Source organism: Leptopilina heterotoma, unplaced genomic scaffold (genome assembly GCF_015476425.1).
Source record: "Leptopilina heterotoma isolate Lh14 unplaced genomic scaffold, ASM1547642v1 Lhet_413, whole genome shotgun sequence".
NCBI lineage: Eukaryota > Metazoa > Arthropoda > Insecta > Hymenoptera > Figitidae > Leptopilina > Leptopilina heterotoma.
In genome coordinates this window covers 7,350-270,740 of record NW_025111074.1, presented here as the reverse complement: position 1 = coordinate 270,740, position 263,391 = coordinate 7,350, and the positions used below count along the sequence as shown (strand labels likewise).

The window sequence follows — 263,391 nt, the reverse complement described above, 5'->3', positions numbered from 1 at the left end:
CTGTAACATGATTTTTGGGTGTATTTGGGTGTGATTATGTGAAAATCATTAAACTTACTTTTAATTTTTTGAAAAAAATGTTGTTTTTTTTGCGTTATTTTGGGATTTTTGAGTTTTTTTGACCACTTAAAAGCTTATAACTCTGAAATTTGACTTTTTGACAAAAAAAGTTGTAGAGAAAAGTTGTTTGTATTTTCCTAAGCTGTAGTAATATGTAAATAAAAATTTGAAAATTTGAAAAAATTGAATTTTCCAAATTTTGAAAGTACAGCAGTTTTTGTATTTTTTAACAAAAATAGGCTGGTTAACGAACTTAGCCTTCATTTTTACAACAACTTTAAGTGTGTTAAATTTAAAAACAATTCGATAAGTTTTTCAAAAGTTATCATGGGAACAACATTTTGTGTCTACAGACAGACGGACAGACAGACAGACAGACGAACAGACAGACACCATCGCCGGACCATGTTTTTCGGGTTCAGGGGACCCCAAAACGTAAAGATTTCATAAAATTAGCAAAAGTCAATTTTCGACCAAAACTAATACTTTCTCATGTGATGAGAATGTAATAAAAATTACTTCTTTTCAAAATAACTCGAAAAGTATAGGGTTTGGCGAAATGGTGTCTACAGCAAAGTTGTAGCTGAGGATGAGACGAGAAAAAAAGTCTCTAGTAGCAAGGTTCCATATGGAATAGATTCGGAGATAATTGAGTCGGAATATCGATTTTTTGCCAAAAAAATAATAAAATATATATATATACAGTGGTTTTTCGAGAAATTGAGAGTTTTATGTCTGTAAATATGATTTTTGGGTGTATTTGGGTGTGATTATGTGAAAATCATTAAACTTACTTTTAATTTTTTGAAAAAATGTTGTTTTTTTTGCGTTATTTTGGGATTTTTGAGTTTTTTTGACCATTTAAAAGCTTATAACTCTGAAATTTGACTTTTTGACAAAAAAAGTTGTAGAGAAAAGTTGTTTGTATTTTCCTAAGCTGTAGTAATATGTAAATAAAAATTTGAAAATTTGAAAAAATTGAATTTTCCAAATTTTGAAAGTACAGCAGTTTTTGTATTTTTTAACAAAAATAGCTGGTTAACGAACTTAGCCTTCATTTTTACAACAACTTTAAGTGTGTTAAATTTAAAAACAATTCGATAAGTTTTTCAAAAGTTATCATGGGAACAACATTTTGTGTCTACAGACAGACGGACAGACAGACAGACAGACGAACAGACAGACACCATCGCCGGACCATGTTTTTCGGGTTCAGGGGACCCCAAAACGTAAAGATTTCATAAAATTAGCAAAAGTCAATTTTCGACCAAAACTAATACTTTCTCATGTGATGAGAATGTAATAAAAATTACTTCTTTTCAAAATAACTCGAAAAGTATAGGGTTTGGCGAAATGGTGTCTACAGCAAAGTTGTAGCTGAGGATGAGACGAGAAAAAAAGTCTCTAGTAGCAAGGTTCCATATGGAATAGATTCGGAGATAATTGAGTCGGAATATCGATTTTTTGCCAAAAAAATAATAAAATATATATATATACAGTGGTTTTTCGAGAAATTGAGAGTTTTATGTCTGTAAATATGATTTTTGGGTGTATTTGGGTGTGATTATGTGAAAATCATTAAACTTACTTTTAATTTTTTGAAAAAATGTTGTTTTTTTTGCGTTATTTTGGGATTTTTGAGTTTTTTTGACCATTTAAAAGCTTATAACTCTGAAATTTGACTTTTTGACAAAAAAAGTTGTAGAGAAAAGTTGTTTGTATTTTCCTAAGCTGTAGTAATATGTAAATAAAAATTTGAAAATTTGAAAAAATTGAATTTTCCAAATTTTGAAAGTACAGCAGTTTTTGTATTTTTTAACAAAAATAGGCTGGTTAACGAACTTAGCCTTCATTTTTACAACAACTTTAAGTGTGTTAAATTTAAAAACAATTCGATAAGTTTTTCAAAAGTTATCATGGGAACAACATTTTGTGTCTACAGACAGACGGACAGACAGACAGACAGACGAACAGACAGACACCATCGCCGGACCATGTTTTTCGGGTTCAGGGGACCCCAAAACGTAAAGATTTCATAAAATTAGCAAAAGTCAATTTTCGACCAAAACTAATACTTTCTCATGTGATGAGAATGTAATAAAAATTACTTCTTTTCAAAATAACTCGAAAAGTATAGGGTTTGGCGAAATGGTGTCTACAGCAAAGTTGTAGCTGAGGATGAGACGAGAAAAAAAGTCTCTAGTAGCAAGGTTCCATATGGAATAGATTCGGAGATAATTGAGTCGGAATATCGATTTTTTGCCAAAAAAATAATAAAATATATATATATACAGTGGTTTTTCGAGAAATTGAGAGTTTTATGTCTGTAAATATGATTTTTGGGTGTATTTGGGTGTGATTATGTGAAAATCATTGAACTTACTTTTAATTTTTTGAAAAAATGTTGTTTTTTTTGCGTTATTTTGGGATTTTTGAGTTTTTTTGACCATTTAAAAGCTTATAACTCTGAAATTTGACTTTTTGACAAAAAAAGTTGTAGAGAAAAGTTGTTTGTATTTTCCTAAGCTGTAGTAATATGTAAATAAAAATTTGAAAATTTGAAAAAATTGAATTTTCCAAATTTTGAAAGTACAGCAGTTTTTGTATTTTTTAACAAAAATAGCTGGTTAACGAACTTAGCCTTCATTTTTACAACAACTTTAAGTGTGTTAAATTTAAAAACAATTCGATAAGTTTTTCAAAAGTTATCATGGGAACAACATTTTGTGTCTACAGACAGACGGACAGACAGACAGACAGACAGACGAACAGACAGACACCATCGCCGGACCATGTTTTTCGGGTTCAGGGGACCCCAAAACGTAAAGATTTCATAAAATTAGCAAAAGTCAATTTTCGACCAAAACTAATACTTTCTCATGTGATGAGAATGTAATAAAAATTACTTCTTTTCAAAATAACTCGAAAAGTATAGGGTTTGGCGAAATGGTGTCTACAGCAAAGTTGTAGCTGAGGATGAGACGAGAAAAAAAGTCTCTAGTAGCAAGGTTCCATATGGAATAGATTCGGAGATAATTGAGTCGGAATATCGATTTTTTGCCAAAAAAATAATAAAATATATATATATACAGTGGTTTTTCGAGAAATTGAGAGTTTTATGTCTGTAAATATGATTTTTGGGTGTATTTGGGTGTGATTATGTGAAAATCATTGAACTTACTTTTAATTTTTTGAAAAAATGTTGTTTTTTTTGCGTTATTTTGGGATTTTTGAGTTTTTTTGACCATTTAAAAGCTTATAACTCTGAAATTTGACTTTTTGACAAAAAAAGTTGTAGAGAAAAGTTGTTTGTATTTTCCTAAGCTGTAGTAATATGTAAATAAAAATTTGAAAATTTGAAAAAATTGAATTTTCCAAATTTTGAAAGTACAGCAGTTTTTGTATTTTTTAACAAAAATAGCTGGTTAACGAACTTAGCCTTCATTTTTACAACAACTTTAAGTGTGTTAAATTTAAAAACAATTCGATAAGTTTTTCAAAAGTTATCATGGGAACAACATTTTGTGTCTACAGACAGACGGACAGACAGACAGACAGACAGACAGACGAACAGACAGACACCATCGCCGGACCATGTTTTTCGGGTTCAGGGGACCCCAAAACGTAAAGATTTCATAAAATTAGCAAAAGTCAATTTTCGACCAAAACTAATACTTTCTCATGTGATGAGAATGTAATAAAAATTACTTCTTTTCAAAATAACTCGAAAAGTATAGGGTTTGGCGAAATGGTGTCTACAGCAAAGTTGTAGCTGAGGATGAGACGAGAAAAAAAGTCTCTAGTAGCAAGGTTCCATATGGAATAGATTCGGAGATAATTGAGTCGGAATATCGATTTTTTGCCAAAAAAATAATAAAATATATATATATACAGTGGTTTTTCGAGAAATTGAGAGTTTTATGTCTGTAAATATGATTTTTGGGTGTATTTGGGTGTGATTATGTGAAAATCATTGAACTTACTTTTAATTTTTTGAAAAAATGTTGTTTTTTTGCGTTATTTTGGGATTTTTGAGTTTTTTTGACCATTTAAAAGCTTATAACTCTGAAATTTGACTTTTTGACAAAAAAAGTTGTAGAGAAAAGTTGTTTGTATTTTCCTAAGCTGTAGTAATATGTAAATAAAAATTTGAAAATTTGAAAAAATTGAATTTTCCAAATTTTGAAAGTACAGCAGTTTTTGTATTTTTTAACAAAAATAGCTGGTTAACGAACTTAGCCTTCATTTTTACAACAACTTTAAGTGTGTTAAATTTAAAAACAATTCGATAAGTTTTTCAAAAGTTATCATGGGAACAACATTTTGTGTCTACAGACAGACGGACAGACAGACAGACAGACAGACAGACGAACAGACAGACACCATCGCCGGACCATGTTTTTCGGGTTCAGGGGACCCCAAAACGTAAAGATTTCATAAAATTAGCAAAAGTCAATTTTCGACCAAAACTAATACTTTCTCATGTGATGAGAATGTAATAAAAATTACTTCTTTTCAAAATAACTCGAAAAGTATAGGGTTTGGCGAAATGGTGTCTACAGCAAAGTTGTAGCTGAGGATGAGACGAGAAAAAAAGTCTCTAGTAGCAAGGTTCCATATGGAATAGATTCGGAGATAATTGAGTCGGAATATCGATTTTTTGCCAAAAAAATAATAAAATATATATATATACAGTGGTTTTTCGAGAAATTGAGAGTTTTATGTCTGTAAATATGATTTTTGGGTGTATTTGGGTGTGATTATGTGAAAATCATTGAACTTACTTTTAATTTTTTGAAAAAATGTTGTTTTTTTGCGTTATTTTGGGATTTTTGAGTTTTTTTGACCATTTAAAAGCTTATAACTCTGAAATTTGACTTTTTGACAAAAAAAGTTGTAGAGAAAAGTTGTTTGTATTTTCCTAAGCTGTAGTAATATGTAAATAAAAATTTGAAAATTTGAAAAAATTGAATTTTCCAAATTTTGAAAGTACAGCAGTTTTTGTATTTTTTAACAAAAATAGCTGGTTAACGAACTTAGCCTTCATTTTTACAACAACTTTAAGTGTGTTAAATTTAAAAACAATTCGATAAGTTTTTCAAAAGTTATCATGGGAACAACATTTTGTGTCTACAGACAGACGGACAGACAGACAGACAGACGAACAGACAGACACCATCGCCGGACCATGTTTTTCGGGTTCAGGGGACCCCAAAACGTAAAGATTTCATAAAATTAGCAAAAGTCAATTTTCGACCAAAACTAATACTTTCTCATGTGATGAGAATGTAATAAAAATTACTTCTTTTCAAAATAACTCGAAAAGTATAGGGTTTGGCGAAATGGTGTCTACAGCAAAGTTGTAGCTGAGGATGAGACGAGAAAAAAAGTCTCTAGTAGCAAGGTTCCATATGGAATAGATTCGGAGATAATTGAGTCGGAATATCGATTTTTTGCCAAAAAAATAATAAAATATATATATATACAGTGGTTTTTCGAGAAATTGAGAGTTTTATGTCTGTAAATATGATTTTTGGGTGTATTTGGGTGTGATTATGTGAAAATCATTGAACTTACTTTTAATTTTTTGAAAAAATGTTGTTTTTTTTGCGTTATTTTGGGATTTTTGAGTTTTTTTGACCATTTAAAAGCTTATAACTCTGAAATTTGACTTTTTGACAAAAAAAGTTGTAGAGAAAAGTTGTTTGTATTTTCCTAAGCTGTAGTAATATGTAAATAAAAATTTGAAAATTTGAAAAAATTGAATTTTCCAAATTTTGAAAGTACAGCAGTTTTTGTATTTTTTAACAAAAATAGCTGGTTAACGAACTTAGCCTTCATTTTTACAACAACTTTAAGTGTGTTAAATTTAAAAACAATTCGATAAGTTTTTCAAAAGTTATCATGGGAACAACATTTTGTGTCTACAGACAGACGGACAGACAGACAGACAGACAGACAGACGAACAGACAGACACCATCGCCGGACCATGTTTTTCGGGTTCAGGGGACCCCAAAACGTAAAGATTTCATAAAATTAGCAAAAGTCAATTTTCGACCAAAACTAATACTTTCTCATGTGATGAGAATGTAATAAAAATTACTTCTTTTCAAAATAACTCGAAAAGTATAGGGTTTGGCGAAATGGTGTCTACAGCAAAGTTGTAGCTGAGGATGAGACGAGAAAAAAAGTCTCTAGTAGCAAGGTTCCATATGGAATAGATTCGGAGATAATTGAGTCGGAATATCGATTTTTTGCCAAAAAAATAATAAAATATATATATATACAGTGGTTTTTCGAGAAATTGAGAGTTTTATGTCTGTAAATATGATTTTTGGGTGTATTTGGGTGTGATTATGTGAAAATCATTGAACTTACTTTTAATTTTTTGAAAAAATGTTGTTTTTTTTGCGTTATTTTGGGATTTTTGAGTTTTTTTGACCATTTAAAAGCTTATAACTCTGAAATTTGACTTTTTGACAAAAAAAGTTGTAGAGAAAAGTTGTTTGTATTTTCCTAAGCTGTAGTAATATGTAAATAAAAATTTGAAAATTTGAAAAAATTGAATTTTCCAAATTTTGAAAGTACAGCAGTTTTTGTATTTTTTAACAAAAATAGCTGGTTAACGAACTTAGCCTTCATTTTTACAACAACTTTAAGTGTGTTAAATTTAAAAACAATTCGATAAGTTTTTCAAAAGTTATCATGGGAACAACATTTTGTGTCTACAGACAGACGGACAGACAGACAGACAGACAGACAGACGAACAGACAGACACCATCGCCGGACCATGTTTTTCGGGTTCAGGGGACCCCAAAACGTAAAGATTTCATAAAATTAGCAAAAGTCAATTTTCGACCAAAACTAATACTTTCTCATGTGATGAGAATGTAATAAAAATTACTTCTTTTCAAAATAACTCGAAAAGTATAGGGTTTGGCGAAATGGTGTCTACAGCAAAGTTGTAGCTGAGGATGAGACGAGAAAAAAAGTCTCTAGTAGCAAGGTTCCATATGGAATAGATTCGGAGATAATTGAGTCGGAATATCGATTTTTTGCCAAAAAAATAATAAAATATATATATATACAGTGGTTTTTCGAGAAATTGAGAGTTTTATGTCTGTAAATATGATTTTTGGGTGTATTTGGGTGTGATTATGTGAAAATCATTGAACTTACTTTTAATTTTTTGAAAAAATGTTGTTTTTTTGCGTTATTTTGGGATTTTTGAGTTTTTTTGACCATTTAAAAGCTTATAACTCTGAAATTTGACTTTTTGACAAAAAAAGTTGTAGAGAAAAGTTGTTTGTATTTTCCTAAGCTGTAGTAATATGTAAATAAAAATTTGAAAATTTGAAAAAATTGAATTTTCCAAATTTTGAAAGTACAGCAGTTTTTGTATTTTTTAACAAAAATAGCTGGTTAACGAACTTAGCCTTCATTTTTACAACAACTTTAAGTGTGTTAAATTTAAAAACAATTCGATAAGTTTTTCAAAAGTTATCATGGGAACAACATTTTGTGTCTACAGACAGACGGACAGACAGACAGACAGACAGACGAACAGACAGACACCATCGCCGGACCATGTTTTTCGGGTTCAGGGGACCCCAAAACGTAAAGATTTCATAAAATTAGCAAAAGTCAATTTTCGACCAAAACTAATACTTTCTCATGTGATGAGAATGTAATAAAAATTACTTCTTTTCAAAATAACTCGAAAAGTATAGGGTTTGGCGAAATGGTGTCTACAGCAAAGTTGTAGCTGAGGATGAGACGAGAAAAAAAGTCTCTAGTAGCAAGGTTCCATATGGAATAGATTCGGAGATAATTGAGTCGGAATATCGATTTTTTGCCAAAAAAATAATAAAATATATATATATACAGTGGTTTTTCGAGAAATTGAGAGTTTTATGTCTGTAAATATGATTTTTGGGTGTATTTGGGTGTGATTATGTGAAAATCATTGAACTTACTTTTAATTTTTTGAAAAAATGTTGTTTTTTTTGCGTTATTTTGGGATTTTTGAGTTTTTTTGACCATTTAAAAGCTTATAACTCTGAAATTTGACTTTTTGACAAAAAAAGTTGTAGAGAAAAGTTGTTTGTATTTTCCTAAGCTGTAGTAATATGTAAATAAAAATTTGAAAATTTGAAAAAATTGAATTTTCCAAATTTTGAAAGTACAGCAGTTTTTGTATTTTTTAACAAAAATAGCTGGTTAACGAACTTAGCCTTCATTTTTACAACAACTTTAAGTGTGTTAAATTTAAAAACAATTCGATAAGTTTTTCAAAAGTTATCATGGGAACAACATTTTGTGTCTACAGACAGACGGACAGACAGACAGACAGACAGACGAACAGACAGACACCATCGCCGGACCATGTTTTTCGGGTTCAGGGGACCCCAAAACGTAAAGATTTCATAAAATTAGCAAAAGTCAATTTTCGACCAAAACTAATACTTTCTCATGTGATGAGAATGTAATAAAAATTACTTCTTTTCAAAATAACTCGAAAAGTATAGGGTTTGGCGAAATGGTGTCTACAGCAAAGTTGTAGATGAGGATGAGACGAGAAAAAAAGTCTCTAGTAGCAAGGTTCCATATGGAATAGATTCGGAGATAATTGAGTCGGAATATCGATTTTTTGCCAAAAAAATAATAAAATATATATATATACAGTGGGTTTTCGAGAAATTGAGAGTTTTATGTCTGTAAATATGATTTTTGGGTGTATTTGGGTGTGATTATGTGAAAATCATTGAACTTACTTTTAATTTTTTGAAAAAATGTAGTTTTTTTGCGTTATTTTGGGATTTTTGAGTTTTTTTGACCATTTAAAAGCTTATAACTCTGAAATTTGACTTTTTGACAAAAAAAGTTGTAGAGAAAAGTTGTTTGTATTTTCCTAAGCTGTAGTAATATGCAAATAAAAATTTGAAAATTTGAAAAAATTGAATTTTCCAAATTTTGAAAGTACAGCAGTTTTTGTATTTTTTAACAAAAATAGCTGGTTAACGAACTTAGCCTTCATTTTTACAACAACTTTAAGTGTGTTAAATTTAAAAACAATTCGATAAGTTTTCCAAAAGTTATCATGGGAACAACATTTTGTGTCTACAGACAGACAGACAGACAGACAGACAGACAGACGAACAGAGAGACACCATCGCCGGACCATGTTTTTCGGGTTCAGGGGACCCCAAAACGTAAAGATTTCATAAAATTAGCAAAAGTCAATTTTCGACCAAAACTAATACTTTCTCATGTGATGAGAATGTAATAAAAATTACTTCTTTTCAAAATAACTCGAAAAGTATAGGGTTTGGCGAAATGGTGTCTACAGCAAAGTTGTAGCTGAGGATGAGACGAGAAAAAAAGTCTCTAGTAGCAAGGTTCCATATGGAATAGATTCGGAGATAATTGAGTCGGAATATCGATTTTTTGCCAAAAAAATAATAAAATATATATATATACAGTGGTTTTTCGAGAAATTGAGAGTTTTATGTCTGTAAATATGATTTTTGGGTGTATTTGGGTGTGATTATGTGAAAATCATTGAACTTACTTTTAATTTTTTGAAAAAATGTTGTTTTTTTTGCGTTATTTTGGGATTTTTGAGTTTTTTTGACCATTTAAAAGCTTATAACTCTGAAATTTGACTTTTTGACAAAAAGAGTTGTAGAGAAAAGTTGTTGGTATTTTCCTAAGCTGTAGTTATAAGTAAATAAAAATTTGAAAATTTGAAAAAATTGAATTTTCCAAATTTTGAAAGTACAGCAGTTTTTGTATTTTTTAACAAAAATAGCTGGTTAACGAACTTAGCCTTCATTTTTACAACAACTTTAAGTGTGTTAAATTTAAAAACAATTCGATAAGTTTTTCAAAAGTTATCATGGGAACAACATTTTGTGTCTACAGACAGACGGACAGACAGACAGACAGACAGACAGACGAACAGACAGACACCATTGCCGGACCATGTTTTTCAGGTTCAGGGGACCCCAAAACGTAAAGATTTCATAAAATTAGCAAAAGTCAATTTTCGACCAAAACTAATACTTTCTCATGTGATGAGAATGTAATAAAAATTACTTCTTTTCAAAATAACTCGAAAAGTATAGGGTTTGGCGAAATGGTGTCTACAGCAAAGTTGTAGCTGAGGATGAGACGAGAAAAAAAGTCTCTAGTAGCAAGGTTCCATATGGAATAGATTCGGAGATAATTGAGTCGGAATATCGATTTTTTGCCAAAAAAATAATAAAATATATATATATACAGTGGTTTTTCGAGAAATTGAGAGTTTTATGTCTGTAAATATGATTTTTGGGTGTATTTGGGTGTGATTATGTGAAAATCATTGAACTTACTTTTAATTTTTTGAAAAAATGTTGTTTTTTTGCGTTATTTTGGGATTTTTGAGTTTTTTTGACCATTTAAAAGCTTATAACTCTGAAATTTGACTTTTTGACAAAAAGAGTTGTAGAGAAAAGTTGTTGGTATTTTCCTAAGCTGTAGTTATAAGTAAATAAAAATTTGAAAATTTGAAAAAATTGAATTTTCCAAATTTTGAAAGTACAGCAGTTTTTGTATTTTTTAACAAAAATAGCTGGTTAACGAACTTAGCCTTCATTTTTACAACAACTTTAAGTGTGTTAAATTTAAAAACAATTCGATAAGTTTTTCAAAAGTTATCATGGGAACAACATTTTGTGTCTACAGACAGACGGACAGACGGACAGACAGACAGACAGACAGACAGACGAACAGACAGATACCATCGCCGGACCATGTTTTTCGGGTTCAGGGGACCCCAAAACGTAAAGATTTTATAAAATTAGCAAAAGTCAATTTTCGACCAAAACTAATACTTTCTCATGTGATGAGAATGTAATAAAAATTACTTCTTTTCAAAATAACTCGAAAAGTATAGGGTTTGGCGAAATGGTGTCTACAGCAAAGTTGTAGCTGAGGATGAGACGAGAAAAAAAGTCTCTAGTAGCAAGGTTCCATATGGAATAGATTCGGAGATAATTGAGTCGGAATATCGATTTTTTGCCAAAAAAATAATAAAATATATATATATATACAGTGGGTTTTCGAGAAATTGAGAGTTTTATGTCTGTAAATATGATTTTTGGGTGTATTTGGGTGTGATTATGTGAAAATCATTGAACTTACTTTTAATTTTTTGAAAAAATGTTGTTTTTTTGCGTTATTATGGGATTTTTGAGTTTTTTTGACCATTTAAAAGCTTATAACTCTGAAATTTGACTTTCTGACAAAAAAAGTTGAAGAGAAAAGTTGTTTGTATTTTCCTAAGCTGTAGTAATATGTAAATAAAAATTTGAAAATTTGAAAAAATTGAATTTTCCAAATTTTGAAAGTACAGCAGTTTTTGTATTTTTTAACAAAAATAGCTGGTTAACGAACTTAGCCATCATTTTTACAACAACTTTAAGTGTGTTAAATTTAAAAACAATTCGATAAGTTTTTCAAAAGTTATCATGGGAACAACATTTTGTGTCTACAGACAGACGGACAGACAGACAGACAGACAGACAGACAGACAGACGAACTGACAGACACCATCGCCGGACCATGTTTTTCGGGTTCAGAGGACCCCAAAACGTAAAGATTTCATAAAATTAGCAAAAGTCAATTTTCGACCAAAACTAATACTTTCTCATGTGATGAGAATGTAATAAAAACTACTTCCTTTCAAAATAACTCGAAAAGTATAGGGTTTGGCGAAATGGTGTCTACGGCAAAGTTGTAGCTGAGGATGAGACGAGAAAAAAAGTCTCTAGTAGCAAGGTTCCATATGGAATAGATTCGGAGATAATTGAGTCGGAATATCGATTTTTTGCCAAAAAAATAATAAAATATATATATATACAGTGGTTTTTCGAGAAATTGAGAGTTTTATGTCTGTAAATATGATTTTTGGGTGTATTTGGGTGTGATTATGTGAAAATCATTGAACTTACTTTTAATTTTTTGAAAAAATGTTGTTTTTTTTGCGTTATTTTGGGATTTTTGAGTTTTTTTGACCATTTAAAAGCTTATAACTCTGAAATTTGACTTTTTGACAAAAAAAGTTGTAGAGAAAAGTTGTTTGTATTTTCCTAAGCTGTAGTAATATGTAAATAAAAATTTGAAAATTTGAAAAAATTGAATTTTCCAAATTTTGAAAGTACAGCAGTTTTTGTATTTTTTAACAAAAATAGCTGGTTAACGAACTTAGCCTTCATTTTTACAACAACTTTAAGTGTGTTAAATTTAAAAACAATTCGATAAGTTTTTCAAAAGTTATCATGGGAACAACATTTTGTGTCTACAGACAGACGGACAGACAGACAGACAGACAGACGAACAGACAGACACCATCGCCGGACCATGTTTTTCGGGTTCAGGGGACCCCAAAACGTAAAGATTTCATAAAATTAGCAAAAGTCAATTTTCGACCAAAACTAATACTTTCTCATGTGATGAGAATGTAATAAAAATTACTTCTTTTCAAAATAACTCGAAAAGTATAGGGTTTGGCGAAATGGTGTCTACAGCAAAGTTGTAGCTGAGGATGAGACGAGAAAAAAAGTCTCTAGTAGCAAGGTTCCATATGGAATAGATTCGGAGATAATTGAGTCGGAATATCGATTTTTTGCCAAAAAAATAATAAAATATATATATATACAGTGGGTTTTTCGAGAAATTGAGAGTTTTATGTCTGTAAATATGATTTTTGGGTGTATTTGGGTGTGATTATGTGAAAATCATTGAACTTACTTTTAATTTTTTGAAAAAATGTTGTTTTTTTGCGTTATTTTGGGATTTTTGAGTTTTTTTGACCATTTAAAAGCTTATAACTCTGAAATTTGACTTTTTGACAAAAAAAGTTGTAGAGAAAAGTTGTTTGTATTTTCCTAAGCTGTAGTAATATGTAAATAAAAATTTGAAAATTTGAAAAAATTGAATTTTCCAAATTTTGAAAGTACAGCAGTTTTTGTATTTTTTAACAAAAATAGCTGGTTAACGAACTTAGCCTTCATTTTTACAACAACTTTAAGTGTGTTAAATTTAAAAACAATTCGATAAGTTTTTCAAAAGTTATCATGGGAACAACATTTTGTGTCTACAGACAGACGGACAGACAGACAGACAGACAGACAGACGAACAGACAGACACAATCGCCGGACCATGTTTTTCGGGTTCAGGGGACCCCAAAACGTAAAGATTTTATAAAATTAGCAAAAGTCAATTTTCGACCAAAACTAATACTTTCTCATGTGATGAGAATGTAATAAAAATTACTTCTTTTCAAAATAACTCGAAAAGTATAGGGTTTGGCGAAATGGTGTCTACAGCAAAGTTGTAGCTGAGGATGAGACGAGAAAAAAAGTCTCTAGTAGCAAAGTTCCATATGGAATAGATTCGGAGATAATTGAGTCGGAATATCGATTTTTTGCCAAAAAATAATAATATATATATATATATATACAGTGGTTTTTCGAGAAATTGAGAGTTTTATGTCTGTAAATATGATTTTTGGGTGTATTTGGGTGTGATTATGTGAAAATCATTGAACTTACTTTTAATTTTTTTAAAAAATGTTGTTTTTTTGCGTTATTTTGGGATTATTGAGTTTTTTTGACCATTTAAAAGCTTATAACTCTGAAATTTGACTTTTTGCCAAAAAAAGTTGTAGAGAAAAGTTGTTTGTATTTTCCTAAGCTGTAGTAATATGTAAATAAAAATTTGAAAATTTGAAAAAATTGAATTTTCCAAATTTTGAAAGTACAGCAGTTTTTGTATTTTTTAACAAAAATAGCTGGTTAACGAACTTAGCCTTAATTTTTACAACAACTTTAAGTGTGTTAAATTTAAAAACAATTTGATAAGTTTTTCAAAAGTTATCATGGGAACAACATTTTGTGTCTACAGACAGACGGACAGACAGACAGACAGACAGACAGACGAACAGACAGACACCATCGCCGGACCATGTTTTTCGGGTTTAGGGGACCCCAAAACGTAAAGATTTCATAAAATTAGCAAAAGTCAATTTTCGACCAAAACTAATACTTTCTCATGTGATGAGAATGTAATAAAAATTACTTCTTTTCAAAATAACTCGAAAAGTATAGGGTTTGGCGAAATGGTGTCTACAGCAAAGTTGTAGCTGAGGATGAGACGAGAAAAAAAGTCTCTAGTAGCAAGGTTCCATATGGAATAGATTCGGAGATAATTGAGTCGGAATATCGATTTTTTGCCAAAAAAATAATAAAATATATATATATACAGTGGTTTTTCGAGAAATTGAGAGTTTTATGTCTGTAAATATGATTTTTGGGTGTATTTGGGTGTGATTATGTGAAAATCATTGAACTTACTTTTAATTTTTTGAAAAAATGTTGTTTTTTTTGCGTTATTTTGGGATTTTTGAGTTTTTTTGACCATTTAAAAGCTTATAACTCTGAAATTTGACTTTTTGACAAAAAAAGTTGTAGAGAAAAGTTGTTTGTATTTTCCTAAGCTGTAGTAATATGTAAATAAAAATTTGAAAATTTGAAAAAATTGAATTTTCCAAATTTTGAAAGTACAGCAGTTTTTGTATTTTTTAACAAAAATAGCTGGTTAACGAACTTAGCCTTCATTTTTACAACAACTTTAAGTGTGTTAAATTTAAAAACAATTCGATAAGTTTTTCAAAAGTTATCATGGGAACAACATTTTGTGTCTACAGACAGACGGACAGACAGACAGACAGACGAACAGACAGACACCATCGCCGGACCATGTTTTTCGGGTTCAGGGGACCCCAAAACGTAAAGATTTATAAAATTAGCAAAAGTCAATTTTCGACCAAAACTAATACTTTCTCATGTGATGAGAATGTAATAAAAATTACTTCTTTTCAAAATAACTCGAAAAGTATAGGGTTTGGCGAAATGGTGTCTACAGCAAAGTTGTAGCTGAGGATGAGACGAGAAAAAAAGTCTCTAGTAGCAAGGTTCCATATGGAATAGATTCGGAGATAATTGAGTCGGAATATCGATTTTTTGCCAAAAAAATAATAATATATATATATATATATATATATACAGTGGTTTTTCGAGAAATTGAGAGTTTTATGTCTGTAAATATGATTTTTGGATGTATTTGGGTGTGATTATGTGAAAATCATTGAACTTACTTTTAATTTTTTTAATAAATGTTGTTTTTTTGCGTTATTTTGGGATTTTTGAGTTTTTTTGACCATTTAAAAGCTTATAACTCTGAAATTTGACTTTTTGCCAAAAAAAGTTGGAGAGAAAAGTTGTTTGTATTTTCCTAAGCTGTAGTAATATGTAAATAAAAATTTGAAAATTTGAAAAAATTGAATTTTCCAAATTTTGAAAGTACAGCAGTTTTTGTATTTTTTAACAAAAATAGCTGGTTAACGAACTTAGCCTTCATTTTTACAACAACTTTAAGTGCGTTAAATTTAAAAACAATTCGATAAGTTTTTCAAAAGTTATCATGGGAACAACATTTTGTGTCTACAGACAGACGGACAGACATACAGACAGACACCATCGCCAAACCATGTTTTTTGGGTTCAGGGGACCCCAAAACGTAAAGGTTTCATGAAATTAGCAAAAGTCAATATTTGCATAAAACTAATACCTTCTCACATGATGAGAATGTAATAAAAATTACTTTTTTTGAAAATAACTCGAAAAGTATAGGGTTTTGCGAAATTGTGTCTACAGCAAAGTTGTAGCTGAGAATGAGACGAGAAAAAAAGTCTCTAGTAGCAAGGTTCCATATGGAATAGATTCGGAGATAATTGAGTCGGAATATCGATTTTTTGCCAAAAAAATAATAATATATATATATATATATATATATATATATATATATATATATATACAGTGGTTTTTCGAGAAATTGAGAGTTTTATGTCTGTAAATATGATTTTTGGGTGTATTTGGGTGTGATTATGTGAAAATCATTGAACTTACTTTTAATTTTTTTAATAAATGTTGTTTTTTTGCGTTATTTTGGGATTTTTGAGTTTTTTTGACCATTTAAAAGCTTATAACTCTGAAATTTGACTTTTTGACAAAAAAAGTTGTAAAGAAAAGTTGTTTGTATTTTCCTAAGCTGTAGTTATATGTAAATAAAAATTTGAAAATTTGAAAAAATTGAATTTTCCAAATTTTGAAAGTACAGCAGTTTTTGTATTTTTTAACAAAAATAGCTGGTTAACGAACTTAGCCTTCATTTTTACAACAACTTTAAGTGCGTTAAATTTAAAAACAATTCGATAAGTTTTTCAAAAGTTATCATGGGAACAACATTTTGTGTCTACAGACAGACGGACAGACATACAGACAGACACCATCGCCAAACCATGTTTTTTGGGTTCAGGGGACCCCAAAACGTAAAGGTTTCATAAAATTAGCAAAAGTCAAAATTTGCATAAAACTAATACCTTCTCACATGATGAGAATGTAATAAAAATTACTTTTTTTGAAAATAACTCGAAAAGTATAGGGTTTTGCGAAATTGTGTCTACAGCAAAGTTGTAGCTGAGAATGAGACGAGAAAAAAAAGTCTCTAGTAGCAAGTTTCCATATGGAATAGATTCGAAGATAATTGAGTCAGAATATCGATTTTTTGTCAAAAAAATAATAAAATATATATATATATATACATACAGTGGTTTTGCGAGAAATTGAGAGTTTTATTTTTATAAATATAGTTTTTGGGTGTATTTGGGTGAGATTATGTGAAAACAGTTAAACTTACTTTTATTTATTTGGAAAAATTTTGATTTTTAGCGTTATTTTGGGATTTTTGAGTTTTTTTGACCATTTAAGAACCTATAACTCCGAAATTTGAGTTTTTATCAAAAAATGTTGTAGAGAAAAGTTGTTTGTATTTTCCTAACCTAAAATAATATAAAGTTAAAAATTTGAAAATTTGAAAAACTTGAGTTTTAAAAATTTTGAAAGTACTGTAGTTTTAGTATTTTTCAACGAAAATGGCTGGTTAACGAACTTGGCCTTCATTTTTTTACTAACTTTAAGTGCGTTAAATTTAAAAACGATCGGATAAGTTTTTCAAAAGTTATCATGGGAACAACATTTTGTGTCTACAGACAGACAGACATACAGACAGACACCATCGCCAAACCATGTTTTTTGGGTTCAGGGGACCCCAAAACGTAAAAATTTCATAAACTTAGCAAAAGTCAAAATTTGCATACAACTAATACCTTCTCACATGATGAGAATGTAATAAAAATTACTTTTTTTGAAAATAACTCGAAAAGTATAGGGTTTGGCGAAATGGTGTCTACAGCAAAGTTGTAGCTGAGAATGAGGCGAGAAAAAAAGTCTCTAGTAGCAAGTTTCTATATGGAATAGATTCGGAGATAATTGAGTCAGAATATCGATTTTTTGCCAAAAAAATAATAAAATATATATATTGTAACGCGGCATTTTATTTGCCGCGTACAAATTAATATTCCTTAAATAATAGACTTTAAATTATTATTTATTAGACTTTAAATTGAATTGATTCACGTCAAACTGAGAATCAACAATCATTTTCTCCTTCTGAGAAAACTTACTTTAAATTTTTCCACTACTGTAAAATTTAGTTTCTTTTAAAAATTGTTATTTAAACCTGAAAATTAGCGAACCGTCAGATCGCTGCTCAACACTATTGCTATTAAACATAAGAAGGTGATACTCGATTTATCATTTCATGTCCACTGTCATCGCGAGATCCGGATTTTCAATCTTCGGGATCACTGCCGAGAGATTGCTTCGTATTCCAACAAGTTATGTTTTTACTTGTAATCATTACGGGTCACACGAAGTGACAATAAGGCGAAAGTCCATCGACGAGGACATCAGCTGTCAAAACACTGGCTGCAGCCATCTTGCGAACCGGACGTCGTCGCGCAGTGCCCCTCGCGGAGACTAAACGAACTTTCATGAACTCTTTTTTTGACGGTCGATAAATGACCTGAATTACTTACTGTCGCGCATCGATTACCTACCGAAAATCTTTGTATCAAGTGCGCGTGAGACTCACCACCAAGCAGAGATGCGCGTCTGCTTCGGCGTCCCCGTCGGCCATTTAATGCATTCTCAATTTGGCGTCGTTTAATGACAGGTCGCAGTAGACCATTTTGAATTAAAATAAAATTAAATAGTTTAATAAGTTGTGCCTACTTCCCAAGGATGAGCCGAGGAACAATGCGGGGGCGTCGGCGCATCTCCGGTGAATCTCAAAAGTAATAATGTGTTGTCTCCTGACGAACAATCGATCAAAAATAAACGTGTCAATTTTATTTTTTTCACGACATTTCTGTAATTTGAACAGGTCCCGTCTGGACCTGTAATTTATTATTATTAAATAAAAGTTTAAACATTAACTGGTAATTTCTTTTACCCCGCGCTCTCCTTGAAAAGATTGAGCTAGCGTAAAATTAATTAAATTTTAGGTTTGAATATTTTTCCATATAATATCTCTGGCGTTCGGGCATAAATTCAAACAACAAAGTAACGTGTGTTTTTATTTAGTTTGTTGATTCGGAAATAAATAAAAATAAATTCTTGAAATAAAATAACCTCATTTAGAGCAATAAAATTAGTAATAATTTCTCAAATATTAACAACAATAGTAAGACACCCGCTATAATATATACAGTGGTTTTTCGAGAAATTGAGAGTTTTATGTTTATAAATATAGTATTTGGGTGTATTCGGGTGAGATTATGTGAAAACAGTTAAACTTACTTTTATTTCTTTGCAAAAATTTTGATTTTTAGCGTTATTTTGGGATTTTTGAGTTTTTTTGACCATTTAAGAACCTATAACTCCGAAATTTGCGTTTTTATCAAAAAATGTTGTAGAGAAAAGTTGTTTGTATTTTCCTAACCTAAAATAATATAAAGTTAAAAATTTGAAAAAATTGAGTTTTTAAAATTTTGAAAGTACTGTAGTTTTAGTATTTTTTAACGAACATGGCTAGTTAACGAACTTAGCTTTTATTTTTTCACTAACTTTAAGTGCGTTAAATTTAAAAACGATCGGATAAGTTTTTCAAAAGTTATCATGGGAACAACATTTTGTGTCTACAGACAGACAGACATACAGACAGACACCATCGCCAAACCATGTTTTTTGGGTTCAGGGGACCCCAAAACGTAAAGATTTCATAAAATTAGCAAAAGTCAAAATTTGCATAAAACTAATACCTTCTCATATGATGAGAATGTAATTATACTTTCTTACACTTTTTTTCATAATTACTTTTTCTTTTTTTTTCTTTGAAACTAGTCCCTGTTCGGGCGCTATGTAATGATACGGTTTTAATTTGCTGGGAATTCGCTCGCCAGATGGAGTCCGGGTTCCCTTAAATGTTAATTAAATAAATTATTAACCATCGTTATTGGCGTGAAGCGCCATCTATGAATGGATTTGCTGTAATTTCGAGGAGAGGTGTAGTCAATAATGAGACATTCAATTAAACCTTCGAAAGATGAATATATTGTAACAAAATAAAGAATAAAAGGTTTAAAACAAAATTAACAAAGTAAAAATGAAATGAGAATAATATAAATGTAAAATAACAAAATAATATCGAAGCCTAAAAAATTAAGAATATAAAACAAAAAACTAAAATATAAAATAATAAATCGTAGTAAAAGAATAACAATAAAATAAGAAAATAATAATAATAACAAAATGTCTCGCCTCGTGTCGCTTTACCCCGAAGTGACTTCCCCCTGACCTGCAGGTTTTACACCCAAGTTCTCTCGCCTGAAAATAAAATAAAATAAAAGAAACCATTGCTTAGCTAAGCTCAAGATATTGAATTTCCCTACGCGGAACTATTCTAGAATTCGCCCTATTGCCCAACGTGACAAACGCGACTAGTACGTGCACTCTGAGGGAGTAGCCTGACTGGTAACCGAGTGACCAACTCCAATGTCGGTACGCTGCCGACATTCTTGCTTGACGCGGGGTTCCATAAGGAAACTCAACGGACGACTTCTTATCCAGGGTGCTCCCTGAAGGAAGAAATCGTCTCCGTCGCTTAGCCTCAGGTGTAATAAGTGCTCCTATATACACCTGGGAGGCAGAGTTACAGGTTGCAGGTTTCATCCTCTACCACGAGGTCCTCTCGTGAGTGCTCCTGCAGGGAGGTCCAAATGGTAGAGTGCATTGGTCTCCGCATCTTCTCGTGAGAGCTCCCGCAGGGAAGTCGCAGAGACCAGGTCGAGAGAATGAAGGTGTTCACCTTAGCATGGGTGCTCCCATAACCAGGTGTACTTAACCTTTCTCATTGATAGCTTCACCAAGAGCCCCTTGAGTGAAGGTATCGATGTATTTAGGAGGAGTGAGTTCGAAACTCCTTGCCCGAAGTGCTCCTCGAGGCGTCGAGCCGCGAACTGAAAATTGAGAATCGTGCAACGAGAGATATAGAACGACGGCTGCCGAGAGAGCGGTGACGGTGCGGGAAGGGGAGTCAGCGACGCAAGGCTTGTGCGCGTACGTGTCTCTCCTTCACGCTGCCGAGTGCAGTGGTACCGCTGCATTTTCAATGCGCGTACGCTATCGTTACAAGTTTTTTTTTCAAATGCTTGCCAATTACACAAAAATAAATATTTTTAAAATCCCCTAATTATTTCTGTAGCTATTCTCATGTAGATTAAGAAAAACAATTTTATTTGTTTTTAGACTGAAATTTACATTACTTATACTGCTTACCGCAGAGCTCCTGGAAAAAAATATGCATTACTAAAATGGAAATTTTTTTTAGTCATAAAGTAAAAGTAAACTACGTTCTTTTGTCGATTTTACCCGTAAATTTTATCTTCAGAAGCAGATGAATTTTGAAACCCTTTTTCTCTATTATAACAAAAGATAAAAAATAATATAATATATGCAAAATATTTGTTTTTTCTTGAATATTTAAAATATGTAATAAAAAAATAACGTTAATAAAGCGAAAATATTAAATAAATTAAAATTACATCTAAAAAGTGGCTTTTCTCAAAAATTAACTTTATTTTTTTATTACATATTTGAAACATTCAAGAAAAAACAAATTTTTTGCATATATTATATTATTTTTTATCTTTTGTTATAACAGATAAAAAAGTGTTTCAAAATTCATCTGCTTCTGAAGACGTTAAATTAAAAAAAATCACAACTTCCGTAATTTTGATCAAATAAAAAAATAAAAAAACAGGTATTTACTTATTTTTCATATAAAATTCGAAAAAAATTGTTTTAATTGAAAACAAAATTTTGAGTGAAAATTTCACGGAGAATGTCTCAAATATTACATAGTAAAAATAATTTTCAAAATATGTTCGTGAAAATATTTAATTGAATTTTCTTTTTTAATAGGTTTCTAGCAAGTCCTTTAGTAATGACAGTAATACTTCAGACCATGCTACTTTAACATTAGACGAACTGCGAGCGGTAAATCGTTATGCAGAGAGTACGAAAAGTCTAAGCTATTTACCACAGGTATGTTTATTATTTTAAGGGGGCGTAAAGTTAATTCGGTGGAAAAGGCATATTTCAAAGAATTTTTCTTGCGATCCAGAGAGTAATAATTTATTTTACCAATTTTCACAAAATATTTCAATATTTGAACAATATTTTTCGAAATTTTCATGGCAAAATATTAAGAATTGAGGAAGAAACCGTAATTAAGCATTACATGAACACTTTTTTCTATCTCGAGTCGTAAAAATTGACTAATAGGAAACTGTTGAATGAATTACTCTTGTACTTCGGTATATGGTGTGGTGAGACTTCGGTCTGAAACCAGAACCTTCGTATTGTCAAGGTGAGTCCAGAATAGGTTTTTGTAAGCGTCGACGATTTGGCTGTGCGACGATTGTAAGCGTCGATGCGTTCTCAACGATGTGAAAATTAGTATTGTTTTTGACGTTTCACTCGTATTGTTTTGACACGTGCGTTAGTTTCAATAATTGGTTATGTGTATTATCTTTACTATTATAATGTAATTTTTTAATTTTAATCAAGGTAGAGTGAAAATTGATTTTAATTTTTTCGACCGGTGGCTGACTTTACATAGTAATTAAAATTCACAAACATGTATTAATTACGACTAGTGAATATATGCAAATCTATTTATATACAGGGAGGAATAAATCTCATAGTGATTTTTTGGTAATTACAATTTTCTATATTAAATAGTATCGACCTCCACTCGTGTCACAAAAATCACCGTACAGAAATTGGCTGCCTTTATTCTCGTGTTACTTACGATATTTTTTATTCCTAATGCACAAAAGCGGCGATTTCAGATAGCAGACGACAGGGAGTTTACTCCCTGTCGTCATTCACTTTATAAAATATTAATATTTAAGTAATAATAATATAATAATAATAAATAATATATAAGTAATATTAATATTTAAGTCATTCACTTGTTCGACTTGTATGAAAATGGCGGCCGTTTTCTCCCATGGGCAAGAAAAATGCATGTGAACAGCTAATTTTCTTGCCCTTGGGAGAACACGGCCGCCATTTTCATACGGTCGAAGAAATGAATGACTTTCCTCCCTGTCATCTGCTATCAGAAAGCGCCATTTTTGTGCAAGTGGGATAAAAAAGAAGTTTTTATCCCACATGCACAAAAATGGCGCTTTTAGATAGCTGACGACAAGGAGTAAAGTCACTCACTTGTTCGACCGTATAAAAATGTCGACCATTTGCTCCCATGTGCAAAAGTAACAGCTGATCCCATGCATTATTTTTGTCCAAAGGAGAAAACGGCCGCCATTTTCATACAAGTCGAACAAGTGAATGACTTAAAAGTAAACTCCCTGTCGTCTGCTATCTGAAATCGCCACTTTTGTGCATTAGGAATAAAAAATATCGTAAGTAACATGGGAATAAAGGCAGCCAATTTGTTTACGATGATTTTTGTGACACGAGTCTTAACATAGAAAATCATTTTTAATAAAAATGAACTGATATTTATTTTAATTTAGCATTTTAGCAATTAAAATTTCAATTAATTTTAATTTTTGATAAAGAAATGAAAGAAAAATTGCTTTATATATTTCATTCTTAAAATAAATTTAAATTATGTTAAAAAGGAACAATTTTTCGGATAAATTGACAGAGAAAAAATGGTGGGGAGAGCTAATTCTTGAATTATCGTGATGAAATTCTGCAAAACATGCTAAATCTACTCTCACTAGGTAATAAAAACAATTAAGTTACAAATTTTAATAAATTTTCTTAGTTTACCTAATTTAAATAAAATTAAATTGTTTGTTAATTAATTTTTTTAGGATTTGCAATGTCCAATTTATATTCGTCTCCTTGTGGTGATATAAACAAACACGACGATAAATCGGGAAATATTAGATGCTTTTTACATATTTGTAGTCTATTTGTTTAAAAATTGTAGAGTTTGCTGTAAACGAAGACTGCTTAAAAACACTTTTTGACACTTATTATTTAATAAAATTTTATAAAGATTTTAATTTTTTAACTTCTTTCAATTTCGTATTATAGTTTAAAAAAAATGAAATATTATAAATTATATAATTTAATTACAATATATTAGTGACAATTGTTATTACAATATTAGAAATTTTCTTCAAAAATTTAATCGGTAGCAATAAATTCCAAATAACTAATACCAACTTGATTAATTTGTAGGAATCCTAGCTAATACGATTAGAATAAATATAAATGTAAATAAAAGATCAAATTTTAATTTAAATATTTTAAAAATTTATTATTTGAAATTTAATACTTAATTGTCAAACTTTAACCAATTTTAACTTTTATAATTTTAGTAATTCATGAAATTATAATATGGGACGTTCCACGTCAAACGGACCAAAGCTCTGCCTAAAATGTTTTCCAATGAAAATCAACTTATTATAGATCAAAATACTCGTAAGCTCATACTGCTTCGAATGAAAAGTGGAAGAATCGAAAATTCAAAATGGCGTCATTACTGCGACTCTTTTTGTAAACTTTATTACAAATTATGGAAACAAATTTACATAGTAGTTTGTAAAAATAGTTATAATTTGTTGAATAATGACTAACTCTTACGTTTTTGGGGTCGCTGATCACGAATCCGATGTCAGATTTTCAAAATTTAAAATGTCAGATCCAATATGGCGGACAAATTTGTAAAAAATTGCTCGGATTCGCTCGAAACTGATTACTCGGGGGTTTTATGGGTCGCTGATCATGAATCCGATGTCAGATTTTCAAAATTCAAAATGTCGGATCCAATACGGCGGACCAATTTAAAAAATTTGCTTGGATTCACTGGAAACTGATCATTTAGACGTTTCTGATAAAAAAAGGTGGGGCAATAGCTATTTAATATTATTTTTAAAATTTTTCAACACTTACTTTTTTGCTAGATTAGCTCGAATTTAAATTTTATCAAAATATGAATTTTTTTTGAATTTTTACGTTTATGACTTCTTTGATACGGGCGTGTGGGAACACTGGCTATTAAAAGTTTATTAAAAAAAATCGCAATCGTCAAAATTTGAAAAGCAATAATCCCTCTTTAATTCCAGACAAAGAAAAAAAAGTTGATCAAAAATTGTTTCAGTTACGATTTTTTTTTTTACTTTTTCACATTTTTCGGTTTTCTGAAACGGGAGGATGAGAACGCTAACTATTAAAAGATTATAAAAAAAATTCGCAGTGGTCCCCATTTGAAGAGCAATAATTCCTCCTCAATTTCTGACATTGAAAAAAAAATTTGGCCCAAAATTGTTCGAGTTATGAATTTTTTTTTACTTATTCACATTCTTCGGTTTTTTGGTAAAGCGGGTAGAAACGCTGGCTATTAAAAGTTTATAAAAAAATTCGCAATGGTAAAAAATTAAAAAAGCAGTAATCTAATCTAATACCGAGATCGAGCTGGATTTTCCCAAAGAGGGGAAAGTAAGCACCTTGGTTAAAGAAACCCATTGTACCAGACTCCAGCTCGCTCGTTTATAGCAACCCTTAGAGTCCTGTTCTTCTCCAGAAGTCCAGTATCTCTTCTATCGATAGGTTGCTTACCTGCGTAGGGTCAATAATTGCTTGACCCTAACTAAATAGCCTGATCCTAGCTAGCGCTAAGCATTCAGATAATATGTGAGTCGAAGTTTCGTTACTTTCCCCACACAGTCTGCACATAGGTGAAACTTGTCTGCCTATTTTATGCTGATGGTAATTCAATAGTCCATGACCCGTAAGTAGACAAACTACGGTTCTAACTCTGATCTTATCGAGTTTTAGGAGATCACTCGCTCGCCTCTTGTTGAGTGCTAGCCCAAACAGAGTTTTCGCTTGCCTTCCCACCCCAACGTTCGCCCAATACTTCTCATGTTCCTTTTGACCCCATCTTTCTATGGCTCCCTTAACCAAGCACGGCATTATTGTCACTGCTGGTTCAGGGCCTATAAATTCTGTCTCGAAACCGGTTTTCGCCAAGACGTCTACTCTTTCATTACCCTTGATTCCCGAGTGACCCGGTACCCAAATCAATGAAAGTTTATTTGCTGAACCCAACTCATCTAGTACGCTGCGGCATTCCCAGACGAGATTTGATTCTATTGTGGGATTTTCTAGAGCCCCTAAGGCTGCTTGACTATCCACACAAATACTAATCCTCTTGCCCTTTGTTCCATTTCGAATGGATATTTGGGCGCAAGTTAAAATCGCACAGACCTCTGTCTGCCAGACCGTGGCATGTTGTCCTAATGACTCAGCCACTTTAATGCAGCCAGTTTTTCTATAAATTCCGAAACCTGCACCGCAGTCCATCTTGGAGCCGTCTGTATACCAGACTTCGTCCCCAAGTGGAAAACCCTTCTTCCAGTCCATTCTGGAAGGTGTAATGATCTTAAAGCGGGGTTTAAATTTCACCCTCTTGATCATTCTATCTTGCACCATACTTAATTCTGGGATTGATAGAATTGAGCGTGGAAGCTTGGTGTGTATACCACCAAACTTCCATCTTCCCTGCGCGGTTAACCTGCTCATAGTAAGAGCCGCCTTCTTTACCGCGACAATATGCAGAGGTACCTCGGCTAGCATGAATCCCAACGCAGTTGTTGGCGTGGTCCTCATTACCGCCGTAATACCCCTGAAAATCATTGCTTGCAGTTGGTCCAGTTTCTCTTTAACCGTTATCAGTTGAGTCCTAGACCACCAAACAACCACCGCGTGAAGAAACCTTGGTTTTAAGATCATCTGATAGAGCCAGTTGACCATATTAGGCCTTAGTCCCCAAATCAGCTTTTTATCCAGGATTACTCTTAGATACTTAGCCGATTTAGAAAAAGAAATTTATTTTTCATAAAATATTGGTTTCTTCAAACTCGATACTTTATATTTTCTTGTGAAAACTTTTATATTCGTTTTCTCTGGGTTTACAGAAAGTCCAGTCAGATTGCACCAATCCTTGACAATCTTAAGTGCACGTTCCGTAAGTTCTAAGAGGGTCTCGATTGCGTGCCCTCTTATAATTATAAGGAAATCATCCGCATAACTTTGCGTATAATATCCCTGGCTATTAAGGTTTCTAATTAACTCATCTGCCACTAAGCACTACAATAAAGGAGAGAGGACTCTTCCTGTGGGCACCCTTTTGAGACAAGGGCTGTTACCTTAGCCTCACCATACTCCGCTTCCAGGGCCCTTTCGCGAAGCATGCTGTCGATCCACTTAACTAGCGGCTTGGGCACACCTCGCATCCTGGCTTCCCTACAGATAGCTTTGCTAGAAGTGTTAAGGAAGGCACCTTCGATATTAAGAAAAGTACCAACTGCATAGCCACCACTGCTAATTTGTCCCTCTATTCTACCTACTGCCGAATGGAGGGCTGTTTCTACTGAGAAGCCTGCTCTATATGCATGCTGTCCCTGATGTAGGGGAAGATCTCTAAGACATTCCTGTCTAATAAAATTATCCACCAGTTTCTCTAACGTCATTAATATAAAGGAAGTTAGGCTGATTGGCCTGAAGTCCTTCGCCGCAGTATACCCTGACCGACCGGCCTTTGGAATAAACACAACCCTCGTCTTTTTCCAAGACTCCGGTGTATAACCAAGAGCTATACACGCTCTCATACTTTTACACAGGGGTACTCTAATACAATCCAATCCCTTTTGCAAAAGAACCGGATATATACCGTTCCCCCCTGAAGCCTTAAATGGTTTGAAAGTGCTTATTGCCCAATCAATCCCTTCCGGAGTTACGATCCTGGCTGCTAGTTACCAGTGTTCCCGATATCCTCGGTTCCTACCTGGTCCTATGCCATGGCTGTTCTCCGAACCTTCTCTAAAGTCCGGGAAGTTTACATCCATCAGGTGCTTTAGACACTCCCTTTTATCCTGGGCATATTGCCCATTAGGTAGCTTAAAAAGCAGTAATTCCTTTATAATTTCTGACATTGAAAAAAAATGTGGTAAAAAATTGTTCGAGTATTGATTTTTTTTTTGGTACTTTTTCAAATATTTTGGTTTTTCTAATACAAGCGGGTAGGAACGCTGGCAATTTAAAGTTAATTAAAAAAAATTCGCAATGGTCACAATTTGAAAAGCAATGATCCCTCTTTAATTTCAGATAAAGAAAAAAAATTTGGTCAAAAATTGTTCCAGTTATGAATTTTTTTTTACTTTTTCATATTTTTCGATTTTTTGATAAGGCGGGTGGGAACGCAGGCCAATAAAAATTTATAAAAAAATTTGTAATGAACACAATTTGAAATGCAATAATCCGTCTTAAATTTCTGACCCCGAAAAAAAATGTGGTCAAAAATTGTTCGAGTTATGAATTTTTTTTACTTTTTTTGAATTTCCGTTTTTCTGATAACGGAAGTGGGAACAGTGACTATTAAAAATTTATAAAAAGAATTCGTAATGGGCACAATTTAAAGAGCAATAATCCCTGTTTAATTTCTGACCACGAAAAAAAATTTGATTCCAAATATTTTGTTTCTAAAAATGTCAAAAAAGAAATCAAAACCCGTGTTTCGGCAGGACAGCGGGTATTCAAATGTACAGAAATAAATAAATAACACGAACAATTTTCTACTAATTTTTTTTTCTTTGTCAGAAATTTAAGAAGGGTTATTGCTTTTTAAAATTTGACCTTTGTGAATTTTTTTAATAAAATTTTAATATCCAGAGTTCCCACCCGCCCGTATCAAAAACCGAAAAATGTGAATAAGTAAAAAAAATTCATAACTCGAACAATTTTGGACCAAATTTTTTTTTCAATGTCAGAAATTAAGGAGGAATTATTGCTCTTCAAATAGGGACCACTGCGAATTTTTTTTATAATCTTTTAATATTTAGCGTTCGCATCCTCCCGTTTAAGAAAACCGAAAAATGTGAAAAAGTAAAAAAAAATCGTAACTGAAACAATTTTTGATCAACTTTTTTTTCTTTGTCTGGAATTAAAGAGGGATTACTGCTTTTCAAATTTTGACCATTGCGATTTTTTTTGATAAACTTTTAATAGCCAGTGTTCCCACACGCCCGTATCAAAGAAGTGAAAAACGTGAAAATTCAAAAAAAAAATTCGTATTTTGATAAAATTCAAATTCGAGCTAATCTAGCAAAAAAAATATTTGTGGAAAAATTTTATAAATAATATTAAATAGCTATTGCCCCACTCATTCCTTATCAGAAACGTCTAAATGTTCAGTTTCAAGTGAATCCAAGCAAATATTTTAAATTCGTCCGCCGTATTGGATCCGACATTTTGAATTTTGAAAATCTGACATCGGATTTATGATCAGCGACCCTTAAAACCCCCTAGTAATCAGTTTCGTGCGAATCCGAGCAATTTTTTATAAATTTTTCCTCCATATTGGATCCGCCATTTTGAATTTTGAAAATCTGACATCGGATTCATGGTTAGCCCGAGTTAAAATCAGACTTAAAACCCCCGAGTAATCAGTTTCAAGTGAATCTAAGCAAATTTTACAAATTTGTCCGCCATATTGGATCCGTTATTTTGAATCTTGAAAATCTGACATCGGATTCGTGATCAGCGACCCCAAAAACGTAAGAGTTAGTCATTATTCAGCAAATTATATCTATTTTTGCAAACTACTATGTAAATTTGTTTCCATAATTTGTAATAAAGTTTACAAAAAGAGTCGCAGTAATGATGCCATTTTGAATGTTCGATTTTGACACTTTTCATTCGAAGCAGTATGAGCTTACGAGTATTTTGATCTATAATAAGTTGATTTTCATTGGAAAATATTTTGGGCAGAGCTTTGGTCCGTTTGACGTGGAACGTCCCATATATTTATTTATTTAATGTATATTACGGTCTCAAAGGTCCTTTGAAGAGTAATATATAAAAAAGAATACAATATTAACTTAATTCTAAACGCACTCTTACGCTCACACACATCATACTGCGCACCAACAACACACCTATCTAGTGCTATCCATAGACAATAACAATCCGCGCAATGAGGCTGTAAAAGCTGACTAAGAGATACCAAAAAGATCAATTCTATCATTATACGCATTTGCCTCTCTATGAAGTCTTTCGAAAACTGAATAATACCCATAATTCGTTCTATGAAAATTAACAACAAAAAAGGGGAATAATATCTCAATAGCCTATTGGGAGCAGAGAAATTAATTTTTTCAAGAACAGACGGACATTAAATAATATTATTAATAATTTTAAACAAAAACAAAAGGTCATTATATAAAAATCTATTCTCAATTTAAGGTAAGTTCAGTTTTGCTCGTAAAGTGTCATAATCGTGTAAATAGAAATCAAAAGGTAAATTTAATTGTTTTGCAGCAAAACGCAAGAAACGATTTTGCACACGTTCCAATCTGAGTGTGAACACTGTAATATGGCGATTAAACAATTTATATTTTTAAAGTTTAACGCGTTACGCTTAATAAAACCAAGAGATTTAATAGCTTTACTGACGATGTTAGTAATGTGTGTGTCAAAAGAAAGATCATCACACAGTGTAACTCCCAAATCTCGCACTTGATATACTCTTAAAAGGGAAATACTGTTTATTGTGTAATCGCAAGTTAATGTAACCTTTTTCTTAGAAAAAGTCATAGAAGAACACTTAGAAGCGTTTAAAAAAACATTATTTTTCTGGCACCAATCATTTAATTAATCATTTAATTCCTGCAAGTTTAAACAATCATCTATACTATTTATAATCATGAAAAGTTAATACAATGTTTGCTACTGTCTTTCACTTTTATTTTATCGATAAGTTTTTTAATTCTCCTGTAGCACTGGATTCTCCACAAAGCAACTTTAATTAAAATAGAAAATCACTTAAATATACATATAAAATGAAGAAATACATTTTTGATAACAATTCGTTTCGTGTCTAAATTTATTCTAATATTCTATCGAAAATCCCTCAACTAAAATTATTATGACTAATTTCCACCTCTCTCACTTCATTGAATCTCACGCCCATCAGTCTTCTCTACACATTCAAACATCTTTGTTTTCGTCAATTAATAATCACCTCAACACTCGTACAATTATTAAATGTACTCTTTTCCAGTAGGGGAGGGTAGGCTACATTGAACCGGGTATTTTATAAAGTCCAAGAACTAATAAAATTTTACTAATTTCGATCAGGTTTTTGTATCAAAATTAAGCTGAAGTACTCCTTTAGTTAATACACACGTTACAAACACAAATTATTATGATTAAATAATTAAATTAAATTTTTTTCTAACAAGTCACACTTTTCTTATTTTGAAGGATGTGTGTCTACATTGAACCACCTCTAATAAAACACTACAATTTACTTCAAAAATAATATTTCCACTTACACATTGTAAAAAATCTTATTTTCCACTCAAAAAAATAGAAAATTGTTATTTAATTGTTATTACTTGTTAATATAGGAGATTAATGTATTTTAATGTCAGGTTAGGTAGGTAAAGTGACAGTTTGAGTTTATCTCGTTCACAATTGTGATGAAAGCATGTCTTCCAGTATTTTTCTTACTAATTAGTAGAGCAGACAATTTTACAACTCTTAAAATTGAAAATTCTTTGCTTTTTCGGGTGGTTCAATGATGCCGCACTCACTGTATTCACATGACATTCACAACAAAAATTGTTTATAATAAATTTGTGTAAGATTTAAAGTTCTTTATCACATCGGAATATTGAAGTTGACACCCTAAGCGAAATAAATCGCAAGTTTACTAATTTTTAAAACTTCCTATTTCAATAAAAAAACGTCATTATAATTCCACCAAATTTTTTGTTTTGTACGTGAAAAACAGTTTTTTTAGTTTTTCTTTGTAAATAATAAACCTACGTGCCCGAAATTTTTGGACATAGTTTGTTTCAGTAAAACTAACTTATATATTAAATATGAAAAAATTTCACTCAGTCATTTCTCAGAAAATTGAAGTGGTTCACTGTTGACGCTGGTTCAATGTAGCCTACTCTCCCCTACATACTTTTCTTCTGATTTGGTTATTGTTAGATCAACTGAGAAATCTTCATCGTCGTCTTCATCTTTCTGCTCAAACCCAGTTTTTGAAATAGAAAAATTGCTTACTGTTCTATAAAAAAAAAGATAAAACCTTTTACAAATTTTTTAAAACGATTAATTCATTAAGTTTTGTTAACTTGCTCTCCCATTTTTATAATGTATGTGAATAATGTTAATTTCAATGTTTAACTTACTTTCGGTTCTTACGGTATTTTTTTAAGAAATCCAACATGTTGAAATAAGGCCAATCAGATTCAACATTTTCTTCAGGGTCACCTGATCCGGAGGGTATTATTTGTTCAATTTTTCACGTTTAGCAAAATATTCGTCACTTAATGATTTCCATAATGCTTGAATTTCTTTTACTATTATGAACAAATTATAATTAATAATGATAATAATAATGGAGTAATGATAATAAAAATAATACTAATAGAATCAATTAACTATTTTTATCATTTTGGTTTTGCTTATACCCACCCTGTTTAAAAAATTTGATAGAAATGGAAAGAAAAAAATTTCTTTCCATTTCAATCCTGTTTCTGAATCAAAAATTTTCAACAATTACAATCAGTTTCTATCACATACTTTTAATAGAAAGTCTATCCAAATCAATACTTTGTCTATCCGAAAATTGTCCCATGCGTTGTCCCACTGATTTCGAAGAAAGTCCTATCAAATTCTATCAAAATTGATTATTAAAAATTGTTTCCAATCCAATAAGATTTTTTGATTTAAATTCTATCAAATCCTATATCGAAAAATAACAAAAAGTTCTTTCCCATTGTATCCAATTGAAAACATAGTTTTAAAAAAAAATTTGTGGAAAAAATAATAAAAGATTCTTATGACCATTAGTAACATTATATTCTTAGCACACTCCAAACATACAAACATTCTAATTAAACTGGAGGAATTAAATTAAAACTTGTACCCTATGGGAATCGAACCTCGCACCTATGACCTATCTATCTAAACGCTTAACGACCGCGGCTATCGAATCGACGTGAGAAATATTTTTCGACCTGTCTATATAAACTGCAACTTTGAAAAACGTAAGTTTATGTAAAATATTATAATTTTTGTAAGTACCCATAAAAATACAAGCAGAAATAAAAATATTTATAGAGATTTGCAATATATGCTATTATGTTAAAAGTATTAATTAAATATTTAATACATTTTTGCTCAAATGTCAATTGACCGCTTTGTAATTTTTTGCAAATATTTGCAAAAAATAACATTAAGCGAAATAAAAAACAGAAAATTCGTAAAAATTAAAATTCGCAAAATGACTGGGTCAGACCAGCTCAACTGTGTTAAAAAAATTTCAATGATTTTCTTAAATATTAAAACTTTTATGAAACTCTGTAGTTCACAACAAAACAATAAAACACTTTTAATCGTTTTTTGAAATTTTTGTTATTTTTTTGCATTAACAAAATATTACAAAATTTAAAAAAAATTAATAACTCAAAAGTCGTTTACCAATAAATTAATAAAACTTACACTGATTACACAAAATTGTTCACTCTTTTAAAAGAAAATATTTGCATGATTGTAAATTTAGAAATTCCCTATTTTTAATAACAATTTTATAAACAATTTGAATTATTTTTGTGTTCTCTACCCTTCCAAATGCAATAAAACTCATAGGAAGTATACTCAGTAGTCTTTTCTTGAAGCTCCTAATAAAAAATTTTGGTATTTTCAATTTGGAATGTACCTAACGAATTTTTTTATTAAAAACGCGCGTCCACTCCACAATGGGAAAAATTTGATTGTCGTGGAAAATTCAGTCTAGAAGTTACAAATATTATTTGTTTTTAATAAATTTTTTTCTAAATGAAAGTTTATAAAATTGTGCACCAATCAGATTAAATCTGATATCTTAACTTTAAAAAATATTATTCCTACGAATTTGTTAACTAATATTTTGGAAATTTTTTCCTCTTTTGTTCATATATGTTGTTAAATAAAAAATATTTGTTAACAGTTTTCAAAATTCTACCGCCACAGATCGGTGCGCAATTTTACAAACTTTCATTTAAAAAAAAATTATTAAAAACAAATAATATTTGTAACCTCTATAGACTGAATTTTCCACAACAATCAACTTTTTCCCACTATGGAGTTGGCGCGCGTTTTTAATAAAAAAATTCGTTATGTACATTGGGAGCGTTCACAAATGATGTCACGTTTTTGGGGGAGGGGGGTCTCCACTAAACGTGACACAATGTATTTTTACATGTGAAATTGCATGAAATTGAGAAAATTTTTTAACACAGTTTAGCCGGTCTGACCCTACTATTGGCAAAATTACAAATAGCAACTGTAACAAATTCATAAAAATATCAATTCCAGAAATGCAAATTCGCAAAAATAAAAAAAAACTGTCAATTGCGAAGAATTCAAGTTTGCGAAAATAACAAATTTGCAAAATAACAGTTTAGTAAAATAAATATTTGTAAAAATGTAAATTTGCAATAATAATTTTTTGCAAAAATAACTATTGGCGAAAATGACGATTTTATGAATTCCAATTCGCGATTAATTAAACTCTTTAAATTTAAACTTTAAATTCCAAATAGAATGCATCCCCGAATCAAATTAAACCAAGATGACATTAATCCTTCACTGAGCTATATAAATTTGGAGTTGGAAATTCCAAACTCAAGCTTGTTGATTTTTAATTTGACATGACAAGTGAAATTTCATGTGGAAGGAATTTAATAGGTGTTCCATCAAAACTCATAGATAGAAAGTTATAAGACGTTTCAGATAATAGGATTTGGTAGAAAATGTATCCAAATCTTTGATAGAGAAATATAGTATTTTCATGTTGAAAGAATTTGATAGGTATTCAATCAAAACTCATGGATAGAAAATTATAAGATTTTTCTACTCATAGAATTTGATAGAATTTGTATCAAAATCTTGGATAGAGAAATATTAAATTTTCATTTGGAAAGAATTTGATAGGTATTCAATCAAAACTCATGGATAGAAAACTATAAGAATTTTCGACTCATAAAATTTGATAGAATTTGTATCCAAATCTTGGATAGAGAAATATTAAATTTTCATTTGGAAAGAATTTGATAGGTATTCAATCAAAACTCATGGATAGAAAACTATAAGAATTTTCGACTCATAAAATTTGATAGAATTTGTATCCAAATCTTGGATAGAGAAATATTAAATTTTCATTTGGAAAGAATTTGATAGCTATTCAATCAAAACTCATTGATAGAAAATTATAAGATTTTTCGACTCATAGAATTTGATAGAATTTGTATCCAAACTCTTGATAGTAAAATATTAAATTTTAGTATATTATTAACTTTGATAGATAATGCATCAAAACTTATGATAGGAATGGATTTAATTTTCTACTTTGGATAGAAGTGGATTGGATTTTCAATATTTGATTAAATTGGATTCGAATTTCAAGGATTGAAGGAAGAAAATTCTATCAAATCCTATCCATTTTAATAATTTTTTTAAACAGGGCAAGCAGCACGGAATATAACCTTAAAGTGAAGAGAATATTACATTTCATATTCGGAATATTCTAGTGGAATGTTCCAGGGATCTTAAAGTAATATTAGAATGTCCGTCCCACAGGAATATTCAAAAATAACATTGAGGGAATGTTCCACGGTAATTTCGAAGTAATATTCCAGAATGATGTTGAGGCAATGTTCCACCGTAATAATAATGGAATATTCCAAGGCAATGTTGAATGAATATTAAGGAAATATTCGTCGTCGTTTTGTCGTTCGTCGTTCGTGTACTTCCGTATTTCATCGTTCGATCGTTCGACTTTTATCATTTATTCATTATTCATAATATCGTATATATGTCGTAGGCGAAAAGGAAAATCCGTCGTTTAGCTTAATGCCTAGGCTTTAAGCTAAACGCGGGCGAATAGGAAAATTTTCATGTAAATGACAATTATTTTTTTAATCGCCTGAATTCGTTAGTCATTTAGCTTAATGCCTAGGCTTTAAGCTAAACGCCCAAAGAGCGCCAGGCGAATAGAAAAATTTGTATCGATTGATCAAGAATAAACAATGTAATGAAATTTCAATTAGTAATATAATAGAAAAAATCCAAATTAAAGACAAAAATATTTTTCACAACATTGCAATAATTTATTGTAATTAATTGAAGTCAACTGAAAAGGAAAAAAATAACAATTTATTTATTGCAGCAAGTTAAACTTTGGTGGCATTGCTAACTGCAAATTATTTTTAATTTAAAGTAAGAGCACCTATTTGTCTTGTATTGATTTTTAGCCGCCTTACAGTAACATTTTTTAAATCCTTGTCCGCCGCACATAGATTGATGTGATGCAGCTTCTCTTAAAGTCAGAGTGACGTCTGTACAAACTTCGTCAATTTTTAGAATTTCAGTACCTGATTGCGATATATCAGTTCGCGGAAACCAACCTTTAATGATGCCGTTTTTGTACCAATTTGGTAAACATTGTTTTTAATGTCTATTACGACGCCTTCAATCATAGGAAAATCTAACGGGCCACGATCAACATCAGGTACCACCAAAGTTACGCAATTACCGATTGTTAATGGAGGAAACTGTTTGAGACTAAATATAATTTTGAATATTCTATAAAATTAAATTTAAAATGTAGTTTCAACTAAGAATATTTAAAAGCAAAGAAAATAAACAAAGACTCATAAACAAATATTTAGAAACGATTTTCAATTCAAAATACCTGCAATATAATATTATTAATAATTGAAATTTCATTACAATATTTATTCTTGATCAATCGATACAAATTTTTCTATTCGCCTGGCGCTCTTTGGGCGTTTAGCTTAAAGCCTAGGCATTAAGCGAAATGACTAACGAATTCAGGCGATTAAAAAAATAATTGTCATTTACTTGAACATTTTCCTATTCGCCCGCGTTTAGCTTAAAGCCTAGGCATTAAGCTAAACGACGGATTTTCCTTTTCGCCTACGACATATACATATACTCATTGTACATACATAGACGCATGCGCTACTGCATGTTCTATGAATATCAGGCATGCGCAGCAGTGTTCTATCAGTATCAAGCATGCGCAGTAGTGTTCTATCACTATAACGCATGTGTAGTAGTGTTATATCAGTATCAAGCATGCGCAGTAGTGTTCTGTCAATGTCAGGCATGCGCAGTAGTGTTCTGTCAATGTCAGACATGTGCAGTAGTGTTCTACCTATGTCAGGCATGCGCAGTAGTGTTCTATCACTATAACGCATGCGCAGTAGTGTTCTATCACTATAACGCATACGCAGTAGTGTTCTACTACTATAACGCATGCGCAGTAGTGTTCTATCACTATAAAGCATGCGATGTCAATGTTTTACAAAAATTTAAATAACTTCTAAGAACATGAATACTTTTAATGATCTTAAGTTTACTTTAAAGGTTATTTTCTACAGAATGGAAAGTACTTGTAGACATTACCGTGTAATTTTTTCTTAGAAATTGCAGGTCGGCAGAGTTATACACAAAAATTTCAATTTCAAATAATTTTTTTGTACAAAAAACTATCCTTCAAAAAATATGAAACATGATATGATGTAAATTTTTCAAGAAAATTTAGTAAAAAAATATGTTTGAATTTTAAAAATTATTTTTCTGTTAACCCGTTGCCTGTTAACGACCGTTGGGTAGTAAACTTCTTAGCGCAAAATAAATGAAATTTCTTATGTAAATTATAAAATAAATTGTTATATATCATTATTAACACACTATTGATTGCAATGATCCTAAATTAAGAGCGTTCGATGGTCTCTGAAATTTGTAGGTTATGTGCGACATACACTTTTCGCCCTACAAAAACGGTACTGCCTGGTTTAAATGACGTTAAATTGGTAAACAATCATTTTTGAACGAGTTTTTCTCTGCACACAAGCACTTTTTGCAAAATCTGAATCCGAACCAATGACACAAATCTTCTTAATTACCTAAATCCAAAATATTTTCTTAATCCATGCAGAAACGCGGTTGCAAAATGGTAAATGCAAAAGCAACAAAAGTAATGTAATGACAGGCGGCAAGACGTTTGTTACAACCATTTGCCATTAGAGGGCAGAAGCATGCAGGGAGCGTTAAGGCTCAGCTGTCAAAATGATTCGCATTACATTACTCCGGCCTTTCTCATTTTGTAATCGCGTTTCTTCAAGGATTAAAAAAATATCAAGGATTTAGGTAATTAAGAAGATTTGTGTCAATGGTTCGGATTCAGATTTTGCAAAAAGAGCTTGTGTGCAGAGAAAAACTCGTTCGAAAATGATTGTTTACCAATTTTACGTCATTTAAACCAAACAGTGCCGTATTTGTTAGGTGATAACTATTTGTCCAACATAATCTAGAAATTTCAGGGACCATCGAACACCCTTAAGTAATAAATAAATGATTATTTATTATTTTTAAATAATATAACAATTTAAAAACAAGTAAAATTCATGAAAATTTATTTTTAATTTAAGTCACATTTAGTGTATAAGGGTTTTTGGAGTCGGTGAATTTAATTAATTTTAAAAAATTCAAAATGGCGGACATCATTTTTGAAATTCATTTGGATTTTTATCAATTTCAGTACCTAAGGGTTTTTCAGGTCGCTGGATTCGAGTTTGACCATCATTTTTAAAACTTCAAAATGCAGGATCCAAATTGGCGGACATACTTTTTGAAAATTTTTAAAATTCATTTGGATTTTTATCAATTTTAGTATGACACCAGAATGTGCTGCGTGGAGGCTGCAAAGGTTTTACATTACACTTTCTGTTCTTTGTTTTTTTTGTTTATAATATCTGTTTAAAATTTAATAATTTTGTCCGACATATTAAATTTTGAATTTTTTTTGACGTCATATTTATACTCAGCGACCCCAAAAACCCTTGTATACTAAGTTTCATAAAAATTCATCCACCAGATTTTGCTGAACATTTTGGGCCAATCATATGATTATTTTTCCAAACAGCGAAGGGGTTTATAAGATTGTTTCAAATTTTTTAAATTCTTTTGGTCTAAGTTTGCCAACCTGCATTTTCTAAGAAAAAAGTTTCGTATATTCGCATAATTCAAGTTATTTGAATCAAATAAATATATAGATAAAAAAATTATTTGAATGAGATAATTTTTTTAGTGTGCTAATACTTTTACGTATGGAAATGGAAGAACATTAATTTATTTATTATAAATTTGGTATAAGGACTACATAAATAATTATTTGACGCAATTAAAGAGATATTGGTCTAAATTAAAATAATTAATTATAAAAAATTATTGCATATTTGATATAAATAAGGGAAATTCCACGTCAACACGGATAGAGCTCTAAACAACACTTGCTTTGATAGATTTAAACGTTCTAGGGCTTAAAAGATTTCTACATTTGTGTACTTTAACATACCGATGGGCTTTTTTGCAAATTTTCATTTTCAATGCCAATAGAGCTGTCAAAAGTCAAAAGGTCCAAAAATCTCAACATACTTTTATGAATTAAAAGCAAAAAACGGGGTAAATTATTTTGTAACTCATTCTTTAACAGTTTTTAGGGTCCCCGAATATAAATCTAAAGTTTTTTTTAAGATTCAAAATGGCGGATCCAATGTGGCGGACAAAATTCAAATTTAAACAGATTCGATTAAAACTTGTTACTCGGGGGTTTTTAGGGTCGCTGATTACGAATCTGAAGTCACTTTTTAAAAATTCAAAATTCAAAATGGCGGAAAAAATTTTCAAATTTGATCCGATTCCCTTAAAACGTGTTACTCGGAAGCTTATGGGGCCACAGATTACAAATATGAAATCACTTTTTAGAAATAAAAATGGCGGATCCAATAAGTTGGAAAAATTTTTTAATTTGATCAAATATAATTAAAACGTGTTACTCGGGGGTTTTTTAAGGTATCTGATTACGAATCTGACATCACAATTTAAAAATTAAAAATAGTGGATCCCATATGACTGAAAAAAATGTCCAATTTTGATACATTTCGCTTAAAGTTTGTAATAATAACAAATTGTTTACATTATAGAACAGTATGAAGCTAGAATTTCTTAAAAGTGACTTCAAATTCGTAATCAGATACGCTAAAAACCCCCGAGTAACACTTTTTAATTAAATATGATCAAATTTTAAAATTTGTCCACCATATTGGATTCATCATTTTTAATTTCTACAAAGTAACTTTATATTTATAATCTGCGACCCCAAAAGCCCCCGAGTAACACGTTTGAAGGGAATAGGATCAAATTTGAAAAAAATTTTCGCCATATTGGATCCGCCATTTTGAATTTTTAAAAAGTGACTTTACACTACTGGTCATGAGAGACCACCCATTTTTAGGCGAATGAAAATCGTTTTAAAACATAAAATTTATTGAAACTAAAATTTTTTTCTGATCATTTTTTAAAGATGATAAAATGTTGAATAGAACAAGATATTTTAGAAGTCGTTTGGCCAATAATTCATTTAGATATTTTTAAAAAATCGCCATTTTCAATGTTTTACAAAAATTTGAATAACTTCTAAAATAATGAACGCTTTTTGATGATCTTAGGCTTATTTTAAAGGTCATTTGCTACACTATAAGAATTACTAATAGGCATTAACGTGTAATTTTTTTCTTTAAAAATGCAGGTGGTCAAACTTAAACCAAAAAAATATAAACAATTTGAAACATTTTTATTTACAAAAAAATAATTTTTAAAATTCAAACGTATTTTTTTTATTAAATTTTCTTGAAAAATCTACACCATATAATGTTTTATATATTTTCTAAAATAGTTTTTAGTACAGAAAAATTGTTCCAAATTTTTAAAATTTTTTTGGTCCAAGTTTGACGGCCTGCATTTTCTAAGAAAAAAATTACACGTTAATGCCTATAAGTAATTGTTATAGTGTAGCAAATGACCTTTAAAATAAGCTTAAGATCATTAAAAAGCGTTCATTATTTTAAAAGTTATTCAAGTTTTTGTAAGACATTGAAAATGACGATTTTTTAAAAATATCTAAATAAAATATTGGTCAAATGACTTCTGAAAGATCTTGTTCTTTTCAAAATTTTATCATCTTTTAAAAAATAAAAAGCAAAATATTTTAGTTTCCATACATTTTATGTTTTAAAATGTTTTTCAATCACCTGAAAATGGATGGTCTCTCAATTTTGACCGGTAGTGTAGATTCGTAATCAGCGACCCTAAAAACCACCGAGTAACAAGTTTTAATCGAATCTGATAAAATTTGAATTTTGTCCGCCATATTCAATCCGACATTTTAGATTTAAAAAAAAAACTTTAGATTTATATTCGGGGACCTTGAAAAACTGTTAAAGAATGAGTTACAGAATAATTTACCTCGTTTTTTGCTTTTAATTCATAAAAGTATTTTGAAATTTTTGGACCATTTGACTTTTGACAGCTCTATTGGTATCGGAAATGAAAATTTGCAAAAAACGCCCATCGCCATCTTAATAAGTACATGAATGTAGAAATCTTTTAAGCCCTAGAACGTTTAAATCTATCAAAGCAATTTTTGTTTAGGGTCTGTCCGTGTTGACGTGCGGAATGTCCCGCATAAATATTTAGTTATTAAAAAAAAATTATTTTATTGATGCAAATAAATATTTATTTGAATTAAAATCCATGCATTACTGAATCAAGTAATTTTCCTAATTGATTTAAAGCAATATTTATTAGATCCAATTATTCCATTCATTTGACTTAAATAATTCGAATTTGCTACAAATAACTATTTATTTGATACTAGGTACAAATTAAAATTTTTATATCAAGGGCAGTTCCATACGAAAAGTAAATGGTGGATCACCGATTTTTCTTAAAGTTTGTAATTTTGTAGTATTTGGGGTACTTAATAACTGTGCCAAACAGTTTTGAAAAAAAAACTTTTTTGCAAGATATTTAGATTTGAAAAATCGAAAACTGAAAATAAATAAATAAATATCAATTTTTTATAATATTAAAAAAAGTTAAGAAAAATTAAATTTTCAATAATTTGTTTAAACAATAATTTTTTATTGTTAAAAAATATGCTAAGGACATCATGGAGTTTCCTAAAAAAATTATTTTTTCAAAATTTAAACCTTTCTTAATAAGGTTAAATTTTTAAAGAAGTGCTTTTTGAAGTTTTTGAGAAAAAAATTTTTGAAGTTTGCGCTACGAGTTTTTGTGCGTTGCGCTAACTAAGTAGCGCATGCGTGATACTCATATAACACTACTGCGCATGTGTAATACTCCCAGAACACTACTGCGCATGCGTGATACTGATAGAACACTACTGCGCATGTGTAATACTCATAGAACACTACTGCGCATGCGTGATACTGATAGAACACTACTGCACATGTGTAATACTCATAGAACACCACTGCGCATGCGTGATACTCATAGAACACTACTGCGCATGTGTAATACTCCCAGAACACTACTGCGCATGCGTGATACTCATAGAACACTACTGCGCATGCGTGATACTCATAGAACACTACTGCGCATGTGTAATACTCCCAGAACACTACTGCGCATGCGTGATACTCATAGAACACTACTGCGCATGCGTGGTACTCCCAGAACACTACTGCGCATACGTGATACTCATAGAACACTACTGCGCATGCGTGATACTCCCAGAACACTACTGCAAATGCGTAATACTCATAGAACACTACTGCGCACTATTACTATATATATTTTGGACGACGAACGACGAACGAACGAAGGAAGCAAATTAATATAATAAGAGATATAAGAGAAGAGATTTTTCTTTCTAAACCAGAGTTTGAACATTTACAAAATTAACACCTTATAGTGGTTAGAAAATGTAAAAAATTATTAATATTTATAAAAATATAAATTATTTTATTTAAAATCATTGTGTAACAAGACAAAAATTATGAAGTGACATTTAAAAAAATTGTCATTGTATACATTATACAAAATGTTATTTTTACGTATTCTCTTACTAAATATTTTATTTTCGTCCGCTATTCTGGATTCGCCATTTTGTATTTTTAAAAAGTGACTTTGGATTCATAATCAGTGGAATTTTACTGAAAATCAGTTAAAAAGTACTACAATATCAGTCATTCTTCACTGATTGTCATTTTATTGAGTTTTATTTATTATTGTAAATTTCTGTCAAACAAATAATTTTACTGAAAATCAGTTGAAAATTACACTTACAGAAATATCAGTAATTTTTCACTGATTATCCATTAAAAAAATTATTGTCAATTTCTGTCAAACAAATAAATAAGTAAATACACAAGTAAATAAATAAGTTCCCTTACAACACAGACAGCTTTAGCGAGAGAGGTATTTACACTGAGAAAAAATTCGACGAACAGTTGCGCTGCTAGTGGTAGAGCGGCGCTACTTTCGCTCTAGTGAAAATCTGAACCATATTTGGGCGACAAATTCGCCCAAAATAAAGTAGAAATTCTTTTCCAAAATTTGGCAGAGAGTTTGTTTTAAGAAAAGGAAATTATATACTTCTTGAGTATATGTGATTTAACATTACTATATATATATATATATATATATATATGTATATATTGTGAAATATGTGTTTTAACATTAAAACTGAAATCTAACAGTACAATAAAAGTTTTTTTTATTAAATTATGAATAGATATATTTCAAAATTGAAATATTAATTTCAATATTAAAATATTGATATCAATAATATAACAATAGGTAATCTTGTCTTAATAATAATATTAATATAATCTTAATATGGTAATTTTATAATGAAAAGGTTTTTATAAATTAATTAAAATAGTTAATTTTATATACAATATTTTTAATAAAATAATATTTATTATTAATAATAACATATTGTTTTCTAAACAAATTAATATTTTTTACTAATTTCTTATTAAATGATAAAAATACTATATTTTATTCAAAATTAACAATAAAATAAAGAATAATATTTTTGCTAAGATGTAAAAATAATATATATATATATATATATATATTAAGGTACTACATTAAAAGTTTTATTATAGAAGCCAAAATTAGAATATTCAAATTTATTCTTTGAAAATAAAAATGCATTAATATAAAACATTAAATATATAATATAATATAATATTATTAATATAATATTAAACAGTCTTTATATTGTAATTACAATATAATATAATATATACATAGTGCATTATAAAATATAAGGCGCGCAAACAAAGTGTGTCTGTCGATTATTTATTAATAATTTTACTGGCAAACAAGGAAGAATTATGGGTAGATCTGAATACATTATGATATAGAGACTAGAAACTGAAACGCGACATGTATACCAATAATAGGGTGAGCATGCGACCGACACCTTTGGGTCAGAATTTGCACCACTAAAATCTGATTTCTGATTTGTATTCAGCGACCCCGAAAACCATAGGTACTATACCTATTGTAGATATTTTTTAATTGTCCTAATTATGGGACTGAAAGTGTTAAGAAACGACATTTCTTGTGTGAACAGCTTTAGAGCGCTCGCACAAAACATAAGGTTGCAGTGTGATGGATAACCCAAATAACATTAACCTCGATAAAACGTGATAAAGAACCTAACACTATCTACAGTAAAAACTTAAAAAAACATATCATGTGAATTCGTTCTGTAATATGATTACATGATTGGATAATAATCCTTGTTACTGTGATTACTGCATAACTCTCTATTGTTTATATTATATACATACGTATATATGTATATTGTATTTGTTGTAAATCCATTGTTTTAAAAAAAAATTTGAACTTTCCTTAATAAGTATTTAAATTTTTAAAGAAGTGATTTTTGATGTTTTTGAGAAAAAAAATTTTGAAGTTTGCGCTACGAGTTTTTGTGCGTTGCGCTAACTAAGCAGCGCCTATATCAGTGTATTTTAAAAGATGATATGACTTTTACTGCCTGCCCCTAATACATTTATTTATTATATACGTATATATTATTATTATAAACAGTTTAGCAATATATTTTTAACTTTTTTATAAACATTATTTTCCTTTTTTAACCCATTAATGCCCATAGGCACAGGAACGCAGATATAAAAAGTAACTATTGGGATCCTGGCATGGGGTCTAATGATAATTTTTGACGTTAAAAATTAAAAAAAAATTTTTTTAAACAATTTGTTATAAACAAATGAATAAAAATTGATTTTCATAAAAAACTGATAGCGCCATTCGATTCGACACAAAAAACTACTACGAGAACGTATATTACATAATTTAAAAAAAAGACATATTGTTGTAAAAATGTCATTATAAACAATTAGCCTGCATTTATACTGTATGAGATCTAAGAATAGTTTTTGAGGTAAAAATTTTGTTTAAAAAATTTTTAACGTCAAAAACTCTCCTAATTAAATTAATTTTGTTTAAAAAAATTTTTTAACTTCAAAAACGATCTTTCTACCTTATACAGTATAAATACAGGCTAATTGTTTATAACATTTTTGCAATAATATGTCTTTTTTAAATTATGTAATATACGTTCTCGTAGTAGTTTTTTGCGTCGAATCGAATGGCGCTATCAGTTTTTTATGAAAATCAATTTTTCTTCATTTGTTTATAACAAATTGTTTAAAATTTTTTTTTTAGATATTTTTAACGTCAAAAATTATCATTAAACCTCATGCCGGTCGATTACGTAATTTTTTCCGATTCCACATTCCACATTCAGATTCCACTTTCAACATTCCGATTCCACTTTCAATATTCAGATTCCACATTCAGATTCCACTTTCCGATTCCACTTTCAACATTCAGATTCCACATTCCGATTCCACATTCAGATTCCACTTTCAACATTCCGATTCCACATTCCGATTCCACTTTCAACATTCCGATTCCACATTCTAATTCCACTTTGAATATTCCGATTCCACATTCAATATTCAAATTCCACTTTCAATATTCAGATTCCATATTCCGATTCCACATTCCAATTCCACTTTCAACATTCCGATTCCACATTCCACTTTCAATATTCAGATTCCGCATTCCGATTCCACTTTCAATATCCAGCTTCCACATTCAGATTCCACTTACAACATTCCAATTCCACTTTCAATATTCAGATTCCACATTCCTATTCCACATTCCGATTCCACATTCAGATTCCACTTTCAACATTCCGATTCCACATTCAGATTCCACTTTCAACATTCCGATTCCACATTCCTATTCTACATTCCTATTCCACATTCTGATTCCACATTCAGATTCCACTTTCAACATTCCGATTCCACTTTCAACATTCAGATTCCACATTCCGATTCTACTTTCAATATTCAGATTCCACATTCTGATTCCACTTTCAACATTACGATTCCACATTCCGATTCTACTTTCAATATTCAGATTCCACACTCCGATTATACATTCAGATTCCACGTTCCGATTCCACTTTCCGATTCTACTAAAAATATTCAGATTCCACATTCTGATTCCACTTTCAATATTCAGATTCCGCATTCTGATTCCACTTTCAATATTCAGTTTCCACATTCAGATTCCACTTACAACATTCCGATTCCACTTTCAATATTCAGATTCCACATTCCTATTCCACATTCCGATTCTACATTCAGATTCCACTTTCAATATTAAGATTCCACATTCAGATTCCACTTTCAACATTCCGATTCCACTTTCAATATTCAGATTCCACATTCAGATTCTACATTCCGATTCCACTTCCAATATTCAGATTCTACATTCCGATTCCACATTCAGATTCTACTTTTAATATTCCGATTCCATATTTAATATTACGATTTCACATTACACACTCTGATTCTATATTCTGATTACAAATTTTAAATTTCACTCCTATTTCCTCATTTACTTTGAAAACTTACTAATTATTTGTAAATGAATAGTTTGCAACTATTTCTTTATACCATTTTGATACAATTTTTCATCTATGTTTCATAAATTCGACTTACTATTTTTCTTCATTACTTTTTAGTCAATTTGAATCCAATTCGCATATTTGTCTTCTAATTTTGTTTATGAAAACTCCTTCTAACAATGATTCAGAAAAGCTTGTTTAAAATGTTGAATTTTATGAAAACCCATGCAGCACTATTTACCAAATTTAAAAAAAGTGATTATAAAATGTTATGGTGTTATGCATGTTTTTTTGTAGATTACTCGTTGAAAGATACACTTAACTTCAAAATTTAAACAAAATCGGTAAAAAGTCTTCTTTCTAGAGAAATAATATTACTTAAGGGGCTCCAATTTCCCCACATTCCCCTATTTATATACATCTACTTGTTCTCCTGGAAACAATTTTGGCTCTTCAATTTTACAGTTTAAAAATACTGTAACTATTGTTTGCATACACGGAAAAAAAAAGTTCGAGGATTATTCGGGAACTTCGTTCTTAACTCTTGGATACGGCGGATAGTACACAGATAACTAAAGGTTGCCTCGTTTAAATATGTAATTTACTATTTCTCTACAAATTATAACTATTTCACCACTTCTCGGCAAACTGTTCTTGAAAAAGTCGGGAACTGTTCAAGAAAATCGAAAAGTTAGGCGAATGCAAGAAAAAATGGATTCTGCTTCCCCCCTCCCACTTCCCCTCCTTGACACGTGTGCACACACACACACACATTTATCCTTGAAGGTCACATACAATTTTTATTTTTTATTAAGTTTCTGAAATAGAAAAAACCATATTAGAGAAAAATCGACGGCGGCTGGAACAGAACTCGCGTACCCGAGAATAGAAGTCCGGCGTCTTATCCAGCTGAGCTAAACAGGCGAGTTAAATACCTCAGCATAAAATAAATATATAAGGCACGCAAGTCTTACTGACGGTGAGACTTGTTGAGACTGGTGCGCACAGTTTCTGCGCACCAAGATTCCTTGACGAGTTCCCGAAAATTTCAGAAACAGTTGCGGCCAGTGCCATGAACTTTACATGAGAAAGTAATGAAAAAGAGACTAATGGACTATTTATAGCTTTTTCTAATACATTTCCCGAATTTCTTTCAAACATTCATTGATTACCATTGAATGTTCGTCGCTAGTTCAGAGCTGTTACCACGTATCCAAGAGTTAGGAAATAATTCCTGAAATATCTGGGAACTTTTTTTTCCGTGTACGCGAATTTAACATTTTTGTTATTTCTAAGCATATATTTTATTATTCTTTTAATTAAGTCAAGCTCTTTTAATTTAAATCAATTAAAAATCGTGGTATTAACCAACAATTAGTTATTTTTAACTAATTGTCAGTAGAAATATTACTATTTGAATTAGTGACCGACTTTTTGCTTCTAAATCAGTTATATTTAAATGATTTAAATTGAGAAATTGCCGTGAAAAGATTTCCAATGATAAATAATTAATGGTATTAATAATTAATTTTACCTAAAATTAATATCAATTATTATAAGAAAATTAATCTCATTTATTTAAGAAGGCTTATTTGTCAACATTACTAAACAACTACATAAATTAAATCATAAAAGCAGTGATTATTGTTTAATGAAGAAATTTTTTAAATCTCTTAAATGATTTTCATTTTTTTGAGAAACAAGTAACAGTTCTTTCATATATTCTAATTTTTTCTCCCGGTACACTGCTTTTTCTTTTCTTTCTCTTTTTCTTTCGATTAACTTCTCTTCATTCCATTTTAATTTTTTTTCTCTGTAAATTGCTGTATCTTTCCTTTCTCTTTTCTTAACGATAAACTCCTCTTCGTTTAATTTTAATTTTTCTTGGATCACTTCTACAGCATTCATATCCGTTGTTTTGACTATTATAAATATTGAATACATGTACTATATATATATATATACTAGGGGGGCTTCGCATAACTGCCCTCAAAATTGACCTATATTAACGTAATGTGAGGCCTTTATTTATCCTCTTTTTGACCTACAGGTAAAAAAATATGTCAAATTAGACATAGATTATATATATATATCTACCTATATTACAAAAAGATATCGCCGCCGCTGTTTCAAGATTCTGTAAGGGCGCCCTATCCCAAAGGGGCCGTCAAAACTTATGTCAAAATTGACCTATTTTTTGACCTATAGGTCAAAGAGAGGATAAATAACGGCCTCACATTACGTCAAAATCTATGTCTAATTTGACATATTTTTTTACCTGTAGGTCAAAAAGAGGATAAATAAAGGCCTCACATTACGTTAATATAGGTCAATTTTGAGGGCAGTTTTGACCTAGGCGTCAAAATTTGACAAAGAATTTCCGCTACCCTCAAAATTTAGGTCAATTTTAAGGGCAGTTTTGACCTAGACGTCAAAATTTGACAAACAATTTCCGCTACCCTCAAAATTTAGGTCAATTTTGACCTACCCATCAAAAATTGACAAACAATTTCCACTACCCTCAAAATTTAGGTCAATTTTGAGGGCAGTTTTGACCCAGACGTCAAAATTTGACAAAGAATTCCCACTACCCTTAAAATTAAGGTCAATTTTGAGGGCAGTTTTGACCTAGACGTTAAAGTTTGACAAACAATTTCCGCTACCCTCAAAATTTAGGTCAATTTTGAGGGCAGTTTTGACCTACACATCAAAATTTGACAAAGAATTCCCGCTACCCTCAAAATTTAGGTCAAGTTTGAGGGCAGCTTTGACATAGACGTCAAAATTTGTCAAACAATTTCCGCGCGCAGACTTAATGATGAGGTGAAGTTTGGCATCTTACCTAACAATGTAAGGTAATTTTAAAATTGTGTTTGCTCTTACACCTATCTTTTTGACCTAATTTTGACGTTTTATTTTTACTTCCTCATTTAGTTACGTCATAATCTATGTGTAATTTGACTTTTATTTAACTAAAACTTAAAAAGGGACAATAAAGGACAATAAGCGTATCTATGATACGTCAAAATCTATTTAAAATTTGACGCCTTTTTAACCTATAGGTTAAAATGGGTCAAAATATATGTCAAAGCTTGGCAAAAAATTCCCTGTGACCTGCTCTTCCCTTAAAATTTTGGTCAATTTAAAGGGTCCTTTTGACCAACAGTTTAAATCTTGACAAAAAATTTCCGTCTGACCAGCTCTATTCTTAAAATTTAAGTTGAATTTAAGGGCAATGTTGACATACAGTTTGAGAGTTTACTTAAATCCCTTCTGACCTATAAGCAGTTCACCAACACCTTAGCCCTGTTAAAATTTAGGTCATTTGTGACCTACAACTTTAAGGTTTAAATTTTTTAATCGAGCGTTGAGAGAACCTTTTGAAGTGATTTTCTAAGACGGATATAGCTTATTTATGATAACTCTAGGTTATCAAATAAGTATAGGTAAAAGTATGAAAAAAGTATAAAGTATAGGTCAATATTGACCTATTTTTTAACCTACAGGTAAAAAAGAAGCCTTATAAGGACTTCCTAAAGTATCGTTACCCTAGACCAAAATTTAGGAAAAATTTGGCATATAATTTTTAACCTACACGTCAAAAAAGCAACTTCATTATAGAGTCCTTCAAGGGGTCAAAATTAAGATAACAAATTATAACAAATTTTCGACCTGTAGGTCGAAAAATGGGTCACATTTTACATATTTTTTACCAAGAGTATAAATTGGGTCCAAAATAATCGTTCTTTACGATACATCAAACTTGAGGTTAACTTTGACATATTTTCTGCCCTGGAAGTAAAGTGTCATTTTGATACAACAGATATTGATTTACAATTAAGAGGAAGCATAGTTACTTCAAAATATACGGGATAAGGGTTGTTAAGTTACAGAAAAATAAGTTTTCACGTACAAGTCAAAATTTGACGAGAAAAGTCCCTCTGACCTGAAATTACCAAAAAATGTAGGTCAATTTTAATGACAGTTTTGACTTATATGTCAAAACTTAACGACAAAATTCCTTCTGACCTACGCTAATTTGAAGTTTATAAAAATTAAAACCAATATAAAAAGTAGAGAAAGGGGGTTGTTACGCTCATGGGGACGAAGCCCCCCTAGTGTATATATTTATATCCTCATTTATCAGATTTAATTAAAAAATATTAAACATACTGCCATCAAGTTTGCTCTTCTTTGAGGAATTTTTTTGATAATCGTTCGTCAAACGTTTTTTATCATTTTCAAAATTTTTCTCATAATCATTGAGAAGTCTATCTCTTTCTTCATTGACGCTATTTTCTTCACTGATTTTCACCTCTTTCTTTTCTTCTTCAGCGGAGCTATCAACAACTTCCTCTGAATTTAATATAAAAGGTATCATTAAAAAATGACTTTAAAATTAATCGAAGGGATGGCTGCAATAAGGGGACGAACGCGAGACTTGGAAGGGATACTACCAGTCGGGTAGCAGTAACAAGCCTTGAGCCACTCGCTGCTACCTGATTGATATTATCCCTTTCAACCACTCGTTCGTTCCCTTATTGCAGCCAGCCCTTCAATTAGTATATGGGGAAATCTCACGAAATTGGGACAAATTGGGTTCTGAGATATATGTGCCACAAAAAGCTTCCATATTGCTAACCCACATTTTTATACATTTGCTAATACTATATCGCGACTATGAAATATAAAAAAATTCTTGTTAGTAAAAATTAAAGAAGTATGCACCTGATTTATTCATTAAAATTGTAGAAATTGAAAAATTCTTGACGTAACTCGCATAAAATCGAATTTTCATTAAGCGATAACTTTCTGAGCAATTTTTTTTTATGTTTGGGATTTTTTGTCATTTATCTATAGGTTGTGAAGGGTATAAAAAAGTAAATTAGACAAGTGTGTCAATTATAATATTCGAGATAATGAGCAGTTTATAACTGTAATTGCATTTTTACCTTTTTTTGAAAATCATTAATTTTCTTATAATCTTTGTTGAGCGATCATTATTTAAAATTCGCCCATATATTATTTATATTTTTAGGTATTCAGAAAAATAATTATGGGTGGTAGAACATTGTGCCACTTAAAACATCTACGAAATCGTTCTACAAAAACGCGCAACGAGTGCGTAACTCGTTGTCAAAAAATGGTTTTTTGACGAGCACAAGAAATCACATTAAAAAAAATATATTCACCTTCGTGTAATATCTTGGTTTAGTGTTAATAAATATGTGTGCAAAATGCTCACTCCTAACAATAATATTTGTCGTTAATATTGAATAATTTTTGTAGGAGATAATGTTACTTAGTCAATTATTGTGCCATTTAAAATATACTTCTACTTGGTCGAAGAACAATAATTTATAGTAAAAAAAATGTGCCACTAATTTGAAAAATAAATTTTTTTACAACAAAAAGTCCCCATTTCGTGAGATTTCCCATATATATATATATATCCTCATTTATCAGATTTAAATAAAAAATATTAAACATACTGCGATCATCAACTTTGCTTTTCTTTGAGGAGTTTTTTTGCTGATCGTTCGTCAAAGGTCTTTTCTTAATTTGAAAATTTGTCTCATAGTCATTGAGAAGTCTGTCTCTTTCTTCACTGACCCTATTATCCTCAAGGTTTTTCACCTCTTCTTTTCAACCGTTTTCTTTATTTCTTCTTCATCGGAGCTATCAACAATAATAATATTAATATTTAATATTAATTATTTTATTATTTATTTAATATTAATTACATTTTTATATTGGTTATATTCAAGAATTGTATTTATTTACTTTGTCGTTTGGGTGGTTAACCATACAATCTCACTATTGCGCTAAAAACATTCCATTTAAGAGACATGCAATTTTTCATTTTTATTTTAAGGGGTCATTCGCATATTACGTGATAAATATTTTAGTTATTTTAAACTCCCCCTCCCCTGTATTATACTTTTTCTATAGTTTAGTATAGCAAATTTAATTAGAGCGTGATACTTTGCTTACCCTCCCTCCCACTCCTAAATATATCACGTAATATGTGAATGGTCTCTAAGTTGACAACTACAATTTGAAATTTTTCAAGTTAAGAACTCATAAAGAAACATGTGAATAATTGGAACACACATTGAAAGAAATGATTTCGGTATATTAAGAATTTGATTATGTTTAAGAATTTCTGTCAAGTTTTGAGAAACCAAATGTTGTTTTGACCGCTATAGTTATGTTAATGAGAGATTTAAAAATGAAGAACACTTAACCTATAATTTGTAATGAGGTTTCCGTAATTCAATTATCTGTATGTTAGAATGACACTCACCTCTTTTGTGAACGAACGAAACTAATGTGTAATTTGGTTAAGAGGTTAGTGCACTTTAAAAAAATTTCGTCTAATTCTGATGGTATGGTTGAAATACTCTAACTATTGGGCTGTTTCTATTCCAGCAATACTATATATGGGTGAGTCCACGTCAGAAATATCATAATCTGCAAGTGGTGTATTTTCAGAAAATTATGTAGCCAAAATCTAAATTTATTATTTAGATAGAAAAAAAATAAAATAAAATTTCAATTACATTTTTTTGCGAATTCGACCCATTTTTTTTCTTTTTTTCTTTTTTAATAATATTTCCCTTTACTTCATTTTTAATTTAAAAAAAAGATCATCCTGGAGACTTTATGAGATCTTGAGATATTATTATTTTAATATCATCATCTCAAACACAATTCGTAACAAGATTTATGTTTCTACCTTCATCTGTTTTTTAACATTCATTGTAATTAGAAATTATTTCCCGAAAAAAATATTTTTTTTAATTTCTCTATTAAATAAAGTGAATATTCAATGGAATTGTTATTTTATTAGCAGATTTTAGAAATAATTGTTCATTTCAAGTAAAAATAAAAATATTTAATTAAAATGAAATTTAAATAATTATTTAAATCAGTTGTTTTATTACTCACTTAATAATTGTTATATAATATAATAAAATAAATAATTTTACAAACAATGCTTTATTTAATTAACAGTTTTTTAATTAAAAATTTCAAATATTGAATAAATTGTAACAAACCAAAAAAACATAATTATTGTAATTGTTCGATATAAATACATCTATGTGCCTGAAATCTTTATCGTTTTCGTTTTGATGATTCTTCGACCTGAAAGTCAAAGGTTTCTTCAGCAGCAGAATAATTTCTACATTGAATTGTCTTATTTGCAATTGGAATAAAAGAATGGAATGATCGTGTTCCTGGAATTGCTAAAGCTTTGCTGAAGCGATTTTTTTAACTTCGAGATTTCTTGTCATGTTCTTTTTGGAAACAAAAAATAAACTTTATTTTTTCAAAAGCATCAATACCCCATTTGTACAAATCTTCAGCCGTTAATATTTGTTTATCGCTTGGTCTTTGCAAACTCGCTCGTCCAGCTTCACGCTTAACTTTTCCTCCAATTCCATCACAGGGACTCTTCCCGTGAGAAGTCGCAAAAAAATGCCACTGGGCTTCAATTTCAAAATTATATTGATGGTACAAGAGGTTAATGAAATTACTCTTTTTTTATATTGGGCAGCTGCGCCATCAGTAAAGTAAATTATCTTCTTGGCAGTATGATTTTTCTTCAGATCAGCAATGATTTTCTCCATAAACAGGTGAACTGCGTTTGTGTTGTGTTCCAAATCTTCAGAAATGATTGCATATCTTTCGCATTCACTTTTGCCATCTTTTTTGTAATAAATTACAGCGGGATGAATTGTGATCTGTTTCTTATTCCAATATTCACTTTGAACTGCGTTTTGAATAACGGTCTGATAATTTTGAGCAAAATCGAACAATATTGTAAACCACCTTCTTCAAGATTTTGTTTGCTTTCTTTGAGAAACTTGCTTTGACTTTTGGCGATGAAATCATGTTTAAGAAGATCAAGTAAATGTTCAGAAAGTTCTTCCAAATATTTCTCAGCAGACACACTGATAGTTTCAAGCGATGTACGATCTGTTGATATCCATTTATGGTAAGTAATTTTTTCGATAAAATGATTCTCGAAAATTTTCCGTACATTTTCAATAACAGATGTTACTCCAGGACAAGATTTACACTGGCCGAAAAAACAAAAAGGTGTATTCGGATCACAAACCATTTCAGATAGCATAGTTTTATATGATCCCAAGAACTGCACCGATTGATCATTAGCAGTTAGTTTAGCTAAATTTGCCCCATCAATTAGTAGTTTGGTATTTTCATGATTCTTGCAAACACAAATGGCATGAGTTCCACTTGAACCAGCGAAGACGCATTCCTGCGGTCGTAACTCAGCAAATTTAGAAAAACCAATCTTTAATTCAGGATAGTGTTCTTTGAAGTTAGCATAAATTTCTTTTAAATTTCCTAAAATTAAACGTTTTTGGAGAAGATTTTTTTTCTTAGCAACATTCTACTTATTTCGCAATCATAATAAAAATTTCGTACAGTTGTCAGAGTTTCTTGCGGGAATGTTTTACCTGGTCTAGGATTAGGAGAAGAATCAATGCCACAGTTTACATGTAAATTAACAGCTTTACGGGCTAAACTATATGGAACGTCAAAAACTTTTACCATTTTTCGGATTTCCCAACTTTATGGTACTATAGTTAAAAGTTTCACTGCCTCTGATTTTTTCGGTTTGGTATTTAATTTTTCTTTTATCTCATTAATGAGTTCTTCCACATCATTTTGATACGTGTTTGGTTCCATAAATTTAAAAACGTTTTTTAAAAGTGTATCAAGCGTCACTTTTATTTCATTAATTTTTTTTAATTGTCCCGTTTTTGTTCGCAGATCAGAATTAACTTTAATCGATGAAAGATGTAAAATTGACAAAATCTCATTTAATTTTGAGATGCATTCTTCTCTACTATCTCGATCTTCTATATTATATAAATCATCATTTTCATTTTCAATTGATTCATCAAATTCCTTATATCTCATGTCTTCGTTAGTTTCAGGCACAATTTCCATTTCCTCCATCGAATTATTACTTGTTGACGCTGGTGTAAAATCAGGCAAAGATTTTGGTATTTTTAAACGGCATGTATTGCAAATGTAAGATTCCAAACTAACCGAATAGGCTTTACTAATTGAGTCAGAAACAAGACGAAGCTTCTCTCTACCAACTTTTTTATGTGGTTTTATTTTCAACGGATTGCAGCAAATCGGAAACATTGTAAAATATTTAACAAAATGATGCCTGCAAAAATATATTTTTGTCAAATTTTTAACCTAATAATAATACTAATGAAATTTGAACGCAAAAAACTATTGATGAAAAGATAATAACTTACCTGTCAATCTCAATATATAAAGGAAATTGATAAATATTTTACATTATACACCGAAACAGGTTACATAAACAAATAATAGAGTTTTATAACCCTGAAAATTTTATATAAACAAATGAACATAAATACAAAGGCTATCCTGTGGTCATTAAATTGCTGATGCTTATTCATAATTAAAATAATAATATCTCAAGATTTAATAAAGTCTCCAGGGTGATCTTTTTTTAAATTAAAGATGAAATAAAGGGAAACATTATTAAAAAAGAAAAAAAGAAAAAAATGGGTCAAAATCGCAAAAAATGTAATTGAAATTTCATTTTATTTTTTTTTCTATCTAAATAATAAATTTAGATTTTCGCTGCATAATTTTCTGAAAATACATAATTTTCTGAAAAAATTGGTTTTTGATTCATCAAAATCGGTTGAAATTTGCTAAAGATATAAAAGAATCAAGAAAATTTGGAGTCAAAATTTAAAGTATTATAACTCCTATAATTTATTATATAAATCTTGTTATTATATATATCTTGTTTTACCTTAAATGACCCTATATACCTAATCTTTAAATAAATTTTAATGAATGACTTTATTTTAATGGAAGATATTTGTTATGCAATTTATTGTCATATTTAAAAGAAAAATTTCAAAACCTTTTCGATTTTTCCATCATATACATCCTTCCTTGAGGTTTGTCCAAAACCTCCCTCAGCAACATTTGTGCCAAATTTGTGTTTTGGGATAAAATGTTTAATTAAATCTAATTCCAATTGTGACAGTTTTTTCGTTACTCTCAATCCTTTATCCTCTTGCTTTTTTATTTCATCAACTTTTTGAATTGTATATGTTTTCCAATCAAACCATGACTATTTTTCAAAAGTAAATTATAATAATGATAATAAAATAATAATAATAATTGTTATTAGTATATTAATAAATTTTTTAAAATATTTAAAATGTTTTGGAAAATAACATTCTCTTTTTTTAATTTATACAAAAGAAATGTAATTATAAATAATGAGAATAGATTCCCTATTGATTATTGATTTATTTTGAAAATTATTTGGTAGAATAATTCTCTGATACCAAAAATTTTAGAATTCAAGAAAAAAGAGAATACATAGAGAACCAAGTGTATTAAAATAGAATTCCCAAAGATTCAAGAAAGAAATTAACGAAAAATGGAAAGAAAGTCAATAAAGAATTAAAAATAATTAAAACGGGAATAAAAATCCTAGTAAAATTCGCAATTCAAAATTCGTCTTGATTAAGTATAATTATAAAGGTTATTATTATTATTATTATATTAATATAATTATTATTTATTATTTTTTTTTTTTTTTATTTATTTATTTAAGGTTATTATTTTATTTATTTTTTATTATTTTTTAGGTTATTTTTTTCCACTGATCACTTGTTTTCCGTACACCATCTTCTACAGTATTTAATATATTAGTCAGTTTTTCCCATAAATTTACCTGTAATTTTTAATAAATAGATTATCAATTTTGATTAAAACTTAATTTTTTTATTTTCTATTATTTCATTTTATCAGAAAACATATTAAATATTTAAAGGTTTAATAAAATAAATTATTTTATTTATCTTATTTAATTTACAATGAAAATAAAAGTAGAATAAGAAATTAGATAAATAAAAATATACCTTTTTTCCCTTATAATCACTTCCATGATTCACTCTTCCCTTAGCAAAATCTTTATTTTCTATCATGAAATTGAACATGACTTTTCGTTGATTCGTTGAACATTTTGTCCCTGGCATTTTGATGTTAAAGTTTATTTTTTTAAAGGTTACGATACCACTAATTGACTTTAATTTTTTAAACGTCAGGATATGGCACTAAATGTCAATTGTATTTATTCACATGAATAAATATGAATGTAATTCAAACAGAAAAAAGATGCATGTTAAAAAATAAAACACAACCACAGTGTTTCAATAATTGAAAAGTTCATTTAATTTAAAAAAAATACTTTAAATTCTTATTTAATATTTTTTAGTCTTCACGGCAATTTTCAGTCATAATATCAATAATCACATTTCCTTATATTTATGAGAAATGGAAGAATATATTATTCTACTTCGAGAAATTGAGAGGGAAAACCAAAGGCAAAAACGCAATTTAAAAATCTTTCGACGAAGGTTAAGGGACGAAAGTAATCCTTTTGAAATTCCAGAAAATGAATTTCGTAAAGTATACCGGTAAAGAATTAAAATTATAAAATTTATTAGTAACCATATGGTATTACGATAATAATAAATATTAATTTGTTAATTAATCATAAACAATCACAAGCCTACAAAAAATATATATATTTATCAATTTTTTATTAACAATAATAATGTAAATAAAAAAAATCTTTATTTTCCCTTAAAAATAACTGATTAGAGCTCAAAACTGACAACAGCTCTCCTAAAATACAGTATTATTATTCAATTATTTCTATGTCTTTAGGTTATCGAGAATCGCAGTTCGTGATTTAATTCAAGAATTAAGACCATTTATACAAGAAAAACAGAGAACAACTGCAATTCCTATTCATTTGCAGATTTAAAAAATATATTTCGTAACATAAAAAAATAAAAAAACAATTGCATTAAATCGACATAAATGTACATATATTTTAACCCTTAAAGCGCACACTTACGAATCCATTATCAAACCGCACATTGGATGTGCGACACCCGGAGACTTAAAAATGTGTTCTTCAAGCTTGAAAAGGATAGTATCTTTTAGAAAAATTATCTTATGTAGCTCAGTACATCTATTTTGAAGGAAAATAGGTTTCATAATTATTTATTTAATCTTAATAATTAAAAAAAGTTTTTTAAAACTACTATTCAATATTTTTTTAAATTGAAAAAATTATTTTTCATAGTAACGATTTAAAAAAAAATTATTTCGGGTCAGTTGGGGTACATAGGTACAAAATACTTATGTTTTACTAATAACGAATTAAAGTTTTTCTTTTTTTAAGAAAATTTTATGATTTTATGATACTATGGAACATTTTAAATTGTAATAGGTTTTGACTTGAATTATCTTGCTAACAATTATCAAAACAAAAAAATTGACAATATTCATAACCTCTTGTAGGTGATCTGAAATTAAAATATTGACGTCGAATTTAATTTTTTATCTTAAATCTTATGTCTTATTTAGCTCCAAGTACTCTAACTGACCTTTATTAAATTAATTAATATTAATCAACTAAAACATAATTGAAAATATACAATAACATTATTGTATCAATTATAATATTTTAAAAATGAAATCACAAACTTCAAGTTCAAAAATCTAATTGAACTTCTATTTTATTATATAAATGGGGCAAAATACACCCAATTCCTCAACTGACCAGGTCAAAAAATAAATGTTATTGAATTTTCTCGAAACTTTGCTAAAATGTTACTATTATTAGTGGAAATGTAAATATAAAATATTATTGAATTTTATAAAATATTTTTTGAGTTACATCGTTTCAAAATTTTGACTTTTTTGAAAACGTCTTTTTTTTCAATTTAACATATTGATAAGTAGAATTAATGAAATTAGAAGTGTGAATAACGATTTTTGAAGGGTTTTTCAAAAGCTACAAGCTGGTGATGACAACAAAATTTTTTTTTTAATTTGACCTTGAAGGTCAAATTTTTTTTTTTTTATTTATTTAAGGTCAAATTATTAATTTCAATATATCTCGAAATCGACGTTTTTTCTTCTAACCTATCCCAATCGAAAGCTTACCTTTTTTCCTATATGGCATGTAAAAACCAGAGTGGGACCTTGAACGGTTTTGCAAAAATTATATATAAATACCCCGCGCGCTCCGACCGCAGGTCACCCGGCGCGCCAGGCATCACACGCCGATAACGCTTTAGATTGTCAAAAAGATCTTTATTACTATTTATGATAATTTTAATTATTTTTTAACTGATCTTTGCATTTTATAGTTTTATATTTAACAATAATAATTTAATAAATTTTAAAAAAGTAATAATTTTCAATAATTATAATATAATACTATTAATATAAATGAAAGTATTGTTGGTAGGTATTTTAAAATTCCCGCCGAATTTAATAGTTCTAAAGTGTCCGCTAGATGGAAGACTTTCTCATAAACGAGATTGAAACTGAAATGTATATAAGAGAGCCTACACTTCTTGGAAATGTCTTTACAAATTTAAATCCGCATATCGCTTTGCTAATCTTTTGTAAAATTTGTGCAGGTTTGTACCATTATACTTTATACTTTTTAAAATTTTTAATAGTAGTATGAGTTCATATTTTTTTTCTATAAGGCTTTTTTTTTTGTTAGAGGTACACAACACTGCTTGCGTTTTGTGTTTTTTGTGATATCGAAATTTGCAGAAATGCCCAAGAAAAGAGAAGTTGAAAAGCAATGGAATAACCGTTGCATTCATTGCCGCAAATTTCCTTCTAAAACCGTAATATTACGTTGTATTTCAAAAAATATTCTTGAAAAGTTTCCTGAATTCTCTAGTGATTCAAAACTTTGTTCTAGATGTAGGAAAAACTTGAACAAATCAAAAATGTCATCGTCTTCTACTTTACAATATTCAGTAAAAAAACTTGCATAAAATGATTTAACATTTGACAAAAATGAGAAAGAATATGAGGAAGATGATGTCAAAAATGATACGGATTTTATTCCATTGATTAAAAAAAATAATTTAATCTCTCAGTGTAACAACGATTATCATCTCGCTGGAGTCGAGGTTTTAAACCAGATTAAAGAGCAATTCAAAAATTCCAAAAATCATGACGAGAAAGTTCAACTTCTAACACTTGTACCCAAGTCTTGGGGCCGTGTTAAGGTTGATGAATGAATTTGGAGCTTCTCAGAGAGAAGTAAGAGTGGCAAAAACATTAGTTTCACAAAATGACATCTTACAGCTTCCGAAGAAAAAAACAGGTAAACCTCTTAACGAAGAAACCGAAATTCTTGTAAAATCATTTTTCAATCGTGATGATATTAGCCGCTTAATGTCTGGAGCAAAAGATTATGTGTCTGTAAAAAATAATAATGGTATTCGAGAACATGTACAGAAAAGATTACTTCTTTGTAATCTAAGCGAATTATATGCTCAGTTTAAAATGGAAAATGAGGGAATTAAAATTGGAATTTCGAAATTCACTCAACTGTGACCCAAACACTGTGTCTTAGCAGGAAGCAGCGGCTCTCACACTGTATGTGTTTGTTTATTGCATGAAAACGTAAAACTAATGCTAGATGCCGTGAATATCAAGAAATTAACTGAAGATTCCGAAATATCACTGAGCAATTTTTCTGATTGTCTAAAAATGATTCTGTGCAATAATACGAAGTCAGCTTGCTACTTAGGAGAATGCAAAACTTGTCCAGATTTAAATAAATTTAAAGAATATTTAGTTCATGCTTTTGAAGAAAATGATGTAGAAGAAATTAAATTTGATTGCTGGATGCAAACTGACAGATGCACAATGAAAACTTTAACTGTGGATACTGATTCTTTTGCGAACGAATTATGTGAACGTTTAATAAAATTAAATGTTCATGATTATATTGCTAAAGAGCAAGCAAAGTTTTTCAGAAACTTAAAAGAAAATCTGATTCCTGGTGAGTTTATTGTTTCCTTTGATTTTGCCGAAAATTACGCTTTTGTAATGCAAAATTCCATTCAGGCATTTCACTGGAACAATGACCAGGCAACCATATTCACAGTAGTTGTGTATTATGTTGAAAATAAAAAATTAAATCACATAAGTATGGCAGTCATATCCGACAATTTGAGTCACGACACTATTGCTGTTTACGAGTACCAAAAAATAATAATAAACTACTTACAAAGTTTAAATTTGGATGTCAGAAAGGTTTATTATTTCACAGATGGGGCTGGTCAACACTTTAAAAACAAAAGTAGTTTTTCAAATCTCGCAGCTCATAAAGAAGACTTTGGTGTTGTAGCTGAGTGGCATTTCCATGCTACGGCTCATGGAAAAGGGGCTTGTGACGGTATAGGTGCCAATATAAAAAGACAAGCAGCTCGATTCAGTCTACAATGTGATATCAGTAATCGAATTTTGGATGCTAAAGCATTATATTCCTGGGCCAAAGATCATTGCAAAGAAACAAAAATTTTCTTTAGCAGTAAAGAAAGTTATATAGAATCGTCAAAAGAACTGAAATCGAGATTCGATAAAGCCGTTACAATACCAGGTACTTTGAAATATCATGCTTTCATACCGACAAATGATGGAAAAATAATATTAAAAAGATTTTCCTCATCTGATGAATTCGATTGTTTCCCAAAACAGAAGACCAGCACTCGCAAAGTAACAAAAAAGAAAAAATAAATTTTTGTAAGTTGTATTATTAATAACACAGATTTTTAGGATATCCCTGTGTTATTACGAAACAATCGTTTCTCAATGTTATCGTTTTTCATAATTTTAACTTTTTCAATTCACATTTAAATTAAAAAAATTTTGTATCTTTAATATTCTAAATCGTTTCTTATGATTTTAATTTTTGCAATTCACATTTAAATTTCAGAAACTTTTTGTAACTTTAATATTTTAAATTCAAAAAATTAAACACTTTGTATAAAATTTCAAAGCCCTCCATTCGGCAGTAGGTAGAATAGAGGGACAAATTAGCAGTGGTGGTTATGCGGTTGGTACTTTTCTTGATATCGAAGGTGCCTTCCCTAACACCTCTAGCAAAACTATCTGCAGGGCAGCCAGGATGCGAGGCGTGCCCGAGCCGCTAGTTAAGTGGATCGACAGCATGCTTCGCGAAAGGGCCCTGGAGGCAGAGTATGGTGAGGCCAAGGTAACCGGCCTTGTCTCAAAAGGGTGCCCACAGGGAGGAGTTCTCTCTCCTTTATTGTAGTGCTTAGTGGCAGATGAGTTAATTAGAAACCTCAATAGCCAGGGATATTATACGCAAAGTTATGCGGATGATTTCCTTATAATTATAAGAGGGCACTCAATTGAGACCCTCTTAGAACTTACGGAACGTGCGCTTAAGATTGTCAAGGATTGGTGCAATCTGACTGGAAAACCCAGAGAAAACGAATATAGTAGTTTTCACAAGAAAATATAAGGTACCGAGTTTGAAGAAACCGATATTTTATGGAAAAGAGATTTCCTTTTCTGAATCGGCTAAGTATCTGGGAGTAATTCTGGATAAAAAGCTGGTTTGGAGGGAACATTTCGAATATCAGTATAGCAGGTTTTGTACCGCGTTTTGGGCGTGTAGAAGGGCGATAGGGTCATCATGGGGACTAAGGCCTAATATGGTCAACTGGCTCTATCAGATGATCTTAAAACCAAGGTTTCTTCACGCGGTGGTTGTCTGGTGGTCTAGGACTCAACTGATAACGGTTAAAGAGAAACTAGGCCAACTGCAAGCAATGATTTTCAGGGGTGTTACGGGGGCAATGAGGACCACGCCAACAGCTGCGTTGGGATTCATGCTTGCCGAGGTACCTCTGCATATTGCCGCGGTGAAAAAGGCGGCTCTCACTATGAGCAGGTTAACTGCGCAGGGAAGGTGGAAGGTTGGTGGTATACACACCAAGCTTCCACGCTCAATTCTATCAATACCAGAATTAAGTATGGTGCAAGATAGAATGATCAAGAGGGTGAAATTTAAACCCCGCTTTAAGATCATTACACCTTCCAGAATGGACTGGAAGAAAGGTTTTCCACTTGGGGACGAAGTCTGGTATACAGACGGCTCCAAGATGGACTGCGGTGCAGGCAGGCAGAGGTCTGTGCGATTTTAACTTGCGCCCAAATATCCATTCGAAATGGAACAAAGGGCAAGAGGATTAGTATTTGTGTGGATAGTCAAGCGGCCTTAGGGGCTCTGAAAAATCCCACAATAGAATCAAAACTCGTCTGGGAATGCCGGAGCGTACTAGATGAGTTGGGTTCAGCAAATAGACTTTCATTGATTTGGGTACCGGGTCACTCGGGAATCAAGGGTAATGAAAGAGTAGACGTCTTGGCGAAAACCGGTTCCGAGACGAAATTTATAGGTCCTGAACCAGCAGTGGCAATAATGCCATGCTTGGTTAAGGGAGCCATAGAAAGATGGGGTGAAAAGGAACATGAGAAGTATTGGGCGAACGTTGGGGTGGGAAGGCAAGCGAAAACTCTGTTGGGGTTAGCACTCAACAAGAGGAGAGCGAACTGGAGTCTGGTACAATGGGTTCTATAACCTAGGTGCTTACTTTCCCCTCTTGAGGAAAATCCAGCTCGATCTCGGTGTCAGATTAGATTAGATAAAATTTCAAAGAATTTTCTTAGAAATTTTGTACATACTGTTTAATTTACTTTAATTATACTTCACTTTTCAAAATTTTCAGTAACTGTAATGCAGGCATTCCAATGACAGTCTCAACCCTGTAAAAATGCAGAGAGCAGTTAAAAAAGTAGTAAAGATCTTTTTGACAATCTAAAGCGTTATCGGCGTGTGATGCCTGGCGCGCCGGGTGACCTGCGGTCGGAGCGTGCGGGGTATTTATATATAATTTTTGCAAAACCGTTCAAGGTCCCACTCTGGTTTTTTTTGTACCTATTTACCCCAACTGACCCGAAATATTTTTTTTTTTAATCGTTACTATGAAAAATAATTTTTTCAATTTATTGTAGCTCTTGAAAAACCCTTCAAAAATCATTATTCAAACTTCTAATTTCATTAATTCTACTTATCAATATGTTAAATTGAAAAAAAGACGTTTTCAAAAAAGTCAAAATTTTGAAACGATGTAACTCAAAAAATATTTTATAAAATTCAATAATATTTTATATTTACAATTCCACTAATAATAGTAACATTTTAGCAAAGTTTCGAGAAAATTCAAAAACATTTATTTTTTGACCTGGTCAGTTGAGGAATTTTGCCCCAAATATAACTTAATAAAAGTAAGAAATATTTAAGAATAACAGTAATAGGATTGAAATAATAAAGATAACAATAAATTAATTTGTAACGTATAAATAGATACTTGCGACGTTAGATTTCTTGGGTGTTGGTTCTTACCAACGAAGAGTTGGTAATTCTGTTCATGCTTGTATGAGCCAATCGTCAGTAAGTAATTCGATTCATAACACGATTGATGCACTACAAGTAATAATGGATAGATGGATCGAATTTCCTTCTATTGTTGAAGAAATGCAAGTAGTTAGAAATAGGTATAAATACCATTTTAATATATCAATTAATCTGATTTATTATACATTAAAAAATTTAAGGAGTTGACGTTCACCGAATTAAGGATTAAAAGTTTTTGAATGAAAAATCAACTCCAAAAGAGAGTTAATTTAACAACTCCTTATTTTTATCAATAAGAGTTAAAAGTGGATTCAACTCTATACATTTAACTCTATACGCATTAAATCTCCCACCCTCTAAATTTGAATTAGTTAAAAATTTTAGTTTTAACTGACAATCAGTCACTGACTTTTTGCTTCTGAGTCACTTAAGGATAACTGATTTTCAGATAAAAATAACTGAAAAATTAGTTAAATTTGACTAATTGAAATAGTTAAATCAGCCTACTGAAACATTAGTTATTTTTAATTGATAATCAGTTATTTTTAACCAAAACATATATTTTTTAATTAATTAGATAATAAATAATATAACTATATTTAAATTGATAAAATACATTTACAATAAATTCAATATAATTTGTGTTACATTTATTATAAATGTATGTCCGTTCCAAAGACATCTTATGTCCTAAGAATGTCCTTAGGACATGAGATATCTTTTGGAATTCCTTTGAAAGGACATAGACATCCTAAGGGATGTAGAGGAGAACGGAGCGAGGCAGCCAAGATGGCACATTTTGGTTAGCGAAGCAGTTATTTAAATAAGTTTTTTCAATTTTAATATCGCGTTAGAAAGCTTGTCTTATTGGCTAAAAAATTGGCATAGAACATTTTGACGTAGGTTGCACTTAAAAATTTCTACAACCCTTTTCCCAAAGGACCACATTTTGGCATATTTGAAAAACGTGGGGTGAGGCAGCCAACTATTTTAATAGTTAAAAAAACATAACTTAAAGTTAAAATTAGTAAAACATAACAAGGTAGTTGTCCTTAACTTACTTTTATATTGTTAGTAAACTTCAAAAATTTACATTTGAATAATAGGGGAGAGTCTCCAGTTGTGAGACGGGTTTCATTTTTGACCCGTAAATTGTAAACGGGTAAACGAAATTGTTAATAAAATACACCGTTCGAAAGGTAACAGAAATACGCAACTTTTATTAAAAGAAAGTATAGTGTTTCGATGAACTCAAAAAATTTTACGATACATTTTCCGAGCACATCGCTTTTTTCAAAAAAAAAAATGTCTCCAGTTGTGAGACACTCATTAAAAATTGCTAAAATTTAATAAGTTTGACATAAAACGTTATGTTTAGTAGAAATAATTAAATATATTAATAATATATATTATTATATACTAAATAATAATATTTATTCGCCAAAATATGACTATCAAATAAACACAATTTAATAGCTTCAACAAGAGCATTAAAATTGATTTCTTCTGAATCAATTGACTTTTTTCCACTTGACATGCCCAAAAATACTAGAAAAAAAATCAAAACAACATTTAAATAGTATGCCTGCAAAGTCGTATTTTTTATGCTGCCCAGATGGGTGTTGACACCGTCTCACAACTGGTGATATGCTGTGTCTCACACCCAGAAATTGGCGCTATTTTGGAAAAGGAAAATTAAATTATTTCCAACCGTAGATTGGAACAATGCAATATTGCATCACAAAATATAAGGAAACACTAAAAGAAAATGCATTACATTTACCTTTTCCAATTAATTAACTTGGACAAAAAGTACTTTGCATTTATTGAAAAAACGCTTTTTAGTCGATTATCACACACAGTGTTGGTATTTAACAAAAACAGTTTATATATCCGCTTCGGCGTACACGAAAAAGTTGGCTCATATAAAAAGAAATGTTTTTATATAAACCAATCGGCTTTTTAATATTGCATGTTAAAAAAAATTGACTGTCTCACAACTGGAGGTGTCTCACAACTGGAGACTCTCCCCTATTATAATAATAACATTAATTAAATTCAATTTAACATTTTAAGGGAATATAAATTTGTTATTCTTAAAAAATGGTTTATTAAATTCAATGTTAAGTTTAAAATGTATTGGAGTAGGAAAAAAAGGGAAAACATTTAGAAGAACCAATAAAATCGACACAAAAAGACGAAAAATTTAGTTTTGGCTGTCTAACCCCACGAGTACTTTTTTAAGAAAACATCTACAAAACCCGTAATATTAAAAATATCGCAATTCCATTAACACCATCGTCTTCAGCACTAAATTCTGCATTAAAAATCACTTTACAAGAATTTTATTTGTGTAACTCTATTAACTAAAATCACCAAAATAACTCTTAGAAAAGTTACATCCAAAAGTATGTTTTCATAAATGATACTGTCATTGCTAAACTGCTACAGCAATAATGCCCATCTGTTAGCAACTAAAGTAAACTACCATAAGCAGTCTACATTATCAATAGCGCACGATTTGAAAAAATTATGCAGAAATAAGAAGCAATTGGCTGCCTCGCCCTGTTCTCCTCTACTAAGGACGTCAAAAAGACATCCCACTGGCTGATTAAAGTAGGTACATTGAGAAAGATTCATTTAATTCAAACAATCAGTTTTGTTTAAATTAAGTTTTAAATATCTTTGCTATACTGTTAAACATATTTAATTTTAATTGAAACATATTTTTTGATACACTTAAAGAAAAAATATATTTAATTAAAGCATAATTTATTTTAGTTGATTTTTAATTATTTATAATCAACTTTTAAGTTTGAATCAAACATACAATTTTTAAATATATATTTCGCTCAAACCATAATAGAATATACCTGTTTGAACTATGTAAATATGATTATATAAACAATTAATACTTTTAAATCAAAGCCGTAAATATTTTCCATATATTTGGATTAAACTTACAAACTAATTTCAATTAAACAAAATTATCTAAAATTATTTTTGTGTTTCATTAAAATAATGTTTGGCAGGTATTACATTATATATAACATTGAAACAAAAGTTGTTGGGTTTAAAAATTTATTGATTGTAATACATATATTTAAGCCCAATAACTTTTATTTCAAACAGAACAATACACTAAATAATTTATAAGGTCTCCCAAAATGTTTTTAATCAAATTTAGTTTTTGGTGTATGAGCCGAATAAAAAAATTAGGGTTTTAAAGATAAAAAACAATTTTACTAAACTTGTTTCATTAATAATAAGAAAGATAAGAAAATCACTCCACAATATATTTCACAATAATAAAAACCAATGAAAACTATATTCACTCACACACACGTACATACTTAACGAGTTAATTTCATTGTGAGTTGAAACAAAGGTATTAAACATCAACTTTCTTGCAAGTTAATGCGTCACGTAGGGTACACCGCCTTACTTCTCAAATTAACATTCAATCTAATACTCATTAAAATATAGTACACTGGACGGACGGTCTAGTTAGTACAGATAAACTATTGCACCTCATAATGATGAGGTGCAATACTGAGAAAGGGGGCGCTATATATCTTTTACGTCAAAACATCGTCGATCTAGTGGAATAGACCATTTTCGTATCCACTAGACAAACTCTCCAGTCTTTTTTTGCATTACATAACTTAAAAGCATAATACTTTTACAGAATCAAGTTAAAAATTAAATTTTAAATCATTTTATTTAAGGTGTAAAAATATAATTGTACCAACTAACAATAAATGATAAATATTCTTAAATATAGATTTCTGGATAAGTTCGAGTTTCCGAGTGTTGTTGGAGTAGTCGACGGGACCCACATATGTATTACGCTACCACATGGTGATATTGAGGAAGGATACTTCAATAGGAAGGGATTTCATTCTCTCAATACAATGATAGTACTAAATTTTTTATGTTTTAAAATCATGCTTCAGTTATTATTATTATAATTATTATTATTATTATTATTATTATTATAAATCATATAACAACATGTAGCAGATGCTGATAATAAAATATTAGCTGTGAACGCAAGGTATGGTGGGAGAACAAATGATGCTAGGGTTTATAACAATTCAATTCTTTGCGCTTTCATGGAGCAAAGGTATATGGAAGGAATGAGAGGATTTTGGCTCTTGGGTAGTAAAATTCTAAACTATTTAAAGATCACTTTTAGAACTATTTGATAGATCAATTCTCATACCAAAAATGATTTTTAATATCTACATTACAAACCTATATTTTTTATTTATATTTATAATTAAAACTAAAAACAAAAAACTAAACATAAATTTACAAATTCTAAGCAATGTACAGAAAACAGTCTGATTTTATTTATATAGATATTAATCAACAAATAAAACTTTACCTGACACGTCAAAATCGAGTTTCTAATATCTTCTTTTTTACAATCACTATTTATCGGAAACACTTATCTCTTTTTACGCTTTTTTTTAAATTTCGATCATATTCCCGGTAATATTATCATCAGGTGAACATTCTAATATTACAGTAAAATTACGGGATGCTTGGAGTACTTTGTTTAAATATTATATTATTTTGAATATTTTTAATTTCTTTATATTATGAAATTCAAAATTTAAAAATGTACAATACGTTTTTTGACTTAAATATTATTAAAAATTTTAGCTTTATTTGGATATAAAAATAAACATATAACACAAAGTTAAACTCCACTCAAGCGAGGAATATGTTGCTACTTTAATATTAATTTAATAATAAATATATAAACTAGGAGACTCAGGCTATGGATTGAGTCCCGTACTGATTACACCAATACATAATCCTGAAGAAAATACACCGGAAGCCAGATTTAATTCTAGATTAAAATTTACAAGATCTATCATTGAACAAACAATTGGGATTTTAAAAGCAGTATTCAGATGTTTGCGAAAGGAAAGAGGGTTACATTATGACTCAGAAACTGCAGGTATTAAATTATTGTATAAAGCAATACAATATACCTAAAAATATTCACTTTTCTACGTAAAATATATTGTTTTTTATTAAATAATATAAAAATAAAATTATTTATTTAGAAAAAATAGTAAATGCCAGGTATTCTTCACAATATAAGAAAACATTATCGTTTACCAAACATTGTTGAAGACATCAATAACGATGTTTTGTTTGAAGAGCAAATACCAAATGCAGAAAATCGTCCAGTTAGAGAAGAAGTCAGACAACAAATAATTCGCGAATATTTCACATAAGATTTTCCACCTTGTTTAATAATTTGTATTAGTATCATATTTTCTGTAAATTCGTTTATAATTATGTGCATCGTTTTGAATAATTTAATTAGGATAATTATTTATCCATTTACGTTTCTAATTTAACAAACCAAAAAAGTAACAATAGCTAAGATTGCATCTGAACATTATTATTTTCTTAATTTTACGACAATTCTAACTGTACATTATCTTTTAAAATACTAACTTAAAAAAATTAAACTTATTTTTATACATTACCTTATTAATTTATCTTATAAAGCATTGGTAATTTTTGTGCAGGTGTACATTTAATTCTTTTTTCTCAAATACAACAAACTAAAAAAATACTTACGAATAACTAAGAATTATGCTTTTAATTTATTTTTCGTTCTAAATTCTATTGATCTTAGAAAAAGAAAATTAAGTAATAAATAAATAAAAATAATTTAAAATTAATTAAATTAGAAAAAATTATATTAATTAATTATATTTATCTTTAATAACACTAAAAAACATAGTTTCAAAGTGAGTAACGTACTCTTAGGTGGAGCCACGTTCTCAGAAATAGCAATTTGTTGGTTAATTTTAAAATGTTCTTTATAATTCTTTATAATTTTTCAGTTGACAAATTGTATTGTCTAAATAGTTTTTCCATTAAAAATATCCTCCCACTTAAATATGTGGATGTCCAAAAAAGGTCCCATTTTGTTACTATTTGACTGATCTATTATATGAAGAAATTCTTTGCTTTTGGAAAATTTTGAGTGGTCATAGGGCCATTAGCTCCATAATTGCGATTAGATTAGACACTAGAACCTACAAAAATGGCTATTTATATGCAGATGTTCATAAATAAACAACTTTTGTACAAATTTATATAATAGATGTTTTTGTCGAAATTAAAGATATTTAATGTTATTTACTATTTGATATTAAAAAATGATCATCACATAAAGATGATTAGTTGCTTTAAATTCAATTTTTGAAAATATTACATTGTTAGCAAAAGAATAAAAAATAAAAAGACAATAAATTAAACTTATTTTTTTAAATATTGGGCTATATGAAGTTGTAATTTTATTAGTCATGAATGTTACATTTGTTTTTTGGCTGAAATTTGTTGACTGAAGTTACTATAATCCATCGACTACTCCTATTACACCAAAGAATTCAAATTTTTTTAGAAACCTACGTTTTTAAGAAAAAATTATGTTTTGATGATATACACTACCGGTAAAAATTGAAAGAGCACTTGTAAAAGTGACAATAAAAACATGACATTCTTTGAATGTTGATAACTTCGTTAAATATTAACGTTAAAAAGTTTTTTAAGGCAGTGATAAAGATATTGGTGTAATTTTCGTTTTCAACCAATTTTCATTGTCTAACTTTGATAGGCTGCAACTGTTAGAAAAGTGTATAGAAAATTTTGTTGTTAATTAAAGTGAATATAAACAATAAACAATTGGAAAGTAATGAAATTCTAAGTGTACATTTTATTCTCTTTTTATATATAGGTACTAAAAAAATTTTTAAGAAATTTCTATTTCTTATTGTTACATTGTTATTTTTTAATATAATTTTCAAATTCATGTTTTATTAAACAGTAAATAACCTAAACTTTAATATTAACAAAAAATTAGAGGAGAAATTATTTTACTTATTTAATTAATATTTTGATGTTTACTTCTGTTATGTATTATTGGGTGAAATGTCCATTAATGACTTTTATATAGGGTAAACCAGACAGTAGCCTGGTTTTGAAAACATGATTGGTATAATAGTATTGTCAGACCATAAGGAACAATCACACGTGGAAGAAATTTTAATTGCAATTTTTAAACAGTATTGATTAAAAATATTTTCTTAAGTGGACGACTACTGTCGCTGGTTTACCCAATTTTAACTCTAGATTTTTAAGAAACATTAAAGAAAATCAAATTAATAAATCTTTGATAACAAGATAAATTTGATCTTATTGACACCAGATAGAGGTAGACATCTTATTGAAGATTTTTTTTTTTGCTTAGGGAATTTTGGGAAATCTGCCTACAGATTTAACTGCATTTAATTTTACGATAAATGTTCAAAATTCGAGAATAAAATTATGCGAACGATTAAAAATTTAGATAAAGATAAAAGCCAAAAATTATAAGCATTGTTCAACTGTAAAGAACATTTCGGAAGAGAATATGACAAAATGCACTTTTAATAAAATGTAAATTTTAAGATTGTTTCTAAGAAAATGTTTCATTTTTCGTTATTTTATAATTTTTACAATTCTTTAAAGAAATTATGGCCATCTCCCCCATTCTCTAAATTTGAATTAGTAAAAATGTTTACTAATATGAATTGAGGCCTTGGATCCAATAACTCGCCCGACGCTCGAAGGCACGCGCTAATACCAGTCGGGTAGCAGTGAGTGGCCCAGAGGCGCTCACTGCTCACTGACTGGCAGTTGCGCGTTCCTCCGAGCGTCGGGCGAGTTATTGGATCCAAGGCCTCAATTTATAACTGCCTTTTTCTTTTGAATTAGTAAATTTTACTAATAAATAGTAATATCTAATGAATTTGTAGTAAAATTTACTAATTGAAAAGTAAAAAGTCAGTCAGTAATTCAAATTAGTAAACATTTTTACTAATTCAAATTTAGAGAATGGACATTTTACTTAATCAGTATTTACTTTTATACATATTTATGTATTCTTTATATTTTATAATTAAAATGCTTTTATAAAATTAATTACAGCCTTTTTTGTGTAAAGAATGTATCTTATGAAAAAAATTTCTATCTTTAAATAACCCAAGTAATTCAATTTAATCTGAAATAAAAAATTTGTCCAGAACTACATTAATCATTTGACTAAACAATATTGCGTCAATATTAGTCGGGAATCTTCAGGGAATATTTTCAAGTGGAAATTACTGTAACTGTAATTGTATTGCACCCATACGCCATCGAAATTTTTCTAACGGTTGAAATTAGCTTGACTTCAATCTTAGAAATCTTTAGTTAAGAAGCTCATTAAAGTTGAAGTAATTTTCTTTCAATTTCTACTGTTTTTGCTTTCTTATCAGGAAGCTTTGCATTCGTGATGATTTTTAATTTTTTAAAAAAGGTTATCTGGACTAGTTTTTGTCTAGAATACATGTATATATGAAATTCTGAGCAAATGTTTATTTTTATGACAATTGATGACGCTGTATACAGTTAAATGCATGATAATTGAAAAATATAGCACTTGTTTATTGTTAATATTGACTAATTGATAAATTCATTTCGTACAAAAAATAATCTGACGTGTATAACCATCAATTAGTAATAAATAATAATTTTGATTTTCAAGAGAACATATTAAGTGAGTAAAATATTTAAAAAGTATTTTATTTCTTAAATTTATAATTGACAGAAACACAGTTTTTCTTAAATTTAATTGCAATTACTATTTTCTATTTACATATCGAATTATATTACAAAAGGAATGTCGACTGACGTGTCTAATTCGCAACGCGAAATAATGTTACGATTCATGTCGAACAATCGAAGTTTTGCCATTAGCGAAAAAGTGAAAATTATTCTTTCTAATCAGGTTTGTTTGATATATTTAATTTCAACTAACGTACATAATTTCTTTAAATGCATTTTTAACTTAATACTCAAATAAAATTGAATGTCATAAAATTTTTAAAATTATTACTGTGAAAGATTTATAAATAAATAGTATAGTAAAATTTGAGAACATATATTGAGATTTAAAAATTAAAAAATAATAGTCTAATAGTCGATGAATTATTTTATTTAGAAGAAATTGTGGAACATTCTGACTACGATTCTAAACATGGAATTAAATGGTCAAATAAATACAATGGATTCATGGATGAAGGTAATAATTATATTGGAATAAATAACTTAATTTGAAAAATTGCTATGAGAGTAGATGCCTATAAAAGAAATCAATTTTATAAAATTTCTTTCCTTATAAAAATTAAAAAAAATTGAAATGTTTAAATTCTTTAAATAATATTTTAGACTTGGAACAAATGGAAGTGAGATATAAAAATAAAAATGCGGGATGCGAAGAAAAATCTAGAGGCAACAGGGGGAGGATCACCGATTCTAATCGAATATGATTATTTAGACAATCAAGTGATCACGCTTCTCTCCAATGATAAAAAGTTCAGTTTGGCACTCATATTCATTGTCTATTTACCTGCTTAAATATAGTTATGAGTTAAGAGGCTTTAAAATTAAAAAATTAAATTATTATTATTATTATTATAGTTGCGATTTGGTCCTTCCAAAACCGAAGCAATGGGAAGTTAAAGCTTTGAATCAATTAATGATAAATGAAAATTTAATTAAAAAGAACAGCTTGACGGAAGGCAAAAGAGTAAGTTAAACTTAAAAAAATGTTTTTCGAATATTTAAACATTTTAATTGAATGAACTTAACTAAAAATAAATTTTTAATATGTTTAATTTGAAGAAAATAATTATTAGGGAAAAAAGTATTAATTACACAGCCCCACAAAAAAAGAAAAGTACCCTGCGCGAAAGCCCACAGTACCATGCCCCTATGTATTTTGATGCGCTAAACACGAATCCGAAGTCAGATTTGCTCCATCACGTCAGGATTTTTTTCTAACCTCAAAAAACATGTCAGATTTTATGTAATTTATGTAAAATACAAAACTTTTTAAAAATTGATTAGATTTGTCTCAAACTTGTTTCTTGGGGGTTTTTAAGATCGCTGATTACGAATCTGCAGTCAGTTTTTAAAAATTCAAAATGGCGGATCCAATATGGCGGCCAAAATTTAAAAATTTGGTGGATTTTCACTTTACTTGGTATATAGGGGTTTTCGGGGTCGCTTATTACAGATTTGCAGTCAGATGTTAAAAATTCAATATGGCGGATCCAATATGGCGGTCATTTTTTTGAAAATTGATTTATTTTGCTTTAAAATGGGTACTCAGTGGTTTTTCGGATCACTGATAACAAATCTTCAATTAGATTTTGAAAAATCAATATGTCCGTTTGAAAATAATGTAATTTTTATTTATGTCTGTTTATGGTAACGGACTCGTTTAGCTTCGAAAGACCTGTGCAGTAGTTTTCTTTTTAAGTTTACTCTTCCTGGAACAATATCCCTTTTTAGCATCCAACAATAGTCAGCCATCATATTTACGTCCCATCTGCCTTGATATCTGCTCTCCATTTCATTAATATCTTGATGAAACCGTTCTCCCTGTTCCTCGCTGTAGTCTCCTTAATTTTTGGGAAAGTAACTCAGATGTGAATGTAGGAAATGGAGCTTCAAACTCATCAAGCATCCCAATTTTTGAAAGTTTTTGATCATACCATTCACTATTAGATCCCAATTCTCGCTCTTATGGTTGCCAAGAAAGTTTTCAATAACTCCCTTAAAACTAAGCCAAATGCAGCTTTCTCTTTTTTACTCATTACTGTGATAAATTTTTCATCTTTTACTAGTTTGCGAATTCGAGGCCCAACAAAAATTCCTTCCTTTAATTTAGCATCAGATATCTCTGGAAATTTTTGTTCCAGGTACTTGAAACATTTCCCTTCTTTATCTAAAGACTTTACAAACTGTTTCATTACCCCTAGTTTAATATGTAAAGGTGGTGGAATTACCTTTGTAGGATCAACTAGAGGTTTTTTTATTTAATATTTTTGGAACCTGGTGTAAAGGATGTTCTTTTGGTCTACTGATCTCTACTGTCCCACAAACATAATAAGCAAGGTGTTTTCGTAAAACCTGCTTGTTGGCCCAACATGATACTTATAATTTTAAAATCTCCACAAATTTGCCAATTGTGTTCTTTATATTTAATTTTCTCCAAAACTAATTTGACAGTTTCATAATCTTCCTTAAGTTCAGTGGAATGGGCTACGGGAATTGAAGCAAAAACATTAGTGTTATGAATTAGCACTGCCTTTAGACTTCTTTTAGAAGAGTCAATGAATAACGTCTAGTCTTATGTTGATCTTCATATATGTTTGGTTTCAATTCATTTATTAGTCCTTCGATGTCAGAACAATATACTAATGAAAGCTCATCGTCTTTTGTAAAATATTTCCGAAATTCCTTTTCTCTGTCACGATAAAAGTAAGCTGTGGTGCCTTTAGATAACAAATTTTTCTTTTTTAAAACTAAAGCTAGATATCTAGCTGCACATTCTATTTTTGCATTTTTCTATCTAGCTGATATTCTGCTCCATTTTTGGGTAATTTCAAATCTCTGATGAGGTTGCTAAGCTCTTCTTGCGTAAAGCCTTCTTTAATCTTTTCTTCCTGATAACCATCTGGAATATAAATATCATCATTGTCTTCTACAATATTACTAACCGCATTACTTATATCGGAAAGTACATACTCTAATGGTGAACTGTCGATTTCCATATTTGCAGAAGAAAGAGTTAAATGACTTAAAATTTCGGGTTTTTTCACAGATACTACACATGCGTAAATTATATTCTTTTCATTATTTATTATAGCCTTTTACATTGGTCATGCAAAAGTAGCAATCTTCTCGATTCAATGGTTTTTTCCACAATGTTGGTTTTTTAAACTTCAGGTGTTTATCCTCTTTCGTATCATTCCAACGAGTTAACATTGTGTAGCAGGAACTGCAGATTGTATTTGGAACCCATTTTTCATTCTGATTGACTATCTCAAAATCAAAACAATCTTTGTAAATTTGTTTAATGTTTTCATTGATTAATTTGCGATTTTTCGGGATATAAAATTGTCCGCATACGTAACAAAATACATCTGCTTTGCTGTCACATGTATGTTGTGAGGTTGACACTCCAAAAAGAACTTTTGAAGCGTTTGAAGTTTTTTTATTGTTTTGATTTTTGAAAGCCATGATATTTAGGAAAATGCCCGCACGCTAGGGATCCTGGTCCGATCGCAGGCGAGTCCACCGTCCTAGGGGTGATAACCCTCATACCTCCCTAGGCCTACGTATGAGAGCTTTCCGACTTTGAGGAGGACATTATCAACTCGTCGCCGGACACACTACGGTATCATCCTCACACCCTAACGTCCCCCTGCAAGGCAGCGCGCCTTCGCTGGCTTCGTTACTTCGATAGACAGGAAGCAAATCATTCTACACATCCCATTTCGGGGCAGTTGTCGTCGCCTACTACATCTATCGAAGCAGCAGGATTAATAGACCTTTTCATTTAAGGAATCTGTACTGCACAAGCGCGGAGTATATATATAACTTCCAACAAAGTTTCGAGCACTTTTTGTACAAAATGCACAGTTCCAATAGTGAAAAGTAATTAAAAAATATTACTAATAAATGTAGAAAAAAAATTAGCGTGTATTAAAAATGAGCAGTATCCCTGAGAAAAATAATCCACAAAGGAAAAAAATTGATGCAAAAAAAAAATATTGTTTTGGGAATTGCAAAAGTGATGCTCGTTGCAAGTCTTATTTGACTGAAAATTATTACTTTATTTCTTTCCCAAAACCGTTTAACATTTAGAAAATGAAATATTAGGAATGAAAATATTCGAAGTAATTGCAGAACTTGTCAAGTATATCGAAAATGAGACCTTTGGGTAAGGTTATGTTCATAACATAACATAACCTTATTTACATGTAAACAATATAGACTTTTTTACCCTTTAAACACTGACTTCGGCTTTATAACCATATTTTTAATTGACAGCTACAGTATTTTTCTCTACCTGTTCAAACATTAATTTAGATTCTGGAATATCATTTTCATCGAGTTTTTTATTTGAATTGTTATTAGCACAATATACATTCTGACACAAAGTTGCTCGAAAATTTTGAAATCGCGCCGTCTGTCATGGCGTAGCTTCAACTTCCGGTCTTAAATGAAAAGGTCTATATTGTGCCAAAACACAATGGAAATACAATACAGTATTATGTCCTAGCAGGCCTGCGTTCAAGAGAAAAGTATTCTGCAATTGTTGAATTGAACTTCCTCCAGAAATTATGCCTAATTCTCTAGAAATGTTCCTAGATGTCGTCTCGATAAATACATTTTAATTTAGGCATTCAGGTTACCAAGAATCTGCATTTCCTGCTGCATAAATGTTTACCAACAAACTTTTCGAAACTTTTAAATTCACCGACTCCCAAAATGCTTGCATATCAAGTCATATTGAACCAGTTGTTAGAAATTTTTAAAGTCTGATTTGAAATTTGTGATCAGCGATCCGAAAAACCAGTGAGTACCCATTTTAAAGCAAAAGAAATCAATTTTCGAAAAAATGACCGCCATATTGAATTTTTAAAATCTGACTGCAAATTTGTAATCAGCGACCCCGAAAACCCCTATATACCAAGTAAAGTGAAAATCCACCAAATTTTTAAATTTTGGCGGCCATATTGGATCCGCTATTTTGAATTTTTAAAAACTGACTGCAGATTCGTAATCAGCGATCTTAAAAACCCCCGAAAAACAAGTTTGAGAAAAATCTAATCAATTTTTAAAAAATTTTGTATTTTACATAAATTACATAAAATCTGACATGTTTTTTGAGGTTAGAAAAAAATCCTGACGTGATGGAGCAAATCTGACTTTGGATTCGTTTTCAGCGCATCAAAATACATAGGGGTATGGTACTGTGGACTTTCGCGCAGGGTACTTTTCTTTTTTTGTGGGGCTGTGTTATTATGCATTACATTAATAATCAAATTAAAATTATTTATTTCTTAACAGACTGTGAACCCTACTGAGCAAAATAAGATAAAAGAGACTAGAAAATGTAATAAGCCAGATGAGGTAGATGAGAAAATTAATGTATTAGAATCAGAAGATGAAGACGTAATTGTTATCGAAGATGATGGTAGGGAAAAATCTTTAAAGCTACAAGTATACAATGATAAAAATCAAAATAATTCTGATGATTTGAATTTATTGAAAGAATTTTAATTAACCTATAATCAACCAAGCCAATAAAAAAAACACCAACTGCTTTAAAACGAAGTAAATTTGTATTATTATTTTTAGAGTTGCGGAAAAAGTTTGAAACTAAGTAGAGTAAATAAATGTTTTTCGTGATATTTGATTATTTTTAGAATTTAAAGCTATTCGTTTCTGTAATTATTTTGTTCTTATAAATTATTATTCGGTAAATTAGACACGTAAATAAAACGCGTACTTCATTATTAATATCTATAGCTTCTGAATATGGTCGACGCAAGTAAGGTCGAATTCAAATTTTCTCGAAGTATAAAGTCTTAAAAAATTTTAAATTTTTGATATACCAAAAAAGCATAGCTTAAAAAAGGATCCGACATTAATTTTTGAACGTTTTCGAATTTCTAATTTTTATCCTTCACTGGTTAGAAAATTTACTATTGTTAAATAATTTTTCTTAGTGCATAAATCAATGTTGTTATTTACTTACTATTCTTATATAATTTACCTTAAAACGTTTAATGTTTTCTCATTTTCCAATTTATTAAGCTGAGTATCATACAATAAAAATTAAATGAAATCATCAGTATTATTTTTAAAGGTTTAAATTTTTGTTTTGTAGTTTTGTCATTTATATTATTGTTCTTTCCAATTATAACAAATCGATACTCATTCCCACTATGCCAAATATTTGACATGCATTCTAAGCTCTAAATGTATTAATAAATTTAATAAACGTTAAAGTTTCTTTTAAGTTTACTTGTTATCTATACATTTTCAAAAATAATAGTAAGTAGAGCAAAATGGTGTTCAGTTTTGTTTAGATTTCGATTGCAATTTTTATTTCCACATATAAATATTATAAAATGATAAGTTCCCTGCTTGATCACTAAAATTTGGCAAGAGGAAAACTTAATGATGGAAATGATTATAAGAAGAAGATGGTGATAATCTCAAACAAGAAGAAATAACTAAAAACGATTTAAAATTAAATTCGAAAATTATTTTGCATTTATATCAATTTTCTTATTCTTACTACTTTTTTATTATTTATTACTATTATCATTATTACTACTATTATTTATTGTTGTTTTCATTGAGTCATTATGTATTTTTATTATTTTTTATTTATTGAATTAATCATGTAAATGATTCTAACAAAAAAATGGTGATTTAACCAATTTTGGAATTGAAAGGAGTAATTGAAAATTATTTGAAAATATAGTTAAAAAAAAAATCCCTGGTAGATTTGTTACGACCCGAGCTAAGGTTTAGATTAGTTTACTAATTTATTAGTAAAATAGAGACAAGTTGCTGATTAGTCAAGTTGGTAAGACCTGACGTTTATTTTTAGTGTGGATTCGTTTTGACTTTAAAAGAACTACGGGTCCTCGTTAAATAATGTATACATATTCCTTTTTATGTGATTGTTTATTTATAATGTTTAGTTTAAACAATTACAGTTACTTACAATTTTTGAGATTTTGTTGATGATGAGATTACAATAATGTGACTACAACCAGGCTTGCGTCACCGTAGTACAAGTAGTATGTAGTTATAAGTTTTTAGTTCGTATTTTAGCACTTTTAGCACTAAAACGACTATTTCGATAGCTCTTTTCACAAACTCTAATTGTTCTTTCTGACACTGTACCTTGATACCAAAAGAAAACTTATCTTCTTAGTAATCGGAAAGAACTTGCACTAATTTTATTAAATTAGAAAGAGAATAGTAAAATTGAACTATTATACGACGAAAGTAATTATATAAATTAAGAATAGTGCCAGTTATTTCCTTACAGAAAACAAATATTCTTTTGATGTTTAACACTGATTCTAAAACTCAATATTACAATCGAAGGGCCGACTCGACGATACCGTTCGGGCAGAAACACACCGGAGTATTTGACATTTGACTGTAGAAAACAGGGGTTTATATTTAATAAACCCCTAGATAATAGTCTACTTGACTGGGGATGAGACGGTTAAAAGGCACGTATCCGTGCTAAAATGTATAAAGCACGTACTCTTGCTAAAATGTATAAAGAACGTACCCTTGCTAAAATGTATAAAACACGTATGAGTTGGATCATTTTTCTTATATGTGAATTATTCGATCTTAAGTAATGTGACACTCGCTTTTTACAACAATTTACTACAATTTTTATATAATTAGTCATCTTTTCATATATTCATTCTTATAATTTTAAATCTAAGACTCTAGTGTCTAAATTAAGAACTTTCTTATGCTTGCACTACTTATCATCGTTTATGATAAGCAAGCGACAACCGATTAGTTACCACGAGTGCAGATAATGAACCGACCGTCGCCCACTTATCACACAAGTCTAGATCACGTTCGATTTTAATTTCAATTGTCGTAGATGATAACTCTTTTACGCAAGTTTACTAGTTTATCGTGCAGGGTTTCTTCGCTTGTTATATGTGTATATACATATATACACATATATATTGTTTATATGTCTTGTGTTAGATTTTTATTATATTTATTTTAACTACATATATATATATATATATATATATGCATACATATACACACACGCAAACATATACACATGTTTTATTTGTCATTATTATATTATTTATTATTATTGGTTTTGTCTTTAATAAGAAGTTATATCTGGGGATGTAACAGTCCTCCCCCCTTAAAACAATTATCGCCCCGATAATTCGCTAGCCTAAAATTTTTAATTAATTAATTTATTTTTTTATTGATGTTAACAATAATTTCTAAATTTGTACAAATAATGACATATTCATAAATAGAGTATACTATTTTTATGTTTATAATATAATTGGAAATGTGCTTGTGTAGTGCTTATTCTAGATACGTGTTGTGTAATTTATCTGTTCTTCTGAGGTAAGTGGTTTGTGATCCTTCATGAACTTTGTCTTCTTTCTCCTAGATGTTGGCGAAAATTTTTTTTTTTATTTGTCACGTAGTCACAATGCTTAAATGATTCTCTAAGGGATATTCAGTTTAGTTTATACTGGTTGTTGTAATGGAGAGTGAGTATTCTTCTTCAGCCTCTACGATTATTTACGAAGATCGTCGACAGGAAATCGTTTCTTCTACTATGGAGAGTGCAGCTTGTTCTTCTGGTGAGCATTACCCATTTGTTAATGTAACTGTGAGGTTGTTAAAAATTTTTTTTTTTTTAAAATGGACACTGAAAATGATATTGATTTGGGTGATAATTATCTTTCTGAATTCGTACATAGTGAATCCGTTCAAAATTTTGATTTATCTTTATTAGAATTTAATCAAAGTCAAACAGAACCAGTTAATAGTCAATTAACAAAGTTGACAGGGATTTTGTTTAGACTTCGTCGTGTTGAAGAGCGACTGGGGTTATTTTATTTTGCATTTTGGAAAGTAAAATTAAATAGTGCCGTGCAGACTTTGGTCACTTTGTGTAACGACAGATTTCAGTGGGAGGTATCGGACAAAGATTTTGAAGTCGTCCAGCCCTTAGATAACCGACGGGCGGGTGCTTTAATTAAAGTGTCGTCGATTGATTTAAGAAACTTGATTTTAAACAATAAGCAATTGTTTTTACGTGAAGGGTTTAACGTGGATCACGAATGATCGATTTATTTTATTGTTTAAAATACTGTTGTTGTTTTGTAGGGGAAAATAGGAGAATTCCAGACAACTCTAGTTTGCAGGAGTTTTTAAACAAAATTATGATGTCAACTGTTTCTATTATTCACGATCTGCAGTTGAGTCATGGTGTGAGTCGTCGGGAGGAAATTGAGAGTAACACCAAAGGAAAGAGAGGTCGTCCACGGAAAAATTCAAACTATATTTCTATTCCGGATATGAAGGCAATAAGAAAATATCAATTGCAACGATTCAGAACTGCTTCTATTCGTGAAGCTCGAGAAATGTATGGCACAAATTTTGGAATTCATGGAAACTATTAATAATTCTGATGTAGGGTCTTCTTTTATGTCTCAGTTTCCTGATGTCGAAAGGTGAGTTATTCCTTCTTGTTTACATAGAATTTATTTCGTTATTGTTATGTCAATTTGTTTTAATTCTACTATCATTGTTTTAGTGATGATGATGCTGGTTCAACTTCTTGTACTTGCGGGCTGATGCCACAACACTGTCTGTGTTCGATGCTTGTTTTAAAAAATTTTGTTAAGAATGAAGAAGCTGATTTGGAGTAGTTCGACTCAGTTGGCTTATTTTTCAATTACGTATTCAAAATTTTTAAGTATATACAATTATTCATTTGTATGTGTACCTATGTGACAATGTATATGATTGTATTACAATTTTTAATATAGTGTTTATTATGTCATTCCCTAATTTATTGCCCATTTAAATTATTGTTTTAACACAATTTTTTAATAAACAAAAATATTGATAAATATGTTTTTATTTATTTATTTATTTTATTTTTATTAAAAATTTTTTAATAATTAAATTTGAATGAAAACGAATTGCATGGTTATAAATTGCTATTTTAGTGACGCATGCTGTAACATTCTGTAAGTCATTTTTATGTTGAAACCATGGAGTAGTATAAGGAGACGAACGCCTGTGATGAATCCGCGTCAAACGTGGCCGCATTTTTCATAACAGTGATTCCTCTAGGCTCACTTACATCGATAGAAGAGCCTCTCGCGGAGGAGAAGATCATTATATTTAAAAACAAAATAAGACATGACATAACCTCTAATTTTGTTTATAAAAGTGATTGTTAGTTCAGTGAAGCATGTAAAAAATAAATTGTGAGTGAAAATGCCTGCTGCTGTCTGTGTAGTGAAAAATTGCAATTCTTCTCTCTTAATTATAGAGGGAATTTTAGTAACAATTAAGTTATGTATATAAACATTACTAATCGCAACAATTCTCACATATACTTACTTATTTATCTCTTTTCACTTCCAACCGAGCACTTTCAAAATTAATATTGAATAAATAATAATATATTATAATTATAAGATAATTATTAATGATAATTGTCAACTATTTCCAAACAACACTAACCTATAAAAATACCAACTGCACTGTACAATAACAATTAGCAGACGATTATTAGTGACATTTTTCCCCGTTGGGGGCGCTTCTATCGATGTAAGTGAGCCCAGAGGAAACACGGTAATGAAAAGTGCGGCCACTTTGCGTGAGTGGCGTTCGGTCTCCTTATACTACTCCATGGTTGAAACGAGGCTTAATAATTTCAATCTAAACATTGCGCTTGACAAGGTATCGATTTAGACAGGTTTTCAATAGTTACATACTTTAGTTTGAATATGTGGCGCTAAAATCGCATTAGGCTGTGTTCATGAGTCGAATGCGTGGCTGCGTGAGAGTGTCATTATATGCAAGACAAAGAGAGTTGAATAGCACGCATTGTATGGTTTCTCGCGCTAGAAGGATCGATAGTTACGTTCGATAAACGGATGACATCAAGACTGTTGTTATTGGTATTTTGCTGTGAATGGAAAATGTATGTTTGTAGATTTTTGAAATTATTGCAGGTAGTCCTTCTTCCTTGAGCTTCCAATATATTCAGTGGTCGAATTATATATGAGAAGGATTATTCGATCGACGTCTCCTCATCGATATTACCTTATAGCAAATGTATAAGTTTTTTATAACTATTATTGCTAATAATAATAGTAGTAACTTAAAGGCGACAGAAATGTAGTCCATTGCTTCGGAAATAGATCCAAGGATTGGAATATTCATCTGTGGAAATAAATTTAGTTAATATTTTATTTTCGAATTAAGAACTATGAATAGGGAATTTTGATTTTTAGTTTTCTAGGAAATTTCAATTGTTTATGGTTACAATTGATTTAAGAGTATTTATTTGTTGATTATATTGGATTTAATATTAATTATTGTTGTAATATTAATTAATTAACTGGTTTATAATAATGAGTTTAAATATTTAGTATTGAATATACATACAACTGAACAAGGATCTCGAGTGATATATCGATCGATATCCGTTGTTATGTTAATAATGTTTTTATAGAATTAAATTAATTAATTGTATTATTTATTAATTAGAGGTTTGTTTGTTTATAATAAAATATAATTCTCATGAATTTGACTTTAATTTGATGTATTTTATTATTTTTGTTAATGCTTGTATCGATGTAAGTATCGATTGATATCTCGATGTGCGATAGTATAAGGTTATTTTTATTTTGGTTATTTTATGAATTTTGTTTTTTTTAATATTCTTTCTTTTATGTATTTTTTGTTATTAATTGTTATTGTTATATTAATTAAATGGTTTTTAATAGTTATTTTTATTATTTTATGCTATCTATACATACAACTGTACAAGAATGCCGATCGATACTTGTTATAATATTGTTAACAGTTTGGATATAATTAAATTAATTAATTATATTCTATTTGTTAAATAGTAATTGCTTTAATTATATTCATGATTTTGCATGTAATTTAATGTATTTGTCCTTTCTGTAGAGCATATATCGATGTTGTTATCGATCGATATATCGAAGTGCGATATGACGTATAAAGGTTGTTTTTACCTTTATTGAGTTAGTAATTTATAATGAATTTGGTTTTTATATTATTTATTTCTGATTTTAATATAAAATTTGTTAATTATTAATATTTTGTTAAATTAATTTTTTGAGAAAATTTTTAAAGTAAAGAGGAAAGAAGAAGGCGACCACCAAGTCCCCTTCCTTCGTTTTCTCTCGTCTTTCTTTTAATAATTTTATTTTTATTTATTTATTCATTTAATCAATACATCATAGTTTTTATTTGTTTATAATAATATGAGTATAGTGTTATTATTTATTTTTATTTAGATATATATGTATATATGTTTTTGATTATTTGTTATATAGTATTAAAATTATTTGCCATTCTTTATTATAATTTTTTTTTGTTAATTGAAAAAGGCTTCTGGAGAATCCCAGTTTTCAATATTACTTTGTGTGTTAGTTTGAGTTTCAATTGACATTCCAATTGGTGTTTCGATTGGTTTTCCTGGGATTTCCCAAAAGTCTAATTTGGTAGTGTCTCTGATTGATTGGGGAATCAATCTTTTATTTCTTAGTGGGCGAAAGCAATTATTTTTAATATGTCCTCTCATGTAGCAAATTTCGCAACAATTGGTCCATTTATATAATTTTATTTTTAATTGTGTGGGTTCTTCTTGGATCATTACATAAGTTACACCTTTATAATCGGCTTGCTTTTCTTCCTCACTAAAATGATAAGTTTTGTCTAATAATTTTAATAATTTTCTAGCTGTGGTATGCTCTCCATCTTTAATTTTTCTTTCATCTCTACTTCTAGCTATGAATATGTTATCATGGGTTAAGTCTTTAACGATGCATTTTATCTCATATTTTCTATCATTTGGGGGGTCTGTTACTTGTTCTACAGTGAATTTAGGTTTAGTTAAGTTGTATTCAGCTGTAAGTTCTTCTAGAATCCCTTTTGGAAATTCTATAGAGTCAATGTTTCTTTTTGGGAATACATTAATAACGATGAGTTCTCCGTTTAAAGAAGGTGTTCTGAGTACCATTTCCGCCATCTATAATACAGAAAATAATGTTATTATTTTTATTCATAAGCAAGTTTTAACTTATCTATATGTTTTTGAAACCTTTGACCTTCATTTGTAATTAAAATTGCGGTATGCTTGTCTAAGAGGTCCACAATTTCGTATGGTCCATGGTAATATGGTTCGAATTTGTTTTTCTTAACTTCTCTTAGGACGTAAGCCTTATATTAAGCCTCCTATTTTTCCTAGAAAGGGTTTTACCTTTTTGTCGTAGTTTTGTTTGGACTTAATTTTTGACTGCATAAGGTTTTTCGCGGCCAATGTTTTTATTTCTGTCAGCCTTGATATTAATTCTATTAAGTATGAACCGTAAGTTTCGAGTTTTTCTTCTGAAGGAAATGAAGTAGGGGTTCTTGCTGTTTTCCCGAAAATTAATTCGAAAGGAGTGAAATTTGTTGCTTCATGAACAGATGTGTTATAAGCAAACATACAAAAGGGTAGTAATTTGTCTTAATCGTCGTAGTTTTCAGAATATTGTTTTAGAAAATCTACAAGAACTATGTGGCTTCTTTCTAAGCTGCCGTTTGTTTGAGGTCTGTATCCTGAAGTTGTAACTTGTTGAACTCCAAAGATCTTAGATAGTTTTCTCATAAGTTTACTTATGAATCCTTCTCCTTTATCAGTTAAAATTGTTTTAGGAGCTCCGTATTTGGAGTATAATTCTGTAGCTACAGCATGTGCTATTGTTGTAGTTGAAACATCAGGGATTGCTACTGCAATACAATATTATGATAAATGGTCTTGCATGGTAAGTATATGGCAATTACCATCAGGAGTCGTAAGAAGTTTTCCTACTGTATCCAAGGATAAGTATCCTTATCAAATTATTATTATTATTATTACTTTATCAAAGGCTTCCAGTGGAGTGTCCTTAATTAGCATTGGATCTCTTGTTTTTACTCGAACAAGTTTTTGTTCTTGGCAAGTTGGACATTTTCTTATGAATTCAGTTACTTGGTCCTTGAGACCAGTCCAGAAGAACTTTTCACGTATTCTTCGATAGGTTTTTGTGACTCCTTTATCTCTAGGTGTTACTTCTTTTTCCGTTAACCAATCTTCGTGTTGAGCCATCGATTCATCAAATTGGGCTATTGATTTTTCTAATTCTTTTGCTATTTCTTTCCTTGTTTTTGGAATTTGTTGTTCTTCTTCTTCTTCTTCTAAACTATCTTCGCTTCCACTTAAAGGTGGGCTAACTATTTTCACTACTTCTTTACTTGTTGTTGGTTCTGTAATAAATTCATATTGTTCGAAAGGTGCAGTAGGGGGTGCGCTTTTTGGTGCATATGGATCATAAAGAGGTGTAGGTGTGACCAAAGTAGGTAGGACACTTGTGCTCTTTTTACGTATAGGTGGTTGTTCTCTTACATCGGAATCAGAGCTTGAGGATGCATCTTCCGTGAATTTTGTTTTCAAAGGGCGGGGTTGTAGTTTATTTCGTTGAGCGACGCGTTGTCCAATTGTGCTTTTCTCTAATAATTTTGTATTTGTGGCTATTTTCTTTGTAGGTTTCATAATGCTTTTAATTTTTGTTGGTTGTTTGAGAGTTCTTTCTTTTTGTGTTGAAGTACTAGCATCTCCAGAACTTGTGGATGGAGCTGCAGGTTTAGGATTTGTAGATTGTCTTGTGTTTACAAGGATTCGTGCCTGTTCTTTTGTATTTGATTCTTCTATTGTAGTTTTAATGGGATATCTTGATAGGGCGTCTGCATTATGATTTAATTTTCCTGGTTTGTACTTATATTCGTACTCGTAATCTCGTAGTTTCAATCTCCATCGAACTAATCGTTGTCCCGGATCTTTAATTGAATTAATCCATTTTAGTGGTTCATGATCACTAACCAATGTAAACTTTTTGCCGTAAATATATGGTCTAAAATGATTAACTGCATAAAGAACAGCTAAACATTCTTTTTTGGTGGTAGAATAATTCTGTTCAGGTGCATTTAGTACTCGTGAAAGGTATGCTATAGGTAGATCAATTCTATCCTTATCTTGACTAAGAACGGCACCTATTGCGAAATCTGATGGATCTGTTGTTATTGTGAACATTTTGTTGTAATCAGGATATTGAAGTATAGGGCTCTTACATAACATTAATCTAAGTTCCTTAAAACTTTTATCTTTTTCTGGTCCCCATTCAAATTTTACATTCTTTTTCAATAGATTTGAAAGAGGTTTTGCCTTTGCTGAGAAGTCTTTTATGAATCTTCGATAATAACCCGCAAGACCTAGAAATTGTTTTACATTTCTGGGTGTCTTTGGTGTAGGAAATTGTTCTACTGCTTCTATCTTTTTAGGATTGGGCTTTACACCATCGCTACTAATTATGTGTCCCAAATATGCTACTTCTCTACATAGGAATTCGCATTTTTCAGGTTGTAATGTTAAATTTGCGCCTTTTAATCTTTCTAATAATCGTTTTACTTTTGTACCATGTTCTTTTAAAGTTTCTGCGTAAATTACTATGTCATCTAGGTAAACAAATAGTTCTACACCTTGTAGTCTGAGTAAGACTTGGTCCATTAATCTTTGAAATGTTGCTGGTGAATTTTTTAATCCCATCGGCATTCGTACGTATTAGTAATGTCTGTGTACTGTTGAAAATGCTGTTTTCTGTCTATCTTCAGGATCTAGTTCTATTTGATGGAATCCACTTGCTAAATCAAAAACTGAGAAATACTGAGCTTGGCCCAAGGAATCGATTACACTTGTAATATGAGGCAAGGGGTAAAAGTCACCAACTGTTTTATCATTAAGGGCTCTGAAATCTATGACTATTCTTCATTTTTTATTTCCCGTAGCATCGATTTTCTTGGGTATGATCAGTAATGGTGAATTGTAAGGTGACGCAGAAAGTTTTATTGCTCCTTCTGAATTCATTCGATCGATGACCTTGTCTATTTCTTCTTTTTGGGCAGGAGAAAATCTATAAGGTCTGGTATGGATTGGAATTTCGTCTACGGTTATAATTTTGTGTTGTACTTTATTGGTTGGTTTTAAAGGTTCTCCTGTTAAGTGAAAACTTTCAGGAAACTCTCTTACTATGTCTTTGACATGTTCTTGTTCTTCCGCGTTTAAATGATCTAATCTTAGATTATCAATAATAGCCGCAATGCGATCTATTGGTTCTTCATATTCTTCATCTGATGAGTCTTCATCTATTTCTTCGCCTGGTAATGGATAATATTCAAAAGGTATGAGCTCTTGGGGTGGAACATCTATTTCCACGTCCTCTACTGTGGTATTTATTGCAAAAATGTGGCACAATCCATTATTGTTGCTTACTATACCTTCTCCTATTATTAGACTTTCTTCTGTTTTTATTAATGGTAAGTAACCTTCCTTTACCTCTTTATTTGATACTTCTATTGGTATTACTTGTCGGTCTCTGCCTTTGATAGTTAATCCTCTTCTTTTGTTTTCTTTATTTTCCACTAAATTTTCTCTGCACATGATAGATTCAACGTCTTGAAAAAATATGGGATTTATTGGATTTGTGTGAGTAACAATAGAATTATGCCAAAAGGAAATTTCGGCCTTTTCTTGTCCTATTTATTCTCGTCCTAATATGCCATCAGAATGTAAAGGAAATTCCGAAGACACTACTTGAAAGGTAATAGGTTTTTTATTTACATTAACTTGAACTGTTCCAAGTGTGGGTATTTTTACAGGGGCTATTCCTTTAAGTTGAATGGCTTCGTTTATTGTTACGTTCAATTCTGGTTGTAAAATATCCAACTTTATTAAATTTACGTCGGCACCAGTGTCTACTAATAGTGATGCCTTTGAATTTAAGAAATCTGGGGATTTTAAAATTATTACTGGGGATTCTTTGCTGCATTGTGCTTGCAGGATTGTTCTTGTTTTTGTAGTATCCTTACAGTTGCTTGACGCTCTTGTTTTTCCTGACTCGTCGTCGCGTCTGTCCGTCGAGCTGGATAAGAGTTTAAATGTTTTTCATTAGAAGGGGCTGGTGATTGAGCGCGTGGGGGCGTTTTAGAGCCTCCATATGAGTTATTGCTATGTCCATCCAATCTTTGTGGTTGTTGATAAAAATGATAAGGATTATAAGGCATGAAAGGTGGTTGATTAATTTAAGTAGGATAATAAGGATAGGGTGGGTAAAATCCAGCAATTGGTTGTTGAGGTTGAGGTAAGACCTGTTTTTTTAAAATGCCTATAGGAGTATGAGAACGTGGTTTCATAGGTTCATCTTCAGAGTTGAAACGTACTCTAGGGCTGGGACTCCTATTTCTTACCTCAAAATTAGTGTTATAATTTTTATTTTCGCTCGGCTGCTGATACCTTGAGACATGATAAGCATGATTGTAGTTATCTGTTTGATGTTGGTGTCTAATTTCGTATTGTAATGCGATGTCTACCGCATCACTCAATTTGTCGCTTTTACGAGCTTCTATTAAGCTAGAAATTGCATCAGGAACACCGTTAATGAAGGCTTCTAAAGCACAATCGTCTAAAGGTTCTAACATGTTTTTCATTTTCGTTTCTCCGTATGAACTAAGTAATGCAGCCTTTGCTCCGGCTACTAAAAGTGTTAATCTATCGTAAAATTCGCTTATACTCTTACCTCGGGTCATACGAATCGTGGATATCTCATGAAGGTACCATACATAAGATTTTTAGGGGCATATCTTTGTTTCAAATGTTTAACAAGGTCGTCAAGGGTTTCAAAAGTCTTACCATAAGTGCTATCACGTGCAGCACCTCTTAATTTAGATAATACCAATTTAACATATTGTTTATCGCAATTAATAGGGATAGAAGATTCTCCATTCTTTACATCTTCGAGAAAATCTCTTAAAGGCATGTTTTTACCATCATAAAGAGGAATATGTATAGTTCCTTGTTGTAGTGCAAAACATTCCGCCATGGTAGTAACCATGGGGTCATTAGTATCAGATTCGTTATCGTCAGGCATTTTGCTTATTTGATTACCGATTTTCATAAACGTATAATAAATTTACTTTAATAAAATTCGTTAATAATGTCGAAATTAAAAGGTATTCCTAAAATTCCGGTTATATCTGTGAACCCTGTATAATTAATGGAATGAAATTCTAGAACTGTATGATTAACGCAAACCTTAGTTTTCCCAAAGGTTTTTATTGTACCTTCCCTTAGTGAAAGAGTTTTAGTATAATCAATACCCAAGTAAGAATTTAATTCCTTGTTTTTAATTAAGTTTATTGGTAATGATGAGTCGATAATGAATTTCGCTTCGAATTCTTTAAAGAATCTTGATTTTAATAATATAAGTGGGTACAAATTATTGTATCTTTCTATAAAATAGAAATATGAACTCATGAGGGGTTAGATGTGGATGGCGCTTAAAGAATTAAGCCTAATAAGTGTAGTTGTTTCCGCGGTATGGGCGTCTGACTTGACGCGGCTCGAACTACTGCGAGTACACCGCGCGCGAAGTCAATGAGTAGTTAAAGTCAATAATATATGTTTTCGCGCTATATTTGAATTTAATGCTTCTTAATATTTTGCCTTTTATTAAATTTTTGAAGTTTTAGTTAATTATTATCACGAATGAATTTTAACAAAACGGTTTTTTATTATGATTTCAAAATTATAGTCAGTTATAATTAGTAAAATTCACGTGTTCTAATTTTGATTTTCTTTAACCTTGACTAATATTGATGGACTTTGAGCTATCGCTTTAAGACTATCTAGGATTATTTTTCTTTTTGTGTCTTGAGTCCAGCTCTCGTTTTGATAAAATATTTTGTCTTGAAAATAACTAAATTGACAAAATTGATCAAGACTGGGAGCTCCTAAAACTGCAATAATGTTAGTATCGCTTTGATAATTCACCACTTCGAAGTTAATTCGGACTTCGCCAATTATTTCTTTTTCATTAGTATATAAGTTTATTACTTTTATAGGTAAGTTAACTTTACCAATAGTTTGAATTTCGTTATTGAAAAGTGAATAAGTTCAATTTTTGTCAATATCAACGAAAGTCTCTAATTCTGACTGCTTGATTAAATTTTTAGGTAGTGTAGGATCAAGAATATAATTTTTATTTTGAGAAATAATATGATTAGAATTAAATTCACCAATTGGATAATTACAAGGTGTTTCAGTGTACCTATACATGTAATTGCCTGAATTTGTATATATATTTTGATTTTATTATTTGACGAATTAGATTTTTCTATCAAATATACTTAATGCTATCGGGTTTTTAGCTATTGCTTCAAGTCCACTTTTAAATCTATTTATTATTATATCTTTATCCCAAATTCCGTCTTGAACAATTGTTTTGTTGACAAAATAATTAAATTGACAAAATTGATCAAGAGAACTAGCTCCTAAAATTGCAATTATATTAGAATTGGTTTGATAATTAACTACACCAAATTTTAAAGATACTTTTTCGCTTGATTCGCCTTTTGTGTAATATTCGTTTGTTATGTGAACTGGTAAAATTACTTGGCCAATAGTTCTAATTTCTCCTTTAAAAAGTGAGTGAGTTTTATTTTTATTAATATTAACAAAAGATTCTAATTCGGAGTGTTTTATTAAGTTAATAGATATAGTAGGATCAATGAGAAATCTTTTATTTTGAGATATGCAATGGTAAGATATAAAATGTCCACTAGGATAATTAAAAGAGGAATTAATGTAATTATTCATGAATTTATCCTGATTATTATAATTATTTAACCTCTTTAGTTATTATTTGCGCGTATTATCCACCAAATAAGAACAGAGAAGGCAATGTGTAGTTAAAATGAAAATGAACAAAACACGTGGAAAATAATGATTTTTATTATTTACTTGAATTAAATTTTGAACGTGTTTCTATATCTATATATATATGTATGGAGTGTACCTTGTCACCTCCGATTTAGATAAACAGTAGACGTTGTCGCCTCATATACAACGCTGTCACCTCCGTTTTCGGAGGTGACAACGTTTTGACAATTTTTCAACGCAAATCGACTTGAAATAATGTCTAACGTGATTTGCCGAAAAAACGTTTTGAGGAGACAAGGACTATTCCGTACCTACAGTGATGACGTCTTAGTTCAGGCGTATATCACAGGCGCTAGTATCGTCATACAATGCGATACATCCTGCACGTTGTCACCTCCAGTGTATATATCGACAGTTTTAAATACAGCGTCGACGTTCTCACCTCTAAAATGTGGCAACACTGCATAAGCGTTTGACAGCGTGCTGTTCGAGTTTTCATGTTTTTGAGAAGCCAATGATGCTGGTATATCGGCATAAGCATGCAAATCGACCTTTGCCTTTTTTTAGTTTGTTTTGAACCATGACAACTTTAAAAAAAAGATAGCATCTCCATAACTTATATGTTCAGTTTTTAACATAATTAGCTGAATTCTGATATATTTCTCAGTTTTAATTGAACTTAAAATATTACATGTTTAATTGCAATTTGTTTCGTTAAATAAATATTTAAATATTAATTTTTTATCACGTCAATTGTTCTTTAATTTTGATGTACCCAAATTTAATTAACTTAACACTTTTTTACACAAAAATTATTTCCAAATAACTTGAATTTAAATCCAAAGTGATATAAATCGTCTCATTATTTTTTTTTGTTTTTAAAAAATTTGCAAACTTCAGTCTCATACTTTCATCTTCTCAAAAAATAAATAAACTGCAATAGCAAGTGATTCTATCTCTACAAAGAAACAAAGTTTTAGTTGATAATAATGAGTTAGACAAATGTTCAATTATATTCGTAATAAATAATTCCTTTTCTTGATTTTACTTTCGTTGAATAGCTGAGGCAAAAAATGTAAAAAATATATTTCTTTAAGACCCTTTTTATATTTCCTCGAAAACTCATTCTGGCATCTTTATAACCATGAAATATTTTATAGAAAAAAATCTCACCTTTATAATAAAAATTAAAAGGTGCATGAATTACGATGGAAAGTACATGAAAAATTATTTAAAATTTATTTTATAAAAACTAAAATTTCTATAGGGTAATAAGTACAGATTTGAAAATAACGATATTACATAAATCTATAATAATAGCATGCAATTCTCGTTTACTTTAGAGTGGGAAGAATTCTTGTTTCTTAAATATGGTCCAATACAATGACCCTTCTTCCACTCTTAGGAACAGGACATTATCTCTTAATCGATTTTTAATAGTAATGTAATTACTTTTTAATGAATTGAAGAATATTTGCGTAAAGACTAATTGAAAAAGTCTAACTTGTCATTCCGTTTTGATCTGTGCGTGAAGTAAGAAGCAACAGTTATTTTCTAAATATATTTGTGAAGTGTTTAAGAAGATTACTTACACTGTAAAATGGCATCAAGAGCCGAAAAAATAGTGAACATGTGTAAGGTAAGTAATTTAGATTATTCATTTAGTTATAATTTTAATTTTTAAATTCTCAAAGGAATGTCTTTTGTGAATCAAATACATGAATTAATTCAATGTTCAAAATAAATTATTTTCTATGTTCAACTATTAAATATACCTTTAATTTAAAAACAATTCTGCACACAGAGACATATGTAATGTAATCCTAAAAAATCGTCTTTTTATACTTCTTTCATGATTCTAAACAATCTATCATATAATATTTTGTTACTACTTGTCAATATTTAAAAAAATATTAATTTTTTTAATAACTTAAACTAGCTAAAAAAATAAATAAATAAAAAGTAAAAATAAATAAAAAATAAAAACTAACATTAAAAATACTTCAATTGACCTATTTTTAATATATATTGTGCAGAAATTACGAATTAATTGGAATTTTGAAAACCAAAAATTGTGAAAAAATTCATTTTCACATTTCTTTTGTTTAAAAACTATTGTGTTCTAGGTTTTCAATATAATGAAAGGGGATGCTATATCATATGAAGCTAAAAAAGATCTTCTCATCGTGCAGTTTGGAGAAAATTATTTAAAAAAACATAAAAGGGAACGAAAAGAATATGCTTGCAGTAACAGAATGCGTGAACTTTCTCGTTTGTTAATTGCGTACCGAGAAATTGTCCATGATGATAAAGTTTCGTTTAAAGATATTTTGAAAACCCGAAATGTAGATAATATTATCACAGCTACACGTAAAATATCAGGATACGATCATTTACAAAAAACATTCAATGCCCCCAGTCTTGCAATGCACATGGGCACCTATTTAAAAGATATTTGCGATCTACTGCAACAATTAATTTTGAAAAGAAGCTCTGGTTTTTCCACTTCCTCAGAAGCAGAATGTAATGCATGGTTAAAAGATTTAAAACATTTTAAAAATTTAATTACATCATCATGGAATGTAGAAATATCTTCTCTTGCAAACAAAGATCTACAAGAGAAACGTTGGAATAAACCATTGCTTGTGCCGCTGGTTAGTGACATCAAAAAATTCAGAGATGAAACACTAATACTTGCCAATGAATGTGTAGAGAAGTTTAAAAATTGTATAGACGACGCTATAATTTATAAAACTTTTGTGCACTGCGTTTTGGCTCTGATCATTCTTTTCAATCGAAGGCGAATAGGTGATGTTCAGTATTTAAAAATCCAGGATTACGAGAAGGAGACAATATCAAATTTTTCAGATTTTAAAAGTGCATTGTCAGAATCTGAAAATATATTAACAACAAAGTATAAACGTGTTGTCAATAGCGGTAAGGGATCCAGAGCTGTGGTAATTTTAGTGCCTGAATTGTTACAAAAATTTATGAAAATATTGTTGGAAGAGAGAAAGAAATACATTTCAATTGAAAACGAATATGTATTTGCATTACCTAGCAGTAAAATTAAATGGGGGCAAGGTGATGTGGCAATTCGATATTTGACACAAAAAATTGAATTGCAATATCCTGAAGCAATGACAAGCAATAAGCTTAGAAAACAAATTGCAACCGTGGCACAGATACTAAACATGTCGAAGGAAGATACAAGACAATTCTCTAAGTTTATGGGCCACACTGAAAAAACGCATGCAGAATTTTATGAGTAAGTAAATATTTTAACTAAGAAATGTTCTACATATATAACGCGATTTAAAGAAAGGGACCTTAGAAGCAAACGAATTATAGGTTATGTTTATGCATGATTTATCTTTCTTAAAAGTTCCTCTTTTATTATGTGAAGTCAAAATTAGTTTTTATTGAATATTTTGAATGAAATGAAGACTTTAACATCAGTGGTTTGTATTAATAGTTAAATATCTTTCTGTAATTGCACTCCAAATATTACAAACATAATCTAAAACATTTTGATTCTAAGGTACCTTTCATTAGATCGCGTCACATATATTCAAGCAAACATCATATACTGTTTTTAATTTCAAGGTTGCCAGTTGACATCTATCAAACAGCTAAAGTTTCCAAGCTGCTAATGATGATGGAAAAAGGATCACTTCCATTAGAGTTTAGAGGAAAATCTTTGACAGAAATTAATTTTGACGAAAATTCGGAATATGCTGAAGAATTTGCTGAAGGTAAAAAACACTTTTTATTGTACTGATTATACTAAAGCTAATTCTAACATTTTTGATCTTGATTTAGAAAGGGAAACTTCCGCATTAACTTCTGATGGAACCAGGATTGACAAGCAGGACAGTGAAGGTAATATTGTGCTTAAATTTTTATTTAATCTCCTTTGAGAAAAATGTTTAAAAAGTCATATTTTCAGATTTCCAGTTAGATGAGAATATGAATCTCGACTCATCTGACTTGACACAATCAAAGAAACAAAAAATTAAAAAATCTGGTAAGTTAAGTGAAACTTTATGCGAACGCGAAACTAGAAAAAATATAGTATATTAAGAAACAAAACTAAAAATTTTCTTTTAAGGAGAAAGCTGTAATATTTTTTTCTTTTCAGGTTGGTCAAAACATGAAATAGAGGAAATAAATTGTCATTTTACGGCATCAATGCAGAAAGGAAATTATCCATCATCACAAGAAATTAAAATCTTTGTTAAAGAAACGGGAAGCAAGAGAAGTGTGGCTCAAATAAAAGCAAAAATCCAACATTTATTTAAAAAAAAAAATAGTTTTTATGTAAATAATTCTGCATTTCACCCGGCGAGCGTAAGGTTAAAATTTGTAACACCGAGTGTAAGGCTGGGTATTATTCACCCTGTAATGACTTTCTATTTAGATATTAAAAATGGCTCTAAATCCATTAAAGTTTTTTATTAGAATTGTTTAATATTAAGTTTACAACTTATAGAGCTCACCATAATAGCAGATGAGTAATATACCTAGGATTATTTGTTTCAGCTGGGCTGCGTGAAAAGTTAGTAAATAACAATAATAATTTGTTTAAACAATGTTGATCGAATAAATCCAGGCATATTTTTTATCTGTTATTATAGTTAACTCGATAAATTGCAAAGTTGGGAAAAAACTGCATCCTTCTAGGTGCAATGCGGTAAAAGTTAGTAAGTAACAATAATAATTTATTTAAACAATGTTGAACTAATAATTCCAGGTACAATCTTTATCTGCTATTATAGTTAATTCGATAAATTGCAAAATTTCGAAAAAACCGCATCTTTCTAGATGCGATGCAACAAATGTTAGTGAATAACAACGATAATTTGCTTAAACAATTGTTGAACTAATAATTACGGGTCCATTATTTATCTACTATTATGGTTAGCTTCTTAAATTGCAAAATTGGGAAAACACTGCATCTTTTTAGGTGCACTGGGATAATAGTTAATAATAATAATAATTTGTTTAAAAAATTGTTGAACTGATGATTCTGGGAACGCTATTTGTTCACTATAATAGTTAACTCTATAAATTGCAAAATTGGAATAAAACTGCAACTTTCTCGGCACACTGTTAAAAAAGTTAGTGAATAATAAATTGTTTAAACAAATGTAGAGTGAGTAGTAACATTAGTCAAATATAGTATTTGTCTGTTATAAACAATTATAAAAAATTACCTTAATGATTTTATGGCTTTTTTACAACATACAAATAAAAAACATTTAGTTTACTCCTGGTTGGTTTTAGAATTTGTGCACATGCATTAACAATAGTTATAAATAAACAATAAGAGATGTAAAAAAACCAATTGTTTAATTTAAGCCTTACTCTCGGTGGGTTAATATTCATTACGGATGTATTTTGTAGCATTTGTACATTATTTTATATGCATTACTTTAATTATCATATTATGCTAAGCTAAAATAAAATATTTGTAGCGGTTTCCTCAAAAATCATTTCTCTTTTAAATATGGAGGATTTTATGATAAATGTAGCACTCGAAGAGATTCGCATTCAATAATAATTAATAAAAATCAATCAGTAATAATTTTACTGAATTCTGTATTAAATTTAGAAATTATACTTCATCGTAAGTTTTTTATTATTTTATCCTTCAAACGTATGGTAATTAAATTCATAAAGTCGAAAATTATCCTTACGATAACAAGGACTGTGTCTGTTACATTAGGGAATTTAAAGAAAATTTAAAAAGTGCGAAAATGCATAATAGTTGTTAAAAACAATCTTTAGGAATTCTAAAGATTCTATAGTCCATGAATCTAAGTACCTTTAAAACAGTATAAGTAAAAATTATTACTACGTTCAAATCTCGTAGATATGACAACCTTGTTGGAGGTGAGTACGTATGGCAAGTAACTCTCTTCTATATATACAGGTGAGGTAGCTTCGTATGTGCTATACCTACGAAATATATATAAAAAAAATTTTGAAAATTCTTACCCCTCTTTTGAGAATCGTATTAAGAAAGTCCCCCTTAACATAAATATGTTTAATTTTTTAAAATATTTTAACGAGAAATAGCGGAGGCGACAACGTGAGTCAGACTACACGGAGGTGACAAAGTATAGTCTATACATATATATATATATATATATATATATATATATATGCGCAACTTAAAAAAGGTGATTAAAAACTTCTTAAATGTTCCTGAAACCGGTTACTAGGAGGGTTTTCGAGGTCGCTGATTACGAATATGACATTCTTTTTCCAAAATTCAAAATGGAGGATTCAATATGGCGGACGACAATATAAAAAAATTGATTGGAATTACTTAAAACGAAATTCTCGGGAGTTTTTGAGGTCGCTGATTACAAATCTGACATTATTTTTCCAAAATTCAAAATGGCGGATCTTATATGGCGTACAACAAAATAAAAAAAGTGGACAAGTGCGAGTTTTACTCGCACTGCAATGGCGGGTTCCGTACACGAAAATTAAAATTATATTTTTTTAATTGTTTATTTTAATTCTACTAATTACCGATAAATGTTGCAAGTATTGTTTTAATATTCGTGTACGGAACCCGCCATTGCAGTGCAAGTACAACTCGCACTTGTACACTTTTTTTTAATTTTATTTTTAAATTTTTGTAAAAATTTTTTAAAAAATCTAAAAAAAAAATTTTTTTAATTTTTTTTTAGATTTTTTAATATACTTTTTGTAATTAGACTGTAAAAATATACTAATAAACCCATTTTTAGTTAATTAGATCAAATAATGTAGAAATTAGAAAAAAAAAATTTTCAAATTTTTTTTTAGTTTTTCCTTGACAACGCTATGGTTATTATTACATAGCAAGTTCTTTATATTTTTCCTGTAATATTCGCGTTAAAATACACCAGTATGCTCTCCATGTTGAATAGTTTAGAAGTTAAGAGGGGGAATGGTCACTTTTTATGCATTTTTGGCCAAAAATCTTGTTATTTCCTTGACAACGCTATGACCATCACCTCCAATCACATTTTCTATATTTTTCCTGTAATCTACATGTGAAAAAACGTATAAGTGCCAAATTTGAGTTCTCTAGGTCAAATAGTTTAGCTGTTAGGAGGGGGGACACGATTTGGCTACGGACACAAGAGTCTCACCAATAGGGTTCCGCCGTTACACCGTAGGTGTACGGAACCCTGAAAATTGATCAGATTGACTTGAAACTGAATACTCGGGGATTTTTAGGGTTGCTGATTACAAAACTGAAATCAGTTTTTAAAAATGCAACAACGAGTCTGGTATATAATCTAGTATATAAAAAAATAAAATTAAAAAATATATATAAAAATTTTTTAAAAATAAAAAATGAAATGTAAAATCTTATGGCAGCCTTCTCGTGGTACATTCTGCGGTGGTGAATTTAAAAAATTTAATAAACTATAAAAATTAAATTTACCAGCTAATGTCAGGGTATTTAACGAAATTTAAATTTACCAAAAATTATCATACTGATGTCAGATTAACCAGTTTCAAACAAATTCAATCAATTTTAAAAACTTTCCGCCATATTAAATATTCTATTTTGAATTTTGAAAAACTAATTTCAGATTCGTAATCAGCGACCCTGAAAATCCCTAAGTATTCAGTTTCAAGCAGTGTTGCCACATGAAAATTTCATTCCGTACTAGTTCCGAGAATATTTTGTACTAAAAGTCACTAGATTTATTTTTCTTTCGTACTAGATAATTGTTCTATTTCTTTAGCGGGTATTTGAAATTGAAATTATAAACAATTGTTTTAGATAAATTGTAAAACTGTTATAAAAATTGTTATTTAAGCTAAATTTATTTTTTAATTGGAATTTTGATTATTTAAAATTTGCTTGAAATTAAAAAAATTATTTTATTTACATTTAATTACATCATTGATTTTTAAATAATATATTTTCAAATTATATATCTGCATATTCATTATTCAGTAAGGAAAATAACAAATATATAATAATATTAAAAATTTTATTTACAAATTGCTATTTTTTATCTCATTTAGTAAAACTTATAATTTTAGAGATAAAATATAATTTGTAAATATAATAAATCTTATTCAAGTCTTTACGATAAAGTGAGATCATTTAAAATTTCTGTGTCATTGTCATTAACAATATCAAGGTTTAGATTTTCGATAGGATTTATCAACTCATCAGCAGGTAACTTCTGCTTCTTCCATTCGTAACTTTTGTTTCCATCAAGCAAAGTTTTTGCTGCCATTAAACCATCACATGTCGGTATTAACAATCGGTTTCGCTGTTTAGTTTTAATTAAGTTTAATGTTTAAAACGTTCGGTCCGCACCAGCCGAACTGTGAGGTAGGCACATTAAATTAATCATTAAATGTGACAATTTTTCAAACATCGCGTTATTGTTTGCACTTTTAATTTCGCCAACATATTCCCAAAATGATCCAGCGTCATTCAATACTTCACTCGTCATTTTCATTTCATGATATCCACCTTTGCTAAAAACTTCCGGAAGTAAACGCCATTCGGAATTGATTGTTTCCCAATCTTCTTCAGGGACAATGTGTTTAAATTTTAAAAGTAGCTCCGTAATACATCGGACTTCGCCTGATATTGCTTTTCGAGGATCTATCATTTCAATTAGTGTTTGAATAACTAGATTTAAATAACTTCGTTATTCAAATCAAAACGTTTACGGATTTGTAAACAAAGTTCGACGTAGAAATCTAAAGCTCGTAATCGAAAGAACTCAACATCTGATTTGTGAGTAATTGCACATTGTTGCAATAAAATTTCACATTTTGTTCCGACATACATTTCATCTAATTTTAAAATATTATGCGGATTCAGCGGATTGATATTTGACAAAAGTGTCTTGTTAATGTATTCTCGCTGTAAAAAAGACTGATACAATTGACGCAGTAAGGAACTAACTTCTGTTCGCAATTTATAAATTTGAGGTTTTTCGCTTTGAAACAAAAGGGTTAATTTAGTAACCAGCGACAAGACATGCAATAAAAAAGCGTAGTAGACTTTATAAATCGGATTTTGTAAAGCACCTAATATTACATTAGCCGCAACGACATTATCTTCAATTGCCGCAGTTGTAAAGAAAATAATTAACGCAGACCATTGCTCCAACATTCGATCAACCCCCATTTTTAATGAGAGCCATCGCGTTTGGCAAGGTCTTAACAATTTGTGTGGTTCTACGCCCGCAACAGATTGAAATTCTTTAAATTCCGATTTTCTTTTAGCGCTGTGACTAAAATATCGTTTTGATCGCTTGATAAATTGCGTCTGCAATGCCATTAACGATTTCTAACAAAGTTAAAAAATTTTCTTTACAACGAAAGTTTTGTTTATATCGAATTACTAAAGCTAAACATTTCTTGGTGCTAATGTCGGTACACTCATTAATTATTAAACTAAAATAATCATTCTTTGCAAATTTTAAAATTGCTTCACGACCAGCATGACCTAATACATTTATAATTAAATTTTTTTCTCAAGTACGGCCACACTGAATACTTTTAACAATTTCCGAATTTGGAAAAGCTGATTTTATTAATTTTGGAAGATAATCGAATTGAATAAATGGCAAATAGTGAGCTACAATGTACTATGTCTCAGTGTTGTTTAATTTAGAATGACAAAATAAATTAATTTTTTTTCTTTTAAATATATACTGATCCTGTTAACTTTGATTAGTACGTACCGATCCATGATTATATATTATTGTTGTCGTATTATTTAAAAAGCCGCTAGTAAAAATTTTATATAACTGCCATGTTCTTTCGAAAGACGCTTTGTTTTTGTTTAGGTAATTAGGTTAGTAAAAATAAGCAGGACCCGCAAGACGGCCAACGATTAAGGAGGATTTAAATTTATCATTTATGTCGAGAGAAAACTTAACGACAGAGCAAAACAGTTTGATTAGCTCTTCCACTAGAACCAGCCGACATTCTTTTGTGTTTGACTGACGATGACCAATCAAGTATTCTTGTGTAATAAAGTAAAATATCACACACAAAAAGTACTAGATTCGTTTTAGTGAGTATTAGATCACTAGAAGCAACCAAAAAGTACTAGATCTAATACAATTGTACCAGTAGTGGCAACACTGGTTTCAAGTCAATCTGATCAATTTCTTATTTCGTTGTCCGCTATATTGGATCCGCCATTTTGAATTTTAGAAAACTAATATCAGATTCGGTATTAGCAATCCTAAAAACCCCCAAGTAACCATTTTCAAGCGAATTTGACCAATTAAAAAAAATTTTCATAAATAAAATCCATTAAAAATTTTTTCAACACACTTTTGGCCCAAACAGTGGAAATCTCGTTGAGGGGTTAATGTCAATTCAATATTTTTTCTGAAGGTCTGCATACCTGTAAACAACCTCCTTAAGCCAAGAGAATATAAGGTATACGTAAATCAGTCTTCAAAATAATCTGAGTTAATAAAAATTAATAATAATGTTGAAATATACGGGTCAGAATTTCTCAAACGGATCACCTAAAATTAAATAATTTTCTTTTTAAACCAAAATATTTTTTTTTGACTCTTAATATGGTGAAGAAGAATTCCTAAAAATATTAAGCCAAAAAGAATTTTTTGTAAAAGTTATTAACAATTGAATTTTTTAGTACTGCTAAATTAACAAATTTTTTTCTCGAGTTCTCCAGTTGACGGATTTAAAATTTAAAATATGGGGTTTTTTCTACTTGAATTGCACTATTCGAATATATTTTTTGTTTTAAATTTTTTTTATTTTTTATAATATTTTTCATTATTTGTTTATAAAATGTTAATAAACAAATATGTTCTTCACGTCCTAACAAAAAAATAAAAATTGTATTTTATTCCTTAAACGTCTCCAAGTGTAAAACTGTTTTAAAAAAAATGAGCCTCAATTAGAAAAAAAGTTATTAATTAAAAACTGCAGCTGTGTAGAGCTTTACATGACGTTAAACTCGCCCCGCGCACATTGGCATTTTTTACAATTTAATGTTCAAAATTGTCTGGAGCCTACAAATTTTATCGGATTTTGATGGTTTTGGTCTTAAATTAAAGGGGATAAAATTTCTAAGAGATCCCTCCAAACTAATTTTAAAATTTTAAATTGTTTTTATTTTTTTGTTATTTAATGTTAACAATTTACAATATTTTTTAAAAAAATTATGTTTATTTTTTTATTTTTCCATTGCAAATGATTAAAATCAATTTAAATTAGTCTAGCATGACCACCAGACAAATAATACTACATAATACAATTTATTTAAATTGTTTTAAACAATGTTAATTAACAAATAGGTAACTTTGGTTCTTTTTAATAAAAAATTCTTTTTTTTGCAGACAAATTTATGTTTATTTAAGTAATCTATGTCGATTTTATTAAAAAATGATTTGAAAGTTAATAATTACCATTGTTATTGAAAATTATTATGAATAATAATCAAGTTTCGTTGACATTTGTAAACATTTTAGGCTCTGTTTAAACATAAAATGTTTATAGTGATTTTTGTTTATTTGACCCTATTAAATATTCATTTTAAAGATAATGAAAAGGCCTATTTTACGGTTTGTTTAGATAACATTTATTATTTTGAAATCCTAACTAGTTTCGAACCATATGGTTTCTCATCAGGGGATGAATAATTTACACAAATACATTATCCAAAATCAAGACAAAGCACAAAAGATTTCAAAAAGGATTAAATAATAAAATGATCTGAAATAGAAAATTCAAAATTGTTTCAAATCTAATTGTAGTATATTTTAAGGTTATATTTTAATTTATGAAAAAGAGAAAGTAAAAAAGTTTCTTACCCTTTAGAAAAAAATATAAGCATGCAACAAAAAATTTTTCAAATTTTTTTTATTATTTTCCATTTTGAATTTTTTTTTAAAATTAATTAATTTTAAAGATTTTGTAGAAGCACATTTTTTTATAGAAATGTGCCTCTATGATTAAAGAGTTTTAACAGAGAGGTTGGGTTATGTAGTTAGGTCCAGGTATTGCTGCTAAAGAAGAAATCCATGTTATTGGACTTTTTAAATTATGTTTTATAAGAAGTAATTAAATTATAATATACTTTATCTAAATTATCAATATCTGTTTTATAATTAATACTAATAGTATTATTTTTTATATAGAACATTTTTAAATTTTTTCTTTTCCAATTATTTGTTTCAATATGTAAAATATTTATATTGTCAAAATCAAAAGAATGTTTATTATCAAAGGTATGATTAGTTAAAGCATTAATATTTTGGTTGTGAGTGACGTAACGTTTATGCTCCTTTATTCTAGTTTTAAGATGTCTTAGAGTTTCTCCGATATAACAACTATTACAATTTTTGCATTGAATTTTATATACACATCCAACCTTCTGAAATTTCTCTGTTGGATCTTTAAAATTTGGAAAGATACTATTTTTTAAATTATTAGAGTTAGTGAAAACTAAATTGAAATTATGTTTTGTGAAAATATTAAAGAGAATTTCATCAAAATTTTGAATATATGGAATGCTTATAATCTTTTCAATTGGAAGATTGTTGTTGTTTATTTTTCTCCTATGTGAGTTATTAGTAAGAGCACTAAACCTCTGTGAAATCTTTCTATTTAACAAATCAATTGGGTATCCGTTAAGTAGTAAAGTTCTTTTAACAATATCAAGATTTTCGAGATGGAATTGTTGATATGACAATTTTATAGCCCTATCAACTAGAGTATATATAATTCCAATTTTATAACTTAGAGGATGATGTGAATAGAAATTCATATATCTACCAGTCCAGATAGATTTACGAAACTAATTTGTTATAACAAAGTTATTACTGTCAATTGAGAGGGAAAGATCTAGAAAATTAATTTTATTATTATTAGATAACTCTAAAGTAAATTTTAGATGTTTATCGATGGAGTTAAATTTACATAATATATTATCCACTTTATTTGAAGGTGCACAAATTAATATATCATCAATGTATCGAAAGTAAAAAATAATTTTATATTTAATTTTGCTTAAAATTTTATCCTCAATACCCTCCATGACAATATTAGCTGCACTTGAGGATATTGGGGAACCCATTGGTAAGCCAAATATTTGTTTATAAAATTCTCCTTGAAATTGACAGTATGCAGAATTTAAGCATAGATTTAAAGCTTCAAGAAAATCATCCTGCGAGAGGTTTGTATGTTTTTCAACTTCAGACCATTTTCTTTTGATAGTGTCATTGATAAGTGTCCAAGATATGTTTGTATACATAAAAACAACATCTATTGAAAAGATAGTAAAATTTGGTGGAATAAAAATAAAATGTTTATATCATATGTACATTAGGGTGGGCCAAAAAATTTTTTTTAGACATCTCAGGCCTTAAAGACTTCTACTTGGTGCTAAAAGATCATTTGCAATTGAAAAATAAAAAAATAAACATGATTTTTTAAAAAATATTGTAAATTGTTAACTTTAAATAACAAAAAAATATAACAATTTATAATTTTAAAATTGGTTTAGAGGGATCTCTTAGAAAGTTTATCCCCTTTAATTTAAGACAAAAACCATCAAAATCCGATAAAATTTGTAGGCTCCATACAATTTTGAACATTAAATTGTCAAAAATGCTAATGTGCGCGGGGCGAGTTTAACGTCATGTAAAGCTCTAGACAGTTTTTAATTAATAACTTTTTTTCTAATAAAGGCTCATTTTTTTCAAAACAGTTTTACACTCGGAGACGTTTAAGGAATATAATACAATTTTTATTTTTTTGTTAGGACGTGAAGAACATATTTGTTTACTAACATTTTATAAACAAATAATGTAAAATATTATAAAAAATAAAAAAATTTAAAAACAAAAAATATATTCAAATAGTGCAGTTCAAGACGAAAAAACCCATATTTTAAAATTTAAATCCGTCAACTGGAACTCGAGAAAAAAATTTGTTAATAAAGCAGAACTAAAAAATTCAATTGTTAATAACTTTTTTAAAAAAATGTATATATATTCACTTTTATCTATAGTTTTCCTTGCGACCAAAGAAGAAAGAAAATATTATTACCTGGGTTCTCTCGGAGTTAATCCTCGTTTACAAAGCCTATTGTTCAAGGGTTCATATTGTTTGTGGTAATCCTTCGTAGGGTCTAACACAGGTCTAATATATATGTATATATATATGTATATATATTGGCCTCAGAATCAATCTACGAGTGCGAAGAGGACACTCGCGCTTAGGGCCTACCACCTAAATATAAGAACGAAATTTTAATTTAAAAATCATATCGTAGATTATTTCCCTTGGGACACGTTCTACGTGTCTGCAACGAAAATTAGATTAAAAAATCTTTATAATTTACTGGTGAATTTACTCACTATATGTGAGTGAATATGAAGTTAAACAAGTGAATTTTATTAGTGAATACTTCGTGAATTAGTAAATAGTGATTTAGTGAATAGTAAGTATTAGTGAATATAATTAGTGATAATAAGTGAATAGTAAATAATAATAGAATTACATTAAGATATTGTTTTCTAAATTGGTTATATTGGATTAAAAAAGGTAGAAATTGGTTAAATTGTATAAAAGGAAAAAGTGGAAATTGATTATATTGGATAAAAACAAAATTGGAAATTGGTTAAATTAGATCAAAGGAAACATTGGAAATTGGTTATATTGGATAAACAAAGCTGGAAATTGGTTATATTGAAAAAAACAAAGCTGTAAATTGGTTAAATTTTAGATAAAATGAAAAATTGGAAATTGGTTATATTGGATAAAAACAAATCTGGAAATTGGATAAAAGGCGAAATTGGTTAAATTGGATAAAAGGAAAAATTGGAAATTGGTTATATTGGATACATACAAAGCTGGAAATTGGATAAAAGGCAAAATTGGAAATTGGTTAAATTGGATAAGAGTCAAAGCTGGAAATTGTTTAAATTGGATAAAAGCAAAATTGGAAATTGGTTATATTGCATAACAAGAAAGCTGGAAATTTGTTAAATTAGATAAAAGCAAAATTGGAAATTGGTTATATTGCATAACAAGAAAGCTGGAATTTTGTTAAATTGGATAAAAGGAAAAATTGTAAATTGGTTATATATTGGATAAGAGACAAAATTGGAAATTAGTTCAATTGGATGATAGACAAAATTTGAAATTGATTATATTGGATAGATTTAAAAATTTAAAAGTTTTGAATAAGGAGAGAATTGAAAATTTGTTGTTATTTTCTATAAGAGGCAAAATTTGGTAACATTGAATAAATGGAAATTATAAAATTTATAATTAAATGTATAAAACTTGATGTTAAAATTTATAAAATAAAAGAACAATGTCTAACAAAGGAGAAACTGTTAATTTGACTACTCATTATTTAAGTATTTTTGTCACTGAAGCAGCAATGCTAAATAATGATCATATGTATGAATTTCTAAAGCCCGTCAATGGTAGACCAGATTTATTTATTACAATGACGTTTAATCCAAATTGGAAAGAGAATCAGGAAAATTTATTCCTCTATCAAACTGCTGCTGACAGACCTGATATAGTAATTAGGGTTTTCGCATTAAAAGTAAAACATCTACTTAAACTTATTGTTGACAATAAATTATTTGGAGACGTCAAATCTTATGTTTATGTTAATAAATTTTAAAACTGAGGATTGACACACATTTATTTGTTAGATATAATAAAAGAAAATTCTAAAATATTAACAGTTGAAAGTGTTTATCGTTATATTTCTGCAGAAATTCCTGATGAAAATATCAATCCTATTTTACATAAAATAATAATGCAAAATAATATACACGGACCTTGTGGAGATTGGTGTTTAATTGTTGGGAAATGTTCAAAAAAATTTTTTAAAAGTTACCAAGAAGAAAATACAATTGAAGAAAATTGCTTTGTTCATTGTCGTCAAAGAAATAATATTAAAGCGTATGAACGACCGAATGGATTTATTGTTGATAATTCTAATGTTGTTTCGTATTGCCGTAAACTTTCAGAAATATTTAATTGACATATGTAGAAATAGTTTCGAGTATCAAGTCTGTTAAATATTTATATAAATATATTCTCAAAAGGCATGATGATGCATCTATTGTTGTCACAAATGGGAATGGTGTGGTAACTCTTAATCATAATGAAATACATCATTATGAAAAAAATAGATATGTTGGTCCAGTTGAGACAGTTTGGAGAATTCTAAATAAACCTTTAGGGAAAAAGAGTCGTATCGTTAATCGCTTACCCATACATTTGCCAAATGAACAGAATGTTATTATTCGAGAAGAAAAAGATAAAAACGGCATTTCTTTAGATTAAAAAAAATGCTCAAAAGTATTATTATTACGAAATACCAGAGAATGCTCTGGTATAATGATACATGGGTAACAAAGTCTCTTGAATGGAAACAAAGAATTCGTAAAGAAAAAGTATTTGGCAGAATGTATTCTGTTAATCCACACCAATTAGAGTTATTTCACCTTAGATTATTGTTGCTTACAGTAAAAGGAGCAACTTCTTTTGAAAGTTTGAGAACAGTTAATGGAATTGTTCATGAATCTTTTACAACTGCTTGTTTGGCATTAGGACTTGTAGAAGATGATAGTAAGTGGATTAGGACAATGGAAGAAGCTGAATTTTAGATGATGCCTTATTCACTTCGTCAATTATTCACAAGAATTTTAAGTCATTGTCATCCTGTACATCCGGATAAACTATGGGAACAATTTAACGGTCAAATATCAAAAGAATATTAAAAAATTAACGACATTGAAGCTGAACAAAGGGCTTATAGAAATAAACAATGTTGTTTAATGTAGAATATAATTTAACTGACTTACAGGGGTTATTAGATATACCAGATGAATTTTTTACTGAACAAGTTAATGATATAAATATTCCAGAACATATTAACATAGGAGAACAGAATTATGCTAAATTAAATGTAAAACAAAAACTTGTAGTTGATTATGTACTTGATGCCATAAAGGATTCTTCTTTTGACGGTTCTAAGTGATTGTATGTTGATGGTTGTGAAGGATCTGGAAATAACATTTTTATACATAACGCTATGGCATTTGTTAAGAAGTAAAGGAATAAATGTATGCAACATGACATTTACAGATATAGCTGCGACTCTGCTTCCTAATGGAAGAACTGTTCATAAAGTTTTAGGCTTAACCGTTCCATTATACAGTGATTCATCTTCAAACATTAAAGTTCAATCTAAAGAAGACCTCTTTTTAAAAAATATAGATATTTTTATTTGGGATGAAGCACCAATGGCTCCAAAATATGCTTAAGAAATTATGGTTTATCTATTAAGAGATATAATGAATTCCAACGAACCTTTTGGTGGTAATATTGTAATTCTAGGCAGAGATTTTCGACAAACTTTACCAATTAAAGAACGGGGTACTAGATCAGAAATAGTAAATTTAGCAATAAAAAATAGTAAATTTATCAATAAAAAATAGTAAATTTATCAATAAAAAATAGTAAACTATGGTAATATTTCAAAAAATACACATTAACAGATAATATGAAAGCTTTACCACAAGAAACGGAATTTGTAGATTTTTTACTTAAACTTGGCAATGGTTAATTAAATTATGCAGATGATAATGTTATATTAACAGAACATATTATTCAAAAAAGGAATAGGTATACAAAAGGTAAAACAAAATTTAATCTTTTAAAGACAATTTAGGTATACAAAATTTAAAACAAAATTTAATCCTTTAAAGATAAAATGTTTTTAATAACTATGTATTTATCTTTAGAATAATATTAGAATCTTTTCGGTGTAAAAAAATTTCCATTTTTAATAGCAGAAAGAAAGAGGGCGTGCGTAGCGCGCAAAATTAGTGGCTAGTATATATTAGAATTATAAATACTAGTCACTAATCTTGCGCGCTACGCACGCCCTCTTTCTTTCTGCTATTAAAAATGGAAATGTTTTTACACCGAAAAGTTTCTTATATGACTCTAAAGATACACACATAGCTATTAAAAACATTTTATCTTTAATAGATTAAATTTTGTTTTAAATTTTGTATACCTAAATTGTCTTTAAAAGATAAAATTTTGTTTTAAATTTTGTATATCTATTCCATTTTTGAATAATAAGTTCTGGTAATATAACATTATCATCTGCATCATTTGATTAACCATTGCCAACTTTAAGTTAAAAATCTACAAATTCCGTTTCTTGTGGTAAAGCTCTCATATTATCTATTAATGTGTATTTTTTTAAATATTTCTATAGTTTTATTATTAAGTGATAAATTTACTATTCATAAAAATTTAGTATTTATTTATTTATACACTCGTCTTTTGCCTTAATATTAGCGTTACAAGTGTCCCCGTGGAAATCTTACATACTACAACTTATACTAAATTTTTGCGTCTACAGAACGGCTTGACTATTAGGAGTACTCGCATTTGCCTTAACCACCTGTATAATGGGTTTTCTTGCCAGTGGAGAGGGAAACTGTAGAAAACCTCTCCGAGTACAATCGGTTTATCGAGAGTCGAATTCTAATAGTGTGTACTGGACAATAATCGACAGTGCACATCATTATACTTCGACGTCAAACCTCCCACTCAGATTATCTCACGTGCTGGAAAAATCCCAGGCTAATGGGCGCGAACCAAGTACCCTTGGCCTTAAGCGTCCGCCGAGCCAGGCACTTAGCCGACCGAACTACTCTGTCGGTCCTATAAATTTACTATTTCTGATTTAGCACTTCTTTCTTTAATTGGTAAAGTTTGTCAAAAATCTCTGCCTAGAATTACAATTTTACCACCAAAAGGTTCGTTGGAATTTATTATATCTCTTAATAGATAATCCATAATTTCTAAAGCATATTTTGGAGCCATTAGTGCTTCGTCCCAAATAAAAACATCTATATTTTTTTAACAGAGGCCTTCTTTAGATTGAACTTTAATGTTTGAAAATGAATCACTGTATAATAGAACGGGTAAGCCTAAAACTTTATGAACAGTTTTTCCATTAGGAAGCAGAGTCGCAGCTATACCTGTGAATGCCATGTTTCAAATATTTATTCCTTTACTTCTTAACTAATGCCAAAGCGTAATGTATAAAATTTTTTTTCCAGATCCTCCACAACCATCAACATATAAGCACTTAGAACCATCAAAAGAAGAATCCTTTAGGGCATCAAGTACATAATCAACTACAAGTTTTTGTTTTACATTTAATTTAGCATAATTCTGTTCTCCTATGTTAATATGTTCTGCAATATTCGTATCATGAACTTGTTCAGTAAAAATTTCATCTTGTATATCTAATCACCCCTGAAAGTCAGTTTAATTATATCCTTCGTTAAATAACATTGTTTTAATATTTCTATCAGCCCTTTGTTCAGCTTTAATGTCATTAATTTTTTAATAATCTTTTGACATTTGACCCTTAAATTGTTCCTATAGTTTATCCATTTGTACAGGATGACAATAAATTAAAATTCTTATAATAATTCACGAAGTGAATAAAGCATCATCCATAATGCAGCTTCTTCCATTGTCCTCATCCACTCACTATCATCTTCTACAAGTCCTAATGCCAAACAAGCAGTTGAAAAAGATTCATGAACAACTCCATTAACTGTTCTTAAACTTTCAGAAGAAGTTGCTCCTTTTACTGAAAGCAACAATAATCTAAGGTGAAATAACTCCAATTGATGTGGATTAACTGAATACATTCTTCCCAATACTTTTTCTTTACGAATTATTATTTGTTTCCATTCAAGAGATTTTGTTACCCATGTATAATGCTGTAGTATTTCTGAATAATAATACTTTTGAGCATTACTATCTCGTTGGTTAAGTTTAAAATAATCCAGAAGTTTTGTATTTTTATTCAAATCCAAAGAAATGCCGTTACTATCTTTTTCTTCTCGAATAATAACATTCTGTTCATTTGGCAAATGTATGGGTAAGCGATTTTTTTCAAAGCCTTTTTTCAACGTGAACAATAATTGTAACTCAGGAATTTCTTCATTTTTTTGTCTTGCTTATACAGCTTCTGTTTGAATTACCTCTGACATAATCATGTAAGATTTTGTGTATGCATTACAATTTCTCATAATATTTTCTATATTTTCTATACATTTTAAAACGTCTTCATCCAAATTTTCGTTACTTTTTAATCTGTATATGATTGATTCCTCAGGGTCATTAATAAATATTTGACCAAAACATGGATCCTCACCTTTATCCGGATATAAAGCACTATTAATTTGATAGCAAATTTGACCTAGAATTTTGTAACAGAATGGTCCTCTTCTTCTGCTATTAAAATTAATTACATTAGCATTTAAAGATGCAAAGGAAAATGAATTATTCTACAGCCTTATATTCTTTTTAAATGATCTGATTTCGTCTGATTTTTGTTGAAACCCTTCTAACAAAAGCCTTAATTCATCTGGATATTGTATTAAAGTTAACACAACACCTCCATGACTACAGCAGTCATTAAAACTAACTTTTTTACCAGCAACTTTTTCATCTTTAAAATGTTTAGCTTGACAATGTATGCAGTAATCATTCATCGGACCTAGATAATTTTCAACATTCAACTCATTTTGAATTTGATGCTTTAATACTCCTTCACAAAAATTTCTTTGACATCGAGTCAAAGTACCCTATATTTCGAATATTCTTTGTTTTTGACAAAGAACTTGTAACACTATTTTTATTTTTTAATTTAAGGTTCTCAGCATATTCTATTTTGGATTCGACTTGAATTTTTTCTTAGTTGAAGTGTGTTTTTCTCCTAAATAATTTACGTTATCAATTGTACGTTTTAATTTTTGCCTCTCACGATAATTTTTTTTAATTTCAGCCCTACTTTTTTTCAAGTGTTTTTGATTCAGTATTTCCTTAATTTATTTCATTTATTATTCTTGGGAAAGAAATGGTTGTGTATGCTTCCTCTGAATAATTTTCATTATCAATTTTACGTTTTAATTTTTGCCTCTCACGATAATTTTTTTGAATTTCATCCCTACTTTGTTTAACTGTTGTTAATGCAATATTCCCATCATTTATTATATTTATTACTAGCTGTCGTACCCGTCTTCGACGGGTTGTAGTTTCTAATAATGCACTTAAAAGTGTATCTACCAACCTAGAAAACCGGAAAATAGCCGGGAATTTGATTTGATAGGGAAAAAATAATAATTAGTTACTATTGTCTATTTCATTAGGAAAATAATACCATTTGAAACAGTAACCGACTTTTTATTATCAAATTAGTTATTTTTAACAAATTCAAATGCAGAAAACAATATTTCTTAATTTGTAGTACTTCAATCAATATAATGTATTAAAATCAATCTAAAACTTCCTCCAGTTTTTTGAGTCATAGTACAGTCTAATTCGAACTAATTGTATAGCAAGTAAATCCAGTTTTTCTCGGTTACATTAAATTCCCAGATATTTTACGTCTTTCCTGGTTGGTAGACACCCTGTTAAATTGTTTTAAACCAAAATAAACACCGTTTTTAACTTTTGTCTTTACATTGATCAAAATATCTCTAAAAGTTAAATCAGAGAGCCCACAAATACTACTGAATTAAGTTTCATAACAATTGGTATAAATTATAATTTTTTCAATTTTTTGATATTCAAAACATTTTTATACTTACATCTTCGTTATAAGAAAGTAATTTTGAAAAATTATGCTAAAATGTGACTAAATAACATGTAATACTCAACTATAGAAAGTTTAGAAGCAATCCATAAAAAAATATAAAATTTAGAAATTTTCAATTTTTTTAATTTTTCGAAAGAATTGAATATCTCCCGTTCTAATTAATATTTTTTTTACTCTCGAGTAACTGTACTAATTATATAGTCAAATTTAATAAAATAATTATTTAGCCTAAATACTTCTTAGGACTCATATGCTTGGAAATATTAACATTAAATTCTTACAATTAAATTAAAATTTGAAACCTACGGGGATCAAAACCCAGTCACACTTATCTAGCCTAAGACCTATAACCGAAGACCCCTAACTCTACCGTACTAACTAAATAGGAAAAACAAACTACATCATCAACGGAACTAACTTATTTTATCTAAATGTTTTTTTATTTGTTTTTATTATCTACTTTATTTGCATTAAATAAATTATTATACTTAAAACATAAAATTAATTGTGCCAAATAATTTTTATTTATACCAAATATTCAATTAATTGGTTAAAATAAATAAATTCCTCCTTTTATATAAATTATTTATTTAAAATAATTTTTATTTATGTCAAATATCGAATTGACTGAGTGAAATAAATAATTTGTTTTAAAATAACTCATTATTTGTGTTAAATAAATTCATTTATTAGAGTCAAGTATTTATTTAATTAATCCAATTAAGATTTATTTGATTCAACTAAATAAAATTAATTAAACGAAATAAATTCTTATTAGATCGAAATAAAAACTTTTTAAATAAGATATTATTTTTCAAATAATTATAATTACTTGAATCATATAACTTTTTTTTAGTGTAGCTATAGTAAACTAAAAGCTATTAATGTGAACGAACATTATCTATATTAATAAAATCAGACTACTATCTGTACATTGCTCCAAACTTGAAAATTTTTATATATTTTTTCGTTTTGAGACATTATAATTCTAAAAATGTAAAAAAATTTCTGTCTGTCTGTCTGTATGCAAAACTTTGTTCGCGCATCAATTGAAAACGGTTTAACCAATTAAAGTGAAATTTGGCAGTCTATTAGGTATTAACTTAACTTACAATAATAGCCTTATCTGATTAAAAAATATTAACTTGAACGAAAGTTATGACATTTTTCCAAAAAGTTCGAAAAATCAGAAAAATGCAAATTTTTTGTCTTTTGTAAAATGAATGCAAAACAATCCTTAGCTAACTTTTTCAGATAAATACAACCCATTTCTACAATAAAATTTTTAAAAAAGACGTATTTTGAAATTTTTTTAGTTTCTTTAGATCAACTTTTTTCTAAGAAAATAGTGATTTTTAATCTTTAAGCAAGCTTTTCAGGAAAAGTTATTAAAGTTTATTATTTAAAGATCAGTATGTAAAGTAAGAAATTTGCCACATTAAACAAAAATAATAAAGCTAAATACCATAAAAAAGAAGGGAAAATGTTGAAATTTAAGAAATTCGGTTTTTTGAATTTTTGCTAATTTTCCATAATTTTAGATTTTTTACCGAAGGGTGGAGACCAATCAATTTCCAAAAGGTTAGAATGCTCGCTCGAACCCCCAAAACCCACCTTAATTTAAAATACTTAAAAATAATATATAAAAGTCCAAAAGCGAGAGAATACGTTCGACTTTCTTTCTGAAAATATTTCTAAAAATTCCCTAAAAATATACCAAGCAATTTCCAAAAGGTTAGAATGCTCGCCCGAACCCCCAAAACCCACCCCTAATTTAAAATACTTAAAAATATTGTGTAATTGTCCAAAATTGAGAGAATGCGTTCGTCTTTCTTTCTGAAAATATTTCTAAAAATTCCCTAAAAATATACCAAGCTATTTCCAAAAGGTTAGAATGCTCGCTCGAACCCCCAAAACTCACCCCTAATTTAAAATACTTAAAAATAATATATAAAAGTCCACAATCGAGAGAATGCGTTCGTCTTTCTTTCTGAAAATATTTCTAAAAATTCCCTAAAAATATACCAAGCAATTTCCAAAAGGTTAGAATTATTATTTTTGAAAGTTTATTCTTGAAATCTAATTTTAAATAAATATTTCAAAATTAATTAAATTTTAAATAATTTGCGTTTTCAGTTATCATAAGTACAGATGATTTTTAAAAGATTTTAATTTGAAATTTTGTAAAATTTCATTTATGAATGAATTTAATTAGAAATTGTCTTAAAGAACGTGGATTTTTGAGAAATTTTAATTACCTATTCCAACTCTTCTGAAATTAATTAAATTTTTTAATATATATTTTTAATTGATTATTAATAATAATGGATTTATAGAAGAATTTTAATTAAAAACACTGATAGAAATTGAATTTTAAAGTAATTACAAATGATTGCAGAAATTCATTTATTTTTAAAAGTAATGAAATTCTTCTGAGAAATTCAATTATTTCCAAAAATTGTATTAAAATTCATGGCAAAATTTTAATTATTTTCAAAAACTTCTATTAATTCAATGGTTTTTAACAAATCTACTACTTTAATAAAATTTTCCAAAAGAATTTAATTATTTAGAAAAAATTTTAATAAACATTTAACATTTCATTATTTTCATAAATAATAAAACTCATCGCAGACTTTGAATTATTTTTAATACAATTTTAACAGAATTCGTCGAGAAATGAAATTATTCTTAAAAATTTGATTAAAATTCCTCAAAGAAATTCAATTATTTTAAAAACCTTTATGCTACAATTCATTTATTACAATTTAAGTATTTTTTTCTATATAAAGTTTTAATTAAATTGATTCAAAAAATTTAATTATTTTCAAAAATTTTAATTAAATTCTTTGTAATAATTAAATTTTTTTTCAAAATAATTTTAATAAAATTCTTCATAGAAATTTTAATAATTGAAAAAAATTTGTGAAAATTAAATTCTTTTTAATGTCTAGGGGAATGTAGTCAAGGTTGGTCTACTTTCTAGGTAGGCCATCGCGATTTTTTGGACAAGTTCACTAGCGCCACCTACGCGCATGCTTGTCGAAGCTTGTCTTAGTAAAACCTAACTTTTTGTTCAATTACATTTTCGGAGGATCGAAAATTGTGTTTTCTGTGACGTCGGTACAAAAAAGCTCAAAAAAAGTTTTGTGCATAATGTGAAAAACCATTAATAAAAGATAAAAAACAAATTGAATCGTCAAGGCAAGTATGCAGAAAATTTGTGGGACTCATGGTTGAAAGGAAAACAAAGTAAAAAATCGAATCCCGAAACGTATTTCTTTATGGTTACAACAATTCGGTAATGTTACTTACTGTCAAGGTCGGCCTCTATGTGTTTAAAATGCGCAAAGATGACGACGAGCTACTTCATTTGCAAAAACTGCAATTCTGTATAACTCATAATATAATTGATCATCTTATTAATATTTTTATTTAATTTTATTAATATTATAGTGCAAAATTTTTTTTATTTATATTTATTTTTTTATATTGTTTATTTGTATTATTTTGTTATTTCATTAAGTTACAAACTGTAAACAATAAAGAATCAATTTTCCGTAACTCCAAACATGTTATTTTATTTTTTAAAGATTAATGCCCTTTGAATTTTAAACATGGCCGACCTTGACTGTAATGGCCAACCTGGACTACAAATTTTTTTTTTTAAATCTTTATAACTTTTTCATTTTTAAACCTGTCAATTTACTTTGTACAGAAAAAATGTTCCTATTAAACAGGACTTTCCAACCATATACTTCAATTGTCCAAATTCATTTTTAAAAAAAAGTTATAAACAAAAGTCAAAAAGGTGGCCGACCTAGACTATGTTCCCCTACTATTTCAATAAAATTTCATAAAAGAATTCAATTATTTGAAAAGACATTTTAATAAAATTCATTTGAAGAATCCAATTATTTTCAAAAATTAATAAGATTCTCCGCAGAAATTTATTTTGTGTTCAACAATTTACAAAAATTCTCGTCAAAATTTCAATAATCTTTATAAATTTTTCTCTAAAATTTAATTATTTTCTAAAATTTTATTAAAATTCTTTTCAAAATTTCAATTATTTTCGAAAACTCTTATAAAATTCCTTGTGTACTTCACAATGTTTTAAATTTAAATTTTTTATAAAAATTGTTTTCAGCATTTGTATAGTAATCAAATATTTTCAAAATTTTATAAAAACTTAATTAGTTTTTTAAATTCCTAATTTTTTTTAAATAATTATTTTCAAATATTTTAATGAATTTTCTGACAATTATTTAAATTTTTTTAATCATATAATACAGATTTAAAAATTCTTCAATAATTGTTTTAAAATATTTTTAAAAATATAAAAATTTAAGAAGATATAAACATTTTATTAAAGCGAGTTGGTACTGAGACAATTAAGCGACTCTAAAAACGCGAAGCTGACCCAAGCTGTGCCGAACGTACTCAAGTTATATTGTGTCCTGTTTCGAGTATATTCGTCAAAGCTCGACTTCTGTCGGCTTCAAAGCCTCGACACTTTCACATATACCGCGAAGTGAAAGGAGAATCGTCAGCGCTTTCAACAATCAACGTGTGCCGCATGGTGGGGGAAGGCTACATTCTCTCGATTCCTTCACGCGGGACTTTCTTGAGCATCGTGCCTCTCGAAGACTCGACAAAATCAAGTCTCCCCACTCCGCTCTGTAACCAGCTGTTCTGGCAGACAACGGAGGCAAACGGCTCCCACTCTCCAATATAACCAAATTCCAATTTTTCCTTTTATCCAATTTAACCAATTTCCAGCTTTGTTTTTATCCAATATAACCAATTTCCAATTTTGCCTTTTATCTAATTTAGCGAATTTCCAGCTTTGTTTTTATCCTATTATACTTACTATTTACTAAATCACTATTTGCTAATTCACGAAGTATTCACTAATAGTTCACTTATTTAACTTTAAATTCACTCACATGTAGTGAGTGAATTCACCAGTGAATTATAAAGATTTTTAAATTTAATTTTTGTTGAAGACACGTAGAACGTGTCCCAAGGAAAATAATCTACGATATGATTTTTAAATTACAATTTCTTTCTTATATTTAGGTGGCAGGCCCTAAGCGTGAGTGTCCTCTTCGCACTCGTAGATCCGTCATTTAGCTAAATGCCTAGGCGTTTAGCCTAGCGGCGCCGATTAGACGAATGGACTTGAGAAATTATTAAATTCGTCTATTTGCCTAAAAAGCTTAGGCGTTTAGCGAAATTACTAGGCAATTGTCTATTTGCCTAAAAACTGTTCAGGCAATTAGAAGAAAATATCTATTACCAACAAATCGTAATGAAGAAAATGGAAAAATAAATTGAATACTTGAAATAAAAGTTAAAGGTGTAAATAAATTTTTTCATAATCCATAAACAAAAGATCAACAAAATTAATTTAGTAACTTGAATATTAGTTAGAAAACATAATTTAATTTAGTATCTTCATACTGCTCGTACACTCGAAATATAAATTAAAATTAACGTGCAAACGCGAAATTTAATTGAAATTTAGATTTTTTTCTTATATAAAATAAGTGTAAATCGAAGTGATTTTGAAGAAAAATTAAAAATATTGTATTCGAGCGAAAATGTAACAGAACGATATGGTATTCCATAAAAAACGGCTACTCGAAGTTATTCAAGTATTTTCAGAATTCGAAGAAGTGAAATCGACGAAAAGTGGTGCATATTATCATTGTTTTAAATTATATGAACTCGTAAGACTTGGTTATGAGAACCATGTAATTTTAAAAAGGCAAAACGAAAACGATCCGTTAATTTATGTTTTGTCAATTGAGGATTATTTTGAAAAATTAGAGAAGGCTCATATTCAAACTGGATACGGTGGAAGGGACAGGATGATTTATTATATAAAAAATAAATGGAGAATTTCGAGGCTAGCATGTGAGTTATTTGTAAAATGTTGTGAAACTTGCAATAGGAAAAGAGCAGCTCCAAAAAAGGGGGTTGTCGTGAAACCAATAACATCTAATGGTTTGAATATGCGAGGCCAAGTTGATCTTATTGATTTCCAATCAAGCAGGGATGGTGATTATAAATGGGTTATAAATTACCAGGATCACGCAACGAAATTTCTACCTCTGAAATCAAAACATGCAGCTAATGTTGCAGAAGATTAAGAAGGTTAAGAAGGTGTGTATTCAAATGAATTAAAATGATATCACAAAAAGGATGAAAACGACATTGGTTTGGATTAAAATAATTGATAATTCATAGCATATTTGTAATCAGTTTAATCCATTTCAATCCAAAAAATTTAAAATGTTAACAATGTTTATGTTCAAGAAAGGATTCAAATGATTTCACTTTTTTAAAATTTCCAGAAAGCATTGAACTGGATTAAATTGATATCATTTTTCGTCATTTTAACAGATTTGAAATGTTAACAGGAATTCAACTGAATTTAAGTGTGTTTAAATAGATTACTGTAATTGGAATAAATTTATGGGTGGACAAAAATGTCATTCGTTTGGATTAAAATGATTTCAAGAATTCAGCTATGGGGCATTCCAGGCCAAATCGAAAATTATTTTGCTTTTGCATCTCAAATTTTTTAAACATTTTTTTCTTTTAGTACTCTTTGAAATGAGCTACCTTGATTTTTTTAAAATTTTTCATAAAACGGTTCAGGAGATACAGATTTTTAAAAAATGACGTTTTTTACGCAATTTTTTTTTAAATCCTTATAACTCGGTCAAAAATTGATCAAATTGGACGTTTTTGTAATGAAAAGTTTTGTTTTTACGCGTAGTTTTTAATAAAAGTTTAAAAAATTTTTTTAAAAATAATTTACGATAAGATTTTAAAATTTTTAAAATAAAATTTCATTTTTAACAATGTATGTATTGATCAATTTTTTTCAAAATTTTTTGTAAGAAACTAGCACTAAATTAACAATTTTTAAGCCTTGTCCGATCGTGGGCAAACGATGGGACATATATAAATATATATAATATATAAAAATTTCAAAATAAATAGATTGTTAATTTAGTGCGAGTTTCTTAAAAAAAAATATTGAAAAAAATTTATCGATACATAAGGGAAGTGTTCCGGTTGTAGGCACCCTTTTGTTTTTGCCTCATAACATTTGTCCATGTGCATATTATACAAATATATGTGTACGAATTTAAAGCTAGAGGTCTAAGGTGAATGTCAGTGAAGGAATTAAATTGATTCCTTTAAATAAAAAAGCTTTATTAGAAATTTAGTGAAATGGAAATTTTTTGACAAAAAAATTTTTATACCCGGTTGTGGGCACCCTTGAAAAATCCGCTAAAAATTGAAAAATATTAAAGGAAACCAACACAAATAAAAAATAAATGAAAGTTTTTTTATTTTAAGAGACTTTGCCGGGATAAAGAACAAAAATGATGACACGTTTTCACACTATGCTCATCGCTAACAAAAGCATAATGCTTGCATGTGAAGTAGCTAGTAAGGAAACTATAACGCACTTCTAATGCACTTCTAATGCACTGAACGACTATATTCATCGCATTTAATAGAGTTTGCGTCTGTCACTTTCCTTGGCAGAAAGTTTAGATAGATAAGACAGTAGTCCACATCATTGTCAGATGGTAGAGCCTCCTTAACATAAAGGTGCCCACAACCGGGAATGACAGTAATTTTTTAAAAAGACCAACACATTTTGTGATGCAGGATTTTAATTAAACACGAAGGTAAATCACAAAATATAATGACAACACTGCAAAAAAAATTAAACCCTTTTTTTCTGAACGAATCTACACCCATATGTTGCTCTTCGAAAACAATACAATAGTATATTAAGCAACAAGGGTATAAAGGCAGCCATTTGTTTACGGTGATTTTTGTGACACGAGTGGAGGTCGAGGGCGCCGTAGGCGCCCCGAGACCGGAACAAGTGTCACAAAAATCATCGTAAACAAATAGGCTGCCTTTATTCTCGTGTTACTTACGATATTTTTTATTCCTAATGAACAAAAGTGGCGATTTCAGATAGCAGACGACAGGGAGAAAAAGTCATTCACTTGTTTGACTTATATGAAAATGGCGGCCTATTTTCTCCCTTGGGCAAAAATAACGCATGGGATCAGCGGTTATGTTTGCACAAGGGAGAAAATGGACGCCATTTTCATATGGTCGAACAAATGAGTGACTTTACTCCCTGTCGTCAGCTATCTAAAAGCGCCATTTTTGTGCATGTGGGATAAAAAATTACTTTTATATTTATTTAATGCAAATTTTCTTTATTATGCTCACAGCTATTACCCAAATGCATATATTTGTTTCGTTATCAATACGAAAAGTCCGTATTGTCAACGAACACGACTTGCAATACTTAGATCAGTAAAGTCTGCTTGCCGTCGAAGTTTACGTAGGGGTGCCCACAACCGGAGCGTGCCCACAACCGGCGCACTTCCCCTACATTGTTAAAAATGAAATTTTTATCCCACATGCACAAAAATGGCGCTTTCTGATAGCAGATGACAGGGAGGAAAGTCATTCATTTCTTTGACCGTACGAAAATGGCTGTTCAAAATAGCTGTTCGCATGCATTTTTCTTGCCCATGGGAGAAAACGGCCGCCATTTTCATACAAGTCGAACAAGTGAATGACTTTTACTCCCTGTCGTCTGCTATCTGAAATCGCCGCTCCCAGGTGGAAAAGTTAACGTTAGCTAACGTTAGCTAATGATACTAACGTTAGATTAACGTGACTAACGTTAGACTAACGTTAGACTAATGTTAACTAACGTTAAAATCTGACATTAGTGATCAAAAAATGTCGTTAGACTAACGTTAGTGGAGGTCGAGGGCGCCCTCGACCTCCACTCGTGTCACAAAAATTACCACAAAGAAATGGCTGCCTTTATCCTCTTGTTGCTTAATATACTATTTATTTTAAAAATATTTTAATGTTATTGTAAATTATTTAAAAATATTTTTATTAAAAACTACGCTTGAAAACAAAACTTTTCATTATAAAAATGTCCAATTTGATCAATTTTTGACCGAGTTATAAGCATTTAAAAAAAATTTATGTAATAAACGTCATTTTTTAAAAATCTGTATCTCCTGAACCGCTTTATGAAAAAATTTTAAAAAAATCAAGGTAGCTCATTTCAAAGAGTAATAAAAGAAAAAAATGTTTAAAAAATTTGAGATGCAAAAGCAAAATAATTTTCGATTTGGCCTGGAATGCTCCATATATACCTATATATGGGGCAAAATTTCTCAAGTGTACCAATGTCAAAATTGCAAGTTGTTGGATCGGGCTAATATTTTCACAGTATTTAGTACTGTGTATGAGTACTTTAACCACCAAGTATTATGAAATTTTATAAAAAATTGTAGAGGGGGGGAGGGGGTGGAAGATTTTGGATAAGTATGAACAGTGAGTTTTCTAAAAAATCGTAGCTTCTATATTGTAAAGTAAAAAAATTTTTGACCTGTGTGTTTTTGGTAGGTTTTTTCACGCTCTTTCAAATAATAAAAAAATTTTGAAAAAAAATTCAGAATTTAACCCTTTTTTTTAAATTAAAAATTTTTTTGATTTTTTTTTTCAAGAAGGACCCTTTTTTTTTGTACCAAAAGAAAGCTTAAGATGTGTACTTTCAATAACTAAAACGAAAAAAATGACGTTTTTTGTTGTTTTCGAATTATTAATTATTTAATTAATAAAAATTAATAAAAATTGAAATATTTTACAACAAAATAAAGTTAACGCAATTCTGAAGTTAGTACTGTAAAGCAATACAAAATCCGCATCCAACGAGTCCAATATGAAGTATTTTGGATAAATTGACGTTTTATAAATAAATATTTATAAAAATTCCTAATAAATTAATTACAAAATAATTTAATAATAATAAATACTATTAAAATAATAAAAAATTATTGATGTAAAAAATAAATCATCTTTTCTTACATCAAAAATGTAAAAAATAAAAAAAATATTCTTTAGAAATGTGAAATAATATTAAGCCGGAAAGATAGTTATGCAGCGCAACACACGCATAAGGTGTTGAATACTTTATTTAAAAAATTATTGCAAATAACTATAATACATTTTTTTAAAAGTAGAATTGTATTAACATTTGTTTAAAAAAATCCAACACTTTATCTTTATTTTTATAAATGATATTCATTTGTTAATTAATTTTGATAAATATTTATTTATAAAAAGTCAATTTATCCAAAATACTATATATTGGACTCGTTGGATGCGGATTTTGTAGTGCTTTACAATACTAACTTCAGAATTGCGTTAACTTTATTTTGTTGTAAAATATTTCAATTTTTATTAATTAAATAATTAATAATTCGAAAACAAAAAAACGTTATTTTTTTCGTTTTAGTTATTGAAAGTACACATCTTAAGCTTTCTTTTGCACTGACAAAAATTATAGGCAGAATGTGCTTTTTACTAAGGTAATTTTTGCCTTAATACAAAAACAATACACGCAAAGCAATTGTTTCTTTTAAAAAAAACAATTTTTGCCTTAGTTAATAAAGTAACAAATTCTTGTCATTTATCAAGTAAATTGTTTAAATATATCAAATCGAATTTTATAATTAATTAAAATAATGGATACCAAAGGAAGAAATTTACTACTAAAATAGAATCGAGGAAATTTTCTTCAAATATTTAAAGGTACTAATTTAATTTGTTTAATAAAATTGTTTACGCATAAAACTAGACCAGTTTGGTTATATAGTTCACACATGCATAATTGTTATTAAAATCGATAAAGTAGTTCTATTATTTTCTTTATTTAATTAAAGTAAAATATTATTAATCTAATAATAAAAAAAAGTTCCTTTTCACTCGAATTGTAAATATAATTAGTAAAAATGTAAAACATAATTATTTAATATTGTATTTTCTAAATATTCAAATAAAAATTTGTTATGTGATTTTAACCTTATTAAGTAAGGCAAAAATTGTCTTTTTTCTAAGGAAACAATTGCTTTTGTACTTAGGCAAAAATTGCCTTAGTAAAAAGCACATTCTGCCTATTATTTTTTCAGTGTGGTACAAAAAAAAGAAAAAAATGGGTCCTTCTTGAAAAAAAATCAAAAAAATTTTTAATTTTAAAAAAAGGGTTAAATTTGGAATTTTTTGTCAAAATTTTTACCATTTGAAACAGCGTGAAAAAACATACAGATTAAAATTTTTTTTACTTTATAATGTAGAAGCTACGATTTTTTAGAAAACTCACTGTTCATACTTATCCAAAATCTTCAACCCCCTCACCCCTCTACAATTTTTTATAAAATTTCATAATACTTGGTGGTTGAAGTACTCATACATAGTACTAAATACTGTGAAAATATTAGCCCGATCCAACAACTTGCAATTTTGACATTGGTACACTTGAGAAATTTTGCCCCATATGTATATCCCTATATTACAAAAATATATCGCTGTCGGCGCTGTTTCAAGATTCCATACCTCCTCCTCCCCCACTCATAGGTCATAGGTCACAGGGAAAACATAACCTCAGTCCCCTCCCCCATCTTCCCCCACTCCTAAGTGTTAGGACAAACATAACCTCAAACCCCCCTCACCCCTATAACCCTACTCACAGGTTACAGGACAAACATAACCTAAAAATCCCCCCCCTTCTCTATTCCCACTCACAGGTTACAGGCAAAACATAACCTCAAAATTGCCCCTCCCCCTTTATTCCCACGGACAGGTCAAATGGCAAGCATAACCTCAAATATATCCTCAAAATTAGGTCAAAGAACAGAAGGTAAACATTACCTCAAAATTAGGTCAAAGGACAAAGGGTAAACATAACCTCAAAATTAGGTAATTAGAATACAAATAAATATATTTAAATTTTTTGATGCAGATTTACAAAAAATTATAAGGATGTAGTACAAATATATTTGGTTATAATGTGTTATTTTAAAATTTTTTTTGTATAAATATAAGTAAAATTAAAAGGTTTAATTATATATTTCTAGAAGAAACTAAAAGATTGATTATAAACCAATTCAAAATAAATTAAAATGAAAATAAACAATAATTGTAATGGAGGAAAATAATAATGGACAAAAACAAAACAATATTAAGTATATTAAATAGTAATTTATTTATCATTTCGCATTTTTAAAAATTTTTTATGTGTTGCAAAGCTTTGCTTTTTTCTATTAATAGCACTTTTCTTAGTTTTTACATTCATCAATTCATATTTTACCTGAATCTATATATTAAATAGCTGTTTTTAATTCTTCCATTTCTTAGAAATGCCTTTTTTTATTTTAAATATTAACATAAAATCACTTTTTCATGAGATTTATTGTAGGGATGTGCATTGAAAACGAAAAATCGAATAACAATTAATCGATCGATTATTTATACATAATAATAATAATCGATTAATTCGACCACAAAAATAAAATAAAATCGATGTTCATTCAAGATTCAAAATTTGGTTTAAATTGTGGGTGCTCCTTTAGGTCACCCCTCTCTCTTCCCTAACCTAACCTGCGGCTACCGCGGAAAGCGTGACCGCGATATAGTTAGAGAAGCAATACTGCTGTTGGCTAGGCAGGCTGTGGTAAAGTGTAGTGTGAGAGAACATGGCGGTGTCTTCATCACAACCTAAGTGTATTTTATGTCTGAATAAATAACTACAGTGGAATTATATGTCTATATTGATTGTCTTGGTCGACGCACTTCTGGAGGAGTTAAATGGAGAATAATTTATCCTGAATACTAACGACAAACTCCATATTGGTGACCCCGAACTCCATATTGGTGACCCCGAACTTGAACTTGTCGCAGGACATTTCATCGACCGCATGGCAAGAAAAATTTTCATCCGTTTATATTTTGGACATCATCCCACAAAAATCATCTTCTTCATACAACAGCAACAGAAGTGATTTTTACCAACCAAATTTTACAAGAAGATTCAAGAAATCCGCATTTTTTCTCTCATCAACTCTGAAAAATTTCATTCACACACGCTACTTCCGTTTTCACCACGCCAAAAATTTTGTCTCGCCGCTCTGGTCGAGCCAAATCCAGAGTACAGCCTCAGCAAACAAAAATAAATGATAATATAAATTCTCCTAAATTATAAAAAGAGAAATTATCAACAATAATACAAGAAATAAAAATATTTCTGAATTGAATCATCGTGGGAGCAACACCGGAAGTGAATTCCGGAGGCCGGTCAATGTTCCTGGAGGAACAGTTTAGGAATTAGCAGCTGATCTGGAGCCAAGCAGTCAACTCCTGGACATTCCTATGAATTTTTTTTTTTTACAACTTTATCACTTGGCATCATGAAGGAAGTTTGACAATTTTCATCCAACTAGTGACACATTTCATCCGACGCCATTTTTAAAATTCAAATTACATCTTTAACGAGGAAGTTTCCTGATGATTTTATTCCTGACCAGCGACAACTCGAACAACGTAGTCTACAGATTTTTGTAAGAATGCTTCAATGATTTTAAAGGTATTTGTCATGTATATACATTTTTGTTTTGTTTTTGTTTAAGTGGATATAAAATTTTGTATAATTTTCTTTCGATAACACATATTGTTTGATAAAAAAAACGGTCCAAGTATTTACATTTTTTGTTTCTTTTTATTTGTTGATTTCGCGAATTAAGATTTTATTAAAAATGAACATTAAATTGTCGACTGATAAAATGATTAGAGAGAATTATCATGAGTGAGTAAATTTACTTTCATAACGCGACCAGTGATCGAATGGATTATCTTTATTTTTTTTTTTAAAACAGTTTACTTTTTGATAAAATAAAATAATGAATAGTTTTCGTTTTAAAAATAATAGTTTTCTAATTGGAATTCAGTGTAATAATGTATTAATTTTTTTTTGTAATATTTAAATTGATATGTAGGAGTAATAATTGATTCTGGATTTTTGCAAAAAAAATTGTGTTTTTAGGTTTCGCATCTTAATCAAGTTACCCCTCCTTGTATTCAAGATGATAGAAATTTTAAATTAACTCGATTTTTGAGGGAAAGTATAGGACAATTTGTTTTCAACATAATTTAGTGATATATTGATATAGTAAGATATTGCTTCTGTCAGTTGTAATGTGATTAGACACTTAGAACGAACATAATAGTGATGCGATGAATTTAAGTCGACATTGATCGGTATTGCTTTATGAATTGTCATTGTGTAGAAACATAGTCAACTTATTAAGTGATAAGCCATTAATAAGATTTTTTTTTTTTTGTTCGATCACTGGTCGTGTTTCTTGAACCGTTTTTATAGAAAATTTAAATAAATAAATAATATAAAAATTTACGATTGCGATTGTTTCATGTACTGTATCGTTTAATCCATGGTCTTGTTTCTTAAAGTTTTTATTTCTTGTCCACGAATAATTTTATGATTCATATGATTTTAAAAAAACAATAAATAAAATTTTTTTTTAATACATCATATCACACTTGACTCAACGGAGTACGAAAATTTAATAACATCAATTAATATTTAAAAAAATATTCAAGGACTTGGTCACTAGTATTGCATACCAGCTTATATCATCGATGCAGATACAGGGTCAATAGTTTATTTTTTCTTTATTACATTTTCACCATTTTGGGACCCTTTCGCATTTTTGATTATTTTACCCTTTGTTTTTGTGATTATAAATAAATATTATCCATCATGTCGATGACCAGAGAGCAGTTAGCTGCAAAACAATCAGCTTTAGATCAACGGGAAGATGAAATTAAAAAACAAATAGCAATGTTGAATCAACGCGAACAAGAATTTAATAAACAATATGCGGCCGCCGAGAAACTTGAACGGGATCAACTTGCGATATTCGGACAACGCGATAAGGAATTAAATCAAAAACTAGAAAGCGCAGCCATTTTGGAACGCGAATTGAACGATCGTCGACAAAACATCACACAACGCGAGGTAGAATTAGAAAATCAATCTCAAACAATCGCGGCTCGTGAACGTGAAATAACATTAGCTCGCGAATTAATTGCACGAGGACGCGAATCCGCATCACCTCAAACTCTTAACTTAACCTCACATGCAAATGCTAATTTAGCAAATTCAACTAGAAACCCAGAAAATACCATTAATTCTAATCAAGATAATTTAGGACGCATTAAATTTCCTCCATTTTGTGTGAGCGACGCAGAAATGTGGTTTGCTCAAATCGAAGCAATTTTTGAAAGGTATAAAATAACAGATGATCAAACACGATCACAATTGGTAATGTCTCAATTAAGTTCTGATATTTTAAATTGTGTTAGGCATATTGTCATGGCGGAAATTAAACCTATTGATGCTTATATTCAAATAAAAAATGGCATCATTTCTCACTATTCAATTTCAAATGAAACTCGCGTCTTTCAGTTGATTCGTGGCGATGTTTTAGCGAGCGGTAAACCCACTCAGATTCTAAGCCGATTGAGGAGTTTAAATGCCGGCAGTTGTAGTGAAGAGGTCCTAAAAACAATTTTTCTCTCTAAATTACCATACCAACATCAATTAGTACTTACCTCTAGTGGAAACGTCCCATTAAATGAAATAGCAGAAAGAGCAGACAAATTGGCGGATGTTGATCGACTGGCAAACGCTTCCAACGCGGCGGTCTCCGAGGAACCACCCCCTCCTACCAAAGAGGACGACATGAAAACCCTTATTAGTGAAGTAGCATCTTTAAAATCTAAATTTGAAGAATCGAATACAAGAAAATCTCGCGACCCTAAAAAAAGTAACTGGAACAATAATCAGAATTATAGAGGTAGAGGTCGTGGTCGTTCGTTCAATCGTTCTCGAGGTTTCAGACGTGGAGGTAGAGGCAGATCGCATTATCGCAATTTTACTCCGGGAAGATATTCCAATAATAGTTATCATAATCGTAGCCATTCCCAAGGACGATGGCGTAGTTCCAGCCCGTATTCCGATCGCTCTCGTTCTTCATGCCGTTCTTATTCGGAATCCGAACGCTGTTGTTCAGAAAATCGAGATCATCGAAGTCATTGTGAAAATTCGGGAAAATAGAGTGCCGACATCGAGTGGAGACCAACGTCGTCGGCAATGAATCTCGTCGTCTCCATATTGCTGATAGTCGATCTGGTTGGACTTTTCTAGTCGACACCGGATCTGACGTTTCGATAATTCCTGTATCGTATTTACGTAGACGTAGTTTATCTGACAGAGTGTTATACGCCGCGAATAACTCAAAAATAAAAACTTTTGGCGATGAGAAATTAAATTTAAATTTGGGATTAAGGAAAGAACTTATATGGAACTTTTGTGTGGCCGACGTCCCCAAACCGATATTAGGCGCCGATTTTTTGTCTTATTTTGATTTAATGGTAGATCTTAAAAATAGCAGATTATTAGATTCAAAAAATCAGATCGGTACAAAGGGCGAATTAAAAACACCAACTGCTAGTAACGTTGGCATTATCGACAGCAATAATCCATTCGCCGATATATTATCGGAATTTCCCGAAGTGACCAGAATAGCACAAGAAATCATCGTACAGTCGCGCGGTGTATACCATTATATTCATACCTTCGGACCCCTTGCTGCTCAGCGCGCACGTCGTCTACCACCCGATAAGTTGAAAATCGCGAAACAGCAATTCGAACACATGAAGAAACTCGGATTATGTAGACCGTCTAGCAGTCCCTGGGCAACCCCTATTTTAATGAAATTAAAGAAGGATGGAACGTGGCGCATTTGCGGCGATTTTCGTCGCTTAAATGCGCAAACCATTCCTGACAGGTACCCTGTGCCTCACTTGCATGACGTATCGGCTAATTTGTTCGGAAAGAAAATTTTTTCGAAGTTGGATCTTCACCTCGCTTACCATCAAATTCCCATCGCACCTGACGATATACCAAAGACGGCTGTCATTACACCGTTTGGCCTTTTTGAGTATACCGTGGCTACGTTTGGCTTGCGAAATGCTGGCCAAACGTTCCAGAGATACATCAACCTGGCTCTGGACGGTTTAGACTTCGTCTTTGTGTATATCGACGATATATTGATCTCGTCTCGTAATCGTCATGAACACGAAAAACACCTTCGTTTAGTTTTCAATCGTTTAAAGAAATATAATCTGCGAATTAATGAATCGAAATGTCAGTTCGGAAAAACGGAAATTGAATTTTTAGGCTATTTAATTGATCAACATGGTATCAGGCCCACAAAGGAAAAAGTCGATGCAATTATTAATTTCCCTAAACCGAAAACCGTCTCTGACCTCCGTCGATTTTTAGGCATGGTTAATTTCTATCGCCGAAGCTTGAGAAACGCAGCTAAATTTCAGGCCCCTCTATCGATTTTTTTGCATAATTCAAAAAAGCGAGATAAGCGTATTATTCCATGGGACTCTCATACCGAGAGTGCTTTCGAATCAATTAAAAGCGAACTCGCAAATGCAACTTTGATAGTTCATCCGGTGAGCGGGGCGGAAATTCGATTAGTGACTGACGCATCCGATATTGGGATGGGTGCAGCGTTGGAGCAACGTTCAAGGGGCTCCTGGCAGCCATTGGCATTTTTTTCAAAAAAATTCACCCCGGCGGAAACGAGATACAGTGCGTATGATAGAGAGCTGACGGCTATTTATAAAGCAATAAAGCATTTTGAATATTTCTTACGTGCATGTACTTTTAAAATTGTAACCGATCACAAACCTTTGATTTTTGCCTTTTCACAAAAAAATGATAAAACTAACTTAAGACAACAACGCCAGATCTCTTTCATATCGCAGTACACTACTCAGATTGAGCACATTTCCGGAGAAAGTAATGTGGTAGCCGATACCCTTTCGCGTGTCGAATCCGTTATAGCACCCGTTCAATTCAATTTGGAGGATTTGTCGGTGGCTCAGAGGGAGGACGAAGAACTTTCCCAATATCTAAATTCTAAAAAAACAAATCTGAAGTTAAAAGAAATGTTTTTTGGTTCGAATAAATTGATCATAGTGTGCGACACCCATACTAATTCACAGGCCAACAAAATTTTGTTGCCCAACCAATGGAAGCCAATTCTTATAGGATTTTTTTCGTTGAATCCGAATTTGACCTTGAAAATATTGGATTGGCTCTAGTTTTCAAGCAATTTACGTTTCAATACGCAAAATACGTATTTTTGCCATTTTTTGAATGTAAGTAAAACCAAATACCGAAACAGTACATTTGTCCGCATAGGGCCAAATTAAAGCTTAAATACTGCTCTTTAATATCCAAAAACAAAAAATTTAATTTATATACAATTTAACCTTTAATGTCTAATGGAACATACGTTGTTTCATAAACGTATAGAAAATAACATTACTTTCGACCAGGTAAGACAATTTAAGTAAAAATTAGTCTCTCTATGGGTATTTGTGGTCGCTGCTTAGAAATATGTATTCAGATTTTAATATTCAAAATGGCGGATTCAATATGGCGAATTTTTTTTTATTTTACATTTCTATCATAAAGGTGTAAACTATTTTTAAAAATTAGTCCGACATTTTTAATTTTTATATATCATAACAGATTTATAAGCAGCGACCACAAAAACCCCCAGAGGGACTAATTATTACTTAAATTGCCTTACCTGGTCAAAAGTAATGTTATTTTCAATCCGTTTATGAAACAGCGTATGTCCCATTGGACATTAAAGGTTAAATTGTATATAAATTAAATTTTTTGTTTTTGGATATTAAAGAGCAGTATTTAAGCTTTAATTTGGTCCTATGCGGACAAATGTACTGTTTCGGTATTTGGTTTTACTTACATTCAAAAAATGCCAAAAATGCGTATTTTGCGTATTGAAACGTAAGTTGCTTGAAAACTAGAGCCAATCCAATATTTTCAAGGTCAAATTCTGATTCTACAGACAAAATCCTATAAGAATCGGCAATAACATTTTAGGCAACATGCAATTGATGAAATTTTGTCGGCCTGTGTTATCCCAGACCTTTTGTTCCATTATCGTTGCGGAGAAATGTTTTCGATACTTACCACAAACCTTCCCACCCGGGAATTAATGCAACTAAGAGGTTGATTCAGCGGAAATTCGTGTGGCCTTCCATGAATAGGGATATAGCGACTTGGTCCCGATCCTGCATCGATTGTCAATCTTCCAAGGTAACGAGACACACTCAAATCAAACCGGCACACTTCACTCCACCTCAATCGCGTTTTCGACATTTACACACAGACATTGTTGGTCCACTTCCAAACAGTGAGGGATTTACATACCTACTTACAATGATAGACCGTTTTTCACGGTGGACAGAAGCGGTCCCCTTGCGTAATATAAGTGCTGAAACGGTAACTAGAGCACTTTATGATAATTGGATTGCTCGATTTGGTGTCCCTGACGTTATTACGACTGATCAGGGAACCCAATTCGAGTCTCGCCTCATGAAAAGTCTTGTCGATTTGTTGGGTTGCAAAAAGATACGGACCACCGCTTATCATCCCGCATCCAACGGTATGATTGAGCGGTGGCATCGGTCTGTTAAAGCGGCGCTTATGTGCCACGCAAATCCAACTTGGACAAGATCATTATCGACGGTTTTGCTCGGTCTCAGAACTAGTATAATGAAGTGCGGTTCGTCCCCAGCTGAGTATTTATACGGTGCCACGTTGCAAATCCCCGGCGAATTCGTTTTACCATCCGACGAAGTCATTGACGATAACGTGTTTTTAACAGAATTTAAGAATCATATTAATTCCGTGAAACCCGTGCCGGTACAACATAACGATAAACGCAAAATTTTCATTCATAAAAATTTGAGTACGTGTACCCACGTTTTTCTCCGCGTGGGATGTTCGAAAAGGTCGTTACAACGCCCATACAACGGTCCGCATAAGATAATATCACGAATTAACGATAGGATATTTAAAATAGAGATAAATGGAAAACAAAAGAGTGTATCGGTGGAAAACTTGAAGCCAGCTTTCTTTTTACCTGATGAGGAAATTCCCGATTCTAAAAAGAATAATAACACCCCTAAAATTTCACAAAACAAAATCGAGAAAAATAAAATAATTACTGAAACCAACCGTCTTTATAGAGGTGATGTTGAGATCGGGAGGAATCCAAATGGTTATCTTTCGGAACAAAAAAATATTCAATTGTTTTCCAAGAAAAATTCTACAGAAATCGCGGAGGACGCTCCAAAAATTATTGTAGAACCAGAAACAGTTTTTACTGAACCCGAACGTAAAAAACCGGAAACAATTACTCGAAATATTAATCCTCTAGATGACAATTTTCCCAAACGCATTAAACACACACCATCTATTCTAAAAAGGAAAAATTTAGTCACGATTCCTGAGCCGTTGTCGAGCTTCCCTGAGGCGGCAATAACTCCAGAAATTAATAATCAACGGGATATCCCTACGAAACGAGAAAAATTTCTTCCAGCAATTTTGCGAAGGGGTCCCAAAAAAGTGACATTTAGAATTGACAGTTGCCAGAGATGTCTCTATTAAATTTAAAAAAGAGATTCCCTATCCTTGGTATTGCTATAATTCGCTGGTGCGCGAGACTGATCACCTTGTGCTGCGAGAATTTTTTTTTTTACGCGAAAACAGGGGGGGAATTAAAAAAATAGATTGGCAACAACGAAATTTCTTAAATTAAATAACACATGTGAATTAAAATAAAGAAACAAATTAAAATGAGCTCAGGTGTGATATTTAGAAAGTCATAATGTGATATTAATCAAATTATAAACTTTAGTATTTACTTTGACTACACATTATTTAAAAAAAAAACAACAAATCAAAAGACTGATTAGAATTAAGACTATGGATGTTGTAATCATCGATGAAATAATATTTACTGCGACGTTGTTAATTATTTAATGTGTTTGAAAAACATGTATTATTTTTGACTAACAGGAAATTTACCTGTATACTTTTTTCACTTAACAAAATATTTTATATACACATTATAAAAAATGAAGACACCCACGGTTGTAATGATATGAATGTTTCTATGAAAAAATTGTAATTGTAAGGAATTTTCAGATATGAGAAAGATATTTAAAAATTTTTTTTTTTTTATATATTTCGTTGACACTCGGGGGGGAGTGTGTGGGTGCTCCTTTAGGTCACCCCTCTCTCTTCCCTAACCTAACCTGCGGCTACCGCGGAAAGCGTGACCGCGATATAGTTAGAGAAGCAATACTGCTGTTGGCTAGGCAGGCTGTGGTAAAGTGTAGTGTGAGAGAACATGGCGGTGTCTTCATCACAACCTAAGTGTATTTTATGTCTGAATAAATAACTACAGTGGAATTATATGTCTATATTGATTGTCTTGGTCGACGCACTTCTGGAGGAGTTAAATGGAGAATAATTTATCCTGAATACTAACGACAAACTCCATAAAATAAATCGAAACAATAGAAATGAAGGTTTTTTCAATAACGCCATTTTTATTATGAAAGAACATTAAAATAGTAACAAATTATATAGAACTTGCTTGTTTTAAAATTTATAAAACACTTGTAAAATAAAAATGTTAGAATAATTACATTATTAGTAATACATCTTTCTTGAACTAAATTTAATACATAATATAAAAGTTTTAAATATTTTGGTTATCCATAAGCATTAATTATAAAAGATACTTTTTTGTTTTTACATTCTCATCACATGAGAAGGTATTAGTTTTGGTCGAATTTTGACTTTTGCTAATTTTATGAAATCTTTACGTTTTGAGGTGCCCTGAGTCCGAAAAACATAGTCCGGCGAATGCGTCTGTCTGTCTGTCCGCTGTCTGTCTGTCCGTCTGTAGACGGTAATATGTTGTTCCCACGATAACTCTTAAAAAACTTATCGGATCGTTTTTAAATTCAACACACTTAAACTTGGTGTAAAAATGAAGGCTAAATTCGTTAACCAGCCATTTTCGTTGAAAACTACAAAAACTACGGTAGTTTCAAAATTTTAAAAACTCAATTTTTTTAAATTTCAGAATTTTTAACTTTATTTTATTTTAGATTAGAAAAATACAAACAACTTTTCTCTACAACATTTTTTCATAGAAACTCAATTTTCGAAGTTATAGACTCTTAAATGGTCAAAAAAACTAAAAAAATCCTAAAATATCACTGAAAATCGAATTTTTTTGAAGGAACAAAAGTCAGTCAATTGATTTTGACATATTCTCACCCTAAAATACTTGAAAAATATACTTGTACACAAAAAAGTCGTAATTTCCGGAAAAACCACTCTATATATATATTTTTTGTGTGCTTTTTTGACTAAAAATCGATATTCCGACTCAATTATCTCCGAATCTATTCTGAATGGAATCTTGATACTAGAGACTTTTTTTCTCGTCATATCCTCAGCTACAACTTTGCTGTAGACATCATTTCGCCAAACGCTATACTTTTCGAGTTATTTTAAAAAAAAGTAATTTTTATTACATTCTCATCACATGAGAAAGTATTAGTTTTGGTCGAAAATTGACTTTTGCTAATTTTATGAAATCTTTACGTTTTGAGGACCCCTGAACCCGAAAAACATGGTCCGGCGAGTGCGTCTGTCTGTGTGTCTGTCTGTCCGTCTGTAGAGGGTAATATGTTGTTCCCACGATAACTCTTGAAAAACTTATCGGATCGTTTTTAAATTCAACACACTTAAACTTGGTGTAAAAATAAAGTCTAAGTTCGTTAACCAGCCATTTTCGTTGAAAACTACAAAAACTACGGTAGTTTCAAAATTTTGAAAACTCAATTTTTTTAAATTTCAGAATTTTTAACTTTATTTTATTTTAGATTAGAAAAATACAAACAACTTTTCTTAACAACATTTTTTCATAGAAACACAATTTTCGAAGTTGTAGTCTCTTAAATGGTAAGAAAAACTAAAAAAATCCTAAAATATCACTGAAAATCGAATTTTTTTAAAGGAATAAAAGTCAGTCAATTGATTTTGACATATTCTTACCCTAAAATACTTGAAAAATATACTTGTACACAAAAAAGTGGTAATTTCCGGAAAAACCACTCTATATATGGGCAATTCCACGCAAGATTTACCTATGACCTTGAAAATTCGGTTAAACATATTTTTTTCTCAATCTATATGGAAAAAAAAGAAATACGTGTTTTTTTATTTTTGTTTAATCGCCCAAATTTTCGAGTTATGAATTTTCGAAATTTTGGATTTGTACCTGTAGACATATTTTCAGTAGCTTATAAGTCTGAAAATATTGAGTATAGAAAAAACTTGTCAAGGAATGAAAGTTTTAGTTTTCTTTCAACTTTTAAGAAATGTAAAAAAAAAATTTTTTTTTAAATTTTTTATTTAAAAAAATTTTTTTTTTATAAACAAATTAATTTTTTTTTAACTTTGGACCCTTTTCTTTTTTATTTTTTTAAAATTTATTTATACCTTATAATATACAGAAGATTTTCCAAAAAGTTTTGGAGTGGGCCGACGCGTTTAATAAGTTGTACAAAATTTTCAAAAATCACGTGCAAGGTGCTCGTGTTCTACGAAACGCCTCACAATGGAATTTTTTTACAATTTACTTCTCAAAAAATGTCTACAGACTAAAATTTTTAATCGATTCGAGTATTTTTTGTTTTAAATAAAAGGAGAACAATTTCTGAACATATCCCTCCATGCAAACCTAAGAATCTTCAATTGTTTATAATTTTTTTTTAAATACAAAAAGTTAACAAATTAGTTGTGTAGTTTCCTTTAAAAATGAATGATTATTTTCTTATTTTGCTACTACACATGTCCTAAATTAGATTCAATTAATATAATACATGACCACCAGATAAATAGTAAAACATAAAATAATTTATCTAAACACTTATAAACAATATTAGTTAACAAATAGTTAACTTTGGTTCCTCTCCATAAAAAAACTTTGTTCTTTCATATTCATATTGTACTTTAGGTTCATTTAATGAATACATCTCCCTTTCGTTAAAAAACAATTTTTAATTGTTATAAACAATAATAGTTAACAAATAATGAACTTTGGTTCCTCTGCACCAAAAAGAATTTTTTTCATAGTTTTCATTGAAGTTTATTACAAAGAATATATGTTAAAAAATAAAACAATAAACATTTTAATGTAAAATATATATTAATTGCATTTATTTTATTTTAATTAATTTTTTTATTATAATTTCAAAAACACAAGGAAAGAAAAAAAACATTTAATACAAATTTATATATATATATATATATTAAATTGTTTATAGTTATTGAACAAACTATTTCATACGTTCACTATTTTTTAACATATATTCTTTGTAATAAACTTCAATGAAAACTATGAAAAAAATTCTTTTTGGTGCAGAGGAACCAAAGTTCATTATTTGTTAACTATTATTGTTTATAACAATTAAAAATTGTTTTTTAACGAAAGGGAGATGTATTCATTAAATGAACCTAAAGTACAATATGAATATGAAAGAACAAAGTTTTTTTATGGAGAGGAACCAAAGTTAACTATTTGTTAACTAATATTGTTTATAAGTGTTTAGATAAATTATTTTATGTTTTACTATTTATCTGGTGGTCATGTATTATATTAATTGAATCTAATTTAGGACATGTGTAGTAGCAAAATAAGAAAATAATCATTCATTTTTAAAGGAAACTACACAACTAATTTGTTAACTTTTTGTATTTAAAAAAAAATTATAAACAATTGAAGATTCTTAGGTTTGCATGGAGGGATATGTTCAGAAATTGTTCTCCTTTTATTTAAAACAAAAAATACTCGAATCGATTAAAAATTTTAGTCTGTAGACATTTTTTGAGAAGTAAATTGTAAAAAAATTCCATTGTGAGGCGTTTCGTAGAACACGAGCACCTTGCACGTGATTTTTGAAAATATTGTACAACTTATTAAACGCGTCGGCCCACTCCAAAACTTTTTGGAAAATCTTCTGTATATTATAAGGTATAAATAAATTTTAAAAAAATAAAAAAAAAAAGGGTCCAAAGTTAAAAAAAAATTAATTTGTTTATAAAAAAAAAATTTTTTTAAATAAAAAATTTAAAAAAAAATTTTTTTTTTACATTTCTTAAAAGTTGAAAGAAAACTAAAACTTTCATTCCTTGACAAGTTTTTTCTATACTCAATATTTTCAGACTTATAAGCTACTGAAAATATGTCTACAGGTACAAATCCAAAATTTCGAAAATTCATAACTCGAAAATTTGGGCGATTAAACAAAAATAAAAAAAAAAACACGTATTTCTTTTTTTTCCATATAGATTGAGAAAAAAATATGTTTAACCGAATTTTCAAGGTCATAGGTAAATCTTGCGTGGAATTGCCCATATATATTTTTTGTGTGCTTTTTTGACTTAAAATCGATATTCCGACTCAATTATCTCCGAATCTATTCTGAATGGAATCTTGCTACTAAAGACTTTTTTTCTCGTCTCATCCTTAGCTACAACTTTGCTGTAGACATCATTTCGCCAAACCCAATACTTTTCGAGTTATTTGGAAAAAAAGTAATTTTTATTACATTCTCATCACATGAGAAAGTATTAGTTTTGGTCGAAAATTGACTTTTGCTAATTTTATGAAATCTTCACGTTTTAAAGTCACCTAAACCCGAAAAACATTCTCCATCGAGTGCGTCTGTCTGTGTGTCTGTCTGTTTGTCCGTCTGTAGACGGTAATATGTCGTTCCCACGATAACTCTTGAAAAACTTATCGGATCGTTTTTAAATTCAACACATTTAAACTTGGTGTAAAAATGAAGGCTAAGTTCGATAACCAGCCATTTTCGTTGAAAACTACAAAAACTACGGTAGTTTCAAAATTTTAAAAACTCAATCTTTTTAAATTTTAGAATTTTTAACTTTATTTTATTTTAGATTAGAAAAATACAAACAACTTTTCTCTACAACATTTTTTCATAGAAACTCAATTTTCGAAGTTATAGTCTCTTAAATGGTCAAAAAAAATAAAAAAATCCTAAAATATCACTGAAAATCGAATTTTCTTAAAGGAATAAAAGTCAGTCAATTGATTTTAAAAAATTTTCTCACCCTAAAATACTTGAAAAATATACTTGTACCCAAAAAAGTCGTAATTTTCGGAAAAACCACTCTCTGTTTATATTTTTTGTGCTCTTTTTTGAAAAAAATTCAATATTCCGACTCCATTATCTCCGACATTATTGCATATGCGATTTTGCTACCACAGACTTTTTTTCCCGGTTTTGCATCAGCTACAACTTTGCTGTTGACAACATTTTGCTAAACCCAAAACTTTTCGAGTTATTTTTTAAAAACTGTCAAAAAACTAAATTTTTTTACATTCTCATCACATGAGAAGGTATTAGTTTTGGTCGAATTTTGACTTTTGCTAATTTTATGAAATCTTTACGTTTTGAGGTGCCCTGAACCCGAAAAACATGGTCCGGCGAGTGCGTCTGTCTGTGTGTCTATCTGTCCGCTGTCTGTCTGTCCGTCTGTAGACGGTAATATGTTGTTCCCACGATAACTCTTGAAAAACATATCGGATCGTTTTTCAATTCAACAGACATAAACTTGGTGTAAAAATGAAGTCTTGTTCGTTAACCAGCCATTTTCGTTGAAAACTACAAAAACTACGGTAGTTTCAAAATTTTGAAAACTCAATTTTTTTAAATTTCAGAATTTTTAACTTTATTTTATTTTAGACTAGAAAAATACAAACAACTTTTCTTTACAACATTTTTTCATAGAAACTCAATTTTCGAAGTTATAGTCTCTTAAATTGTAAAAAAAACTTAAAAAAATCCTAAAATATCACTGAAAATTGAATTTTTTTAAAGGAATAAAAGTCAGTCAATTGATTTTGACATATTCTCACCCTAAAATACTTGAAAAATATACTTGTACACAAAAAAGTGGTAATTGCCGGAAAAACCACTCTATATATATATATATATATTTTGTGCGCTTTTTTGACTAAAAATCGATATTCCGACTCAATTATCTCCGAATCTATTCTGAATGGAATCTTGCTATCAGAGACTTTTTTTCTCGTCTCATCCTCAGCTACAACTTTGCTGTAGACATCATTTCGCTAAACCCTATACTTTTCGAGTTATTTTGAAAAGAAGTAATTTTTATTACATTCTCATCACATGAGAAAGTATTAGTTTTGGTCGAAAATTGACTTTTGCTAGTTTTATGAAATCTTTACGTTTTGAGGTCCCCTGAACCCGAAAAACATGGATCGGTAAGTCCGGCTGTCTGTGTGTCTGTATGTCTGTCGGTCTGTCTGTATGTATGTCCGTCTGTAGACCAAAATGTTGTAGGCACAATAACTTTTGAAAATCTTATCTGATCGTCTTTAAATTTAACACACTTAAAGTTGGTGTAAAAATGAAGGTTAAGTTCGTTAACCAGCCATTTTCGTTAAAAACTTCAAAAACTACGGTAGTTTCAAAATGTTGAAAACTCAATTTTTTTAAATTTCAGAATTTTTAACTTTATATTATTTTAGATTAGAAAAATACAAACAACTTTTCTTTACAACATTTTTTCATAGAAACTCAATTTTCGAAGTTATAGTCTCTTAAATGGTCAAAAAAACTAAAAAAATCTTAAAATAACACTGAAAATCGAATTTTTTGAAAGGAATAAAAGTCAGTCAATTGATTTTGACATATTCTCACCCTAAAATACTTGAAAAATATACTTGTACACAAGAAACTCGTAATTTTCGGAAAAACCACTATCTATTTTTATTTTTTGTGCGCTTTTTTGAAAAAAATTCAATATTCCGACTCCATTATCTCCGACATTATTGCATATGCGATTTTGCTACTACAGACTTTTTTTCCCGGTTTTGCATCAGCTACAACTTTGCTGTTGACAACATTTTGCTAAACCCAAAACTTTTCGAGTTATTTTTTAAAAACTGTCAAAAAACTAAATTTTTTTACATTCTCATCACATGAGAAGGTATTAGTTTTGGTCGAATTTTGACTTTTGCTAATTTTATGAAATCTTTACGTTTTGAGGTGCCCTGAACCCGAAAAACATGGTCCGGCGAGTGCGTCTGTCTGTGTGTCTGTCTGTCCGCTGTCTGTCCGTCTGTAGACGGTAATATGTTGTTCCCACGATAAATCTTGAAAAACATATCGGATCGTTTTTCAATTCAACAGACATAAACTTGGTGTAAAAATGAAGTCTATGTTCGTTAACCAGCCATTTTCGTTGAAAACTACAAAAACTACGGTAGTTTCAAAATTTTGAAAACTCAATTTTTTTAAATTTCAAAATTTTTAACTTTATTTTATTTTAGACTAGAAAAATACAAACAACTTTTCTCTACAACAGTTTTTCATAGAAACTCAATTTTCGAAGTTATAGTCTCTTAAATGGTCAAAAAAACTAAAAAAATCTTAAAATAACACTGAAAATCGAATTTTTTGAAAGGAATAAAAGTCAGTCAAATGATTTTGACATATTCTCACCCTAAAATACTTGAAAAATATACTTGTACACAAAAAGTCGTAATTTCCGGAAAAACCACTCTATATATATATATATATTTTGTGCGCTTTTTTGACTAAAAATCGATATTCCGACTCAATTATCTCCGAATCTATTCTGAATGGAATCTTGCTACTAGAGACTTTTTTTCTCGTCTCATCCTCAGCTACAACTTTGCTGTAGACATCATTTCGCCAAACCCTATACTTTTCGAGTTATTTTGAAAAAAGTAATTTTTATTACATTCTCATCACATGAGAAAGTATTAGTTTTGGTCGAAAATTGACTTTTGCTAATTTTATGAAATCTTTACGTTTTGAGGTCCCCTGAACCCGAAAAACATGGTCCGGCGAGTCCGTCTGTCTGTGTGTCTGTCTGTCGGTCTGTCTGTATGTATGTCCGTCTGTAGACCAAAATGTTGTTGGCACAATAACTTTTGAAAATCTTATCTGATCGTCTTTAAATTTAACACACTTAAAGTTGGTGTAAAAATGAAGGTTAAGTTCGTTAACCAGACATTTTCGTTAAAAACTACAAAAACTACGGTAGTTTCAACATTTTGAAAACTCAATTTTTTCAAATTTCAGAATTTTTAACTTTATTTTATTTTAGATTAGAAAAATACAAACAACTTTTCTCTACAACATTTTTTCATAGAAACTCAATTTTCGAAGTTATAGTCTCTTAAATGGTCAAAAAAACTTAAAAAATCTTAAAATAACACTGAAAATCGAATTTTTTGAAAGGAGTAAAATTCAGTCAATTGATTTTGACATATTCTCACCCTAAAATACTTTAAAAATATACTTGTACACAAAAAAGTCGTAATTTCCGGAAAAACCACTCTATATATTTTTTTTTGGTGCGCTTTTTTGACTAAAAATCGATATTTCGACTCAATTATCTCCGAATCTATTCTGAATGGAATCTTGCTATCCTACACTTTTTTTCTCGTCTCATCCTCAGCTACAACTTTGCTGTAGACATCATTTCGCCAAACCCTATTCTTTTCGAGTTATTTTGAAAAAAAGTAATTTTTATTACATTCTCATCACATGAGAAAGTATTAGTTTTGGTCGAAAATTGACTTCTGCTAGTTTTATGAAATCTTTACGTTTTGAGGTCCCCTGAACCCGAAAAACATGGATCGGTAAGTCCGGCTGTCTGTGTGTCTGTATGTCTGTCGGTCTGTCTGTATGTATGTCCGTCTGTAGACCAAAATGTTGTAGGCACAATAACTTTTGAAAATCTTATCTGATCGTCTTTAAATTTAACACACTTAAAGTTGGTGTAAAAATGAAGGTTAAGTTCGTTAACCAGCCATTTTCGTTAAAAACTTCAAAAACTACGGTAGTTTCAAAATGTTGAAAACTCAATTTTTTCAAATTTCAGAATTTTTAACTTTATATTATTTTAGATTAGAAAAATACAAACAACTTTTCTTTACAACATTTTTTCATAGAAACTCAATTTTCGAAGTTATAGTCTCTTAAATGGTCAAAAAAACTAAAAAAATCTTAAAATAACACTGAAAATCGAATTTTTTGAAAGGAATAAAAGTCAGTCAATTGATTTTGACATAATCTCACCCTAAAATACTTGAAAAATATACTTGTACACAAGAAAGTCGTAATTTTCGGAAAAACCACTCTCTATTTTTATTTTTTGTGCGCTTTTTTGAAAAAAATTCAATATTCCGACTCCATTATCTCCGACATTATTGCATATGCGATTTTGCTACCACAGACTTTTTTTCCCGGTTTTGCATCAGCTACAACTTTGCTGTTGACAACATTTTGCTAAACCCAAAACTTTTCGAGTTATTTTTTAAAAACTGTCAAAAAACTAAATTTTTTTACATTCTCATCACATGAGAAGGTATTAGTTTTGGTCGAATTTTGACTTTTGCTAATTTTATGAAATCTTTACGTTTTGAGGTGCCCTGAACCCGAAAAACATGGTCCGGCGAGTGCGTCTGTCTGTGTGTCTGTCTGTCCGCTGTCTGTCCGTCTGTAGACGGTAATATGTTGTTCCCACGATAAATCTTGAAAAACATATCGGATCGTTTTTCAATTCAACAGACATAAACTTGGTGTAAAAATGAAGTCTATGTTCGTTAACCAGCCATTTTCGTTGAAAACTACAAAAACTACGGTAGTTTCAAAATTTTGAAAACTCAATTTTTTTAAATTTCAAAATTTTTAACTTTATTTTATTTTAGACTAGAAAAATACAAACAACTTTTCTCTACAACAGTTTTTCATAGAAACTCAATTTTCGAAGTTATAGTCTCTTAAATGGTCAAAAAAACTAAAAAAATCTTAAAATAACACTGAAAATCGAATTTTTTGAAAGGAATAAAAGTCAGTCAATTGATTTTGACATATTCTCACCCTAAAATACTTGAAAAATATACTTGTACACAAAAAGTCGTAATTTCCGGAAAAACCACTCTATATATATATATATTTTGTGCGCTTTTTTGACTAAAAATCGATATTCCGACTCAATTATCTCCGAATCTATTCTGAATGGAATCTTGCTACTTCAGACTTTTTTTCTCGTCTCATCCTCAGCTACAACTTTGCTGTAGACATCATTTCGCCAAACCCTATACTTTTCGAGTTATTTTGAAAAAAGTAATTTTTATTACATTCTCATCACATGAGAAAGTATTAGTTTTGGTCGAAAATTGACTTTTGCTAATTTTATGAAATCTTTACGTTTTGAGGTCCCCTGAACCCGAAAAACATGGTCCGGCGAGTCCGTCTGTCTGTGTGTCTGTCTGTCGGTCTGTCTGTATGTATGTCCGTCTGTAGACCAAAATGTTGTTGGCACAATAACTTTTGAAAATCTTATCTGATCGTCTTTAAATTTAACACACTTAAAGTTGGTGTAAAAATGAAGGTTAAGTTCGTTAACCAGACATTTTCGTTAAAAACTACAAAAACTACGGTAGTTTCAAAATTTTGAAAACTCAATTTTTTTAAATTTCAAAATTTTTAACTTTATTTTATTTTAGACTAGAAAAATACAAACAACTTTTCTCTACAACAGTTTTCCATAGAAACTCAATTTTCGAAGTTATAGTCTCTTAAATGGTCAAAAAAACTAAAAAAATCTTAAAATAACACTGAAAATCGAATTTTTTGAAAGGAATAAAAGTCAGTCAATTGATTTTGACATATTCTCACCCTAAAATACTTGAAAAATATACTTGTACACAAAAAGTCGTAATTTCCGGAAAAACCACTCTATATATATATATATTTTGTGCGCTTTTTTGACTAAAAATCGATATTCCGACTCAATTATCTCCGAATCTATTCTGAATGGAATCTTGCTACTTCAGACTTTTTTTCTCGTCTCATCCTCAGCTACAACTTTGCTGTAGACATCATTTCGCCAAACCCTATACTTTTCGAGTTATTTTGAAAAAAGTAATTTTTATTACATTCTCATCACATGAGAAAGTATTAGTTTTGGTCGAAAATTGACTTTTGCTAATTTTATGAAATCTTTACGTTTTGAGGTCCCCTGAACCCGAAAAACATGGTCCGGCGAGTCCGTCTGTCTGTGTGTCTGTCTGTCCGTCTGTCTGTATGTATGTCCGTCTGTAGACCAAAATGTTGTAAGCACAATAACTTTTGAAAATCTTATCTGATCGTCTTTAAATTTAACACACTTAAAGTTGGTGTAAAAATGAAGGTTAAGTTCGTTAACCAGCTATTTCGTTGAAAACTACAAAAACTACGGTAGTTTCAAAATTTTGAAAACTCAATTTTTTTTTAAATTTTAGAATTTTTAACTTTATTTTATTTTAGATTAGAAAAATACAAACAACTTTTCTCTACAACATTTTTTTATAGAAACTCAATTTTCGAAGTTATAGTCTCTTAAATGGTCAAAAAAACTAAAAAAAATCTTAAAATAACACTGAAAATCGAATTTTTTGAAAGGAATAAAAGTCAGTCAATTGATTTTGACTTTTTTTTACCCTAAAATACTTGAAAAATATACTTGTACACAAAAAAGTCGTAATTTCCGGAAAAACCACTCTATATATATATTTTTTGTGCGCTTTTTTGACTAAAAATCGATATTCCGACTCAATTATCTCCGAATCTATTCTGAATGGAATCTTGCTACTAGAGACTTTTTTTCTCGTCTCATCCTCAGCTACAACTTTGCTGTAGACATCATTTCGCCAAACCCTATACTTTTCGAGTTATTTTGAAAAAAAGTAATTTTTATTACATTCTCATCAGATGAGAAAGTATTAGTTTTGGTCGAAAATTGACTTTTGCTAATTTTATGAAATCTTTACGTTTTGAGGTCCCCTGAACCCGAAAAACATGGTCCGGCGAGTCCGTCTGTCTGTGTGTCTGTCTGTCCGTCTGTCTGTATGTATGTCCGTCTGTAGACCAAAATGTTGTAAGCACAATAACTTTTGAAAATCTTATCTGATCGTCTTTAAATTTAACACACTTAAATTTGGTGTAAAAATGAAGGTTAAGTTCGTTAACCAGCCATTTTCGTTGAAAACTACAAAAACTACGGTAGTTTCAAAATTTTGAAAACTCAATTTTTTTTTAAATTTTAGAATTTTTAACTTTATTTTATTTTAGATTAGAAAAATACAAACAACTTTTCTCTACAACATTTTTTTATAGAAACTCAATTTTCGAAGTTATAGTCTCTTAAATGGTCAAAAAAACTAAAAAAATCTTAAAATAACACTGAAAATCGAATTTTTTGAAAGGAATAAAAGTCAGTCAATTGATTTTGACTTTTTTTTACCCTAAAATACTTGAAAAATATACTTGTACACAAAAAAGTCGTAATTTCCGGAAAAACCACTCTATATATATATTTTTTGTGCGCTTTTTTGACTAAAAATCGATATTCCGACTTAATTATCTCCGAATCTATTCTGAATGGAATCTTGCTACTAGAGACTTTTTTTCTCGTCTCATCCTCAGCTACAACTTTGCTGTAGACATCATTTCGCCAAACCCTATACTTTTCGAGTTATTTTGAAAAAAAGTAATTTTTATTACATTCTCATCAGATGAGAAAGTATTAGTTTTGGTCGAAAATTGACTTTTGCTAATTTTATGAAATCTTTACGTTTTGAGGTCCCCTGAACCCGAAAAACATGGTCCGGCGAGTCCGTCTGTCTGTGTGTCTGTCTGTCCGTCTGTATGTATGTCCGTCTGTAGACCAAAATGTTGTAAGCACAATAACTTTTGAAAATCTTATCTGATCGTCTTTAAATTTAACACACTTAAAGTTGGTGTAAAAATGAAGGTTAAGTTCGTTAACCAGCCATTTTCGTTGAAAACTACAAAAACTACGGTAGTTTCAAAATTTTGAAAACTCAATTTTTTTAAATTTCAGAATTTTTAACTTTATTTTATTTTAGATTAGAAAAATACAAACAACTTTTCTTAACAACATTTTTTTATAGAAACTCAATTTTCGAAGTTATAGTCTCTTAAATGGTCAAAAAAACTAAAAAAATCTTAAAATAACACTGAAAATCGAATTTTTTGAAAGGAATAAAAGTCAGTCAATTGATTTTGACTTTTTTTTACCCTAAAATACTTGAAAAATATACTTGTACACAAAAAAGTCGTAATTTCCGGAAAAACCACTCTATATATATATTTTTGTGTGCTTTTTTGACTAAAAATCGATATTCCGACTCAATTATCTTCGAATCTATTCTGAATGGAATCTTGCTACTAGAGACTTTTTTTCTCGTCTCATCCTCAGCTACAACTTTGCTGTAGACATCATTTCGCCAAACCCTATACTTTTCGAGTTATTTTGAAAAAAAGTAATTTTTATTACATTCTCATCACATGAGAAAGTATTAGTTTTGGTCGAAAATTGCCTTTTGCTAATTTTATGAAATCTTTACGTTTTGAGGTCCCCTGAACCCGAAAAACATGGTCCGGCGAGTCCGTCTGTCTGTGTGTCTGTCTGTCCGTCTGTCTGTATGTATGTCCGTCTGTAGACCAAAATGTTGTAGGCACAATAACTTTTGAAAATCTTATCTGATCGTCTTTAAATTTAACACACTTAAAGTTGGTGTAAAAATGAAGGTTAAGTTCGTTAACCAGACATTTTCGTTAAAAACTACAATAACTACGGTAGTTTCAACATTTTGAAAACTCAATTTTTTCAAATTTCAGAATTTTTAACTTTATTTTATTTTAGATTAGAAAAATACAAACAACTTTTCTCTACAACATTTTTTCATAGAAACTCAATTTTCGAAGTTATAGTCTCTTAAATGGTCAAAAAAATCTTAAAATAACACTGAAAATCGAATTTTTTGAAAGGAATAAAAGTCAGTCAATTGATTTTGACATATTCTCACCCTAAAATACTTGAAAAATATACTTGTACACAAAAAAGTCGTAATTTCCGGAAAAACCACTCTATATATATATTTTTGTGCGCTTTTTTGACTAAAAATCGATATTCCGACTCAATTATCTTCGAATCTATTCTGAATGGAATCTTGCTACTAGAGACGGCGCGGATCCTCGCCTGTACCGACGCCGGAGTAGTGGTACTGGCTGGGAACCGCCTACCTACCGCCCGAGAACTGGTATTCTACCAAAAGATGACTTGGCCAGGAGCTGGCTGGCCATCCGTCTCGGAACTGGCATTCTACCGCCCGGTAACCGGCCGCGAAGAGCCGTTCCGTGTATAATTCAACCGGCTGGGACCCGGCACTGTACCGACTGCGGATCTTTCATTTCCTAGCCAGATGTGCGCTGGCAATGCTGGCATTCTACCGCCTGACAACCGGCTCGGATCAAAATAATAATTTCAACAAATATCAATAAAAAAATAATAATTAATTGCAAAAGATAAATACTGATAACAATTTATTGATAGTTGACTTTACACATTTCTTTATACACTTAACGGTATTTTTTTATATTCACATTTGAAAAATCCTAACGCTTGGGGGTACGAGCCTACGCCTAACCGAATATTTACGCACCGAAATCACGCACGCTAACCACTATGCTACGCTCGCATGGAACTCTCAAATCTTAAATGCTTTCAAGTGTCACTAGCTAAAATGAAAATTGTAAAATTACTACGCGGCAATAAACATTTTTCAAATACGGATTGATGTTATACCGGTATTTATGAATATTTTAATATTTCCTTTAAAAAGGAACTTATTAAAATTGTTATTTTATTATTATATTTTTTAATATTTTATTACGTAATTATTAATAATTGAATGAAATTTGAATGCACAATAATAATAATATTATTATAATAAATGCAATTAGTTATTGTAATAATTAATTAGCTATGATATATATAATAAAATAAATTTATGATTATACTGATAATGTGAACTATAACAATAAATGACGAGATCCGCAGTCGGATCCGCCCCAGCACCGAGTCAGTACAGACCTAACATCCGTCATTCTTCCGACGCCCGTAGAAGAATGAAATCCGCAGGCGGAACAAATCCAGTACCACGCCAGTACTGACGAAAGTAGAAAGGCGGATCCAAAATTCTGAGCCTAATCTGTTCAACGCCGGTTGAATTTTGGGATCCGAATCGGTACTGGCGGTCCGCACGGGCGCGGATCCCAGGCGGTTGTAAACTCCGACATTCGTCCGACTTTTCCTCCTGGGATGTTTTTGTTTGCTGATGATTGCAAGATTAAGTGGATTAAAATGTATATTTTTGGTAGAGATGTGCAAAAAGCTTGAAGTGTCGATGCGAGCCAAACCTAAGCCGGCTCGATGTATCATGTACTCGACATATCCGAGTACTTGAGTAACTTCAAGAAATCGAAAAATTCGAGTTCTCGGGTAAATTCGAGGACTCGATTAAATCTGAGCACTAGAGTGAATTCGAGTACTCGAAACTATTCGAGCTTTTTACACAGCTCGGCTCGGCTCGAAAAATGAAAAGCTCGAAAAAGCTCAATCAAGCTTCAAGCTTTTTGCACAACTCTAATTTTTGATCTTGATGATTAAAATTGTGAAGTTATTTTTAATTATACTAACTCTCTTAGCAGAAACATGATTTGCAGAAGCAGCTAAAATATTTTTAAAGTATTATTATCAAGTTGTTGATAACAACGGATTTTTATACAAGTTATAACATTTTACAAAATCAATAACAAATTCTTTAACACAGTTAAGGGAGCGTTCACAAATGATGTCACGCAATTTTTCGGGATTTTAGACCCCCCCTACACTGTCACGCTACTTCATGCAATTTCACTTGCAAAAATACATTGTGTCACGTTTAGTAGAGACCCCTTCCCTGCCCCCAAAAACGTGACATCATTTGTGAAAGATCCCTAAGCTAATTGACCCAAAAACTTAAAAAAAAAAAAAAAGTAGTGTCTGACGAAAATAGCTAGTTTACGAACTTAGCTTTCATTTTTGCACCAACTTTAAGGGTGTTAAATTTAAAAAAGGATCGGATAAGTTTTTCAAGAGTTATCGTGGGAACAAAATTTTTGATATACAGACAGACAGACACTATCGCCGGACCATGTTTTTTGGGTTCAGGGGACCCCAAAACGTAAAGATTTCATAAAATTAGCAAAAGTCAATTTTCGACCAAAACTAATACTTTCTCATGTGATGAGAATGTAATAAAAATTACTTTTTTTCAAAATAACTCGAAAAGTATAGGGTTTGGCGAAATGATGTCTACAGCAAAGTTGTAGCTGAGGATGAGACGAGAAAAAAAGTCTCTAGTAGCAAGATTCCATTCAGAATAGATTCGAAGATAATTGAGTCGGAATATCGATTTTTAGTCAAAAAAGCACACATAAATATATATATATAGAGTGGTTTTTCCGGAAATTACGACTTTTTTGTGTACAAGTATATTTTTCAAGTATTTTAGGGTGAGAATATGTCAAAATCAATTGACTGACTTTTATTCCTTTCAAAAAATTCGATTTTCAGTGTTATTTTAAGATTTTTTTAGTTTTTTTGACCATTTAAGAGACTATAACTTCGAAAATTGAGTTTCTATGAAAAAATGTTGTAGAGAAAAGTTGTTTGTATTTTTCTAATCTAAAATAAAATAAAGTTAAAAATTCTGAAATTTGAAAAAATTGAGTTTTCAAAATTTTGAAACTACCGTAGTTTTTGTAGTTTTTAACGAAAATGGCTGGTTAACGAACTTAACCTTCATTTTTACACCAACTTTAAGTGTGTTAAATTTAAAGACGATCAGATAAGATTTTCAAAAGTTATTGTGCTTACAACATTTTGGTCTACAGACGGACATACATACAGACAGACGGACAGACAGACACACAGACAGACGGACTTGCCGGACCATTTTTTTCGGGTTCAGGGGACCTCAAAACGTAAAGATTTCATAAAATTAGCAAAAGTCAATTTTCGACCAAAACTAATACTTTCTCATGTGATGAGAATGTAATAAAAATTACTTTTTTTCAAAATAACTCGAAAAGTATAGGGTTTGGCGAAAAAATGTAGCTGAGGCAAAGTTGTAGCTGAGGATGAGACGAGCAAAAAAGTCTCTAGCAGCAAGATTTCATTCAGAATAGATTCGGAGATAATTGAGTCGGAATATCGATTTTTAGTCAAAAAAGCGCACAAAAAATATATATATAGAGTGGTTTTTCCGGAAATTACGACTTTTTTGTGTACAAGTATATTTTTCAAGTATTTTAGGGTGAGAATATGTCAAAATCAATTGACTGACTTTTATTCCTTTCAAAAAATTCGATTTTCAGTGTTATTTTAAGATTTTTTTAGTTTTTTTGACCATTTAAGAGACTATAACTTCGAAAATTGAGTTTCTATGAAAAAATGTTGTGAAGAAAAGTTGTTTGTATTTTTCTAATCTAAAATAAAATAAAGTTAAAAATTCTGAAATTTGAAAAAATTGAGTTTTTAAAATTTTGAAACTACCGTAGTTTTTGTAGTTTTTAACGAAAATGGCTGGTTAACGAACTTAACCTTCATTTTTACACCAACTTTAAGTGTGTTAAATTTAAAGACGATCAGATAAGATTTTCAAAAGTTATTGTGCCTACAACATTTTGGTCTACAGACGGACATACATACAGACAGACGGACAGACAGACACACAGACAGACGGACTCGCCGGACCATGTTTTTCGGGTTCAGAAGACCTCAAAACGTAAAGATTTCATAAAATTAGCAAAAGTCAATTTTCGACCAAAACTAATACTTTCTCATGTGATGAGAATGTAATAAAAATTACTTTTTTTTTAAATAACTCGAAAAGTATAGGGTTTGGCGAAATGATGTCTACAGCAAAGTTGTAGCTGAGGATAAGACGAGAAAAAAAGTCTCGAGTAGCAAGATTCCATTCAGAATAGATTCGGAGATATTTGAGTCGGAATATCGATTTTTAGTCAAAAAAGCGCACCAAAAAAATATATATAGAGTGGTTTTTCCGAAAATTACGACTTTTTTGTGTACAAGTATATTTTTCAAGTATCTTAGGGTGAGAATATGTCAAAATCAATTGACTGACTTTTATTACTTTCAAAAAATTCGATTTTCAGTGTTATTTTAAGATTTTTTTAGTTTTTTTGACCATTTAAGAGACTATAACTTCGAAAATTGAGTTTCTATGAAAAAATGTTGTAGAGAAAAGTTGTTTGTATTTTTCTAATCTAAAATAAAATATAGTTAAAAATTCTGAAATTTGAAAAAATTGAGTTTTCAAAATTTTGAAACTACCGTAGTTTTTGTAGTTTTTGACGAAAATGGCTGGTTAACGAACTTATCCTTCATTTTTACACCAACTTTAAGTGTGTTAAATTTAAAGACGATCAGATAAGATTTTCAAAAGTTATTGTGCTTACAACATTTTGGTCTACAGACGGACATACATACAGACAGACAGACAGACACACAGACAGACGGACTTGCCGGACCATTTTTTTCGGGTTCAGGGGACCTCAAAACGTAAAGATTTCATAAAATTAGCAAAAGTCAATTTTCGACCAAAACTAATACTTTCTCATGTGATGAGAATGTAATAAAAATTACTTTTTTTCAAAATAACTCGAAAAGTATAGGGTTTGGCGAAAAAATGTAGCTGAGGCAAAGTTGTAGCTGAGGATGAGACGAGAAAAAAAGTCTCTAGCAGCAAGATTTCATTCAGAATAGATTCGGAGATAATTGAGTCGGAATATCGATTTTTAGTCAAAAAAGCGCACAAAAAATATATATATAGAGTGGTTTTTCCGGAAATTACGACTTTTTTCTGTACAAGTATATTTTTCAAGTATTTTAGGGTGAGAATATGTCAAAATCAATTGACTGACTTTTATTCCTTTCAAAAAATCCGATTTTCAGTGTTATTTTAAGATTTTTTTAGTTTTTTTGACCATTTAAGAGACTATAACTTCGAAAATTGAGTTTCTATGAAAAAATGTTGTAGTGAAAAGTTGTTTGTATTTTTCTAATCTAAAATAAAATAAAGTTAAAAATTCTGAAATTTGAAAAAATTGAGTTTTTAAAATTTTGAAACTACCGTAGTTTTTGTAGTTTTTAACAAAAATGGCTAGTTAACGAACTTAACCTTCATTTTTACACCAACTTTAAGTGTGTTAAATTTAAAGACGATCATATAAGATTTTCAAAAGTTATTGTGCTTACAACATTTTGGTCTACAGACGGACATACATACAGACAGACGGACTCGCCGGACCATGTTTTTCGGGTTCAGGGGACCTCAAAACGTAAAGATTTCATAAAATTAGCAAAAGTCAATTTTCGACCAAAACTAATACTTTCTCATGTGATGAGAATGTAAAAATCTTAAAATAACACTGAAAATCGAATTTTTTGAAAGGAATAAAAGTCAGTTAATTGATTTTGACATATTCTCACACTAAAATACTCGAAAAACATAATTGTACACAAAAATGTCGTAATTTTCGAAAAAACCACTTTCTATTTATATTTTTTGTGCGCTTTTTCGAAAAAAAAATTCAATATTCCGACTCCATTGTCTCCGACATTATTGCATATGCTATTTTGCTACCACAGACTTTTTTTCCCGGTTTTGCATCAGCTACAACTTTGCTGTTGACAACTTTTTGCTAAACCCAAAACTTTTCGAGTTATTTTTTAAAAACTGTCAAAAAACTAAATTTTTTTACATTCTTATCACATGAGAAGGTATTACCCAAATAGCACGGAATATTCCATCCATATTCCTGGAATATTCCACAGAAATATTAAGAACATTGCCGAGAAATATTCCATCCACATTCCAGGAATATAGATTTCTATATTCCTATATTTATATTTATATATTTATAAATATAAATATATAAATATATATTTAATATTTTTATATTTCTATATTTCTATAGTCCTCTAACTGGAATATTTGAATGGAATATTGTAGGAATATTTAATAGGAATATTCGAAAATAATGAATACAAAATATATTAGGAATGTTCCCGTGGAATATACCAAAAATATATCTACGGAACACTCCTTGTATATTCCTAGGAATATTCCAGGAATATTCCAGTTAATTTGCTTGAAAAAATTCCTAGGAACATTCCAGTAATATTCCAGTTAATTTTTTTGAAAAAATTCCAGGAAATATTTTTGCAATATTCTATTGTAAATTTCTGTAATATTCAGCTAGGATAATTTTGTAATAATAAATTTTTATGTCATTGTTAAATTACTTTTTTGTTTTCATTATAAATAGTTTTGTAAATATATATCATAATTTTTATTTAATTTAGAAATTTAATGATTCAGAAAAATATATTAAATAATAAAATAGCTTCAGACTTAATCATATTTTTAAATTAACAAATTTTTATGCTAAAAGATTTTAAATAATCTTAACAATTTTTTTTATTTATTATACATATATAATATACATATATAATTTATTTGTATTGTAAATACATATTTGCATTAATTTTAACTATTTACACAAAGGTATATAAATTATAATTCAGAAATTAATTTAGAGCAAAAATTTAAACTGCAAGTTTATAATTATTAAATATGAATTTTGTACATTTCTGCATATAATAAAAAGTAAAACTAAATTCAGAAAATATTCTTTATATTTTGCAATTTTAAGAAATCGCATGAATAAAATAAATTGTTTTTTGTTGTATTCTTCTTGCCTCGAAAATATACTTAGAAAATATCTTGCTATCTGTTTTTAAATAAAGGTTATCCACAGATTGAATGAATTTTACTCTGTGGAATTCTGGAATAAAAATATATATTTCTAGAAATTTAATTTATAAGGTCATTGTTTTATTTATTATTTATTTTTTATATAATACCTACGAATTAATATTTAAGTTATTAATTTCCCAACATTGTGTGGAGTACTGGAAAAGTAACTGACAAGTTTCTTCTTTTCATTCTCCACAGTTTTGCTTTTACGTCTTGCAAACGCCAAATGGAAAAATTATTGACCTTATTCGACACTGTTTTAATGTTTAATAAACTTGATTTTAGTGGTTCCTTGTATAAATCTCCAATTGCTGTAAGTTCTTTTCCTATTAAGAAAATGTTTTAATATAGTAGTTAATATATAACTATAACTATAACTAGTTAATAGTTTTTATAGTAGTAGTTAATATAGTAGAATGCAAAGATTACTGTTATTTTGAAGTAAAACACAATTATTTTTGAGTTTCTAGAATCAATTGTAAAAGATTTTAGTTCTATTCGTTCGTATTGATTATTAATATTTTCTATTTTTCCAGGTATTGGTCCATTAGAGTGAACACGTTGCAAATGACATTTTGCAGTTATGTTTGCAGAATTCATGTTATCCATAGCTTCCATTTCACTATATCTTCTCGAAAGTTGTTGTAGTGGTTTATGTTTTCTTCGCAATTTTCTTTTTATATTAGTCATATAATTTTCAAATCTAAATGAGCTAAAAGAATCCAAGCAGCCGTATTTTCTTACATCATCACAAAGATGTAAGAGATTATGGAAGTTGTGTGACATGAAAACGTTACCGTAAATTTGTTCAAAAGTTCCAATAAAGTATTGTAAAAGTTCATGAGCATAGTCAATGTTTTCCGAATTCTTTACGTAAATTGAACTAGACAATATTGTTATAGCGACGTGAAGAGACAGGAAATTTTTGTACATTTTTTCCTCCAAAATATCTTGCAATATAACTGGACCGCTATATATTAAAAAATTTCTAAATTCGGTCGCTTTCCAATTTTTAAAATCCCTTATTGACCTAAGTCGTCTATTAAAATCAGATGTTTGAGTTTTTCTCATTTCCAAAAGTTTTTCAGTAATTCGATTTATTTTTTCTTCTTTTAATTTAACATGTGAAGGGCCGAATAACCATAACCAAATAAGTTTTTTTTGAATGCCAAGTAAAACTTGATGCATGTAGTCACGTGGAACGTCAGTCACTGGGCCAAAGCCAGGAATCCTACTAAAAATTGATTGGGTGTTTTCTTGATAGGTACCTTTGTATTCATGATTTTTAAATTTTTCGTCAGTTCTAGCTTTAAATGGACCAATACCTGGAAAACATACTCTTTTCTTCATCCTTTTCTTTTTGTTTCTCCAATTTTTAGGTCGAATCCCTTCTCCCTTGATTTCACAAGTCGGACAGCTGTTGTATCCTGTGTGACCTTTCACCTTTAAAACTAATTTTTTGGCTGGTACGTCACAAACGAAGGCTGAAAATTTGACATTATAGTTTTTTCCATTATAATTGAAGCCATGAATACAAAAGTTTGATATTTCATTTGTAAATTCTTGCAAGAAATCGTTGGATTCACTAGGATGGCTATTACCGAAGTATGCACCAACCAAATATACATTTTTTGTATTAAAATCAGAACACATAATTGTCCACAACGATTTGGCAGGTGATTTGGAAATTGGTAAACCGTCAATGTTAATTATTAAATCAACTGTGTCTACATTTGATTCATAATTTTTTAACATTGACTTAAGAGCGCGATTTAAACCAAAATGGTGGTACTCTCCACCATCTGCTAATATTTTTATCGGTGTGGTTTTCGGTGTGCGTAATAATGTTCTGGCATCGCGCGGTAAAATAAAACTTGTAAATTGTATGAGTAAAATTAGAAGTGCCGTTAGAACTACATGTGAGACTTCAAATGTCAATGCCCAAAGTCTTAATGCTATCAAAAACTTTGACTCATGCTTTTCAGTTGGTGACTCTTCATCAGATTCCTCAAATTCTGAAAAAGAATTGTTATTTTCTTCGTCATCGCTGTCAGAATCAATAGTTTCATTGTTTATCTCTTCAAAATCAAATTCTAATTCACTTTCCGCTTCGCTTTCCGCTTCGATTTCCGCTTCGCTTTCAGTTTCGAGTTCTAACACACCTGAATTTGATTCATATCCAAAATTAGTTTTTTCATTTTCACTTGAATCTTTTTCATCTCCACTGCTTGGACAATAATTATTTAATTTAATTTCTGACATTGTATCATCAAATATTTTTTTATCCAGGATTTGAAAATCATCATCTTTAGCCTTTTTTTCAAAATCATTTGGTTCATCATCACTAGATTCATCATCAGTAGATTCTTTCAATAAATAATCAGAGGTCTGAGAATTCAAGTCGAAGTTGGTTTGCTTTTGCCGTAACCGACGAATATGTCTTTGAGTATAAAATAACGATTTCTCCTTCGGCATAATTTTAAACAGCTTTCAAATTATTTTATGTTAGTCTGAAAATAGATTTTATTTTTGTTTTAGTATTCAAACTAATTTATTTAATAAAATGGTTGCATAACAATTTTAAAAAATTTAGAATTAACAAAATTGAGTAGAAGAAAGTACCTAACTACTTTTTACTGATAAAAATGAATTGCTTCCTCATAAAGGAAGCCTTATAGTGATGTCGATTTCCGAATTTTTTTAAGTCAATTATTTTAACAAATTTTCAAGTGTAGTATATATAATTCGTCGAGAGGAACAAATGTCCGGATGTATGTGTGTATGTATGTGTGTGTGTGTGTGTGTGTGTGTGTATGTCACCGATTCTTGTGGACAAATTTTCTCTTACACGTCTTGATGGATTTTGATAAAATTTTGTAGGTGTATTACGGTCATAAATACCAAAAATCAGACAGAAGGATTTTCAAAAATATCTAAAAAAAAATTTTTTTTCAACAATTTTTTTATTTTTGAAAAAATTAATTTTTGGATTTTTTGAAATAACTTTTTTCTATATTAAAATTTTTATTAATTGTTGTCAAAATTGCATTCCTGACATAAAAACGAATCGATTCATGTATATAAAGTATATATTTTATCAAAATTTATAGAATTAATAAATATTTTAATTTTTCACAAAAAATTGAAATTTTGTATTTTTTGACATTTTATCATAACACTTTAAAATAATTATTCTAAAATAAAAAATTAAACAATTGGTATATATTATATTGAGGAAGCTTAATGATCATGAAATGAACAACTTGTTATTTTTATAATTATTACATATATACTTACAATAAATTTTCGCTTTATACGTTAAATTGAAAATCCTGAGACATAAGATAAATTAATTAAACAATATTAAATTATAAATGATGCTCATCAGCGCCTGCCTTTCTTTAATACCAATCTGTACAAGATAAACAAAGTCTAATTATATGAAAATTATTTATCAAATGTGTAAATTACAATATAATAAAAATTATCATAATCAAAATGAAGGCAAATAATAATAATAATAATAATAATAATAATAATAATAATAATAATAATAATAATAATAATAATAATAATAATAATAATAATAATAATAATAATAATAATAATTAGGGCCGAGGTTACGGCTCTTGTAAATAAGAGGTGTCTGGAATTGAACGGCCTTGATGAAACTACGGTCGAAAACGCCTCTCCTGGAATATAAAAATATCGATAAGGAGAAATTTGTCCGATCCCTGGAAGAATCTTGCCTCATTGAGGAATTGGGTTGGGTGCAGAGGCCAAATACCCTGGATGCAGAGGTACGAGCGGTGAGGAAAACCATCACCGCTGCCTGCGATGCATCTATGCCGCGTCGCAGGTGTACCGCTTCACGTAAAAGCTCGGTGCACTGGTGGTCGGATGCGCTGGCCTCCTTGCGGAAAGCGTGCTTCAAAGCTAGAAGGAATTATACCCGTTCTAAGGGAGATCCTTTGCTAAAGGAAGTATTTAAGGAGGCCAAGAAAAGCCTGAAAAAAGAGACTCGAGCGTCACAACGCCGTTGCTGGAAAGACCTAATTGATGAAGTCGAGAAGGACCCATGGGGTCTGGCTTTTAAAATCGTTACTAAGAAATTAGGAACGAGGCAAAAGACCCCCGGCCTGGACAATCCCGATTGGGTCAGAAGGATTATAAGAGCTCTATTTCCTCCTGCAGAACCGTGGGTTAGGAAGGACTGGAGTACCTGCGAAGTCGGTGAGGAGGAACTCTTCACTCTTACAGAATTGAGAAATGCAGGTAGAAGATTGAAAACAGGCAAGGCGCCTGGAATCGATGGGATAAGTAACGAGATCCTAAAATTGGTTATCGACACTTCACCCCAGATTCTGCTCCGATGTTTCAATCTTTGCCTTCAGAAAGGAGAGTTCTTCCGCGACTGGAAGCGCCAGAGGCTAGTTCTCCTAAGAAAAGGCGAAAAACCTCTGGATAAAGTCTCGTCGTACAAGCCTATTTGCCTGTTAGATACGATGGGTAAACTTCTAGAGGATATGGTTCTGCAGAGAATGCAAACCCATTTGACCGGAGAGAATAGTCTATCCGATTACCAATTTGGTTTCCGCAAAGGCAGGTCCACGGTTGATGCCATTCAGGCAGTTGTGGACATAGCCAAAGCGGGAAAAAAGAAATTGGGACCAAAGAAGAAAAAGGGCTTCTGTGCAATGGTGGCTATTGACATACGTAACGCGTTTAACTCCGCACGATGGAAAGATCTCATCCAGTCGATGATGGAGAAGAGAATACCGCCCTACTTGTTGCGGATAATGAATGATTATCTTAGCGACAGGTGGGTAATATATGAGGGGGACAACTGGACTCTGAAGGAAGAGATGCAAAGTGGTGCCCCCCAAGGCTCGAGGGTGGGACCATTCGTGTGGAATGTATCCTATGATAACTTCCTGCGAATAGGACTACCTGAAGGCGCGGTCATCATCGGCTTTGCGGACGATGCGTTGGTCGTGTGCTCAGCCGAAAGCGAGGAAGCCCTTGGGACATTGGTGAACGAATGTCTGCGGCGAGTTAAAAGCTGGTTGGATGCCAGAGGTCTTCAAATGGCCTTGGAAAAAACCGAAGCTCTGCTCGTCACAGACAGACGTGGTTATAGTTTCCCACGAATCGTGATAGACGAATTCGAGGTCAAGTGGAGTAAACATATTAAGTATTTAGGAGTGGAGCTCGATGGAAGGTTAAACTTCCATTACCATATAGCGACGGCCTTGAATAAGGCGATAAAGTGTGCGTCAGACTTGGCACGACTTATGCCAAACGTTCGCGGACCACGTGAAAGGAAAAGGAGACTGGTGGTTAGTGTTGCCCACGCTAAGCTGTTTTACGCAGCAGCAGCGTGGGCTCCCTCAGTTAAAACAAGAAGCAAAACCATTTGCGATAATATGCTGTCTGCGCAGAGATGTGTTACTACCCGTATCGTCTCTGCGTATAAGACGGTCTCGACGAGTGCTGTGCAAGTCCTTGCAAGTGTCCCGCCGGCAGATCTTATGGCAAGGGAAAGGGAGGAAGTATTTCTTCTTTTTAAAAGAAGAAATAATCCCGAGTACCCAGAGGAAGAAAGACCTAGCAAGGACCGCATCCGCAAATACGCGAGAAACAGACTTATCGAGACATGGCAGGACAGATGGGATGGGGAGGAAAAGGGCAGATGGACCTATCGTCTGATTCCAACACTCACCACCTGAATAAACCGAAAGCATGGAGAAGTCTCCTATTATCTGACTCAGGCGCTCACAGGTCACGGGTGTTTTAACTCGTACCTGTGCCGCTTTAAATTACGCGAGGACGAGGTGTGTGCATATTGCCAGTTCCGTGAGGACAACGCGGAGCACACCCTCTTCTCATGCAAGAAATGGGACTTGGAGAGGCAGGCCATGTTCGAAGGTGTAAACAGTCAAGTTACACCGGAGAACATGGTATCGCTGATGACCCAGTCAGAGGAGAATTGGCGGCAAGTCGAGAACTTCATAATCTCGGTTATGTCGAGGAAGGATCTCGACGGCCGCCAAAAAGCGTAATTTAAACAGCTTTTAATTTATTTGTTTGTTTTTTATTAATTTATTTTGTGATTTATTTGTCCTTATACAATTTTAATTTATTCCGTTTTATGTTTTTAATATTATATACGCGTTTATTATTTTTTTTAATTTTTTTTATATATCCGTTTGCAATTTTATCTTTTGACTGTTTACACTTGATTAAACATTTTTTTTTATTATTGTTGTGCTGTTAATTCCGCTTTTATATTGAAATAGTTTTAAATTTTTAACTATGGACGCAGGAAAACCGCAGAGAGAAGAAGAAGGTCGCATTAGCGACAGAGTTGGAGCGCCACCCTCGATGGCTAAAGTCTTACAACAGTTCCGAGGGAGGGTAAAGGGCTCCAAAAGAAGGGTTACGGGTTTTAGTGGGTCATGCTGGTGGTAGGTCGACAGTTTGTTAAATTTATTATAACATTTATTTATTTTTCTTTTTTTATATTTCTTTTTGTTTTTTTTTATCATACCAACCCCACATAACCTTGGAGTGCGGAATCCAAGGTATCTGTAGGCAGATTTCCCAAAAGTCCCTAACCAAAAAAAAAAAAAAAAAAAAAAAATAATAATAATAATAATAATAATAATAATAATAATAATAATAATAATAATCCCCGCCGATGGTTGTCCACTACCGAACATCATCGATGTCTTTTACTTGCTGGGAGAAGCGGATCCACTGCCAAATGTCATTGATTTCTTTGATGTGCTGGGAGAAGTGGATCCGCTGCCGAACATCATTGATTTCTTTGATGGGTTGGGAGAAGTGGGTCCACTGCCAGACATGATTGATTTCTTTGATGAGTTGGGAGAAGTGGGTTCGCTGCCAGACACGACTGTCATCTTGGATATGTTCGGTAGACCTTGCCGTGGTGGCGGGGCTTTTCACTAAAGGACAACCAACAGGGTGGTTCCCTGATAAAAAAAACCAAAAATTAATGAAGATGAGTCAAAGTGTAAATGAATTACCCCAAGGAGGAACCCCGCAAGGGGACAATACTCCCGTCGGTCTTTCAAAGACCGTCGCAGGCCCCACGGATTTTGGGGGGGGCCAAAACGAAAATTCTGCGGAGAAGGGACTTAACAGTTTCCAAAAAAATGTTGTAGAGCAGGTCGAACTAATGCCTAAAATACTCTAGGGTATGTGGCGGGCCTGCAAAAAGCAGAAAAACATTGGCAAGGACGTCCAGGACGGAATGGTGGCGTTAGGAAAGGTGCACGAAATAATTCGCAGGAACATGCGATTTATCCCCGAGCCCTTCATAATCCCAGAGCCAACAAACGCAAACTCTGTATCACCATCACAGAGGCGTGCTGCGGCGAGTCCGAGCGGTGCAACTAATGATAGAAAGCGCCGGAGAAGCGGGAATGTTTCAGAAGCGAGTCCACATCCTGATGGCCAGTCTGAGAAGAGGAAATGCGAGGAAGTACCTGCGCAAACCCTTCCGTTAAAGCCAGGTAGTGGAGAAAAAGCCGAGAAAGAAGTCAAAGAGACTTACGCTTCAGTTAGCTCAAAGGATGACACAGTGGATGGCGACGGCTTTGCCGCTGTCATCGATAAAAAGGCAAAGGCCAAAAAGAAGGCCTTAAAAAAGAAACAAGAGAAGGAGCTCCAAAAGTATCCTTCAAAGCCGAGAAATACAGAGGCAGTAAGGATCTCAGCGAAAAACCCAAAGGCTATCGCTGAGATCGTGACTGAAATGAAACGCTCTGTAAGGCCTGAAGAGTCCAATATTGAGGTTCTCAGGATCAGGAGGGCACTCAATAAAGATGTTCTCCTCGTTGTGAGAAAGGGCGGTGACACCTTGAAGTTTGCGGGGGCTCTGGCCTCGGCCTCACATGGTAGGGTCGAGGTTACGGCTCTTGTAGATAAGAGGTGTCTGGAATTGAACGGCCTTGATGAAACTACGACTGAGGAGGATGTAGTTTTAGTTTTGAGGGAGAAATTGGGGAAGCCTGACACGGACATAGTGTGCAGACTTCTGCCACGTTTTAGTGGCACAAAAGTTGCGTTGGTCCGCCTGGCAGAGGCTGATAGTCAGACTCTGCTCAAGATCGGCAAAGTGAGAATAGGATGGCTAAACGTCCAAGTCAGAGAGCATCTGGAAGTTGTGAGGTGCCTAAAGTGCCTTACATATGGACACGTGACCCGATCATGCAAAGGCCCCGACAGAACTAAAAACTGTCGGAGATGCGGCGGTGAGGGTCACATGGCAAAGAACTGTTCTGTCGAACAACCTAAGTGCTTAACATGCACAGATTTATGAAAGACAGATATTGTCCATATATCCGGGAAAAGCTCTTGTCCGGTTTACAGGGAATTGCTGCAGAGGCTTAAAAAGGCAAACCCTTAAAGTTTCTGCAGGTCAACCTGCACACCTGCAGGACGGCGCAGGCCCTCCTGATGCAGACGGTCAAGGAAAAAGGGATCGACATCCTGTTCTGCAGCGAGCAACACAGGAAAAACGACCTCGCTCCTTGGTACCAGGATAAATCAGGTAGGGCCGCTGTTCAAGTGTGCAATCCTGAGCTGCGGGTTGCCAGGTATCTGGAGACGAGCAGTGGATTCGTTTGGGTAGAGGTTGCGGGCATACGTATGTACAGCTGCTACTTCTCGCCAAACGATGCACTGACGGACTTTGAAGCTGACATTCGGCAACTCGAGTCGAGCCTTAGAGGATCCAGGTTGGATGTACTCGTCACCGGAGATTTTAATGCTAAGTCGCCGGAGTGGGGCGAGTCGAGGCTCGATAAAAGAGGCAGAGTGATCGGAGAAATGGTCTCCAGGAGCAATTTAACGATTGTGAACCGGGGAAGGACATGGACGTTTCGGAGGGGTGCAATTGGATCGATCATTGATCTTACGATTGCATCATCTCCTCTATTCAGACGCATAAACGAATGGCGAGTCTCTGAGGAGTATACCGCAAGTGACCACCAGTACATCGAGTTTTCAGTCTCAGTGGGAGACACAGGAAATGGTGGAAGACAGGAAGCACCGTGTCGAAAACGCCTCTCCTGGAATATAAAAATATCGATAAGGAGAAATTTGTCCGATCCCTGGAAGAATCTTGCCTCATTGAGGAATTGGGTTGGGTGCAGAGGCCAAATACCCTGGATGCAGAGGTACGAGCGGTGAGGAAAACCATCACCGCTGCCTGCGATGCATCTATGCCGCGTCGCAGGTGTACCGCTTCACGTAAAAGCTCGGTGCACTGGTGGTCGGATGCGCTGGCCTCCTTGCGGAAAGCGTGCTTCAAAGCTAGAAGGAATTATACCCGTTCTAAGGGAGATCCTTTGCTAAAGGAAGTATTTAAGGAGGCCAAGAAAAGCCTGAAAAAAGAGACTCGAGCGTCACAACGCCGTTGCTGGAAAGACCTAATTGATGAAGTCGAGAAGGACCCATGGGGTCTGGCTTTTAAAATCGTTACTAAGAAATTAGGAACGAGGCAAAAGACCTTCGGCCTGGACAATCCAGATTGGGTCAGAAGGATTATAAAAGCTCTATTTCCTCCTGCAGAACCGTGGGTTAGGAAGGACTGGAGTACCTGCGAAGTCGGTGAGGAGGAACTCTTCACTCTTACAGAATTGAGAAATGCAGGTAGAAGATTGAAAACAGGCAAGGCGCCTGGAATCGATGGGATAAGTAACGAGATCCTAAAATTGGTTATCGACACTTCACCCCAGATTCTGCTCCGATGTTTCAATCTTTGCCTTCAGAAAGGAGAGTTCTTCCGCGACTGGAAGCGCCAGAGGCTAGTTCTCCTAAGAAAAGGCGAAAAACCTCTGGATAAAGTCTCGTCGTACAGGCCTATTTGCCTGTTAGATACGATGGGTAAACTTCTAGAGGATATGGTTCTGCAGAGAATGCAAACCCATTTGACCGGAGAGAATAGTCTATCCGATTACCAATTTGGTTTCCGCAAAGGCAGGTCCACGGTTGATGCCATTCAGGCAGTTGTGGACATAGCCAAAGCGGGAAAAAACAAATTGGGACCAAAGAAGAAGAAGGGCTTCTGTGCATTGGTGGCTATTGACATACGTAACGCGTTTAACTCCGCACGATGGAAAGATCTCATCCAGTCGATGATGGAGAAGGGAATACCGCCCTAATTGTTGCGGATAATGAATGATTATCTTAGCGACAGGTGGGTAATATATGAGGGGGACAACTGGACTCTGAAGGAAGAGATGCAAAGTGGTGCCCCCCAAGGCTCGAGGGTGGGACCATTCGTGTGGAATGTATCCTATGATAACTTCCTGCGAATGGGTCTACCTGAAGGCGCGGTCATCATCGGCTTTGCGGACGATGCGTTGGTCGTGTGCTCAGCCGAAAGCGAGGAAGCCCTTGGGACATTGGTGAACGAATGTCTGCGGCGAGTTAAAAGCTGGTTGGATGCCAGAGGTCTTCAAATGGCCTTGGAAAAAACCGAAGCTCTGCTCGTCACAGACAGACGTGGTTATAGTTTCCCACGAATCGTGATAGACGAATTCGAGGTCAAGTGGAGTAATCATATTAAGTATTTAGGAGTGGAGCTCGATGGAAGGTTAAACTTCCATTACCATATAGCGACGGCCTTGAATAAGGCGATAAAGTGTGCGTCAGACTTGGCACGACTTATGCCAAACGTTCGCGGACCACGTGAAAGGAAAAGGAGACTGGTGGTTAGTGTTGCCCACGCTAAGCTGTTTTACGCAGCAGCAGCGTGGGCTCCCTCACTTAAAACAAGAAGCAAAACCATTTGCGATAATATGCTGTCTGCGCAGAGATGTGTTACTACCCGTATCGTCTCTGCGTATAAGACGGTCTCGACGAGTGCTGTGCAAGTCCTTGCAAGTGTCCCGCCGGCAGATCTTATGGCAAGGGAAAGGGAGGAAGTATTTCTTCTTTTTAAAAGAAGAAATAATCCCGAGTACCCAGAGGAAGAAAGACCTAGCAAGGACCGCATCCGCAAATACGCGAGAAACAGACTTATCGAGACATGGCAGGACAGATGGGATGGGGAGGAAAAGGGCAGATGGACCTATCGTCTGATTCCAACACTCACCACCTGAATAAACCGAAAGCATGGAGAAGTCTCCTATTATCTGACTCAGGCGCTCACAGGTCACGGGTGTTTTAACTCGTACCTGTGCCGCTTTAAATTACGCGAGGACGAGGTGTGTGCATATTGCCAGTTCCGTGAGGACAACGCGGAGCACACCCTCTTCTCATGCAAGAAATGGGACTTGGAGAGGCAGGCCATGTTCGAAGGTGTAAACAGTCAAGTTACACCGGAGAACATGGTATCGCTGATGACCCAGTCAGAGGAGAATTGGCGGCAAGTCGAGAACTTCATAATCTCGGTTATGTCGATGAAGGATCTCGACGGCCGCCAAAAAGCGTAATTTAAACAGCTTTTAATTTATTCGTTTGTTTTTTATTAATTTATTTTGTGATTTATTTGTCCTTATACATTTTTTTATTGTTTATGGTTTTTTTTTTTTTTTTTTTTTTTTTCATCTTTGTACAGTTTTATGTTTTCAATTTTTTATACGCGTTTATTTTTTCCTTTTTTTATATATTCGTTTATAATTTTATCTTCTGACTTTTTACACTTAATTACACATTTGTTATTTTTAATTATTGTTGTGCTGTTAATTCCGCTTTATATTGAAATAGTTTTAAATTTTTAACTATTAACGCAGGATAACCGCAGAAAAAAGCAGAAGGTCGCATTAGCGACAGAGTTGGAGCGCCACCCTCGAAGGCTAAAGTCTTACGACAGTTCCGAGGGAGGGTAAAGGGCTCCAGAAGAAGGGTTACGGGTTTTAGTGGGTCGGGCTGGCAGTAGGTCGCCAGTTTATTAAATTTACTATTTTATATATTTATTTTTCAATTTTTTTTATTTCCTTTTGTTTTATCACACCAACCCCACATAACCTTGGAGTGCGGAGTCCAAGGTATCTGTAGGCAGATTTCCCAAAATTTCCTAAGCAAAAAAAAATAATAATAATAATAATAATAATAATACCGAAGATAAAAAAAGTTTAGTTATTAAATAGGTACGTAAAATATCATTGTATTTATTGTTTCACAATGTAAGTAATTAATTCAAACTAATAAATATCAGTATATAAATTAAAAAATATTTTAAATAAATTTTAAGGAAACAAATATTAATTTTACTTATTTATATGAAAAATAATTTTAAACTACGTTTAAAATAAATAAATATTAAATAAATTAAATAAAAAATAAAAATAAAATAAATTAAATTAATTAATTACAGTTTTACTTACATTATTTATAATTATAATTTTTAAAAATATTCTACGAGTGAAATCCAACAAACATTAAATACAGATATTAGTGTTCTGTTATAAATTATAATAAATAATCTTTGAAAATATTAAAAAATCAAAGTACAAATTTTTTATTTATAGCAATAGTTCAATATTTAAAGCTTTAAAAATATTTATTCTATAGAATATTGAAAAATAAGATTGACATTTGTTTTTGAAAGAAAAAAGATTCGTTGCTAATGTTACTCAGTTCAGTTTTTAACAATCATCATTCAATTGTTAAATAGAAGTGAATGACAGATTCACACATAATTTATCATCCATTTGTTGACATCTGAGAAAATTTTTTCGATCAAATTGTATTTTATTTACTAAGAATTTGTTAGCTATGTCGATATCGATTCCGAATTACAGTGTGATATGATTAGATGGGGAGGAGAAACCACGATTAGTAGCCTCCAAATGGATCGTAGAAAATGAAGACAAACAAGTTTTTTGCTTTTTACTTTCTGTAGAAGATAAAATTAAATACAATACAGCCGTGTTCAAGCTCAACGAAATGGAAGAACAATGGAATAGTAGTCTTGTAAAAGAAATAAAGTATCAAACAGGTATATTTATTATATAAAATGTAAAAATAAAATATATATATATACATATAAATAAAATTATCTATTTCAAAATAAGTTTTTAAGACTTTAGAATAAAGTCATATTTATTTTTATTATTATTATTTATTTTAATATATATTGAAAGATGTATTTTTGTTGTTGACACAAATAAAAAAATAAAATAAATAAATAAAAAACTAAATAAATAATAATAAATTATTATTTATTAAATATTAATTTTCAATATAGATGACTATAAAAAAGGAAAAGACAAGCTACTGGAAGCACTTTTACATTCAGACATAGATAGTCAAGCTAGCGATTACGATCAAGACTTCTTGAAGAAAACTAGAAAGATGAGAGCATCTCAAACTTTTACATCGAAAAGTAATAATGACACCAATTCTTCAAATGTGAAAGAAAAAAAGGCAGGTGCTGGAAGCAAATTTCCTTGTATGCCAGAGTCTAAATTTAAAGCACCGTTAGAATTAGTTGATAATTGCAAAAAAGTTTCGTCTTGTTCTGAGGTACTTGTACAATGAATCTTCATTTTCTAAGAATTTTTTAAATAATTTTTTCCTAATAGTTTTAAAATATATATTTGCATTTTAATTAAATAATAAATAAAAAATAAAGTATAAAATAATTTTTGAAATAAAATAAATATTTAGAAAATATTTTAAATAATTATTCTAATGATAAAAAAATCTCTTTAACTTGTTAAATATTGTATTTGCATAAAAATTATTTTTTGAAGGTGCCAATTAAGAACAAGCCAACTATCGTTTCTAACATCGCATTCAATTCAGTGCCATTGCGAAATTTTAAACTGGAAAAAAAGACGAAACTGTATTAAATCAAAACCGAGGTGACTAAATATTATTTAATAATTTTTTAAGATTCAAGAAAATATTTAAAAAATCATTAGCAAAATTTTATTTTATATTGAGTTGAGTTTTTCATAAAGATTTCTTCTTAGATTATGAACCAGAAAAAAAGCGAAAGAAACATGACGAAGATGAAACCGATTCTGAAATGCATGCTTTAAATAAACGCGATGAAGTGGTACTGTTAGGTAAATTGCTGCGATAAATTATTTAAATGAAATATTAAATATAAATAGAATGTAAAGTAAATAATGCTATTTTTATTAATGAATAAGATTCAGCTCCAGGAAATTCAAAAGAACAGAATACTCCTGACCTTGATAAAAAGAAAAAAGGTATAAATATAAATGAATTATATTTTCAAAAGGATATAAAAAATAATTACAAAATATTAAAGAAAAACTAAAATATTTATAAATTAACAAATTATATACTATCTGAGTTATGACATAACAACATAAAATTATTGAAATAAGATTCCTTAGCTTTTTAACATTAATAATTTTTTTAATAAATAATGACTTACTTACCTAAAATTTTAAAATTCATTGAAACACGAAGGTTAATAAATTTTATATTTCCATTTTTTAAATTCCACAGGAGGTAAAGGAATTAATCACCAAAAATGTATTAAACCGAATGTTGAGAAATCTTTGTCAAATATAGCTGTGCGTGACAAGTCGTCAGGTGAATTATTGTATTTTAAAGCACAGCTGTAATATAACTTTTCGCAGGTCTAGGAATTGAGGGAAAAATTGGGAAAATTTTATCAAAAGTACTAAAAAATATATTAAATTTATAAAATAGATAAAAGAAATTTACTTTAAATAACTTAATTCTTGGTAACATTTTTAAAAATTATTTATAAAAAAAGATTTTAATTATAAATTTTTCAAATCAATTTCTATGAAAAATTTTTAATAACAGGTTCATATTTATTTAAAAAAGGTAATTTGAATAATTTTAGCAGTTTACTCTAGAAATCAAGAAAAATTAAATAAAATTTCTGACAGCCCTGTTTTCACTAACAATATTTTTCATTTAATTTAATTTATATTAATACAGGGTTAGGTTTTGAACAATTAATGTTACGCAAAACAAACGAAATTTTAATTACAATGCAAATGATTGTAAAACACTTGGAAGATTTATCTATAAATTCAAATACAAAGCAAACTGATAACTTCTTTGAATCAGATAAATGCCCAGAATTACCTCTTTCGACCAAAGAACAGTTTGATGCATTTATGGAGAAATTAATGAGTAATAGTTTTCTCAAGCAAGTTGTACGTATTTTATAAAAACAAGTATGATTAAAATCATTCTTTGTAAATTCATCTATATTATATTTTTATTTCAATATAATTGATGTTTTTAAAATATTAGCACAATAATTAATTATTGTTTCTTATTAAACTTAATAATTAAAATAATTAATATAGGCTGCGGCAAGTGGAAAAATTGGGGGTAGAGATCTTTCAAACATAGTAACAAATATATGTGTGAAATTTGTCAGCAATTCATTAGCTATGAATTATAGTTGGACCGGAAGAAAGAAGCCAAAATTAGCTTTGCAAAATACAAATTTTGCTAAATTAATGATGGGTAAATAATTAAAAATAATTTTTTATCTGTTTATACAATTAATGTATAATGATAAATTAAAAATAATAATTAATTGTAGCAATGAATTATAATGTTTTATAAACGTAATTCTATATATTTGAAAATAGAAAATAGTAGTTGAATTGATAAATTTCCTTTAGCTGCCGTTCGAATAAATAAACCGCAGGCAAAGGATAATGAAATTTCAGAACTGGTTTCAAAATGGTTCGCTGGAGCCAAAAAGAGGGTGGATAGAGGAGAGTTAGTATAAATAATAATTTTTAAACATAATTTAATATAATTTAATATAATTTAAATTATTTTATATATTTTGTTTTGACATGAGAAAATTCTGGCACTTGTTTTTATGGAGAGACATTTGTATGTTTCTTTTTATATGTTCATGATGTATTTGTAATTTTCGTATGTTGTTTTATTATTTTGTATTATTTTTTGTTTTAATGTTTTCATATATGTATTACTCCAAATTTTAGGAGAATACTAAGAATGTCAACACGTGTTATTAACAGTGTAATTTATTCTTGAAAAGGCCCTACTTCGTAGAGGCGAAAGCTCGATTTGAAAATAATGATTATATTGATCAGTTCTTTGACAATTAATAAACATCTTTGACAATAATTTGACTCTGATCAACAATAAATTCTTACATCTTCTATATTATAATTTAATATATTCCAATTTAGCATAAAAAATATGCAGTATAAAAACGTTATAAGGGAGCGTTCACAAATTACGTAACGCTAATTTTTGAAATTTTTGACCCCCCCTCCCCCCATGTAATACACTTTTACATGCATTAGCGCCAGTTACAAGTTATTATTTTTTCAAAAGTTAATTTAATATTTAAACATAATTTCATGTCAGTTTATAGTTTGAAGCATCAGTTTAAATTTTGATTAAATTCTAAATACTTTCATCATTTAATTTAATAACAATAATTATATTCAAATGTAAAAAATGTAAATTATTTTCGTTTGCACATCAGTAATAAGGAAAATAATAAGAATGAAGAAGATTTGAACAATTCAATCAGTGATGACGAAACTCAGGACCCCTTAGAGAACGATGCTGATGATGAGAATTGAAAAATTTAAATATTTGTTTAATTCGTTTGATTGTTTGTTTTGTTAACAAAAATGACTTTAATAAATATAATAAATTTAAATTTAAAAAAGTAAAGCTTTTTCATTTCCATTAAAATAAGAACAGTATGTAATTACAAGAATTGAAATTTTTTGTAACCAGTAATCTTATTAAAATTATTATTTAATCATTACCATATTTACTTATTTAATTAATAAAAATATAAAACTATAGTAATAAATTTATTGAAAACTAAAATCCAAAATTTTTATAATACGAATTCAACAATAAAATTACAAGTTTATCCTAGGCAGATAATTTTTTAAAAATTTGATTTTTATTATTACAAAATTATCCTAGCTGAATATTACAGAAATTTACAATAGAATATTGCAAAAATATTTCCTGGAATTTTTCAAGAAAATTAACTGGAATATTACTGGAATGTTCCTAGGAATTTTTTCAAGAAAATTAACTGGAATATTCAGGGAATATTCCTAGGAATATACAAGGAGTGTTCCGCAGATATATTTTTGGTATATTCCACGGGAACATTCCTAATATATTTGGTATTCATTATTTTCGAATATTCCTATTAAATATTCCTACAATATTCCATTGAAATATTCCAGTTAGAGGACATTTTTATATTCCTGGAATGTGGATGGAATATTTCTCGGCAATGTTCCTAATATTTCTGTGGAATATTCCAGGAATATGGATGGAATATTCCGTGCTATTTGGGAACGGAATCGAATACTGGCAGTACATGGAATTAAAGATTCGAATGATATTAATCGATTATTCGAGAAGCATTATTCGATTTTCAATTAAAATCGATTTCGACTTGCACATTCCTAATTTATTGTATATTTAAGAAATTAGTAATGAAATCTTAAACTTTGATTACAATTTATTTTCTTACGAGGAAGCAAAAAAGTGTTCATTCGTAAAATTAAATTAAATTAAATTTTTAAATGAAATAATAAAATTTTACTCTAAATAAATGAAAAATCTATAGAATTTTAAATTATCCAACATCACACTCTTTCAGATGTATAGAGTAAAAAAGTAAACTTGTGAATATTACTAGAATACTAACAAATATTAAATTTTTATTATATTCTCATGTATTGTGTATAATTAAAAATTATAATATATCTCTTTAGGGGAGAGTAGGCTACATTGAACCAGCGTCAACAGTGAACCACTTCAATTTTCTGAGAAATGACTGAGTGAAATTTTTTCATATTTAATATATAAGTTAGTTTTACTGAAACAAACTATGTCCAAAAATTTCGGGCACGTAGGTTTATTATTTACAAAGAAAAACTAAAAAAACTGTTTTTCACGTACAAAACAAAAAATTTGGTGGAATTATAATGACGTTTTTTTATTGAAATAGGAAGTTTTAAAAATTAGTAAACTTGCGATTTATTTCGCTTAGGGTGTCAACTTCAATATTCCGATGTGATAAAGAACTTTAAATCTTACACAAATTTATTATAAACAATTTTTGTTGTGAATGTCATGTGAATACAGTGAGTGCGGCATCATTGAACCACCCGAAAAAGCAAAGAATTTTCAATTTTAAGAGTTGTAAAATTGTCTGCTCTACTAATTAGTAAGAAAAATACTGGAAGACATGCTTTCATCACAATTGTGAACGAGATAAACTCAAACTGTCACTTTACCTACCTAACCTGACATTAAAATACATTAATCTCCTATATTAACAAGTAATAACAATTAAATAACAATTTTCTATTTTTTTGAGTGGAAAATAAGATTTTTTACAATGTGTAAGTGGAAATATTATTTTTGAAGTAAATTGTAGTGTTTTATTAGAGGTGGTTCAATGTAGACACACATCCTTCAAAATAAGAAAAGTGTGACTTGTTAGAAAAAAATTAAATTTAATTATTTAATCATAATAATTTGTGTTTGTAACGTGTGTATTAACTAAAGGAGTACTTCAGCTTAATTTTGATACAAAAACCTGATCGAAATTAGTAAAATTTTATTAGTTCTTGGACTTTATAAAATACCCGGTTCAATGTAGCCTACCCTCCCCTAATCAATTATGTTTTCGATAATTATAATGATATTACTTATTGATTAATTAAATATTCAAGAATAAATAAAAAGTGAACAAACCGATGACATGACATTTCCCTCGGCGTCTTTAACTTCATTTTTCCAAATTATCTCTTCCGGCATAAAATGTTTGGCACAAACCACTAAGCCATATTTTAAAACGAAATTAGACCGTGGAATAGATTTCTCCCATTTTTTACGGATTTCCTCATTATTTGGAGGCGAAAACAGACTAACTTTTTCCTTACAAGAGTCGTAACCAGAAGTACAGTTTGAAACAATACATCTGTGACCCCTGTATCCTGCTGATAATTCCATCACAAAATCACTTTTCAAATTAAAAGTACAAGACTCACGATTAAACGTTTCATTCAATAATAATTAATATCACCGTATATTTCGATATTTAGTAAATATCGTAAATATTTACATTCTATATTGAGTTTGCCGGCAAAAGTCATATGATTGTATGGCAGAAGCACTGCAGCGCCGCCCTGCCGGATTAGTGTAAAACTATAGTGACTGTCATCAAACATTATTCGATTGTATAAAGCAGAGACGGACCGGAGTGATATTAGGATAACATATTATCAATATGTCAGACGGTAAACATAACGTCAATATTAGATCATATGTCAGACTAAACATACTCTCAAAATTAGTTCAAAAGAGAGGAAAAATTAAACGTCAAAATTACGTAAAAATGATAAGTAGGAGAGCAAACATAACCTTAAAATTTTCTCAAAGTGACAGGTCAGAAAGCAAATATCCTAAAAATTAGGTCAGAATGATAGGTTAGAAAGCAAACATATCCTCAATATTAGTTCAAAAGATAGAGAACAAACATAACCTTAAAATTAGTACATATGTCAGACAGTAAACATAACCTCAAAATTAGTTCAAAAGTTATAATTGAGAGAGTAAAAATATAACGTCAAAATTAGGTCAAAATGATAGGTAGGAGAGCAAACATAATTTTAAAATTACCTTACATTGTTAGGTCAGATGGCAAACTTTACCTCAACATTAAGTCTGCATATAGTTACGTCAAAATCTTTGTGTAATTTGACCTTTTTTTAACTACAAGTTAAAAAGGGACAATAAAGGACATTAAACGTATCTATGATACGTCAAAATCTATGTAAAATTTAACGTCTTTTTAACCTACAGGTTAAAATGGGTCAAAATATATATCAAAGTTTAATCTAATTTTTGACATGTAGGTCAAAAAAGGTCCATAACGATTGTTACATTACGTCAAAATCGATGTGTATTTTGTCATATGAGGCATTTTACGTGAAATGTCCTAAGTTGAAATTTCAACTTCTTGAAAAAAATTGAAACTCGAGGAATTTGTTGTGCTATTAAGTAGAAATGTGACCCAAAAAATATTTTTGATTTTTTCGAAAAATTGGAGGGGGTAAAGGGGGGTCAATTTGACCAATTTTTCCAACACCGGCTACTTTGTGAATTTTTTCTAAACATACTTGTAATGGGAAAATTTTTTTAGAATATGTTTCTGAAAGGTTTTTTCGTCCTCTTTCTAATGGTGTATTGTATTTTTTAATATTTTAAAAATTTACCCTAATTTTTGATAATTAATATTTAATTTTCAATTTCCCAAAAATCGGTCCGTTTTTTTGAAAATAAATGATTGCAAACGAAAGCTGAGGTTTTTTCCTATCGTCATGTAAATTTTTAGAATGCCCTTTTTTTGTTTTTGAGTTATTAAATTTCAAAGAATAAATTGCGGCGCGCTGCGTCGCGGTTGCACTGAGCCGCGTGGCAACCGGCGTGAGACGAAGCGCAAAAACCTTTCAGAAACATATTCTAAAAAATTTTTCCCATTACAAGTATGTTCAGAAAAAATTCACAAAGTAGCCGGTGTTAGCAAAATTGTTCAAATTGACCCCCCTCTACCCCTCCAAATTTTCGAAGAAATCAAAAATATTTTTTGGGGCACATTTCTGCTTGATAGAACAACAAATCCCCTGAGTTTCAATTATTTTCAAGAAGTTGAAATTTCAACTTAGGACATTTTACGTAAAATGCCTCATATATGTATTGTATGTAATTTATTATGATGCATTCATATTAAGAAAACATTATTTTAAATTTATAAAAATAAATTTACAAAAATATATCGCTGTCGCCGCTGTTTCAAGATTCCATACCCCCTCCTCCCCCTCTCATAGGTCAAAGGTCTCCTCTCCCCTATATCCCCACTCAAAGGTCACAGGACAAACATAACCTCAAAATCCCCTCAATTCCCACATACAGGTCAAACAAAATCGTACAAGTGCGAGTTACACTCGCACTAAAATCGAGGGATCCGTACAACAAAACTAAACTCGTTTTTATACAAAGAGATATAGGGAACAAATATGATTGCGAATCAAGAAAGTTTGTAAATATGACCCCTAATCACATTTGCTAAAATTTTCCCCAAATCTACAATTGGAAATGTAAATGTGTACCGAATTTTAGCCCAATAGGTGACGATATGTAAAAGTTCAGTATGGGGACAAGGTCATTTTTTGACATTTTTTCGAAAAAATTAAATTTGATTCCTTTCTAGTTCGTAAATATGACCCCCAATCAGGTTCGCTAAAATTTTCCCCAAATCTACAATTGAACATAAAAATGTATACTGAATTTTAGCCCAATAGGTGACGATATGTAGAAGTTCAGTATGGGGACAGAGTCATTTTTTGACATTTTTTCGGTAAAATTAAATTTAATTCCTTTCTAGTTCGTAAATATAAATAGAGGACAAACATAACCTCAAATTTAGTTCATATTTCAGTCAGTAAACATAGCCTCAAAATTACTTCAAAAGTTATAGGTGAGAAAGTAAAAATAAAACGTCAAAATTAGGTCAAAATAATAGGTGGGAGAGCAAACATAATTTTAAAATTACCTTACATTGTTAGGTCAGATGGAAAACTTTACCTCAACATTAAGTCAGCATTTAGTTACGTCAAAATCTATGTGTATTTTGTCATATATATGTATTGTAGGGGAGACTGGGGCGAAAAGTTAAATTTTGCATAAATGATTTTTTTTGGTAATATAAGCCGCTTAGATGCAAATTTTTGTATATCAATATTATAGGGCAACTTGTCCCCTACAACTTTCAATAAAAAAGTTTCTAATATTTTCGCATAAAATACATGTTTTGTCCTTTTTTGAAAATTTTATTTTTTTAACTTTTCGCCCCATGCTGGGGCGAAAAGTTACATTCTATTTTTAGCCTACTAAAACTATTTTCCGATAGGTGATAAGTACACTGCAAAAACTGGTATCTCACTAGTGTCTTAAAATGAGTTGCTTTAAGTGTTTAAACCATTGAGGTACAAAATCTGTTTTATATTGAGACATTTAATTTCATCTCGTGTCTCATTTTAAGACATTAAAGGTAACTCAATGCTTATAAGACACGTAAAACGTCTTCTTAGCGTGAGACGGATACTCGAAACACATTTCGTGTCTCAAAATGCATTGCTAAATGTGTAAGACACTTTGAAACGTCTTAAAATGAGACACATATCTGTTTCAAATATGTGGACTAAGACATCTTATGTATATATATATATATATATATATATATATATACTATTTTTATATACGAATACTATTATTCGCGCGCCAACCCCCTAACTATTTTTTATATTTATTTCAATTTTTCAAATCATATTCTCTTAATATAAATGCATAGTAATAAGTTAGACCGACAGATTGGCTCAGTCGGATAGATGCCTCGCTTTGCGGTCGTTTAAGGACCTTTGCGGTCGTTCGCGCCCATTTGGCTTGGTATTTTTCCGGCACGTTAAACAATCTGTGCAGGAGGTTTGACGTCGTGCACCGACGATTATTGTCCGGTACACACCATTAGAATTCGACTGTCGATAAACCGGTTGTACTCAGGAGATGTTTTCTACAGTTTCCCTCTCCACTGGGGAGAAAACCCATTAGACGGGTGGTCCAGGCAAATGCGAGTACTCCTAATTTTCAAGTCGCTCTGTAGGCGCAAAATTTAGTATTTAGAGGCATTTCACGTCAGAAATATCACGATTTGCAAAGGGTCTGCCGATTTTTGCAAAACTTCGTGGGATTATAGTTCTATATAAGAGACTTCTTTCCCCCAAATTTAAAAAAAAATTCAAAATTGTTGAAGATACGCCATTTTGAATTTTAATATTAATTTTATAAAATTTTAAATATCTCGAAATATTGTTTATGGATTTTTATGAAATTTACACATTTTTCAAGTAAAAGTATGTACTTTAGAATGCAAATAAAGTTAATAAAAAAAAATTAATTTTTAAATAAAAAAATTTTAAAAAAATTTTTTAAACAATTTTTTGTTTATTTACTCCTCTCTGAGAAAAATGTTATTAACACATTTGGATTCCTTGTGAATTCACCTTTAATTTCATAAAAAAAAATTGATGGAGACTCAACTGGTTCCGGAGATATTGAATTTTTTGTAAAAAAAGCGTCGCCGCGCCATAGCACCATACTGCACAAGTCGCGTAGTACGTTACCGCAGTCGTGCATTGCTGCTGTAACTATGACTATTTTTTACAAAAAATTCAATATCTCCGGAACCAGTTGAGTCTCCATCAATTTTTTTTTATGAAATTAAAGGTGAATTCATAAGGAATCCAAATATGTTAATAACATTTTTCTCAGAGAGGAGTAAATAAACAAAAAATTGTTTAAAAAAATTTTTTTAAATTTTTTTAATTAAAAATTAATTTTTTTTATTAAATTTATTTTCATTTTAAAGTACACACTTTTACCTGAAAAATGTGTAAATTTCATAAAAATCCATAAACAATATTTCGAGAAATTCAAAATTTTATAAAATTAATATTAAAATTCAAAATGGCGTATCTTCAACAATTTTGAATTTTTTTTTGAAAAAATTTGGGGGAAAGAAGTCTCTTATATAGAACTATAATCCCACGAAGTTTTGCGGAAATCGGCATACCCTTTGCAAATCGTGATATTTCTGACGTGAAATGCCTCATTAAGGAAATGTATATAAGAAATATTGTAAAAGCAAAATTTGTAAAGAGACCCGAGTCGAACTTTTAGACCTGCTTACCTCCTGGTAAGTATAATTTAATCCTAACCTGCACCTAACAAACCCTTGGTGTTTCTTTCCTCCTGCGTAAGTTCTATTTAACTCTGGCAACTACTTTTTAAGTCCTAATTGAACCTTAAACCCTGTATTGCTTCTACAATACATATTCTTACAATAGCAAATAATACGCGCGGAACGGGATATACAACTTATCATTGTTATGCAAATTACAAAATTTTTATTTTGAAAATTTCACGAAAGAATTCAATTATTTTCTAAAATTTTAATAAATCCTTCGAAAAAACTCAATTATTTTTATAAATAGTAAAATACTTCGCAAGAATTCAATTAATTTTATAAATAGTAAAATAAATTCTTTGCAGGAATTCAATTATTTTCAAAACAGTTTTAATTGAATTCCTTAGATGAATTCAAATATTTTTAAATATTTTCATAAATTGCAATTAATTTTTTAAACTTCAATAAATTATTCGAAATAATTCAACTATTTTTATAAATACTAAAATTCTTTGCAGGAATTAAATAATCATTAATCCAATTAAAATAAAATTAAACGAAAGAATTTAATTATTTTTAAAACTTTCCATAAAATTTAATTTCAACAAGAATTTAAAATTCTCTAAAAACAATTTAATTATTTTCAAAATATTTTAAAAAAATTCTATATAAAAATTAAATTACTAGATATCTCAATGCAATTTTTAAATATATTCGTCAAAAGAATTGAAAGAATATTATTTCCAAAAAGTAATTCAATTATTTTGAATATACTTAATTTTAATAAAATTCTTTAAAGAAATTCAATTATTTTCGAAATAACTTTAATTGAATTTTTTGAAAAAATTTCATGATTTTTAAATATTTCTATAAAATTCTTCATAACAATTTAATTATTTCTTAAAATTTTAATAAATTCTTCGAAACCTTTCAATTATTTTGATAAATAGTAAAGTTCTTCGCAAGAAATCAATTATTTTCAATACAATTTTAATAAAATTCTTCTTCATAAAATGCAATTGCTTTCGAAATTTTCAATTAAAATTATTAAAGAAACTCCATTAGTTTAAAAAAAAATTCAAAGAAATTTTTCAAAAAAATTTAATTAGGATTTAATTCTTTGCAACAATTCGAAGATTTTCAATACATTAATTTTAATATTGAAAATATTTGAAAAAAAAAAATTAAAAAAAAATTAACTGCGAATAGGTTACCGAAAAATGTACTTTTTTATTATTAATTTATAAATATTATTTTTAACTGAAATGTTTTGACATTTTTTTTAAATAATAAAATATTAATTTATGAATGTTTAAAGGTTATTATTATTAAACAATTTATTTATTTGCTGTAGTGTATTAGTGTCAATTAATGCTTTATTGAATCACTCAACAAGTCACTGAAAATAGAGCGTCTGTGTTCAGTTAGGTTCCGTAGCATAGTGGTTAGGGCGTTAGTTTCGTAGTCCGTAGTTCGTAGGTCGTAGGTTCAAGTCTCGCGTGCGTTAGATTTTATTTATTTCGTAGGTTTGCGTTTATTCTGATTTTTCTGTATTGTATAGTTATAAGTATGCAATTTAATGATTATATACACCGTTAAATAATTTAATTAACAAATATTTAATTTAAAAATTTTTTTTTATATATAAATGGATATGTATTAATCCCCACATATATACTAACATTATTTATGAATTCGCTATTAGTCACGATTAAATTAAAAAAAATTAAAAATCATTAAATAATAATGCCATTTATTAATAATTAAAGTTATAAAAATTAGTTAAAAATGATCTCAAATATGCTATGAGCAGTTTTTCCAGGGTTTTGGGAGAGGAAAGAATTCTGTAAGTAAGGGTCAAGCAGTATTTAATAAGGTTCTAGGAACACCTGCTTTCCTCCTTTTACCATCTAAATTTGTCGCTAACCAGGGGTTTGCAGGAGGTAATCAGAGTTAACTTGCAATGCAAATAAACTCTGCTTTCATCCTATTACATCCTTACAAACCCTCAGTTTTAAGGAGGTAAGCAGGTCTAAAAGTTCGACTCGGGGACACTTGTATAGCCAAGTATGTAAGGCTGAAGACAGGTGTATAAACAAATAAATTGTAATAAGTTAGAGTAAGTTATAGCAGGAGATATTAAAAGAGAGCACTAAAAGAGAATTCTACTTTACGGACATGATTATAGTGGTGTGATTATTTATGGTGCTCTTATAGGTCCTTCTTTATACCTACAGGTAAAAAAATTGGTCAAATTTGACATAGATTTTGACGTATCATCCACGAAGAAAAATGGAAAATTATTAATGATAATTAAACAATAAGTTTAATTATCATTAATAATTTTTTTTTTTTTTTTTTTTTGTGTTAAATTTACATTCCTCATAATATATGAGGAATGTAAATTTAACACTCCTCAGGTTAAGATCTAAACAGAAGAGTGTCAACTTTTTCAAGTTTGACACTCCTCATAGTAAATTTGATTATTCTTTTTTCTCAGTGCCAAAGGCATTATTGGGCCCCTTATTAGGAGACGTCCATAAATCACGTGACTGGTTTTCGGTCAATTTCTGACCCCCTACCCCCCAGGTGATCAACCGTGATAATTTTCCTACCCCCCACCCCCTATTTTGAGTCACGTGATTTATGGACGCCCCCTTACCTGCAGTTTTAAAAATACGTCAAATCTGACATAAATGTTGACGTAATGTAACGGCCATTATTTGGCCGTTTATGACCTGTAAGTAAAAGAAAATGTCAAATTACATGAAGATTTCGACCTAATGTAATAGACTCTTGTGGGCCTTATTTATACCCGTAGGTCAAAACTGCTCTTTAAATTGACCTAAATTTTGAAAGAATAGTAGGCCAGAAGGAATTTTTTGTCATTTTTTGACGTGTAGGTCAAAACTGTCCCTAAAATTGACCTACATTTTGAGGGCAGAGGGAATTGTTTGTCAATTTTTGCCGTTTAGGTCAAAACGGCCCTTAAAATTGACCTACATTTTAAGGGCAGAGGGAATTGTTTGTCAATTTTTTACCTGTAGGTTAAAACTGCCCTTAAAATTAACCTAAATTTTTAGGGCAGAGGGATTAGTTTGTCAATTTTTGACGTTTAAGTCAAAACTACGCTTAAAATTGACCTAAATTTTGAGGGCAGATAAGCTACAGGTCAACTCTTGACCTTTATGTCAGAAAATCTTAAAACAGCGGCGACAGCGATATATTTTTGTAATATAGGCAGAAGATATATAGGGGAAAGGTGTACGAGATGATCCTTTTGAATTTTGGAGAGCCTATTAGCGTCACCTTTTAGGCAAATGCGGTAATACGTTGCTCATGACATACTTATGAATCAGTAAAAGTGTTATAACAACACGCGTGATTAGAAAAATTCTATTGGAAAAAATAAAAATTTCATACTTTTGATCTAAGGAAAGCTTAACTTTGGGCTTAGATAACTTTTGTTGTAGTAGCTTAAATTCCATATTTCTTATACTCACGGCTTCAGTATATCTTCAATTAAGTGTTCAGATTGGTATTATGGAGTAACACTGTTATTCCTTCAATTTAGACTGTTATTCCTTCAATTTAGACTCTTTTTCCAATAATTGGGGCAAGATAACCCTACGGATCATCTTGTACACCCCGGTGTCCAAGATGATCCTTTTGTAAGGTTTTAAAAAAATTAAATTTAATAGTAAAATATTAATTAGCTGCATATATTTCAAATCCGAATAGTTAGATAGATTAATTATTTAGTAGTGCGTACAAAAAAAACTCGAAAATCTTTATTTTTCTTTGAATAATATATTTTTTCCCTTAGGGGGATCATCTCGTACACCTTTCCCCTAATATTAAAAGACTTTAACACTGTTCCAAAATATTTTTAGAACTAGGTTAGAACGATAGTTATAGTAGATCATTTGTGACTTTGGTATTATAGAATTGACACGTAACATTGTTACAGAAATGTTCTTAATTGTAATTACAATTATATTACAGAACTGAATTGCAACAGAAGTTTACAACAGTTACATAACAATGTTCCTACACAGTTATAGAATAAGATTGGAACAACAGTTACAAAAAATTTGTGACATTAGAGTTATATAACTCTAACATCACATTGTGATAGAACTTTGGCATACGCATAATACAGAACTATTTTGTAACTATCTTGTAACTATGTTCTAGAACTCTGTTACAATCAGATTATATAACAGATCTGTAACTTGTTAGGAACAGATGTTCTATAACACTGTGACCTCACTGTTATGGAATACTTATAGAACGTGTTTGCTGGTACCAGGTTTTTACTGTAGATAGTGTTAGGTTTCTTATCACGTTTTGTCGATGTTAATGTTATGGAGCTTTTAGATAGCTGACTACAGGAAGTAAAGTCATTCATTTGTTCGACCGTATCGTCACTTTTGTGCATTAGGAAAACAAATATCGTAAGTAACACGGAAACTTCTGCCTTTGTCCCCTTGTTGCTTAATATACTATTAGAAACCTACTAACCTATTTGCTAGTATAATTTAACACAATTGAATTTACTTACAATTTTGGAGATATAATCGTTAATAAGTGTACAATGAGTAAGACTGCAACCAGCTATACTATTAGATTTCTATAAAAGTACATTTTTCTTTATTTGTGTAGAACAAATTATTAAAAAAACTTTTTTTTAAATCTTTAACATAAACATTTATTATTAGAACTCATGCTAGGATCTGAATAGAGTTACTCTTTTGATTAGTAGGATTAGGAATAATGCCTGCTCTTAATACCACTGAGTACATTTTCGAACTCAGTGAATCCCCTGTAAGTCACCAGATGCAGAACATTTCCTTAAATTATTTGTAACAGTTTTGTAACTGATGTGTAACAGCATTGCTGGGGAGTTGTTCATTATAGTTTTTTGGGAAATACTTTAAATTTTTGATCCATTTCTTGATAATCCCTGCGCTCATAGTTTTTTACCTAAAGATCTAAACATTTTCTTACTTGCTTATTTTTACATGTATATTGCAGGAAAAATATCCCTATTAAAAGTGATTAAAGTTAATCTTCATTTTGTTTTTAGCGAGAAACTCACAATTCCTAAAATATTCTTGAAACTACGTTTACTCCCTCAGTATTTCTGCCTTCTAAAAGAGGAAGATACATAAGCGCCATTCTTGTTTAGGTGTTTTTCGGATGTTTATACTATAGAAATTTTGGCCTAAGCGACAAAATGGAGCTACGTATCTTCTTCATTTGGACGGAAGATGTGCTGTGTTAAGGAAAAACTTACTTGTCCCATTTTTGACAAAATTAAGATCATTCGACGAGTGAAGAAAAGCTGCATTTAACTGTGTAAATAAAAATTAGAAATATTAATTTTGTAACAATAGGAATCTGCACATGCACTTTTATTAGAAAATAATTTCATTTAAATTTATTCGACAACTTATTACAGGTACATGAAAGGCAAACAGCCCGCATGAAAACTAGATCAGAATGGTTTTTGATGCCTGAAGTTGATAGACTGACTGATTTTGATAGCGATTCAACGCCTTTGTACATACTTAGAGGTTTAAACAAATCATCTTCAGGAAATTTAGGTAAGTTGTTTTGTTCTTTTAATACCTATTATAAATACCATGCAAACATTGAAATAAAAAAAATACATTTGGGGGAATTCTCCGTAAAATTTCCACTCAACATTTTTTTATTAAAACAATTTTTTTCGATTTCTATATGAAAAATAACACAGCCACACAAAAAAATAAAAGTACCCTGGCCGAGGAACGAGACCACCCTTTCCTTATGTATTTTGATGCCCTGAACACGAATCTGAAGTCCGTTTTGCTCCATCACGTCAAGATTTTGACATAACCTCAAAAAACATCGTATTTTAAGTGACAGGAGAACTTTTTTAAATCATGACAGATTTGCTTGAATCTAATTACTTAGGGGTTTTTGGGGTCGCTGATTACGAATTTAACGTCAGATTTATGAACTTCAAAATGGCGGATCCAATATGGCGGACGAATTTTAAAAAAATAGTTGAAATTTTACGAAAATTAGTATCTGGGTGTTTTTGGTGTCGCTGATTACGAATTTAACGTCAGATTTTATAGATACGAATTTTTGTAAAAATCCAACTATTTTTAAAAATTCGTTCGCCATTTTGAATTTTATAAATCTGACGTTAAATTCGTAATCAGCGACCCCAAAAACCTCCGAGTAATAAGATTCAAGCAAATTTGTCATTATTTAAAAAAGTTCTCCTGTCATTTAAAATCCGCTGTTTTTTGAGGTTATGTCAAAATCCTGACGTGATGGAGCAAAACGGACTTCAGATTCGTGTTCACCGCATCAAAATACATAAGATAAGGGTGGTCTCATTCTTCGGCCAGGGTGCTTTTATTTTTTTGTGTAGCTGTGTAAGTAAATACCTGTTTTTAAAATTTTTTATTTGATCAAAATTACAGAAGTTATGATTTCTTTAAATTCAACGTCTTCAGATGCAGAGGACTTTTGAAACCTTTTTTTTAACAAGCGTAGAAGTCGAATGATTTTCTTCTCTAAACTCTGACGTAACATAAGCAACGACTGACATAATTTTTAGCTCCTATGACGAAGTCTCTGACACGTCGGATTTACCCGTCAGAAATTTTTAAAAACTGACAAAAACGTGATTTTCGGGACTTTTACCCACACTTTTCTCAAAATCCTGACGTGATGGAAGGTCTTCGTTGCCACTTTCGGATTCAGCGCACCAAAAGCGTAACTGTTCCAAAACGGACAACCCTGAGTATACTCGCGGTAACTAAATATTTTATAACTCGTCAACAATACATCAGAATTACATAATCTAAAGTGGAAGATAAAGCTAATGCTCTAAGTTTTCCAAAAATATTGGTTTATAATGATAAAAAAAATTTTCGTCAAAGTTACATAACTTTTAATGTTAGTTAAGCAAACAAGTTTTTCAATAAGTGGATAATGCGCATTTAATTAAAAAGTTTATGAAATCAACTTATGAAAATCATTACTCGGGGGTTTTCGGTGTCGCTGATTACGAATCTGGCATCAGATTTTCAAAATTCAAAATGTTGGACCCAATATGGAGAAAATTTTTTTTTAAAATATATCGGATTTACTTAAAACTAGTTATTATATGGGGGTTTCTGTGATCTCTTATTACAAATCCATTCTGAATATTTTCATTTTGAATATTCAAAATTTACCTGCTCACATTCGTCCGCTAAAAACTCAGTAGTGTTATCTGTCAGTTCACAAGAAATATTACTACTTTACAAAGGCTAACCAGGTTTCCAGAAGCTTAAAACAACTTCTTAAATTTTCTACCGCCATATTGGATTCGATATTTTGAATTTTGAAAATCTAATGTCAGATTAAAAATCAGCGACCCCGAAAACCCCCGAGTAACAATTATCAAAAGAATCTGGTGAATTAAAATCTTTTTCAAAAACTATCCGCCATATTGGATCAGCTATTTTGAATTTTCAAAAATCGTTGTAATCAGCGACCCAACAATCTATTAAGGGGGAGTGACACCTTTGAGGTGTATTTTGAACCTGTTTTTCATAAATTTTTTTAAGACTCAGGAATAAAGTAAACAAAATTTGGTTTCGAGGGCTTCATTTGTTAACTTTTTAAGTTTACGAAAATATATTTATACTTAAAAAGTTTCAAATTGTTGTCTATAGAGGGCGCCAAAGTTGGTCTCGTTAATATTTTAATATTTTAACCCTTTCAGTCCCATAATTAGGCCAATTAAAAAATATCTACAATAGGTATAGTACCTATGGTTTTCGGGGTCGCTGATTACGAATCTGGAATCAAATTTTCAAAATATTGAAAATTTAAAATAGCGGACTATAAAATTAAAAATTATTTAATTTTACTTGAAAGTTGTCACTAGGGGTTTTTTGGGGACGCTGATTACGAATCTGGAGTCAGTTTTTCAAGATTCAAAATGGCGGATCCAATATGGCGGACAAAAATTAAAAATTAAACAAATTTACTTGAAAGTTGTCACTAGAGGGTTTTTGGGGTCGCTGATTACGAATCTAAAGTCAGTTTTGCAAAATTTAAAATGGCGGATCCAATATGGGGGACGATAATACATTATTAATCAAATTTACTTGAAAATAGTCTGTCGGGGGTTTTGGGATCGCTGATTACAAATCTGGAGTCAGTTTGTCAAAAATCAAAATGGCGGATCCAATATGGCGGACAAAATTTAAAAATGAAACAAATTTGCTTAAAAGTTGGCATTTGGAGGTTTTTGAAGTCGCTGATTCCGAATCTGAAGTCAGTTTATTGAAATTGAAAATGGAGGATTCAATATGTTGGACAAAGAAATAAACAATCCATCAAATTTGTTTGAAAATTACCGCTTAGGTTTTTTCTAGATCACTGGTTACGAATCTAAAGTCAGTTTTTCTAACTTTAAAATAATGGATACAATATGATAGTCAAAAATTAAAAATTGACAATATAGGACTGAATGCTGCTTCTTGGAAGTTTGAGGGGTGTGTAAATGCAAATCTGGAATCATTCTTACAAAATTTTTAAATGGCGAATCTAATGTTACGACTATAACAACAATAATATTAAAAATAGGAGAGAAGTACTGTTTTTTTGACGTTTGTCATTTTCTCTTTGTTTTCTCTCGATTGTCTTTTGTTTTTTTGTCGTTCGTCTTTTATGTTTCGTCACTTGTCCTTTGTCGTTTGTTACGACAAATATAAAAATATTTAAAAAATAAAAAAATTAATGAAAGTATTAAAAATTTAAAATAAAAACATTAAAAACATTTTTAAACAAAGCAAAAAAAAATTTTTTAATTAAAAAAAAATGAAACTCTGCCATTGCCAGTCCCAAGCCTTTTTTGAAAAAGAAAAGTTTCCCAATTCGTAACTTTTTATGTCGACCATATGGATTTATGGAACCACTATTTTAAATTTTTAAAAACTAACTTTAGATTCGTTATCAGCGACCCCAAAAACCCCGAGAGACAATTTTCAAGCAAATTTGATTAATTTTTAATTTTTGGCTGCCATATTGGATCCGACATTTTGATTATTAAAAACTGACTTAAGATTCGTAATTAGTGACCCCAAAAACCCCCGAGAGACCATTTTCAAGCAAATTTGTTTAATTTTTAATTTTTGTCCGCCATATTGGATCCACCATTTTGAATTTGCATATCTGATTTTAGATTAATATTCAGCAAACCCTGAGAATGTAGAAAACAACCATAATTTAAAGTATATGTTACTAATTTACATTTTTTTACAGTCAAGTTTAACCTGAAATAATGCGTTGCCGCGTATAAGTTTGTTAATAACAAAAAAACATAAATAATATAGATTAATTTGTTAAAAATTACTAAACCCTATTTGTAGAAATATAAAAAAGAAATATGCAATTATTTAAAGTTTTCCTTTAAGTTATGTTAAAAAAGTCGGTGGCTTAAAAGGTGGTCGATATATCGACCATTGGGAGTGAAAGGGTGAAAATATTAATTTTTGTGTATCTGGCATCTGTTTGAAAAGAAAAGTCGATTTTTTGGGCGAAAATTTTTAAAAAAATCTATTGCTAAAAATAAACAAACAAACCAAAAAAAAATCCGCTACGTACTCTAAAGCGTACCCACACAGCACTGAAACTTTCCTAAAAATTTATTAAAGATTTACTTGCAAACTTCGAAGTATTTACTTGAAAAGTTTAGTGAAAATGTTGTAAAGATTTAATTGTTTAGCGTGAAACTTTCCTGAAAATTTAAAAAAAAATTTCGCCTACTGTATATAGGCGAAAATTTAATTTTAATTTACAGGAAAGTTTTAGGTTACATTTTCGCTTATAAGAGAGAAGTCGAAAATTTAATTTAAATGTTCAGGAAAGTTTTAAGTTAAATTTTTAGGAAAATTTGACTATAAACATTTATTTAAGTGGGACATTTGAATCTTTACACAATTTCCACTAAAGTTTGCAAGTAAATCTTTAATAAATTTTCAGAAAAGTTTTGGTGCTGTGTGGGTAAATGACGAACTAAAAACACTTTGGCCGAAGTCAATCCGATCAAAACTGTTCAAGCCAGATTGTCCACCGATTTAAAAACGCCGTATCGAGAAAAACGCATTTAAACTTTTGTAATTACAGGTTTCCTCAGAGGTGGGCAGGTTATTCTGAAATGTACCGCTCCAGATTCCAAATTTTCAAACCGATAAATCTATCGTACCTGATCCTCTTTTCGAATTATCTCTTTTATACAGATAGTCGGAAACTTGAAAAATTGATTATCTTAATGTGGATGCTTTGATTCAGAAGACTGAAGATTAGGGGAGAGTGGGGCAAGACGGGGTACTTCATTTGAGTCTAGATAAATAATAACCATTAGTACCCAGATAGCAAAGGTATCCTGCCCGCCCGGCACGCTTTAGCCGCCACACCGCGTGTAAGTTGTGATACTGTGTTACGGCCGAACTCCGTAACTTTTTATATTGTTAATAACCTTTTTAATTATATTTAAACTAAAATTAGATGTAACAATTACACGCAACATGAGATTTTTTTAAACATCACAAAAAAAATAGATTTAATGGAATTTAACATTCCTTTAAGTTTCACAATTTTGAGGTGAAAAACCTAAGAATATAACACGGTATTTCTTAACCCTTTAACGCCCGACTTTTTTGTAGCAGTGTAATTTACGTCATTGCTCGTATATAAAGGTTTTCGGGGTCGCTGAATACGAATTTGAGGTCAGATTTTAAAAATTCAAAATGGTGGATCCAATATGGCGGCCATCTTTTCTAAAAATTAATTTAATTTGCCTGAAAATTGCTACTCGGGGGTTTTTGGGAGCGCTAATTACGAATCCGATGTCCTTTTTTCAAAATTCAAAATGGCGTATCCAATATGGCGGACATCTTTTTTAAAAACTGATTCAATTTGCTTGAAAATTGTTACTCGGGGGTTTTTGGGGTCGCTGAATACGAATTTGAGGTCAAATTTTAAAAATTCAAAATGGCGGATCCAATATGGCTGACATATTTTCTAAAAACGGATTCAATTTGCTTGAAAATTGTTACTCGGGGATTTTCGGAGTCGTTAATTACGAATTAGATGTCAGATTTTAAAAATTCAAAATGGCGGATCCAATATGGTGGACATCTTTTCTAATAATTGATTCAATTTGCCTAAAAATTGTTAGTAGGGGGTTTTCAGGGCCGCTATTTACTAATCCAATGTTAGAGTATATGTTAGGCAATTGTTTTTCTATAGTCACGAATGTAAACGAACATTTAATTTTGACATCGTTTTCTCATTAGGCATTTGTTTATCGCATTGTCACAAATGTAGATTCATATTTTATTCGGATCGCGTTCTCATGTTAGGCTCTTGTTTTCCGATTTTCAGAAATATAGTCAAGCATTTTAGATTGATTTCGTCTTTGCGTTAGGCATTTGTTTTTCTGATTATTACGAATATAGAAATGAATATTTCATTATTCATTATGATGCCGGTTTTGCGTTAGGCAATTGTTTTTCACATTGTCACGAAGGTAGACGAACATTTTATTCTGATCTCGTTTTTATTTGGACATTTTATACACTAAATTGAAACCGCTATTTTACATTTTAAAAAATTAAAATCAAAATCGTAATCAGCGACCCCGAAAACCCCCGAGTAACAATTTTCAGGCAAATTGAATCAATTTTTATAAAAGATGTCCGCCATATTGGATACGCCATTTTGAATTTTTTAAATCTGATATCAAATTCGCAATCAGCGACCCCGAAAACCCCCGAGTAACAATTTTTTAGGCAAATTACATCAGGTTTTAGAAATGACATCCGTCATTTGGATCTGCTATTTTAAATTTTTAAAATCTGGCATCAAATTCGTAATCAACGACCCCGAAAACCCCCGAGTAACAATTTTCAGGCAAATTGCATCAGTTTTTAGAAATGCTGTCCGACATATTGGATCCGCCATTTTAAATTTTTAAAATCTGGCATCAAATTTGTAATCAGCGACCTCGAAAACCCCCGGGTAACAATTTTCAGGCAAATTGAATCAGTTTTTAAAAATGATGTCCGCCATATTGGATCCGCCATTTTGAATTTTTAAAATCTGATATCAAATTCGTAATCAGCGACCCCGAAAACCCCCGAGTAACAATTTTCAGTAGCTTCGTTTCCTTTTATTTTCGAATTTGTAATTTTGTTGCAAATTTTGCAACAAATTTTTTTTTTTATTATTGTTGTAATTACAAAATTGTTAATTATTATTTAAAATGTAAATTTTTTTCATAAAGGTTTATTAATTTGTGGGTCGTGAGCGTTTAGAAATCAAAAATATATTAATTTTTGTCAAAGTTATAGATTTTAGAAATCAAGGGTGGTTTCGATCGAAACCGCTGGGCGTTAAAGGGTTAATAAATTCCTTTTCTTGGACAAACAGTTTATTGACCCTTTTAAGGAATAGTTAGAAAATATGAAAAGTAAATTGCTCAATATAAGGAGTGGTGCATCTAAGTCACTGAACTCGGATCACGCCACTGCATAAATCTGCAAGCTTGCAGAGTTGGCTTGGCAACAGTCAAGTGCAATATTTAAATGTAGTAGCCGCTCACTTAGTTTTAAATTTAAAATTTAGAATAAAATATTTTCACGTATTATATTTTAACAATAACAAAATTTATGACTTGTTAAAACCAAAATTGTAACTACATTTCACTTTCTCTTAATAAAATCTCCTATAATATTAACGTATTCGTTGTCGTTTTGTCGTCCGTCGTTCGTGTATTTCCGTACTATATCGTTCGGTCGTTCGACTTTTATCATTTATTCATATAGTATCGTATACATATACTCATTGTACATACATATACGCATGCGCAGTAGTGTTTGGATAATGTTATGCATGCGCAGTATATGATTTTGTCAATATTACGCATACGCAGTATGGTTCTATTACTATAACGCATGCGCAGTAGTATTCTATCAGTATCACGCATGCACAGTAGTGTTCTATCACTATAACGCATGCGCAGTAGTGTTATATCAGTATCACGCATGAGCAGTAGTGTTATATCACTATTACGCATGAGCAGTAGTGTTCTATCACTATAAAGCATGCGAAGAACATTCAGAACTTCAAAATTTAAGTTTTTAATTCACACACGATCTAAAAATTATTTTTATACAATACAAAATTTCCAAAGCCCAAAATGTCCAAAATATGAAATTTCCAAAATAAAAAGTGTTGAATTGTAGTATAAGTGAAAAAAATTAGATTATTGAGTATTCAAATTTAACAATTCTATTTCTGAGTAAGATATCTTTAAAAAATCATTATTCTCAATGTTTTACAAAAATTTTAATAACTTCTAAAAACATGAACACTTTTTAATGATCTGAGGCTTACTTCAAAGATTATTTTCTACAGAATGGGAATTACTTGTAAACACTAACGTGTAATTTTTTCTTAGAAATTGCAAGTCGGCAAAGTTATATACAAAAAATTCAATTTGAAATAATTTTTTTGTACAAAAAACTATCCTACAAAAAATATAAAACATGATATGATGTAGATTTTTCAAGAAAATTTAGTAAAAAAATATGTTTGAATTTTAAAAATTATTTTTCTGTTTACCCGTTGCCTGTTAACGACCGTTGGTAATAAACATCTTAGCGCAAAATAAATGCAATTTCTAATGTAAATTATAAAATAAATTCTTTTATATCATTATTAACACACTATTGATTGCAATGATCCTAAATTAAGTAATAAATAAATGATTATTTATTATTTTTAAATAATATAACAATTTAAAAACAAGTCAAATTCATGAAAATTTATTTTTAATTTAAGTCACATTTAGTGTATAAGGGTTTTTGGAGTCGGTGAATTCGAATTTGACCATAATTTTAAAAAATTCAACATAGCGGACATCATTTTTTAAATTTATTTGGATTTTTATCAATTTCAGTACCCAAGGGTTTTTCGGGTCGCGAAATTTGAGTTTGACTATCATTTTTAAAATTTCAAAATACAGGATCTAAATTGGCGGACATACTTTTTGAAATTCATTTGGATTTTTATTAATTTCAGTATCTAGGGGTATTTTGGGTCGCTGAATTTAAATTTGTCTTTTAAAATAAAAAATAATTAATTCATAATGAAGGATGTAATTTTTTTAATTCATCCCGATTTTTATCAAATTTTGTACTCTATTCTGTATCCTTTGCATTAGCTGATAAAACGAATCATGACCCCAGAATGTGCCGCGTGGAGGCTGCAAAGGTTTTACATTAAACTTTCTGTCCCCAGGCAGAAATTTTCGTAAACAGCCGTAGTTAACGTCCGATCCACTACTATTATAATACTGTTTGACAGTACTGATTTTCCGTGTAACTTGCACTATTAGGAACTCCGACATTTTAATACTGGCTCAGTACGTGCAACGCGTTATTGAAACAGCTACTATTATGACTGTTTTGAGGTTAAACTACTAACATACATCCGTTGATAAGTTGATATGATTTTATTAAATAGAAATAATTTTACTATAACTTTAATCTATTATTTAATAACATTCTATATTCAATTCTTTAAATATGTCAATGTTTTTCTAATCCCATCATAGTTTAGAATTAAGGTTATCTGTAAATTTAATTCGGTAGAAAACTTTTACTGCCTATAACCGTTTCCAGTTATTGATAAATTATTATTTAACAAATATATAAATTACAAAATAAATGGATTAACACGAATTCGTATGAAAAAAAGTAAAACAAAACTATTTATTCTAACACATTTCAAGTTCATGTGAATACATAATTATTCTTGTTAACTAATATCAAATTACAGACTAAATCCTTAAAAGTAAATTTTATTTTTTATTTCAAAATAAAATTACAACTTCCTAATTTGGCTATTTCTAATTTTTCTTTCCAAATTTTAGATTTCGAAATTATATAGTGAATGTTTAGGGGTTATGTTTCACCAGCGCAGCATTGCTTTACGACTGGTCTACTACTGGTCGGAATAGAAAATCCTTACTATTACATTACTGATTTTCAGTACTTAGCCCAATCCAGAGGCGTTACCTGCCGATGTTGGACACGTAATAGGCCAGTATGAAAGTCAATACTGGTTGAAATTTTTTCGTACTGAACCAGTAATGTGCCTATAGTCAATTTCTACCTGGGTTCTTTGTTTTTTTGTTTATAATATCTGTTTAAAATTTAAAAATTTTGTCCGACATATTGGATCCACCATTTTGAATTTTTTTTAACGTCATATTTATATTCAGTGACCCCAAAAACCCTTGTATACTAAGTTTCATAAAAATTCATCTACCAGATTTTGCTGAACATTTTGGGCCAATCATATGATTATTTTTCCAAACAGCGCATAATTCAAGTTATTTGAATCAAATAAATATATAGATAAAAAAATTATTTGAATGAGATAATTTTTTTTCGTGTGCTAATTCATTTACGTATGCAAATGGAAGAACATTAATTTATTTATTATAAATTTGGTATTAGGACTACATAAATAATTATTTGACGCAATTAAAGAGATATTGGTCTAAATTAAAATAATTAATTATGAAAAATAATTGCATATTTGATATAAATAAGGGAAATTCCACGTCAACACGGACAGAGCTCTAAACAAAAATTGCTTTGATGGATTTAAACGTTCTAGGGCTTAAAAGATTTCTACATTCATGTAGAAGATGGGATTTAAGATACCGATCCAATATGTCGGAAAAAATTTTCAAATTTGATCCAATTCCCTTAAAACGTTTTACTCGGAAGCTTATGGGGCCACAGATTACAAATATGAAATCACTTTTTAGAAATAAAAATGGTGGAAATTTTTTTTAATTTGATCAGATATAATTAAAACGTGTTACTCGGGGGTTTTTAAGATATTTGATTACGAATCTGAAATCACAATTTAAAAATTGAAAATAGCGGATCCCATATGACTGAAAAAAATGTCCAATTTTGATACATATCGCTTAAGGGGTTAAACCACTATAAAGCGTCAAAAAGAGGTTCTAATTTCAACATTTTTTTTAAAGAAAAGTTTAAAAATAATGAAAAAGATGTTTACATATCTCTATCAGGTACACTTTAAAGAGAAACAAAAATACTTTATAAATTTTTTTTTGTTTAAAAACAGCAGATGTACATGTACCTGATGGAAACCCTTTGTAAAAAGAATTCCTTCGCGGCCGAAAAGGTTTTTGGTACAATTTTCATCCTGGAACAGAAAACAAATTTTTTTCTATTTTTACATCTCAAAAGCTAGAGAAAGACGTAGGGGATTTTTTTTATGTTGCATATTTTTTTAGTTATAAACAATTTAGTGCCTATTTTTTCAGTTAAAAACTCAGCTTTTCCATAAAATGTTCACCATTTTTGCAAAAATCGATTTAAAAAAATCCCCTACGTCTTTCTCTAGCTTTTGAGATGTAAAAATAGAAAAAAATTTGTTTTCTGTTCTAGGATGAAAATTGTACCAAAAACCTTTCCGGCCGCAAAGGAATTCTTTTTACAAAGGGTTTCCATCACGTACATGTACATCTGCTGTTTTTAAACAAAAAAAAATTTATAAAGTATATTTTTTTCTCTCTAAAGTGTACCTGATAGAGATATGTAAACATATTTTTCATTACTTTTAAACTTTTCTTTAAAAAAAATGTTGAAATTAGAACCTAATTAGAACCCTAAAACGTTTAAATCTATCAAAGCAATTTTTGTTCATTTGTCCAATTTATTTGACTTAAATAATTCGAATTTGCTACAAATAACTATTTATTTGATACTACAAATTAAAACTTTTATATCAAGTAAATATTTACCTAAATCAAATAAATAAAAACAAATAAGTTGAAGTTTATAAACAAATGAAGAAAAGTCGATTTTTATAAGAAGCTTATAGCGCTATTTGATTCTACGCTAAAAACCACTACGAAAACATATGTTATATGATTTTTTAAAAAAGACCTATTGGTGTAAAAATTTTATAAACAATTAGCCTGCATTCATACTGTATGAGGTATAAGGATCGTTTTTGAAGTTAAAGATTTTTTTAAACAAAATTAACTTAATCAGGAGAGTTTTTGACGTTAAAAATTTTTTAAACAAAATTTTTACCTCAAAAACTATTTATGTAAGTGAAAATAAATAAGTAAAATGTCTTCCGAGCGAGCGAGGAATATGACGCTAGTATAACATTATTTACATCCATAGTTGTAATTCATGAAACAATTTACCTAGAAAGATGAAAATTGGTATGCATATGTATTTTCGATAATGGATTACAGGAAAAATATAGCGAACATATTTGGTATTAATCATCATAGTGTTTTAAGCGAAAAACTCAAAAATTTTGAAAATTTCCAAAAAAATGCATGCGCCCACAGTTTTTTACCCAACTTCCAACGAAATGCACTTCATTTTTTGATTTCAGATAATGAGCTAATTAACCCCTTCACTGTTTTCGACCCATACGATGGGTCGTGAAAAAATTTGGTTATAACTGTTTTCGATCCATACGTTGGATTGTAATCATCTTAACTAAAAATAAACATAATTTGTATATATATACAAGATTGATAGATTTTTGTCTGTTTATAAATATTTTAAGACTATAAACTTCACTAAATGTACACTACCGGCGGAAATTTTCCTATCGGCATTCTGAAAATTTGAATGCCAATAGGAAAAAAACCTCAGCTTTCGTTTGCAATAATTTATTTTCAAATAAAACGGACCGATTTTTTGGAAGTTGAAAATTAAATATTAGGTAATTATCAAAAATTAGGGTCAATTTTTAAAATGCCAAAAAATAAAATTCACCATTGGAAAGAGGATGAAAATACTTTTCAGAAACATATTTTACAAAATTTTTCCCATCACAAGTATGTACAAAAAAAATTGAAAAAGTAGACGGTGTTAGCAAAATTGGTAAAATTGACTCCCCTCTACCCGCTCCAAATTTTCGAAAAAGTCAAAAATGTTTTTCAGGTCACATTTCTACTTGATAGAACAACAAATTCCCCGAGTTTCAATTATTTCAAGAAGTCAACTTAAGACATTTTACGTAAAATGCCTCATATGTCTCACTTACAAAAACCACTGTAACTTTTTTAAATATTAATATTTTTTAATCGGGTTTGACTTCATGCAGAAAATTTTATCTGTAGCCATTACAAAACTGTCACGGTACTGCTCGGACAGTTCACAAACAGTTCTGTAATCAGAATGGATCACAACTGTAATTATAATTTCATAAAATAAAAAATAAAAATTATTTTCTTCACATTTACTCACACATTTGTACCATTTTCGCATACAACCACGTTCAAATTTTGTTCACATTCTCACTTTACACATACATTTAATTTCGCTCGCTTATATACATATATTCCTAACACTAACCTAAACTAACGCAGTATAAACATAAACGCATTATACTATTACATTAGCTATATTAAGTATATTCCGAACTGCTCTTATATACAAACTTCTCAAATTCTTTTGCTCTTGCGAGAAACGTAATCTTTATAAATAAGATCAGACTTTTGTCGGTACATTGCATAGAATTTGAAAATTCATGTTTAGTTTTTCTATTCGAGTAGTAAGAATTCCAAAAATGACAATAAAAAAAATTATGTATGTGTGTATGTATGTATGTCTGTCCGCAATATTTTGTCCGGGATAAACACAAAGACTACTTGACCGATTAAAACGAAACTTTACAGTCTCTTTGGTCTTAGTCTAACTTAAATTTATAGCCATATCCGATTGAAAATATTAAGCTGAACGAAAGTTATAGCTTTTTCACAAAATTCAAAAAATCAAAAAAATGCAAATTTTTTAATTTTTTGTCAAATTGATGTGACACTTTTTGTAGCTACTTTTTAATATAAATACAACTAATTTTCACTATAAAAATAAAATATAAATAATATATCCGAATTTTTGAGCCAAAATCACATTTTTGATTTTCGAGAAAATTTTTAATTTTTTTGTTGAATATTGTTTAATGTTTTATTAAGTTTGTAGTGATATCAGTTGATGTTTTTAAATTTTAAATTACATTCATTATATTTATTTTATTAACAAGTTTAGAGTCATGAATTTGATGTCGATTACAAATTTTCTAAAATCAATGAACGTGAGTTTGCAAACAATTTTTGTATTGATATTTTAAGGTTTTATGTTTGAAAATTTCATAGCATGTATTGTCATATTTAACGTAGAAAACAAAATATATATGTTCAATATAAAGGGTACAGTAAAAGCATCAATAAAACTGAAATTTTACTTCAGCGGGCACTGGGGCATAGAAAGTCCTTAAGACGCCATTAGAGCAAATTGGGATTTATGAATCAAAATTTTCTTATTTTTGAATTCTAGAAATATTTTTAAAATGCCTTTAAAAATAAATAACAAATTCCTATTTTAAATTAAAATTTTGCTTCTTGAATTTTAGAAATGTTTGGGGTATGTTGTTGTTTTCCAAAATTCTATCCGGGCATTAAGCAAAAACGGGTAAAATGTAAAATCCCATGTGAAAATTTTCAATAGAGATATGGAAAAATTATACCTAATTGAAAAATAAAAATAGATTTTACATGAGATTTTTTCTTAAAGAAATATAGGCTTTTATGGGTTTATTTAAGGTATATTTATCACTTAAAATCGTGTCGCAATTTCCCATACGGTTTTACCATGAAGGAGTATAAGGAGACATATCTCCAATGGGAAAATTTCCTGACATTGACTGTACTTCTTTCCAGTAAAATCAACAGGCACGCGAAAAGTAATAGCCTCATGTTCACTAATAACAGCGCCGCCAAACGGGAGAAATAAGTGCAATTTTATATTTTAAGTGTTTTTATCTTTGACAGCTGATTGATATTTAAGATTAGAGGATCCTCTGAGTGTTGTATTGTAAAATAGATGAACAGAATTAATTGTTTTATACGTTATATAAATAGAAAGGACTCCAAATAAACAACCAAAAATTCTTTGCATTAAATTCATAAATGTCTGTTGGTAAAAGTATAAAAACTTTTACCCTTACAAAATAGTATATTAAATAAACTTATCATTCTCGGTGCTTTAAAAAAACACTTTTTTCAGAAGCATTTTTATTTGATTTATAACTAGACATGCAATTTTTTATAAAACAATTCATATTACTATTATTTTATTGTTATTATCAACTTGGTACATAACCAAAAAACTACGTAAACAAAACTTTTATCATGGACAGCTGGCTATTAAAAGTATATAAAAAAAATTCGCAATGGTCACCATTCGAAGAGCAGTAATTCCTTCTTAATTTCTGACATTGAGAAAAAAATTTGGTCAAAAATTGTTCGAGTTATTTATTTATTTCTGTACATTTAAATACCCGCGGTTCTACCGAACCAAGGGTTTTGATTTTTTTTTTGACATTTTTAGAAACAAAATATTTGGAATCCAATTTTTTTTGTGGTCAGAAATTAAACAGGGATTATTGCTCTTTAAATTGTGCCCATTACGAATTCTTTTTATAAATTTTTAATAGTCACTGTTCCCACTTCCGTTATCAGAAAAACGAAAATTCAAAAAAAGTAAAAAATAATTCATAACTCGAACAATTTTTGACCACATTTTTTTTGTTAATCAGAAATTGAAGACGGATTATTGCATTTCAAATTGTGTTCATTCGAAATTTTTTTATAAATTTTTATTGGCCTGCGTTCACACCCGCCTGATCAAAAAATCGAAAAATGTGAAAAATTAAAAAAAAATTCATAACTGTAACAATTTTTGACCAAATTTTTCTTCTTTATCTGAAATTAAAGACGGATCAATGATTTTCAAATTTTGACCATTGCGAATTTTTTTAATAAACTTTTAATAGCCAGTGTTCCCACACGACCGTATCAGTAAACTGAAAAACGTGAAAATTAAAAAAATCATATTTCGATAAAATTCAAATGCAAGCTAATCTAGCAAAAAAAATATGTGTTGAAAAATTTTATAAATAATATTAAATAGTTAGTGCCCCACCCATTCTTTATCAGAAACGTCTAAATGATCAGTTTCCAGTGAATCCAAGCAAATTTTTCAAATTTGTCCGCCATATTGGATCCGCCATTTTGAATTTTGAAAATCTGATATCGGATTCGTGATCAGCGATCCCAAAAACGTAAGAGTTAGTCATTATTTAGCAAATTATAACTATTTTTGCAAATTACTATGCAAATTTGTTTCCATAATTTGTAATAAAGTTTAGAAAAAGAGTCGCAGTAATGACGCCATTTTGAATTTTCGATTTTGTCACTTTTCATTCAAAGCAGTATGAGCTTACGAGTATTTAGATCTATAATAAGTTGATTTTCATTGGAAAACATTTTGGGCAGAGCTTTGGTCCGTTTGACGTGGAACGTCCCATATATATATATATATACTTTTATAATTGAAACACAAAAGGTAACATCTGGGTAACGGCGCCAGTAACGCCGGCTCTGGTTTCTCTCTTTCTCTAAAGGCAATATGAATAAGAATGTCTCTCTTTACCTAATTTGCATATCTACTCGTTTCATATTAAGGAGGATTCCATTTTTGTTACTATGAAAATCCATTCCAAGACATCTTTTGACATTTCCAATGTCTTTGATATCAAAGATGTTTTTGAGATTTGTTCCAAAATTGGTTATTTTCTCTTAATTTTTATACATCACTAATATGTCGTTTTCTTCGTTTCTGTTGATATTCTTCTCGATTTTACAAAGATCAATCTTGATTGATGGTTTTTCGGCTTCTGATTTAGTAATATTTGATATCGAGTTTGATGCTTCTGTGACTTGATCTATAAGCTTAACATCTCTTGACACTATGATTTTCTTCTCTTCTGGTATCCAGATTCTATACGCCTTTGATGCTGAGCTGTATCCCACGAAGATTCCTCTCCTTGATCGAGGTTCAAGTTTTCCTCTTCCAGGGGTCCTGTTCATCACAAATACCTCGCATCCAAAGGGTTTAAAGTCTGTTACATTTGGGGGTTCTCCAAACCAATATTCGTATGGTGTCTTTCCATTCAACTTATTTGATGGTGATCGATTTCGAATAAAATTGTCTGTTGAAATGGCTTCTGCCCAAAAAATTGATGGTAGTCCCGATTGGATGAGAATACATCTTGCAGTGTCCATTAAGGTTCTATTTTTTTCTTTCAGAAACTCCATTTTGTTCCGGGTTGTATGGGGCTGTAAATCGCCTGGATATTCCGTGTCGGTTGAGAACAGTGTCGAATTTGTTGTTATCGGATTCTGTTCCATTGTCTGACTGTAAGCATTTTACTTTCTTCCCTTTTTGAGTTTCAACTAGGTTAATATAATTTTCAAATTCATCAACAGCTTGGCTTTTCTGTTTTAGGAATTTTATTTCACATCATCGTGAGCAGTCGTCTATGAAAGTAATAAAGTACTTACTACCACCGTGTGAATTTGCTTTCATTGGGCCACATATGTCGGAATGCACAAGATCACTTACCGTCAACTGGGGCTATTTTGTGCATCCGGGGGCTATTTTGTGCACGCGAGTTTTTTAATGGAAAAAATTATTAAAATGAATTATTTTAATCTGCTATTTTGTAAAATGAAAGTTTGATTACATGACAATAGAGAGCACTAAATGTTATTATTTAATTCTTTGGCAATTAAGAGAAAAAAATTCCTAAAAACGGAAAATTTGTTTAAAAAATTTTGAAAGTTCGGAAAAATTATACCAGATCTTCTAGAGTTTTAATGTGTCTCATAAACTGTGTTAGATATTTGTTTTCAATTGTGTTGTGATGATACATACGTAATGCGCTAACTTTTTATTTATTATTTTAAGAGAAAAGTGGAAAAAACTGAAAAACCAGGATTCCATGGGGCTATTTTGTGCACTTAAAAAAATCAAATATTTTTCATAAATATTTTATTTAGTAAGTAAAGAAGATTCTGTTTATCATTTTTATACATTTTTGTCTTACTTTTCTGTCAAAAAACTGTAAATACGTTAATTAAAATCATTAAAACGATTAAAAGCTCTACCGGTGCACAACGTAACCTCAAAAAATGAACATTAATTAATATTTATAAGTTTTTCAAATTAGTTTTAAAACTATTTTCTCGTTTCTCTTAAAATAACTTGAAAATCATATTAGATATTAAATTGTTATCTATTTAACCTTAAAAATATTTATTTCAAGTTTTTTAAAAATATCATTCAAAACCATTAAAAAAGCTCCTATTGAAATGATGTTTTAAAGTTATTTATAAGTGTTTAAACGATCATTTTATAATTATATTAGTATATTATTATAAAATATATATTAAAAAAGAAAAAAATTTTATTTACTATCTGTGTAATATACAATTTAAAAAAAGATTGTTAATTTTTAGTAAATCCAGATTTTAGCAAAATTTTAGTGCTTTATTTTACATTTTTTGTATAATATATCTACAAAAAAAATTTTACTAGGTCATTCTTTTTTTAATTTACTCTCAAATATATACACAAAAGATTTCATGAAGCAGAAACGATTAAAAAAATTGTTTACGCAACATTATAGAAAAACAAAGTTCGATGCACAAAATAGCCCCATCCCGGGAGTTATTGTGTTCACGACTTTCAATGACTATAACTAAGACAAAAAAATTTTTTTCTTTGCAAAATTTATAGGAAACCTTCAAAAGGATGTCCACAACATATATCAAAAGTTGATTTTCTTTATTCTCTTAATTCTGAATTTAAATAAATCTTTGAATAAAAAAAAAGCTATTTGGTGCACAAAATAGCCCCGGTTGACGGTATATTTGATTTTCTTTCAGATATTTTTGGGAAGGAGGGTCGACACATTTTTCCTTGGAGACAGGTTCTGCAATCAAAATCTTCTTTCGTTCCTACAACGTTGATTCCTCGTATTGAACCGGTTTAAATGGATTCTCTAAGAGATTTCAGATTTAAATGTCCCATTTGGATATGCCAATCTTCCAGTGAATTTTTCTTCGGTGTTCTTATTGGTGTATCTGCTTTATGGATCTTCTTGCATTCAGGGTTGATTATGTCTTCGAGGTAATATAGATCTTTTTCGAGTTTTGCTATGAGTAAAATATTTCCATCGTTGTCGATTACTTTGGCTTTGTTTTTATCAAAGATCACGCTGTGTCCTTTATTTGTGATTTTTGATACTGAAATTAAGGTGGTTCGAAGATCTGGTAAGTATAAAGTATCATCGAGTTTAACTGTCTTCGTTTCATTACCAGATTTAGAGGCATTTCATGTCAGAAATATCACGATTTGCAAAGGGTCTGCCGATTTTTGCAAAACTTCGTGGGATTATAGTTCTATATAAGAGACTTCTTTCCCCCAAATTTAAAAAAAAAATTCAAAATTGTTGAAGATACGCCATTTTGAATTTTAATATTAATTTTATAAAATTTTAAATATCTCGAAATATTGTTTATGGATTTTTATGAAATTTACACATTTTTCAGGTAAAAGTATGTACTTTAGAATGCAAATAAAGTTAATAAAAAAAATTAATTTTTAAATAAAAAAATTAAAAAAAAATTTTTTAAACAATTTTTTGTTTATTTACTCCTTTCTGAGAAAAATGTTATTAACACATTTGGATTCCTTGTGAATTCACCTTTAATTTCATAAAAAAAAATTGATGGAGACTCAACTGGTTCCGGAGATATTGAATTTTTTGTAAAAAAAAGCGTCGCCGCGCCATAGCACCATACTGCACAAGTCGCGTAGTACGTTACCGCAGTCGTGCATTGCTGCTGTAACTATGACTATTTTTTACAAAAAATTCAATATCTCCGGAACCAGTTGAGTCTCCATCAATTTTTTTTTATGAAATTAAAGGTGAATTCATAAGGAATCCAAATATGTTATAAACATTTTTCTCAGAGAGGAGTAAATAAACAAAAAATTGTTTAAAAAATTTTTTTTTAATTTTTTTAATTAAAAATTAATTTTTTTTATTAACTCTATTTTCATTTTAAAGTACACACTTTTACCTGAAAAATGTGTAAATTTCATAAAAATCAATAAACAATATTTCGAGAAATTCAAAATTTTATAAAATTAATATTAAAATTCAAAATGGCGTATCTTCAACAATTTTGAATTTTTTTTGAAAAAATTTGGGGGAAAGAAGTCTCTTATATAGAACTATAATCCTACGAAGTTTTGCGGAAATCGGCATACCCTTTGCAAATCGTGATATTTCTGACGTGAAATGCCTCTTTAATTATTGTGTTTACTGTACCTTTTCCTCCAACGCTTGTGCTTGTATTATTCGCGAGATTTAATTTGCTCGGATTTTCATTTTGGTACATGTTGGTGAAAGATTCAATATTTTCGCACATATGGGATGTGCACCCACTATCAAAAGACCACAGATTAATGTTGCATCGTTGCTGATTTGGAGTGATTTGTTTTCCGTTTGGTTTATATATCTTCTATACTACTAGCTGAAAATTCGTTTGACTTTTTCGTATTTTTACAAAATTTCGCTCTATGTCCAATTGAGCCACACTTAAAGCACTTTATTCTTGAGTCTTTCTTTACACTTTCGTTTTTGCTTTGTTGTTGTTGATGATCTCGTTCTTTATTCCATGATCGTTTTGCGAATACAGCACCTTGTGACGATGAAGTCCGATTTGATTCTTTTCGTGCATCAAATTCTTCTTCAATTTTTATTCTTAATGTTTCTAGGGATGGTAATTCATCACGAGAAGACATTGCGCATCGAAAATTTTCATAGGATTCGGGTAAACTTCGGAGGAGCATGACAGCCAGCAAATCTTTATTGATGACTACTTCAAGTTCTTCCAGTTTGTCCGTTATATCAAAAAATGATCGACAATATTCCCGAATGTCTTCACTATCACTCATTTTCAGGGACATCAGATGATTTAATAGGGCGGCTTTCCTCGCAGGGCCTTTGGATTGGTAGATGGCCTTTAATTTAGTCCAAATTCCCGATGCGGTAGGACAATTCTTGATCTGTTTTATTTCAGAAGGATTCATTGCAAGAATGATATCTGATTGCGCTTTCAGATCCGCTTCTGTCCAGGTTTCAGCTGCTGCCATCGACTCTTCATCTCCCACCGTAATTTCTGGTTTTACAATCGTTCCGTTTGCGTAATTCCATGAATTATTTTTTATGAGGATTGCGCGCATTTGAATTTTCCAGGTGTCATAGTTTTCCTTCGTTAAAACTTCAAATCTAACGCTCGCTGTATTCATTTTGACTCACATTTCAGACAAAATGACGTTCAATTCAAAAAATAGATTTCTCGTTTAAATTAAAACTTTTTCGCGTGCACTTTTAAATTATTTTAAAATTTCGCGTTTCGTCCTGAGCTCATAACCTGTTGACGAAATAAAATGCAACTTATTAAAAAGATTTAAATTAAATATTATTTATTTGAACTGGGACACGTCCGACTGATACAGAGTTTTTAGACTAACTGACTAAATTGAGGCTAAAGCTAATGAATATTTTACTACCAATGTTTTTCAAAACACTAGAGAATCGTTTCTGGAATCTTTCGAAAAAATGACCACATTATTGGATGATATTCAAGATGGGTCGCGTCCTGATGAATTACTTAGAAGAACACGCTCATCTCAATCAATTATTTATTCTAGGAAATCATCGACTCCCTCAATTAGAGTTGCCTAAATTCGATGGTAATTATACTGAATGGCTTACCTTTCGGGATATGTTTTCCTCGTTGGTTCTTAATAACTCTTCTTTGTCTTCATTTGAAAAATTGCAGTATCTAAAAAATAGTCTTTCTGGCTCTGCTTCTTCTTTCTTAAAACACACTTCATTAACCAGTGATAATTTTCAAAGATCATGGAATAAGTTAATTTCTTACTACGATAATAAACGAATTTTAGTAGACGCAAATTTATACTCTTTTCTCTGCTAAACGCGTTCAGACAGAGTCTGCTTCGGAACTTGAGGAACTGTATACTACTATACAACAAACCATCCGATCTTTGGATATGTTAGGTCAACCAGTTAAACATTGGGACCCCTTTTTTATATATTTGACCACTCGATGCCTTGATCAAAATAATATCAAGGCATGGGAAATGCATCTTGGATCCTCTACCGAGTACCCAAGTTGGGATCAGTTGAGTAAACTCATTGTTAGTAGAATGCGTTCTTTGCAATCAATCGAGAGAGCATCGTCGTCTAACGCTTCTTCTTCACATCAATCATCATCTAAACCTCAACGTTCGGTATCAGGGACTCATCATTCTAAATCACATTTAGTACAAAGATCAGGTCTTCTCTAAAAGTTGTCCAATATGCGGAGATGATCATCAAACCTGGACTTGTCCTGAGTTTGCGTAAAAATCTGTAGACAAGAAGGTAGACCTTATTAAACAGAAAGGCCTCTGTTTCAATTGCCTTGGTTCCCACCTCGCGTCACACTGCCCCTCTTCTAGACGATGTCAAAAATGCTGCCGAAAGCACCATACATCAATTCATAGTTCAGAATCCAATTCGGAACCCGGTAACTCTTTAAAGTCAAAATCATTTCACGTGACCTCTAAACCGGACATTGACCCATCCAGTAAACAAACTCTTCATATTTCACCACTGTCTTATTCAGCCCGATCCTCTGTTCTCCTTGCTACGGCTTTGGCAAAAATCAAGATACCAAACCCGGAGATACACCCTGGATTGTGGAGTTTCTTTTTGGTGATATCCTTTTTTTCTCTTTATTTTACATTTTTTTTATGTGTTAATGTTTCTCTATAATTGAATAATGAACCGTTTAAACGGTTTAAACTAAATAAAGTATTACTAGTACCACAGGGGAGCCAGGATTATTGTAAGAAACTTGACTACATTGAGATTGGAAAATAGTACAGATTCTCAAGAAGGATCTCAAAGTAATCAGTCGTGACATATAGATCGTGACTCAAAGAAAGGTGAACCACTCTTGGAAACGATTCATTATTCAATTATAGAGAAACATTAACACATAAAAAAAACAATGTAAAATAAAGAAAAAAAAGGATATCACCAAAAAGAAACTCCACAATCCAGGGTGTGACTAAATTTTATGGTTTTTAAAGTTTAATATTTTCTCCATTTTGTTTAACTTAATCAACAAATAGAAAAATTGATTTTAAAAATGGGAGGAGTTTGTTTATTATTTTTATTGGTCTAAATCATCCATTTTTTCTTTGGGGGTTGGTATTATATGTTTTATTTTTCAAATATTAATTAGATTCTCCATGTTGTTTAACTCAACCGATAAATAAAACATTGCATTTTGTAAATAGGAGGAGTTTATTTCTATTGGCTAGAAGTCCATATTTTGTTCAACTGAAACAACAAATAGAAAAATTTTTTCTTTTTGTAGGAGGAGTTTGATTATTATTTTCATTGGTGTGGATCATCCATTTTTTCTTTAGAGTTGGTATTATATGTTTTGTTTAACTAAACCAAGAAATGTAAAATAGGAATTCGAATATCAGCCTCGCCATCTGTCGTGACAAATGCGCGGCGATATATCAGTAGTATTCTAAACAGCACGCACTATAGCATATTGGGTCGAACGCCGCTAGGGGAAATCTTCTTTGTTTGGTAATTTTCATAGTTACCCCACTATTTACATTTAATTAAAATTTTAAAAATTATTAATAAATTAGTGTTATAATCATCGAAAATTAACTTATTTAACAATTCTTTTTTTATATTAAAAATTTTCTCTGTTGATTTATATTTATTTACTTTAAAAATTGACTAAAATTGAAGAAAAAAAAGTGACACGCATCACTACACTTTTATGATTGTTATTTTTTTGTTTATTACTTTATTTATTATAATTATTATTGTATAAATCTGCTCTATATCTATCTATTTCATCATATTTATGCATATTTCGTACTTTTCTACTCAAATTAACAAGTATTTTATGAAAGAACCAAAAGTGCACCGAAAGTGCACCCAGCTAGGTTCACTTTCGGTTAATCAAATCTGCCAGGGAGTTTCTCGACACTGAGTTAAGTTATTCAATACTATACATTTATAAATGATAATTAATCAATTATAGGGGAGAGTCTCCAGTTGTGAGACGGGTTTCATTTTTGACCCGTAAATTGTAAACGGGTAAACGAAATTGTAAATAAAATACACCGTTCGAAAGGTAAAAGAAATACGCGCAACTTTCATTAAAAGAAAATGTAGTGTTTCGATGAACTCAAAAAATTTTACGATGCATTTTCCGAGCACATCGCTTTTGTCAAAAAAAAATGTCTCCAGTTGTGAGACACTCATTAAAAATTTATAAAATTTAATAAGTTTGCCATTGTAACGCTGTACATTTTACATCGCAAATTCCTCGACCGTGACGTGGGCGTGAAGCCCCTTTTATATTATTAATAAAATTGTTAAGTTGAGAAAAGGGTTATTACTATATATGTAAATACAGAATATGCACATAATGTAAAATTAATTAATTTTGACCTGTCAAAGAGTTCGAGAGCACATCCGAGAAATAATATCAATTAAGAATAATTTCTGCCGCATTGTTTTATTTTTGTTTAAGCCTATTAGATGCGACCAAAATAGCGCAACTATTAAATATTAAATTAATATTAATATTAAGTCGCGCCTACAAGGCTGCAACCCACTAGTTGCTACTTGTGGATGTATAATCTACACTTATCGACAGGGTGGCTGTTGAGTATGAGCCGCGTCTAATGGGCGAAAAGTACGAGCAGCCGAGTGGCGCTCGTCCTTTACGTTTTAAACGTCACTGTGGGTGGACATTATAATTACCTGTCAAGGAAAATTTCCAAACTATATTTGAATTGATAAATGTCTCTTTACAGTTTTAATTATTTAGAATAAGTGTGAGTTTTGTGTGTAAACAAGTGTTTATTTATTTAATAAAAGTCACTATTCGTTCCTACACCTAGTCGGCAAAATTATCTAAACATAAAATTCATTTCTAATTTCTAAAAGTTCTAGTTAAACTCTAAATATGGCTTGTATTTTCTTAAATTAATAGAGGAGCAGCCAGGCGCTCAAAATTTAAAATAAATACAAATAATTTCGCCTTTATAATTTTTCGCCACCGGAATTGTTTTCCCCAATTCTGAGACCATAATTTTAATAAATGAATCGGCGTGGCGACAGGTTATAAATGGCGCCCAACAAAAATGTGGTGACTTAGGGAAATTACATACACACTCACAATTATTCAAGCAAGCATATATTTTCTATCATTGCTTTACTCTCTCACATTTGCTTACTGTGAATAAACTTATTATTGTTTTATAAATGTCTCACTGAATTTTTCCTCCCTGCCACCCGTCAGTGAACATTCTGTAACATAGTTTTTTTTAAGTACCGGTGTTATTTTTCTCGGCGTCTGAAACACGAGGAACGAAAAATTTCCTCTCATCACCCCCGCCATTACCGCCGTGTATCTAGCAACAGGTTATAGGCAAGTAAAATCTCTCTCTTTCGTAAGTAAATGCTTTCTCTCTCGCACTAGAGCGCGACATCCACACGAGCGAACGCAAGTAGTTCCTGCCATATTGAAACGTCACATCTACCGTGCAGCGCAGTAGACCACTTTGCGACGTTCATAGCTCAGAGGACAGTCCGACATTTTAGTTCGCGCTCTCCCTCTACAACCGCGCTACCTCTCACTCACTCCTACACGAATGAATTCAGCCACACCAAAGCTATATACAACGTCGAAAATCAATAACGATCCGTCACTTTAAAACTATACTCGTGAAGCTTATTAATGACTTCTTATTATCATTAATAAAACATTACACTGTTTAATGCAATTCATTAGTTGAACTGATTAATGGAATTTATGGATTTAAGTATTTATTTCAACAACTTAATTAGTTCAATTAAATAATATTTATTATCAGGGCCTAATTTTAGGCCCTGATATGGAACCTTTTGTCTTTTCGTATTTGGACGACGTAATAGTGGCCACACAAACTTTTGAGGACCACATGAAATGGTTATAAGAAGTCCTTAGGCGCATTAAATAGCAGACCTTACTATCAACCCTGACAAATGCATGTTTTTTAGGAATGAGATACGTTACTTAGGTTTCGTTGTTAACAATGAGGGCGTCAAAATAGACCCAGCTAAGTTAGCTCCAGTTCTAGACTTCCCTTCACCTCAAAACTTGCGTCAGCTGCGCAGATTCTTAGGCTTCGCCTCGTGGTATAGACGTTTTATACTAAACCTGTCAACAGACGCAGAACCTTTAACCTTGCTGCTTCGCTCCAAGTAACCGTGGAAATAGGAGAGCGATCAGGAATCCGCTTTTAAAACTATCAAAGAAGCATTGACTTCTGCCCTGGTAGTAGCGTGCCCTGACTTCTCCAAACCCTTCACCCTGCAAACAGACGCGAGCGGATCCGGGTTAGGCGCGGTCCTAACACAAATTTAAGACGATTCCGAGCGCGTTATATCCTATGACAGCCACACGTTATCTAAGGCTGAGAGAAATTATTCCGCAACCGAACGGGAATGCCTAGCGGTAGTATGGGCAATCGAGAAATTTAGAGCATATTTGGAAGCAGACCACTTCACAGTTGTGACTGATCATCACAGCTTGAAGTGGCTGAAATCCCTCAAGGATCCCACCAGTAGGCTAGCAAACTGGTCCTTAAAACTCTCAAAATATGATTTCGATATACAATACCGAAAAGGTTCGTTAAATGTTGTACCCGATTTCCTCTCACGTTTAGACCAAGACGCGGAAATAACGGAACCGGTCTCTGCAATTGTTGACACTAATGATGAGTGGTACACTAAAAGAAAGGCAGACATCTTGCGCCACCCTCACGCTTTTTCCAATTGGAAAAATGAAAACAATCTTTTATATCATCATTTAACTAACAAAGTTATTGATTTTACTATCCCCGATTTGAACGATTGGAAACTCGTGTTACCTAAAGAATTTCATAATAAAATTATGAGTGAGGTACATGATGAGCCTCAAGCTGGACACCAAGGTGTCGACCGTACTTTTCACCGCGTCTCACTCCGTTATTATTGGCCAGGTTATTACCGCGACGTCGCGAAATATGTAAAGCGCTGTCATGTCTGCCAAATTAGTAAAACGGAAGCAAAGAAGCCGATCGGCGAAATGGGTCATCGCGTAGTCGAGCAGCCATGGTTCATGGTAGGCGCCGATATCATGGGTCCTTATACTCCTTCATCCTCCCAACATCAATATATCTTAATATTTCAAGATTTCTTTACCCGGTGGATCGAAGTAGTACCTCTTCAAAAAGCGACAGGCCCGGCTATCATCAAAGCTTTTAAAGACGTCGCCATTAATCGCTGGGGAAGCCCCTCATTTCTATTTACTGACAATGGAACCGAATTTTCCAACAAAGCAGTAGAAGAGCTCTGTAAAACTTATAAAATACGTGCTAGTAAAACTCCAAAATATCACCCCTAGGCAAACCCTGTGGAGAGAGTTAATAGGGTAATAAAAGCGATGTTGCGCTCATATATAAAGGCAACACAACGAAAATGGGATGAATATCTAGCAGACTTTCGTTTCGCTTTTAATACAGCTCAACATTCCTCTATTAAGACCTCTCCGGCCTTCTTAAACCTGGGACGAGACCCACTTCCAACGAGAACGGTATTTGAACAACTCGCGCTCGAAAAAGAGCAGCCACCCCTCTCTAGAAATGTCGACACCTGGAAAGAGAGAATGCTGAAAATCGAAGCCGTGCGCGATCTCGTTAAGCTGCACTTAGATAGGGCACAGACCAAACAGGCGCATCACTATAACTTGCGACGCCGCCCTCATAGATTTGAAATCGGTGATAAAGTATTACAACGGGATAGAACACTCTCCTCCGCCGCAAAGGGAGTGACAGCGTCACTATTACTGGTTTTCAATCCGGAAATATTCGTTATATCGAGAAAATTGTCAGACTTAGTCTTTGAGCTGACGGATGGCAAGGGAAAGGTTTTACCACTTTCATTTCACTCCAAAGACTTAAGACCATATACTTCTTCGAATGAAATCAACCCTGAATCCTAAATTCATCACCTACATTCTTTATGTGTTAGAGGAAAATTTAAACTTTAACCACTACCAACCAGAGGTAATGCCGGTGAATGGGAGACTAAAGTTAGTTTACCCACACATCATCTTCGGTCCTTATCCCGACATTTTTTATGTCGGCAACCCTGATATGCCCATCCTCAATTACTGGGGGCAATATCATCTTCTGCGCGGGGCAGTAAACCCGAACCAACCTAGGGCCGATAGTGAGCCAGAGGAGCCCGAAATCCAAGAGGAAGCACATCCGAAAGTGCAACCCTCTCTCCAACGACCTCCTAGAAAACGAGGCTGCCGTGCAGGACGCCAAGTCAGGGCAAATAAAGAGGCTGCAATAGCCTGGGATAGGCTAGTTAGGGAAGAGGCCCTAATCCGTCGATGGAGGACGACCCACGAGAACATTCCGTGGCACGAACTCCAGTCAGAATGACTCCTCTCTTTCTACCTTTATTTTATCATAAGAATTTAATTTTGTTTTCTTTATTATTCTCAAAGAAAGTTCTAAATTTAATTTTTTTTATTGAAAATTCTTTTGTTTTGAACTAAAACTCTTATTTTCGAAAATCTTACTTTTGCCAAACTCTAAGTTTAGTTTTATTATTGAAAACTTTTTTTTTGTTTTAAGTTAAAAATTTTATTTCCAAAAATTTAAGGGGTAAAAATAATTTTGTTTTCTCTACTCTATACGTACCACTTCGCTTTCAGAAAACTAACTTTATTTTGTACATAATAAAACTGACTGGTACCAAAAAATGACCCCATTGTAATAAGTGTCTCATTTACTGCATGATATCCATGTAAGCCATCTCACTTGCTTCCTTACCATGCTTTGTTTATGTTGCTTTATTTTATTTATTTTCAATTCTCTTTTTGCAATGGATAGTCATAAACAGGATTGCCCTCGACTCGGACAGCGAGCACCAACTTAGTACGTATAATTCAAAAGGTCAATTGGCGAGTTGGTATTCTGACTTCACCCCACAACTTCGGTCTGGGAGGGGGTGTTGTAACGCTGTACATTTTACATCGCAAATTCCTCGACCGTGACGTGGGCGTGAAGCCCCTTTTATATTATTAATAAAATTGTTAAGTTGAGAAAAGGGTTATTACTATATATGTAAATACAGAATATGCACATAATGTAAAATTAATTAATTTTGACCTGTCAAAGAGTTCGAGAGCACATCCGAGAAATAATATCAATTAAGAATAATTTCTGCCGCATTGTTTTATTTTTGTTTAAGCCTATTAGATGCAACCAAAATAGCGCAACGAAACTAAAGAGGACTCTCAGAAGGAGCGAGCAGAGTTCAGGGAGCAGTCTTGAGGACGAATATCAATTAATGCAGCCAAAAGTTCTTTTATAAGAACTATTATCATTAAACAGAATTTTGTTTAATTATTTATGTTATAAAATTATTTTAAAATGTTATTGCACTGCTCCAGGCTCATTACGTGATAATTAATGTCACTAGTCCAAGATTAGCTGTTTTCCTTAAATTAATATTAAGATTAATATTAAGTCGCGCCTACAAGGGTCCAACCCACTAGTTGCTACTTGTGGATGTATAATCTACACTTATCGACAGTGTGGCTGTTGAGTATGAGCCGCGTCTAATGGGCGAAAAGTACGAGCAGCCGAGTGGCGCTCGTCCTTTACGTTTTAAACGTCACGGTGGGTGGACATTATAATTACCTGTCAAGGAAAATTTCCAAACTATATTTGAATTGATAAATGTCTCTTTACAGTTTTAATTATTTAGAATAAGTGTGAGTTATGTGTGTAAACAAGTGTTTATTTATTTAACCCATTAACGCCCAACTCGTGAAAATTCTTTGGTCATTCTCAAGCTACGTAATTATAAATAAAACGGTTGACAATTTAAACCAGAGGTACATTTTCTGAAGGTTTTGGATGTGCTCTTTCCGATTCCGGTGTCAAAAATAAATTTCGTCCAAACCAAAATTAAATATGGCGGTGTTAATGTCAAAAAACACAAAAAAAAATTCATTTTTTCAAGTTTGACATTTTTTTTCACCTTGAAAAAGTATAAAAATAAAATTCTATTTTCAACCATCAATGCATAAAAATTATACACTTTCAAGAACCGTAAAGTAGAATTAAAAATTTCAAGATGGCGGACCAATATGGCGCCAAATCTAAAGTAAAATTTAAAAATTTTGGGCAATATTGGTCAAATTGTCCAAAAGTCAATGGATTCGCCTGAATTTTGTTACTCGGAGGTTTTTGGGGTCGCTGATTACGAATATAAACTTCATTTTCAAGAATTCAAAATGGCGGATCCAATATGGCGGACGAGTTTTACAAAATTTCATCGAATTCACTTGAAACTTGTCACTCGGGGGTTTTTGGGGTCGCTGATTACGAATCTGATGTTACTTTTTCAAAATTCAAAATGGCGGATCCAATATGGCGGACTAAGTTTTTAAAACTGATCAAATTCACTTGAAACTTGTTACTCGGGGGTTTTTGGGGTCGCGGATTACGAATATAAACTTCATTTTCAAAAATTCAAAATGGCGGATTCAATATGGCGGACGAGTTGTACAAAATTTCATCGAATTCACTTAAAACTTGTCACTCGGGGTTTTTGGGGTCGCTGATTACGAATATGAACTTTATTTTTAAAAATTCAAAATGGCGGATGCAATATGGCGGACTTATTTTTTAAATCTGATCAAATTCACTTGAAACTTGTTACTCGGGGGTTTTTGGGGTATTCTATTTCACGCGTGTATGACTTTTTAGCACGTTTTGCTTTTGGCGGCATTTCTAAAAACCCAACCGTTAAAAATCAATAACTGAATGCAACAACTATACACAAAAATGACAATATCGTGCTGTATGAAAAAACTGCCTCTCTTTAGAATAAAACAAAAAAATAAATAATTTATGCCATTATAAAAGGCCAGAGAAACATAACGTATGTAAAAAATAATATTCCTATTATACTTTAGATTCAACCGTGGACCACCAATGGCAATTACATAATGTGCATATATGTATCGCCTACTATATATAAACTTGCTTTCTTTCTAATTACACTGAAAAAAATGATATTGTCGATTTTGTCATACGAGTATAGTAAGGTATTATAGATGAAAGAGCAATACTGTATTTCTGTTCTTCACATACATATTACTGTCTCTCACATACATATGGCTGTTCTACACTCCATATGGCTGAAACAGCAATACTGTATGTCAGTTCCATATACACCAATATAATATCTGAGAATTGGTTATATTTATATCAGTACCATAAATATATTTTTTTCAGTTTATGTGCATAAACAACACCGAGAACCAATTAAATGAGTTTTCCAATTTTGCTGTCCGCCAAGAGATTCAAAATTATCTCAAAAACCCCTGAGTAACAAAATTTAAGTCAATAGACTGAAATTTGAAGATTCTTGTCCGCCATATTGCATCCGCCATTTTGATTGTCTGAAAATAAAGTTCATATTCGTAATCAGCGACCCCAAAAACCCCCGAGTAACAAGTTTCAAGTGAATTCGATGAAATTTTGTAAAACTCGTCCGCCATATTGGATCCGCCATTTTAAATTTTTGAAAATGAAGTTTATATTCGTAATCAGCGACCCCAAAAACCCCCGAGTAACAAGTTTCAAGTGAATTTGATCAGTTTTAAAAAATTAGTCCGCCATATTGGATCCGCCATTTCGAATTTTGAAAAAGTAACATCAGATTCGTAATCAGCTACCCCAAAAAACCCAGAGTGACAAGTTTCAAGTGAATTCGATGAAATTTTGTAAGACTCGTCCGCCATATTGGATCCGCCATTTTGAATTTTTGAAAATGAAGTTTATATTCGTAATCAGCGACCCCAAAAACCCCCGAGTAACAAAATTCAGGCGAATCCATTGACTTTTGGGCAATTTGACCAATATTGCCCAAAATTTTTAAATTTTACTTTAGATTTGACGCCATATTGGTCCGCCATCTTGAAATTTTTAATTCTACTTTACGGTTCTTGAAAGTGTATAATTTTTATGCACCGATGGTTGAAAATAGAATTTTATTCTTATACTTTTTCAAGGTGAAAAAAAATGTCAAACTTGAAAAAATGCATTTTTTTTGTGTTTTTTGACATTAAAACCGCCATATTTAATTTTGGTTTGGACGAAATTTATTTTTGACACCGGAATCGGAAAGAGCACATCCAAAACCTTTAGAAAATGTACCTCTGGTGTAAATTGTCAACCGTTTTATTTATAATTACGTAGCTTGAAAATGACCAAAGAATTTTCACGAGTTGGGCGTTAATGGGTTAATAAAAGTCACTATTCGTTCCTACACCTAGTCGGCAAAATTATCTAAACATAAAATTCATTTCTAATTTCTAAAAGTTCTAGTTAAACTCTAAATATGGCTTGTATTTTCTTAAATTAATACACTGAGAGAAAAGAAGGTGCACTGCTGTTCATTTGGAGGTTGTGTATCGCAATTAAAATTTGGATCAACTGCGCACTCTAAAGGGGCGTGTAACGCGCCCCTTTAGAGCGCGCTGCTGACTCTTGACATGGGACGCAGTGAGCTCGCATGGTCTCCATAACCTAGGTTATTTGACCATTCGTTCTCACTGCGTCCCACGAGTCAAGAGTCAGCAGCGCGCTCTAAAGGGGCGCGTGACACGCCCCTTTAGAGTGCGCAGTTGATCCAAATTTTAATTGCGATACACAACCTCCAAATGAACAGCAGTGCACCTTATTTTCTCTCAGTGTAGAGGAGCAGCCAGGCGCTCAAAATTTAAAATAAATAAAAATAATTTCGCGTTTATAATTTTTCGCCACCGGAATTGTTTTCCCCAATTCTGAGACCATAATTTTAATAAATGAACCGGCGTGGCGGCAGGTTATAACATAAAACGTTATGTTTAGTATAAATAATTAAATATATTAATAATATATATTATTATATACTAAATAATAATGTAATAGTCAGGATAGGCGAATAAACAAACACAACATATTATTTAAAAGGCCGTTACTTAATTTATTAATAAATATATATATATATACATACAAGCAATACGCGACTAGCTGTTATTACGGTCGACACAGCTCTGACTCATATTCTGCTGATAAGCTATTTCGTGGCTTTTCGCCTTTCGTCGTGATTTAGATGTGTGACACATCTACACTCAAATTATTACAATACTCGGTCATCCTGATTCTGTCCCGTCCTCGGGACCATTAGAATTTTACACACCAGTACATTAATTTCGATACCACATTCTCATATTCCTCGCTTCCCAAACACCTTCGTACTTGCGTTGTGTAACATGGCACCCTTCGATGTCGGCGACTACATATCTGTCGTTTCTCAAACATTTAATTACCTCGTATGGGCCTTTAAACCTCGGTATCAATTTTGGCGATATTCCTACTGAGGAGTCAAAATTACGCAACATTACATAATCACCAACTCGATATTCGTACGCATCCTTCCGTTTCTTATTCGCATTTGTAGCAGCCACAATTTGTGCTTTTTGTATTTTATCGTCAACCGTTTCACGAATCGTTTTTAATTTTCTATTAATAGGATTTATTTCCTCGTCAAGAAATTCTTTCACATAATCGCACACTTTTCCTCGCTGCGGCAATCCAAACAATATCGTGCTCGGAGTTTCCCCTGTCGACACATGTACTACATTATTCAATGCGAATTCCACGTCAGATACAACTTTAGGCCACTCTCTTCCACACAAAACCATTGGCTTACTGTAATCGCTAAAATATTTTTTGAGAGAACTTATAGTTTCCGACGACCTCGTGGTTTTTGTTGGATAGAGTTTAACGAACTTAGTGAAGGCGTCTATTACCACTAAAATGTGTTTCTTTGCCTTCACCCTTGAATCGTAAATGTCTATGTGGTCAATGTGTACAGTCTCAAAGGGTTTATTCCCCTTTGGGACTATTTTCACTTTTCCTTCAACCTTGCCTGAGGTCGGCGTAAACGCTATACACTTATAGCAACTTTTAATATGAGCTTCTATTTTACTTTGCATGTCTGGAAACCAATAGCTTTTTTCAAAGTTTCATACACTTTAGTAGTGCCTTGATGCCCCATATCATCATGATATCTAAACATAATACTTTTTTCCATGGAATTTGGCACCACAAACAACAGTATATTCCCTTTATCAAATTTTCTAAAAACTATACCATTTCGCAATTCAAAAAGTTTATCTTGTGTAACTTCAATTTTTTTCTTTAATTCCGCGATAAAATCATCTTTATTTTGTGCCACCAACAAATTGTGTTCAAGCGAATTATCATTTATAATCCTTACTCATTCCGATCTACTCAGTCCATCAACGTGTGTCATTCTCCTCCCCTCCCTATGTTCTGTGGTGTAGTCGAAACCCTGAAGCTCCAATACCCACCTCGAAATTCTCACGTTTATCTCTTTCTTTTTCAAGGCTAGCGTTAATGCATTGCAATCTGTCACGATTTTGAAAGAGATACCGTGCAGATAAATTCGAAACCTTCGCGAAGCGTAGACGATAGCGAGCATCTCTAGCTCAAAGCTATGGTAGCGGCTCTCAACTTCCGTGGTACGCTTCGAGAAGTAGAAAATGGGATGAAACTTAAGATCCCTCCCCCTCTGCATAAGGATCGCGCCAAAAATATTTTTTTTCTATTCTGTATCGAAAAAAACAGATACGTATTTTTTTATTTTTGTTTAATTGTCCAAATTTTTTCGAGTTATGAATTTTCGAAATTTTGGACTTGTAATTGTAGACCTATATTTAGTAGCTTATAAGTCCGAAATTATTCAGTTTAGGAAAAAGTTGTCAAAGAATGAAACTTTTAGTTTTCTTTCGACTTTTAAGAAATGTAAACAAAAAAATTTTTTGTTAATTTTTTAAAATTTTTTATTAAAAAATTTTTTTTTTTATAAACAAATTAATTTTTTTTAACTTTAGCCCGGATTTTTTTTATTTTTTTGAAATTTATTTATTCCTTATAATATATAGAAGATTTTTCAAAAAATCCCGAGGTGGGACTGATGTGTTGAATGAGTTTTAAAACATTTTCAAAAATCACTTGCAAGCATCACAGTGGGATTTTTTTACAATTAACTTTTTAAAACTGTCTACAATGTATAATTTTAATCTATTTGAGAGTTCTTTTTTTAAATTAAAGGATCTACGCTGTATAGACAATTTTAGAAGTTAATTGTAAAAAAAAATCTCACTGTGATGATTGCAAGTAATTTTTGAAAATGTTTTAAAACTCATTCAACACATCAGTCCCACCTCTGGATTTTTTGGAAAATCTTCTCTATATTATAAGGAATAAATAAATTTAAAAAAAATAAAAAAAAATCCGGGCTAAAGTTAAAAAAAATTAATTTGTTTATAAAAAAAAAAATTTTTTAAATAAAAAATTAAAAAAAAAATTTAAAAAAAATTTTTTGTTTACATTTCTTGAAAGTCGAAAGAAAACTAAAACTTTCATTCTGTGACAAATTTTTCCTAAACTCAATATTTTCGGACTTATAAGCTACTAAATATAGGTCTATAATTACAAGTCCAAAATTTCGAAAATTCATAACTCGAGAATTTGGACAATTAAACAAAAATAAAAAAATACGTATCTGTTTTTTTTCAATACAGAATAGAAAAAAAATATTTTTGGCCGATTTTAAGAGGTCGACTAAAATCCCACGTGGAATTGCCCATATATATATGTTTTTTTGGTTTTTTTCGAAAAAACAATCAGCTACGATTTTCGTAAATGAAAATTTGGAATCTTGCGCCGATTCCAGATAAAACTGCGTTAGCACAATTTTGACTCATTTTAGGTAAACCTAAAAGTGCTTGAAGACAACCGTGACTCCCTTTACATTCTGGGGCTCCGGAAAATTCAAAACCGCTTCACGATTCACGAACCTTTGAAAACGGGAAGGTGCCACCTTTAGCCCAAATGGCATACAGAGGAACTCAAATTGGCCCAAAGGTGTTACAAACGAGGTATATTTTCTAGACGATTCCGCCACCGAAATATGATGAAAATCGTCCTTCATGTCTAAACGTGAAAAATACTTTTTATTATGTAATACATCGAGCTGATCCTCGATTAGAGGCAACGGGTAGTTATCTTTCAATATTAATTTATTTAACGCACGAAAATCGATACATAAACGTATTTCACCATTTTTCTTTTTTACTAAGACTATTGGCGATGCATATTCCGAAGTACTGACTTTTATTTTTCCTAATCTAATCTATTCGTCTAGAATTTTTCTTAAAACTTGTTTCTCGGCAAACTATTATCGTCTAGGGCCAAACTGGAAGGGTTTTTTGTTCTTTCATAACAATGACTAACTCGGCTTCAACTTTTGATTTGTCTGGCCTTTCTGGAACCACATATTCGTCAAGAAATAATTTATTCAATTTAATTATGTCTTGAACGCTAATTTCCTCATTTATCTTAAGACATTCGTCCTAACCAGATGTGATTTCCTCTGCATCGATGTTGAGAATTTCCTGAATAGCCTCCTCAACATCTTCGCCTGAATCTATCAATCGGAAGCTGAATCTCTTAAAAGCGTCCCTCTTCAAGACAACGGGCAATTTCATCGTCGAATCTCCTACAACAAACAGTTCAAGTTCTTTCCACGATTCTCCGAATCTAACCCCACATTTAACCAATCCCAAAAATTTCAATTTTGAATCATTTACTCCTATATAATCTACATTTCTTTTTGTTATAGGTTGTATTAAATCTGGATTTACATATTTTTGCTTAATAAAACTTATGGGACTTCCACTATCTAAACGCGTTAACAATACAAGACCGAATATTTCATCATTTACCTGAAAATCATATTGCGCAGAACGCAGGAACTCGTCGTCTCCTCCCTCTTTTTCAATATTCGCCACCTCTACTCGTTTTTCCCCCACTGGACGTTGCTGCCTCTGAGTACAATCCTTGATCACGTGTTCTGATGATCCACACCGAAAGCACGTTCCCCTTGTACGCTCTGGTTGATCACAATCCGTTGACACATGCCCCCACTTACTACAATTGAAACACCGCACCTTAGGTCTTGTGTGGGTCTCCCTCTCCTTCTCTGGCTTGTCGGCTGGTTTGGCACTTCTGTTAGTTGGCACCTCTTCTTCAGTAACCTGACGTTTGGTAGAGAGGGAAATTTTTTCAAATGCCCTCAATAATTTTTCCGTTGATTCGAAACACTGGATCCTAGCTTGGTTGCGCAGTGCTGCATCTGGTATTCCATCCACAAAATAATCAATCCTTTCTGCCTCATCGATGGGGACTTGATTCGCAAGGATCGTCTTGTCATGGATGTATTCATTAAACGATTCGCCTCGCTTCCACTGCCTCTCTTCGAACTGTTTTCTCAACACCATTTTTGCTGGCCTCTGATTGAACATATTCTTTAACTCTTTCAATAAATTGATCGTTGTCATCTCGATATGCTCCGGACGGGAATGGAACCATGCTAAGGCTTTTCCTTTTAATTTGGAACAGATTAACACTCCCATGACGTCATCTTCGATTCCGTATGTTCTTTCCAATAATTTGGCTTGGCGGCTCCAGCATTCAAAATTTCCAGAGGTCCCATAGAATGCCCTAAGTAATTCTCCAATTGCAGAGATGTTAACTTTGTGAGAATCGCGACTGCTAGATAGGGACGCATGCCCAGCTGATCCCCTCCTTTGTGTTGCCAATCTCCGCCTCAATTCTGACAATCGGCGCGTTTCTACTTCCAGCTCTCGTATCTCATTTTCCAAAATGGCTAATTGTTCGTTTTCTTGAGAATTTTCCCCAGGTTGCGAATCAACCTGGATTTGCTCCAGCTCTCGTCTTGCCGTCTCCAACTGCTTGGCCAACTCCGCTCTCTCAGCCCTAATTGCCTTGATTTCATCTTCGTAACTCGAGGCTGATTTTTGTTTTTCGGCTACCGCTTTTAAAAATTCAATCTCCCGCTTAGCTGCTGCCAATTCCGCCATCAATGAATCATTCTATTTTACGAATCCCACTTCTGATTATTGTAATAGTCAGGATAGGCGAATAAACAAACACAACATATTATTTAAAAGGCCGTTACTTAATTTATATATATATATATACTAGGGGGGCTACGCGCGCCAACCCCCTATCTCTATTTTTATATTTATTTTAATTTTTACAAATTTAAAGTAATTTTTTCTTAATATCAATGCATCTTAATAAATTGCATATAATACATGACAAAATACACATAGATTTTGACGTAATGTAACAATCTTTATGGATCTTTTTTATATATATGTCAAAAATTAGATTAAACTTTGACATATATTTTGACCCATTTTAACCTATAGGTTAAAAAGGCGTCAAATTTTACATAGATTTTGACGTATCATAGATACGTTTATTGTCCTTTATTTTCCTTTTTTAAGTTGTAGTTTAATAAAAGTCAAATTACACATAGATTATGACGTAACTAAATGAGGGAGCAAAAATAAAACGTCAAAATTAGGTCAAAATGATAGGTGTAAGAGCAAACACAATTTTAAAATTACCTTACATTGTTAGGTCAGATGGCAAACTTCACCTCATCATTAAGTCTGCGCGCGGAAATTGTTTGACAAATTTTGACGTCTATGTCAAAGCTGCCCTCAAACTTGACCTAAATTTAGAGGGTAGCGGGAATTCTTTGTCAAATTTTGATGTGTAGGTCAAAACTGCCCTAAAAATTGACCTAAATTACAAGGGTAGCGGAAATTGTTTGTCAAACTTTCACGTCTAGGTCAAAACTGCCCTGAAAATTGACCTAAATTTTGAGGGTAGTGGAAAATGTTTGTCAATTTTTTATGCGTAGGTTAAAACTGCCCTTAAAATTGACCTAAATTTTGAGGGTAGCGGAAATTGTTTGTCAAATTTTGACGTCTAGGTCAAAATTGACCTAAATTTTGAGGGTAGCGGGAATTCTTTGTCAAATTTTGACGCCTAGGTCAAAACTGCGCTCAAAATTGACCTATATTGACGTAATGTGAGGCCGTTATTTATCCTCTTTTTGACCTACAGGTCAAAAAATAGGTCAAATTAGACATAGATTTTGACGTAATGTGAGGCCGTTATTTATCCTCTTTTTGACCTATAGGTCAAAAAATATGTCAATTTTGACATAAGTTTTGACGGACCCTTTGGGATAGGGCGCCCTTACAGAATCTTGAAACAGCGGCGGCGGCGGTGGCGATATTTTTTTGTAATATGGGTAGATATTATATATACAAGCAATACGCGACTAGCTGTTATTACGGTCGACACAGCTTTCACTCATATTCTGCTGATAAGCTATTTCGTGGCTTTTCGCCTTTCGTCGTGATTTAGATGTGTGACACATCTACACTCAAATCATTACAATAATATTTATTCGCCAAAATATAACTATCAAATAAACACAATTTAATAGCTTCAACAAGAGCATTGAAATTGATTTCTTCTGAATCAATTGACTTTTTTCCACTTGACATGTCCAAAAATACTAGAAAAAAAATTAAAACAACATTTAAATAGTATGCCTGCAAAGTCGTATTTTGTATGCCGCCCAGATGGGTGTTGACACCGTCCCACAACTGGTGATATGCTGTGTCTCACACCCAGAAATTGGCGCCATTTTGAATAAGGAAAATTAAATTATTTTCAACCGTAGATTGGAACAATGCAATATTGCATCACAGAATATAAGGAAAACACTAAAAGAAAATGCATTACATTTACCTTTTCCAATTAATTAACTTGGAAAAAAAGTACTTTGCATTTATTGAAAAAACGCTTTTTAGTCGATTATCACACACAGTGTTGGTATTTAACAAAAACAGTTTATATATCCGCTTCGGCGTACACGAAAAAGTTGGCTCATATAAAAAGAAATGTTTTTATATAAACCAATCGGCTTTTTAATATTGCTTGCTAAAAAAAATTGACTGTCTCACAACTGGAGGTGTCTCACAACTGGAGGTGTCTCACAACTGGAGACTCTCCCCTAATTATAGAACTTTTTATAATTATAATAATTCATAAATTTATGAACTATTTTAAGTAAATTTTGTTTCTGTTTATCCTAATTATAGAATTGTTACATTTGTTCGCAAGAAAAAAAATTTTACCTTGAACAGTAATAAGTTTCTTTAAAATAGAGAAATATTTTGGCTAATATATTGAAATTTGTCGTCAAATTCACTAATTTTTGAATTGGTAGAAATTTAATTTTTTTAAATAATGAATTATTTTCTTAAATTTTAATTAAACACTTTTGAAAATTTAATTTTTTTAAATATTATTATCGTAATATATTTTGCAAAATTTCAATTATTTGAATTATTTTTAATGAAATATTTGTAAAAATGAAATTTTTGAAAGTCAATTAAGTTTTGAAGTTTTTATGAAAATGTATCTTTTCCAAAATGTAAAATTTAGTTTTCTAGAATTTATACTACTTAAAATTTTTAGCAAAATTAATTATTTTTAACAACTACACGGAAAAAGTTTCGGGCGCGCAGCATTACCTACGCGTACGATTGCAGTGCTAAATGAAAGAACGCCGATGTTCTAAGAGTGAGATATCTGCGTTCTCATTGTGGGAGCTGTGGAGTCCCACAGAGATAAAGTGGAACTACCAAAGGCAGAGCCCAGAGCCCTCTGTATGTGGTGTAGAACAGCTTTTCTGTATACGTAATATATATATACTTGTCTAAAGTATATTCTTTCTCTGCTGTGGGATTCTGAGGCTCCAACTCGTGAGAGCGATTAGTTCCCACTCTTGTTCTCCTTATGCACCAGGGATAAGGTAGAACAGCATTACCATAGGTAATACGGATGCGCGCCCGAAATTTTTTCCGTGTAATTCTGAGAAAGTTCTTCGAATGTTAATAATTATTAAAAAATTTAATTACATAAATTGTGCCAAAAAAATTTAATTACTGTTAAAAATAAGAGAAAAATCAAAGATTTTGTTTTAAAAATTTATACTGATTATAAACTCTTTTATTTAAAAAAAAATCAAGGAAAGTTTAACGTTTTCAACAAATTTTGATAGTCAATAGATGTCAAAAACTTAAATGTTCGTGCATTTCTAGAAATTTCATATCTTTCTAGTAAAATATATCAAAATTGTAACAAAATTCTTTAATTTTACGATTTTTCTGAATTTTCTAAAAATTTTACTAAATTGACATTTAATATCTATTCTAATATTTATTATAGAAGATGGAGATATTATTGTTGATCAGAGTCAATATATTGTCATAGATGTTTATTAATTGTCAATGAACTGATCAGTATAAAACTTTGATACAATTATCGAGCTTTCGCCTCTACGAAGTGAGGCCTTTTCAAGAATATAACACTGTTAAAAACACGTGTTCAAAACTTTAAAACAGACATCCTCATTCCACATTTGATGTCAATACATTTATAAAAACATAAATAAAACAAAAACTGAATAAAAAGAATTACTGGGACAACTATAAACATCATTAAAAACATGTAAAAACAATTCATATGTTTTTTACATAAATAAATCACGTGCTGAAAACATGACATTACATGAGTGTTTTCAGCACGTGATTTATTTAATGTAAAAAACATGTGAATTGTTTTTAATGATGTTTATAGTTGTCCCAGTAATTGTTTTTATTCAGTTTTTGTTTTATTTATGTTTTTATAAATGTATTGACATCAAATGTGGAATGAGGATGTCTGTTTTAAAGTTTTGAACACGTGTTTTTAACAGTGTTATATTCTTGAAAAGGCCTCACTTCGTAGAGGCGAAAGCTCGATAATTGTATCAAAGTTTTATACTGATCAGTTCATTGACAATTAATAAACTCTAATATTTATTATTTAATTATTCATTAGTATTTATCTTTCATTATTATCAGCGCGCGAGAGCGCGGCGCGTCATTGTTTTACCGTGAAAGAAAATGTAATTTTTTATTTATTAATAATTTTAGTCCCACTTTGGGAAAAAACGTTTTCGATAGGAAAAAAACTCAGCTTTCTTTCTTAATGAAAATAAGTTTTAAAAAAATACCGATTTTACAGAAAAATAGAAATCAATTTTTAATTTTCAAGGTCAAAAAAAATTTTTTCTATTAAACCTAACATATCCATTTGAAAGTACACATAAAAACCATTCGAAAGCATATTTTATGGAATTCACATCTTTTTTTTAAAGAGAAATACAAGTCACCAAAGTATATAAAAATTACAGGATTACTTAAGCCCAAATTTTATTTATGTCATTAAAATCGTCCTGTTATTTAGTCAAATAAGAAATTTCGCCAACTTCAACATTTTTTAAATTTAATTCTACCCATTCAAAGCAATCTTCATTTATTATTTTAAATGCATGATAAAGCTAATCGAAATAATAATCGCAAAGGTGTTTTGTAATTATTTGGCAGTCATTTACGGTTGAAAAAAATTGTTTCGACAATGTGAAATTCAGGTCCTTCTTGGTTACTATACGATTTACTCCAGTATATTACGTAATTACTATACACTTTGACGTTAGGCGCACACGTAAACACACCACTAAGGCACCACATTTAACAACGCTACAAGTCAGTTCTGTAATTGCTTATCATTCGAATCTTACTAAGAACTAAAATGGTCGTTTCATCCGAGCAGAACAGAAAAGTTTTGTAACCGCTACAAATAAATAAAATTTCTGATTTTAAGATGGCGGAATCAAAATTTTGTAAAAGTAAATACATTATAGTAAAAAAAATCAAAATTTACACCAACATTCAAAAAATTTGCAAATTCGATTCAAAATGTATAGGGTGATGTGGGGTGATGTGCAACGTTTTTTTTCGTCGGACGATAAACATGTCAAATAATTAAATTATTAAATATTTCAAAATTGAATGAGTTAGATGCATTATAATAGAATATTTCTGCATTATTAGATTTTCAGAATTTTAAATTTATCCTACAAATTTTTCGCTTTTTCAAAAACGTCTGTTTTTGCATTTTCCAAAAAAGTTGGGGTGATGTGCAACACTAGTAAAATTGAGGTATGAAAATTTATTTAATTATTAATTTTAGGCTTTTTCAATGCAAACTAATCGAAATCTGCCAAAAAAAAATTTATTAAGGTATAGTTGACCTCTAAACAGTGAAAATTTGACTAAAGAAAAAAAACAATTTTTTTGCTTAATTTTTTATTTATTCATAACTGAATACGGAATATAATTAAAGGAAAATAACTAAGAATTTTTTATTCATCATATGAATCGCAGTTATGGCACGTAAAAAGTAGTTACGTCCACCCCAACAAAATGTGTTGCACACCACCCCAAATATGATATTTTGCCAAAAATGATTTGTACGCAATACAATGCAATGGAAACACAAAATATAAACAGATATTTAAAAACACTTAAAAACCCAACAATAAACACATTTTTATCTATAAAATAAATTAAAAACCTTCACGAAACGACTAGAAATGTAAAGCGCGAGAAATATTTCCTTCTCGAGAAATTTAAGTCAACTTACGTACAGCAAACCTAGCTGCGAGCTGTCTCGTGAGTTTTATATCAAAAACAAGCTACTGAGGACACAAACAAATAGCAATACTTGGCTCTGTTCAATATCGAACTGTAGATCAGAAATCGGCGGTGTTGCACATCCCCCCATGTTTCATATCACCCCACATCACCCTACTCGGGGGTTTCTGTAGTCGCTGATGATGAATCCGATGTCAGATTTTCAAAATGGCGGATCCAATATTGCGGACATTTTTTAAAAAGAATTTTGGATTTGCTTGAAACTTATCACTCGGAGGTTTTCGGGGTCGCTGATGACGAATCCGATGTTAGTATTTTAAAATCTAAATTGGCGGATCCAATATGGCGGACATTTTTTTTTAATTTTGGATTCGCTTGAAATTTATCACTCGGGGGTTTTCGGGGTCGCTGATAACAAATCCGATGCCAGTTTTTTAAAATTCAAAATGGCGGTCCAATATGCCATATCGTGGAGATCCACTTCACCCATGAACTTATTGGAAAGGTGAAATCCGTTAAGAAATTTCAATGGAATTTCATATGGAAATATGAAAAACAATTGAAGAACGAAACAACTTTATATAAGTGTATGCGTATGTTAACGATCGTAAAAGCATTAGAAGGTTAATTGTTGAATTAATAATTGTATTGTGGAAAGAATCTCGTGTTATTTTTATCATAAAAATAGAACAAACTTTACAAATGCCGGTTTCATAGAACAGCTATAAAGAGACAGCAAAAATTAAAATTCTATTGAAATTTCCTAACGCATTTCACCTTTCCAATAAATTCATGGGTGAAGTGGATCTCTACGATATGCCATATTGGATCCGCCATTTTGAATTTTGAAAAGCTCACATCGGATTCGTTATCAGTGACCCCAAAAACCTTCGAGTGACAAGTTTCAAGCGAATCGAAATTTTAAAAAAATGTTCGCCATATTAGATCCGCCATTTTGAATTTTGAAAAACTGACATCGGAATCGTCATTAGCGACCCCGAAAACCCCCGAGTGATAAATTTCAAGCGAATCCAAATTTTTTTTAAATGTCCGCCATATTGAATCCGCCATTTTAAATTTTGAAATACTGACATCGGAATCGTCATCAGCGACCCCGAAAACCCCCGAGTGACAAGTTTCAAGCGAATCCAAAATTCTTTTCAAAAAATGTCCGCCATATTGGATCCACCATTTTGAATTTTGAAAGTCTGACATCGGATTCGTCATCAGCGACCCCAAAAAACCCCGAGTATATATTTTGAATCGAATTTGCAAACTTTTTGAATGTTGGTGTAAATTTTGATTTTTTTTACTACAATACATTTACTTTTTCAAAATTTTGATTTTGATTATATTTTGAAAGTACAACTATTTTGCCCACCAATAGCATACTTAAGAAAGGTTTAAAAAAATTTTTTAGATCTGAAAACAAATATTTTTTAAAAAATGTACTTATTTTTTGGGGTTTTTTTTTAATAGCCGCCATATTGGATTTTGTGTTGATCGAATCGCTATTTTAACCCCAGAATCTGAAAGAGCGACCCCAAAAACCCCCTACATCTCATTACTGCTAAATTTTATTGTCTATAAATAGTTCAAATTGTGTATTGAAGTCTAAGTAAAAATTTAGGTCATTTGGGCGTTAATTGGATAAACAAATATTATAGCGTAAATCTCATTTAAAAATTATTAATTCGGTAATTTATGGAAATTTATAGAAATTACGCGATAATTCATAAAAATATGTAAAGCATAAATTATCATTAAAAGTTTAGAATTTGGTAATTTATGGAAATTTATAGAAAGTTGTGCGGCAATGAACATTAAATTATTGAAAAATTACAAGGAAAGAAATCTGTTGTTATTAGTGCATGCCGTACTAAAAGCGCATACACACCACCATGCTTAAGTTGCAAGAAATCCATGCTGATTTTTCATGGATTTGAGCAACTGTGGCACAAGTGGGCACAAGCTGTGCAAAGTTAGCACCGGCCTTTGCAAAATTAGGTACAGACGTCTATGCAAAAAGCAAATTAACATGTTTCTAGCATTATTCGTAACATATTTCTCTCCTTGTAATAATTAAGAAAACTAATTTCGGAAATATGTGGAAATTTATGCGGTAATTTATAGAAATTTATGCTTTAATTTATAGAAATTAATATTATTACTCATTATTTACCTGAACTTAAAATCTTCCTTACACTTATGAGTGCTTCAGTGACACAGTTCAATACAGAAAATCCTTACTATAAAAAAGTGAACCATTATTCAATTTATTGCAAATATATTATGATTTGACCATGACGATTCTGTGATTCCCTATACAACTTTCATGTTTGTAACACATATAAAACAAATAAAAATTTTTTTAAATTAATTTCTCTTTTAGTAATTTACTTAGGAAAGTTTATTGCTGCTTCTTATGAATGTTAAGTAATTTTTCTATTTGATTTTTTATGTAAATTATGCAATTTTACAAAGTGATTTTACCATGACGCGAAAACTGGGGACAAGAAATAACTACAAAAATATTAAAAAATAAATTTTTCTTCTTACAAGTGTTTTGTTTTTTTTAATTCTACCAACTTAGGCAATAAGAACATGTCAATATTCATTATATTTATTATTATATTTTACTGAAAAAATTAAATTTCATATATAAAATGGTAGTAGGGACTGATTACACCATGATGTTTTGGCACCTTAAAACAGATTTTTAAGATGAATGAACTTGATTTTATAAATACAAAATTGTAATAAAAATATTTAAAAATTAAATATACTTGTCGTTAATGCTTCCTCCACGAGGAAGCAAATTTTTTTGCTGATCGTAAAGAGGAAGCAAAATGTTCATGTAATGAACATCTGGATTCACAATTTATTTATTTTGTCGTCCGCCATTTTGAATTTTGAAAAACTAATGTCAGATTTGTAATCAGCGACCCTAAAAACCCCCGAGTAACAAGTTTCAAGCATTTGCCTAAAACTTGTTACTTGTTACTTATTATTATTTTTGCTTTTTAGACTTTTGGCAAAAAATCGGGTTTTCTGTCGCACTGTGCATCGTCGCAATCACCTATTTTGCTCCTTTAATACGAAAATAACTATTATTAATCTGTTAGAAGAAATAGATTTTTGAATCCAATATTAGTAAGTTTGATTATTATTTTTTATTAATTTAATACCAAGAAAATTAATTTGATTATTGGTTTCTAATTCGTAAGTAAACTTTAAATTAATATTAAAAAATTAAAAGTATTAATAAAAGTGAAAAAACCGGTGTACAATAATATTTTTTTAACTAAACGTAAACAATCAGTTTACAAGTCATCCATAACAACGTTTGCAAACTACAATGATATCGGTGAACCCATCGGAGTACCATGTATTTGTTTATATATCTTTTCATTAAAACTAAAAACGATGATACAAACATTGTTGATTATTCCGTACACCAAAATTAAACTCGTTTTTTATACAAAGATATATGGGGAACAAATATGATTGATTTAAAGTAATATATGCGAATCAAGAAAGTTCGTAAATATGACCCGTAATCACGTTCGCTAAAATTTTCCCCAAATTTACAATTGAAAATAAAAATGTGTACCGAATTTTAGCCCAATAGGTGACGATATGTAGAAATTCAGTATGGGGACAGGGTCATTTTTTGACATTTTTTCGAAAAAATTAAATTTCATTCTCTCCTAGTTCGCAAATATGATCTACAATCAGGTTCGCTATATTTTTCCCGTAATCTACACGTAGAAATGAGTATGTGTACCGAACTTTAGCTCACTAGGTCATGATTTGTAGAAGTTTAGGTGGGGGGACAGGGTCATTTGTCGTCATTTTTTCTGAAAAAATCGATTTCATTCAGTGCTAATTTGTAACCATGACTTTCAATCGGGTAGAAGTTAAGGGGGGGACAGCTTATTCCGAATGTCTGGGACGGACACACGAGTGATTTCATAACACAGGTTTACAAATTAAAAACTTTTTTTGCCAATCGAACAAAACAATTTTTTTTGAATAGTAGGTGTTTTTTGAGTAAGAAAATCATAGTTTTCATTTTTTTCCCTCGTGCAGTTTTTCTGTAGCTACAAATTTTGCATTTTCGAGGTGCGACGCCACTTAAACTTACCTGTAGGAAAATTAGCTTGTCAAAATATAATAAATGAGGTATCATTGGAAAGGTTATTAAATTACCTTTCGATCCATAGATCACAGAATAAAATTCAACAAAAATTGAGAGAGTTGCAGTCGATTAAAGATGAAATTTCATGACAATTTTGATGATTTTTAGACATTTGAGTAACTTCTACTATTTTTTTCTACATCAAACAGGAAAGAATGTTTAGGTTTTAATTTTTTTTATTGATAGACTATATCATTACACAAATTTTGAGCCCTTGTGGACCTCGATTGGATTAAAAATGACAATTCTACACTAAATTTAGTGAACGAAACTACATTCTTCATTTTTAGTATCACTTAAACATTTGCAGCAAAAATTGAAGTAATAAAATTTAGTTAAGCTCTAAAGTTACTAAAATCACTAATAAAGGATTTCTGAAATCGTAGATTTCGAATCCAATGTTAGTTTTCTAAATTTCAAAATGGCGGATCCAATATGGCGGACAAGTTTTTAAAAATCGATTAAATTCGTCTTAAATTCGTTACTCGGGGGTTTTCGGGGTCGCTGATTACGAATCTGATGTCGGATTTCGAAAATTAAAAAGGATGGATTCATAATGGTGAACGAGTTTTTTAAAATCCATCGAATTCGCACCTATTGGATCCGCCATTTTTAATTTTTGAAATCTGACATCAGATTCGTAATCAGCGACCCCGAAAACCCCTGAGTAACGAATTTAAGACGAATTTAATCGATTTTTAAAAACTTATCCGCCATATTGGATCCGCCATTTTGAAATTTAGAAAACTAACATTGGATTCGAAATCTACGATTTCAGAAATCCTTTGTTAGTGATTTTAGTAACTTTAGAGCTTAACTAAATTTTATTACTGATAATAATATTTAGAGGCCTTTTACGGTTTTAAAGATGTTCGTTTATTACAAATAAATTGCTATAAATTGCTACAAGTTTCGACTTAATTAAGTCCTCATCAGGTAAATTTTAAATCTTAAAACAAACATAAGCAAATGAAAAACACATCTGTAATGAAAATCATTATAAGATATTAATTGTCACCAAAGAGAAAAAATTTGAAAAAATTTTGAAAAAACAAATTTAAAAATTTCCCAAAAACTATGATGGTAAAAAACATTCATGGTAAAAGCCATTATATTAAAAATCATGGTGAACGTTACAATGTTCACCATGTGAGAAACATTCAAATTTTTAGGTTAATTTAAAAAACCTCCACAGATTAAGTTTAAAAATGATAAAGTAGGAATTATATATATCATATATAATATATTACGTTAAGCGGGAATTTAATTTAATTTAAATTTAAAAAATATATTTATTTTAATTTATTTATTTTTAATGTAAAGATTGTATTAATGGAAAATAAATTTTACTTAGTTTATCAATATCTGTATAAAAATTAACATGATTAGATTTGTTATTTTGAATATGTAACATTTCTAGATGTTTTCTTTTAAATTCGTTAGTTTCTGTATCCAAAATTTTTACATTTTTGAAATCAAAAGAATGAGTAGAAACCAGAGAGTAAAACATCAAAACATTTCATGAGTAAAACATGAGTAGACAAACCAGTATTTTTTAATTTACCAATTATGTCTCTTTCATGCTCTTTGATTCTATTAAATACGTGTCTTTTAGTTTCGCCAATGTAATCCTTCAAACAATTCCCACATTGAATTTTATAAACACAATTAACGTGATCAAAAACAGAAAGCCTGTCCTTAAAATTATGTTGAAAGATATTATTATATAAAGTATGATCAATAGAAAATATTAAATTATATTTAAAATTCCTTTGAAAAGTTCTCTTTAGTATACAATCAAAACCTTGTACATATGGGAAAACGAAAAAATGCTTTGGTATAGAATCATCATTATTCGAAAAATAATGTTTTGGATTAATAATTTTTTTATAACGTGAATTTATTTTATCATCTAATAATTTTAATGGAAAACCATTTTCTAAAAGCGTATTTTTAATAAATATTAAATTATCCTTATGAAAAGATGGATGAGATAATTTAATTGCTCTATCAACAAGAGAGTAAATAACACCAATTTTTTGCGATAAAGGATGTTGTGATGCAAAATTAATATAACGTCCAGACCAAGTACTTTTTCGGTACCAGTTAGTCTTTAAGCTATTATTTTCAACTATAAGTGATAAATCCAAAAAATTAATTATATTATTTTTCCAATATTCTAAAGTGAATTTTAAATTTTTATTAACATTATTAAATTTAGTTAAAATTTCCTGAATTTTGCTTGATGGAGCACAAATAAGGATATCATCTATATATCTAAAATAAAAAAATGATTTTAAAATTGAAAAATTCAAGAATTTCGTCCTCTAAATCTTCCATTACCAAATTTGCAGCACTAGATGAAATTGGAGATCCCATGGGTAAACCAAAGATTTGTTTATAAAATTTATTATTATAAGTACAATAAGACGATGATAAACAAAAATCTAAAGCCTTAATAAATTCGTCTTTAGAAGGCTTTAGAAGGCTTTAGATTTTTGTTTATCATCGTCTTATTGTACTTATAATAATGAATTTTATAAACAAATCTTTGGTTTACCCATGGGATCTCCAATTTCATCTAGTGCTGTAAATTTGGTAATGGAAGATTTAGAGGACGAAATTCTTGAATTTTTCAATTTTAAAATCATTTTTTTATTTTAGATATATAGATGATATCCTTATTTGTGCTCCATCAAGCAAAATTCAGGAAATTTTAACTAAATTTAATAATGTTAATAAAAATTTAAAATTCACTTTAGAATATTGGAAAAATAATATAATTAATTTTTTGGATTTATCACTTATAGTTGAAAATAATAGCTTAAAGACTAACTGGTACCGAAAAAGTACTTGGTCTGGACGTTATATTAATTTTGCATCACAACATCCTTTATCGCAAAAAATTGGTGTTATTTACTCTCTGGTTGATAGAGCAATTAAATTATCTCATCCATCTTTTCATAAGGATAATTTACTATTTATTAAAAATACGCTTTTAGAAAATGGTTTTCCATTAAAATTATTAGATGATAAAATAAATTCACGTTATAAAAAAATTATTAATCCAAAACATTATTTTTCGAATAATGATGATTCTATACCAAAGCATTTTTTCGTTTTCCCATATGTACAAGGTTTTGATTGTATACTAAAGAGAACTTTTCAAAGGAATTTTAAATATAATTTAATATTTTCTATTGATCATACTTTATATAATAATATCTTTCAACATAATTTTAAGGACAGGCTTTCTGTTTTTGATCACGTTAATTGTGTTTATAAAATTCAAGGTGGGAATTGTTTGAAGGATTACATTGGCGAAACTAAAAGACACGTATTTAATAGAATCAAAGAGCATGAAAGAGACATAATTGGTAAATTAAAAAATACTGGTTTGTCTACTCATGTTTATGATACTAAACATTCTTTTGATTTCAAAAATTTAAAAATTTTGGATACAGAAACTAACGAATTTAAAAGAAAACATCTAGAAATGTTACATATTCAAAATAACAAATCTAATCATGTTAATTTTTATACAGATATTGATAAACTAAGTAAAATTTATTTTCCATTAATACAATCTTTACATTAAAAATAAATAAATTAAAATAAATATATTTTTTAAATTTAAATTAAATTAAATTCCCGCTTAACGTAATATATTATATATGATATATATAATTCCTACTTTATCATTTTTAAATTTAATCTGTGGAGGTTTTTTAGATTAACCTAAAAATTTGAATGTTTCTCACATGGTGATCATTGTAACGTTCACCATGATTTTTAATATAATGGCTTTTACCATGAATGTTTTTACCATGGACTTTTTTACCATCATGGTTTTTGGGAAATTTTTAAATTTTAACCTTTTGTTATATGATTATTAATGTGATTGAACACAAGGTGAGTTTTTTCTTTTTTAAGATTTAAAATTTGCCTGATGAGGACTTAATTAAGTCGAAACTTGTAGCAATTTATAACAATTTATTTGTAATAAACGAACATCTTTAAAACCGTAAAAGGCCTCTAAATATTATTATCAATATTCTTATAAAACGGTTCTTAAACAATTTTATTAAATTTTATTACTTCAATTTTTGCTGCAAATGTTTAAGGGATACTAAAAATGAAGAATGTATTTTCGTTCACTAAATTTAGTGTAGAATTGTCATTTTTAATCCAATCGAGGTCCACAAGGGCTCAAAATTTGTGTAATGATATAGTCTATCAATAAAAATATTAAAACCTAAACATTCTTTCCTGTTTGGTGTAGAAAAAAATAGTAGAAGTTACTCAAATGTCTAAAAATCATCAAAATTGTCATGAAATTTCATCTTTAATCAACTGTAACTCTCTCAATTTTTGTTGAATTTTATTCTGTGACCTATGGATCGAAAGGTAATTTAATAACCTTTCCAATAATACCTCATTTATTATATTTTGAGAAGCTAATTTTCCTACAGGTAAGTTTAAGTGGCGTCGCACCTCGAAAATGCAAAATTGGAAGCTACAGAAAAACTGCACGAGGGAAAAAAATTAAAACTATGATTTTCTTACTCAAAAAACACCTACTATTCGAAAAAAAATTGTTTTGTTCGATTGACAATTTCACTGTAAACCAGTGTAAGGGTTCTGTCAGTACACCTACGGTATATACTCGGGTTATACTCGGGGATTTTCGGGGTCGCTGATTACGAATCCGTTTTCAGATTTTAAAAATTCAAAATGGCGGATCCAATACGGCGAGAGAAATGTTCTAAAAATTATCCCACTCACTTGAAGCTTTTTACTCGGGGGTTTTCAGGGTCGCTGATTACGAAAATAATTTTATATTTTAAAAATTCAAAATGGCGGATCCTATATAGCGGACGACAATTTAAAAAATTCATCGGATTCACTTAAAACTTGTTACTCAGGGATTTTCGGGGTCGCTGATTACGAATCCGATTTCAGATTTTAAAAATTAAAAATGGCGGATCCAATTAAATAGCGGACGACATTTTTACAAACTCGTCCGATTCATTTAAAACTTGTTACTCGGCGGTTTTCGGGGTCGCTGATTACGAATCTAGGATAAGATTTTTAAAATACAATGTGGCGTTTCGAATATGGCTGGCGCCATTTTAATAAAATTATCAGAGTTACTTAAAAGTTGTTACTTGGGATTTATTTATGTCGTAGATTTAAAATGTAATATCAGTTTTAAAAATGGCAGATCCAATATAAGAACAAACAAAAAAGTATAAAAAAACAAAATAAATAAAGAAGTGTAAAATCCGACCGCATACCTCCACATGGTAAACTCTAAGGTCGTAAGTAATGTAGTATACTTAACAGCTGACTGCGGGGGAAAATTTTGTATTTATTATCGTTTCAAAAGTTTTTTGTAATCAGCGAAAACCCTCTAGTAACGAGTTTCAAATGAATCCGATAAATTTTAGAACATTTCATTCGCCATATTGGATCCGCTATTTTGAATTTTCAAAATCTAAAATCGGGTTCGTAATCAGCGACCCCGAAAACTTCCGAGTAAAAAGTTTTAAGTAAATCCGATGAATTTTAGAAAATTTCGTCCGCTATATAGGATCCGCCATTTTGAATTTTTAAAATATAAAATCGGTTTCGTAATCAGCGACCCTGAAAACCTCCGAGTAAAAAGTTTCAAGTGAATCCGATGAATTTTAGGAAATGATGTCCGCCATATTGGAACCACCATTTTGAATTTTCAAAATCTGATATCGGATTCGTAATCAGCCACCCCGAAAACCCCTGAGTAACAAGTTTCAAGTGAATTCAGTCGATTTTGAGTTTTCATGTCCGCCATATTGGATCCGCCATTTTGAATTTTCAAAATCTGATATCGGATGCGTAATCAGCGACTTCAAATACAATAGTATGCTCGTTTGCGCAAATTTTAGTTTTCTAAAAAGTTGTCGACATTTTGACCCCACTTATGAGTTTTTGGTCTTGACTGCGAAGGGGTTAAAGGGAAAGAAGATGTTCAATTTCTCAATAATATTTATTTTCCTTTACTTAGCAAGGTGAAGCGATGTTTATTATTCACAATATTTTGATTAAAGGTTATTGTCTCCTAACATTGACTAATCACTTACGATGTTTAAGTCTGTGATTTTTAATTTTACAATTTATTTATTTTTTTGATTTATTGACAAATTAATTTTATTTAGTTAAATATTTAGAAACGTTGTAAAAAACAAATTTATGTTTTATTTACATAACTGTCTTGCAAGAATCGAAAAAATTATTTTTGTTTTACAATAAAATATTTATGAAAGAATTAAGTAAGAAATTGAATCAAAAGTTAATTTTAATTCTAATGCGCTGTTAATAAATTCCTATAAACATTTTGAAAAATTTTTGTTATATTTAACAAGTTTGTTAACAATCGTATTAGAAATGTTATGCCATTGATGGAGGATTAAATACATTCACATTATTGCCTGCTTCTATGGTAAATTTTGTTGTGTAAAAGTACCTTTTAACTGATTCGAATTGAGAGAGTATAAAAGAAAACACTTGTTACTAAAAGCACAGCTAAAATTTTTATATGGTAGAAGTAACATGGTCAAAACTTTTCTGTTTCAGCATCAGGGCTTAGTGTGAGTGCAGATTCCATTAAAAGGTCATGTATTCGAAAAGCATCATCTAAAGAAAAGTGTAATCTTCATAGAAGTTCATCACGAAAAAACAAAGAAAATGGTGTGAAAATTCGAACTATAGAGAGCAAATCTCATTCTTTAGAAACTATAAAATTAAATTCACCTAGTCTATTGATAAATCAACAATTAGATGATACTACCAGAAACGCATCTAATACAAGTACAACAGAGAAAAATTGTAATTCTTTAGAACGAAATATTTCTGTAGGTCCCCATGATTGTACAGAAATAGATATACAAACATTTCATGTCACTTTAACATACAAACCACGCATTTGAAACGACGTAGAAGAAATAACAAGACAATAAATAATCTTTCTGTTATGTCATTTGTATTTTTTACAATGAATATCCTAAAATTGATAATAATATTAATCATCAGTTGTGATTTACAGAGTAATACACGGTGCGCCATAACCCGACCCAACCCAAAAGTCCTTGCCCGGTAAACATTTTTTTCCGTGAAAGTATATGGAAAATAGAAAATTTTCTCACAAAAATCAAAATAATCTGTGGAGTCTTTTTTGAGAACGGCCCTTTTGAATATTTTTAAAATCAAAATATAATTACTTTCAAATATTGCTTCCTGATAGAGGAAGGAAATAGAGGAAATATCCTGATAGAGGATATCAAAAAATGACAATCGAAAATTTTGCCAATATAAATTGGCAAAATTTTCGATTGTCATTTTTTGACATATTTTAATGTAATTGTAGATCTCCCCGGGGACATAAAATAAGAGTATTTTTAGTCCGATTTATAAAGTTTAACTATTTCTTTTTTGCATTTTTAATTTTGCAAAAAAACGTCTTTTGGCCATAACTTTAAAAAATGTTAGGACTCCTATAAATGATTTTTTAGTTTTGTAGAGTTTTTCAGACGCATCTTTTGAGCCCTCATTGAACATCTTTTGTCCATATTAGCCGGAGATATTAAATTTTTAAAAATCTAAAATTTTGGAAAATAAGACTTTTTGAAGCCATTTCTAAAAGGAAATACATAAAAAAACATAGAAACGGTTAGAAAGCTTATTAAATTTTGCGTAAAATAAGCCATATTTAAAATCATTTGATTAACTACTTTTTGAGTTGTAAAGTGAGAAAAAAATACAAAAAAATTATCAAATTTTCTCATTTTGGTCTCTTGACTTCAACTTTTTTAAAAATCTAGAAAAATATAGATACATTTTGTTTAAAAACACAGAAATCTTTGTTAGAATTTCAGCTTTAAAATAAGTGTTAGAAAATTAAAAAATGTTAATCCGTCATCGATTTATCATTAAAAATATGAAGCCGTGTTGCTCTGGATCTGCGCCTGAAACTATAATACAATAATACATTTCTATTTGCTACTATCATTTCTAGAAATATATATTTTATATGGCGAAAATATTCAAAGGGATCGTTCTCAAAAACGGCTTCACAGATTATTTTGATTTTTGTCAGAAGTTTCCATTTTCCATATACTTTCACGGAAAAAATTTCTTTTTTACTGGGCAAGGACTTTTAAGTTGGGTCTAGTTAAGGCGCACCGAGAATAGTAATTTGATTGTGGTTAATCCATTTTACTTATGAAGAGATAGAATTTATTCTTTATAAGGCTGAGAATTATTTATTAAATCGTAAATACTCGAAAATAATTAAAATTACAGAATGGCCCATATGAGGCATTTTAAGTGAAATGTCCTAAGTTGAAATTTCAACTTCTTGAAAAAAATTGAAACTCGAGGAATTTGTTGTTCTATCAAGTAGAAATGTGACCCAATAAATATTTTTGATTTTTTCGAAAAATTGGAGGGGGTAGAGGGGGGTAAATTTGACCAATTTTGCCAACATCGGCTACTTTGTGAATTTTTTCTGAACATACTTGTAATGGGAAAAAATTTTTAGAATATGTTTCTGAAAGTTTTTTTCGTCCTCTTTCCAATGGTGTATTTTATTTTTTAATATTTTAAAAATTTACCCTAATTTTTGATAATTTATATTTAATTTTCAATTTCCCAAAAATCGGTCCGCTTTTTTTGAAAATAATTTATTGCAAACGAAAGCTGAGGTTTTTTCCTATCGGCATGTAAATTTTCAGAATGCCCTTTTTTTGTTTTTGAGTTATTAAATTTCAAAGAATAAATTGCGTCCCGGGCGCCTCGTATCACGCCGGTTGCCACGCGGCTCAGTGCAACCGCGACGCAGCGCGCTGCAATTTATTCTTTGAAATTTAATAACTCAAAAACAAAAAAAGGGCATTCTGAAAATTTACATGCCGATAGGAAAAAACCTCAGCTTTTGTTTGCAATAAATTATTTTCAAAAAAAGCGGACCGATTTTTGGGAAATTGAAAATTAAATATAAATTATCAAAAATTAGGGTAAATTTTTAAAATATTAAAAAATAAAATACACCATTGGAAAGAGGACGAAAAAAACTTTCAGAAACATATTCTAAAAATTTTTTCCCATTACAAGTATGTTCAGAAAAAATTCACAAAGTAGCCGATGTTGGCAAAATTGGTCAAATTTACCCCCCTCTACCCCCTCCAATTTTTCGAAAAAATCAAAAATATTTATTGGGTCACATTTCTACTTGATAGAACAACAAATTCCTCGAGTTTCAATTTTTTTCAAGAAGTTGAAATTTCAACTTAGGACATTTCACGTAAAATGCCTCATATGTAAAAAAAATGTTAAGCGGTGTATGAGTATTTATGTAAGACCTAATTTTATTTAAAATAAACGAAAAATTTTATTTTATCTTCGCATCAATAACTGACTGTAAATTCTACTAGAATTCATTTGAGAAGAAAACTTTTTAAATTACTGTACTTTTGGTTCCTCATAAGGAAAGATCGTATTTTTAACAATTTTTTAGAAATGGAATATATGTTTCGTTTTTATTAAAAATGCATATTCACAGTTTTAAACAAATATCTGGATATGTGTGCTTGAGTGTAAGGATGTATGTGACACAAACTTCTGACGTTAAATTATTTTGATGAATGGTTACAGTCGTTCTTCTAAAACACATTAGGATTGCGTATTCATAAAAATAAAAAATAGACAAAATGATTTCCAGAAATATAGACTTACTTTTACACCACTATATATTTAAAAAATTAAAAAACATTTTTTAACAACTTTTAATAAATTCTATTAATTTGATTTTGTTAATTTTCAATTTTTATATTTTGTAGGGTAAGTGTGGGTATTTCTGCGAATTTTTAGTGTAGGTTAACTTTGCGAAGCTCGTCTAAGTATACGGAAAAATGAAGTGCAGTTTTTTCAATTACAAATTAGAGATCAATTATTATATTTTCCAAAACATTAAACTTAATCAAATTTCGTTACTTATTTGTATTTAAAAAAGTAAATTAAAAACTAATTGTCAACACATGTATTATTGTTGACACGCGAGTATTATTGTGTGACATTTATGAAGGAAATACCAATTATTGTGCGAGCATTATTGCAGAAAATCAGGTGTCGCATAACGCGCTGGTTGTCAAAAAAGAGGTTATGTTCAGTATGCGTTGCGCAGTAAACGTATTTAAAAATCGCAATAATACTAACATGCAGTAAAAATTCTGCTACTAATATAGTTTTAAGTATTATTAATTGAAAATCAATAAAAGATGGGTAAATTAATATATTTTTCAAATAATAAAATGTACTTCTTTGATTAGTAACACTAAAACGTGTATACTACAGTGAATATTGGAAATATCAACGGTTTTTAATATGTATTCATGACTGTCATATTTGATAATTTCACAGAATTCTGTCATAATATATTTCAAATTTAAATAAATAAATTAATAATTGTCGGAATGTACATTTTTATGAGCTATTCCATTAAGTAAGATTCAGAATAATTTTTTAAATTATTTTGAAAAAATTAGGCGTAAATTCCAAAATGAAAATAATAATTTTTTAAAAATCGCAATAATTGTGTCACTCGCAGGAATACCCACACTTATCCTAGTATAGTATTTATCTTTATTACGCCAATCTGTCCATAAATTATTACAAATAATAAGTTTTATTTTACATTGTCTAATATCTTTCAGATATTAATAATCACACACAGTTTCTCTCTTTCTCAACATTCTTATATATACATTTTCGCGTTTTTTTTAATGTCTGAAATTTTGTCTGTGGAGAGTTTCTCAATCCAAAAGGAGGTCTCGTATTCGTCTGAATTTATATCAGGGAAAAACTTACCTCTAATATTATTATACTTCTCACATTTTACAAAGAAGTGATGAAAGTCTTCATTTTCTTTATGTAACCAAATACAACGATCAGAATTAGTTAATTCCAATCTAACCCTGATATACACATGTACATATATCGGGGGTTAAACACATGTTTAACATGATTATTACTAAGTCGGCACTGCGCAAATATTGTCTTCAAAATAATTTTTTTAACTTCGTTAGCCGAAAAGACAATTGAACCCCTTGATGCAAGAATCAGACATATCCCTTTGAAATTAAATGAGCTGCGTCTGGTTCTTGCATCAAGGGGTTCAATTATTTTTTATTTTATTTTTATTTGAAACATAACAAGACATACCCTTCCGTACATTACGTACTCCTAATTCTAATAGTTATATTTGTAACATATAAAAACAAATTCAAATGTCTTTTTGAAAAATAAAGCACAATACTCTAAATGAGTTAAACTAAAAAATTCCACACACAAAAAGTTTGCTGAATACATTTGAACACTGAAGACAATGATGACAGAAGAATTAAGCCAAAACTAGGTATTACAGTTGGATTGGCTAACTGTTTACCCGCCTATCTGAAGTGTGAGAGTAGAAGTACGTTTGCGGTTTTGTCATTCGACATCCATAAATTCCCTAAGTCCGCTGATTTTACAGAGTCCAGATCAGTAGATTCAGTAAACTCTTTGAATTTGTTGCTGACAACAGTTTTTAAAGTGTAAGAGTCTTTGTTAGGTGTTTTATCTTCAGGAAGATTAAATAGAACTAAATTACACTTTCTTTCTGACCGATCAACTATTTCATTAATACAGGCATTAGTCTCGACTGTTGGGTTGTCCAACCGCGAACATCTCGCCTCAATCTTGTGTCAATTCTATCCTCAACCAAAGCAAGAAGATTCGTCAAATCGACCACTCTACCCTCCATATTGATTACTCTGGAAAGTGTCTCATCAAATCTGACATTCACTTCCTTAAAATTGATACCGTCAATTTTGCGCTTTGACAATACCAAACGAATTTTGGACCCTTGTTAAAAACAAGTTTCCGAAAACTCGGTGAAAATTACGAATTTAGGGAGCAAATTCAAAGAGAAAGAAATCTCGGACCCTCCGTGAGTTTCCGAAGATTTCTCTAATTGGGGAAATAATATACGCGCAAGCCAAAATAAAAAAAATAAATAAAAAAAAAACAAATAAATTAATAAAAATAAAAATTGATTTGAAAAAAAGAAATAATAATTTTTGGACCCTGCGCGAGTTTCCAAAAAAGGTCTAAAAAAAGGGGGGACACGATTATGGACCCTCAGGAAGTTTCCAAAAATCGCCGGGAAAGGAAATGACAGGGAATAAAGGAAAAACACAACCTCGGACCCTCCGGGAGTTTCCGAAGTTTGTGTTACTCGGAGAAAGGAAGTTTAAGAATTTGAGACCCTCAGAAAGTTTCTAAAAATTCTTAAAAGGAAAGGAGAAAAAGAACAGAAATTTTGGACCCTCGCAAGAGTTTCCAAAAATGTGTGGTGGATGGAAAAAACTAATGAATCAAAAAGCGCGTTGAATAAAACCCGAAAGTTAAATGGATGGGAAAAAGTAAAAATTTAGAATTAACTAAAATTAGTTAAAATCAAAACGGATGAATTTATTTTATTTCGTAACACTGTTAGCGGGAGGTTTGAGTGGTGCGACCGTGCAGGTAGGCAGCTCGGTAAGAAGTGACGACGAGAGCTATGTCTCCGAGCTCTGTGGCGCGGTTGAGTGGGGAGACTCGCGCAGTGGGAGCGATCGACGCTCTGATTGGCTGACGCGGCCTAGTGCGACCGGCTGATGCCGCATTCCCGCAATTCGGAATCTTCGCTTTTGCTCAGCGACAGAAAAATAAAAACTAGCTTTCGCGAATAATTGAAAATTTATCGTTGGTTAATTTATCGATTATCAATTCCACGGGGTCTGTCTTGAGTAAAAGCGATGATTTCGAATTTTACAAATTGGGAGTTTAACTGAAAAATGAAATAGAATTATTAATAAAAATAGTGCAAATACAATTAGAAAAACGTATAAAAAATCGCAGAAATTCGAAGAATATATAAAAAACATTACAATGATGCGATTACGAACTAAAATTTTCTCGGCGAGAACAATTTAAGAAACACTAATTTGTTACGAACCGATAAAAATATTTTAAATAATTTGAATAATTGTTTATTATAAAAATTATTTTTGGGCTTTTGAGCTGGCCCTATTTTTATAGTTCGGCGGAGGAGACCAAACTGCCAGAGCGTAAACTCTGTTTATCTTATTGGGACACGTTATTCCTGGTTACTTTTAACATTCAGAATTTTAATTAGAGGAGGGGGGGTAAGGAAGATAAAGAAATTAATAGAGAGAAAATTAAGAATAATAATTATAAATTTATTATAATAAAAAGGAAAATAATTCCATCCACCTCTCATACAATTTGGGGGGGGATGAAATTTGATTAGTCCAGAACGATACAGTACTTACCGTTGCTGGATATTAAATCTACCGCCAGAACTTTCCGACGGGCGAAGACAATTCACCACACACTCACACGTGCACAACTTATTGTTTTTTTTTTTAGTTTCCTAAACCACTAAAATAGGGCGGACGCGGCTACACCGTAAAACCGGCCGGTCATTTGACAAGAAAGAAAATTTTAAATTTATTTAAATAAAATCTCCCCCTTCACTATTTTAGCTTTAGGTGGCCCCGCGGATTTCGAGTTAAGAATTTTATTTTCGTCCGGCCAAATTACGCAATACTCTGTAAGAACAATATGTATGAGAGAGAACGTTTCAATGCTATACATAGTATTCCTTCTCTCTCGCACAAAGTCAAGGGGAGCGCGGGGAGCCTTCACTCAACGCGTTGAGTGAAGCCTCTCGTCCATTCTTCATATCCATATATGTATATATATATATATATATATTATATTATATATTCTATTATTTAATTCTGATAGTTAATACCTTTCCCTTTACATTTTGTTTTAAACAATAATATATATATACAGGGTGATCGGTAAATCGCAGGTAATATTTTGTCCCCGGGTTCAGAATGTTGTGTAGAAGCGGACTATTTTTTTTGTTTTGTAAAATTTTGAGAAATTTTTGAATAAATTGAAAATTAAAATTGCGTGAACTGACAATGAGTGACAATTGTTGGGTCGCCATTTTAGTCGTGCGACCAACTTGTCTGATTGTAAAAAAAGTGGAGTTGAAAAAACAAAAGCCTATATTCAAACTGAATTGTGCTATCGGTTGGTTCCAACGGAAAATAATTTCAAAAAAAGTTTGTTTACCAAAACTAGAAATGTCAAACGCGAATTCTAAATTTTTTTTTTTTAAGTAATATTTGTGAAAGTAAAAAATAAAGTTGGTGTAATTTAATGAAGAATTGAAAGGTGTCGCAAGATTATTTAAGAGGTAAGTGTAAAAGATTACAAAAAAGTGTCATCATTTTCAGATTAATTTGATGATATTTATTAAACAATATTGATTAATTAATTAATGATTATCAATTTAAAATTAATTATTTTTTAAACATAAATTTTATTTTATTGTAATTAAAAATTTATTGTTAAATAAAATGAAAAATATAAAATATTTAATCAATTCTATTTTTAATTGCCCGTCAGCAGCTGCCATCTTGTAGCGCTGTTTAAAATTACAAATTTATTTTTTCACTCTCAAAATTTCTTTCAATTTTTTAAAACCACTAGCAATTAATAAATTCTTGATAACCATTTTTTTCAGTTTACGAAAAGAGAAAAAAAAATTGATCCTGAAATCAATCCTTTGATTGATTTCAGGATCAATTTTTTTTTCGACTGTCAAAATGAATTTCCCTTAAATAATAACTAAATAAATGCAGAAAGAACTCCTCGATTGGTTCATTGGCAATCACATCGGGTTTGTAAATTGCAATTCTGCGTTCAACTCTCGGTAAGATTAATTTTTTTTTATTTTTCTTTTAAAAAAATGCTTAAATAAATTGTAAATAAGGAAAATAAATATTTATTTAGTAATTACATAAAATTTTTTATTTTATTAATGAACAGTAATTTATGAAATTGAATAAAATTTTTTTTAATATCCATAACCTTCAGAAGTAAGTAAATTTTCATTTTTTAATATAATTATAAATAGAAAATATTTAATTGTAAATTTCTGACTAAAATTGAACATTTATTCTTAATAAATTAAAGAAAAAAACTACACAATTTAATAATCTTTGTCAAAGGTAAGTACAAAGACAAATTTTTGTAATTGTTTAAATTGAGTAAAATTAAATAAGGTTAAGTTATAAATTAACCATTTTTATTGTGAAATGAATAAGTGATTCTGCTGAATAGATTTTTATAGCTTTTATTATTTAAAAACAACAATTTAATTTATCAATTTCTAAATGTCATTTTTTCAAAATGGTTTTGACAGGTGCTGCCCTCTCGCCGTGTTTTTGCTTAGTTTCTATTCTTTCTAATTTTAATGCATTTTTTAAGTATCACAAAAATATTCTTCAACTTTTTTGAAAAATGATGCAATATTTATTTTAAATATAAAAAAAGAAATTAATTTTTTAGTGACAATTAATTTTATTATTGTAATTTGGGGTTACATTTTTATTTACAAAAAAAACATCCATCAGCTGGTGCTATCTCGTGGCGCTTTTTTTTACTAACATTTTTTTTGCACATTTCTCTTTTTGACAATATAAAATGTTTTACTATTACTTTATATCACAATAATAATAATTAATTTTTATTATTTAATTTTGTAAAAAAAATTATTAATGAAATAAAATTATTATTATTTTGATATAATCATAAATAAACAAGTTTAATAATTTGCGGTTGGCATAATTGCGTCGTGATACCTCGACCAATGTACTTTTTGGGTTGGTACAACTGTCTCAATAAATGAGGTTATGTTTTGTGTTCCATGGTGTCTGTAGTGCCGATTTTCAAAGTTTATTGTTGTCATATTTAGAATATGTAAGAGCAGAGAAGAAACGGCAGGCAAGTAGAATAATTAAATAAATAACTAATTTTTTCCAAAAAATTCTGAATACTTGAATTTTCTTTAATAATTTTATTTAAATACGAACAAATTTTTATGTTTTTCTTCTTTGTCCATGTTTTTTTCTTATTTCTTCCCTCCTATTTTTTAATAGAAAAAATAATTGAGAATTGTTGAGAAGAAGTTTTATAAAAATTATTATAAATTTTTGTATTTTGTCAAAATTTTTAAAATTGTTACACTTGTAAATACATGTGTAATTTGAAATTTGATTTTTTTAAGTTCGAAAATTGTTACATGTGTAAATACACGTGTAATGTGAACTTTGAATTTTATAACTTTGATTTTTTTGGAAATTTCTTAAATTGTTACACGTGTAACAAATTTAGAAACTTTGACAAAAATACTAAAATTCAAATTACATGTGTAATTTAAAGGTGGACAAATGTACACATGTATTTTTTAATAAGGTTCTTAAAACGTTTTAGGTGGCACGTCATCAGCATTTCTTTCGATTTGACTTCCCCGTAGTGTCTCGGCAACGACACTTTTTTTGTGTGCCTGTGTATTTAATTCCATTATAATAGGTATTATTTTGAACCAGACATATAATATTAAATCTGAATGGGCTGCGTTTAATTCGTTTAATTAATAATAATTATTTTATATTTAATTGATTTTAATAATAGGTAGAAAATAAAAGAAATTTCAATTTTTTTCAGAACCCTCTTTAAACTTGAGAGATCATTTCAAGAAATAGAATCAAAGAGATTGGCGCGTATGCTGACAGAGAAGATAGAAAATTTCAAAGATCATATGCCAGTGATAATGACACTTGGCAATCAGGGAATTAAACAACGGCATTGAGATTTCGGAAATAATTGAAATTCCAATTAAAGTCGATGCACATTTGACACCAGGCAGAGTTTTGGACATGAATCTTGATCAGTTGGTGGAGAAGTTTGAAGGCATTTCGGAGAGTGCAAGCAAGGAGAGTACTCTAGAGAAGAATATTCATAGGATGCATAAAGATTTGTCCGACATGGTGTTTACCGTGAATCCCTATAAAAATATTGGAACCTATGTTGTTGCTGGTGTCGATGACATTCAAGTATTGCTCTATGATCACATCACTAAAGCCATTACCATAAAAATTCGCCTTATATTAAACCCTTTGAGACCGAAATTATGTGAGTTCTTTGTTTTTTATTATTATTATTACTCATAGACGTAATTATTTTTTAATAACTACTGATTTAATTAATCAACTTATTAGTTATGTATTTTTAAATTATTTTATTTGAATTTTATTCTTTTTATTTATTTTATCTTTTTTTTCATATTTTCATACAATTTTATTTTTTATTACGTGCTATTTTACTTGGCTTTTTGTTTTTATTCTATTTTGTCTTTTTACTTTATTTTAACTTTTATTTTCTTTTATTCTTGCTCCTCTGTTTTTTATTTTTATTTTATTTTGACTTTACTTTTATTATATTTTTTTTATTTCTGTACTCTTTTTTTATTTATTTACTATTTTATTCGAATTTTGTTATTCAATTTCGTCTGTTTTTATTGTTATTTAGTCCCTTAAATTTTATTTTACTTTCTCTGTTTTTCTTTATATTTATTTTTAAACATTTTTTAATAATTCTATTTTTTCTTTTTCCTCTTCTTAGAATAATTTTCGGTGGAATTATTTCATTTATTTGCAATCTTGAAACCTATTTTTATTTAGTTTTGTTTATTTTATTTGCTGTTTAACAGGTTGTGGGAGAAGAAATTACTCTTCTTCCCGAGATTCTTCTTTCTCTCCAATGATGAACTATTGGAAATTTTCTCCGAAACTAAAGATCCAACTAGGTAATTAAAGTGATCAAATCTAAATTCCATAACTTTTATACTTTAATTTAATATTTTAATATCTTTATTAATATTTAAATAGTTTTGTTAATATTGTTTATAAAAACATTTTTTTATATTTGAACATTTATTTTCTTTGAAAATAATTTGTTTACAAAATAAATTGTCTGAATTGAAAATGTTTTTCAGTGTACAGCCGCATTTGAAAAAATGCTTCGAGGGAATAGCGAAATTGACGTTTGATGATGATTTGATAGTTCATGCGATGATGTCGTGAGATTGTTGAATTTGTTGATTTAATATTAACAGCGGCTGTTCGTGGTCAAGTTCAAAAATGGCTGGTGGGATTGGAAGTCGACATGAGAAAAAGTGTCAGGCACAAAGTTCAGGAAGCAATTGAAGCTTATCCAAAGAAAGAGAGGACAATTTGGATTCTTGAGTGGCCGGGACAAACGGTTCTTTGCGTCAGTCAATTATACTGGACTCAGCAAATTGAGGTGTCGATTGCTGATAAAAATCCTCTGCAAGCATTTCAAAATTATTTTGATCAATGTCAAAAGGAATTAAATGACATTTTAATAATTCGTGGAAAATTATCGAAGCAGAATCGCATTACTTTAGGTAAAATTCAAGAAAATGATTTCAATTAGATTTAAATTCACATTCATGTTTAAACTTTTACATTTATATTTAAATTTCTCTTTCGATATTCAAATTTTTAATTCCTGTCATATTTATAATTAATATAAATTTGTTTTTCAATGTTTCCTTAAATTTTCGATTAGAAATTAACTAGAATTACATTGAGATAGATTAAAAATATTTTTTGAAATTAAATTTCCATTTTCGAGAATATTTAAATTGAATTGAAATGTAAAGCAAAATAAAAATTTTAATAAAATTGTACTAACAATTAAATTTAAAGCAAACACGACTTTAAATTAAAAACGAAATTTAATTGATGTTTAAAATATTACATCAAATCTAAATTGAATTTAAATTTTAAAGTGAAATCGAATTTAAACTTTTATCCAAGTTTCATTTAAACTTATACATTTCCATCGATATTCAATTGAAATTATTAAAATATTATTAAATTTTCATTTTAATATAAACTGATTTGAAATTGAAATCAAATGTAAATGGAAATAAAATTCGAGTTGGTTTTGAATTGAAATTTAACTTGAAATTAAAGTTTTATTGCAATTAAAGATAAATTTGTACATAAATTAAAATTCAACCCGAAATTAAATTTGTTTTTCATTGAATTTAAATTTAAATTGAAGTTAAATTAACATTTAAAGTATTAAAACAAAATTAAATTTAAGCTTAAATATTTTAAATAAATCGGTAGCAAATTTTAACAATACAACGTGGTAACAATTCTTCAGTGCACGGATTATTTTCTAGAGAAGGTGCAACAAATTTATGAGATGATGATTGTTAGACATGTCAACTCTATGGGAATTTTGATCCTGCGTCTCACGAATAGAGCGATGGCATTTTTGCCGTGAGTTACCGATCGTTTGCAAATTCGATAAATGATAATAGAAAATGGTTGGTATTCGATGGACCGGTTGACGCTGTTTGGATTGAGAATATAAATACCGTTTTGGACGATAACAAAAAGCTTTGTCTTATGTCGGACGAAATTATTCAACTCTCGCCTACTACGAATTTAATTTTCGAACCAATGGATCTCGAGGTAATTTTGTAGTTTTTAATTTCAATTTGATTATTCTATTTTATTAAATCTATTTCTAGTTATTTTATTTACTGCTCTTTGATATTTATTATTCACTATTATTTATTATTTATTTATAAATAATTCTTTTAATTAGGTTGCATCACCGGCGACAGTCTCTCGTTGCGGCATGATTTACATGGAGCCGGTTTCTCTAGGCTGGACACCACTTTTAGTTTTTTGGATGAACAACACATTTTCAGAAATGTTGAGCGATCATGTTAGATTTCACGTTAAGTATATGTTCTGTAGATTTTGTCCGGCTCTTTTGAGTCTGATCCGACGATCCGGTGTTAAGGTTGTTTTAAATTAAGTCTGAAATTATACCGGAAATTTACTTTTTAAGTCCTTTATTATTTCGATTAAAATTGTTGCGAAATAATTTTTAAAAAGTTTACTACTTTCAGTAATAATTTCACAAGCTAATTGTCATTTTCACACAAGAAAATCTGTTATGTTATAAAAATTAAAGAGTTTAATTAAATTTTACTTTTATTAATGTTATTTTAATTTTTGGTACAAGATAATTCTTATTTGATTTTCTGGGCAAAAAAATGGAACCCTAAATTTTCCTTTTAATATTAAATTACAATTAAATATCTTAGAATTTCAGTGCGTACATATTAAAAAATATTTTTTAAGCAATTAAAATTAAAAATTATATTTTATTGAATATTTTATAAAATTCATAGTGTAAGATTATTTCAGAATGTACTTTTTCGCATAGAATTTTGAATAAGCATTTTATTGCTAAAATCTAACATAATGACTTATATCGCAGGCTGAAATAATATAATGAAGTAAAGATTTTTGTTTGTGTGACCTATTGGCTTATATTTAGTTAATTACAGAAAAATTTTGAGGCGTTTCGTTACTGTTATGTTACAACAATTGACCAGTTTAATTCTGATTTCAAATGCAAGATACGAGTGTAAAAATATATGTAAAAATTGTAGTGTAGTGTCATAGTAAAAAATTTCCATTTCTTTATTTTAAATCGCTTTTTTTATCAATTTTTTGAGCTTATCTCAAATTTCTTAGCAAATCTGTCAATTTTGACTGCGAATTAGGATTCATCGGGAAAAAGTATATGGTAATATAGTAGTGTAGTTTCATAAAAATTTTTTTGATTTTAATTCGGTTTTTTGAGCCATTTTTTAAGTTTATCTCAAAGTTTTGAGCGAATCTGTAAATTTTGACTTCGAATTCGGATTTAGCGGGAAAAAATACATGGACATATATGCTATTGTTATGTCACAAAAATTTTTTTTTATTTTTTTTTGGTCAAATTCGTGTTTTGAGTCGTTTTTTGAGTATAACTCATAGAAAGAACAAATTTGAGCATTCGGACTTCGAATTTGGATACAGCGGCCAAAAAATACATGGGAATATACTAGTGTAGTGTGTCGGTCACGCCACTTCTTTTTGTGTGTCTGTGTATTTAATTCCATTACAATAGGTATTATTTTGAACCAAAAAAAGTTTTGTCTTCAGATTTTTTGTTGACTGCGAAATATAACTGCAATAATAAGTCACTTCTAAACATAAAGAAACCAAATAATTAATTAAATAATTTAAAACTAGTTTTTTCTTAAATATTGCGACTGATGCAACGTACACTATCTTGCAGTGTAGCGTCAGTGCACACAGGTTGACATGTCAGCCATGCTTGCGAGACATGCATCGCCTTGCACTGCCCTAGTTATTATTTAATCATTTTTTTGGTAATTCACGTACATTATTTTTCTTAACGGTTTTATTCTCAGGGGAATTTTGACAATACTAGGCAATTTTTTTTTCTTTTCTAGGAGGCGCATAACACAATTTGTTATTAACATTTTATAAACAATTAACATTAAAAACTATTAAAAATTAATTTTTTTAAAAACAAAAATTATTTTTAAATAGTTTGTTATAAGTCGAAGAAAACTTATATTGTCATTTTTAAATCATTCAAATAGATTTCGAGAAAAATTTTTTGTATTTTAGACTACAAAAAAACTAAATTGTTAATAACATTCACAATTTTTTTTTGTTGTTTTATGATTTTCAGGGTCTTTTTTATGCTCTACGTGGAGTAAAAATAATTATTTTAGATGAAAAAAATACCATTTAATTGACTTCAATAAATATTATTTAATTCAATTAAATATCCAATTGATAATATTCAATTAATCGTATATTTGAATCAATTAAGTTTTTTTAGTGTAACCCTCGCGCACCCTGCTTCGCGGAGCAGTACATTGCGGGGTTATATATCACTTATACTCATTTTATTAATTAAATATTTCAGCTTTAACTTTACTGTGGTGTTTTTATTTCATAATTTAGATTATTATTATTATTATTATTATTATTATTATTATAAAAATTATTATTTTTTATTCAGTTTTAATAATAATTTTAATTAAAAAGAAAATATTAATTTAAATCTGCCGCCTAATTGAGCCCGGCTGTCTGGGCAGGCAGCTGTAAATAGAGAGCTGTGGCAGTACCTTAACCCTGTTTGTAACTGCAAACTTCAGATGAAATTGAAAGTCACTTGTTTTTGAATTTGTTTTTACGAATGACAAGAGTTTCATATTCATATTCATTAAAGTGTCGTGTGTTTGAGAAGAATGGTTCTTTATACACAAGAAGAGTACATTGACATGATAAGATGTCACGATGCTGCCAATGGTAGTTCCAATCGGGCGGCGATTATTTACAGAAATCGGTATGCCGACAGACAACGTTTTCCAAATGCCGATGTAATTACACGTTTGATGATTCGGGTGAATAATGGGGAACCATTGGTTCCACAAAATGGACGAGTTGGTGCTCCAAGGAGGGTCAGGAGACATTGGATTGAGGAACGAATCATGCGGGCAATCCGAAATAATCCACGAACCAGTTTACGAGTTGTGGCTAGAGCTCTCAACTTGTCCTACGCGACAGTTCAAGCGACGTTGAGAGCTGCAAAGTATGTTGATTTATTTTTAATTCGCATTCCTCTACTAAAATCTACTATTTATTATTTTTTTCTAATTAGCTACTATTTGGATACTTTTTTATTTTGTGGTACTAAAAGATGTTTTTTTATTTTTTTTTTTAATTTTTTACTACTTTAAATCCGCTAATAGTTAAAATAAAAAAAATTATTCTTAATATTTTTAATAAAAAAAAATTTCTAAGTAGTGATAATAAACTGAACCTGAAATATAATTTCAATAATTTTTATAAAAAAAAAATTCCCATATTAAAATTAAAATTACATGCGTTAATTCTTTTCTTTTGTTTCTTATTCTCCTATTTATTGGCGCGCGAGTTTAAAATTTTTAAAAAAGAAATGGTGATTTTAATTAATAAATGTGTATGTCGTAAAGCACACTTTACGCTTCAAAACCATTTTGTACGTGTCAGGGTGGCCGCAAGTCAGAGAAAAACTGGAAATCAGGGAAAAGTCAGGGAATTTTTAAAAATTTTTTAAAAGACAGGGAATTTTGATCGAAAGAAACCACAAATTAAAAAACTTTGACCCCTAACGATCTTACGGACATAATAATTCTTTAAAACAATTCAATTATTTTCAATATTTTTAACTATTTTCATAAAATTACGCAAAACAATTCAATTATTTAAAAAAAATATACGAGAAAATTCAAGATCCAAAATTCAAATATTTTCATAAATAATAAAATTTCCACTGGAATTAAATTAATTTAATAGCATTTTCAACAAAATTTCGAAAAAATCAATTATTTAACACAATTTTTTTTACATTTCTTCGCACAATAATTCAATTATTTTCACTAATAATAAGATTTTTTATGGAAATTTAATTTTTTAAAGAAATTTTTGAGAAAATTTAATTATTTTCATAAATATTAAAACTCATCGAAGAATTTCAATTATTTTTTATACTATTTAAAATGAATTAATAGAGAAATTTAATTATTTTCATAAATAAAGTTTTTCACGCAAGAATTCAATTATTTAAAATAAAATTTTCATAATATTTAAATTATGTTTCGAAAAAATTAATAATTTAAAACAATGTTTAGAAAATTCTTATCACGAATTCAATTATTCATAAATAATAAAATTGTTCTCAGGAATTTAATTCATTTTGAAAATTTTAATAAAATTCTTTTCAACTATTCAATTTTTTTCATAAATAATAAATATCATTGCAGAATTTCAATTACTTTTAAAGAAAAATTTTACAGGAATTGCTCAAAAAATGTAATTATTCTTAAAAATTTAATTTCAATTCTTCAAAAAAAAATCAATTATTTAAAAAAATCTTTTTTTAAATTCTGGAAGAATTCAATTATTGTGAGGCATTTTATTTAAATTCTTTGTAAAATTCAAATATTTTCTTAAATAACAATATTCATCACAAGAATTCAATTATTTTCTAAAAGTAATAAATTTTATCTTGAAAATTCAACTATTTAAAAAAATTCTAATAAAATCGTTTTCAGGAATTCAATTATTTTCATAAACCATTAAATGCTTCTTAGGAATTGAATTATTTTCATAAAAAATTTATTAAAATGCCACACAGACATTCAATTATTCTTAAAAATTTTAGTAGAATCCTTTTTAAAATTTAAATATTTTTAAAAACTTTTTGCAATTAAATACCATTTTTAATTATCTACTATTTTCATAAAATTCCCAAAGAAAATTCACTTCTTTATAAAATTTTTTTAAGAATTTAGTTCTTTTCATGAATTAGAAAAATTTCTCAGGAATTCAATTATTTAAATTAGAATTTGTATAAAATTAGTCGTAAGAAATTAGTTATTTAATAATTTTTAAAAAATTCTTGGCAAGAATTACATTATTTTTATAAATATTTAAATTTTAGATTAATTTTTCGATAGCTACTTTTTTAAAATTAATTATCTAGTGCGAAGTCTGCAATGTAGAATATTAAATAATTTCAAAATTTTTTAGTCAGGGAAAATAAAAAATTTGTCAGGGAGTTAGCTAATTTTTTAGTTTTTTTTTTATTTTAAAACTACTTTTTTTAATTAATTAAAAAAAATTTTGATTATTTTTTAAAATATTTTTATTTCAGGTACCATGATTACTCTTTTGCCAGAGTGCAAGCTCTGCATGGCGACCCGGATCACGACAGAAGAAGATATTTCTGCCGCTGGGCATTGAGGAGAAATCGTCTTGACGCTAATTTCCATCGAAGAATCCTGTTCACTGATGAATGCCGTTTTGGTAGAGACGGAACTTGGAACTTCAAAAATGAACATTACTGGAGCGATACTAATCCGTACGTAACGATGCCTAGAAGTTTCCAAGTCCGTTTCTCAGTTCATCTGTGGGCAGGAATTATTGATGGGAGATTGATTGGGCCGTTCCAATTTCCCCCTCGTCTGAACGGTCGATTGTATAACGAATTCTTGCGGGTTCATCTCCCCCGCTTATTGGCGCAGCAGGGAATCCAAGTTGACGAAATTATAATGATGCAGGATGGGCATCCTGCTCATTGCACTCGTCAAAATATTTTGCATTTGCAAAATATTTTCGGTGAACGCGTCATTTCACTTGGAAGTGCAGTCGAGTGGCCTCCGAGATCGCCGGATCTTAATCCACTCGACTTCTTCCTCTGGGGACATTTGAAATCCCTCATTTACCGAAACCCGGTGAACAATCTTGAACAATTGCATCAGAGGTTGAGGGAGGCAATTGCGACGGTGACACCAGAAATGTTGCAAAGAGCAAACGAAAATTTCGTTACACGGTTGAGGTGGTGCCGCCGTCGTCGGGGGGATATCTTCGAACCAAGGTTGCCGCAAAATGTCAGAAATAATTTGTAAATTTGTTTTTTCATTCCTTCGAGTATGAGTATTGATTTTTGCAAACCTTGTCTTCGTCTTCGGTTTTTTTTTACAAATTTAAATTTTCGATTAAAAAACAATGTTTGCGTTTAATTTGCGTTCTGGTTTGCGCCATTCTTACCTTCGACTTTGGCTTTTTTAATATTTTTTTCAATTTTCGATTAAAAAAAATTGTTTGCGTTTAATTTGCGTTCTGGCTTGCGCCATTCTTACCTTCGACTTTGGCTTTTTTAATATTTTTTTCAATTTTCGATTAAAAAAAATTGTTTGCGTTTAATTTGCGTTCTGGCTTGCGCCATTCTTACCTTCGACTTTGGCTTTTTTTAAAATTCTTTTAAATTTTCGATTAAAAAAAAAATGTTTGCGTTTAATTTGCGTTCTGGCTTGCGCCATTCTTACCTTCGACTTTGGCTTTTTTAATATTCTTTTAAATTTTAAATAAAAAAAATGTTTGTGTTTATTTTGCGTTTAATTTGCGTTCTGGTTTGCGCCATTCTTGTCTTAGACTTTGGCTTTTTTTATATTCTTTTAAATTTTCGATTTAAACAAAAAAATAAAAATGTTTCTGAAAATTAATATATTTTTTTAAATATTATATTTGAATTGATAAGAGAATTCAGAATTTTTGGTTTCTTTTGTTCGGCTCATAAATTATGAATGCACCACGAATTCTAATATAAAACGCTCACTATTTTTTTTTACTTCTAACAATAATTAATTTTTTAATATTTAAATATTTCAAAAGCTATAATGCAATTTTCTTGATAATCAACAAAATTCTTCCCTGTATAATCAATCATTTTAAGGAATTTTAATAAAATTTTTTTCCAAAATTGAATTATTTTGATAATTCTCAAAATTCGTAACTAAAGAATTCAAGTTTTTTGGAAAGTAATAAAATGCTTTGCAGAAATAAAATTATTTTCAAAATTTTTATAAAATTTTCGTTAAAAATTAAATTATCTTTATAAATAGATAGCAAAATTCTTTTCAAGAATAAAATTATTGCAGGGCTCGGATTGTGCGACTTTTTCGACTTTTTTCGACTTTTCTAAGGAAATGTGACTTTTTTTCGACTTTTTTGTGAAAAAATGTGAATAATCGACTTTTTCGAGATTTTTTTTGGTAAAATGCGACTAATCGACTTTTTCAAATTTTTCAATTACTTTTCAACTTAAATTGTAAATGGCAGAAATCTTTTTTTGTAAACAATATTGTTCATAAAATCATTCTTCTCCTTAGGGAAAAAAAACATAACATATTATCTCGTTTCTTAATATTTTTGTAGGAAATTCTCAATTTCCATAAGTTGCATCATTTCTATTTCTTAATTACAATTGCTTTAATAAAATTTCAAGTTTTTTAAAAATTAATGAAAAAAAATGTTTATAAATTCTATTTGTCAATTAGAAAGTGAAACTTTTAAAATTTTTAGAAAATTGAAGGAAAAAGTTTTAGTCAAAAAACTGATCTGTTACATTTATTTGCAAATTTCTTTCAAATTTTTCGAAAACATCAATAACTTCTTTTTTAAATAAATATTTAATTATTATTTTTCCATAGGAAATAAAATTCTTCAAAAGATTCAAATTCAAACATTTTTGAAATTAAACAACTTATAAAAAATTGTTTTATTACAATTAAAGATGACCGAGTGATAAAATCATTATTTTATATTATAAAACTTTTAAAAAAAAATTTTTTTGTATTATTTTTATGAAAATAATTGAATTATTGAGATGAAATTTATAAAACATTAGTAAGGAATTGAATTTTGCAGAATAATTTTGATATTTACAAAGATATTTGAAATTTTGAGGAGAATTTTAAAAAAATTTCGAAAATCATTGAATTTAAAAAAAAACTATTAAAAATTAATTTTTTTAAAAACAAAAATTATTTTTAAATAGTTTGTTATGTCGAAGAAAACCTATTTTGTCATTTTTAAATCGGTCAAATAGATTTCGAGAAAAATTTTTTGTATTTTAGACTACAAAAAAACTAAATTGTTAATAACATTCACAATTTTTTTTTGTTGTTTTATGATTTTCAGGGTCTTTTTTATGCTCTACGTGGAGTAAAAATAATTATTTTAGATAAAAAAAATACCATTTAATTGACTTCAATAAATATTATTTAATTCAATTAAATATCCAATTGATAATATTCAATTAATCGTATATTTGAATCAATTAAGTTTTTTTAGTGTAACCCTCGCGCACCCTGCTTCGCGGAGCAGTACATTGCGGGGTTATATATCACTTATACTCATTTTATTAATTAAATATTTCAGCTTTAACTTTACTGTGGTGTTTTTATTTCATAATTTAGATTATATTGGCAAGCATTCAGATGGTCTGTCGTATGATGTATACATCGACGTTTTGAATAATCAGTGCCGGACGTTGAGAAATCCAAAAAAATGCAAAAAGCAAAGTTAATTAATGCAATATTGTTTCTACAATTGATCAACTATTTCTTTTGAAGTATTACAACAAATTTTTCCTCTTATTCCGACTTTTAATTTGTAAGAAAAGCACCATCTTTATAATTCAATAAAAATAGTTTATTGAAAAAGCTAGTTTTGAGAATTTTGAAAAATAATTTCTTGAGCCGAATATCAAATTTAGTCTTTTTTATTATTATTATAAAAATTATTATTTTTTATTCAGTTTTAATAATAATTTTAATTAAAAAGAAAATATTAATTTAAATCTGCCGCCTAATTGAGCCCGGCTGTCTGCGCAGGCAGCTGTAAATAGAGAGCTGTGGCAGTACCTTAACCCTGTTTGTAACTGCAAACTTCAGATGAAATTGAAAGTCACTTGTTTTTGAATTTGTTTTTACGAATGACAAGAGTTTCATATTCATATTCATTAAAGTGTCGTGTGTTTGAGAAGAATGGTTCTTTATACACAAGAAGAGTACATTGACATGATAAGATGTCACGATGCTGCCAATGGTAGTTCCAATCGGGCGGCGATTATTTACAGAAATCGGTATGCCGACAGACAACATTTTCCGAATGCTAGTGTAATTACACGTTTGATGATTCATGTGAATAATGGTAAACCATTGGCTCCACAAAATGGACGAATTGGTGCTCCAAGGAGGATTGAGGATTGAGATGCAAAGTATGTTGATTTATATTTAATTCGCATTCCTCTACTAAAATCTACTATTTATTATTTTTTTCTAATTAGCTACTATTTGGATACTTTTTTATTTTGTGGTACTAAAAGATGTTTTTTTATTTTTTTTTTAATTTTTTACTACTTTAAATCCGCTAATAGTTAAAATAAAAAAAATTATTCTTAATATTTTTAATAAAAAAAAATTTCTAAGTAGTGATAATAAACTGAACCTGAAATATAATTTCAATAATTTTTATAAAAAAAAAATTCCCATATTAAAATTAAAATTATATGCGTTAATTCTTTTCTTTTGTTTCTTATTCTCCTATTTATTGGCGCGCGAGTTTAAAATTTTTAAAAAAGAAATGGTGATTTTAATTAATAAATGTGTATGTCGTAAAGCACACTTTACGCTTCAAAACCATTTTGTACGTGTCAGGGTGGCCGCAAGTCAGAGAAAAACTGGAAATCAGGGAAAAGTCAGGGAATTTTTAAAAATTTTTTAAAAGACAGGGAATTTTGATCGAAAGAAACCACAAATTAAAAAACTTTGACCCCTAACGATCTTACGGACATAATAATTCTTTAAAACAATTCAATTATTTTCAATATTTTTAACTATTTTCATAAAATTACGCAAAACAATTCAATTATTTAAAAAAAATATACGAGAAAATTCAAGATCCAAAATTCAAATATTTTCATAAATAATAAAATTTCCACTGGAATTAAATTAATTTAATAGCATTTTCAACAAAATTTCGAAAAAATCAATTATTTAACACAATTTTTTTTACATTTCTTCGCACAATAATTCAATTATTTTCACTAATAATAAGATTTTTTATGGAAATTTAATTTTTTAAAGAAATTTTTGAGAAAATTTAATTATTTTCATAAATATTAAAACTCATCGAAGAATTTCAATTATTTTTTATACTATTTAAAATGAATTAATAGAGAAATTTAATTATTTTCATAAATAAAGTTTTTCACGCAAGAATTCAATTATTTAAAATAAAATTTTCATAATATTTAAATTATGTTTCGAAAAAATTAATAATTTAAAACAATGTTTAGAAAATTCTTATCACGAATTCAATTATTCATAAATAATAAAATTGTTCTCAGGAATTTAATTCATTTTGAAAATTTTAATAAAATTCTTTTCAACTATTCAATTTTTTTCATAAATAATAAATATCATTGC

General features: G+C 30.3%; 6 protein-coding genes and 1 long non-coding RNA gene across 13 annotated transcripts; 6 read left to right on the top strand and 1 right to left on the bottom strand.

Annotated features, from left to right (window-relative positions):
* Positions 1-21,485: 21,485 nt before the first annotated feature.
* On the top strand, positions 21,486-240,782 carry LOC122506379. 5 transcript variants are annotated; one of them, XR_006301997.1, is made up of 5 exons: positions 169,429-169,854; positions 170,104-170,381; positions 170,612-170,722; positions 186,122-186,266; positions 240,270-240,782. XR_006301997.1 is itself a non-coding variant. In XM_043618518.1 (4 exons), the coding sequence occupies exons 1-3, from the start codon at positions 169,803-169,805 to the stop codon at positions 170,708-170,710; spliced, it is 429 nt and encodes a 142-aa protein (XP_043474453.1). In that variant the 5' UTR covers positions 169,429-169,802; the 3' UTR covers positions 170,711-170,722; positions 170,834-170,929. The 5 variants fall into 5 exon arrangements, 4 of the variants coding, with proteins under 4 accessions (XP_043474449.1, XP_043474453.1, XP_043474452.1 ...); XM_043618518.1 differs by lacking the exons at positions 186,122-186,266; positions 240,270-240,782 and adding an exon at positions 170,834-170,929; XM_043618514.1 differs by lacking the exons at positions 169,429-169,854; positions 170,104-170,381; positions 170,612-170,722 and adding an exon at positions 21,486-21,611.
* LOC122506377 lies at positions 25,197-26,366 on the bottom strand. The gene has a single exon (XM_043618512.1). It carries the CDS (start codon positions 26,364-26,366, stop codon positions 25,197-25,199), a length of 1,170 nt encoding a protein of 389 aa, XP_043474447.1.
* LOC122506376 lies at positions 63,147-64,075 on the top strand. The gene is made up of 2 exons (XM_043618511.1): positions 63,147-63,465; positions 63,519-64,075. Exons 1-2 carry the CDS (start codon positions 63,147-63,149, stop codon positions 64,073-64,075), a joined length of 876 nt encoding a protein of 291 aa, XP_043474446.1.
* LOC122506375 lies at positions 73,957-85,631 on the top strand. The gene is made up of 6 exons (XM_043618510.1): positions 73,957-74,051; positions 74,198-74,343; positions 74,450-74,558; positions 78,896-79,048; positions 82,840-83,006; positions 85,577-85,631. Exons 2-6 carry the CDS (start codon positions 74,234-74,236, stop codon positions 85,629-85,631), a joined length of 594 nt encoding a protein of 197 aa, XP_043474445.1. The 5' UTR covers positions 73,957-74,051; positions 74,198-74,233.
* LOC122506378 lies at positions 95,575-98,966 on the top strand. Its single transcript, XM_043618513.1, has 5 exons — positions 95,575-96,693; positions 97,032-97,180; positions 97,248-97,307; positions 97,375-97,452; positions 97,567-98,966. Exons 1-5 carry the CDS (start codon positions 95,681-95,683, stop codon positions 97,884-97,886), a joined length of 1,620 nt encoding a protein of 539 aa, XP_043474448.1. The 5' UTR covers positions 95,575-95,680; the 3' UTR covers positions 97,887-98,966.
* LOC122506381 lies at positions 171,860-173,452 on the top strand. Its single transcript, XM_043618519.1, has 4 exons — positions 171,860-172,027; positions 172,184-172,346; positions 172,508-172,607; positions 173,353-173,452. Exons 1-4 carry the CDS (start codon positions 171,860-171,862, stop codon positions 173,450-173,452), a joined length of 531 nt encoding a protein of 176 aa, XP_043474454.1.
* Positions 240,783-249,871: 9,089 nt separating the features above from the next.
* On the top strand, positions 249,872-253,701 carry LOC122506380. 3 transcript variants are annotated; one of them, XR_006301999.1, is made up of 6 exons: positions 249,872-250,184; positions 250,320-250,787; positions 251,365-251,460; positions 251,650-252,081; positions 252,873-253,165; positions 253,302-253,701. It is a non-coding gene; the product is annotated as an uncharacterized LOC122506380 (long non-coding RNA). The 3 variants fall into 3 exon arrangements; XR_006302000.1 differs by having other exon boundaries at positions 249,872-250,787; positions 252,876-253,165; XR_006301998.1 differs by having other exon boundaries at positions 249,874-250,787; positions 253,302-253,699.
* Positions 253,702-263,391: the final 9,690 nt, after the last annotated feature.

What these genes read in the sequence shown, in the direction of transcription:
- LOC122506377 (XM_043618512.1), bottom strand. Translation starts at nt 26,366, where the DNA reads ATGGTCAACTGGCTCTATCAGATGATCTTAAAACCAAGGTTTCTTCAC.
- LOC122506376 (XM_043618511.1), top strand. Translation starts at nt 63,147, where the DNA reads ATGGTCAACTGGCTCTATCAGATGATCTTAAAACCAAGGTTTCTTCAC. An exon ending in TCTATCAATACCAGAATTAA is followed by an intron (nt 63,466 to 63,518) that starts GTATGGTGCAAG and finishes CCCCGCTTTAAG; the next exon opens with ATCATTACACCTTCCAGAAT.
- LOC122506375 (XM_043618510.1), top strand. Translation starts at nt 74,234, where the DNA reads ATGCGGGATGCGAAGAAAAATCTAGAGGCAACAGGGGGAGGATCACCG. An exon ending in CTTCTCTCCAATGATAAAAA is followed by an intron (nt 74,344 to 74,449) that starts GTTCAGTTTGGC and finishes TTATTATTATAG; the next exon opens with TTGCGATTTGGTCCTTCCAA. An exon ending in AAAAATCTTTAAAGCTACAA is followed by an intron (nt 79,049 to 82,839) that starts GTATACAATGAT and finishes CACGATCTGCAG; the next exon opens with TTGAGTCATGGTGTGAGTCG.
- LOC122506378 (XM_043618513.1), top strand. Translation starts at nt 95,681, where the DNA reads ATGCGTGAACTTTCTCGTTTGTTAATTGCGTACCGAGAAATTGTCCAT. An exon ending in TGACAAGCAGGACAGTGAAG is followed by an intron (nt 97,308 to 97,374) that starts GTAATATTGTGC and finishes TCATATTTTCAG; the next exon opens with ATTTCCAGTTAGATGAGAAT. An exon ending in ACAAAAAATTAAAAAATCTG is followed by an intron (nt 97,453 to 97,566) that starts GTAAGTTAAGTG and finishes TTTTCTTTTCAG; the next exon opens with GTTGGTCAAAACATGAAATA.
- LOC122506381 (XM_043618519.1), top strand. Translation starts at nt 171,860, where the DNA reads ATGCAAATGATTGTAAAACACTTGGAAGATTTATCTATAAATTCAAAT. An exon ending in ATAGTTTTCTCAAGCAAGTT is followed by an intron (nt 172,028 to 172,183) that starts GTACGTATTTTA and finishes TAATTAATATAG; the next exon opens with GCTGCGGCAAGTGGAAAAAT. An exon ending in AAGAGGGTGGATAGAGGAGA is followed by an intron (nt 172,608 to 173,352) that starts GTTAGTATAAAT and finishes TTTGCACATCAG; the next exon opens with TAATAAGGAAAATAATAAGA.
- LOC122506379 (XM_043618514.1), top strand. Translation starts at nt 186,146, where the DNA reads ATGAAAACTAGATCAGAATGGTTTTTGATGCCTGAAGTTGATAGACTG. An exon ending in ATCATCTTCAGGAAATTTAG is followed by an intron (nt 186,267 to 240,269) that starts GTAAGTTGTTTT and finishes TTTCTGTTTCAG; the next exon opens with CATCAGGGCTTAGTGTGAGT.